Raw genomic sequence first — 241833 nt, 5'->3', positions numbered from 1 at the left:
CTGCGTATCAGGATAAACGATAGGGCAGGACCTACGTTTTCAGGCAGCGTACAAAAAAGGCGGTCGAAAAAGATCGAGTAGGTCCTAATTTTTCTTGTGCAGAAAACAAACACTCGTCTTAATGAAGCAATTGAAATCGAATCCATCGGATGGTCACGTTTTTTGTGCGACTTTTGTCTGCACTGAAATACCTGCAAGAACGCGGTGGTCTGAATAAGCACTTCGGCCAGGCTCACGCGGCCGTCAAACACTGTCGGGGTCCTGCAGCATTTTATAGCATATGTTACAGCTGTGGAGCCGGTCGTGGCCCTGCGTACTGCCCCTTATGGCTGCAGAATTATACTGCTCATGACCGTGTACTTACGCACACTCTTATGTGCAGAACGCCTGTTTTTTTTCGTTTATATTTCCTGCACTGTTTCTTAGTGATGACCTGTATACCCACCGAACATACGCAATGTAATTCATCAATCACGTATTACGCAATTCTGAGATGCTAAATGAGCGGAACATAGTAAGGCAATGTAATTGATTGCCTGCGAGCTACCGCATATCACACAGGCGTACAGAGCCCGCGTAATATGTGACAAACATATGATCGTGTGAGCCCGGCCTGAGGCTGGTGTAACATATGTGTGGGAACCTCTAGCCGGAGATCCGTCACAGATGCGGCTCAAAATACCGTAAGAAAATCGCTGCATACAGCACTTTTACTTCTGTCCAAAAGCCGGGCAGCTGGGTGGAAAGCAGGCAGACCCCATTATAGTCAACCGTTCAGCCATGTGGATTCGCCTATCGCACATAGGAATGTAAAACACTGAAAGAGAAGCAAACAATTCTCAACGATGAATCTGCCAACGATCAGGCTGCAGGGGTGCAAACGAGCGGGTGATGACGTCATCAGTTCCTTCACTTGTGCAAACGAGAATCGTGTAGTTATCATTCAGTGTAAGAGGAGGCCTCTTTCACACAAACGTATTTGTTTTTACCCTCGCCTGTACGCGCCGGAAAAATCACATGACTGAAGAATTGCCGCGATCGAGTGCCGGACTTTAGATACATATTTTGTGCCGTTCACACAAGCCACTGCTGCGCATCGGCACAAAAATACACTGCAGCGTGGAAATCCATCGATCAGCAGAAATCCTCGGAAAGACTGTTAATGCTTAAATAGAGCCAGCTGTCTTCTTTTTCCAGCGTTGTACGCAGAGTAACTCCCTCCCCCTCCCTTTTTTTCTGCTTCCATTAAAGTCTATGGGAGCTTCCTGCGTATCTTGGAAAAGGATAGGGAAAGGCTTATCTTTTGGTGCGAATTTTTAAGCATAATGAAAAGTTTGATGACATTTTCTAAAATAAAAAATAAAAACGTTAAAATAAAAACACGTCCTATTTCCTCATTGATTGCAAAAAAAAAACCCACTAAAGACTTTAATTTTACATAATTGGTATTGACACATCCTTAAGAGTCTGAACTAGTAAAATATCACGTTATTTATCCCGCACAGTGAACATTGCTTAAAAAAAAATGCAAGAATTGCAGTTTTTTTTTCTCATGTCACCACCCCCAAAAAACTGCAATAAAAAAAGTTGTATGCATCCCAAAATAGTACTATTTATGATGCACTCTACGGGCACTTTGCATGGAATTACTATAGGGGCACTCTGCTGGCATCACTTAGGCTTGCACTTTTTGTGTAGGCATTCTGTTGGTATTGCTTATGGGGGCACTCATCTCATGCTGCTTTATATGGGGCCACTGTGCTGACTCGTTTATGGGGACATTACAGCCGACATACATAATTACACACACGCATTGTAAAAGATTCTTCAGACTGATAAAGAATATATAAAAAAGCTTCATCACCGTATACACAAGAAGTTCTACAACTTTTTGTCTATTTCTGAGACAACATTGGAGCACTTTTCTAGGAGTTCTTTCTGCTTTGATTCATGACATCCATTTTCAAGATCCTTGCTTGCTGTTAGTGAATACGGATACTCTTTTCATTAAAAGACTGCAAAGCCTGAACATAGCTAGTCCTGGGGGTCCCATTTCCCCATTTATATTGGTTGGTTTTATTACCTTGGTTCATTTGTTTTATTATATGATATAGACCTAATGTATATATGCAGCGCACTGTCTGCGTTTAATGGCCATTTATTGAATTGTCATTGTTACTTGAGTTCTCCTTCAATGGAAGTCTTCAAACAGTGGCTGGACGGACCTCTGTCTGGGATGATTTATTGATCCTGCATTGAGCAGGGGGTTGGACCTGATGACCCTGGAGGTCCCTTCCAACTCTTCCATTCTGTGATTCTAATAGTTCCCCCAGTAGTGGCTCCAATAGTAACAGTGGCCGCAATAGTCATAGTGCCCCTAGTAGTGGTTCTAATAGTAATTGTGCCCCCAGTAGTGAATGGCTCCAGTAGTAATAGTGCCCATAATAGTGACAGTGCCCCCAGTAGTGCCACCAATCGTAATAGTATTCCCAGTAGTCGCCCCAATAGTAACAGTGCCTCCTCCACCCTGAACCTTTGGCAGGGCAATAACTACACACCATTAAGTATTTCTTTCACTCTTAGCTCCTGTCCGGCCACCGCTGATTAGAAACTTTGACCTCTCCTCCCAGCATCTGCTCTGTGTAAAAGACTTGCAGAAACACAGATGTCGGGAGGAGAGACCTGTAATGCAAATGTAATCAGCTATTTGTAAAGGTCCTTTTAATGATTATCGCTCAAAATTTGCTCAAAAGCCTTCTTTAATGTATGGCCATCGTGCGCTTACCGTGCACTTTTTAGCCATCACTTAGCCTAAAATCCATCGAGACTCATAAGACGGACCGTACACTGAGTTCTCTGCGGGCAGTGCTGATAACGTTCTTTCAGCAGCTGTCCCGCTGGAGAACAATAGCGATGTATTTAGAGGACAGACCACCCGCTGTGCTCTAAATACATGAAAATGAAGCTGGTTAGCTACTAATGGGCTGATCAGTCCATTAGTACCTAATGCAAGATGATTGCTTAAAACTGTCAGTTTTTGACAAATTTTGAGCGATCTTGTATTCAAACAGCTATGAATGTTCAATGTATAAATTATGATAGCTTAGCCTTATAGACATACTGGAAGCGTGTTAATATCTGGACATAATATCACCATTGTCTAAAGAATTGGTCTTGTGATCCTATTGTCTAAGTAGTTGTGCAAGTCTATCATCATTGTCTTACGATCTGGACTGGGGCCTTATGTATATTCGGAGCTTAGTGATGCCATTGTTGTAAGAATTAGTGTTTGTGTGAAGAAAGGCCACTTTAGATTATGACCTTTTTTCGGACAAACAACTATATACATTGACATTTGCAATGCAAATATTCATACTGAATTACTAAAATGTATAAAACAGGAGAAGGTTGTGGGGAGTTAGCAGCATTTTGGACCTGTGATGGGGAATGCCCTCTCACAGTGTGGTGGCCAAAAGCCCCCCTGTTCTCTGACTTTTCACTGCTTCTTCTCCGGTTGATGCACAGAGCAGATGAAGTATACCTAAGGCTCTTGGCGATGTGAGTCTTAGGCCGGCTGCACATGAGCGTGACGGGCTCCGCCCCGTCACGGCGCCCCCCAGGGACCCCATACTTACCAGCGGATCCGGCGTTTTCGCTCCCGCATGATGCTTCCCCGCCCACCGCCGCCGCATTATGTGATGTGGCCGTCCATGTCATGTGACGCGCCGGCCGCGTCATATGACGCGGCGGCGGTAGGCGGGAAAGCGTTTTCACGCTATCTTCCGCTGTGTTACAGCAGGAGATAGCGTGAACGGACGGCTTCCATTGACTGCAATGAAAGCCGTCAGCGTGTACACCCGCAGCAAATAGAGCATGCCGCGGGTGAGGACGGGAGATTTCACGGTGTGGAATTCCGCACTGTGTGCCCTGAGCTATTAGGTTCAATAGAACCTAATAGCTGCGGGCAACGCAGCGGATTTTCACCGCGTAATTCGCGGCGAAAATCCGTTCGTGGGAAGGAGGCCTTATACCAAGTATTTTTATCTTTGTTTAAGAATTATTACAAACAGTATACACAATAACACCTATTTTATGGAACTTTGTTTTATTTTTATCATTTATTCATTCATATTAATACATAGTGTTCAGCCCACTTGTCCTTCTTTAAAGCCATATCCGAACCTCTTTGGTAAAACAAGGCGAAAGTCTCTGAATACAGCAGTAGCCAGATGGGAACTTGTGAGTGAGTGACATACTTGGTGCTGTGGGGTTGCTGCCCGTCTGGAGGTGCTGTCAGCGGACAATTATTTTTTACTAGCTATTAATATAGCTGGTAAAAAATACATACTGGCACCAGCCTTTGGACTCAATTACTGGTCCGTCCAGTGAGTTAATGGTCAAATGGCAACTTTACCTGCAGCCTATGCTCCCGTTATTGTGGCCTGCGCCAGCCTCCGCGTGATCCCTCTGTGGGCTCAAGTTTAATGACTTTTGTTAAACAAAGTTAATGAATACTGATGGAATAGTCTGTTTATTTTATTGAGAGACAATTTTATCCCCAAACCAGGATCGTGCTGTTGCGATAGGCCAGTGGTGGCGAATCTATGGCATAGGGCTCTGCGTGGCGCCTCTGGCATGCGCTGCCATCGGCCGCTTACCACACTATTGAATACTGGCAGGGGCCGCGGCTCCTCTGCCAGTATTCACTCAGCTGCACAGCTAGCGGCGCTGATCCTGGCGCACACTGTGACGTCAGTGTGCACCTGGGATCCTCCTCCTCCCTCCCCCGACGTCTCCTCTTAGGTTCCGCAAGAGCAAGGGGAGGAAGCGTCCGATAGCACACTGACGTCACAGTGTGCACCGGGATCAGTGCTGAGCAGCAATGCCGAGCAGAGGAGCAGCAGAGCTTCCACGAGGAGAGAGTAAGTATGTGGGTCTCGTGGGGAAATGAGGGGGTTGCTGTGGGATGTCACTATTACATTGGAGGCCGCTGTTGGATGTCACTATTATACTGGGGGCTGCTGTGGGATGTCACTATTATACTGGGGGCCACTGTGTGTGTGTGTGTGGGGGTCACTATTATACTGGGGGTCATTGTGGGGTGGTCACTATTATACTGGGGACCGCTGTGGGGTGTTACTATTACACTGAGGTCCGCTGTGGGGTGTCACTATTATACTGGAGGCCACTGTGGGGTTTCACCGATTTTATAAGGCGCGTGAAAAGATAGGTCTTGCCCTATCTTTGGCCGAGATATGCTGGAGGCTCCCATAGGCTTCTATGGGAGCTGAAAAAAAGGGAGAGAGGGGAGTTTAGCTGCGTCCAATGCTGGGAAGCAAAGATTGCTGGCTCTATTTAAGCATTAATAGTTATTCTGAGAATTTCTGCCGACTGAGGGATTTTCGCGCTGCCACAGCCGCTTGTTTGAATGGACAGGAAAATGCTAATTAAGCTCGGGATTTGATCATAGAATCATAGAATGGTAAAGTTGGAAGGGACCTCCGGAGTCATCAGGTCCAACCCCCTGCTCAGTGCAGATCACTAAATCATCCCAGTCAGATGTCTGTTCTGCCTCTGTTTGAACACTTCTATTGAAGAACTCACCACCTTCCGTGGTAACCTGTTCCACTCATTGATCACCCTCACCGTCTAATATCTAATCTGTGTCTCCTTCTTTCAGTTTCATTCCATTGCTTTTAGTCTTTACTTGTGCAAATGAGAATAGGGCTGATCCCTTTGCACTGAGAGAGCCCTTCAGAGCAGCTTCGCTTTTTTAAGCACAGTTGCTCCAGTGAATGGGCGATTTCACACACATGAAGCTTGGGTCTTCTGCGCGTGAAAAATTATCCGTTCATGCGATTTTTAGCGCTGTATAGGCATGATTATTTTGAACACCTGTACTGCACTAAAACAGCGCTCGTCTGAACGAGGCCAAGGAAAGACCAACCAATAATGGCTCTATACAATGGCTAAATATTGGTCAGATATCAGAGTGTTATTACCCTGCAGACTGATCCAGAGAATACAGTACTGATCTGATGAAGTCACCCACAACAATCAGAGAGGACCTGTCGCCTCTCCATACGTGTTTTAGTAAATACTTCTATTCTCCATAAAATAAAGGCTCCTTCTCATCAGCACTGTGGACGACAGCCTCTAAGGCAAGAGAGGGGCTTGTTGAAGTCTACAAGGAGCATTAAAAAGGGGCTTATTGACCCAAACCATGAGCATCATAGGTCTCTATGATACACTAAGTTCGAATCAGTAAGCCCTGCGGTCAGCCTGGTACGCACTTATCTGAAACCAGCCTAATGAAAGGTATTGAGGGGCACAAGGGATGCACAAAAAACGGAAAAGGTGCGACAGAGTAAGCAGGACCATGGTTGCAAAGGTATGTAGCTGCCCCCACTGATTGGAGGCTATGACAGGTCATCTTTAACCCTTTGATGACCATTGCTCATTGATGCTCCTGTGTCCAGGTCACAATTTGCAATTCTGGTATTCGCACATTCAAAAAAGTCATAATTTTTTTTATTTTTCTGGTGACAAACGAGGGGTTGTTTTTTTGTGTCATGAGTTGCATTTTTTCAATGGTACAGTACCATGTAATGTATTGGAAAACATTTAAAAGTTTCTAAGTTGGGCAAAGATAGAAAAAAAGTAAGTGCACCATTTATTTATTTTGCAGGGGGCTGTTTTTACATTTTATGTTTTTTGCTGGGTCAGTACAATTACAGCAATTCCAAATTTATATCGCTTTATAATGTAGTACAACTTAAAGGAAAACAACGTAAAAAAAATGCTATATTTTTGCCGGCCCCATTGGGCGAGGGAACGCCCAAAGATGGGAAATGCCACTCTTATATATGACTCCATTCAAAAGCATCGAGTATATATTCGTGTGAGATTTGTATGTTTTGCGATGCACAAATCTCTCATGATTTTCTCAGCCGTGGAAAATGCCTAAAAAACTGATTTGAAAAGAAAGTCTACCAAAGACCCAAAAGCTCACAGAAAGTGAGGAAAAACCTGTACTTTATTTGAATGAATGTATATCCTGAGGGGAAGGCATATGCAGCATATGGTTTTATATGGGGGGCCACAATTCCATTGAGTGGTAGATTCACACATAGCAGATCTGCTGGCAATTTTCTGCAGCTGAAAAGTCTGTAGCAAATCTGCACCAAAATCCACATCATTTGGTACCGATTTTGTAGTGGATTCTGGTGCAAATCTAAAGCAGATTTCGTCTGTTCAATTTAAATAATGTAAGGGGTGAAATCTGTTGCGGATCAGTTCCCAAATCCACGAGAAATGGTGCAGTTTTGGTGTGGCTGTGCTGCAGAAAGCACCCTACGGCTATGTTCACAGGGAATGGAATTTGTTGCGAAGTATGCGCAGCAGACATTAACCCCTTGAGTGGCAGGTTTTTATTACCATGTCGTGCCTCAGAGGGCAGATTTTTTAAATGAGTCAAAACTGCAATTTTAATATTTACTAACCCCTTGAGTGGCACTCCCGGAAAATCTCCTGGGCTTGCTGCACTGACCATGCAGTTAACCCCTTCCCTCCATATGACGTAAGGGTACGTCATGGGAGCGAGGTACTTCCCACAAAATGACGTACCCTTACGTCATAGGGATAGCGCGAGATCATGACAGATCTCGCGCTATCCAGCAGCGGGAGATGGCCTCTCGCTACAACAGTGGGGGGCATCGGAGATGCACCCCCTGCTGTTAACCACTTCCCTGCCACGATCTAAATAGATCCCTCCCTCTGTGACTTCAGACGGCTCTCACAATGTTATCGCAGAGAGCCCGGCTGGTTACTATTACAACAGGACGCCAGATACCGACGTCCTGTATTGCCAGTGCCTGTGATTGCTGTAATAAGCGATAAGGCATTGCAGGAGAGAAGTCCTGCAATGCCTTATCACAGCGATCATCAGTGCTATGCTGTAAGTCCCCCAGAAGGACACAGATGGTGTAAAAAAAGATCAAAATAATGTTCAAAAAATTAAAATGCAAAAAAAACTTTGTTTTTTCTCATATTAGCATACAAAAAAAAAATCCCACATATTTGGTATCGTCGCGTCTGTAAAGACACATAGAATAAATCGAAAACACTTTTTTTTCTGCATGGCAAAAAGCGTAAAAAAACGCTAAGAAACTAAGGCAAAATTCACATTTTTAGCATTTTACCTACCAAAAAACAGAATAAAAGTGATCAAAGACAGGTGACTCCCCACAAAAAGCATAAAAGCGTTAAAAAAACGCTAAAAAACGGAGGCAAAATGCTAATTTTTAGCATTTTGGCTCCCAAAAAAACGCAATAAAAGTGATCAAAAGAAGGAGATTCCCCGCAAAAAGCGTAAAAACCGCTAAAAACTGAGGCTAAATGCTAATTTTTAGCATTTTCTCTCCCAAAAATGCAATAAAAGTGATCAAAAAAATGGGAATCCCCACAATCACCCCCCATTCAATTCTGGTTATAGCTCAGTGCTCTGCACATTTCAGCACTAGAGCTGTCCACAGAAACCTTCCGGGGTTTAACTGCATGGTCAGTGTAGCAAGCCCTGGAGATTTTCCGGGCGTGCCACTCAAGGGCTTAACAGCTGGTCTGCAGCACAATTTCTGCATCAAAATCCACACTGTTTGATGTGGATTTTGATGCAGATTTTGGTGTGGAAATCACCCCCTCATGTGAAGAGGTGGAATAAGAGGTGCTGATATAATTGACATCCTGTGGATTTAAAATTCCTACAGCTTGTCAATTGCCATATGGGTTTTGTTTTAATTTTTTGGCAGCATGTGGATGAAATTTTGAAAATCACATTCCCATTGCTCATACTGTATGTTATGGATTTTCCATGTGGATAGTCCGCACAGAAAATCTGCGGCAAATCTGCTCTGTGTGAACATGGCCTATAGGAGCGCATTTGAAAAACTGGTCCAGAACAGCCCATTTCTAGAAGCTGATATGAGTTGTCTAGGGGCTGATAATCAGAAGATTTGATTAATGCATCACATCGCAGCGCCATGCGGAAAAAGATCGCACATGTGTATGATGCCATTCAAAAGAATGGGGTTCATATTTGTTAAAGATTTGTGCGTCTCACAATGCATGGATCTTGCGTGAGATCTTCGTGTTGTGAGTTGCACAAATCTTGCACGAATATGAACCCCATCACACATGTGCGATTTTTTTTCTTTTTTCTTTTTCCTCGCATCACATCGCACTGCAATGCTGGAAAAAAAACACATCATGTCCTATTTTTGGACATGTCCTCGCATCGAACATTGTCTGCAATTGGGCCTGCGGCAGCATCGCACCGCGTTTCAGGTACACGTGAGTGTGATGCGAGGTCCCCCCATTGAAAACAATGGGAGAGACTCTGCGATCCGGCCGCAGCTAAGTGATGTAAGATGTTTTGATGTAGAAACGCCTCGCATACGTGGGATCATCGCATGTTGGTGAGTGCAATATGAAGTTAGCCTTAGCGGGTATTCATTCTGGGCTCATCAGGCGTAGTTGGGAGCCGGCTAGAGTAAGGTGACCTGATTTTCCTAGGGTCAAAGCGAGACAAAGGGGTGTGGTCAGGGGTGGGGCTTATCATGACGTATGATTTTTACCTCCACCATTATAAAATGTACAGGGCCGTTTCAAAAAGGACAGGGAGCAAATTCTGCAGCATTTCTGTATGGACTTCTTTCTATATATGTAAAATGGCGCGCTCGGTGGTTCCTGCTCTGAGCTGACAGTCATTCTGCATCTTGGCAGTTGTTCGCTGCACACTGGTCTGTAACGCTGGCCATGCCCATGCACGAAGCAATGTTTGTGGAACCGGAATACCCCTTTAACTGATAATTTGCCATTGGAGTGCCCACAGTCTACCTAAAACTGCTTGTCTATGCCATGTTGCTTAACACCTAACTGATGCGGCCCCTATTATTTCATTTTTGGTTTCTCCTAGCTTTAAAAAAAAAAAAAAAAATTAAAACTCTTTTATTTTTCATCCACGTAGATATTTTTTTTCGCAAGGCGAGTTGTACTTTTCAGTGGTGTTTTTTAAGTGGTGAGGTCATGATCTCAATTTGGGGGTGGGGCCTTTGGGACCCCCGAACTTTGATCAGGCATTTGAAGGTTTAACAAACGGGATTCGCATGAACGCTGATCGCGGCTGTTGCAGTAGGGTGTCAGATGTCAAAGCCAGCACTCATCATATATAGAGCAGGTTCAGTTCCCAATCCCACTCCATATAACCACCACCTACCCAGGATGTATATATATGAGGTCTGAAGGTTTAAGACCCACCTCTTTTGAAGGGTCAGAATGTAATGGGGTATAGCAACATCGGCAGTTATGATGACACCACACACATATGACATCACACATGGTTCAGAATGTCCAAGGTTCTAAACCTCATCTATCTGGTGTCACTTCAGCTTGACGTCTTGAGGAGGATGGGTGCAGGTATGTAGCTCCTCAGTAGTGAGGCCGCGTTCACACACGGTGTAGCTGAGGGGGGTGAAGTTCAGACCTGCACTATTTACCCCACAATCTCAGCACCGACCCCCGTATGATGTCTTTCTTGCTGTAATTATCAGGACGATTCTTTAAAAGTCAAGGCATTGCTAAAAAATGTTTCCCAACCACATTCCATGCAGATCTGGCGACGTGGGGCTCATTTACCAAAACCATCTAACAGAAGACTGTTGTGTTGCCCGTAGAAACCAATCACAGCGCAGCTCTCATTTCTTGAAGTGCTCTGGTACAATGAAAGCTGCGCTCTGATTGGTTGCTATAGGCAACAAGGACAGTCTTACTGTTGAGAGCTTTTATAAATAAGGCGCTATGTGTTTTGTGCCTCCAAAAAGCACAAAATCTGCCATGTGTGACCCGGCCTCATAGGAGTGACCTATCTTGTTACAGTAGGCTGTGGACGAGCCCACCGCGCCATGCTGGACTGGGGTCTGGCTGAGCGTGGCGTTACACTAGACTGTTGACTGATGGAGACGTGTACGGTGGCACCTGACTCCCCCCAACGGCAGATGCTGATGGATTTGGCATGCTGGTTTTCAGCATGCCGATCCTCTGTTTCTGCAAGGAATAAAGCAGCAGCTTACCCCCTCCCCCCACTGAAAACGCATGCCCACTCATCCCAGCGTACATGTGAATGGGGAAGTTGGGAGATAACTATACCTTAAAGGGCTGCTTTCTTCCAAACACAGCGCCATCATTGTCTGTGGGTTGTGTCTGGTATTGCTGCGCATTTCCCATTAAATTCTATGGAGTTGAGCTGCAATACCAGACACAACTTCAAGGACAAGGATGGTGCTGTGTTTGGAGGAAAGCAGCCATGTTTTTCTAATCCTGGACAACCCCTTTAAGGTATTATTCCTATTGAAATGAAAGAATTCTAAAAATATGGACTGTCTGGGTGTGGTGTGATGACGCTGGCCAGCCGGCTGGCTGAGCATGGAATAGGGACTGGCAAAGTGCGGTATGACACCTTCCTACGGACTGGCAGAGCACAGTATGACGTCTTCCTATGGAGTGGCAGAGCACAGTATGATGCCGGCCTGCGGACTGGCAGAGCGCGTTATGACTCTAGCCTGTGGACTGGCAGAGCATGGAATGATGCTGGCTTGCGAACCAGCAGAGCGTGGTATGACGCTGACCTGCGGACTGGCAAAGAGCGTTATGACGCCGGTGTGAGGATTGGCTGTGCTCCTAATGACATTAGACTGTTGACTGGATGACGGCAGCATTTACACTAGACTGTAAACTGAATTATCGCAGCGTTACAGTAAACTGAGGGAGGTGTAGCAGGGAATGTGCGGTAAAGGCCCATTTAGACGGGACAAATGTCAGGAAAACAATGCCCAACACTTGTCCCCGCATACACTCGCTCTCATGCTGCTGCACGGGAGCTAGTATCGCTGGCTCACAACGGGGAGGCTGGAGGAGATTTCTCTCCTTGCGCTCCCTCACCCCTCTCCAACATAGCCGCTGTTCAGTACTGAACGGCTGCTATTTACACTGAACGCTCATCGTTCAGCTTATCGTCAATCGTTTATGCAGCCTACACTGCTGCGAGCCAACAATACTCGCTCCTGTGCAGCAGCACAGGAGCGAGTATGCGCAGAGACAAGTGTCGGGCATCGTTTGCCCAACTTTTGTCCCGTCTAAATGAGCCTTAACAGTTTACTGGAACTTTTTCTATTGTATATTAGATTGTACGCTCTTAGGAGCAGATTGTCTATTGTAATTTAGATTGTAAGCTCTTAGGAACAGAGTGTCTATTATATATTAGATTGTAAGCTCTTTGGAGCAGGTTGTATATTTCTTTACATCATCAGCTCTCCTGAGCCTATGATTACATCTATACAGCAATATGCAGCAGGATAGATTGGATCCAGGGAGATAGCCGATCGCCACATCTGGGGTCAGGAAGGAATTTTTTGCCCCCCTGAGGTAGAACTCTCCGGGGAGTTTTTTCGCCTTCCTCTGGATCTTTGGGTCCGGCGGCTCTCATCTCAGGACATTGGTGGACTGGTCAGAAGGACCACAGCAAGTTCTGTGGTCTCCACCGGGCTGACCTGAGGGTCACTGTGATCATTACGTAATTTCTTAAAGGGCCGGTAATATTTTATTACAATGTTGCTTATTGCTATTCTAATAAATAAAGAATTCTTTAATTCACATGGCGGTGTTTGTCGTTTGTCTGGATTTCTCCTTAAACGATGACCATGATGGGAGCGATTCCAGTAGTATAAAGTGTATCACCTTCCAAAGATACGGCGGCATCTGCTGTGGGGCAGGGAATATAGGGGGCTCCATATGGAGAAGAGTACATATAGTGACATCATAACGTCTTCCCCTGTCTCCCGTTGCATCCCAAGCGTTATGGGGTTCAGTCTCTGATGGGGGCTCTAACACTGGGTCTTCATAGCTACACAACTTGCTTTCTGAAAACGATTAAAGACTGTGACAAGAAGAACAACTGAGTACAGAAGACACGGGGGTCTCGTATGAAAATTGGAATACACTAAAGAGTTGTCGTTCACAGGGTGCAACTAGAAGCCGCTGCGATCTGATAATAAACCGGGAAGGGAGCGCCACTCAGCAATGACCGGTATTAGCAAGCAATGCCGCACATTTAGTAAGACCAGTATATCTAATGTCAGTCTAAGTAAAGGGGATAGTTAAAGTGATGTGCGCAAAATTTATTAAAATCTGATGCATTTGGTTAGCTGTTTCTGGCTTTTTGGAAGGGTTACAGCCATAACTGATACTGTGCTGGCCACACTGATGGCTATAACTATACACAATTACAATGGGGTCCCAGCAGTCACATATGGGGCAGATGAGCCGCTCTCATGATGGTGGATATAAAACTACACATAACACTGTTCTCTTCGCTGCAATCTAACATCGGTCACATCAGAGATTGGGCCGTATGCCAGGCGAGGAACACAAACTATCATCTATATTCCCGCTATTGTGTCACAGCATTTAGCCATTCGCCACCATGCCAGCTCTCCCAGCCGCTGCCAGGCCACAGAACATTGTCCCCAAGAACATGCCTGATGATGGGGAGCCTACGGGTACATTTGACATGAACACAAGGAGTTTACCTGGCACATATGGCAAAAGCTTGAAGTAATTGCTGCTAACGATGACTATTACAATGAAAACAAATGTTGCAAAGTTCACAGCTTGTGAGAAATATATTGCGTCAACTCTTTCCCACTTCCAGATGGTGCCCTGTGATCTGGGCCCCGCACCCACCAGATAGTACCCTGTGATCTGGGCCCCGCACTCACCAGATTGTGTCTTGTGATCTGGGCCCCGCACCCACCAGATTGTGCCCTGTGATCTGGGCCCCGCACCCACCAGATAGTACCCTGTGATCTGGGCCCCGCACCCACCAGATTGTGCCTTGTGATCTGGGCCCCGCACTCACCAGATTGTGCCTTGTGATCTGGGCCCCGCACCCACCAGATTGTGCCTTGTGATCTGGGCCCCGCACCCACCAGATTGTGCCTTGTGATCTGGGCCCCGCACCCACCTTATTGTGCCCTGTGATCTGAGCCCCGCATCCATCATTGTCATATGCCCATCCCTAGATAATGCCAGCTGCATCTTTTCCATTTTGTTCATTTTCTTGCATGCAGATTTACTGTAATTTGATGCGGTTTTGAATTTGCTTGGTTTTTAATATAAGTTTATTGAAGACCGTGGAAATCACTACAAAACTATACGGCCTCCGGTCCACGGGCGCAGCAATATCCTACAGCAGATCTCCGCCGCGGGAGCCACCGTTGGGGAGCAGGGAAAAGCTGATAAGCTCCCTGCAAAGTATCACAGCAAATCGCAGCATGCTGCGATTTAAATCCCACGAGCGGAGAATCACCATGATTCTACGCTCGTGGACAGCGGGGCTGCGCTTTCCATAGTAGTCTATGGAAGCGTTCACTGCGTTTCCCACGGCCGGATTATCGCCATGGAAAACGCTGTGAAAAATCGCCCGTGGACAGGCAGCCTACATGGCTTCTTAGGTCCAGTCTTGATGTGAGTTTGAACCACAGCTCAGCCGCCCCATGGGAATACAACCTAATGGTGCCTTCACACGGGACAACTATCACCCGAAAAATCACTCAAAGCAACCAGTCAGCAAGTTCTCGCTTTGTTTAAACAGGCAGTCGTTCATCTTGAAAGGACGGCCTCGTCACAGTGGATGAAGGCGGATGGCCAAAAGAAACCTGCAGCTCTCCACCTCCATTCACTGAACGACTATCGTGTGAAAGGACAGGAACAATAATGTGTAGGAGGGAACAAACCCACAACTGCGGCATTCAGAGAATGCGACTAATCCTAAAATCCACATTTGTGCAATCATATTGGGAAATGACCAGTTTTCACCATCAGCAATGTAAAAACTGAAATCTTTGAAGAATTCTGCAGTGGGAAACGCAATGTGGGCTGAGTGCCCCATAAATGTGTGCGGATTGTACAGTCAGCCGAATACAATGCTGGGGCTCCAACTAACGTGTCTGAATGTATGACGTTCCTTACCATGGGTGGGCGATAACAACAGGTGACCAATTCAGATGTCATGTTGCCTTAGGACGGCTTCACACGAGCGTACGCAGAAATACGCTCGCCACAGTGCAACGTATTTGCGCATGAATGAGGTTGGATGAGGCATATTTGTGTGGATTTAAAGGCTATTTAGCCTTATAAGGTCCAGATGTGTTCATTTTCTTTTGCACAGTGTTTCACCCTTCATGTTGCGTATTTGTGCACCTCCTATAGACTGCTGCACAAAACATAGCAGAATAGAGCAGGTCACATTCTTTTCCAAGACACAATCACGAGAAAGAACCCAATGAAATCAATGGGTTCTATTTTCTGTGTTTCGCGCATGCAGATTTTGCAAGTGCAAACACGGTCGTTTGAAGAAGCCCTAAGAGAAACAGAAAGACAGCTGCTCCCCGCTACGAGCGCCTGGCTGTTATACAGCCGAGCTCTTTGAGCAGTGGATGTAGAAGACAAGCGGCGTGCCACCGCTTGTCTTCTGCATCCAGATGTTTTCTGCACGGAGCGCCCAGCTGTTATACAAAAAAGTGTTAAAAAAATGCGATTTTTTTTTAGCGTTTTGCCTCCCTAAAAACGCAATAAAAGTGATCTAAAAAGCCGTATCTATCCCAAAATGGTAGCAATAAAAACTACAGCTCGTCTCGCAAAAAATAAGCCCTCACAGAGCTCCGTACATAGAAAAATAAAAAAGTAACAGGACTTTGAATGCAGCGATTTAGAATAAAAAAAGGTTTCCAAAAAAAGGATTTTTATTGCAGAAAAGTGGAAAAACCTAAAAAAATGTAAGAATTTTGGTATCATTGTAATCGTACCGGCCCGCAGAAAAAATGGATTGTGTCATTTATGCTGCATGATTAACACTGTAAAAAAAATCAATGGCAGAATTGATGCGTTTTCTCTCCTTGTTATCATAAAAAAATAATAAAAGTTTTACAATATAGTCAATGTACCCAAAAATTGCAGCAATAAAAACTACAGTTCGCCACGCAAAAAACAAGCCCTTGTACGGCCACGTTCACAGAAAAGTAAAAAACCTATGACTTTTGAAAAATGGAGATGAAAATCGGCCAAAAATCGTTACGTCCTTAAGCCCAAAATAGGCTGTGTCCTTAAAGGGGTTGTCCCGCGCCGAAACGGGTTTTTTTTTTTTTTTAACCCCCCCCCCCCCGTTCGGCGCGAGACAACCCCGATGCAGGGGTTAAAAAAACAACCCGCACAGCACTTACCTGAATCCCGGCGGTCCGGCGTCTTCATACTTACCTGCTGAAGATGGCCGCCGGGATCCTCTGTCTCCGTGGACCGCAGGGCTTCTGTGCGGTCCATTGCCGATTCCAGCCTCCTGATTGGCTGGAATCGGCACGTGACGGGGCGGAGCTACACGGAGCCGGCATTCTACACGAGCGGCCCCATAGAAGACTGCAGAAGACCCGGACTGCGCAAGCGCGGCTAATTTGGCCATCGGAGGGCGAAAATTAGTCGGCTCCATGGGAACGAGGACGCCAGCAACGGAGCAGGTAAGTATAAAACTTTTTATAACTTCTGTATGGCTCATAATTAATGCACAATGTACATTACAAAGTGCATTATTATGGCCATACAGAAGTGTATAGACCCACTTGCTGCTGCGGGACAACCCCTTTAAGGGGTTAATGTAGTACAACTTAAGAAAAGAAACTTTAAAAAAAATTTGCTTTTCTGTTTTGACTCCTAAAACTTTTTTCATTTTCCGGATGATGGCGCTACTTGAGGAATCTTTTTTTGTGAGGTGTCCCGTTGATTTTATTGGTATCGTTTTGACATACTTTGATCTTTTTGACTACTTTTCATTTAATTTTAACTTGGAGACAGAGGGACTAAAAAAACACGATTCTGGCACTGCAGATTTTTCTTTCCTAACGGCGTTCACCATGTGGTATTAATAATGTGATATTTTATGAAACTGAGCTTTTCCGAATGCAGCAACTCCCTTTAGGTCTTCTTCACACGGCTTCTTTTTGTGACAGTCTTTGTGGTTTGTAAAAAATAACATGAATTTCATTCGTTTTTTACGAGTGTTAGGGCGCCCACCCACTGGCGTTTGCGATTTTCGTGCGTGAAAAACGTCGCGTTTTCGCGCGTTTTTCGCGGCGTTTTTTGCCGCGTTTTCGCGGCTTTTCCATTAATTTCCATTGACATTCATGGGTGCATTAGGAGAAAAATAAGGACACATATGCAACTGACAGTTCCTATGTTAAAAACGCAACGCAACGCAACGCAAAACGCCAGTGGACAGGAGTACATTCAATTCTAATTGCTCTGCAGAAAAAACGCAAAACGCAAAGAAAAAAAAATCGCCAGTGGGTGGGCGCCCTTATTTGGTTGGTATATTTGCATACGGGCGAGCATAATATTGGGCTGTGAAACTTGGCCAATATCGCGCTTGGGAACCCGTGATTCCCCTGCGAATGTGAGACGTTTTCGTATCACTTCAGGGAAGTAGCGATCCTTCAGCACGGCTGAAAGCAAGTGGGAAATGGAAAATTTCGCATCACACTCTCGAGCACCCCACACGCCGCCCAATATTTTTGCCGCGATGTTCTCAGTGAGGTCGGCGTAGATAATCACCTATACTGTACAATTTTAAAAAATGTATAGAGGATTTCTAGGCAAATACTATTGATGAACTATCCTCAAGATAGGTCATTAACAGGTTAATTGATCTGCTGAGGTCCACTGCTTGGAACCCCGGGTGATCATCTGCTTGGGCTATTGCTGTTATAGTCAATGGGGTCTGTTTGGTTCTATCGTAGGACGGATCAGTTCGGCTAGGGGATTCCCTTCTCTTGCTCTCATAACAGAAAAACGGAATCCTCAATGCAGATGTGAAAACAACCTGATTCAGTAAAGTTACATTTCCACATGGCAAAAAACTCTTCCATCTGCCAATGGCGTCAAGGTCTTGCTCATAAATATTGGTGGTGGCCACATGGCTCAAGGCATGAAATCTACCGGGCATAGTGGGAGGGGTTCATGCTATATGCCAATATGCCATAAAGGCTGGGAAAACACTTGGCTACTGAGCTACTATCTGGTGGATGCTGTAAATTAACTGCACTCTATACTGTGAGCTGCAAAATCAATACCAATAGTCAGTGCGTGTGTGTATTGATTTTGCTATATATATATATAATATTATGCATCTGATGTTCTTCTTTCCCCCACATCTGTATATAACTGTAGGATAACTTGCAGTCCTTGCAGTATCAGGCATACCTAACTTTCTATGACCCATTTCCCACAATCACGGCCCCCCTCCATTCCCCCTGCTGTGATCGGTCTCCCTGGGTTACTACCGCTTTGCATTGTGGGATATTTCTACCACTTTAATAAAAGTCAGAGTCCAGGACAACTGGTTGGAGTGTGACAGCGGAGACAGCCAATCAGGGTCGAAGAATGTGAGAGGCCCCGCCCCACCTGCCATTGGCTTCCCCACTTGCATATTAACTTTTTCCACCCCACTTCTGCCCTAATCAGCAATTCCAGCAACCTGATTGGTTGTTTGGGTTGGCTGGATGTGCACGAGGATAGAGGAGGATAGAGTTACAGAGATGTGCATGTGAAGCACGAAGCACGTGCTGAGCCCTCAGTGGCAGTGATCGGAAGCTCGGTGCTCATGTATATGCAATACATATGGTGTGTTGTGTGAATATGGTGCATATTAGCATGTGGATATGTGTGTATGCAGGTATGTGTGTTAGGCCCCCTGTCCACGGCAGTAAACCGCTCGCGGACAACAATTCACAGCATGCTGCGAATTGCCCCGATTCTCCGCGGTCAGCCTATCTATCAGATGAGGCTGACCGGCGGAGATTCGTCTGCGGCTCCAGCTCCCGGCTCTTGCAGCGGAGCTCCGACGCGGGATACCGCAACGCCCGTGGACAGGGGGCCTAGGCTACTGCATGGTGGTGTACTAGCATGTGCTCATGGGTGTACGTAGTTTGCGTGTATGTATTGTGTGTGCGCGCACTTTAGTGTGTGTACATTAGCGCACACATTAGCATGCGTGTTTGTGCGCACAATGCATATTAGCGTGCGGGGTGCATATTAGGGTGTGTACGCAGGTGGAGTGCATATTAGCGTGTGGTTGTGTGTGTCTGTGGTGCCTGTTTGCGTGTGATTGTGTTTGTGGGGTAATAGACACGTCACACACAACCACTTGCGAACAGCCCCCCCCCAAACACACACACACGCTAATATGCACTCCACGCACGCACACCCCTTATATGCACACCGCGCGCTAATATGCACCATGCGCACAAACGCGCACAAACACGCATGCTAATGTGTGCGCTAATGTACACACGCTAAAGTGCGCGCACACAAACACACATAATATGCATGCTCAAACACGCGCTCATATGTATCGCACGCACATGTGTTACTATGCAGTGCGCGCGGAAACGCTTGTGCTAATATACATCGCGCACACACAAATATATGCCGTATTCACACACCACACATACTGCATACACCTGCACTACACACCTGCACTACACATACACAGCCTACACATGCTTCAACATACTGAATACACACAACCACATGCTAGTACACCACACATACCGCATACACAGAGAACCACACGCTTATATGCTGTGGCTACACCACACACAGCCTACACACGCTAATATGTACCACAAGCACTAACACATACAGGCAAACTATATACACCCATGAGCACATGCTAGCACACCACCACGCAGTAGCCTATCACACATACGTGCATACACACATATCCACATGCTAATATGCACCATATTCACACAACACACCATATGTATTGGCTTTCGATCGCGATTCGGTGACTGCCACTGATGGCCTGCATATATCTATATTTCACAACACTTCTGCTCGATTCACAACCTGATTGGTTGTTTGGGTTGGCTGATTCACAGTGATTGGTTGTTTGGGTTGGCTGATTCACAGTGATTGGTTGTTTGGGTTGGCTGATTCACAGTGATTGGTTGTTTGGATTGAATCGAGAAGAAGTGTTGTGGAACATAAATATATGTGCACAGTTCTGTAACTCCACCCTCGTGCACAGCTAGCCTACCCAAACAACCAATCAGGTTGCTGGAAATGCTGACTAGGGCAGAAGTGGGGTGGAAAAAGTTAATACGCTCCCCGCTTCCCATTGTGACTGACAGATTCCCCGCATCAATGAGCACGCGACTCGGGAGAGCCCGCCCCCGGGGCGTTACCACGGCAACAAGACTGAAGGGAGCGGCGGAGCCGGGAAGAGGTGAGAGAGGCCCGGGGAGGTGGGAAAGGGTTAAATGCGGGTTACTTAATGGTTTTCACTGGAAGTCTGGGACAGCAATGTCGGTGCGGGTGAGAGAGGGGAGGCCCGAGGTCAGGACGGGCCGTATGAACGCGGCGCTATATATAGCGCTGTCTGCATAGAAAGTATGTGTGTGATAACCCGCCTTATATAGCGGCCAGAACGGGAGGCGTCACTGAAGGGTTAAATTATTAACTCATTCATTGCCTCCATACACAGAAGTCTGGGAAAGTCTGACCGTGTTCCCCAATGATGGTGGCCGGAGGACTTTTGCGCACTGATCATTGCTATCCAATAAATTTGCGTAACGGATTGTTCGTGGCTCCGCTCACAGGATCATAACAATAGTAGTGACGGCGACAATATGGCACCTGTCCGTCATCGTAGCGGAAGAGAACGTCATCCATAGTCTACGGACGGCGCAGGACGCTTAGGGGGTCCTGAAAATCCGGTGCCGGAACCCCAAATTAATTGGCTGATCTATAGGATACCAGTCATCAAGAATCACCGGACACCATTTATTTACCGGCAGCTGGAGCTGGGACCCCGAGGCGGGACGGGAGGACGGCGCCCAGAAAGGCGACAAAGTCCCAACGTCACCAAAATCAGAGAGAGATGGAGGAATGATACATAAGGGGTTAACCAACCAAGATGTATCATTGCTGGGGGTCCGAGAGATCACGAGAGCAACGCCCCAAGTGAATGGGATGATGGCGCACGTGTGTGACCGCCGCGCCATTTACGGTCTATGACAATAGCCAGGTGATGCATTTGGGAATGGCGCTGTGGTCTCGCGTTCACCGCGGCTCCTGCACTGGGGGTCTCGGGGACCTCTGCGCTTGGATTTCTGGGGGTCCCGGCGTCATACATTTATGGTTTGCGGTCCGATAGGTCCTTTAGGGTGCGTTCACACCTCGCTGATTCGCTGCGGATTTTGGCGCAGATCTGCAGTAGATTTCACAGAATTCAGTTAAAAGGGTTAAATCTGAAGTAAATCAGCGACGTTGGAACGCACTCGTAGGCCGTATTTACACAGGCAAGCGCGACGTAGGTCCGTGAAAATCTGACGCACTCGTTTTTCTGCAATTTTCATGCAGGTGCGATGCGTTTTAGCGTTAAACGCTGTAATATTAATTTCGCTTTTTTACACATGAAAAAAATGAATCGCCCGTGGTTCCTATAATTAAAATGGTACAAAAAACCGTGTTGCGCTCACATACAAACCGCATGGCAGTTTTTGAACAAGAATTGCGCAAAAATAGGATACACTTCAGTTGTTCTATCAGAGACTCGGACGGCTGGTGTATATTAACCCATTGAGTACAATGGGTTGTTTTCCCATGTAAGTTCTGTTCGTCTCGCATCTCTTGCGTGTGGAAATCGCTCATGTAAACGTAGTCTTAGGCCGGTGTCATACGGAAGTATTTGCGCACAAAAATTTTGCGCATGCAATATGCAGAAAATAAAACCCATTGACTTCAATGGGTTGGTTCACAAGCGCGTGCTTTGCAGATCGCATCGGGGAATGTTTTTCTGCGTGTGCCATCGCACACGATTTGCGAGCTCAGAAAGTACAGTTGCATAAGCAATGCCCGATGCGGCGAAACGGGGTGCGTATGCTCTTGTGACACAGGCCTTACGGGGATTTCTGGGATTAAAGCCCGGCTGCTCACACGCTTGCGAGAGTGCGTGAAAACGAAGAATTATGAAACCCGTGCTTTTGAATGGCTTCATTTACTTCTGCAATATTGTCACTCATGCGATGTTGCGAGATTTCGAAATTGCTGTCTGCCGTATCTTTCTTCATTTTGTGATTTTTGTTTCTTTTTTTCTTTTTTATTGCCCACTAGCTTACCCGTCGCGCGTTGCTGCGAAGACAGACATACATACATTCGTTTTATATATCTAGATAACAACCAATCACAGCGCAGCTTTCATTTTACCTCAGCAGTATAAGAAATAGCAACCAATCATAGCACAGCTTTCATTTTACCTCAGCATTCTCAATATTCAGCAATTGTCTTGCGAAACGTTCGGCGGATGCATCATTTTGTAGTTGAACACGCATCCCGTTACTCGTAATGCCTTTTGCTTTCGTGCTTGAGATGGAAATCAAACGATCTTTGTCTGGGGGGCATAACTGTCGATGATGCTCGCAGGATAGGTGTACTATGCCAGTAATCTTCCCAGGAGTGTCCTTAACAACTTCCCAAAGTTTCATGGTGATCGGATGAATGGTGTAGTAATGCATAAAGGACAGACAGACAGACGTTCATATATATATATAGATGACATCAGGAAGTGAGAGAATTAGATTTCGTATGTAAAATTTGGACGCTAATTCTTTTGCGTATAGAATTGAATAATCGAGTTGGGACCCATTAGCTTTTCCTATTTATGACATAATCAATGCTCGTGCCAAATTTCATGTTTCTACGACATCGGGAAGCGAGAGAATTAGTGGCAATGATGGAAATCGAACGATCTACGTGGGGGGGTCGTAACTTCGACGACGCACGCACGCGCGCCATTTATCGTAGCATAAATGTACTATGCCTATAATCTTCCCAGGAGTGTACTCAACAACTTCCCAAAGTTTCATGGCGATCGGATGAATGGTGTAGTAGCGCATAAAGGACAAACAGACACGCAGACAGACATACATTCAATTTTATATATGTAGATGTTTTCCCATGAAGCCTCCGTTTCATCGCAACGCATGAACTTGCGATACGTTTTTAACATTAGAAACTCCTATTGTCTGTCGCGCGAGAAAATTGCAAGCGGCAGCGATATGTGCTCAGACATCGCATGAGTTCATATACTATTTTGCCGCAATTTTCTCGCGGTGATATCACGATTGCCATTGTGAAGGAGCCCTAATTCAGACTCAAAATTGTAAAACGCCAAACCCCGCAGTGCGCTTCCGTGCCGCACGCCATAAGGTGACAGCGGTGACTATACAGGCATTGTGACCATTGCAGCCCGAAGGTGGTCACCGCTGTCTCATCACTATGGAGTCGGCGCACACAAAGAGGTGATGGGACATGGAGTCAGGTCAGTAAGACCCCATTCACATGGGTGGGTTTTAGTTTGAGTTCTCAGAGTTTGTAACTGAGTAAACTAAGATAGAACTCGGAACCCCAGCCAACGCTGGCAGGACCACCCAACTGTTGTATTTGTATGGGGGAGCCCCGACTTACCTACGCAACAGGTGATGTTGGTGAAAAGAAGGAGCAGGCACTTTGGATTTCAGTCCCTGATCCTTTGGTACCCTTGGAGGTAAGCAGCTGCCCAAGGTGTCTGTCCGCCGCTTTTTCCTCTCTGCCTATTGAAAACACATTCATGTTCGTATGAGCCAAGGATTCGCGTTGGAAGAAGTAGGCGGTTTCCTACGGGCTATTGATGGTTTATGGACACCGTTAGACGGGTCCCGTCCCTGATGATAAGTTAATCACAGAGGGTCCTACTGCTGGGACCCCCTGTTATCTGTTGCAATCAGTGGGATAACGCGGCTCTATTCTCGCCACCACAGGGGAGGTATAGCATTAATATATTATATATATGTATAGCATTATACATTGGGCTGCATGCATGATGTTTGCACAGGAACGGGCCGTCAGAAATGCGTTGTATCCACTTTCCGCTCTGGCTGATGGATCAGGGCTGTGAACCAGGTCTCCTCTAATTAATGCAACCCACCGGTTTAAGGACCAACCTCTGTCCCGGACTGGAGGGGGCGTATTACCTGCAGTTATTCTCTGTTGTCCCTCCAGTCCTCTGGTACCAGGTCTTGTTTTCTGCCATCAAATATGGCTGATGCAGTCTTCAGACTACCTAATCCTAGTCTTAGACTACCAGCGCACTACATGTGCTCTCTGACTGTCCAGAGCTGCTTATGTGATCAGCATTGGCCAATTAGAATGCAGCCGAAAATTAGACCCAAAACCGCTGGCAGAGACGAACAAGTGCAGATTATATACCCTCCTGCCATCCCCTGTTTCTGGATAGAATTTTGTGCGAAAAGCGGAGAGTGGATTTCCCTAAAAGGGCATTCGAAAGGGTTTTTCAAAAGTGGATAAAACCTTTAACCCATAATGGGCAACTTCCCAGATCTCTGGTGACATCGGTCACTTCCGTACTGATACGGTGTTGTATGATATCATGCTGGTGGGAAGAGGCCGGAGAACCAAAACTGCACCCAGGATCGGTAACCGCATTTTCTCCATTGGATTGGGGAGGTTCACACCTTCGCTGTTGAGGTCTGTTAGATCAGTTTGCTTTTCCTGGCCAATCCATAGTTCTCAAGGTCTACAGTTTGAAAGAAATCTTTCTTACCAAGCATCTGTTTGAGAAGGTTGCGATGCTTAGGGGAGTGGCGTGGCCTCTTCTCTGGCCAATGATCCATTCATCACTTGGCCCCATTCTGGCATTTCGGTCCGACTCAAGTGAGGAGGATTGAGCTGCCATACCAGGCACTGCTGATATGAAACGGACAGTGCTGTGTCTTCTTTGCAGTGAAGAGGTTGCAGAGTTCACTCGAGTGCCATGGCCTCTTCAAACAGCTCATCAGTAGGGATTCCTAGTGTCGGAAACCCACCAATCTGATATTGATGACCTATCCCAAGTATAGGTTATTAGTATCTAAGTGCCGGAAAACCCCTTTAAAGGAATTGTTTAGGAATTTAAGTATTAATTACCTATCCTCAGGATGATCATCGAGGGTCCACGTCTCCGGATCCCTGCTAATCAGCTGGCTCGCTGAAAGTACTGACAGCAGATAGCACTGTCCATATTGCAGTGGCCCGTTTCGGTACTGAAGGCACAATCCCAGTGAGTTCAATGAAAACTGTGTCTGTAGTAATAGACTGGGCCTCTGCAATGTTGACAGCGCTATCTACCTCCAACACTGACAGTGGGTCTGGTGATTAGCTGAGGATCCTAAGCAACCTCCGCTATTAATGAAGTCCTGGACACACAGTCTCACACAGCATTACTGTACTTTCTGGTTTCGGCACTATTGTTCCTCGCATGCCCAGGACACATAGTAGGCTCAACGCCATGTAAAGAGAGGAGACGGAGACAGAAACAACCGCACGCGTGTAACCACCGAGTCCGGCTGGAGGACATGATCGCCAGCAGCTGATCCACAAAAAACATTGACCTGCGGAGCGCTAGTAAGCACATGCAGAAATAGAAATAAATGACTAATTGTCAGAATGTATCAAGATCTGCTGATTTGGATCTGTTTGTCAGTAGCAGAACCCTATTAAGTACATTGCGGTGAATGAATTGGCATTAGAAAAGTTCAGCAAATGCGCAATAATTGTAATGATGGACATGTCCGTACAGTTCTTGTAGCAGCTCAGCAAACAGACGGTTAATTGTTGGTTTACTGCTACAGGCACAGCCCCCATCAAATTCAATAGGAGCTGTGCCTGCAGTACCAAAGCGGGCCACTGCAAAATGGACAGTGCTATGTGCCTCCAGCGCTGTCTACACTGACAGTGGGCATAGCGATCAGATGAGCGGCAGATGACCTATTATGATTATGCATTAGTATGTATTGGTAAGACACTAAATACTGCTCATGTGGGCAGCACTGGCCAATCAAGGTGTAGTGTCTTAGACTAATAAGGCATACTAAATACACAGTGGGCATCAGGTAGTCAGAGAAGCGGTGCAGCCATCTTTGTTTCTCCAAAACTAAAAAGTCGCTTTAATGACCTAAAAATTAACATAGTTTCTTGCTTCAAGTATCAACACCACCTTTGTCCATGTGCAATGTCTGCTAATGCAGCTCCGCTCATATGTAGTGAATTGTGCTTAGCTTCAATACCAGACACAGCCTTTATACAAGAGTGGCGCTGTTTCTTGAAGCTGGAGCCATCTTTTATTCTCCCCAAACTCCTTTAATCCATACAAAGGCTTTATGTACAGATCTTGATTAAAGTGTATCTGTCCTTTCCTATGCCATGGAGTAATGGTTACCAGCCTATGGCTTCCAGCTCCTATGTAGTTGCAACCCTCAGTATGCCCTGCTCGCTGCAGCCGGCCAGAGGATGCTGGGGGTTGTAGTATCAAACTGGATGGAAAGCCACAGGTTGCAGACCATTGTCAGAGTCAGTCTATTTGGCCGAAGACTGTAGTGTCTCCCAGATGCTGCAGCTCACATGGGTGGTGTCAGCAGCCATACCATCTGATGACCTGCACTTGTCAGGCTGACGGCCTTCTCTCCTGCCCCCCCGCCCTCCCAAGTCCAGCTGTTGGGTTCTGAATGGGAAGAGGGAAATAAGTTCTGTTAGACACTAATGGACTTACCTTCACAAGAACAAAAGGATCAGACAAGTTTCACGATCCTCATCTCCTCCGATATCAGCTCATGGGGGAGTCTGGATTCTCCCATACACATTAGATTGTTGTCAAGTCTCTCTAAAATTGGCGGATCTGGACACCCCTAGTAGTAGAATTGATTGTGCCTTATTAGCATGTTACTTGTCCCAAATCATGCCACATTAGATGAAGACCCTTGGAGGCGCCAGCCATAGTTTGTGACGGGAACTGTGATTGGATATACGGGTTATGCCGCTGCACACAAATTCAACCATCACTAGGTGCAATGTATCGGCCATCTACAATGGTGTAAGGAGCGCCATCATTGGACAGTTGAGCAAAGGGAGAACGTTTTGTGTAGTGATGGATCCCACTACTCCACCTTAACATCAGATGGATGTACCTGGGTGTGAAGGATCCTGGGGGAAGCCTTTTACCTGAGTGTGTTGTGCTAACAGTTAAGTACGGCGGAGGTTCCGTTCTGGTCTGTGGATGTGTTACGTGGCATGGTCTCAGTCCGTTGGTTGTAGCGGCAAGTACCATGAACACGGAGGTGTACCTTGATATTCTACGCAATCATGTGCTGCCAGCAATGTGGCAATAGTCTGGGAATAGTCAGCAATAATTCCAATAATGCAATGCACCTTGTCACACATCTAATGCCGTTATATGTTGATTTGAGGATATGGATGTTCCACGATTGGGCCGAGTCCTGACCTGAACCCTACTGAACATCTTTGGTACGAACTGGAATGTCCGGTCATGAAATATGAACAGCTTCCATTTTTGAGAGAACTCTTCAGAAATTTGCAGGATGAATTAAGGGAAATACCATCTGAAGGGTATCAAAAGTTAGTAGAAAGTATACCACAGAGGATTATCTGATATCATTAGGTCCAAAGCAGTACTTTTGTTGCTTGCTCAGGTGTCCAATTACTTTTGGTAGGACAGTGTACATATAATGTGTCCGTCTAGCCTTAGTGAACCATTGGGCCTCCATTAGATCTGTCCTATACCAGTGCACCATTGCTGACTCTTCACCCATAATACTGTCTTCTTACTTATTATTTTGTAGCTAAATAGACCCCTACCAACAGCCGTCGGAATGAGGCCTCAGAATGAAAGGTCCTTAAACGGTTAAATGTGCCTTTCCAAAAATGTAGTTGATACAAAAGAGAAGCAGATCCCATTGTGCAGAGAGCAGATTGTTCATCTGTGCCCCCCGTAGAAAACATTTAGCTAATTAGACGGCTCTGCAGGCTGGTACGTGTGAGCAATCAAATGTGACACATAGTGACGAGAACGGGAAGGAACTGGACCGGGACCAAATGTGTCGAGCGGCGCAGTAATAGAGATGGTATCGTAACTGTTCACGCTTATCTGTAAGCCGCATCGCCTTCCGGACCCTATCATGTATGACCACACGTGTCTTATCATGCCTGTTACTCTTTTCCTATCACTGGTAGTACTACATTGTACATAGTTTACATGCATCCACTGCGGGTTTTGTAAGGAGATGCGGGAAGGGACATGACTAATACCGGCTTCCTCCCATCTATAACAACATCTGTAATGCCAACCGTGCCGAGATGAATCTACATTGTGAACCGCTGGCACAGAACCAGAGTGCGGCTCACAGACATGGCCTCCTCCTTGCTCCACACCACTTATTACTTTCACTTCCCTCTTACAGGAAGAGCAGAGAAGTGGATTCCGTATGTGAGGGGGGAGCGGAGATAGAAATAGGTCGAAAAAGCAGGAAGGGGGAGAGATTTAGAAGTTGCGTCGTTCTGTAGAAAACGCCTGCATGATTTCAGAGGAGCACCTGTAAGGCTGGCTTCACACACAACATAATTGCTACGGATATTCCACAGAGGATACTCCTGCAGATATTCCGCAGGATTTCAAGCCTAGAAATGCAAGGGTTAAAATCTGCAGCAGATCCGCAACAAAAACCACGGCCAACGCCATAGCTTGTAGGTGCAGATTTACAGAGTATTTTCCTCTGCAAAAACTTCTGGAAAGAAGTAGTTATGGCGTGTCTGGGCAAGGGCTCCTTCACATTGGCGATCGCAATATCGCTGCAAGAAAATTGCAGTTCCTCCAACCTCCTCTGCTTTGGCTCACAAAAATTTCACTGCCACTTGCAATTTTCTCGCGTGTTCTTATCGCGCAATTTTGCCGAGATTTTTTAGCACGAAAGTCTATAGGATTTTCTGATGTTAAAAACGCGTCGCACAAAAAACGTAAGTTTGCGCTTTATGATGCGGTAAAGAGGAGGCTTCTTGGGGGAGATTTAAAAAACACAGAAAGATGGGACATGCTGTGATTTGTTTTTTTAATCAACTTATTCTGCAGCGCTTAAACTTAATTTTAAGATAAATCTATTTATCACCCTTAAGCCAGCTACCTTGCAGGGATTGAACTCGCAACCTTCAGGTTGTGAGTGAGGGCTTAGGACTGCATTCTGCTGCTTTAACACTTTGCGCCACACAAGTCTACAGTGTATACGTTTACACATTTAAGTTAAAGAAACAATCCCCGCCTGCTGAAAGAGCTTCAGAGCAGTGCAGGGACAAGACAGGGCTGGATGCGCCTCAGCCCTGGCAGCTGAGGAGAGGGGTGTATATATATATTTTTATTTTTAACACATTCTAGGGATGATTTTTCAGGGAAGGGCTTATATTTAAAGCCCTTTCCCGAAAATCCCTACAGGGTTTCCCGGCAGCCCATTGCTTTCAATTGGACTGCAGAAGCGCCGGTCCTATTGAAAGCAATAGGAGAACATCGCGATCCTCTGCCACAATTGTCATGGCTGTGGCAGGGGATTCTTCAGTGCCGCGGGGAGTCCTCTTGTCACTGAACACTGTGCTCTCACAGTGTTCAGTGACAAGGGGACTCCCCGTGGGTAATATTTACATGGCAGCAGCGGAGAGGTGAGTATGTATGTATATGTGTGTGTGTGTGTGTGTGTATATATATTTTTCTTACACAAACAGGGATGATTTTTGGGGAAGGGCTTATATTTCAAGCCCTTCCCCGAAAATCACTGCAGGGGTTGCTGGCAGCCCATTGCTTTCAATGGGGCCGTCGGCAGCAGCCACGACCCCATTGAAGGCAATGGACAGGGACCTGCATTCACACATGTTTGTGCACGTACGTGGGTGCGCGGTGTTGTGCGCACCTATGTACTCACACGCTCGTGTGAATGCACCCTTAATACTACAGCTCACAGCACAAAAACCGAGCCTTTGCACAATCCTGTCAGCTATAAAATAAAAAGGTTATGTCTCTTGATATGGGGGCAGAAAGTAATAAAAAATTAAAAAGTAGTAAAACTTAAAAAAAAAAACCCTGTAATTTTAATATTGCTGCATCCGTTCTGATCCACAGAATAAAGATCACAGGGCAGTAAAAATGACGTGTTAACGCGGTGGAGGTTCACAAAGTTTTCCCATTGCTTTCATTGGGAGACATCGCATCGGGTTCACACAGTATGTGGTGCGATGCCACTGGCCCCTTTGAAGACGATGAGTCTGCGATGCGAGATCACGTACAAGATGGAACATGCCGCAATTTGTTTCCTGCATCGCATTGTGGTGCTATACGGGATAACATCGCTCATGTGTATGACCCCATTCAAAAGAACGGGGTTCATATTTGTGCGTCTCGCAACACACAAATCTCGCACAATTGTATTGCCCGTGTGAAGCCAGCCTAATTATATGATACTATTCGAAAAATGCAAATTGTCTCCTCAAGTAAAAAAAAAAAAAAAGACTTTATGCGACGATATTGATGGGAAAATAAAAAGTTATGGCTCTTGAAAGCCCGGGATGCAAAAACTTGAAAAATGGCTGCTATTGACAATGTAGCCTTGGAATTGGTCATCAACTGGTGATCAGCTCGGGATCAGCTGATCGGTTGCCCGCTTGCAGGGCTGCAACACATGGGTACAGAGTGGAAGCAGATAGCTCCGTTCCCTGTGTAGTGGCCAGTGCTGGTAATTGCAGCTGGAGCTCTCGTTAAAATTAATGCCAGCAGCACCTGCATTTACAAGCACCAACCTCTGTATGGGTTGGAGTTGCCTCCGCTCCGTACCCCAGTGTGTTGTGTCGCTGACAGCGGGCGCCTGATCAGCTGATCGCCCAGGGGCCCGAGCCATGGACCCCAGCCTTCAACTGTTGATGACCTATTCCAAGGGCATCAGTATTATTTCTCTCTAAGCCCCACAGGTGTTTATGGAGTCAGTCCTCGGATAGGCAGTAAGGCACTACCGTATGTAGACGAGGCGGCAGTTGTGGGGTTTAATAGAGAGGAAAGCTGTTAACCCATAAAATGCCAGGATGCTTTCTACTGATACATGTGCTGTATGAGAATCACCATAGAAACAGATATCTGCCTCCCATGGCTGCTAATTGTTGCCCTGAACATACGTGACTTCCCGGCAGACAGAGGTGTGAGCTCCGCAGTAGATGTTATCCCTCTGTAAAGTGGGAGCAGCGTGTGGGCGACATTCTCTCTCATCAGCACCATAGATTGTTTATTGCAGGGGAGTGCCGCTGGTGGGTGAGGCTGCCTGGCAGAGCTGTGCCACAGAATTGCCAAGGAATACCCTGTTCAAGTGCCCCAATAACCTCTCCTGGGCATTGGATTGGATTTCTCTCTGTCTGCGCAGTCATCACTTTCCATCTCCGTGTTTTACATCAGCATAAGGACGTCCCCAGTAAGACAACGAGTCTTCTCTTCTGTCTAATCAGTCTATTCCGTTCCTGGGAAAGTTGGGTGGCAACCACATTGTGGCTACCGCTCGCACGGCGGATGTCATTCAGCTTTGCGTAGCTGTAACGGGGTGGGAAAATGCATCACAAAAAGCCATCAAAAATCTGCATGGGAGGGCTCCGTGACGGGTGTATTTGCATTCATATTTGCGCAGACGAAATTTGCGTTTGCAACGGAAAAAACCCCATTGATTTCAGTCTTTTTTTCTCTTTTTCTTTCTTTGCACACGCATTTCTCTCACTCACAAAAAATAGAACCTTCTCTATTTTGTGAGCATAGAAGTCTATGGAAGGGGGTGTCAAATGCGCACGAAATACGCAAAGAGATGCGCAAAATGGCAGGGAAAAGAAAGGATCAGGACTCCTTTAAGCTGAATAGCCTTTTGAATCAGGGTGAAGGGGGTCCCACGTCTATGTGAACATTGAATCAGGGTGAAGGGGGTCCCACGTCTATGTGAACATTGAATCAGGGTGTGGGGGGTCCCACATCTATGTGAACATGCTCTGCGTGCGCAAAATAGTACATTAAAATGTGCAAATGCTTACAAAAGTGCTTCGGCATAAATGCATTGCGCTGAGGTGTGCGCAGAACACATCTGTGTGAAGGAGCCCTTATATGTCGAGTTGTGGATTTCACTGTTCTTACACTGAAGGTCCGCACTGCAGGTCAGTTTTCGCACTTTCCCACTGCGTGTAGGTAGAATTACTAAAAATCTGTGGTTTCCTCTGGTCGGGCTCACACGAGTGGGTCAGAGACCACATGCGGGAGGTCCGCAGTGGATTCCACCTGTGAGCCCGGCCGATGACCCTGTGCATGGCACTAAACTTTATTGCGGATGACCACAGGCGGGGGGGTGGGAGGGGGCGGGGGGGTTGGGGGGGCTCGCAGGCAGTCATGCGCAGTACAGTTCTTATTTTCCGTGCCTTCGCATAGCAATGACTCGGGTACCTGCAAGCCATTGACATATATGGAGGCGTGCTGAATCCGCGGCAAAATAATAGAGCATGCTGCAATTTTTCTTCTGCTCGCGGAATATATAAATTATATCCAGGAGGGGGGAAAAAAAAAATCGAAAATAGACGCCTCTCAATGACCGCCTTTTACCGCGGATTGTCCCTGCGGATGGCGTTCGCTGATAACACAATTAAAATATATTTGTGTGAAACCCCCCTTTGACGGTGGATTTTGGTCCATGAATACGCACCAAAATAGGAGATGCTTTGATTTTTTTCATTCCACATAAAAAATGTGCATCTCAATACCCCAATTTAACCCAGTGGGTCTGTGCTGCTCGTATTCAGTCAGTAAAAATATGAATTAAATACGGACAAAAAATCCCCCAGTGTGAATGGGCCCTTGGGAAAAACTCTGCTTTTTTTTCTTAGCTTCTATTCTCCTTTTTTTTTCATGCACTTTTTTTTTTAATAGAATCAGAATAAATGTCCAAACTTGTGATGCGTGGATGGGGCAGATCCTGCCTCGTAGAGAGGGGTCCCGAGTGGAGGATTCCTGTCTGGCGTATTCCTATACACTAGTAGGGCAGATGGGTCGGGGTTATCCTCATGAAATTGAACTTTTTTTTTTTTTTTTGGTCAACATTTTTGGCACTCTAGATTGTTTAGTGTTAAAAAGCCAGTATCTCCAGAAATAAGTGGTTATAACTTTGTATCATTAGAATATTTTAATAGTATCTCTAAATCCATTCCACAGGCATCATGTTGTAGAGCGATGGGGAAAGATTCAATAGAACTTATATTTTATTCATTTATATCTCTGCTCTTCCTGATCCTAATAGTCCAGTCGGCGGTCTTAGTGATTGACAGTATGATTGTGCACAGGTTAAATTGAGTAAAATACAAGTTATATTGAATCTTTCCCCACAAATCTATCAATCCACTCAGCTCCTAGGCTGGGGTCACACAGGGCGGATTTGCCGCGGTTTTGCCGCAGCAGATCCGCCCGCGGCAAAACCGCCCGCGGCCGCTAAGCCCGGGATTAGCCAGCCATGTGGACGAGGTTTCTCAGAAATCTTGTCCACACGGGACGGCTAATCCGCTGCGGTAAATCCGGTTGAAACCGCGGGTGCGGCAGCCGCAGCCGCGGTTTCAAAAGAAGCAGCATGCTCATTCTTTTTTTCATTCCGCTGCGGCCGCGCTCTCCTCTATGGGAGCGCCGGCCGCAACGGAAGAGCAAGCGGCCTGACCGCTTCAAAGCCGCCGCGGCTTAAACCGCGGCGGCTCTGCCGGCGGAGATCTCGCGGTTTTTGCTGCGGCCAAACCGCGAGATTTCCGACGGCAATCCGCCCCGTGTGACCCTAGGCCTACTGTTCTACAACCTGCTGCTAGCAGACTGGACTGCATTTTCAATCCAACAGGTTCCCTTTAAAGACTGTAAACTGCCACCAGAGCGCTAACAATCACATTTAACACACCCCAGCCATGTTTGTATAAAACAGAAGAATTCTCCTCACTCCAAAAATGTTTATATTGAGTCGCCGTGTATACTAATTAATATGTCTTGAGTCACCGAGGTGGGCCGCCAAAGCCTTGAGTCAGACCATCATTCTATTATTCATGCCCCCTCCACTGCCTGGCTGCCTCATCCTGCCACTGACGTTGGCCCAAATCTTGGTGAGATCTTGCACTTGCACTGTGTGGCCATCTGCCCCTGTCGCAAACAACATGCACACTGATCTCTAATGTATCCCCCTAGAGTGAGTGCAGTGCCTGTGAGCTCCGGGCGTGATACTCTGACGAACTCAGCATCCCACATGTAGCAGTTTCAGGTACAAGGTTGGAGCCTCAGGTGTAATAACTGCAGGTCTGGAGAGTAGTCAGGGAAGAGCCAGCATTTGGCAGCAGGAGGTCTCAGTTTGCAATACAGATGAATGAGGCAGGTTGCATACTAACATAGTATGTTAGGCTGAATGAAGACAATGTCCATCTAGATCAGCCTGTTTCAACCCCCCTTTGTTGATCCAGAGGAAGGCAAAATAAACCCCCCAACGAGTCAATTTAGCTCATTTGTAAGGAAAAAAATTCATTCCTGACTCTGTAGTCAGAAGGGAAGCCAGGGGTCAGCAACGGGAGTTCTCACTTTGCAGTACAGATGGATAAGTAGCGTAGTCAAAAGTGAAGCCAGGGGTCAATATCAGGAGGTTTAGTAGAATCGCAGAGGAGCAAGCAGAAATGGAGCTAGATCAAGACTTGGAGCACAATAATCACGCTCCTAAGGAAGTTTCAATTAGTGGCGGGGCCAGGACAGGGAGGCAGGAACTAGACTAACAGGAAACATAGAACAAGGCCAGAGTCATGCAGGCAAACTGTCCAAGTTGGATGGCTCAGTAGGGAGAGCCACTGACTAGAGCGCAAGGAGGTCCCAGGTTCGGTCCCTGACACAGCATCTGCACAGTGTGCAATTGAATTTGAGGTGTCTGCCTTTGTTTGTCTGTTTCTGACAAGGGCAGAGGGCCACACAGTACACAAACACAGGATTTCTTGACTTGCGCTGACATCAATGGCAAGGAGGCTGCAAGATAGTGGAGGGGGTGTGCGTAATGTGATGATGCCTTGCCTTTATGACTCAAGCCAGTTAGCATACAAGGCACCCCAATATAAGAGGAATAGTGATGAGCGAGTATACTCGCTAAGGGCAATTGCTCGAGCGAGCATTGCCTTTAGCGAGTACCTGCCCGCTCGAGACAAAAGGTTCGGGTGCTGGCGCCGGGCAGGGTGCTGCGGGGAGGAACGGAGGGGAGATCTCTTTCTCTCTCTCTCCCCCCTGCTGACTTCCGCTACTCACCGTGCCGGCACCCGAACCTTTTGTCTCAAGCGGGCAGGTACTCGCTAAGGGCAATGCTCGCTCGAGCAATTGCCCTTAGCGAGTATACTCGCTCATCTCTAAAGAGGAAGCTTTTGGAGTGAGGAGCATTCTTCCGTTTTATACAAACCTATGGCTGGGGTCTGTTAAAAGGGATTGATAATGCTCTAGTGGCCGTTTATAATTGAAGATCCTGATAACAGATTCCCTTTAAAGGCGCCTTCCCTAATACTTGGTTACATGACAGCAGGCAAAAAAAATGACCCCTCCAAACTGTTTTTATACCCATCTGTGACTTCTTGTACCTGTCTGCTTGTTATGTCTTCTAGTGCACTTCTCTCAAGCTCTTGAATGTTTAGGTTGGGTTCCCACACGGTGTATTCCCGACGGAAATCTTGTGGGTTGTCCTCAGTGAAAAACCGCAAGATTTCCGCCAGGAAAGCACTGCTTCAAAACCCATGGCACTTAGCCGCGGGCTTTGGAGTGGCTCGGCCGCATGCTTTTCCATTGCGGCCGGCGTTCCCATAGAGGAAAGCACAGCCGCAATGAAAAGAAAAAGAATGGAAATGCTGCGGCTTTGCTGCGACAGATTCGCCATCTCGTGTGGAGGAAATCTCGTCCACATAGCTGGCTAATCCGAGGGCCAATTTGCTGCGGCGAAATTCTGAACGGAATTTCTGTGGCTAATCTGCCCTGTGTGAACCCGGCCTTACAGGTTCCTTTTCCCAATAGCAGATGTCAGTGCTCTCCAAAGATATATATAATTAATTTTTTTATTGGATTGAGATCAGGACTAGAGATGAGCGAACATAGTCGCTAAGGGCAATTACTCGATCGAGCATTGCCCTTAGCGAGTACCTGCCCGCTCGGAAGAAAAGGTTCAGCTGCCGGGGCGGGTGACAGGTGAGTTGCGGCAGTGAGCGGGGGGGAGAGAGGGAGAGAGAGATCTCCCCTCCATTCCTCCCCGCTCTCCCTCGCCGCTCCCTGCCCGCCGCCGGCAGCCGAACCTTTTCTTCCGAGCGGGCAGGTACTCGCTAAGGGCAATGCTCGATCGAGTAATTGCCCTTAGCGAGTATGCTCGCTCATCTCTAATCAGGACTCGTTGCTGACCAGTTTAAAACAATCCATTTTTTTTTTGTTATTAACCAGTCTTATTTTTCGATGTGTTTTGGGTCATTATCCTGCTGTATGACCCATTTTATTCTATACAAACCTAGTTTTCTTACACTTGGGAGCACATTTCACTCTAAAATGCTCTGATAATCTTCTGATTTAATTGTTCCTGTAACACGTCCAAGAGAAAAAACAAACGGCGCTCCATAGTGCGGATCTCTGGTGCTAAATACAGGGGAGAAAAGAAATAATGGTACCCAAATGTCAAAAGTGCAAGCAATGTGTTGTGTCCTGGCCAATCCGGGTAGACAAAGCTTTGTATCAGTGCATAGAAGAAGGGAACAAAGGCAGTGACGTTCTAGGTCAGGAGAAGACCTTGCGGGCAAATTCTTCAGCGCCCAACTGGCACCATAATCTGGCCATGTCTTGCCCGCAAGGTCTTCTCCTACCTGATTCCACCGTCCTAGAGCACCATTGCCCTTGTTTCCTTCTTCTATGTAACAAGTTCAAGGCCTCCCATCCCAGAAATTGCAACCCAGCCCCACAAAATGATTGATCCTCCACCATGTGTTCTGTTCGCAGGGGGCACTATTCTTTGTAGCCTATGAACAAACACTGCTGTGCAATGCTGGAGAACTCTAGTTTGGTGCCATTTGTCCATTGAACATTTTCCCAGAAGGATTGGGGTGTGTTCATGTAACTTTAGGTTGGTTGCTCTTTTTAATGCCTTCCTGTAAATTTGGTGTTGTTATAATTGTAATGACCCTTACAATAAAACTAGCATAATATTCATATCACACGGCGAAAGCCATGAAAATAAATCTCAAGAAATAATGGTGAAATTATTTTTTTTTTATTTTCCCCTCCCCCCCCAAGCAAAAATTGTAGTAAGTTATTCAACACATATGTACCTGAAATTATGTTTTATAAAAACAGAACTTGTACCACAAAATATAAGGTCTTGTAGAGCTTGACAAAATAAATTCTGACTGTGGGAACATAAAAGGGGAAATGATTTACTGCTCTTAAGGCTAAAATTAGTTATATCACTAAGGCCTTATTAGAACGCCCAAGTGCGAGTTGCGCCTGAGATTCTGGGGGTCCGCTTGCATTGGACAGACCCCCTGTTTATGTGCTATTCGACGTGCAAGAGCCGGGCGTGCTGGGAGTTTTATTATTTTAGATCATCGGTACATGGGAGGTGGAAATCACACGTATGACAAGCCCCATTGAATATGATGGGTCTGAGTTCTTTTATGGGTGTTATCAGTTAAAAACTTGGACAGAACTTGGACTTTCTTTACGATGTGACAGTGCTACAAATCGTCTGTATGTGAAGCCCATGCTTTCCAATGGGTTCCTTCACATTAGTGATGTTTTGTAGGCTGCTGCATTGCAAGAATACAAAATCATGGCATGCTCTATACAGCCACAATTTGCTATGTTTTGTAGGAAATCTTGCAACTTTTACAGTAGTCTCACTTTAACCCGTTGAACAGAGACAACAGGTTGCAGTTCATTTCTGGCATTTTGGGACAAAAGGAATAATGCAGTCCAGCATGCTATTCTTTCTGGCACAAAATGCTGGAAATGAATGGAAACCTACCAAATTGAAGCCTTACTGGTCTCCATTTCAGCAGTTTTCAATAAAGACTAAGAAGACTTTCTAGGGATTCAACTTTTGGGATTTTAAATGGACACCCTGATGAAACCCCTGGAGGGAGTAGAAAACAAGATGTGGATGGAGCCTGAAGGACGTGTTATGAACTTTCTATATTTGCATTTCTGAGGACTTGCAGCTTTGAAAATGGCCAATTGATTTACCTTTTTACTTCTTTCAGATCTGAGTGAGCGCTCCAGCGGAGGGCTGGCCAGCAAAGCCACCAGGCGACATGCCTCCACCGCCGGATATAGTGAAGGTAGCCATTGAGTGGCCTGGAGCTAATGCCCAGCTGATTGAAATAGACCAGGTGAGCAGCTGAAGGAGTAATAACTCATTTACATTGACCTGCTGAACACAGTCACATAATCCACATGTACCCTTAGGCCCTATGCACACGGACGGATCGCTGCAGAATGCCTGCCGCGAATTCCGCAGCAACGTCCGTCCATAGAAATACCATGTTAAAAGATTCTTCCCTGCCCACGAGCGGAAATCGACTGCAATTTTCTGCTTGCGGGGAAGAATCGCAGCATGTTCTATTCTGTGCAGAAAATCGCACGGACGGCTTCCATTGCAGTCAATGGAAGCTGTCCGTCCCACAATGAGTCTGTGTCATCGCCATTGCAACGGCAGCATTATGCCCTGCACTGATCATTCAATCTTTCACATAGGAGTGTGAAACACTGCATGATTCGCAATGAGAATTATGCAGTCTAAACGGGCTGCACAAGTGCGAATGAGCTGGTGATGACGTCACCAGTTAGTTTGCTTGGGTAAACGAGAATCATGAGATTCTCTCTGTCTAAAAGGCCCATTAGCCATATTATCCCTTTTTTGATGGGTCCCCTTTTCCATCAAGATCACAGAGTTCAAGGTCTATTTCAACTCAAACTATTTTGCTATGGTTTTTCAAACTTGGTATAAAATTTTGGAAACCGCTAACTTCTGCATTTGATCTGTTGAGAGATCAGCCACATACCTCAACACTCCTGTTAAGGGAACACTAGGGACCTGAATCTCATAAACTTCTTAAATACGATAATTTATCCCCTGCCTGAAAGACGTCAGCGAAGCACAGGCCCAAAACATATGGATGAGATTTGCTGCTGGTTCCTGACATCGAGGGCATGTCTCTTCTTCATGGACCCCCGATTTAGCCAACAGGTAGGGAGTCCTATAGGCTTGGTGTAATAAAAGCCATTGTTCCTGTGTCATACTGAGAGGCCTGGCACTGCTTCCAGCACATCTGACCAGTGTTCCTCTGAAACACCTCCAACATCTGCCATCCATTTGTCCCGGCTAAGGGGATCTTTTAGAATTTTTGAGACTATAATTTGATGGAATACTAATATCAGTTTGTATAATGTTTCAGCACTCGAGATACAATCTACTATTTCCAGTGACAACATTTCTAGATTAATATGATGTGCCTGACACTGCAAAGCATGGCTCTATTGTAAATAGCTATAAAAAGTAGTAATAGGTAGCGCACGTTCATCCTGTAGCTGTTTAAAGTAGTGTACAATTCTCTTCTCATAACACTGTATTGTAGGCTGGCACTTGTAACTGGTGGCACGGCTCCCATTGATTTCCATGAGAGCCGTGCCTGTAGTTACAAGCGCCGGCCACTACATGGAGGTTGATGCGGAGGCTTCCGCTTTGACCTCTGTGTTACTGCGGCATGGACAGCATGCGCCCGCTCAGCTGATCGGTCTGGATCCCGAGGAGCAGACCCCGGCCAATGAACTATTGATAACCTATCCTGATGATAAGTCATCAATAGTAGTTCACTGGAAAACCCCTTTAAATCTATGGGCTTACAGTGAGTCCAATACTAGTTTCCCTCCCAATATATACCTTAATATGCAAACCCTCAAATCCTTCCGAGCCTCCTCACTATCCTTCTCACACCCCTGTTCACACACATCTGGTAACGCCAGCCCAACTTGTTCTTTTCCCAATTGCAATTTTCCCATCTTAATATGAGCCACCTGTTTTCTCCGTAACCGGTCACGGAATAGACTGTTTATTTTTTTATAATATTATATAGAAACTACAGAAAAAAACTATAGACCTGCGCTGCTTGAAATACCAAATCAATTATGCATGTCTCAATAATCAGTATTTCCAATAGAGACAAACAAAACACTTTTTTTTATTTTATACGAATAAAAGAAAAGAGGTAGCAACCTCCTCAGTTTGATATATAAAAATACTTGCGGGATCCTTATACATGCGACGCGTTTCGGCGCAATATACGCCTTTCTCAAGCATACAAAAACATCAACAAACATGGGTATAAATAGGACTAAACAAATTACGTACCTATTGCAAGGTATCATTCATCAAGTGTGGGTGGGTTGCAGTTCTTGGCGCCGTTATGGCCAAGAAAGATGACGTATCAGGCATCACCACGCTCAATACGGCGCTCCGGATGTGACATATGCGGCCGGCATCGGAGATCGTAATGCCTCTAATGTTATTCCGGACCACGCCTCCCTAGGTTCAGTGGTGTGTCTCATTAAACGTAGCTCCTTTCTAACTGGAGACGCACGCCGTCATGACGTAGCTCCGTGATTTCCATAATGAAGCGCAACGTAGCGCTTCCTGGCTCCGGTACGTACCGTGATGACGTGGCTCAAGAAATACCGAGATGGAACGCAACGCTGCGCCTCAGGGGGCGTGGAAGCGGCCGATCATGTGACTTGTAATAGCACTATGTGTTTAATATATACATGGCTATTTAAATAAAACTACAACGTTTTGAATTGATTACTTCATGCGGCCGATCATGAAACTTATAATGGCACTGTGTGCTGAGTATACACGGGGCTATTGAATGAAACTAAAACGTTTTAAATTAATTACTTCATGCATTTCTTAATTTAAATCATTTGTTGAGATAATATATCAAATTAATATGCATGAGACCAGATGCCTAAACAGCTATAGAGGTAATAGACATAAATTATCATCGTCATTTGGTGAGCATACATTAAATATAAATTGTTCATAACTAACATTCTAAAGGTAATAATTATTATGTACATATTATAAGCCATATATAAATAAAAATTCTTATCAATATACGAAAGCCAGCAATAATTAATAATCCGGTAAAACTAATGATAATTAATGTATCCTGTGATAATCTTCTATATAGTAATGTAAAAATATATAACTCTATACAGTAAAATGTTAAATACATATTCACATAAAATATCAAGAACCAATATCCTTTTATATTTTATGTGAATATGTATTTAACATTTTACTGTATAGAGTTATATATTTTTACAATACTATATAGAAGATTATCACAGGATACATTAATTATCATTAGTTTTACCGGATTATTAATTATTGCTGGCTTTCGTATATTGATAAGAATTTTTATTTATATATGGCTTATAATATGTACATAATAATAGCCCCGTGTATACTCAGCACACAGTGCCATTATAAGTTTCATGATCGGCCGCATGAAGTAATCAATTCAAAACGTTGTAGTTTTATTTAAATAGCCATGTATATATTAAACACATAGTGCTATTACAAGTCACATGATCGGCCGCTTCCACGCCCCCTGAGGCGCAGCGTTGCGTTCCATCTCGGTATTTCTTGAGCCACGTCATCACGGTACGTACCGGAGCCAGGAAGCGCTACGTAGCGCTTCATTATGGAAATCACGGAGCTACGTCATGACGGCGTGCGTCTCCAGTTAGAAAGGAGCTACGTTTAATGAGACACACCACTGAACCTAGGGAGGCGTGGTCCGGAATAACATTAGAGGCATTACGATCTCCGATGCCGGCCGCATATGTCACATCCGGAGCGCCGTATTGAGCGTGGTGATGCCTGATACGTCATCTTTCTTGGCCATAACGGCGCCAAGAACTGCAACCCACCCACACTTGATGAATGATACCTTGCAATAGGTACGTAATTTGTTTAGTCCTATTTATACCCATGTTTGTTGATGTTTTTGTATGCTTGAGAAAGGCGTATATTGCGCCGAAACGCGTCGCATGTATAAGGATCCCGCAAGTATTTTTATATATCAAACTGAGGAGGTTGCTACCTCTTTTCTTTTATTCGTATAAAATAAAAAAAAGTGTTTTGTTTGTCTCTATTGGAAATACTGATTATTGAGACATGCATAATTGATTTGGTATTTCAAGCAGCGCAGGTCTATAGTTTTTTTCTGTAGTTTCTTTGGATTCATCCGACCTCCTAGGAGGAACGGAGTTATATTGTGACCCGCAGCTCTCCAGAAAGTTTGGATTTTTTCTGCTTATCTGTCTTTGGTATACCCTGGATAAAGTAATCTTTACAAGCACACCAGGATGTCAGGTGCAGGCATAATCACCTGAGGGTGATATGCCTTGCACCAGGTGAGTTACCACACGAGCATCATTGTGGTATATATACATAGTGTGTTGGCGCTCTCCGTGACCCCTATTTTATAATATTATATGGGATCTATACCAGTGAGTTATCAAAAATATAAGGAACCTGTGCTGTTACAGCCATCTTAATTATATTCGCCCTTCCTACCACTGATGATGGAAACTGAACCCACACATCAACCTTACGCTTCACTCCATGAATTAAAGGGTGTGCATTTAACGCTATGTAATCCTGTACACTCCTCCTCACCCAAATATTCTCCACATAGACAAACCATTCCTTAATGATCGACTTGTGATCAACTCTTGACTGCGGGTCCAGCCGCTGAACCACATGGTGATCAGACGATATTGGTGGGGAAAGCTGTGTACAGCCATAGTTTCCCTTTAATGGCTGCTTCTTGATTATTTCTGTGCATCCAATGGAAGAGTCCTGAATGGCAGTAACCCCCCAGTAGTAACCATGTGTGATCAGAAACACAAGTGAGAGATTGGTGAAGTTGTGCATTATCCTAATTTCCTCACCTGTTGACATTTTCTTTTGCAGAAACGGCCTCTGGCATCAATTATCAAGGAGGTGTGTGACGGGTTAGTACTCACAATTTACTATGGAATTCCATGCACATTAAATGGTAGCTTAGAGGGCGTAACTGACTCTGAGCTTCCATGTCGTAATGATCTGCACCACGCTTTGATCACCATGCAGAATGTTTCTGGTACATGTGAATGAGGTTTTAAAATTCTATCGACTTGTAGTGTAAATTGCAGTGGATTTGTGCTGCACAATCCACAACTACAACTTGGCTGTGTCTGGTCCAGATCTGGAGGTTTGGATATGGGTATCTGGTCTGCGGATGTGGCTTCTAAAGTAGTAAGAGTGAGAACAGCTGATGAGCGCCAAAGAAAAGCTTGTGAGCAGTTGGGAGTTTTATAACTGCAACTAATCATTGTATGAACTTACTTACTATATCACTGCTCTTCTAGTTATGTAGGGCAGCAAGATATACATGGGGGGACATTCAAAGGAAGAGTGGAGCTTGGTGGGGTGTGGAGGGGTCTGAGAGCTGCCAGGAAGTCCTCCATGCTCTGGACTGCTGGTCAGACTGAGACCCAGCTGCTCATAATGAAAAGGTTTAGGCCTCATGTCCACTAGGAAATTCGGGCCCGCGCGGATTCTCCATGCAGAATCCCGCAGCGGGTCACTCCTTTCCCGGGAACATGAGGCCTGAAAAAAGATTTTTCTTACCTGTCTGGACGCTGCGGGTTCCTGTCCGCCGCGGCCAGATCTTCTTTCTCTCTGCCCAGAGGATGCGCTCGGCATGCGCATGCGCCGTGCACTTTTTTTTTAAAACTCCTGCTCTCCCGCGCCAGAGAGCAGGGATTCAGCTGCGCGTGTACTGCGGGACAGGACGGCTTCCATAGGCTCCTATGGAAGCCTGCGGGAGCCCCGCAGAAAATGGAGCATGCTGCCCTTTTTTTCCCGCACGGGAGAAAACGCAAATCCATTAAAATGCCATCTGCGGGTGCAAATTTCAATTTAATTGACCGCGGATGGCCAATGGATCCCTATGGGCAAAATTGAATGCTGATTCCAATTTTGCTACTGGACATGAGGCCTTAGAATGTACAGATACAACTGAGTTGGGATGAAACTAAGGCCTCATGTCCACTAGAAAAATACAATCCGGTGATTTCTGCAAGACTCCGCGCGGAATTGTTTTAAATGGTATTTTTTTTCATGCGGATATCCGCACGTATTGATAGCAATGTGGCCGTTCTGCGCGGAATCCGCACTAAAATGGAGCATGCTGTGGTTTTTTTCCGCACGTGAGAAACCCGAATCAATTAAAATGCCATTTGCAGGTGCAAAATTCAATTTAATTGACTGCAGATGGCCAATGATATTCCTATGGGCAAAATTTCACCCGCGGAATCCGCATGCAGAATCCGCAATTCAATTTTGCTAGTGGACATTAGGCCTAGTTACACAGGTAGAATATTGATAGGTAATGGGGCACATTTTTGTTGCAAGTTGCAAATTCTTGAGCAAGCAGGTGTTTGTGCAGAAAGCTGCAACTTTCTTCTCCTATCCTGCCACTTTCCCAAAAAGTGGGCAGGGCTTGTCAGAAGGTGGAGTCGCCATCCACCACAACAGTTTTATGTAGAATTTATGCCAGAAACTGGCGTAATTATACCAGAAATGTACGCAAGGTCCAACCTGGTATACATTTCGGAAAAGGCACACAGAGGTTCTGGGGATAACGCAATACATGAAGATAAAGTTGTGGTGGTGGCATGTTTCAGTGTATACCTCAGACGTATCAGTGATCCTCTAACCAACTTGAAAGGGCTGGTAACAGAGCAGCACCTAGAATTCCGAGGCACTACAAATGCTAAATGATTGGATTACTATGATTATAATCGTCATGAATTACTATCAATAGTGATGTGATTGAGTTGTATGAAAAATATCACTCTTGTTTTACTTTTCTGTTGCTCAGGTGGTCTTTGCCGAATCCTGAATATTATGCCTTTCGCTATGCGGATGGGCCCCAACTGTACATCACTGAGCAGGTGAGCCGCCGTGGACCACTACAGAATCTCTCTGCAAGGGTGCTGGTAGAGGATACGTCTACACGAGACAGAAGTGCAGCCGATTTGTCATAGAGAATCTTGGTCAGAAAGTTTGCTGCAGAATATAGCAGCAAAGTGGGCGAAAACATCTCATACACACTCTGTAGAACTTTTTTGTGCAGAAATTGACCTGCAGCAGGGATTTGTAAATCTTCAACAGGTTTATTTCCTATTTTGGTTTGGTTGCTCATTTGTTGCGTATTTTCTCCATTGAGTTTATTTGGAAGTCAGAATACTCAACAACACCTAATTGTTTCAGATTTTGCCTCGGATTATCTGCAGTAAGATCTGCAAGTCAAAAACAGGAATTCAAAGTTAAAAAAAAGTCTAAACTCTCCTCCACTGGTGCTGGCGTGGTAACGCTTCTCTGGTCTCTGTACACCCTGCCTTTGGCTATAAGTTGTCATCCCATGTGACCACTGCAATCGAATCAGAGGTTGCAGCGGTCACACAAGATGACTTGTCAGAGGTTGCTGAAGGACCGAAAAACAGAAAAGCATTGCCACTGAGCGCTAAAGGAGGCGAGTGTAGGGGTATTTTAATTCTAGATGTTTTCCACAGGAAAATCAGCAAAAATAAGTGAAAACTCAAAAGACGCACAATTTGCAAATTTCCCGGAGCTTTTTCTAGGTTTAGGGCGAGCACCCACTGGCGTTTGCGTTTTTCGCGGGGAAAAAACGCAGCGTTTTCGCCGTGTTTCCCGCGTTTTTTCCGCGCGTTTTTCGCTGCGTTTTCGCGGCTTTTCCGTTAATTTCCATTGACTTTCATGGGTGCATTAGGAGAAAAATAAGGACACATATGCAACTGACATGTTCCTATGTTAAAAACGCAAACGCAACGCAAAAAAAACGCCAGTGGACAGGAACACATGTTATCTCTATGCATGTGCAGGAAAAACGCAAAACGCAGGAAAAAAAACGCCAGTGGGTGCTCGCCCTATAATGGAAAATTTCCACAGCAAATCTGCTACGTGTGGACATACCTGGGGGTTGCAGGGGTAGCACTTGCACACACGGTATGTGGAGGCCCTGTTGCAGAGTTTGTATTGGGGCACGGGGCCTTCAGGTTATACCACTGCCTATTTGTGTTACTTACTTCTTGTGTGCTCTGGGACATTTCTCTGTACTGACTGTGTAGTTTTTCAGACTCGTGGAGACATAAAGAATGGAACCATCTTACGCCTGGCTGTGTCACCGGTAAGTTATATGTAACTGATTTTGATGAACCTTACCGGAAGCCCCTTTTGTGAAGCTTGACAATGCAATTCAGCAAAGCTCCCATTTTAAACTATGGTCAAATGACATTAAAGGCGGTTTCCAGGGGGGATACTATTGATGAACTATCCATGGGATAGGTCATCAATAGTTGATAAGCTGGGGTCTGTCGCTTGGGACCCCAAGCAATCAGGTGATTGTGTGCCGGCTGACAGCGCCGGGGGGTTTATGCATGCGACTCTCTCCATTGCAGTTTATGGGAGTTGTGAAGTGCTAGGTTTTTACCACAAGGCACGGTCTATTCCTTTATAGAGTGCTGATTGGGGGAGAAGAGTACCACTATTCTGCCGATAGGTGGGAGTTCTATAAGTTGAACCAGCACCTATTAGACATTTCTGAAATGTACAGTACTTTGATGTACCATAAAGGTCTTATTTGGTAATATCCCTTTAAATTTTATTGTGGCCTTTGTGAGTGATTCAATATAGCAGTGTGGCCCTTGGACCAGAAAATCTTGTGCACCCATACTTTAGGGTATATTCATATTTGGCAGTTGTGTTCCAGAAACTTCTGCAACATAATCTGCGGCATGTGTCTATGTCTTACACTGCAGCTCTGTATGCTAAGGTTGGCTGCTGTGTACAAGCACAAGCTCACCACTAAGTCTGTGCATGTTAAGATGATTTATTTTCAAGCCAGGAAAGAATAACCATGATCCTCTCCCAATATCATTTGCAGTTGGGGGATATGAGATGCCACCAGAAAGAAGAAATCTCATTTCTGTTCTAATTCAAACAATAGCTCTCACATACCCTTAATAGCTTTTCTGTTTGATGTCTTTCTCCAAACCGCATTATATCTGTCTTCACACTTTGCAATCACTCTGACATGACTTTTTGATCAGTCCCGTGCAGCCCGCCAGCTTCTGGAGAGGATACAGTGTTCCAGCATGGATTCCAGGCTAGACGCCATGAAGGAACTGGCTAAACTATCTGCAGACACTACTTTCGCTACCGAGTTCATTAATATGGATGGAGTGACTATTCTCACCCGACTGGTAGAAGGAGGCACCAAGCTCTTGTCACAGTCAGTATTAGAACAGAATTGTATAATGTATCTAGCTTTCATACTAGATGAGCTTCATGTTTGGCTTTCTGGGCTTCCTGACACTGAAGTAAGACTTTGGTTCTAATAACCATTCTCTGCACTTAAAGGGAATCTGTCACCATATTTATGATTTCCTACCTGAGTCGTTGGGTCGCTTTGTAAGCTGCTATATTTTTCATAAAGCCAGAATCTCTGTGCTGCAGCATGAGCACCGCATTTAGTCTACTGTATCCTGTGCCCATGCTGTGTAATGGGCTATATCCATGGGCTATGGCTGCCCTGCCCCTGCCACAGATTGACAGATTTCCTACTATCCACAGTATAGGAAGATACCTGTCAATCATCTGTGAAGGATCCGCAGCTCATGAATATCCTGGTCTACATGCTGTAGCACACAAATTGTATAAAAAGTATGGCGGCTAACAAAATAAGTGACCTAGTGCTGTGATCATGGCAGTTTTGTCACTAGTTTCTGCTCCATTGATATCAATAGAGGCTGTCCGTGCAGATCGTGCTTAAAAATAAAGCATGCTCCGATTTTTCTTCTGCTCACTGAATGCGCAATTCCTAGCTGCAAGTGTGAACGTAAAAGCATGCCTTTCAATGCCCGTGTTTTACCGCGGATTGTCTGCACGGACGGAGATTGCGGAATCCGCAATACAAATCCACCCGTGTGAGCCCAGCCTAAGCCTGGGTTCCCACACAGCGGAATCCCGGCGGAAATCTCGCGGTTTGGCCGCAGCGAAAAGCCGCGAGATTTCCGCCGGGAGAAGCGCTGCTTCAAAACCCGCGGCTTTTGATGCGGCCCGGCCGCTCGCTCTTCCGCTGCGGCCGGCGCTCCCGTAGAGGAGAGCGCGGCCGCAGCGGAGGAAGAAAAAGAATGAGCATGCTGCGGCTGGCTAATCCACGCCGCAGCGCCAGCTTCTGCTGGCTTTGCCGTCCTGTGTGGACGAGATTTCTGAGAAATCTCGTCCACGTGGCTGGCTAATCACAGGATTAGCGTCCGCAGGTGGATTTGCCACGGCAAAATTCTGGACGGAATTTCCGCGGCAAATCCGCCCCGTGTGAACCAAGCCTAAGGGTTCCTATTTAGAAGATAGTGACGCTGGTTTGTTTTACTGTTTTTGTTTTCTTCCTGGCTTATGAATAGTAAAATATTTATAGAAGTGCACTTTATGTGTTATGTTACTGCTTTTCTTTTTGCAACTTTTTTTTCCATTTGAATCCGGAAAGGACGTGGCTTTTCTGTGTTGACAATCCTTCTGGAAGCTAGTCTCCTTAAAGAGGTTGCCTCATGATGAATCTCTGGTTGAAGCCAGCCCAACGATCAGCTGGTATCCTTGGGTCTGGATTGAGGAAGCTCTGCAGATCACCTGCTATTGCCAAAGGAAACTGCAACCATCCATACATTTTGGGCGCTGTAACAGAATTGTTTTATCATGTACCATGCACGTATTATACTATTCATATTAAAGGGATGGGCCCGGTCCGTGAGATACATTCTTTGTTAGTGGCTCTCTGCTTTATTAGTGGCTCTCCATTCAGAGTAAACAGGCAGTTATTTGTAGATGAATGGCTGCCTGTTTAAACAGGTCGTCCGTCACTTTGTTTTTAGGGGAGCTAAAACCCAAGCGGCTCCAACAACTGAGCAATTCTCACTCACTTGCCAAGCCGGTCCTGTGTTTACAAGGGACAACATTTGTTCGTAATCACTCTTTTCAGTAATTGCTCAGGTGACTATGGACCCATGTAAAAGTACCCTAACATCAGCACTAATTTCCAAGCTAAGTGACTTATGAGAAAGTTTTTGGTTCAACAATATGTTGCCCTGGTTAGGTATTAAACTCCGAACCCTATTGCTTCCATGCATCCCTGCCAACTACTCAGCTGCTGTGCTGCCTTTAATACACCCCCTCTATAATTGAAGCTGATGCACTATCCACTGCCTGTTTTACCCCTCCCTCTACTCCCATAACCATGCTCCACTGCTATGCACCTCGTATGACCACTCTCTTCTCTTAGTTACAGTGAGATGCTAGCCTTCACATTGACCGCCTTCTTGGAGTTGATGGATCATGGAATAGTCTCTTGGGACATGGTCTCTCTAACCTTTATAAAACAGGTCAGTCTCTTCCCATACTTCATATATAAAATAGGGAATGCATACCTTGTTCCTGGGATTCAGTAGGGGTCATTTTAGCCAAATGGCAAACGACTGATCCTTCTGACCATTCAAATGGGAAGGGGGTGTTGTAGGTTAGAACTTTCGGAATAGTGAACCTTAGCTAATGAGTTGGCTAAAACTAATTGCAAAATACAGAGATCTGTGTGTCTCCGTGGTTACAGATTACAAACAATCTTATAGTCAGAACCTGCATTTTACATTCATGCAGGCCATGAGAACAGCAACCTACATGAATGCAATATATTTAAGGCTAGATAAAGGATATACATACACACACGATCGGACACCATTCACACCAAACATTCTATCACCTAATGACGAAAGGGTTTATACTAAATTTAAATCAAATGTGCAAGCATCAAAGGTAAAACGAGGACATCAGACCCGACACTGCACCAGGTAGCCAAATACTTACCAGTGTACTAACACACCAAGGCAGATGCAAATATTAATAAGTATGAGATATTGGTTAAAGGGGTTGTCCCGCGCAGAAACGGGTTTATTTTTTTTTTCAATAGCCCCCCCGTTCGGCGCGAGACAAACCCGATGCAGGGGTTAAAAAAGAAAACGGGATAGTGCTTACCTGAATCCCCGCGCTCCGGTGACTTCTTACTTACCTGGTGAAGATGGCCGCCGGGATCTTCTCCCTCGGTGGACCACAGGTCTTCTGTGCGGTCCATTGCCGATTCCAGCCTCCTGATTGGCTGGAATCGGCACGTGACGGGGCGGAGCTACACGGAGCCGCTCTCCGGCACGAGCGGGCCCATTCAGAAAAGAAGAAGACCGGACTGCGCAAGCGCGTCTAATCCGGCGATTAGACGCTGAAAATTAGACGGCACCATGGAGACGAGGACGCTAGCAACGGAACAGGTAAGTGAATAACTTCTGATAACTTCTGTATGGCTCATAATTAATGCACAATGTACATTACAAAGTGCATTAATATGGCCATACAGAAGTGTATAACCCCACTTGCTTTCGCGGGACAACCCCTTTAATATTTTGGCCAAAATACATAAGCTCACAAGCCCACATCAAGGGTCCTCCTATTGTGAGTCCCTACACTTGGAAGATAACTAAAATTTTGTGTAGACTAATCCTGCAATCTATGAGAACAGCGACACATAGTTCTTCGTAGGAGCTGTGTACAACACAAGAGGGTCGATTTTTTTAGTCAAGACTACTAAGTTTGCCTCATTTTTCATTTTAGCTGAATTTCGACAATTAAAAATGGCTGTGAATGTGAACTTTACCTTTAGTATCAGGATGCCACTGTTATCTGATTTTATGTAGACTTTGGGTCAGTATTGCATATATTAAGGTTGTAATCGTACATCTCCTGCTTCTCTCCAGATCTGCGGCTATGTATCCCAGCAGTCAGTGGATGTCTCTATTCTGCAGCGGTCTTTAGCTATATTGGAGAGTATGGTATTAAATAGCCAGGCTCTATATCATAAAATCGCAGAGGAAATTACCGTGGGCCAACTTATTTGCCACCTGCAAGTGTAAGTCTTCCGCCTATTCCCTGGCACATAGTACATATACGCAGTCTCATGTACATTCTCATTTGCTGCTTTTCTCCTTTTGCACAGCTGTAACCAGGAAATCCAGACATACGCCATTGCTCTCATCAACGCTCTGTTTCTGAAGGCGCCGGAGGAAAAGCGACAGGTGGGTGTCCGCTGCTAACTGTCTGCAAGCATGTGACAAGCATAACTCTGTCCTTGTGTGTTTTCTCGTTTAATTATCCCGTGGTGTCCTTTTGGTTGCTGTCTGCTTTTAACTCCCATCTCTGCTTCTGTTTGTGTGCGGGGTGCACTCAGGAGAAGCCCCAGAATCTCATGGACGTTCCTGTTAGTGTGAGTACCATGTGTGGCCGTTTCTGTTGTCCTCCTGTTCTTCACCCATGGGTTCTTTCTGCCTTTTACTGTTAGTGATGTTCCTCAGTGTTTCCGAGCTTTTTCCTCTTCCACGTGACACTTTCCATTTTTACTCTTGTCTTGCTAACAATTGCAACTCAGAAATAATGTTTTTTTTTTCTTTTTTTGTATAGGAAATGGCAAATATCTTTGTCCAGAAGCATCTCCGGTCCATTATTCTTAATGTAAGTAAAGGGAAACTATTCCACTGTACCATTGGAATTAATGTGCCCACAATTTATGTAGATAGGACACCACAGCAAATATCCGAATCTTGACATGCTGAAGTCCACAGTTTCACCCACCAGCTGATTCTTTCATTTTTGCTAGTGTCCATGTTGAGGAAAAACTATTCTTAAAGGGGTTTTCTAGGACTGAGATATTTATGACCTATCCTCAGGAATAGGTCATCAAAGTAGATCAATATGGGGTTTCGCTGCTTGCGGCACCGACCAATCAGCCGTCTGAAAGGCAGCTGCGTTCATGTGAGCAAAGCTGCTTCTTCTCAGGCTGTGATCTCACGTCATATGGCCTGAGAGCAGCTCAATCCCATTCTATACTATACTGTAATATACTATACAGTGTACAACGCTCTGCCTGATAACGCATTGAAGCAGCTGTGGCATTCACCGGAGCACCTCGTCCACTTCAAACAGCTGATCGGTGAGAGTCTTAGCGACAGACCCCCTCTAACTTGATATTTAATGACCTGTGTCGAAGATAGGTCATCAGTATCTTAGTCCCAGAAACTCCTTGAAATTCTTACCAACCATGAGAAACTGGTATGAGGCCAACTATAGCTAGGTACTCCTTTCCTCGTTCTCTTGTAGCAGCTGCATTGGCCGCCTCTGTAGTACTGTATTGTATTGTGCTGGCTGTACATATCTTGCTATTAAACATGTTTCTCAGTCGGTATTGTAGTGAGATGCTCTACACTGAGATGGATGATGGGTTGTTCATGACATTGTAGTATTTGCAATATTCAGATATCCCCAGCACAGGGGTCTAGCTCAGATTGCTATTGGAGTCCATTTTCCAAGCTCTGGTCATGTCGATTTTTTTATTTCTTTTTTTTAAACCATATACCGTGTTTCCTCGGAAATAAGACCCTGTCTTATATTAACTTTTGCCCCCACAGTGGCACAGGGTCTTATTTTCGGGAGGTGTCTTATACTCCCCTAGCAGGCGCCATCCGGGTCCCTCCCACTGGTTTCTGGCACTCCTGCAGGCTTCCCGTGCACTTGTCAGCGCCGACAGGTCATCTCTTGCTGGTAACAGGGCTTAAATAGCCCGCTTCCAGCAAGAGATTGCTCTGATTGGTTCGCAAGTGCCACCTCAGCCAATCAGAACCAGCGCTCGATGAACCAATCACAGCCATTCATTCATTGATCTGTCAGTGCTAACCATTGCACAGGAAGTCTGTAGGAATGCTGGAGACCAGCAGGGGGGACCCAGACGGTGCCTGCTAGGTAAGTAGTTATTTTTTTATGTAGTGTAGCTAGGGCTTATTTGGGGGTGGGGGGGTTTATACTTCAACCACCCCTTTCTGAAAATCATGGTAGGGCTTATTATCGGGGTAGGTATCATTTTCAGGGGAAACATGGTACTAAAACCAGTACTAGTATGGTATCTTTACTTCTTTACCTCTCTGCTATAATACTGCTATTGCTCGGTTTGCTATAATAATTTCGGTCTTTGCTTCTCTCTATCCAGCATATTATCCGAGGAAATCGACCAATCAAGACAGAGATGGCACATCAGCTTTATGTGCTGCAGGTGTTAACTTTTAACCTCCTAGAAGAACGGATGATGACAAAAATGGACCCCAATGACCAGGTGACACAAATTATATCCACTTCTTTTTTGCCATTGAAAATAGCTCGCTTGTTCCTTAGCATTTATCTTATGAACCTATAAAGGGAAGCTGTCACATTGAATGTACTGTCTGATCAGCGGGCAGGAGGAGCTGAACAGGTTAATGTTTAATTTTGTTAGAAAACCTTCTTAATTATTAACTATTCATTTATTGGTTGAAATCACCGCTCACTGTGGGCTGAAGAGTCCAGTGTATGGAGTGACTCAATCATTGACAGCCTTCCCTGTACTAATGTACCTACAGACATAGCTGTCAATTACTTAACCCCACCAGTTTCTCTCCACCCAAATTGGTTAGATTGACTGTTTTTTTTCCCATACACAGATGAGAGATCCCTATCAATCTAGCCAATCCAACGGGGTAGAAGTCGATGGGGAGTCACCCCATTGGCTCTTCTCCCTGTTCCCAGAAACTTTTTAGAAGGAAGCTGTCAGCTACTTTGAGCCCTATATGCTGAACTTATGAGCTCACATACCTGCATACTGAGTCCGGGGATGTAAGTTTTATAGTTACCTTCCCCGCCATCAAACCCACCGCTGAATACTTCCGGCGGACTGCATAGGTGTGCGCATAGAATGAGAGGACTCTGTGGCATACGCCTGTGTAATCTTTAGAATGCATGCAGTGGTGCTGACAGCAGGGTGATGGCGGGGGGGGGGGGGGGGGGGAGGTAAGTATAAAACTTACATCTTATACTTATATAGGGCTTAAAGTAGCTGACAGAGTCCGTTTCCTTTTCCTTTTTTTTAATGCCGTGCCGTTTCAGAATAATACATACTTCACTGTATAGTGGGCACCTGTCTGGAATTCATGCTGCCCGTAGTTTGGGTGGCATGAATGTAGTAATGGGTTTCCTTTAAAGTAATTTTTGCAACAAAAATAACTGTTATTGAAGTAATTAATTGGAAAAAGCCTGCCTTATGTCTTACCAAGACTCCTAAATCATCCGAATCATCTGAGACTGATTTTTAGTTACCGTATATACCGGCGTATAAGACGAATTTTGAACCCCCAAAAATCTGCTCTGAAGTCGGGGGTCGTCTTATACGCCGGTAATACAAAAAAAAGAAAAAGTGTCCAAAAAAAAAAAATCATTACTCACCTCCCCCGGCGTCCCCGGCAGAGCATTGCTTTCTGAATGCGGGGCTTGAAATCCCCGCCTCCAGAAAGCTAATACTGTGATTGGCTAACACACACCGTCAGCCAATCACAGCCATTCAATGACCTCATTGAATGGCTGTGATTGGCTGAAGGCGCATGTGTGTTAGCCAATCACAGCCATTCAATGATGTCATTGAATGGCTGTGATTGGCTGACGGCGTGTGTTAGCCAATCACAGTATTAGCTTTCTGGTAGCGGGGATTTCAAGCCCCGTGTCCAGAAAGCAATGCTCTGCCGGGGACGAGGAGGGAGCGACAGTCTGCAGAAGCACCGCAGAACGCCGGGGGAGGTGAGTAATGTTTTTTTTTTTTGCTCCACTGTATTCCCGGCGTATAAGGTGACAGTTGGGGGGTCGTCTTATACGCCCCGTCGCCTTATAAGCCGGAATATACGGTATATGTTGCCTAAAAGCCCAATTAAAAGGACCGGCAGTAACTAAATCCGACGTGACTTTGCATTGGCGCTGTAGTGGCAGCTGAAAAGCATCTTAGTAGTAGTCCTACTGTGCCAGTTCCTAGTCTGTACTAATAATCAAATTTTTTTTCCTTATCTATATTTTTACATTAAAAACCTCCTCGAAGACCATGCCTGACCTTAATCATCCTCACAATAATAGTTTCTGTTTTATCCCACTTGTGTATTCCATTAGGCTCAGAGAGACATAATATTTGAGCTGAGAAGAATTGCATTTGATGCGGAGTCTGATGGAAGTGGCGTTTCTGCTGGCGGTACTGAAAAACGCAAAGCTATGTACAGCAAGGACTACAAGATGCTGGGCTTCACTGTGAGTCTTCACTTACGTCAATCTGTAGCACTTCCATACTACTGAAGGCTCTAAGATAGGAGATTGTAGTGTGTTAATTATTATGTGGGAAGTGTTACATGTGAGTTTGGGGATGTTGTGGGATGTGATGGAATCAGTAGAAGATACAGTCGTATGTCGGCTGATAGAGTTGTATAATTCTAGAATTGCTGGAGTATTTTTTCCACTTGTCATTGTAGTCCTACAGAATATCTCTACTGATCCAACTTCCTATTTTTCCTACAATGGAATCGTCAAATTGCCGTCATTATCCTTAGACCATTTCTATGTTACTTATGGCAAAATGTCCTTTAGTCAGTATAGGATAATATAGGCAATATAATTTACAAGTATACATTAAGGAGGTTGGTATTCCCTCCCTCTTCTCATCTGTTGTCAGCTTTCAGTTGTGTATATTAGTCCCATAACTGTGCCCATGTGTCTCCCAGGAGTCTAGACTGCTCCATACCTGGGGCTATGCCAGCTGTGGTAAATGGCTGGCACCTGCTGGCATAACCCGCGACCAGAGCTAACCTCTTACATGCCGTGGTTACTGCAGCTTCTAAGCCTTTTGAAGAAACACCTCCAACTTCACAGAAATATTGCACTATATTGTACAAGCAACTAAGTGATCACATATTCAAGTCCCCTTATGGGACGAAAAGAAAATAAGTTTAGTAAAAGTTGTGTTTTCCTGTTTTTGATATTAAAAAAAAATCAGAATACAAGTAAACATTATTGGTATTGGTACGTCTTTAAAAGTCCAATAAATAATGATATATTTAGTCCACACTATGAGAAGGCCTTAAAAAAGAAATACCCCCCATCTTCTAAAAAGTTATCAAAAAATTATATGTACTCCAAAATGGTATCAATGAAACCTGCACCTTGCCTTGCAAAGGACAAATCTTCATACAGTCCCATCAATGGAATAATAATAGTTATCGGTCTCAGAATATAACAGAGGACAAATTCTTGCTAGGTTTTTTTTGTGTAAAAATGTTTTTTATTTTTTAAATGTTGAAAAACAGAAAAAAAACTGTATATATATTTGGTATTGCTTTAATCGTACTGAACATAACATTTTCATGTTGTTTTACGGTGAGTTCCACAGTGAAATAAGTAGGTTCACATACACACAAGCCAAATATTAATCAAGCTTACTTAAAGTGCTAAAAGTCGATATACGTGCATGATATTGGGAAAGCTAATCAAAAATACATTAACTATGTATCCTGTTTGTATCAGCAAGATGCGAAAAAGCAACACAATATTATATCTGGCATTCATCTCAGTGGGTTTCAGGCAAAATCAGTCTGGGGGAGGAAAGTTAATGGTGAACCCCAGAGGTCGAGAGTAGACGTTCAGCGTCATCCTATGATGGACTCCCTCCTCTCTTTGTCTGCAGTGACTTATATACCCTTGATGATGCAACATGATAGTTCTATGAAATTATCCAATGAGACATTCACGTCAAGTTTTGTAAGGCAGTTTTCCTCTTATCTAGCCTAAACTGGTGTTTGTAGTGCGCAAGTTCAAATTAACATCACTATTGAGGAATATGTTATAGTGTTAAAGGGGTTGTCTCGCGAAATCAAGTGGGGTTATACACTTCTGTATGGCCATATTAATGCACTTTGTAATATACATCGTGCATTAAATATGAGCCATACAGAAGTTATTCACTTACCTGCTCCGTTGCTAGCGTCCCCGTCGCCATGGTTCCGTCTAATTTCGGTGTCTTCTTGCTTTTTTAGACGCGCTTGCGCTGTGCGGTCTTCTCCCTTCGGCTCAGCTCGGCAGCATCGGCGTTTTGGCTCCGCCCCCTTGTACGCGTCATCGCGTAGCTCCGCCCCATGACGTGTGCCGGTTCCAGCCTCCTGATTGGCTGGAATCGGCACATGACGGGGGCGGAGCTACGCGACGAATCGTACAAGGGGGCGGAGCCAAAACGCAGATGCTGCCGAGCGGAGCTGAAGGGAGAAGACCGCACAGCGCAAGCGCGTCTAAAAAAGCAAGGAGACACCGAAATCAGACGGAACCATGGCGACGGGGACGCTAGCAACGGAGCAGGTAAGTGAATAACTTCTGTATGGCTCATATTTAATGCACGATGTATATTACAAAGTGCATTAATATGGCCATACAGAAGTGTATAACCCCACTTGATTTCGCGAGACAACCCCTTTAACTTGTGAGATGTGGACTTTCAAAGCTATAAATCTATTATGAGTTTAAAGGCACAAGACTGAAAAAAATCCTCCTTCCATACACAACATGTTATGTTTGCCCTAAAAGCAAAACCTTAAAAAACAATGTCACAGTTGTGTTTTTATTTTAAAATTTCACCCCACTTGAAAAAAAATTACTTTTTCAGTACATAAAATATTACTATTATAAAATACAACTTGTCCCACAAAAAAGCCTTCAGAATGCTACGCCAATGGAAAAATACATAAAAAGTTTTAGCTCTTGAAAAGTGGGGACTGAAAAAAACAAATATCAGAAAAATGGCCGGTCATCAGAGGGTTAAACCGTTTTGTATTCTGTGCCCTTTACACACTAAGGATGGTACAAAGAGCTCCACAGCATTAAAGTTGCAGACTTTATATACTGGGAGAGGATTTGAAAGTATAATTTAGTCCTGCTCATCGGAGTGGAGTGGCAGAGACTGATTTGCAATGCTTATCTGAACTGGGCCTCATTGAAATTGAAATCTTGTGTTATCTGAGGAAGCCCTAAATTCTTCTTTCTGGATGGAAAGAACAGCTGAGATACTGATATACTGTCATTTCAGAATCATGTCAACCCAGCCATGGATTTTATTCAGACGCCCCCTGGTATGCTTGCCCTGGATAATATGCTGTACCTGGCAAAGTTTCATCAGGACACCTATGTTAGGGTAAGTTACTTACTCGGTGACCATTTTTCCCCCGATTCTGAAAACCTTTTAATAGTTACTGTACATATACGTTAAAACGACAACCTATTTACTGTATGTCTTCTTGTTATATAAACAATCTGTATGCCGGGATTGCTTATAAAGGCTCTTTTACATGCAACAAATGACCAAAAGAATTAACAACTTTTTTGCATAAAATGCTGAACATTTAAACATACAGATAATCGTTTGAAATCCTCTCCATTTCCCTCATTAGCTAAAGTAAACACTGGTATATGTTGTTTGCTCAGGTGGACATGTGTTTATGCAAGGAATCTCTGGCCAGAAGGTTTTTAATTAATGTGAAGAAAAGCCATGGTCTACTGCTGCATGAGTAAACAAGTAGTCATTCTGCAAACAATCACCCCTCCCCTCAAGTCTTTCAGTCTTTCAAAGACTGAAGGAATGCCATTTAAACAAAACGAAGCGAACTACATAACGACCAAGTAGTGATAAGCGACAAGTGAACGACTGAATGACTGAACGATCAGCATTTAAACTGAACGAGACAGTGATAAATTTCATGCATGCTAGCGTTCATTGTTCGATCGTTGGCTGTGTTTACAATGAACGTTTCGTTCAAATTCTAACGGGCCAGCGATTATTGTGTAACAAAAAAAACATTTTAAGATTGTTCTGTGTAAAAGCACCCTCACTGCCTCGTAATTACAGAACTTCAGGAAACTGACATATTGGGGGTCATTTGACAGAATCCTTAAGGCAACCTCACACCGTACAATTGTTGGGCGCAAAAGTGCCCCACAGCTGTTCCAGCAACTATTGCTCCTGTGCTTTTACACAGGCACCATAGTATGTGAGAGCATGAGGTACAGCAGACAGAGATCTCTCCCGGCCGCCTGCCTCCATTCATTGCAAACAAGCAGTCGCTCAAAAATTGAACGACTCCTGTTTACAGTGAGCGAGTTTTCACAGTGCCCTCCCAGGTGCTGTGTGTACGCGGGGCGAAAGTTGCCCGTGATTGCCCATTTGAGTGATTATAACTGAAACACTCACCACTAACGAATAACACAGCTGGTCTGTGGAGTTAAAAAGGTTGTTCAGGACTTTAAGGATTTTTTTTCTATTGATGATCAGCGGGGGTCCACCGCTCGGGATCCACGCCACCTAGCTAATTCCTGGCACTGCTGCAAGTATGGACTGCGCAGGAAGCAGATTGTGCTCACTATATTGTAGCAGCCCAGTTTGGTAGTGAAGGCACAGCTCCCATTGAATTCAATGAAAAAAATCACCAAAGTCCCGGACAACTCCTTTAAATCTGCAAATTTACTATTTAAAGACTATTTTATCATTTCCCGTGGACTTTCTAGTTTTAGAAGCGGAATCTACGTAGAAAAATTCACGTTGGATTCCACTGTGTGAACATACTCATACACTGCATGCACAGAAAAGAGGAGATTTTGCTTCCTTGTCCAGTTTACACATACACACACAAGCCGCAACATACAGGACATTATAAAGCAACACTGAGCAGCGTTCTTATGAATCCCAGTTAGGGGCGAGACAGTTGAAGCACTATCTGTCTCTAAGAGTCTGTATCTTTATTTGTCCTGCAGCTGCTCCCTCATTCCCCACCATTCTTTATAGACTTGAACAACTGTAACATGATCCCTCAGTGAGCTCTAATCTGTCAGCAGTTTTACGTGTCTGAAAAAGGATTTTACCAGTGATTTTGAAAAATGACTGAATAGTGCAGGAGGCTGGCTGATAAATAGAGAAAATACATTTTTATGTAATAAAATATATTCTAAAGTTTCTCATCTTTATTTATACTATTGATTTATGAAAAAAGTATAAATGATAGTTATTTATTAACCCTTTGCAATCCAATTTTGGAATCAGGGTTTCCTAGGGGGCTTTCTCTTTCTGTCATTATACAATGGCGACATCTGCTGGCTAGAGCCAGTACTGTACAGCCTTCAATCAGAATGTCTTTAGACGTCAGATAGTGGATTGGAAAGGGTTAAGTCAGGGAAGGAAAATTACTGCTGACCAACAGCGTTCCTTCTGAGTATCATGTCCAGCAGCTACCGATAACGATCTCACTTTTCTTGACCCCTGTGAGCCTGACATTTGGTTTGAGGTTAGCTAGTTTCTGGGATTAATACACTTTGCCGGAGAAAAAAAACAAGCACCTAGAAGGAGTTGTCGTTTTTGCTGCAAAACTTGGCATGCGGTAACATCTCAGGCAGATATGCAGGCATATAGTGATCACAAGCAGAACCTACTCTGTCATGCCAATAAGGAAGGACCAGAATTAACAGGATGCACGCTGCAGTAGGAGTTCGGATCCAAGAACTCCAAGTAAACTGCAAGAAGAAATAGAATCCGCAGCAGCACACGATGCAGGTAAAACAGAAACTTTTATTCCTCCATTGTAGAAGAAGCTGCAATGTTTCGATCTATATCAGATCTTTGTCAAGCATGCTTGACAAAGATCTGATATAGATCGAAACGTTGCAGTTTCTTCTACAATGAAGGAATAAAAGTTTCTGTTTATGTGCATCGTGTGCTGCTGCGGATTCTATTTCTTTAGGCAGATATGCAAATGATTAGAGTTGTAGTGTAATTAGATGAACGGTCTTGCCACCTGAGGCCATAAAGGTGGTTCTACCCTTTGCCTATAAAAAGGCTCGCAGAGGCTACTTGTGAGTTGTGACCTCTTTTCCACTTGTGTAGGGCTTGTCGACTCTATAAAGCAATATAAGAGATTTTGCCCAGTTAACATAGTTTGAGAGGGGCCTCATTATTGGAATGCGAGAAGCTGGATGGTCGTTTCGACAAATTGCCCACCACCTGGGCCGTTTACCAGACTGTTAGGAGGTGATGGAACTCATAGATGCGTGGCTCGTGGTATGCACATAAGGCGACTGCCTCGGGATGCCCTTGACAGTCCACTAGTACCCTGTTTCCCTGAAAATAAGACATACCCTGAAAATAAAACCTAGCAGGATTTGGTAGAGAGGATCATCTGATCATCTAACAAGCATGAGCAGCTACAACTGTTTCATTGTCCACCTTCCAGGGACAGGTGGCGCCATTGTTACAGGCCCCTGCGTCTGAACCATTTTCAGGTGCCTGGCTGAAGGACATTTCGTCTTATGGTGCTCATTACGTGTACTGCCTATGACACTCATCCACTGTTGCCTGCGATCGCAGGGGTGTCGTCAACAACGAAACTAGATGCTACAGAGTGGAACCGGGTTTTCTTTAGCGACAAATCCAGGTTTAGTTTGGGCACTCACAACAGCCGTGGAGAACTAGAGTTGAGCGCTTCAGTTGTGCTTTGGTTGTGGAGTGGCACACTGCTCCCACTGCTGGTGTGCTGGTCTCGGGGGCCATCGCATATGACAGTCAGTCCCCCCTAGTAGTGGTACGAGGGACCATCACAGCTCAGCGATATGTTCAGGACATCCTGCAGCCACATGTGTTCCTCTCAGGGCGGCTTCCAAGAGGCATTTTCCAGCAGGATAATGCTCGGCCACACACAAGGGGGTCACAGGAATGTCTCCACAACATTGTCACACTTCCGTGGCCTCTCCGTTCACCGGATTTATCGCCAACAGAACATGTATGGGACAATCTGGGACACCAATTTCAACAGCCCACAAGTTTGCACAATCTAAAGACTCAGTTACAGCAAATGTGGCCCTTTATGCTGCAGGATACCATACAGAACCTGTATGCCTCGCGCCTGTATGGCATCTTATATCCAAGCTAGAGGCAGTACAACAGGGTACTAGAGCCTCCATGCCCACCCGTATTACATCTTGTATCCAAGATGCGTGCTAACTCACTGGAAACAGTACTGATGCTTGGCAGGGTCAGTAGAAAGAGAAAATGAGGACGACACAGAACAAGATGGCTATATACAATCAAGGCCACCATTAACATGTCAATCGCGGAATTGAAAGAAGCCCTGAAAGACAGAAATGCGTGGAGAACATTGATCCATGGACTGACTGAGGGGTGGAAGCGACTGAATGGATAATTATCGTCATCCAAGCTAGAGGCAGTACAGCAGGGTACTAGAGCTTCTATGCCCCCGTATCACATCTTGTATCCAAGCTAGAGGCAGTACACCAGGGTACTAGAGCCTCTATGCCTGCTCATATCACATCTTGTACCAAGCTGGAGGTGGCACAACAGGGTATTGGAGCCTCCATAACCACACGGATCACACCTTACATCCAAGCTAGAGGTGGTACAACAGAGTACTAGAGGCTCTATGCCCTCTTGTATCACATCTTGTATCCAAGCTAGAGGTGGCCCAACAGGGTACTAGAGCCTCCATGCCTGCCCGTATCACATCTTGCATCCAAGCTAGAGGCAGTACAACCGGGTACTAAAGCCTCCATGTCCGCCTGTATCACATCTTGTATCCAAGGTACAGGCGGTACAACCGGGTACTAGAGCCTCCATGCCCATCTGTATCACATCTTACATCCAAGCTAGAGGCAGTACAACAGGTTACTAGAGCCTTCATGCCCGCCCGTATCACATCTTGTATCCAAGCTAGAGGTGCCCAACAGGTTACTAGAGCCTCCATGCCTGACCATATCACATCTTGTATCCAAGATAGAGGCAGTACAACAGGGTACTAGAGCCTCTATGCCTACCCGTATCACATCTTGTATTGCACCACCTCTTGCTAGAATCTTGTATTCTAGCTAGAGGTGGTGCAATAGGGTACTAGAGCCTCCATGCACGTCCATATCACATCTTACATCTAAGCTTGAGGGGGTAGAAGAGGGTACTAGAGTCTTCATGCCCGCCCGTATCACATCTTGTATCCAAGCTAGAGGTGGTACAACTGGGTACTAGAGCTTCCGTGCACATCCGTATCACATCTTGCATCCAAGCTAGAGGCAGTACAACAGGGTAGTAGAGTTTCCATGCCCACCCATATCACATCTTGTATCCAAGGTAGAGGCGGTACAACAGGGTACTAGAGCCTCCATGCCTGCCAGTATCACATCTTGTATCCGAACTAGAGGCGGTACAACAGGGTACTAGAGCCTCCATGCCCGCCCGTATCACATCTTATATCCGGACTAGAGGCGGTACAACAGGGTACTAGAGCCTCCATGCCCGCCCGTATCACATCTTATATCCGGACTAGAGGCGGTACAACAGGGTACTAGAGCCTCCATGCCCGTCCGTATCACATCTTGTATCCGAACTAGAGGCGGTACAACAGGGTACTAGAGCTTCCTTTCAAGTGTTCAGTTTTCCACCATAAATTCTTTTGCTCTGATATTGTAATCACTTACTTATATCATTGTTACAATTACACAGTGTCATTCCATTTCGACGACTCTAGGGGAGGGATTGTTTTGACAATGAGTGTATATTGTGTTGTATTTCCTACTATTGGTTTAGTCACTTTTTCATGCATTTTATATGTAGCCAGTATTATATGTGTCTCTTTGAACTACTGTAGATTGTCCTGGAGAACAGCAGTAGAGAAGATAAACACGAATGTCCATTTGGACGCAGCGCCATAGAGCTAACCAAAATGCTATGTGAAATTCTGCAGGTTGGAGAACTGCGTAAGTCATACATTTTGTTCTATTAAAAAACAGAAACCTATTAGGGAATTCTGCCACACTATTTTTCTTTTTAAAGAACTGGAAACCTAATGGAACAGAAGCGAACTAAAAGCTTTCCATTTGCTTTCCTTTTTTAAAAAAAACAAAACACTGGAATCAATTGGGCCAATTTATTTATTTCCTTTTTAATTCTTTCTCTCTGCACCAGAAACGTAACAGAGAGACGGAGAGCCTGAACACAGGCTGAATGCTGGTCTGAATGAGCCTTCAGCTGGCAAGTTCTTTTTAAAGACTCAGGGTGGCTTAACATGAGTGTGTTTTTGTGCGTACATAAGTCCGCACCCATGTACGTGCAAAACACGCGTAAATGCCGGTCAGTGCATTGCCTTCAATTTAGCCGCAGTTGCTGCCTGTGGCTCTATTGAAGGCAATGGTCTGCTGGCACCCCTGTCACGCATGCGGCAGATGTGTTCTTCATCCCCGCAGAGACATGGTAGCGGCAGATAGGTAAGTGTTTTTTTACTTTTTTTTTCACACTAAAATTCTTGTTTTTCAGGGAAGAGCTTATATTTAAAGCCCTTCCCTGAAAAACAATTCAGGGGTGCCGGCAGACCATTGTCTTCATTGGAGCCGCCGGCAGCATCTGCGGTTCCATTCAAGAGAATGCGTGCATTACTTGGCTGAGCACTGTAACTAATCAGAGGCAGCTCTCAGCTATTGAATGACAGTTGAGAGCTGCCTCTGATTGGCTGAGCACTGTGACCAATCAGAGGCAGCTCTCAGCTGTCATTCAATAGCTGAGAGCTGCCTCTGATTGGTTACAGTGCTCAGCCAATCAGAGGCAGCCCATTCAGCAGGCGGGGATTTTAAATCCTCGCCTGCTGAATACTCCTCAGAGCAGTGCAGGAGAAGAGCCGGCTGGACACGGCTGAGCCCCGGCAGCTGCAGAGGTGAGTATAGATTTTTTTTTTTTTCACATTTTTAGTATGGTTTTCAGGGAAGGGCTTACATTTTAAGCCATGTCCTGAAAATCACTGCAGTGCTGGCCGGCAGCCCATTGCTTTGAATTCAATGGGAGAACATCGTTCTCCTCTGCCACAGCTATGACAGCTGTGGCAGAGGATCACGATCTTCACTGTATGTTCTCAATGGGGTCAGCATTGCTGCTACCGGCCCCATTGAGCGCAAGGTGAAACCCCTGGATGCGATAGCATCCAGGAGCTTCACATACACAGAACACCGGTTTGCCGCAGAACGCAGTTACATGCGTTCTGTGAACCGATGCCACATAATTTTCGACGCAGTCGTTTTTCCACATGTAAAATGTGCACATGTGACCGCTGCTATTGAAAAGCATTGGTTCTATCTAGTGTGAATACTTTGACGTGCGAAAAAACGTCATTACAAACGCCCGTGTGACTGGGCCCTTATACAGAAAAAGGCAAGGTTTTGTTTTAGATAACGAGGTTATATGCACATTTTTGAATAATCTTGTAGAATAAAAGGACAATTGTGTAAGGAAATAAATACTAATTCTGTTTCCAGCCACGGCCGTGTTCTTCTTAATGATTACAAGCCAATAAGTGTAGAAGTAAAAGATCTAGCACGCCACTTTTAGTGAATTATAAGTATTCTTTTCTTTCCGTTCTGCAGCTAATGAAGGCCGTAATGATTATCACCCCATGTTCTTCACACATGAGAGGGCATTTGAGGAGTTTTTTTGTATCTGCATCCAGCTGCTTAATAAGACATGGAAAGAGATGAGAGCCACTGCTGAGGACTTTAATAAGGTAGGTTGTTCTGTGCTGGTCTGTGTATGTTATATTTATGGAGAATTGGCTCTAAGTGGGGCTTCTACATTATCTGATGAATGGAGGGCATTTAATAAAAGCACAGAATAATCATATAGTGACACTGGTTAATCCGGTATTACTAGATGTCTCACACCACACACTCATTAAGAGTTTAATAACTGACTTGTCCCAAGTAAAAATCTGAACAATTTCCCTGAACATAAAGGCATCTATACAGTGTCCTACCAAAGCTGAAGGAGCGTCGCAAGGGTTCTGATTAATTATCCCCATAAAATCCGATTAAAGAGTGGCAGAAGTGCCTCACATTCCCATGGCTCCTTAGAAACTAGATCTAGTTCCAATGAGGCAGTATTTATGTGGCAGCTATTTCCCAACTTTTTGATAATTTTAGTACCTGAACTTATTTCCATGACATTAGCAAGATTAGACCATGTGTAAAAATCCATAAATCTCTAATTTCTCCCCATTTTGTTTCAGGTGATGCAGGTAGTGAGGGAGCAGATTACCCGTGCTTTGCCCTCAAAACCCAACTCATTGGAGCAGCTGAAAAACAAACTTCGTAGTTTAAGTTACACAGAAATTCTTCGCCTGCGCCAGTCTGAGAGACTGAGCCAGGATGACTTCCAGTCGCCACCCATTGTGTAAGTAGCTAACAGATCACTTCTGTACCTCTGTACTTGTAACTTCTCTTTTTAAAGCATGTTACGGTAGTATTTTATTGACTGATACGGAGCAAGCAAGGAATGCTGGGACATGTCAGCTCTGAAGTCTGTAGAACTGTAAATGCAGGTTTGGACTGTTATTCTAAGTCACATCCACCATACAGCCACCTTTACTTCTCCCATTAGTGAGTCTTTACGTTGCAGTTAATCTCCTATGTGGCATACTTCAGGATGGCAGATTTCCTTCTCCTTTCAGGCTGTGCCTCTCATGTTGATGCTGCTCAGCACTAGCATTGATCATATATCCTTCATTCCCCCATACATTGCACTAGAGTCTAAGAAATCTTGGCAGCAACATCTGAGAATACATAATGTAGTGCGAAGAGACACCCTGATTTCAAATCCAAACTTCTCAGTCATGGTCAATTTTTCACCCTTGAGAAGGGCTACCAAAAGCATTACTTGACAGCCGTCAGTGGACCGGTTGCTTACAAGCGCACGCTGGAAGCAACAGATTGGCCAAACCAACCTTTTCTTTGTCCCACTCCCTTGGGTACTGCTTTTGAACATCCCAAGGTCCCCCAAGGATACTTATTATGAAATCCCTTTCCCGTTACGTTCAGCGGGAGCGGGGGACACAGCACCCACCTAGTTGTTTATTTTTTGCTAGCACTGGTGATGTTTTCTGGCCCGGTTTTTACCTAGATCTATTGTTTTCTGGTTATGATCTGTATTGCTCAACCTCATGTGTTTAATATCTTGTCTCCTACTGTTTACCAACAAACCAATTCAGCTCGGTGCCTGCAGGAGGGGTATAGCTGGTAGGAGGGACTATTTCTTTACCTAGTGTCCGCCTCCTAGTGGCAGCAGCTATACCCCTAACGCCTTCTGTATCCCACAATGAATGTGATGAGGATGGGATTTCACTTTAAGTAACAAAAATCCTGTTTTTGTTTCCTTCCTTTTCAATATTTTTTTTTCAACCAAAGTTACTATGAAAAAGTGAAAGACATTCTGTATGTCCATAACATTTCCTTTCCTTACTTAGTGAATTGCGGGAAAAAATCCAACCTGAAATTCTAGAATTAATCAAACAGCAGAGGCTAAACCGTTTATGTGAAGGCAGCAGCTTCCGCAAGATCGGCAACCGCCGGAGGCAAGGTGATTGTTGATCTTTCATGTGGATTTATTGAGCCCATACTTGAAGGGTTTGTTGGGGGTATTAAGTTATGGCTGCTTTTCTTACAGAGAGGTTTTGGTTCTGCCGTTTGGCCTTAAATCATAAGGTTCTGCATTATGGAGACTTAGAGGAGAACGCGCAAGGGGAGGTGCCATACGAATCCCTGCAGGAGAAGAGTAAGAATCTTGAACAGCTTTATCTTTTACCTCAACCTTCATCCTCTACAATGGAGAGAGCCACATGCATTGTCTTTTCCTCTCTGGTGTGCTGATTGGAGGAGAAGGTGACCCCCAGTCTCCCAATAGGTGGTAGCCCTGGAAGTGGATTTTACTTTGATTTATTATGGCATATGCTTGGGATATTCCATAAATATCCGAGACAGGAATATCCTTGCGGCCTTTGAAAATGGTCCAGTATGGCATTGTGGCCCTCAGACCAGAGATTTGTGCACCCCTGTTTTGACTCTTGTGCATCATATTCTAGCTAATATCATTTTCCTTGCAGTCCCTGTTGCTGATATTAAGGCCGTTCTGACTGGAAAGGATTGTCCGCACATGAAGGAAAAGAGTGCCCTGAAGCAGAATAAGGTGTGTGTTGATCTGTACTGATGCAGTATATTTTCTTGCTTTGTGATGTCCTCACACATATTTTCACTATGTCTTTTATTTTTATTTAGGAGGTGTTGGAATTGGCCTTCTCCATATTGTACGATCCAGACGAGACCTTGAACTTCATTGCACCAAATAAATATGAGGTAAGTGATTGAGGTTATGTGACTCTTCTATCTAAAGGATTTTCACAGGATTTGCCATGACAATGTCTAAGGGCCCATTTAGACACAACGATTATCGCTCAAAATTCGCTCAAAAGCCGTCTTTTGAGCGATAATCGTTGTGTGTAACTGCGCTGCCATTGTGCAGTTTTAGTTAAGCCGTCACTCATCGTTGTCTTTCAGCGTGCTGAAAAACAATGAGTCTTATCAGGGATTCACAGCGGGATACAGCTGATACTATTGTTTCAGCTGTATCCCGCTTCCTGAGGACAGCTAGGTATGAAGAACCGAGCCATCCAGCTCTGTTCTCCATACCTAGCACAGAGTGCTCGGCTGTATAACAGCCAGGCGCACTGAGCAGAGAACATCTGGATGCAGAAGACAAGCGGGGACACCCCGCTTGTCTTCTGCATCCTCTGCACAGAGTGCCCGGCTGTTATGCAGCCGAGCGCTCCGTGCAGAAAACGGCTGGATGCAGAAGGCAAGCGGGGACAGCCCCGCTTGTCTTCTACATCCTCCGCTGACAGCGCAAGGTGATTGCTCATCTTGAGTGATCATCTTGGGCTGCAAATGGCACAACGATTAATGCTCAAAAGTCGCTTGAGCGACCTCTTTTGAGCGATAATCTTTTTGTCTAAATGGGCCTTAAGAAGTGGAGGTCCGGCCTCTTGGACTAACAACGATGGGGAGAACTTAGGTTCCTTGGCCTGCTCAGCTGTTTTAATAGCAGTCATAGACGGAGTGTGTTTGGCTATCTTTTCACTTTTTGGAGTATTCACTTGGCTTACAGACTTGGCTGTAAGAGTATCCCTGTTCTACTGTTAGATGTTTCAAAAACTTCCATAAACCTGGAGAAAGCCACACGTTTGTCCATCTCCCTATTTAGTCTCTGTTTGCAGGTAGTGGCTGGAGGCCGCCCTGGCTTGAACAGTGTGAGTCAGGGAATTCCTTTTTTCGCTCACTCCAAAAAAAAAACTTTTTGAATACATTTATTGCATAAATTATTCAAAAAATAAATAAGTTTCTGAAAGATAATATACACCATCCTATCAAAGGTAATTGGACACTTGAGCAGGAATCAAAAGTAGTTTTCATTTTCATATGTTACTACTTAGTGTGGGGCTCCTTTGGCCCTATGCAGTGATGGTTCACTCCCTTTGGAGTTTTGATTCTTGCTCAGGTGTCCAATTACGTTTGGTAGGATAATGTACTGTAACTCTGGTATCATTTTACATGGTCTCTTCCCTCTTGCGTAGAATACCTCATATAAGAGTTTAGACTTACCTGTGCATTGGGCCATCAGACATCCCAAATTAATACCATTGATTTCACCCCCAATGCTTCTATGTGCCGATTCCTACTTAATAGTTGAAATGCCTCCTGAAAAGCGCAGCCCCACTCACCTAAGGCTGAACCTGGAGGACTCTAATGTGCCCTGGCTTGATATCCCGTAGTCCCGCCGTGTTACCCCTCCATACTTTGAGATTCATAAGGGGACAAATAGTGGCAGCTCACTCTCATCATAATTTTTTTTTTCCGTGAAGCTTTTTGCCTTTATTAAGCAAACTTTTCTTCACTAAACTTTATTTACAGTGAAACAATAATAATGTTCTTTCCTTCACAGCACTTCACATATTATTCTTCACATTATTACTAAACATGTGATTTGTTTTGAGTCAATTATGTGACCTTTGAATTCTCCATCCCTTGAATAGTACTGCATCTGGATTGACGGCGTGAACGCTCTCCTGGGGAGAGAGATGAGCAGCGAACTAACCCGCAGTGACATGGACACTTTGCTCAGTATGGAGATGAAGCTGCGTCTGCTGGATCTGGAGAACATACAGATCCCTGAGGTGCCTCCCCCGATTCCCAAAGAGCCCAGCAGTTACGATTTTGTCTACCACTATGGCTGATCTGGAGCACAGCATGGAGGATTTTCATACCCACCAACGTGGGAAGACACCTCTCATTAACAAGCCGTATAACAAACCAGGTCTGCCCTGAGGGAGGGGGGCTCATATATTACAGAATCATGCCTACCACCCAGCCACAGGTCCAGTCCTCAGAAGAGCTCCTGTTGGAGAGATGTCTGTAGCTGTACAGAAGAGCGGTAAGGGTCTCCCATGGTATTCTGAGTTCCAGTTCCCACCTACCAGCTGCCCTCTTTCTCCAGCTTCATTTTTTACTAGGTACTGAAGGAGGCTGCTTATAGCTCTATAGGGTCCAAATCAGTTCAATTCCATATTTGCCTTAATGTTAGAGATTGCTTATCCAATCAGATTGCTGCTTACTGACCATCACCTCCAGAATGGGAGTGCGGCACAATCACAGGCATTTGTGCACAATGCGCTACATAAAAGCACAATCGGTTCTCGTGTTTCATTTAGCGGGGGGGCATTATCTGTCGTGTACTGGGATTTGCCTCTTTCAGTAAGCCTTTTTTAATTTTTATTCTTAAACCACTTCTTCGCTGGTGTAAACGAAGAGGATCATGTTTTTTTTTCATTTACGTACAAAAGCCTTCTTGACATGGTACGAATCTCATCCCATGTAACTGTAAATGACCACTGGGAGGGGGCACTTGAATGTTAGGGATATGTCAAGGTACAGGAGGCTGACATCCAAAATAATATGTAATGTTACTAATAAATAATTGACTGACACCTGACTGTTCTTTTTATTGGCGCACTGTTGTATTTCATACCCATTACATAGTAAGGACTTATTCAGACGACCGTATATCGGCCGGTGTTCATGCCTGACCGATATACAGTGTCCCTCTCTGCAGGGAGAGGAGGCTGGAAAAGCTGGGAGCAGGGCACTGAGCTCCTACCCCCTCTCCGCCCCTCGACACTATTTGCAATGGGAGGGGGCGGAGCTAAGTGCCGAGACCGTATATCTGCTGGGCGTGAAAACCCGGCCGATATACGGTCGTCTCAATAAGCCCTAAGATAGTATGTTAGGCTGAAGGCAGACAATGTCCATCTTCAGCCAGTTTCCACCCCCCTTGTCGATCCAGAGGAAGACAAAAAAAAAAAACAATTAGGCAGAAGCCACTTTAGCCCATTGGGGAAAAAAATTCCTACCTGACTCCATATAATGGCAGTCAGAATAATGGCAGTCATTGGATGGAACTGTAGTAATTTTGTCAGATATATTCCATGCAGGTGCTTGTACATGATGTGGTGCTCCACTAATTGCCAGGCAGCATCCAGACTTGTTATTGTTTCAGTTGTCAGATCCACATGCTGCCCGAAAATTAGCGTGTGCAAGAAATCACTACATGCCCTATTCTGAACTGTTTTCACGGACAAGATTTGCACATGAAAGTGCAGGGGTCCGTGAGTATCTGATGGCACAAAGACATGTGTCTTGTGTGCTGCCTGATACAAGTTGGACAACTTGCATATGACTATTTGAATGTAGCCTGATTTTGGTGTTAGGTGAGAGTTGGAAGATACAATGATAAAAAACTTGTATGTTAACTTTTTTTTGTGTCTTTTTACACTTTGTATGTGTATTCTACTTCTCTATATTGAGGTGTGAACATCACTTCAATCCCTGTTGCCACAAATACTGTTGTGAATTACATTGAGAAAATACTATTCATGAAAAGAGAGCTTTTAATGTATTTTCACACATCGCAGAAAAAATCCACAATAAAAAATGCCTGTGGATTTTCATTGCAAAATCCACCAATTTCAACAACAGATGGATTTGAACATCCACAGCATGACTCCCACTGCAGATTTTTCCCGATATAAATGAATAGACTTGGGGGCGTGGCCTGCGACCAGCATGAGCAGTCGCACATAAGAGGTGCTCCCCAGGGGGAACGATAAAATCCTTTAAAATCCTGGCCTAACTGATACCAGAACGACCCAACCAAGACCAGCGGGCTCCTCAACCCCCAGAGACGGTTTAGACCACGACTGAAAACGGGTACGGACCTCTGATCCCGGCAGCGGAGCCACGGGAGAGAAAGGGCGCCAACACCCGCCATTTTCCTGCGCCTCACACACGGATTACCTCCCCATCCTGCCCTGTCGCCTGGCTGCAGTGAAGTACTGGTGAGCTACATCCCCTCACCTACCACCCAGCGGAGGACCTCCCTGGCGATCGGGACAGGCTCCGCCACCCCCACCTCACCTCACCCACACCGAGGTCCCGTTGCGCTGTCTCCGTGCCGCGGGAGCCGACGCCGACTCCGAACCAGCTAGGGGCGACCCCCCCTGCTGAAACGGCCGGGCTCACACCTGAGGGGAAGGGCGCCCCGCTCCCTGCGCACCCGAGCCGTGACCGCTGCCGTGGGAGCCGCGGACTGGCTGCCGACTCCGTCCCTCCCGGCGTTACTCACCGGCACCCGGCTCAGTGATCCGAGGCTCACCGCCCGCTCCTTGTCGGCGAACGCCCGCTCCCAGCCGCACCTGTGACGGAGCCGCGCGCTTCTTCCACCCTGCTCCGGAGCGCTGCCGTCGGGTCCCCGACACCTGAGGGGGCGGCGCAGAGCACCTCCGGACCGGTGTGACTGCCGCAGGACCCGCCGCGGACTGCACTCGGCAAGACCCACCGCATGAGAACTTTACTACCGCTATATAGCGGAACACCTTGCGCCTCGGGGCGCACCGAGCGCGGACCTGCGTGCTGGTCCGCTCCTCTTCTGTTTTGGTGGGCCGATAAAGCCAATCTGTCAGCGTCCATCGCCGCCTGCGGCGCACCCGGCTAATCCTGACGACTCTCTCACGGCGACCCGCTCCGGTTCCAGACCGCCTTGCCGCTGCCGGACCACAAAACACTATCTTGGAAAAGACCATCCCTCGAAACCGGCCCTGCGGAGCCGGCGACGTTAAAAAACGTGTTTTTTCTGCGGGGGGCCAGGGGACAACACGCAGGACTGTACAAACCCCTCACAGTCGCAGACCCTGAATAGGGGGCATGCGACGGAATAAGACCACCCTGCCCCCCCCCCAGGGAACAACCAAGAGACTGACCACCCTACTGTTCTCCTACGAACGGACTTTACTGCACCGGGACCACAAATAAAAGTCCCCGTAGTGAACAACGTCCTACCCCTGTCTTTGAACCGCGGTGGCGGACTGTTATTTCCCGCGCAACCCGCACACCGTTACAGCCCATAATAATACAAAGATCTAAACTCCCGATCTCTGCGAGCAAGCATTGATACTGTCTATACTACAACAATAACCCGTCATACCAACCCAAAGAATTTCAACATGAGCACACGGGCGAAAGGCGGCTCCGCCGCCGAAAAATTAAAAGAATTTTCTCGCTCTGAAACCCCTGATCACACCCCGCGTGCAACGCGACCCACACAAGCGAAAGAGTCCGAAAGTGAAACGGGGCAAAGCCCAGAACCCACTATGCGTCAACTCCTAGACGCGATTAACATCTGTAAATCCTCTCTCACCAACAAAATAGAGGAAATTAAATCCGATGTCTCCCTCTTAAGACAAGACCTACACAACATGCGTGACAGAATGCGGGAAATGGAGGACCGCGTCTCTAACGCAGAAGACTCACTACGCCCGTTAACTACAGCGGTCAAAAAAGCAACAAGAGCAATAGAATTTTGCCAATCAAAAACAGATGATTTGGAAAATCGCTCGCGCCGTAACAACCTGCGCATAATAGGCCTGCCCGAAAGATCAGAAGGCTCCCACCTAGAAACATTTGCAGAAACCTGGCTCAAAACGCTACTGGGAGAAGACGCCTTTTCTACCCACTTCACAGTAGAAAGAGCCCACCGAGTCCCCGCAAAACCACCGCAGCCGGGAGCCCCCCCGCGCCCCTTCCTAGTAAGGATTCTGAATTGCAGAGATCGGGATGCAGCACTATGTCAGGCCAGACTAAAAGGCCCATTAAAATATAACAACACAACGGTCTCCATATTTCCTGATTTCTCGGCCGAATTACAAAAACAAAGAGCCACCTTCACAGAGGCGAAAAAGAAACTTAAAGAAAGACAGATCCCCTACTCAATGGCATACCCTGCACGTCTACGAATAGTGGCCCAGGGAAAGGTGGTCTTCCTCCAATCCCCCTCGGAAGCCATGGAGTGGCTGGAGATGCACGCCGAAACTTCCAAGGGATGACCAACCCCCCCCACACTCGCTGGAAGGACTCTAAGCTTTGTCGCGATTTGGACCTTCAACATCCCTTGATGCATAATCGATGCGCAACATGACCGAGACACCTTTAAAGTTATTATTGGAGCCCAACGGTCAATCTTAAGCCTCTAAAGGCCATCCAGAATTCTCCCCCCCAACAACACAACAACTGCTACTTCTAATCAGAGTGTAGCTAAATTGTTTTTCATTCCGGTTTTCCTTTCCCCTAATATTCCCCTGTCTTTCCCCCTGTCTTCCCTCCTTTTCCTCCCCCCTCCACAACTTTTCCATTGTTGCTGAATTTTTGATATCTGCGGTATAAGTTTAGCAAGATGTCAATGTTTATTGATTTGAATTGTTATGCTCTGCTCTCCACCAGAACCCCTCACAAACAGGCGCCCACACAACCCCTCTTCTCACATCCACCAACACCCTCCCTCCCCCCCCGACCCCCAAATCATAGACATGGGAGCTAAAATCTACACCCACGCAAACAATGATGTCTCTAAAATGTCTTAGCTGGAACGTCCGTGGACTCGGCACAGCACTCAAACGCAGAATGGTATTCTCATATATTAAACAACTGAGTCCACATGTTATTAGCCTGCAGGAGACTCATCTCATCAGAGAAAAGGCCAACACCCTTTTAAAACCATGGATCCAATGGGCCTCCCACTCCTTTCATACCTCTTTCTCTAGGGGCGTATCCGTACTAATTCATAAGTCGATGCGCTGGAACCCAATTGTCACCCGCAGAGACCCTGAAGGAAGGTTTATATTCATATACGGAGAAATAGACTCTAAACCATACATAATCCTATCTATATACAACCCACCCCATAATAACCTACACCTCCTGCAAACTGCTATTGCGTTCGCACACCACTACCCATTGGCGGAGGTAATCTGCCTAGGCGATTTTAATATGATAATGGATCCTACGAAAGACAAATTTCACACACCCTCTAACCCCGCCCCTACTTCAAACTCTCCCCTAAAACAACTAACAGAGAGTGTCGGATGGGTTGACCTCTGGCGACACCACCACCCCGAAAAACGAGAATACACCTGCCACTCACCGGGTCACAACGCGCTGACAAGAATTGACTATATATTTAGTTCCACAGAACTGGCGATATTCCTCACAAACATAACACACTGCCCGAGAGGCATCTCAGACCATAGCCCCATTTTATTAACTCTAACATTTCCCCAAATTAAAATAAGGCCCACCTGGAAGCTACACCCATTCTGGCTCAAACTTATTGGAACGGATGACCAGATGCCATTTCACATCTCCCTATTTATGGACGCCCACCAAGATAACACTCACCCGGCCCTGAAATGGGACACTCTTAAGGCCTATATCAGAGGATTCCTTAAATCTGCCATCACATACATTAAAAAAACAACGTCCCAAGCCGATGAAGAGATAGAAAATCAAACCCTAGAAGCCGAAAAAACATACATATCAACCCCCACCGAATCCAATAAAGCAGCTTGGCTTAGCTTATCCCGACTCCATAAACAACAAATACACGTCAAAGCCAAACGCCAACTATTCTTCACCAAATAGCATTACTTTGAACTAGGAAACCAATCTAGCCATCTACTCGCCAATCTCATAAAACGAGAAAACCATACAAACACGATCCTTAAGATTAAAAATCAACACGGAACAGAGGTCACCGACGCCCCATCCATCACAAACAGCTTTAAAGACTTCTACGCTAACCTATATACTTCCTCCTCCCACAACACGACGACAGACATTCTGAATTATCTAAGCGACCTAAACTTTCCAACCCTCTCCGAAGAGCAGGTCGATCTCCTAGAGGCGCCCTTCACGTTGGAAGAGATCCAACTAATTACTCAAGAAATGGCCCTTAACAAATCACCAGGCCCCGATGGTCTCCCAATAGAGACATATCGCAAATACTTCGAACAACTAGGCCCGCAACTCCTCGAAGTACTAAACCAAGCGCAGCTAGACAAAACACTTCCAACCTCATTTTACAAAGCCTCAATAGTAGTGATTCTGAAACCTGGAAAGGACCCTACAGACTGCGGCTCCTATAGGCCGATATCACTGGTAAATGCAGACTATAAGATCCTAACCAAAATTCTGGCCACCAGACTGAATCAGGTGATCCTCTCCATCATACACCCTGATCAGACAGGCTTTATGCCAGGAAAATCCACAACTATAAATATCCGCAGAGTCCAGACAGCCATCCAACTAGGCACACAATACAACATGCCCTGGGCCCTGGTATCGCTTGACATGGCAAAAGCTTTTGACTCGGTGGAATGGGCTTTTCTGGAAGCCTGCTTGATCCGCTTTGGATTCGGACCTAACTTCCGACAATGGGTCAAAACTATATATAAATCCCCAAGCGCAAATGTCATAGTCAATGGTATCCCATCGGCAGAATTCCAACTGACAAGAGGCACCCGACAAGGATGTCCTCTATCCCCGGCCTTGTTTGCCATAGCCATTGAGGCACTGGCAATTAGATTGAGAGACTCCCCTAATGTGACAGGTATTAAATGGGCAGACTACGAAAGCAAATTAGGACTATACGCAGACGATACTATCCTATTCTTATCGAACCCATCATACTCCTTCGCCCAAGCCATGACACACATAGACAGATTCTCCCATTTTTCCGGACTACATGTCAATTGGACCAAATCAACAATCCTTTACACAGAGGCTAACCCAAAAAATGACCCCCATGTCGAGAAATATGGTCTAAAACCAGTCTCCAAATTCAAATACCTGGGAATTATTATGTCGCACGACCACAACAATGCAATAACAGACAATATAAATCCACTTTTAGAAAACATAAAATTCAAACTGAAACGATGGGCTAAGCTGCCACTATCTGTAGCCGGGCGTATAAATCTTATCAAAATGGTCATCCAGCCCAAATCTTTATACATATTGCAACACATGCCAGTAAGTGTCCCCAAATGCCTTTTCAAGACTTAAAACTCCCTAATTACAACATTTATTTGGAACTCCTCACGCTCCAAGCTGAGCCTATCGATCCTGCAAAGACCCAAAGACCAAGCCGGGATGGCCCTCCCGGACCTCCGGCTCTATTACCTAGCAGGACAATTACGAAACATCAGGCCCTGGGTTTTGGGAAAGGAACTGCCTATAGCAGACAGACAACTGGCGAAACAAGTAACTGGACACAATCTCCTGAACTTCTTAGAATTCCCGGAACGCACCAAAACCACTGAATTAATCCCACTTCACAAACTGGCTCTCAATGTATGGAAAGAAGTGAAGGCACTGCAGAACTATCGAGGGGTGTTGCCAGAACTTTCCCTCTGGTACAACCCTGGCCTCACTGCATTACAGTCAGTCCCAGACCCACAATATTGGATCGCTCAAGGGGCACATACACTAAATGATATATACATAGATGGAACACTCCCCACATTCACACAACTGCGCGATAAGCTGCAAGCCCCACACCTCCAGCTATTCAGGTTTTTTCAACTAAGACATGCACTAAACTCCCAATTCCATCCCCCCTCGGCCCAGATATCCAGGTTCCCCACAATAGGCATCCTCAGATCCCAAGGACCCAAAGGCCTTATATCAGCTTTATATACACACCTCCTTTCAGCTAAGATAAATCCTAATCCTCCTCCAGCATATGACAGATGGAAACTTGCCATCACCTCCCTCACACCTGAAGATTGGCAGGATATCTCTGAATCTCACCTATCAGTGTCACCAGCTGTAAACAATAAGCTAACTCAACTGTACATTATTCACCAAGCCTACCTTACCCCCAACCGATTACACAAAATGCGTAGCACCACCTCAGACTCATGCCAGAGATGCCACCAACCAAGGGCGGACTTTTGGCATCTGATATGGGAATGTCACTTCGTTGGGGAGTTTTGGTCAAAGGTGACAAACCTCGTGAATTCACTTCTACGGCCCCCACTATCCATAGAACTAGACCCCAAGGTGGCGCTGTTCAGCTTGCTAGAAGAGGAAGTGTGGCCATATCATACCCGCGTTTTTCTCGAAAAAACACTATTCCTAGCCCGTAAAGAAATAGCCATGAAATGGATGGCAACAGAGCCCCCCTCGGTCCCACAATGGGTCCAGTCCGTAAACACAGTAACCTCATATGAAAAAATTATCTATCAAAAAAGAGGATGCCCGACCCAATTCCTAAAGGTATGGGGAGCCTGGCTAGAATCTCACTCTACTTTGACCATAGACTAAAACTTATCCCACGCAGTACCTGCGTCATCGCCTAGCGATGGCGCGGTAAAATCTGTACTGTGCATGTCTGGCGAGCCTACATTTGGAATCCGACCCATTCGCATGCAGGTGGCCTAACCTATAGCATAAATGCTGCAGAATTTCCGCAGCGGATTTTGCTTTGGAAATTTCACAGGATTTAGGGCTCATGTCCACGGGCAAAATGTGATTTAAAATCCGCAGCGGATCTCCCGCGCGCGGATCCGCACCCCATAGGGATGCATTGACCACCCGCGGGTAGATAAATACCCGCGGATCGTCAATAAAAGGCATTTAAAAAAAAATGGAGCATGAAAAAATCTGGACCATGCTCCATTTTCATGCGGGTCTCCCGCGGGGACGGCTCCCGCGGGCTTCTATTGAAGCCTATGGAAGCCGTCCGGATCCGCGGGAGACCTAAAATAGGAATTAAAAGCATTTACTCACCCGCAGCGGGCCGCGAAGCTCTGCTCTTCCTCACGGCTGCATCTCCCTTGCTTCGGCTCGGCGGATGTGCCCGGCGCATGCGCGCGGCACGTCGATGACGTGCCGGCGACGTGCCGCCGGCGTCAGGAATTCATCCGCCGGCCGAAAATGAAGATCCGGCCGTGAGGAACAGCTGACCTTCGCCGCCCGCTACGGATAGGTAAATGCTTTTAAATTTGTATTTTCAGCGCTCATGTCCGCGGGGCAGGAGGGACCCGCTACAGATTCTCCATGTAGAATCTGCAGCGGATCTGATTTTCCCCGTGGACATGAGGCCTTACTGTACAAGCCATATGCGGAAGATTTCAGAAATTTCCTTCACATGGAGCGGAAAATTTCTGCACAGAATTTGGAGTATTTTTTTTTTTAAATACTATGGACATGCCTGTTTCTGCTGTGGATTTCTGCTGTGGTTTTCAGCTTTTGAGCTACATGTATATATTATATATATATATATATATATATATCGAATTATCAGGTATTCCAAATAGTCAAATATATATAATGTTCTAGCTTCAAATGAAGAGATCTGAATTCACCTCTTGTGAATTCACATACATAGTGGAATTCCTTTAGTCATCCGACATTTGACTATTTGGAATACCTGATAATCCGGCTCTTGTTTCCAAGTCAGATTTATAATATGATGAGGAATTTAACAAGGATCTATGAGCAGAAGACTGAGCAGAAACACTAATGTATCACAGTTAGAGATGAGCGAGCATACTCGCTAAGGCTAACTACTCGAGCGAGTAGTGCCTTAGTTGAGTATCTGCCCACTCGTCTCTAAAGAGTCGGCTGCCGGCGCGGGTGACAGGTGAGTTGCGGCGGTGAGCAGGGGGGAGAGAGAGATCTCCCCTCCGTTCCTCACCGCTCTCCCCCACCGACAGCCGAATCTTTAGAGACGAGCGGGCAGATACTTGACTAAGGCACTACTCGCTCGAGAAGTTAGCCTTAGCGAGTATACTCGCTCATCTCTAATCATAGTGGATACTTGTGTTGGCTCTCCTACTGAATGTTATCTACCTTTACAAATGAAGTTCCTGTAATTCATGACAGTCACATAATCCAGGATAGCTGTTCATTTGGCACCTCTCAGGCCCCACTGATGCGGGATTATATAAATTTTACCGCAGTTGTTGAACAGGTTCCCAATGGTTTATAGCCTGCGGGCCGGATTTATAGAGCTGTTCAGTCCTGTTATGTACTTAAAAAAGATGATAGAGATTGTAAATAAAACCTTCTATCTATTCACAGTATATGAATAAGTTCACAGGTGTTTTGCTTATTTTATTCATAACCGAAGTCATGGCGCTCTGCTAGATCTGTTTCATGACTGATAACACCAGCGCCAAGCAGACCCCATAGACCACTTATAGCATCTGTCATTCTCATAGTCAAAAAAAGGCTGTGTAGAGCAGGATGAGGTGTGCAAGATAGATTCCACCTGACAGTTTTCCTGTTGAGGCCTAAAAAGTGATACTTACGACCTATTAATCCTGTGCCTGCAAGAAAAACTCAAGATGTGGCCCACCCAGGGTTTACTGACGGAACATAACTATTATGCAACAGATACATCGCATTCTGGGGGGCTTAGTAGCCTCCTTCACAAATCCATTCCGTTATAGAAAATTGTTAATGACAATCGTTCAGTTCAAACAATCGTGAGGTTCTCGTTCGTTGTTCAGTTTCAGACGGCATAAAAATCAGCGCCGGCTCGTACACTTGCTGTCCAGTTTAAGCACTGATCGTTCAGTGTTTCGCATAGTCACCAGCTCATTCGCAATACTCCTGCCACTTGAGAACCTATCAGTCTCATAGCACTGGCTCCCTATATGAAGAAGAGAGGCCTTATGGGCCCGGGTGCAACTGCATCTCCTATCCTAACGCCCCTGTTTCATACATCTCTATACTCCTCTAAGACTCAAAAAAGTGCAGACCAACTTGCCTGTTAGTTAAACGAGGTAAAGATACAAATGTTAAAAACAAATAGGAGTACTTGGATTTGCCTATTCTTCGAAAGGAACTGCAAGAGCCTGCAGAGTCACTGTCAAATAAAAAAACACCAGGTATTGATGGCCTTCCACATTGACCATCAGCCTTTAATATGTGCGGCATCATTTAAATACTTGGGGGTACATATTGGAAGGAGTATTTTAAGATTATGTTAAATTATACCTTGACACACTTCTCTTGGTTTAAGGAAAAGCTGGAAGTGTGGTGTACGCTGCCCCAGTTGGTTAAAATGATCTGGATGCCACAGCTACTTTATTTATTGCATATCTCTCCAGCTTGGATAGTGCAGTGATTCTTTTAGAAGGTAAATGGCCTCATTAGAGACCTTGTGTAGTAGAAGCAATGCCCTCCTATTAAGGCTGCATTCAGGCGAACGTATATCGGCTCGGTTTTCACGCCGAACCGATATACGTCATCCTCATGTGCAGGGGGGGGGGGGGGGAGGATGGAAGAGCCAGGAGCAGGAACTGAGCTCCCGCCCCCTCTATCCCTCCTCTCCGCCCCTCTGCACTATTTGCAATGGGGAGAGGCAGGACGGGGGCGGGGCCAATTTATCGGAACTTATCCCCGCCCCTGCCTCCTTTTATTGCAAATAGTGCAGAAGGGTAGAGAGGGGGCGGGAGCTCAGTTCCTGCTCCTGGCTCTTCCATCCTCTCCCCCCTGCACATGAGGACGACGTATATCGGATCGCCGAAAAGACCGTTTGCAAAGTAGGAACAAACGAAAATACGCTTTCTAGCTCTGGTCGTGATCGGTGAAAAACGATCGCTCGGGCGATTATACGTTGCACTCGTGCGAACGTAAATACGCCTACGCTCGTCTGCCCGCACCCTAAGGGTGCATTCACACGAACGTATATCGGCTCGGGTTTTACGCCGAGCCGGTATACGTTGTCCTCGGGTGCAGGGGGGGGAGGATGTAAGAGCCAAGTGCAGGAACTGAGCTCCCGCCCCCTCTCTGCCTCCTCTCCGCCCCTCTGCACTATTTGCAATGGGGAGAGGCGGGACGGGGCGGGGCCAATTCCTGGCCTTTAGCCCCGCCCCGTCCCGCCTCCTCTCATTGCAAATAGTGCAGAGGGGCGGAGAGGAGGCAGAGAGGGGGGCGGGAGCTCAGTTCCTGCACTTGGCTCTTACATCCTCCCCCCCCTGCACCCGAGGACAACGTATATCGGCTCGGCGTAAAACCCGAGCCGATATACGTTCGTGTGAATGCACCCTAAGGCAGCATTCCCACGAATGTATATCGGCTCGGTTTTCACGCCGAGCCGATATACGTCGTCCTCATCTGCAGGGGGGGGGGGGGGGGGGGGGGGGGAGGATGAAAGAGCCAGGAGCAGGAACTGAGCTCCCGCCCCCTCTCTGCTTCCTCTCCGCCCCTCTGCACTATTTGCAATGAAAGGAGGCGGGATGGGGCGGGGCTAAGTTATGGGAATTAGCCCCGCCCCACCTCTCCCCATTGCAAATAGTGCAAAGGGGCGGAGAGGAGGCAGAGAGGGGGCGGGAGCTCAGTTCCTGCTCCTGGCTCTTCCATCATCCCCCCCGCAGATGAGGACGACCTATATCGGCTCGGTGTGAAAACCGAGCCAATATACGTTCGTGGGAATGCAGCCTAAGCTCGAGACACTTCAGTTTGCAATTGAGGAAGGTGGACTAACCCTCCCTAATCCTAAAGCGGTTTGTCAGCGCATTGGAGCGCTACAGGTATAGTCTTGTGTTCCAGATCAGGGGTTAAATACAAGCTGCTCTGAGAATCACTGACAGATCACATAGCACCCTGTATAATCACGACTGATTCCCTCACGACAAAAAAAACATAATTAAGATATGGGCGGCCATGATTGTCTATGGGTGGCTTAAACTCCAGATAATCCGTGTAGGTACACCACACGAATCCCGGAATTCAAACCCGCCCGTGGACATGAGCCTCATTTCACACCAGCGTTATGGCTTTAGTAATAATCTGCTCAGTTTTGGGGGCAGAGAAATGAAATGAAAGGGATCCATTCTTTGCCCCCATTCATTGCAATGGGATTTCTAAAAAGCAGAAAGCTTTCCGTTTGCCTCCATTCCATTAGATTTGTTTTTGAAAGGGGACAAATACCGCTACTGGCACATAGAAATATGTGCGGAATATGGAACATAAATACGCCTATGTGAATGAACCCTAAGGTCTCTTTCAGACGGGAGTATGTGTTTTCGCGCACGCCTTAGCGCAGCGTAATTTCAATATGTACAAGGCTTATTTGCATGTGTATTGGCACATTTTACTATATTTTTTGCGCACGCAGGGCATGTTCATTTGGGTGTGGCAGACGAACGCACCCCAATTTAAATGGCTATCTAGCCTAACAAGGTCCAGATGTTCTTTTTTTCCTGGGACTGCACAGCACATTGTGCCAATGTACACGATAATAGAGCAGGTTCCATTTTTGTCTTGTGTGCACAAAAAAGGAAATGTGAACGAACCCATTGAAATCAATGGCTTCTATTCTCTGCATATTGCATGCGCAAATCCAAACATGTGAAGGAGCCCTCAGATTGCTGCACTGTATCCTATGCATTCTTTACATGGCAGCTCCACTTGTTCTGATTGGCTGCTGTGTATTAGCACAAACCCCCCTCCACCCCAGGAAGTCGGAACATGTTGAGATGATTTTCCTTACAGCAACGACAGGATGATTGTAAACCACAAGAGAAAAAAGAGGACTATCAGGTAATTACTATACCTACTGCATACTGAGCGAGACTTGGTAAGGAATTGTGGGGCAGCGGTCATATGGTCATTGGGTTTTTATATGCTGCTATTTTGGACATGCATGGCACTGTTATATGAACAGTATATGGCACTACATAGGTGTATATTTAAAGGGATTGTCTAACCAGGATTATGGTGGGAATGAGCTGATTTCTGGAGAACGGAGTGTAAATTTGTGCCCGGGAGCTTCCTTCTAAGATAGTACGAATACCCTAATATGTTATACGGACAGGGATTATACTAGTGGTATAAAGCAAACCTTTCTGTAATTTGCATGTGTATATCAGTCACACACAAATAAACTAGAACGTGCTCTATTTTTCTGCATATTTGTGCATCAAAGGCCCCCATAGAAGTCAATAGGGGGTGCGCAAATGTGCAATACAAAAGGAGATGTATGTAGCACTGCGTAATTCCGCTGGGAAAAGAACACATCTGGAACTCATTAGACTAATTGGGGATTTCATTCGGGGCTTTTTTTTGCTGTGCAAAAGAACAGGACTTGCGAGCACAAAAAGTCCAGTAAAATATGCTGTTACATGGGCTTTAAACACAGCGTTTTACTGCGTTCTAGAATGGCATTTTTGACAGCATTTTTAACGCAACCCATCATTGCAGTGGGTGAAGTAATGCACTGAAAATGCGCTGCAACGCAGAAAAATAGAACATACAGCGTTTGATTTAGCACGCGATAAAAACGATGCACTAAAACAATCGTCTGTGAAGCCCCATTGAAATGAATAGAGGCGTAGTGCAGCGTTTTTAGTGGGGCGCTAAACGCTGTAATTTAAAGACTGTTTGAGAGTGGCTTTAGGGCCCTTTCACACGCGTATATATCGGCTTTCGTTTTCACGACCCGCCGATATACACTATGATGTGAGGAATAAAAACTCGTGAACGGGCGCACAAATCTAACGTTTGTGCGCCCATTCAGACGGCATGGGCCATGGCACATATACGCTGAGGCTTCAATGCTCTTGAGTCTTCCCCTTCCCTCCCCCTTGCTGGCTCACCTCCTCTCTCCTCCCCATCGGCTGATTGCAATGGGAGGAGGCGGAAGCTAAGCACCACCCCCTCCTGCCTCCCCCCATTAGAATCATTAACGCTGCTAAACTCCCACCTTCGGCCGCTGTTATGGGCTTCCATAGGAGCCCACGCAGCGGCCGACATACTGCAGCCCAAAAGATAGTTCCAGGACTATCTTTTGGGCCCGACGTAAAAGCACCCGGCGCTATATTGGCTGGCTGAGTGCTTTTACGTCGCGGGAATACAGCCATGTGATCTGATGCCTTGGAACCCAAGGCATCAGATCACAGCGTATATTGGCCGACCGTGAAAATGGCGGGCCGATATACGCTCGTGGGAAAGAGCCTATATTGACCTTCCAGTTTATCGTATGAATGAGCCAACAATGTCAGAGTTTGCTTATGCAGCCTGTTTATACCGGCAGATACATCGTTGGCTCATTCAAATCGGCTGTATAAGGGAATAAGAACGACTGAACCGGCGCTGTTTAAACTGAATGATTAGTGAATGAGCCAACGATGATTTCTATGCCTGCAGAAAAGCGAATGACTTCTCATTCATCATTCGATCGTTGGCTGTGTTAATACCTGACAGTAATTGCTCATTTTCACTTGTTTGTACGATTTGTTTGAACACTAATCGTTCCGTGTAAAGGGGTCTTTACACACATTATCCTCCTGTTTTCCTAATCGGACTACTTGTTGCCTCAGTGGCTCCAGTGTTTACCCCCATCTGGATCACAGAGGCTTTTCATCTGTTTCCTTCTGTTTTTTATGAGCTTTGCACATCTTGTACTCTGCTTGGTCTGACCTTTAGCCAGAAAGATAACATTGTTTGCATTTTCTTACAAAACAGTAAACTTTGATGCAAAATTGCAAGAAAGCGCCCATAATTATAAGGGTTTATGCACATGAGGCGGTTTGGATGTGGTGAAAAACTCATTGTGAAAACAGTGTGCGTCTTTGCTGCAGTCTTTCAGCGTTTACGCAAAAAAGACGCAAAAACGAAAAGGACGCATGCGTTTTTTTCCCGATGAACCCGTAGATCGTCCTGTGTAAGAAAAGAACGCAGGGAGGCTCGGTACAGAATACTTGAAGAAGGTGAGTGTCCGGACTTTGGCGTTTTACAGTACAATATACATACCCAGCTTTTCCTGCTTTTAAACTCGTACGTCTGGTTTCTATTTTTGTAAAAAAGTGCCAAATTTTTTGATGCATCTTTTACAGCCAGCTGTATCCTTGAGGTCTGCAGTGCAATATAAAAAGCATCACATCCAAATGTGTTTTGGTTTATGGTGTTTTTTTTTTCTCTAGAAGACTTGAAAAACGCCAGAAAAAGAGACATGTACAAAAGAGTACTATGAAAAAGCCACAAAATGTCATTAAAAAATGCTTGTTAGGGCTTCTTCAGACGACCATATTTGTGCACGTTTTTGCAAAGCACAGAGAATATCCCCCATTGATGTCATTGGGTTAGTTCTCATGAGCGAGGTCCTGCTGTATTTTCCTGCATATTTGCCCACCAAGTGTCCGATAGAAGTCTATGGTCACTATGGAGAGAGTCGAGTAGTAGAGTAGACAGTAGAGTGAACAGGTGAGCACTACAGAGAGTCAAGTAGAAGAGTGGACAGTAGAGTTAAAGGGGTTGTCCCGCGCCGAAATGGGTTTTTTTTTTTTTCAATAGCCCCCCCCCCGTTCAGCGCGAGACAAACCCGATGCATGTGTTGAAAAAAAACCAAACGGATAGTACTTACCCGAATCCCCGCGCTCCGGTGACTTCTTACTTACCTTGCGAAGATGGCCGCCGGGATCTTCACCCTCGGTGGACCGCAGGTCTTCTGTGCGGTCCATTGCCGATTCCAGCCTCCTGATTGGCTGGAATCGGCACATGTGACAAGGCGGAGCTACGAGGAGCAGCTCTCCAGCACGAGCAGCCCCATTCAACACGGAGAAGACCGGACTGCGCAAGCGCGTCTAATCGGGCGATTAGACGCTGAAAATTAGACGGCACCATGGAGACGAGGACGCTAGCAACGGAGCAAGTAAGTGAATAACTTCTGTATGGCTCATAATTAATGCACAATGTACATTACAAAGTGCATTAATATGGCCATACAGAAGTGTATACCCCAACTTTGTTTCGCGGGACAACCCCTTTAACAGACGAGCACAGGAGAGAGTCGAGTAGTAGAGTGGACAGGCGAGCACTGGAGAGAGTCGAGTAGTAGAGTGGACAGCCGAGCACTGGAGAGAGTCGAGTAGTAGAGTGGACAGCCGAGCACTGGAGAGAGTCGAGTAGTAGAGTGGACAGCCGAGCACTGGAGAGAGTCGAGTAGTAGAGTGGACAGCCGAGCACTGGAGAGAGTCGATATATATATAGGCAAAAACTGGCAGCACTTCAGGATGCAATAGAACCAATGGTTTTTATTTACCCATCACTGATGATGGCGACGTTTCGGCTATAAAAGCCTTCCTCATGCGAGAGAGAGTCGAATAGTAGAGTGGACAGCCGAGCACTGGAGAGTCAAGTAGTAGAGTGGATGGTAAAGTGAACAGGCGAGCACTGTAGAGTCAAGTAGTAGAGTGAAGAACATAGTTGCTCACCGGCTCTATTGCGTACTCTTCTTGCACGCACCATATATAAACAGACAAGACAGTGCATACAGTAGAATAGCAGTAGGAGGAGCGATGTATTTTTCTGGGCCCAGTTCACTAGATTTTCTGAGCTCATAGTTTTCCTGGGTTTATTCACACGAACGGGATTATCGTGTGAGTTTGGTGCGATGTGCACAAAATTTGCACAAACATGAAATCCTTTTTTTTTATTGATTTATTAACCTGAGTGATTTCTTTGCTTCCTTGCAGCTTTGCTGCAAAAAACAGAAATCACAGAACGTTCTATTGTTGGGCGTTCACTCAGAACACATCGCTCATTTGCAATGAAAGGAGGCAGGACAGGGGTGGGGCTAAGTTTCCGGAATTAGCTCCGCCCTGCCCCGCCTCTCCTCATTGAAAATAGTGCAAAGGGGTGGAGAGGAGGCAGAGAGGGGGCGGGAACTCAGAGCACTGCTTCTGACTCTTTCAGCCTCCTCCCCCTGCAGACAGAGACGCCGTTTATCGGCCGGCGTAAATACCCTGCCGATATACGGTGTCTGAAACAGCCCTTATAGTGCATTTGCAGCATAAATTCTCGCGGGCCTGATTTTCTTTGTGGACATGAAGCCTTAGGGTGCATTTAAGCTGAAAGATGATCGCTCAAACTACAGTTTGAGTGTCAGTTTTAAGTGATCATCTTTGCATAACTCTTAAGTAGCTAATTAGCTACTTAAAGAGCTATGCAGGCGGAGCGGGACACCACTGATAACTCGGAGAGCAGAGCAGCTGTTTTGTATATGCAAACAGCTGCTTTGTTCTCGCAGTGTTCCGCTGAGCTGCTAGCTCCGAGAAGCAGCAGTAGCGCTGACCGCTGATTTGTTCTCCGACCTTTTAGCTGGAATCCCGCTAGGAAGTCCCAGCGGGATACCAGCTGAAAGAATGCCATCAGTGCCGCCCGCTGAGAAAATCAGAAAATCAGCATGCGGCACTGATAAGGCTCATCGCTCATTTCTAGCTTCCTAGAAATGAGCGATGAACGAATAGTGCACGAACAGTGCACAACGGACGCGCATTTAGACACAATGCTCAAAAGAACGGATTTTTTCTGTAGAATAGAGAGAGCACATGCTAAAAATAAGTCATCTTTGCCTAAGATCCAGTAATTTTGGGTTTATGTTAAAAACTTCTTTAGCACATTAGATAAGGAACAAAGACAGAATTGCATTCTTTGTAAAGTGGGTCTTGTGTCTGAGGTAGGTATTGTCTCCAGAGCATTCCAACTGAATTAAACTGCCTTGTGGGTGCCTGTCCACGGGCGTGATTTTGCCGGCGTTAAACCGCTGGCGAATCACGCCCTCTAAGGCTTTCCATAGCACTGCTATGGAAAGCGCCGGTCCACTGTCCACGAGCGGTGAATCATTGTGATTCTCTGCTCGGGGCAGGCAATTCGTAGCATGCTGCGAATTGCCCCGATTCTCCGCGGTCAGCCTATCTATCAGATAGGGCAGATCAGCGGAGATCCACCATGGGATACCGCAACGCCCGTGGACAGGGGGCCTAAGGCAGCCTGTCCACAGGCGATTGTTCATTGCGTTACCCGTGGTGATAATCCACGGATAACACAGTGAATATCGCTGGCGATATTCCGTAACGGCTGTGGACAGGGAGCTTAAGGCATAAATAAAAATAAGAAAACAGCTTAAAACAGCATTGATACTTAATTTGTTATTTCTCTAACATTATCTAAAACCAATCGCCGTGAAGATCACGCATTGGGGAGCACGATATCCAGCCCGTGGGAATGTAGCCGTAGGCTGGTTCCACATGGGTGATCACAATTTTGCCACAAAAAAATCCTGCAAAATTGCATCTTTGTTCCCGTGAGTTTTGAGTGTCAGCGATGCTTTTTTTTTTCCTTAGAATAATCTCGCATCACTGCCGCCCCCGCGATAAAACCGCGCAATCTTTTATGGCAAATGTCAATAGGACTTTCTAATGTTAAAATTGCATCACGGACTGAGTTGCGATGTAATAAAAAGAAGGCTTCATTGGGAAACATGGGAGATTTAAAAAAAAAAAAAAAAAAAAAAAAAAAAAAAAAAAAAATCGCACATCGCAGAATAATAGAACATGCCCGCGATTTTTTTCGGCCTTCGGGCTTGTTCACAAGAGTGCATTTGCGCAGCATATTATGCCCACAATACGCAGTGAATGGAACCCAATGATTTCAGTAGATTCATTCGCATGAGCGTATTTTTTCATGTGATAAAATATACGGTATGTCCTATTTTGGTGCGTATTAAGCCCCGCAATAGGCAGTTGAGTAGAATCAGCCGGTGCAAATGCAGTGAATATGCAGGATACTAGCAAATACATGGGCCCTTTTATGTATTTTTTTTCAATGTGCAAATATGCGCTGTATTTGCATGCACAGAAACCCACAAGGGCGGGCAAAATAAGACAATTTTTAGTCATGTAAATACGCTGCGTATTTATGTAGCCAAAATACACTTACGCCCACGTGAACCGGCCCTTATATGCAGGAAACAAGACTGCAGGAAGGACCCTTATAAGAGGAATGGGGTCAAAGTTCGCTTGTGCGGCCTGTTTATACAGCAGATACATCATTGGCGCGTTCATACTAGAAATCGTTCAGTGGTTGACATTCGCTGTATTAGTGACTGAGAGGGACTGAATGATCGGTATTTAAACCAAACGATAAGGGAACGACCAACAGATTTTTTTTTATGCCTACAGAAAATGACCAATGAATGAAAAGCGAACTATTACTTCAAGCCTATTTCCCTAAACTGCATTATTTGGCTAATTTTGTATGTGAGTGGTCGGATGCGGAGGGGGTCAATCAGATTGTGACAGACATACAGCGCCTCACACTGAGACCACTTGGTCAGAACTGAACACTGAACGTGACTGCTACAACATGTCAGTCAGGAAACAGAAGAAGCAGCTAAAACATCTGCACTTCTCTCTTGGAAGAGGAGTTTGTGCTGCAGATGCCTCTACCAATATGGCGGAACGAGCCGGACGTCTCGCGGAGCGTCACGGAGCTCTCCCAGCATGCCCCGCGCCTGAGCCACGTCTTGGTCAAGGAGCGATCGCTGAGTAGAGGAGGAGGTGGGGTGTGGGCGGCCGGAGTAGTGGAGGGGTGCAGTGCGGTGACCTCGCGTTCTATCCTGTGCACCCCAAGACGCTGCTGTTATTCTCTGCCCACCCTTCATTGCTCTGAACCCTTAATGGACGCGCCCCATCTGTTGCAGAAATTGTGACAAAGAGCTTGCAATCGAATAAGTCCATATGATGGAGGAGCCGGGACTGGCAGGCTGAAGGCTGCAGATAGGCATGTAAAAGGGGCTGAAGTCTTAGGAAAGTTATGGCTAACTTATTACTGAGGCTGCAGGGGACATAAGTGGATGTATTGGGGGTAAGTCATACTTGTTGGGGTGCAGCAGTAGCTGTCATACCTTCCTTCTGGGGGGGACCCTGGTGTGCTGATTACACAGTGGTGGGATACGGGCTCATTATATCGGATCATTGGGTGCCCAGTTGTGTGGCACAGTTGGCATGGGACATGAGTGTCAGGCTGCAGCGTAGAAGGTGGCACGTTGGTGTCTTACATACTTCCAGATGGTGCAAAACTACAGTAGAAGCTGTCAAGGCATGCTGGGAGTTGTAGTTTCATGCATAGACATCCTGGATAGTCCAGGACTCCAAGAAAAAGAAATGTGGCCCTCAGAAGGACAAGGAGGAGTCCGGAGCGCTCTACGGGAACACTCTTCTTCAGTGCTGCTAGACGTTAGTGCCCGGGGGTGAGCGCCACGAGACCGCTCACATGGCATGAGGGTACTGATGGCTTCCTTCAGGAGTCATCAGACTTGTCGGAGTGTTTGGCGCTGTCTAAAATTTGTAACCTTTTTGCTGATACTGTATCAGTCGGTGTCTGACTGGCACTGCTTATGGGGCCACGTTCCAGATGGCACTTGTTATATGGCCCCTCTCTGGTCACTCGGTGATCGGGTGCCAGGAGGACATGCATATAAGACTGCTCTCACACAGGCAGTTTTTACAGCAGTTTAGCGGCCGTTTCAAACGCCTCCGTTGATTTCAATGGGTCTTCTTAAATGAGCGTTTTGAACGCTGTCTGCTCTACTTTAGTGCATTTTAGTGATTTATTTTTATTACGTACCGCATTCATCAATGCAGTGATGGGGTTCGTCAAAAACGCTGTTGAACGCTATTCGAAAACTTTTTTGCAGACGCCTCTGTAAGAGCAGCCTAAGGGTTAGTTCTCAGGGATGTATGCAATTGTGGTGAGTGAAAAACGTAACATTTTCACTGTGTATGTATTTTTTTGTGCGTATGGGCTGTTTTTCACACGCACAAAAAAATGCAAGAAGGCCCGACTGATACTACCTTTTTCCCCCACACTGTCTTGTGGCAGTACATGTAAAAAATGGCCACATGTAGTTTATGCAGCGTCGGACTGTATACCCATAGAGTACACCTGAAGCTGGATAACCATATTATAAGGGTTGTCCAGGACTGAATTATTGATGATTTATGCTAAGGATAGGTTATCAAGAATTAAAGGGGTTTTCTGTGGAAAATACTATTGATGATCTATCCTCAGGATAGGTCATCAATAGTTGATCGGCTGGGGTCCGTCGGACCCCGACCAATCAGCTGAGCGCCCTCATTTGTAATTTAAATCAACGCAGGCCGTGCCGGCCACTGCACAGAGGTCAGCGCAGATACTTCCACGTCGACCTCTGTATTTGCGGCGCTGACAGCATACGCCTGCTCAGCTGATCGGAGCGGTCCCAAGTGACAGACCCCAGCTGATCAACTATTGATAACCTATCCTGAGGATAGGTCATCAATGCTATTTCCACAGAACACCCCTGAATCAGCTGGCTTCTGTTACGATCGTGTGGGCAGGCAAAGCACGGGGCCCGCACGATCGCACCCAAAAAGGGATAGAGAATGGATGCACGCACACAGGTATCACCAGGGTCACACAAGTTTCAGGCAACTGACCCTGTTCTACGCGGGAGGATGGCATGGCCCTACCTAAGCAGGGAACATTGCCCCAATAAGGGCAGCCCAGCGGTCTTCGGATCTGGGCCCTAGCTGACCTAGGAACCACGCCACAGAACAGGAGACATACACATGCTACATGACAGAGACAGAACCACTGCATACAACATGCAACCACTAGTAACAGATTGGAAGCAGAATATAAATACCAGGTATTGGTTGACATGTTGTACAAGATGTGGAAGCTAGCGGGCCACATCACGGCTCCTGGTTATACCGCTAGTCCCTACACTAACCAGGAGTCCAACAGAACCGGACAGAGTTCACACAGAAAGCTGCAACAGGACACAGATAGCAGGTCACACAGCAAACTGACAAGAAACTGACAGAATTTAAACGTACAAACGGACATGAACCAGCAAGACAGAAATCACTCAGCAAAGCTTGCAACAGGACAGAACAGAGCACTGGACACACCGCCAGCTGCATCAGGAACGGGACAGAACATGACTGATAACAAGTTACAGGCCACAGAACTAACATAAGTGCTCACCCTGGGGAACCCAGCCAGACTGACCAGGAGCTGGGTTTATATGTGAGCACAGATCCAGGAGATTGGCTAGCAGGAAGTACCACACTCAGCCAGCTCAATTAACCCTCAACCGCCTGACTGTGCTGCTAGGAGTACATAGTACAACAGATCCCAGCAGCACACGTAACAGCTTCCACCGCCTGGGATCCTGTTTTCTGGGCCTTTCACTCATGCACTTAGCTGATGTCTGCAGGAAGCAGATAGCTCCATTCCCACTACATTGGCCAGTGAGTCAGCAGCGCTCATGATCCAATCACAGCACTTGCTTGCTGGAGGCGGGTTATTCAAAACCTCGTTACCAGAAAGAGAGTGGGACCAGTGCGAGGAAGTCAGAGGCGGTGGGCCAGGTGAGTATAGGCCCTCCCCCCGCCCCCTAAAAATTAGACACTGTGCCTCTTTTGGGGCAAAAATTAATATGACAGTGTCTTATTTTTGGGGAAACAGCATTTAAAGGGATTATCTGGGACTCTGCATGTTTTTTTTTCTGCTGATGACTTATCCTCACAAAAGGTCATCAATAGATGATTGGAGGGGATCCTTGCTGATTAGCTGATTTCCTGACACTGTGAATGTGCTCAGCTCTTGAAGCAGATAGCACTGACAACATTGTAGTGGCCTAGTGCAATACTGCATGTACAGCTCCCATTGAATTCCGTGGGAGCTGTGCCTGCAATACCAACCTAGGCCACTGCACGATGGACAGCGCAGTCTGATGAGCGGAATCAGCTGATCAGCGGTTATCCTGAGTGGTGAATCCTTTATTGATAACCTATCCTGAGGAGAGGTCATCAATAGAAAAAAAACGCCTATAAGTTCAAAATGCCACCTGGCAATCAGTGTGAACAGGCAATCTTAGGCTGCAGTAACCACATACAGACGAAACCCTGCCTACCTGTGGTGGCCGTTAGATGCATGATTCAGCCAGTAGTACTGCCCTTTGACCGACAAAATCTTCCGACATTTCTCCACAGTGAGTGCTAGTGGGATTTCGGCAACCTGCAGTTAATGTAGCAGCCTTAGGGCGCCCACCCACTGGCGTTTGCGTTTTCCGCGGGAAAAAAACGCAGCGTTTTCGCCGCGTTTCCCGCGATTTTTCCGCGCGTTTTTCGCGGCGTTTTCGCAGCTTTTCCGTTAATTTCCATTGACATTCATGGGTGCATTAGGAGAAAAATAAGGACACATATGCAACTGACAGTTCCTATGTTAAAAACGCAAACGCAACGCAAAAAAAACGCCAGTGGACAGGAACACATGTTATCTCTATGCCTGTGCAGGAAAAACACAAAACGCAGGTAAAAAAACGCCAGTGGGTGGGCGCCCTTATAATGAATTTACATTTTTTCAATAAGGTGGGATGATTTGTGAGACCATGCCTTCCTCTGCTAACTGGATAATACTTCTGTTTACATGAACATTCACCGGAACCTGCAGATTTAAGTGATGGCGATAAATTTGTCACATCACTTCCTGCTGCCCTAAATCCTAGCGATCGGTTGTTGTCACTTAGGGGGTGGGGTAATCTTGTATTCTCTTGCAACCAATCAGAGGGCAGCTATGATTTTGTAACTGCACTAGAATTAATAAAGACGGTCACCAGTTTGTGACTATATATGACAAGGCTGGTTCAAGAAATTGTCACTGATTATTCTTTACTGCACATTTTTCTTCACAGTTCCCCATTGGATGCATTCTACATCTGCCTACAGACAACTGATGGTGGGAAGATGGCATTACCCTGCTGGGCTGTAATATGGAAGGTTCTTCTCACTGTGGGCCTGGTCCTTTTTTACTACTCATTCTCCATCGGCATCACTTTTTACAACAAATGGCTACTGAAGGTATGGGGGATTGGGTTATCGGCCCGCCACATGGCAGGTGACAATGATCAGTACTGGCAGTCGTCCATAAAATGGGCGCAGGACCCATCGGGGATGGCATGTAACATGATGGCTAAACTAAGGCCGCCTGCAGACGGCCGGGTCGGATCTCGCAGGGGGACCAGACCCGAGCCCCTGCAGGGACCAGCGCGGCACTTGCCTCTCCCGCGGCTCCAGCTCTTTGATTTGCCGGCTGCTGGCCAGCCGGTGCATGCGCAGAGCGGAGCCGGCGTCCGGGGAGTGACATTTCTGTGCGGGGCTCGCAGAGCCCTGCACAGATGTAGAGCATGCCACGATTTGTTTTCCTTGCGTGATTTCATGCGGACAAATCGCGGTCGTCTGCATAGAATTACGTTATCTAACGCTATCCTATGGCAGCTGCCACGGGCGGAAATTCTGCGGGAAATCCCGCCGCAGAATTTCCGCCCGTGTGCAGGGGGCCTAAGTTATACTAATGGTCATGTACATATTGCTAAGTTGATATTCCTCCTGTGTATTAAAGGGAACGTGTCACCAGGTTCACGCTACCTATAGGATAGGCAGCATGAACCCAGGACAGGTATGTGCATTGCAGGTATGTATGTCTTAGGGCTCACCGTGTTTTCACCGTGTATTACTCTTGTTTTGCACGGCTGCGTGATAAACGGTGAACGAAGTCAATGAAAGACAATGGACACCGGCATATAGACAGGGCATATTGATGTGCAAGAAAAATAAATCGCAGCATGCTCTATTTCTCTGAGCCCCATACATTTGTATAGGCTGCGTAAGTTTCGCTGTCCATATGCAATACACTGCGTATGGGCAGAGTTTTCATACGCATTCCCGCTCTGAAACGGAGATCCACCCCCATCCCCCTGCATCGCATGGTGCTACGGTAAAAAAATCACGGCATGCTTTATCTTTGCACGTTCCTTGGAACGCCTTGCCCATTGTTTTCAGTGGGGCTGGAAAACACATTGCACGCTGTGCGATGTGATGTTTCCCATTGTACTGTACTGAAGTGACGGGAAAAATTTTTGGCGCAAACGTCTTGTGATCTGCAGGTACATCGCATAAACGCAATATCTGGCAGAGTTTCACAGCCCAATGTCACACTCGGATGTGTGTAGGAAGCCTAAGCCTTACATGGGTGCAGTGTACATACAACAGGCCACAGTCACACTCACCAAATACAGGGTGTAAATTATGAAGTCATTGCGTATAATTATATTATGTTAACAAGGGAGTATATGTAATTTCTAATAACTTTTCCATTTCTTTGGATTCTTACAGCAATTTCACTTCCCTTTGTTCATGACTCTCGTTCATCTCCTGATGATCTTCATCCTGTCCTCATTAAGTAGAACATTGATGAGTTGTGTCAGCGGACGGACGCGTGTCATCCTGCCATGGTCAGACTACCTCAGAAAGGTGGCCCCCACAGGTACGCTCACATTGTTTGTAGTACAATAATGTGTCTTTTAGGACATAGTTATCTGGACAATTTGCTGGGATAATCTCTTGCTCTACATTGGCGATGGGTTACTATATAATTTAGCATCAGCTGACCTAAACACGTGAGAGCTGAAGTTTGCCGAAGAATGTAATTACCATGTAGACAAACAAGTTGAATCTCCGGGTGTAAGTTGTATATTCTCCTTCTGGCTTGTACAGTTGTGGGGTGCAGCGGGAGCCCCTTACTCCTGATTCATGTGACCCCCCCCCCCCCCCCCCATTAAACTTGATGAGACAATCACTGGCTTGGTCAGAGTGGATCTCCCACCCCGAAAATTCAAACTTTCCCCCAGTCGTGCAGCACTCGTGTCATGAGGTTGTCTTTGCCTGGTTCCTCCTGTTTATGACACCCTTTGCACATGACTTTCTGCAGTTAGTAAATGTATCATTGTATGAAATTGGACAAAAATCTTTTTTTTTTTTTCCAAGTGCCTGAACTGCAATACAAGACGCAGCCTGTGCACAGGAGTGGTGCTATTTCTAGGAAAAAAGAGCCAGTCCTTTTTACTTTCATCATAAACCGCTAGGCACTGCAGGCAATTTACGTTGTTTTGTTTTTTCATTTGCAGCCTCTAAGAGCCATAACTTTATTTTTCTGTCAACACAGTTGTATAAAGGCTTGTTTTTTTGCAGAACAAGCTTCATTTTTTTAACACCACTCTTTAATATACCATATAATGTAGACTCATTGTCAAAAAAAAACCAAGCACCTAGAAGTTGTCAGGCTCTAGTACCCTGTTGGAACACCTCTAGCTTAGATACAAGATGTGACACAGGTGGGCATGGAGGCTCTAGTACTCTGTTGTACCACCTCTAGCTTAGATACAAGATGTGACACAGGTGGGCATGGAGGCTCTAGTACCCTGCTGTACCGCCTCTGGATGGAGGCATACAGGTTCTGTATGGTATCCTGTGGCATATCAATTCCCACTTGCTGTAACTGAGCTTCTAGATCATGCAAACTCATAGGCTGTCGGAGTTGGCATCCCAGATGGTCCCATACATGTACTATTGGCAATAAATCTGGCAACCAGACAGGGCACGGAAGTGTGACAATGTTGTGGGGACATTCCTGTGAAACCCTTGTGTGTGCGGCCGAGCATTATCCTGCTGGAAAATGCCTCATGAGAGGAACACATGTGGCTGCAGAATGTCCTGAACATATCGCTGAGCTGTTATTGTCACTTGTACCACTACTAGGGGTGACTGACTATTGTAGGGGATGCCCCCCCCCCAGGTCTCCAATCACGGATACGGCCGTTGTCAGTTCTCAAACTAAATCTGGATTTGACACTGAAGACAGTCTGGTTCCGCTCTGTAGCATCCAGCTTTGTCATTCCCAACACCACTGAGAATGGAGGTGACAGTGGGTGGGCTTCATAGGCAGTACACTTAAAGGGCGCCGTGTGGCCAAATGTCCTTCAGCCAAGCGCCTGGAAATGGTTTCAACAGATGCAAGAGTCCGTAACGATGGCGCCACCTGCCCCTGGATTGCGGTCAACTAAACAGTTGGAGCTGCTCATGCTTGGCGAACAATCAAATGATCCTCTCTACTGGTGGTCTGTGGAGGGCGTCCTGAGCCCGGTCACCTTGTGTGCCCTCACACATCCACTGGTCCCAACACGTCTGCTAACAGTCTGGTCAGAACGGTAGCAGGCAATTTGTGGATACGACCATCCAGCTTCTCGCCTTCCGATAATGCGCTCCTCTCCAACTAACTGGGCAAAATCTCTTCTCTGCGTCGTAGAGGGGTCTAGTGGTCAACAAGCTCTACACAAGTGAAAGAGGAGGTCACTACACACAAGGAGCCTCTGAGAGACTTTTCATAAGCCGTGAGGGGGGGAGACCACTTTTAAGGCTTCAGGTGACAAGACCGTTCATCTAATCACGTCATAACTCTCATCATTTACATATCTGCCAAAGATGTAACGGCATGCCAAATTTTGCAGCAAAATGACAACTTCTAAGAGCCTAATTTTCTTTGACAAGGAGTGTATTAACGATCTTTGTGGAAAAAAAAATGTGGGAATGGAGACAGATGTTTATGCTTTTATGAAATAAGGCCGCCTGCACACGGGCGGAAATCCCGCCGCGGTATTTCCCGCGGGATTTCCGCCACTGAAAGTCTGCATAGGAGTGCATTACAATACGCACTCCTATGCAGACGGCCGCGGTTTGGCCGCGCGAAATCTCAGCATGTCCTATTTTTGTGCGGGGCTCGCACTCACCTGGCCGCCGGCTCCGGTCTGCGCATGCGCCGGCTGCGCGGCAGCCGACACATGAAAGAGCCGGGGCCGCCAGGCGTGGGTGAGTACGCGCTCGTCACTGCAGGCTCTCGGGTCAGGTCCAGCGGCCGGATCCGACCCGCTCGTCTGCAGGCGGCCTTAAGGTTTTGTTTGTTAAACTTTGTTGCCATTTTTTGTGACCTATAATAATAATAATAATAATAATAATAATAATAATAATAATAATAATAATAAAAAAAATTGTGTATATATATATATATATACATTTTTTTTATTTGTAGTAACCTCGATGGGGCAGTCTTTTTCAGTTGTATATTTTATTTATTTTTTAAATTTCATCGCAGGAGCTGACGTTTTTCTGGTACCATTGTTGGGTACATACAACTTCTTCTTCTGTAGATTCATTGCCCCATGGTGTGTTAGAAACCACATTTTTGTAAGTCCTTCTGTGGAGCTTGTAACGTGCAGTAGTTGTTAGTGTTTGTAGGGCCGTGTACTAGCGAGGCTATTTCACTGATATCGTGTTCTCAGAGTCGTACTTTAAGCAGGGCATAAACTTTTTTTACATTGAAACCCCATTTCCATGTACTTCTCTTATTGGGGTTCCTTTCTTCTCTTACGACTGTGCCACACTATGTCTAAATACCTGCCTGTACGGTCAAGAATGAATGGCCATTAATAATTGTCATTCTGTTTTGTCCTCAGCCCTGGCCACCGCTCTGGACATTGGACTTTCCAACTGGAGCTTCCTGTACATCACGGTGTCTCTGTGAGTTGGGCAGATCACATAATGGTATAAAGCTGCTCATGTCTAACAATGTGTAACGCACCTTTATGTGGTCGCCAGGTACACCATGACCAAGTCTTCTGCTGTGCTCTTCATCCTCTTCTTTTCGCTGCTCTTCAGACTAGAGGAACTGGTGAGTCACTTAGGGCCGATGTTGGGTGGAGATGGTGTTTGCCGGAGTTTATAGGGTTCGTCGTTTTATGTGTCATCTAAATTATGATGGAGAAGAACCCAGTGCGCCTCTGCTGGAATAATTTAATTTATGCAATCCTAATATATCATGATGTGCCTAAAGGTGATATAAGTGGCTGATTATAGGCAGTAATTAGGGTGAAGAATTAGAAAACCATGTTTGCTGGAAATATACCGCAAACAAAACTCTATATTGCGGGTTTTTTAGGAGTTAAACAATAAAATCGTTTTTCCAGATGATATCGCTGCCCCATTCAGATGCATACCTCAATGGCTCTCTGCAGATGGCAGGGTCGCACCCTGCTGCGAGAATTCTCGCAGCGGGACCTGACCCGAGTCCCTGCAGGGACCAGCGTGGCACTCACCTCTCCCGCGGCTCCGGCTCTTTGATGTGCTGGCTGCCGGCCAGCCCGCGCATGCGCACAGCGTAGCCAGCGGCAGGGGAGTGACATTTCTGTGCGGCCGTCTGTCTAGGATTGCGTTTTCTAATGCAATCCTATGACCGCTTCCATGGGCGGAAATTCTGCGTGAATATACACCCGTGTGCAGGGGACCTCTAGTGGGCTTAACGCCCGCTAAAAACGCTGTACAGAGCCTTTATGGGAGATGAGCGAGCATGCTCGGTTAGGGAAATTACTTGAGTGAGCATCGGCATTTTCGAGGAACTGCCTGCTCGTCCGAAAAGATTCGAGGGCGGCGGGGGAGAGGGGGAACGGGGGGAGGGAGATCTCTCTCGCTCCCCACCGCCCCCCCCTGAATCTTTTCGGATGAGCAGGCAGTTCCTCGAAAATGCCGATGCTTGCTCGAGTAATTTCCCTAACCGAGTATGCTCGCTCATCTCTCTTTGTAACACACGCTAAAACAAATGCTGTGTGTTGTATTTAGTGCGTTTTTTAATGCAGCAGTTCAGCCATTGCAATAATGGGGTGTGTAAAAAAACGCTGTCGAACACAGTCAAAAAAACATTCTAAAATGCTGCGTTTTTGCAAACGTCTGTGTGAGAGTGTACTTTACTCAGGCGAAAAGAGCGATTACAGGTAACTGTTGTCCTGTGTAAACTCGGGACCCAACAGGGTAAGCGAGCCACAATCAAAAACCAAACAACATTTATGAACAACTGCCTGCTTACTCTGAGTGGAGGTGCGGGCCCACAGTACATATTCCCAGCGCATTTCGCCTTCATTCAGTGAGCAAATCATTGCTTCTGTGTGAAAGCACAAGAACGATATCGTTAAGCGCCTGACCATCGTCCCATGTAAAAGTATCCTAAACTATCAGTCTAGCCTCACTTGCAGATCTCCTAATGGGACTTAGACTGCAGTGTCTCTTTACAGTGATGTGTAGAAACTGCAGAAGACAGACTGTGCAATATTTGAATTTAAACCCTATTGCAATAATAAGTGTTTTCCCAAAACACATGTATTTAGTGTGGAAAAAAACTTGTCCCCCAAAGATGTCCATAGCTTTTAAGCACCCTTTGTGCTGCCATAACTGCGTAATACAGCATGAGGGGACATTACCTTTGTAATATGGCTTGTGATAGACCATGCTGTTTATTTAATTTAATTTATTTTTTATTATGATACAAATGGGAATACAGTATACGCCGTGGGGAATAAGTGGTTTATTTCAGGCGTTTTATATTAAAGGGTTTTTTTGGCAGCGCCCGCCAGCATACACCAGGGTCAGAGCAGAAGAGCTGCTCCGACCCTTTGATGGTGGCTGGTGCTCGTAATAGCAGGTGCAACTCTCATTGAAATCAATGGGAGCTATGTTTGTAATTGCAGGCGCAACTCGCTGAAATTACGATTCTCGGCCACTACACATGGATCGGAGCAGTGCTTCGACTCCAACCCACGATATATTCCGGCAGCACTGCCTGGATAACCTCTTTAAGGATTTGTACAACATGTATTGTTAGTGTCTTAAAGGGGTTGTGCCAGGATTTAAAGCTATCTCCTATACACAGGATAGGAGTAATGGTATCTGATGTCTAGAATACTCATAGATCAGGAGAAGGGAGGTACAATGATTCCCGAATTAATGTACTAGCAGTAAAGCATGGACACTGCCATTCCATTCATCTCAATTGGACTTGTGAAGATACCTGAATACAGGTACTCCAGCAGTCTCTTTGAAATGAATGAGGTATCAATACACCTGCTCGGCTGCTGCATTTACACAGGGAGACTTAGGCCCCCATTACTCATGATCTTTGGTCGGACCTCTCAGGCTCTCACGATTCATAGTTATCAGCTGTCCTGTGGATAGACGGTAACGTTAAATCGTGGCACAGCCCCTTTGATGTGTCATTGTCACGTATGACAAGTCATTCAGAATTTAGAGTAGCCAGAAAATCTCTTTTGTTCCCTCGTTTCTGATGCCTCCAGTGCTTTATAGCCAAATATGCAGGGAAAGTCCTTTTTAATCCATGAGTATTAATTTAGTTCTTAAAGTTTTTGTCTCTTCATTTGATGTAATCCCCCTATTAATACTCACGTTTTGGTGGAGAGTTCCCAGAAAGGAACAGAAAATCTCTATTCGACTTTGGAGAGATTTTACGACTCTTTAAACAATAAACTAACTCTTGTTCATCCTTTCCTATGTAGAAGCCGGCTCTTATCCTGGTGGTGCTGCTTATTTCTGGAGGTCTCTTCATGTTCACATTCAAGTCAACCCAGTTTGATGCCAGGGGCTTTTTTCTGGTTCTTGCTGCATCATGCCTGGGTGGGATCAGGTGGACCCTTACACAGATGCTCATGCAGAAAGCAGAGCTAGGTAAGTGGCAGCGATTAAAGGGGCGATGCAGTGTGGCGAACGGTGTACGGAGATGTAATGCTAAATATTATCAACTGACCATAAAAGATCAGTAATAATACTTCTTATGTCTATGGAGCTTAAAGGGGTTGTTTCACGCCGAAACGTTTTTTTTTTTATTCAATAGGCCCCCCGTTCGGCGCGAGACAAACCCAAGGGATGGGTTAAAAAAAAAAAAAAAAAGTTTATTACTTACCCGAATCCCTGCGCTGCGGCGACTTCTTTCTTCCTTTACCAAGATGGCCGCCGGGATCTTCACCCACGATGCACCGCGGGTCTTCTCCCATGGTGCACCGTGGGCTCTGCGGTCCATTGCCGATTCCAGCCTCCTGATCGGCTGGAATCGGCACACGTGACGGGGCGGAGCTACGAGGACCAGCTCTCCGGCACGAGCGGCCCCATTCACCAGGGAGAAGACCGGACTGCGCAAGCGCGTCTAAAAACGCCAGAAGACAGCGAATTTAGACGGATCCATGGCGACGGGGACGCTAGCAACGGAGCAGGTAAGTGAATAACTTCTGTATGGATCATATTTAATGCACGATGTACATTACAAAGTGCATTAATATGGCCATACAGAAGTGCTGAACCCCACTTGATTTCACGAGACAACCCCTTTAAGTAGTTAATTCCCACAAATGGCAACTTGTTACATTTTGGTTTATTGTATAGTTGTAACAAGTGTAGCAGAAAATATCAGAATACTGCGGGATCAGAGACACATCTTACCAGGCCTGTAACTACTCTGTTCATCATGGAGTCCTCTTGCTGACTTATAGTAAAGTTCCAGCTTTTGAGCAAGTTTAACCTCTTAATAACCAGAGCAAAGTTTCATCTTTTGAAATGCTATATTCTAAAAGTTAAATATTTTCAGTTTGTTAGTCTTCTTCAAAATGTGTTCTTTTACTTTAGGGACACATGGAGCTTACTTATTTAAGCTACAATGTCTGTGTGTGGATGATAACCATGCATGTAAAAAAATATTTACTGTCTTTTGCTTTTTTTATCTTAGGTTTACAGAATCCCATAGACACCATGTTTCATTTACAGCCCCTCATGTTCCTCAGCCTGTTCCCGCTCTTCGTTGGCATTGAAGGTAAGATTTATAGAGCTAATTACAATTGTACAAGGTTGGATAATGGTGGGGGGTATTTTCATAACTGCACCTATTGGGTGTGTAGCAAACCACAGGAAATAATCAGTTAGTAAAGGCCCTCATAAATATTCAAGTTAAGTTGTCTGAACCTGCCTATAATGACTGGGTTGAATGACTCTCTAAGGCCCTCTTACACTAAATGTTAAAGCGATTATTGCTGGGAATGCTATCCCATATAAAAGGGCCTTAATGTGTTTGGGGCACGGTTCAACTTTCTCCCAGCAGATGATGTTGGTGGGAAGAAGAGATGGGGGTGTAGAATTTCAATGCGCAGTCCTTATGAGCACCAGGAAATAAGTGGCACCAGTGGTGACTGGTTGCTGCTTAACTCCTGTAGCACACGAACATTTGCCTAAGGGTGCGTTCACAAGAGCGTATATCGGCTCTGTTTTCACGGCGAGCCGATATACATCCTCCTCATGTGCAGGGGGGGGGGGGGGGGGAGCCTGGAAGAGCCAGAAGCAGGAACTGAGGCTCCCGCCCCCTCTCTGCCTCCTCTCCGCCCCTCTGCACTATTTTCAATGAGAGGAGGTTGGGCGGGGGCGGGGCTAAGGTCAGCGAATTAGCCCCACCCCATCCCGCCTCTCTTCATTGCAAATAGTGCAGAGGGGTGGAGAGAAGGCAGAGAGGGGGCGGGAGCTCAGTTCCTGCTTCTGGGCTCTTCCAGCCTCCCCCCCCCCCCCCCCCCCCCTGCACATGAGGACCACGTATATCGGCTCGGCGTGAAAACCGAGCCGATATACGCTTTTGTGAACGCACCCTAAGGGTGCATTCAGACGAGCGTATGGATACACAGATCTGCACAAACACACATGAATGCAGATCCGTGCAGCATTGCTTTCAATGCATCCGAAGCTGCTGCTGGTGGCCCCATTGAAGGCAATAGGATGCCAGTACCTCTGCAGTGATTTTCAGAGAAGGGCTTTGAATATAAGCCCTTCCCTAAAAATCAATCCTATCTGGTGTACAAAAAAAAAGTACCTCTCCGCCGTTGCTGGGGCTCAGGCGTGTCTAGCAGCTTGGGTCCCGTCACTGCTCTGAAGCTCTTTCAGCAGGCGGGGATTTTAATTTTAATCCCCAGCTGGAAGGGCTGTATCTGATTGGCTGAGCACTTAGCCAATTGAATGACAGCTGAGCACTGCCTGTGATTGGTCACAGCACTCAGCCAATAAGAGGCAGCGCTTGGCCATTCATTGAATTAAATCCCCACCTGCTGAAAGAGATTCATAGCAGTGCAGGGAGACTACACGGCTGGATGCACCTGAGCCCCGGCAGCTGAGGAGAGGCGGGTATATATATTTTTTATTTTTAACACATTTTAGAGATGAATTTCAGAGAAGGGCTTATTTTTAAAGCCCTTCCCCGAAAATCCCTGCAGGGCTTTCTGGCAGCCTATTGCTTTCAATGGGGCTGCAGAAGCATCGGTCCCATTGAAAGCAATGGGAGAACATCGCGATCCTCTGTTATAGCTGTGGCAGGGGATTCTTTACTCCACATGCGGAATATTTACATGCACCACGGACCTATGGTGCACGCATGTCCTATCTTTTTCAGGTGCACGCATTTGCATGCCTGTAAAACATGGACATGTGAACACACCATAGGGAACCAATGGTTCTAATAGACGTGTGGTTTTGTGCACACATAAACACACTCGTCTGAATCCACCCTGATCTGAACATTCATGTGTATAAGGGGAGCTGAGGAAAAACAGCTGCCGGATGAATTATCGTTCTTCCAGCAGTAGTTGAAGGTGTGTGGGCACCTTATAAGTTTTTGATTAGTCTTTTGTTGAGTTGGTAGAGGCTCTATTTAGCTAGTTCTTAAAAGGGCTGTGCCAAATTAAAGTTATCCCTTCTCCACAGGAGAAGTTGGCATCTAACTATCGGGACACCAATGCCAAAAACGAGTCCCAACAGGTCCCCGCAAGAATGAAGGATAGGGGATAACTTTATAACTGGTGGTTGTTTGACTGCTGGGACCCCCATGATCTTAAGAATGGGAACCCCGAAGGTCCTTTCGTGAATGAAGCGGCAGTCGCGCATGAGTGGGATGCTCCATTCATTTCAATGGGAGCGTTGGAAACTGTTAAGGATAAGTGCTCAGCAATCTCCGGCACTGTAATTGAAATGAATGGAGTCGAAGCGTGCCTGCGTGACAAACCAGTTCAATCATGTAAGACCTTTGGGACTTCACTTTCGAAATTGTAGTAGTCCTGGTGGTCAGACCCCGACCAGTCATAAAGTTATCGCCTATCCTGTAGAGAAGGGATAAATTTATAACTTGGCGCAGCCCCTTTTTTTTTTGAGAAAGCCAGCAGATAACCATGATGAATGCTGCTTAAGCTCCGCAACGAAGGTAGTCACCCAGCATTCTCAAAGTTGTAAATTGCAAACTACTGTGCGGTGATCCAGCCCCTCATTGTAGTTGTGCTTGTATAATAGATCAGCATTGCTACCAGTTCTCCACTTTTGCATCTAAGTTCTGGCCATACATTAATAATACTAGTTTTGGCTTTCTCTCCTGTGCTTTTCCTTTTTAGGACTGCATGTATCTACATCAACACAGCTTTTTCGCTATCAAGATGTTCATGGTCTCCTCATGTTAATGGCCACCCTCGGTGTGGGAGGACTGCTTGCATTTGGCCTTGGGTATTCAGAATTTCTACTGGTTTCAAAAACATCCAGTCTCACCCTCTCCATTGCTGGTATTTTCAAGGTACAGTTCTAGCTATTCTGTTGCCTTTTAAGATGTTGCATGCAGTTACATCGTGGGGTTGGTGTGGAACAAGATCAGGAGCCGATCCCGCTGCATACATGGCAGGTAACGGCTGTCTTAGAAACTGACACTTACTCACAACAGTCACAATCAGCTTTAGCTGATTAATAAAAAGGTAATTTGGCAAATGCAGTGGGACGGTTTATGGTACAGCGCTTGGTGTAAGGTGGCCACGTCCTAGAATGCAAGTCATCAGAACAAGCTTCCTGCAATTAGCCAGTGTGCAGAATGTTGGGAGATTTCAGCTTTGAAGCCTGCAGAATTGTGAAGCAGGCTGTGTTGCACAGGATGTAACTTGAAATTGGTAGAAGAAAATTCATACTCGCCTTTTAACTCTATTTTACATTTTGAATACAGAATTTATATATAAGTTGATTTAACTCTGGAAATACGATGCATAATTATTAGAGATGAGCGAACGTACTCGGATAAGCACTACTCGTCCGAGTAATGTGCTTTATCCGAGTACCTCTCTGCTCGTCCTGAAAGATTCGGGACGCGCTGCGGAGCGGGGAGCTGCAGGGGAGAGCGGGGAGGAACGGAGGGGAGATCTCTCTCTCCTTCTCTCCCGCCCGCTCTGCCCCGCTCCCCACTGCGACTCACCTGTCAGCAGCGGAGCGCCCCGAATCTTTCAGGACGAGCGGAGAGATACTCGGATAAAGCACATTACTCGGACGAGTAGTGCTTATCCGAGTACGTTCGCTCATCTCTAATAATTATTAAGCGTTATTCCCATTCCATGCTGTAAATGATGAGATGCAGGCCTCCTCTGGAACTTGCACCTAGAACCCCCGACCCTGTCGCAGCTTGCCTCCGCTGTCTGAGCTGGCTGTTCTATACTATTTCGGTAACTTCCATAGAAGTGAATGGGAGTTGCAGAAACACCAAAGCACAGAATTGGATTTCTTTCCCACTGCTGTGCTGTATGCATTAACACTTTGCAATCCAATTTTGGATTCGGGGTTTCCTAGGGGGCTTTCTCTTTCTGCCATTATACAATGGCACTATCTGCTGGCTAGAGCCAGTACTGCAGTATGTGACATGCGGGAAAGGCCCCCGACAACAGAGTGTCCGGCAATAAACGGTAAGAATACCCTGCCAGACGTCTTCAGACATCAGAGCTGCACAGGCTTCAATCAGAATGTTGGAAGACGTCAGATAGTGGATTGGAAAGGCTTAAGAGCACTCGTACTAATGAAATGACTCTTCTAGTAGAGTTGCATTAAGGACTTGCATTCAGCTGATCTTATTATATTCCACTGTCTGACATCTTGATTTTGTTGTCAGGAGCTCTGTGTTTTGTTGTTGGCCACGCATCTCTTTGGTGATAAATTGAGCCTACTCAACTGGTCGGGATTTGCCGTCTGCATCTCTGGCATTGCTTTGCATGTCGCCTTAAGGACCACGCACACTAAAGGTAACTGTTAAATGGGGAGCACCTATACAACTGTGTGTAAATCTGTGTAAGTACAGGGAATGACCACTTTATTACAGCCCTGGCCCTTTCTTGATAAGAAACCTCCAAGTATGGCAGTTAAACATGTGACCCCGGAGTGCAGCATAAAGTCAAATATGGTTTGTGTCAGAATGGAAAAATCAAGCGATCTTACCGGCTTTGAACAAAGCATGGTGCTAGAATAGCCGGGGACAGGATTTCATACCCTGCCAAACTTTTGGGATTTTCTCGTGCATTTGTGTCAAAAGTATACCAAGAATAAAGAATAATATACAGCATTAGCCTGCAGGTGTAAACAACTCCTCAATGAAAGGGGTTAGAGGAGGATGGCGAGAATCGTTGTGATGCACAGTCAAGCTAAGTGTAATTGAATACAACTGGTGCTGCAACTAATGCTCCAAATTCACAATGCATTATAGCTTAGCATTGACGACCACTTCCAGCACTGTTGAGAGAAATAGGCAAGACACCAGTGAGCAAAAGAGCATAACATTTGGATCACTAAGCAGTAGAAAAACCTTGCTTGGTCAGATGAATCCTGGTGCATCATGCTGATTGGAGGGTGAGAATTTGGCACAAGCAGCATGGATAGATGAACTCTTCCTGTCAGCTGTTCAGAGCAGGTCAGTACATCCGTATAATCTGCAGCAGCTGCAAGAAGTGATTTTGTCCACATGGGCCAATATTCCTGCAGGGTAGTTTTGACATTAGAGGCCCATTTAGACACAACGATTATCCCTCAAGATTCACTCAAAAGCCGTCTTTTGAGGGATAATCGTTGTGTGTAAATGCGCACCCATTGTGTATTTTTCATTACCTATTCGATCATCGTTGTCTTTCAGTCCGCTTAAAATCCATCATTCGTTCAGCAATTTGAGGGGGGAGTGTTTAATCATTTGGTGGGGCGTACATTCAGCCAGCTAAAGGCAGAGCAATTGGCTGTCAGGAGGTCAAAGCATCGTTTTTACACACCCACCTAGTGCTCAACCATTGGCCGTGCCGCTGTGACGTACCCTACAAACAGCAACATAGACTATTGAAAAAATAATTCGCCATTTCAAACGCCCGTGCTAGGGTCTCGGATTCACAGATTATTTTTATTTAGGTTTGCGCAGATTTCTGAGCTACAGATTATTTACATTCCTATGACAAAAATACAGTTGTACCACCTAGTTTTTTTCATACAACTCTTTTGCGATTCCTTAACATAGATCGCCTATAATAGGCGTTTTTTTTTTCACTTTTATATTAAAAACATCTTGTTTCTTTGTCGCTGCTAAATGGCTTTTTTTTTTTTTAAGACCAGATAAGCACACCCCCCATTTTCACGAGCCGATACAAGGAAGCTCTTTTTTTTTCTTTTTCTTTTCCCCTTCACTAAATGCACACGCTTTCAAACAAACTATCGCTCAATTCTTGTTTAATGCAAGCGCTACACAACAATATCATTATCTAAATGGCCCTTCAGTTAAATCTATGCCACCATGAATTGCTGCAGTTCTGAATGTCAAAGGAGGTCCAACCTACTGCCAGATGGGGGTCTCTAATAAAGTGGCCATTCAGCGTTTTATATACGGTGTATGTTATAGCAGTGATTATACGTAGGTCTAATTGTCATCTTACTATTTTGTGAAAATCACACAGAACACAGAGTGTCTCTAAGCACAGACATGGAACTTCTACTGAGAGGAGGTGAAGATGAGGAGGATGAGGAGACGTGACTGCTGGACTAATCAGGACGTGTTCCCTTAGATCTAGATCTCCAGATACATCTCTAAAAGTTCAGAGGAAACTTCTCATGTGAATCTCTCCCCGCGCAGTATGGATGTTGTGCTACATTTACCCACATGTGAAGAGAGGTGAAATCTATACGGTATCCCTCCAAGAAGATGGAGGCAGAGACTGGGATGTTTACTTGTAGTTGGATACACTGAGAGCTGGCTTCTCTTTCTCTGCGCCGCGCTTATTGGTAAATGCTTCTCCACGTGTGGGACCTGCTACCTACCTCTGCCACAAAACCACGTTTTACTTTATTTATTAGGTTTACACTGATTCTTCCCCTGAGTGTTGGTGTACAACACTATGGGAACATCATGTTACATTTCTTGTGTAGACTGGACATTCGTCTGCAGTGACGGGTTTTTGTCTTTTGGGAATGCTCACTGCCATATTTTTTTATTTGTTCTTACGGACCAGTGTGCAGTAATGGGGTTAAGATGTACAGTGATAACTCGCGGAGAGTTGGAAGTGCCTGGAATGTGAAATCTAAAGCTGTCTTTGCACTATGCGGAAATCCTGTGGAGTTTCCGCTGCAGACATTACATTTACAGTGTAAGCTATGTGGAGATTTAAAAAAAAAAAATCCTCCTTTCCATGGTGCAGAAATTTTCCTCAACCAATCTGCAGCGTTTTAAAAATCCACAGCACGCCTATTTAGGTGGCGATCACATGGGGCGGATTTGCCGCGAAATGTCTATGCCGATCCTCTGCACGGAAATTCCATGGCGTTTATAGTAGTAGTAAAGTGGATGAGATTTGGAAATCTCATCCACAAGCTGCAGAAATAACCCGCACAAAATCTGTACGAAAATTGACATTCAGTGCAGAATTCAATTCCACAGCGTGTCGATTTTACCGTCGATTCCGTACAGGAATACACGATAAAACCTGCACCAAAATGGTGCGGGTCTGGAGGCAGGCTTTCCGTGGCTAATCTACAATGAAATACCCACTGCGAACATTCCGATGCAAATCAGCCCCCTTGTGTGGACCCAGCCTAATTCTGTGGATTTTACCCTTTGAAATACAAAGGATTAAAATCCACAGCATTTCTGCAATGAAATCCGCTGCTAAATATGTACCATTAAGGTATGTATTTGGCCACTATGAAATTGCTGCTGGTTTTCCATTATGGAATGCCCTCAGCGATTTATGCTTCTTGTGAAGGTGACCTTAGAGTTTGTCAACTTTTAAACACCATTTAACAGTTTATATCTAGAATTAATCTACATAAAAAGTTGAGCGGCTTTGTAAATACATTACATTATTTATTTTGTATAGTTTCTCAGTTTCAGCCTGTACGAGAGCTAGAATTAGACTAGAGCTGTGCTCATAATTCTGCTGGCTTAATGATTGTGCCGAGCTTGCTCTATTCTGAGAACGAAAATCTTTACACTATACAGCTCAGTAATCTGAAGTAGGCAAAAATACTATCCTACAGTATTATAGAAGCCTAGCTAAACTGCTAGGGATGTGTATGTATGTTGATGAGCTTGTTCACTAGCTGAATTGTGATTGCAGCTCTGAAGTATAATATGAGCTGAACTCGGATCAGTACAACCACAATAATAATGCAATGTATTTACAAAGTTACTCAAGTAGGTTATATCTAAACTGTAAAAAAAAACTTGCTTAAAGATGGGCATGGGCTTTTTTTGGTAATTTAGAATGTACTAGGAAGTGGCTTGATCTGTCATGCTCATGGACCAATTCATTAAAAGGTCAAACCAGAAGTTTGTGTTGTACTTTTTGTGTGTTTCCAAGGCTTGTAGGTTGTCTACTGGATCTCCTATCTCCATTGTCACTGACCACAGAAGGGCTGGTGGTGTCTAAGTAGCACTTCTACCTAATACATTTCTCACGGATAGATGGTCATCGGTGCTGAGCACCAGAGCTAGAAATAGAAGGCAAGTAAATGTATAAATTAAAAAAAAACTTTATTTAATTTTCAACAGTTTAATGCAGGGTGAAAAAATGGGGATATGGGTCCCCTGCCAGTTTTGGCATGCCATCAGCTTATGCAGTCATGTACTGATCATAGAAGTGTGACTGCTTGCACTCACACAGCCCCTGGTGTTTCTAGTGATGTACACCCCTTTTGTTCCTTTGTCTCTGGGGATCACAGTGGTTGGGCTGCGGTTTTACAGCATTATGTGATCACTCCTCTAATGATAAAGTCCCTCAACTCCACCGCTCTCACTTGATTGTCTGTCACACTTTAGACGTCTCCTGTGTATATTGCAGTCACTTCCATGCAGTGCAGTCTCCTGTCTGATACTTATCCTGCACCATCTTGATGTTGAGATTTTCTTTGACATAAATCCCATGATGCATCAGCACAGCATTACATGAGCAGCTACAGACTGTACCATCCTTGCCTGCAGGGAGGACACTGTATACGTGTGTGTGTGTATATATATGTGTATATATATATATATATATATATATATATATATATATATATATATATATATATATATATAATGAATGCAGAATGTAATGACAGTCAGGAGGGTGAGCTGTGATCGCCTTCATTATAACTGTATGACAGGAGCTGTGTGATCCTCATCATAAGCTGTGATAAGATTGTCTTTGTCCCCCTCTAAGCAGTTTCGGTGGTAGATCCATGTAATATCATCACACAGAAGTTATGCTGGTTGAGAAGCTGAATACATACATACATACATACACTGGGGGCTAGTTGCATAATGAATGAAAAAACAATTTCACAGAATGGCCTTTTTAAAGTGACGCTTCAGTCAAGAGCTCAAAAGTCATATGTAAATCAGTGTGACCGCTTCAAATTAGGCACTATATGTAAACTATGGTTAAAGATTACAGCTCTCTTCTAATAGAGCTGATCTAAAAAGCAACCAATCACCAAGATTTGAGGAAAAGGAAAAAGCAAGTAATCATCCCACATACATGACTTTTGATCTCCAGACTGAAGTCACTTTAAGGTGGGATTTTTCATAGGCCTGATCTTAATAGTTGGGTGGGGTTTCGAGAATTGACAATGAACTATCCAATCAATGAATAGTTAGTCTAACAAGTACTGGAATGGGTCATCTCTCAATTGAGATTAATTCCTGGCCATTCCGCACATCATGCAAGTCTACTAGTAACCTCTATTGTAATAGCAGTTTATTCGTGTTTATCTAGTGCCTATAGATACTGTGACTGATCCATGGTAATCGTACACGAATTACCACTCTTTGCTGAGTTGCATCTGGACTTTCCATTGTTACGAGTGACAAATCCTAGTGCAGTCCAGCAATTAGTGGTAATTCGCATATGGTTACTTGGATCGTCCGCAGTGTGTACGGGCACCATGAACCTCTTCTGTAATTATCTGCGACAGGTTTATACTCAATTCTTGTATTCTCATATTTGCCTTCTTTTAACTTTTAGATTCCACAACTTAAGTCCAGTGATAGGGGAAACTGCATTATGAATTGTCCGTGTCATTGTGTCCGGGGGCGGCATCGGCTGTATCATTGTTTGCGGCGGCGGCATCAGCTGTGTCATTGTTTGCGGCGGCGGCGGCATCGGCTGTGTCATTGTTTGCGGCGGCGGCATCGGCTGTGTCATTGTTTGCGGCGGCGGCATCGGCTGTGTCATTGTTTCCGGCGGCGGCATCGGCTGTGTCATTGTTTGCGGCGGCGGCATCGGCTGTGTCATTGTTTGCGGCGGCGGCATCGGCTGTGTCATTGTTTGCGGCGGCGGCATCGGCTGTGTCATTGTTTGCGGCGGCGGCATCGGCTGTGTCATTGTTTGCGGTGGCTGCGGCATCGGCTGTGTCATTGTTTGCGGCGGCGGCATCGGCTGTGTCATTGTTTGCGGCGGCGGCATCGGCTGTGTCATTGTTTGCGGCGGCGGCATCGGCTGTGTCATTGTTTGCGGCGGCGGCATCGGCTGTGTCATTGTTTGCGGCGGCGGCATCGGCTGTGTCATTGTTTGCGGCGGCGGCATCGGCTGTGTCATTGTTTGCGGCGGCGGCATCGGCTGTGTCATTGTTTGCGGCGGCGGCATCGGCTGTGTCATTGTTTGCGGCGGCGGCATCGGCTGTGTCATTGTTGGCGGCGGCGGCATCGGCTGTGTCATTGTTGGCGGCGGCGGCATCGGCTGTGTCATTGTTGGCGGCGGCATCGGCTGTGTCATTGGTGGCGGCGGCATCGGCTGTGTCATTGGCGGCGGCGGCGGCATCGGCTGTGTCATTGGCGGCGGCGGCATCGGCTGTGTCATTGTTGGCAGCAGCGGCGGCATCGGCTGTGTCATTGTTGGCGGCGGCGGCATCGGCTGTGTCATTGTTTGTGGCGGCGGCTGCATCGGCTGTGTCATTGTTTGTGGCGGCGGCTGCATCGGCTGTGTCATTGTTTGTGGCGGCGGCGGCATCGGCTGTGTCATTGTTTGTGGCGGCGGTGGCGGCATCGGCTGTGTCATTGTTTGTGGCGGCGGCGGCATCGGCTGTGTCATTGTTTGTGGCGGCGGCGGCATCGGCTGTGTCATTGTTTGTGGCGGCGGCATCGGCTGTGCCATTGTTTGCGGCGGCATCGGCTGTGCCATTGTTTGTGGCGGCGGCATCGGCTGTGCCATTGTTTGTGGCGGCGGCATCGGCTGTGTCATTGTTTGTGGCGGCGGCGGCATCGGCTGTGTCATTGTTTGTGGTGGCGGCGGCATCGGCTGTGTCATTGTTTGTGGCGGCGGTGGCATCGGCTGTGTCATTGTTTGTGGCGGCGGCGGCATCGGCTGTGTCATTGTGTCCAGGGGACGTTGGTATGCTTGTGGTTTCATTTCCATATCCTTTAGTTGGTTCTGGAACAGGAATTTCTGTGGGCAGAAAAAATGACAGTACTTATTAGTTCCCCCATCACCGAAGGCATTAAGCCTTAAATATAATTTTTTTACTATATAGGGTATCCACAGGTCTAAATAGAGGAAATCTACAGTGACCCTGGATTACCCTTATCTCATACCTGAAATGAATACAGAGTCATAGCCCTGAAAAGGGGAGCCCCATGCAGGAACCTATGCCTGTCAGATGCCCTATTACACCCGGAAGACCAAATGGTGGACCCAGATGTAATCAATAATGTTCGACAACACTTAAATAGAAACATCTACTAGATCAAATTCAGTGTAGCCTAATATCCTAAATACGTATTACCCAAATATTATGGTTCTAAATCAATTAACAAATAAGTATTTTTACATGTATGGCAAAGATATCTCCATATTAAAATCAAACAGCTATACGCACAGGCCATATAGGCATATATGTACCACAAGCATAGGCAAGTCGGTATGAGCTCACAAACCATATGAATAGAAGCATGCATAGATATCAATGTGTCACCAATCCTTCTTAATTATCCTTATACCTCATTTCAGCCTTGCCGGAGAGTCTATGTAAACAACATCAATAATCGTATTTGTGAAAAACTCCTCCACAAGGATATAAGCATTATTGGTTTAATATGCATCGCCAGTCCCAAAGTAACTATACGTTCCCCCATGTATTTGTAGCTGTATATAGCCACCATTGTATTACCTAAGTAACTGCAGGATGTTTCCCCACAAGTGTTGGGACAGCACTTCATATCATTGTCGCAGTCTTCATCTGTTTCACAACTTCTACCGCAGAGTTGCAGATATGCATCCTTTATTGGAGGACAGGCGGCATTATATTGTGGAGTTGGAGGATCTAAAATAAATAGCATATATTAAGCGGCAGAGTAGAACCGTGCGGATATTCAGTTCGGGTATAAATACCTATCGCTGGTAACATTTTAGAGTTTGGCCAGCTAAAGATGTTTTAGGCCATGACTTTTCAGATATGTCACATTGGTGGCGGTCTATCCCCTGGGATGCTGTCACTAATCTTGAGAGGTTTTCTAGGAATATATAAATTAATGTAAATTTAAACAAACCCTCTCTACATTAAAATCTAGTTGTTTTTTTTTTGCCCCTCTAGTCAGCTGATCATCAATGTCAGTCCACCACTGATTTAATATTGATGGCCTTAGGATAAACCTTCAATAATGTAGGCCTCTAAACCTCAGCTATCTTCACCCATCACTTACAACTTGTGCGGCTGCAGCGCCTCTTACAGAGTTAGTTTTGTTTAGAAGGGATCGTCATTTCTTTCCCTTTGGCTCCATAGGTAGATTATGGCACATGGCCACCCACAACAAACTGTACATCAACGGACTGCACCAAGTCATGTGGGCATGGAAAGACCTATCCCAACAAGATATCCGATCAACTTATTGATTCAATGCCTTCAAGGATCCAAGAGTGTATAGGTGCTCATGGTTGGCACACGTCTTACTGAAACCTGTAGTGGACAGTAATGAACTATGCCTAATTCATTCCAAGTTGCTAGCATGTATTCTGGATACGACTCTGTACATGTTCACTATGTTACATGAAATTCCATTAATTCCTTCTGGGTATAACTCTTTCAATTTCCACCAGTGTAAGAGTATGGACAAGAAATGGGAAATTTTTAAAAGCATCTTAAATACTCACTAGGAACGGTTTATACTGGGGTGGCCAAAAATATGGAAACACTGTACGAAATGCATGCATTAAGCTACATGGGATTATAAATCATTTTTCAATAAGATATATAGAGACCAATTTTAAGTGGAGGTAATATGACACAGTTGATGCCGGGCAGAAGTGAACATCTGCCGGAGCAAAAAGATTCAATTGATCAGGGGTTTGAGCAGGGCAAGAGGTGAAGTAAACAAACATTTTGCAAGAAAACTCTCAGCCAAGCAGTGGTCAAACGGGCAGCTCAGTACCAATGAATAAAATACCATGTATGGTGTTTCCACATTTTTGTCCACTCCTTGTACCTTACAGGAAGAAGAGTGTTAGGAATCGGGGGAGGGCGGAAAGTGCCTAAATAGATATTTAAAGGTGGATAATAAATTACTAAAAGAAAGCATTCAAACTACTAAAACAAGAAGGCAGTGAAAAGTACTATAGGCTGAACCACATGCACATGTGTTTTTTTTTAATCGGCCTTACATACTATGTTACTTTGTCATGGCTTTGTCTGCACTAATATACTTATTTTGCAACTAGCAGGCTTTACTGATTCCTGGACTCCGCAGTCAGATCAAATAGGGAAACCGCTATCTTGTCTGGCGTCACATTTTCTTGAGTGGAAGATAAAACATACTTGAAAAAATCTAAGGGATTGTCATCATAGTAGACACTTGTGCTGCAGTCTCTAACCTTTGTAAATTATTAAATTCCTCTTATAAGATATATTGTAAGTATATTTAATGCCGTATCTCTTCAAGCAGGTAATGAGGAGAGAAGAGCTGACTATGTAAATTGTGTTTAGCCATGAATGTAGTACAGTACATAATATACATATATACTGTACTTCACGCATTGCTAAACACAACTTGGCCACATTTAGAAGGTTGTATATTACAGCCACCTAAATGCAGTACAATAATGTCATGGGAAGCTGCTACATCGTTCAAGGCAACCCATTGGCTGCTGTTTGCACAAAGTTTGAGCTCTATTAACCCCTTTAGTGGCACGCCCGGAAAATCTCCGGGGCTTGCTGCACTGACCATGCAGTTAAACCCCGGAAGATTTCCGTGGACAGCTCTAATGCTGAAATGTGCAGAGCACTGAGCTGTCATCTGAAATCTTCCGGGGTTTTTACTGCATACTCAGCGCAGCAAGCCTCAGAGATTTCCCTGCCATAATGCCAACTGTCCAAGTAGTACAGTACTTTCAAATACTTGCGAGATTAAATTGCATTGTTAAAGGGGTTGTCCCGCGCCGAAACGTTTTTTTTTTTTATTCAATAGGCCCCCCGTTCGGCGCGAGACAAACCCGATGCATGTGTTAAAAAAACAAAAACCGTTTAGTACTTACCCGAATCCCCGCGCTGCGGCGACTTCTTACTTACCTTACTAAGATGGCCGCCGGGATCTTCACCCACGATGCACCGCGGGTCTTCTCCCATGGTGCACCGTGGGCTCTGTGCGGTCCATTGCCGATTCCAGCCTCCTGATTGGCTGGAATCGGCACACGTGACGGGGCGGAGCTACGAGGACCAGCTCTCCGGCACGAGCGGCCCCATTCACCAGGGAGAAGACCGGACTGCGCAAGCGCGTCTAATCGGGCGATTAGACGCTGAAATTAGACGGCACCATGGAGACGAGGACGCCAGCAACGGAACAGGTAAGTGAATAACTTCTGTATGGCTCATAATTAATGCACGATGTACATTACAAAGTGCATTAATATGGCCATACAGAAGTGTATAACCCCACTTGCTTTCGCGGGACAACCCCTTTAACTCGTTTAAAAAACCTGCCCTATGAGGCATGACATGGTAAAAATAAACTTGCCACTGAAGGGGTTAATTCAGTTTTCGTTTTAAATTTTATTCTTTCTGCTTCCCTGCTGTTTGCAAACCACTTAGGGTTAAGCGTTTAAAATGTACAGCATGTCTCAAAATTATGGAAACGCCCATATAGAATGAAAACGGTTTAGCAGGCGGTGATCCAATTTTGCGTACAAGTTGAAGTAGGAAACCTGCAAGACCATATTACCAACATGGCGGCCATTTTGAATGCCAACCTCTTCAATTTAACTCGAATTGCAAATAAATAATATTTAATATGAGACCATTATAGTCATTTATTACTTGGATTTTAGGGGAGCCTCGTGTGGCGCAGAGTGTAAGCTCTCGCTCACAACCTGAAGGTTGCCAGGTCAATCCCTGTGTGGTTCAGGTAGCAAGCTCAAGGTCGACTCGGCCTTCCATCCTTTTGAGGTCCGTAAAATGAGTACCCGAGGGGGCGGGGGCGGGGTTAATAAATAAAAATTACCTGAAAGCGCTGCGGAATAAGTTGGTGCTATACACATAACAAGATCTATTTATTACAGCTGAATTTCTAATTGTTGTTTGATTTTATTATGAGCTAATAAGAGTTCCTCTAGCAAATGAATTATCTTTGAGCTCCTTTTAGGAAATGAATTAATTCAAATTAATTTATTTGCGCTACCAACTCACGTACTTGAATAGGAAATATATTTTTATTGGGTTATTGAAAATGCATTTCTATGTAATGATAAACAGGGATTTATTAATTTAATGAATGGTTTAAACGTCATGAATTAATAGGTTTGTTGGCTGTAATATCAGTTTACCATGCTTGCATTTTTAATTGCTTGTCTGTTGACATAATAACGGCTGTCATTGGCTGAGTTTGCACATGACGGAGCGCTCCACAATGAAGCACAACTCGCCTGCGCCTCTGTGAGTGAGCTCCTGGTAGAATTCCCGTGTGGACTACATAGGTTTATCATGTCGCTGCGGGCGCACACGTATTTCAGTTGGTCCTGACTAGTTAGAGATAACATCTTCCTGCTGCTGTTGAGCTGAAGTCCTACCTGTTGTTTCCAGCTCTGTCAGCTAATCAGTATCCTCATTAATTTTGTTAGCAGCGGTGAGGATTGACAGCTCTGTCGTCCAATAAGAAACTTCCCTTTTAGATATATAATCTAACTCTTCCTGGTTGAAAGTGCTGGTTATACTGCTTGTACTCTGGTCTTGTCAGTACTTGCAGCATACTTGGCTGTTGTCCGGCTTGTTCTCTACGTTCCTATCTGTTTTGCACTCTGCACATTTGTCTTTTGCCTGCAGTCAGTTTATTTGTCAGTCTGTTGGTGTTTTTTTTATCTTTTGAGCTGTCCATCCTTAGTACCCAGTTCGGTTTCTCTGACTTCAGCTCTTGCGGCCTTCAAGCAGTGGGGTCGTCCCTTTCAGGACGGGTGCTCTGCTTTGAGGCAGGTCCTGTACCGAGAGGTTCTGTGTGTTCCGCTAAGATCCGTGCGCCTGTGTTTTGTTCCGGTCTAGCCACCATTAGTCTTGTGTACCCACACCTGTCCAAACCACTCCGGTACCTTGCACACCGGAGCGGCAGTGTCAGACGGACATAACTAGTCCACATAGTTTGCTGAACCGAGAGTGAGATGTACAACGCGATAACGTATGGTCGACCGAAAACGACGCTATCGAGATGGTGGTGGTCATTAGCAACCCCACTAATGCTGAATATACAGTAGTTTATATTCATAACTTCTATAAAAGTGTAAGTAACCTCTTTATTCTTTGTGCTTGCGTATATGGGCTTTGGAGAAAGGGGTTTGATGTATATCCCTGAAATGCGTCCAGCTCGAAAAAAGTTTTCTGCCTTCAATATGCAGTGCCTCCAGAATATATATTATATTGAAGCTTTCATGGACTATATACTATATATTTTTATGATTTCTTTAAAAGGATGAAATTATTTATACTGAAATAGTGCTGTTGGTAAATGAGATTCCAGAATTGGGATTACGGTCTGTCTCTTTAGAATACCTTGTGGCAACATCTGGTGCTGCATAATTGTTTGGTAATTTTATATAATAGTTGCCCCCTATTCCTTAACCCCTTAAGGACCAAGCACGGTAAATATACGATGCTTAGTCATGGGCTTTAATCCCAGCCACTAGCAGAAATACAGCGCCGGATTAAAGCATCTGCTTCTGCTATCAAGTAGGAGCAGGTCTGTTCCTCAGCTGTCAGACACAGCTAAGAACCCGGAGGAGAAGGGAGAAGCTGTTTTTAACTGCTTCTGTCTTCTCCTATTCCTGGGTACATAGCAGTCGATGCGAACTATGTACGAAAGAGTGGAAGTGTTACCTCCACTATGCCACCCGGCGATCATGTGACTACCGGGATCCCTCTGTTATAGCAGAGCTGCAGGGTCCTAGCAGACTCTGATCATCTCATTTAGTGACTATTGTCACTGCAGAGGGGTGTTTTCCCTGTAACTGGCGCTTCTATGGATGCCCCAGCTACAGTGGAAACATGAAATAAAATAAAAAAGAAAGACCACGTGAATGACCTCCAAAGGCCTTACATGACGACCTGGGGGACATAGATGTTAAAAAAAAAAAAGAGATACAAAAGGGAGAAAAAAAAATTACAGAATAAAATAATATATACATAAAAGAAAATGACCGAATGCCAGCCGTATGCACCCTGTAATCCAAAACTATACATACTAAATATCCAAATGTCCAAAACAAAATGAGGAACAGATTCCTGTACTAAAAAAACAGAATGAAATAATATATTAAAAAATAGCCCTATATGTTGCGGAAAAAAATGAAGCAAAAATGATCTTGGTAGTTGAAGGAAGAAAAATAGGGCAATAAAACCATCACATGGGTAAAATTCCTAAAAAGTGTCTGGTCTTTTTAGGTACAAAACAGCCTGGCCCTTAAGGGGTTAACCTTGACACTAGGCGGATGCGGATATGTTTCTTATATTCTTTTAGCATGTATCATTATGTAAAATAAGCAATTAAGCTCTTCTACATATATATGCAGTATAGTCAATGGCCAGGCAGAAATTCCAGTAACGTCCACTTGTCATGACCTCACAATTGTGCTATTATATGCTGCTGATAATTGCATTTCTCGTAACCTCGGAATACTGACTTCTTTCATGTCTGTACATCTGTTAGAGCTCGTCCTGATGTGATGGATTTGTTGCCAATGTTCAATGTTGAAAAGTGACACCCACACCTGAATGTAAGCCATTCGGATTTTGGCGCAGATTCATTGCGGTTTTGCAGCAGCTCCTGAACTATTTGCTTCTAGGTTTCCTCCCTGCCAATTGTTGGCAATTTAGAAATAATCTGAATTTAATTGCTAATAGTGTATTAATTTACAATTCAAATGTTATAATGTCACCTCATTATGTTAGAATTCATTGTTGTTTACTTACAATGTATTTTGAAAAGTTTAGTTAAGATTGGCACTGTATTCTGGCTTGTGTGGTTAGAAGCAAGCCAAATGCAATATATGCCTGTTGGGGCAAAATACCACCCCACCTAACTCGTAACCAGCTTCAGCGCTGCCACACGTTCTGTATAAATAGTATGTATTCATCTCATGAAATTACAGTCTGCCTGTGGATAGTGCCTCTATGTCCCCATGACAACTCTTTCTGTAGTGGTTAAATCTTTGCCTTCTCAAGTGGACAGTGAGCTTCATGTATTAAAATAAGTTCAGACAAGAAGTTGAGGTGGGCATGACAACCTTTTATGACACAGATTGCCAGCACTACCCCAATTGATACTAGTGTGGTGCAAAGTTGAAAGGTCGCATCGCCATGATCTCCAGGAGTAACTAAAAGACAGGATTGCGTACACTTTGTGAATTTGAAAAAGTTTGTGAAATATTTTTATTCTAGATGTATCAGATGTTCTCAGTAGATCTAAGCAACGTCAAGCAGAGAAAAAAATATTAGAGTTTGGCTTAGGCCCCCTGTCCACGGCAGTGATTTCGCCGGTGGTAAATCGCCGGCGAATCAGGCCGGCTGAAGCTTTCCATAGCTTTCCATATGGAAAGCGCTGGCCCCGTGTCCGCGAACGGAGAATCATTACAATTCTCCGCTCGCGGCCGACAATTCGCAGCATGCTGCGAATTGCGCTGATTCTCCGCATGCTGCGAATTGCGCTGATACTCCGGGGCCAGCCTATCTGTCAGATAGGCTGACCTGCGGAGAACAGTCTGCCGGCTCCTGCTCCCGGGCGGCGGCTCCCGCGGCTGAGATTTGCCGCGGGATACCGCAATGCCCGTGGACAGGGGGCCTTAGAGTAATTGAAGTACTTTTCGGGTGGGGATGGTGTTAGTCATGCCGTTGGGACCTTAAGTTCCCTTTCACACTCCACCAGTATTGTCTCGTAGACTCAATCACCAGCCCCTCCAGACTCTGATATTTTCACTATTTGATTGATAAAGGGCTATACTGCCCCAAACATTGCTTGGATATACTGTGAACATCGGAATACATCTGTAACAAAAGCATTTATGAACTTTTGCAGTCTTTTAACTTTTGGTTAGCAATACAAGCCCATCGGATCAATTCTCTAATTTTCCAACTTGTGTAAGAAAAATGAAATCTGGCCCCTGATTGGTTCGCTGTGTGCACCTTCTTCAGTTCTTATCTGTACTAGTTTTCATAATTTCATATACATGGCAGCTTTATGTGGGTGGAGGTTTGTAGCCACAAAATGATCCTGCTAATGGGTTAACGTTTCTCACTAGGAAATGCGCACATGAAAACTGTATGACCTGCACTTTGGGAATTGAATTGGGCCAGCAACACTACAGAGGTGGTCTGTTATACACAATCCCATTCAATATGCCATAGCCACACCCTCCCCCCCCCATTGTTAGGGCTTATTCAGATGGGCGTATATCGGTCCGGTTTTTACATCCGGACGATATACGCTGCCCCTCTCTGCAAGGGGAGGAGGCAGGCTGGGTAGGGAGCTAGTGAAAACCTGACCAATATACGCACATCTGAATAAGCCCTTAGTCTGAGATGAGCATATCTGTGCGTTACATAGACAGTCCATTGATTGTAATGGGTGGTGTGATAAAATCAGTGTGGTGTTAGAACAGTGTTTCCTAAGCGCCAGTCCTCATGGCTCCCCTCAACAGGTCATGATTTGAAGATGCCCGATAGAGAGAACACTTGTGGCAATGTCTGAGGCACTGACCATAACCAATCACCTGTGCAATACTGGGGAAATCCTGAAATCCTGACCTGTTTAGGGCTTGTGAGGACTGGAGTTTGAGGAGCACTGTGTTAGAGTAATACTCAAGGGGCCTAGTTCTCCCCTCTTATAGATGAGGGTCCCGAACAGGGGACTCTCTTTATCATCTCACAAGTCTTAGTAAGCTATTGGAAAAAAGGTTTTCCAACAGGTAAACCCTAAGTAACCACCCCATAGACTTTTTAGGTCCTGCTTTAGTGGGCTTTAATCCCCAGGGCCGTAAAAACACGCTCGCTCTGGAGATTAAAGTCACGTGAGCTGTGGACGTGACAACTCATGGGGGGCCGAGGGCCGCCCCCATCCCTTTCTCCCCACCTCAGTCACGCGATCGCCAGTAACAACCGGATGCCGGCGATTGCATAAAAGAGTAAAAAAAAGTAAATAAAAGTTAGGTTCAACTCCCCTCAGTTCCATCCTCTGCGATGTCCTGCGAGGTTTTGTTCCCCCAGGACCTTACGTTACCTTCTGCGCATGCGCTTCAGAGGTCATGCGTCGGGTTGCACAGAAGGGCTCACAGCCAGGAAAGTCTAAAAGTGAAAAAAACGTTTGTTTCATCTCCCCTCATGGATCATATCTGTGAGAGGAGATGAAATTACGTAACTAAGGTCCCCGGCTTCATCCAGGGACCTTGCCATGGCTTCTGCGCACGCCCCTGTCACCAAAATGGCAGACACATGCTCAAAAGCTGCAGATTGCTGGGGTAATTTAAAATCTCCCTGTCTTGGCTACTAAACGTAGCCGAGAGCCTGGAAATCTCACGGGGGGGGGGGGGGGGGGGGGCTGTGGTACGCGGTTCTTGGTCAGGTATTCGCCATTATCCAGTGGATAATGGCGATCACATATGAAGTTAAAAAAAAAACTAAAGTTTCACCTCTTGTCACAGATACTAACCGTGAGGGGAGGTGAAATTTCTTAACTGGGACCTCCGGTGATATCCCACGACGGGATCCTTATCCGAGGAACTCACCCCAGCTTTGGCACATGCACCCGTTGCCAGAATGGTGGACGCAAGCACAGAAGCTGGAGAGGACCTATGAAATTTATAATCTCCCTGCTCCTGGCTACCAAAGGTAGCCAAGATCCCAGAGCAGAGACCGAGGGCTACAGTGAGTGGTCCATGGTCAAACTTAAATAGTTGAAGTGTAATGCTCCTTTTGGTTTGGGCCCCATAGTGCCTAGAGACATTAGATTAGGGCCACAATAGGTATGTCTCTGAACACAGGACAAAAGTGTTTTTAAAATGACACTATTGCCAAAAAAATGAAAATCGTTTTTTTTTCTTCCTTGCTGCTTTGCTTAGATTCATTCAAAAGCTGTGGGGTCAAAATACGCAGTACACCCCTAGAGGAATGTGTTAAGGGGTCTAGTTTTCAAAATGGGGTCATTTGTGGGGGTTCTCTGTCGTTTTGGCCGCTCAAGGGCTCTACAAGTGAGCAATGGGGCCTAAAACGCCTTCAAGCAAAATGTCTGTTCTGAAAGCCACCTTGCATTCTGGGCCCCGTTGTGCATAGAGACATAAGATCAGGGCCACAATGAGTGTTTCTAAACACAGGACAAACAAGGTATCCATTTTGGATGCAAATCCTCATGTTCTACTGTTTACTCTAGAAAAAAAGCCTGTCTTTTAAAATGATATATTTGCAAAAATATGAAATTTTATTTTTTCTCCTTTTAAATTGCATTAATTCCTTCCCCGCCGCTGCCACAGAAGGCGGCACCCCCCTCTGTGTTGAAGCACACAGAGGGGCTGGCAGCAGGGAAGCCACAGCGCTGTGAAGCGGGTTTCTCAGCGGCGAGCCATAAGATGGCCCCTCACCCCACAATATCAGCTTCATCTCACTGCCACCAGCAGGGATGCCACAGCGGCGAGGGGAGAGCCAGGGACTGCAGACTTCTGAGGCACAGCAGGCATCCCACAGCAGTGAGGGGCTGTCCACTCAGTGGATGACGACAGCAGTGAGGGAATAGTACCGGAGGACTTTGAGACACAGGCCGCTAACGGCGCAGCAGCACAGCGGTGGGAAAGACACAGAGAGCGAGCTTCCCTGAAGCTGGAAGGCAACAGCGTCGGGGGACGGGCAGCACAGTGGCGGGGAAGACACAGGGAGCGTGGCTCACTCACATGACACACAACTTCTGTATCTTCTAAGACCTTGCGCTCTTCCGACAATCTGAGCTAGGGGTGTAACAGGGGTATTCCTCCATGGGAGCCCTGTCAAACCCCTAGCTTCCGGTGGCGTCAAGATACACCAGTACCTAAAAAAACATTCTACTGACAGGAAATGAGTTACAATAAAACATAAACCATAGGTGTACAATGTACGGCACGTAGCTACTGCAGCTTCTTCTGGGACTAAAGTAGTTGGTATCTGGTATTCTGTGCTGCATTGTCGGGAACATCAGACTGGTAAGATTGGCTTATTTTTTTAATTTTAACCAATTTCCTGCTCATACATTTTTACTTATTGTTGAAAGAAAACCTTTAACATGCTGGTCTCTTTCATATCTGTGATTCCTTTTGCTGGGATCCCAATCCAATCATCCCAGCATGGAATTTGCTAAGCGTTGCACTTTTTTTTTTCTTCATACATGTACCTTCACTGTCTTATAAATGGGGACCACAATAATAAAAATCTCCAAACAGCCACTATTTACTTTATGGTTATTTAGGTTATTTTGGTATTCCTTTTGTAACTATAAATGGCAACTCCCCATCATTCCCCAACAGCACCATGCAGGGCGTAGCATCTATTTGACTCTGTACTGTAAAGCAGCTGTTACAGTTAATAGCATGCCTATGTACATTAGTCATTTTACGTGTACAGTAAACTTGCTGGGGTTGTCTGAGAGTTGAAGAAATCTGGCTGTAGGAAATATTTAAAATTTTAAAAAATTGTTATACAACAGCCAGAATGACATGAAAAGATAGTAGAACTCTTCAAGCTTTTATTGCACCTTACAGATGTTCGATGTGGACCCTGTTGGTCACATGGCAGTTGTCAAGTCCATAGTCCAGTTATGCCCAGACGCGTGCCAACATATCTTATGTTATCAATTCCAGTGCAGTGGAGATGCGTTGTTTTAGGTCATCCAGTGTCACAGACCGTGCCCATACCCAATAGTCACTCTGGCTGAGCTCTAAAGATCCTATGTGCAGATGGCAGAGGTTTCCAGAAGGTCAACCATCACTGCAGCCTCCATCAATCTGGGGTTTATGGCGGAGTGGCCAGAAAGAAGCATCTCCTCAGTAAAAGACACATGAAAGCCCACCTAGAGTTTGCCAAAAAAGCACCTAAAGAACTCTCCGACTGTGAGAAACAAGATACTTAGGTCTGATGAAACCAAGATTGAACTTTTTTGGCTTAAATTCTAAGCATTATGTCTGGAGGAAACTAGGCACTGCTTATCACCTGCCCAATGCCATCCCTATGGTGAAGCACGGAGGTGGCAACAGCATCATTCTGTGGGAGGTGATTTTAGCAGCTGGGACAGGGAGACTAGTCAGGGTTGGTGGAAAGCTGATTGGAGCAAAGTACAGAGATATTTTTAATGAAAACTTGATCCAGCACGCAAGGGACCTCAGACTGGGCAGAAGGTTCACCTTCCAACAAGACTATGACCTTACAGCCAAGAGAACACAGACAACTGTCAGGTGCAGAAGTGCCCAACAACCGTCCCAGCCAACTGCTCAGTGAATGGAGGTGGAGTGGGCCTGAGATATTGTTGCGGCACGCCTGCCTCTCTTCACGGTAAAGAGGCAGTCGTTTATAGATGTATGACTGTCTGACACAAGCCAATCATCGTTTCATTTGTATGTCTGCACAATCCAAACAATGAAGGAATTAATCATTCCGTGCAAATGCGGCACAATCTGAATGATATCGTTCATATTCCCGTGATCCAGTAAGAATCTGAAAAAGAATTGCTGAGTGTGAGGGGGGCTGTTGGGGACAATTCTGTGACTATCCTTGAGTGACCCAGCCAGAGCCGTGACATGAAACTAATCAAATATCTCTGGAGAGACCTTAGAAAAGCTGTCCACGGCCGGCCCGCATCCAATATGACAGCGCTTGAGAGGATCTGCAAAGAGGAATCCAGGTGTGCAAACCTTGTGGCATCCTACCCAAGAGAACTAGGGGGCTGTAATCCTTGCCAAAGATGCTTTAACTGAGTACAGGGTGTGAATGCTTATGCCAATGCAAAATGCTTGTTTTTCATTTTTAAAAATTTACAAACATTTCTAATATTGTATTATCACTTTGTCATTATGGGGTATTGAGTGCAGAATGATGGGGAGAACTTGAATTTTTTTTTTATATGAGCACAAGGCAACAACATAAACTAACAAAATGTAAAAAAAAGCGAAAGAGTCCGAAGACTTTCCACATGCATTTTACACGTAGATTTTTAGAATTATGGCAGTATTCATTCAATGCATTGTAAAGGCTGAAATCCACGCTAAAAATCTTCAGAAAGATGTGACATACTGTGGATTTCTAAATCCACACCAAAGGTTGATTGATGCTGAAAAATGTATTGCACTGGATGTCTTACAACAGTTAAAACACCTCCTGAAAATGGAAAGAACTGAGATTGAACAATGTGCAGAATCTCAAGCCCCTAAGTTTTTCAAAAAGTGGAGGGATTTCATGGAAAAATTTCTTGACCACGGGGAAATTATAGAATGTATGTCCCAGTTCACCAACACTACTTGGTACCATAATAATGATAATATGAACAGTCTAGGATTATTGAAAGTAACGTGACTGACCGGGGAAGGGAGGAGGAGCTAGGGGGATACGAAGCGGGATAGTTATATTCAGTTGGATGTTATATGTTTATTAAAATGTTGATTAATAAAGGGATATGGAGGGAGGGGGGGGGGGGGAGAGGGGAATAAAATGTTTGAAGACATATAGACGACCGAGAGTTAATCATCACCTTTACATAAACTATAGAAATTGTTCAGCATTGTTTCATAATCAATCACTGCAATTTATCTGTAAAAGTAATATAAGCTGTACGGTCTTCTTTTTGAGTTGTATTTATAATATACTCATGTTTGTATACCATGAAACTTTCAATAAAAACGAGTTCTTAAAAAAAAAAAAATGTATTGCACTGTAGATTTAGGCCGCCTGCAGACGAGCGGGTCGGATCCGGCAGCGAGAAATCTCGCCGCACGATCCGACCCCAGAGCCTGCAGGGACGAGCGCGTACTCACCCGCGCCTGGCGGCCCAGGCTCTTTGATGTGCCGCCTGCCGCGCAGCCGGCGCATGCGCAGACCGGAGCCGGCGGCCAGGTGAGTGCGTGCCCCGCAGAAAATTAGAACATGCCGCGGTTTGTTTGCCGTGCGAGATTTCGTGCGGCCAAACCGCGGCCGTCTGCATAGGAGTGCGTATTGTAATGCACTCCTATGCAGACTTTCAGCGGCGGAAATCCCGCGGCGGGATTTCCGCTCGTCTGCAGGCGGCCTTACTGATAGAAAATCTGCAGCAAAAACAGCCCTCCTGCAGCTAACCTAAGGTCTCTTAATTTCACAGCAGCAGGGTCACAGGCCATAAAAATTGTGGAAAAGAAAATAGATGCGTCCGTGATTTTTTTTAAAATGCTGGTGGTACTTGAGCCGGTGATTATAACTGTAATTATTATCATTTTACAGCTCACAGTGTTCATATCACCTTGTGACCTATTAACATGGATCACTGATGATAATCTTTATCATTGTGTACAATTTTTTCCATGTGTCCATAAAAAATGTTGGCTGTCCGTGATTTTTGCAAAAGGTGTCTAGGGAAAAGAAAAATTCAGCAGCAAAAGTCGCAAAGTTCCAAAATCCCATGCTATTGAATTTGGTCACAAAAGGTACGAAACAAAAAGGAGCCTAGATGCTAGAAATTACCAATTTGTGCTGATGTGCATAAATTTAGCTTTAAAAAAAAGTTTTACATGTAAGTTTTACAGTATTTGGGCACAACTGTACGCTATACAAAACGTATTGACTATCCCGAACGTTCTACATCTACTAATAGGCAATACTGAAGTATTGCAGTATATGGTATAAGCAATCAAACGATTGCAAGTTGAAGTATTTTTATTACTGTAAAAAATAAAGGAAACAAAGTTGTTTTTTTTTAAATTCCGTATATATGATAGAAAAATCAAAACAAACAACCCTAAAACACGAGATACCTCAACGTCTACAAAAGTCTGATCTATCAAAATCACGCATTATTTATCCTGCACGATAAATGCCAGTAGAAAGAAATCGATAATGCTAGAATTGCACTTTTTTGGTCACCCTGCCTTAAAGAAAAAATGTAATAAGTGATGAAGTCGTATGTACTCCAAAATGGTACCAATCGAAACCACAGGTCATCCCCCAAAAAACAAGCTAACACACAACCCCCTCGACTGAAAGATTTTAAAAAAATTATGGAGGACAGAAGATGGCAACAGAAAATAATGCAGAAAAAGGAAAACGCAAAATGTATTTTCTATTGGTGTAATTATACTGATCCATGCAATTAAATTGACATTTTTGCCGCAGCATATACGCTGTAAAAACAAGACCCCCCCACCCCCCCACCCCCAACTTTAATCCTTATGAGTATGCAGCCTATGAATTAGGATAGGCAATGTAAGAAACCCTCACATCTTCAGCCTCAAACCCAAAAGATCAATGCTTAGGGGGACTGCTTGTTAATGAGTACAGACTATGAATGTAGAACATGTATAGTTCTGTTAGTTTCTCACTACTCTAGATCTACCTGTTGTCAGCGAATGGAAATCTTTTCTTTATACTAGCTAGCTGAACACCTTTCGTCCTGACAGCATTGAACGTCCCAGAACCTAGGACTGGGCAAGACAAGTTTGCAATCTGTAAATAAAGTTTTCCATTCACTGACCGCAAGTATAAATGAAACACAAAGCAACGTAAGAGTGAGGTAGAAGTTTTCTGGAAAGCACCTCCAAATAAAGTTTTATGAGTCGCCACCCCCACCTCTGCACTCACCTGGTGCCTGTGCTATTCTCCTCTGCACACACAGGGAGAGGAGCAGGAGGAGTGTCGCACACTTCGTGGCTTTCATCCTGCCGTGTCACACTGTATCTGCCTCTGACAAAATCTGAGCTCTAGCAGGTGAGGCAAGGCTTAATAATAGTCACCTCCTCCCACCTGCCCAAACACCATCCATCATCATTATCATGCCAGAGATCATAATGAAGCAATGGCACTCAGACAGGTTCACCGGAGTGCTAGGCAGAGCTGGACTGTATTGTGAAAGGTGTTTCTTCAAGACCGCAATCCGTGGAACAGATTTAAAAGTGTAAATTTCTCTAGTCGAATTTCAATAAGTTTATTTAAAACTGGTGTAAAAGAAAACTTCTGCTGTCTACTACTTAAACTACTCATATATGACCGGATTTGACTTTTTTCCCCATCCTTTAGGAAACTTTATAATTACCTGGCCGCTTCTATTAAAGGGGTTGATCGATTACCAGACAGCATCCTTTTAGTAGGGCTGGATGTAGTAAAATAACAAACCTGAGCATTACCTACCCTTCCACCACTGCCAGGATCAGGTGTTGTAGTCCCAGCGCAGCTGCACAGTACTAGTGCCGTGATGGCGAATGGTGTGGATGGCGCCATATTGGATATGCACGTTGGATATCCCGTCACCAGCTCGTTCTGTCGTGCCAACGAGAATCCTGAGATTCTCGGCTCATATAGAAGGGCCTTAAGAAAGTTGACCAATTCCAACAAAATTGGTGGAATCGGATGACTTTCCTTAATGTCTATGTGCAACTTGTAGTGATTTCCCATGTACAGTGATCCTCCTAGTCACCTGCTGTGTCAGGAACTACAAGATAACAGTTCTATTCATGTGAATTGGGCTAAGGCAGCTTTATACAGGACAGCTAGCGTTCAAATAGTTTCTTGATAGTAAGTGACAGTTGTTAATCACTCAACTAGTTGTGGCCGATGACCGGTCACAATTAATTCGCTAATTGGTTAATTTTGGCTGAGATTTCAGTATCTATAATTATGATTCTGCTTTGCTAGTTTATTCCATTTTACTCATTCAGCAATTGTGAGTTTGCATGTGATGTTTGTCACTCATATGTGCATAGTAGTTATGCCGTATCTATATGTTATGCGAAGAATGAATGACTGGAGAATGTTATAGCTTTTTTATGGCACAGATCATTCCAGTTGTAGAATTTAATTAAATGTATCACCTTTCTGCCTTTAGGGAATTTACTGCACCTTCCTAGTAATAATAATCCTATATCTGTTTCAGCCCTTTACAGGGGTATTCCAGGGATTAACTATTGATAGGTCAAGGGATAGGTCATCAATAGTTTATCTCCAGGGGTCTACCACTCATGATCCCTGATGGTCAGCTTTTCCTCTGGCCCACTATCAATGCAGCGTGGCCGACGTCCAGATTGGTGGTCAGAGCTGAAAATGTAATAGAAGGCATTGCTTCCATAGATTTCAGCCAGGACCTTTTGACTTCCTGTAAAATATATTTCCCCTCGTCATCCTGACAGCATACACCTGGAGGTTGTCCGCTGGACACCTGTTGGGACAGGAAGCGGAAAAACACAAAAGGCAACTCCCACCACCGGCTCACCAGTGTCTTCCTGTCCCTACAGGACAGTCCAAGCGGAGCCTCCAGGTGTATGCCGGAGGAGAACGAAGAAAAAAGGAAACTCCAAGCAGCCTGTCCGCCCTGGGGGGACGTCTCTCTGTTGGGCTGACAGGGTCTGCGCGGGTGAGACCCTACGAAGGGACCCTCACCCGCAGGATTTACCCAGCACCTACTTCCTCTGTGAGGAAATTCTCCCCCAGTGCGCTGCCCAGAGGGTAGCTGGCTGGCGGAATGACCCCCGGTACCTGAGCACGAGGGCTCGGAATGGCAGAGCAAAGGCAGCCTGTGGTGTGCGCTTCCCTCCGGGATCCAGCAGGCCCATCAGGACGGAAGGTATGGCGTCTCCTCTAAGGTCCCATCCGCGGTGGACGGGGATGGGTTAATGACAGCAGGAGGGGGCTCGGGCGCGGGTCCAGACAGCTGTGCGCGTGGTCTGCAGGGACGACAGCGCGGTATGTGCACCTTCCTGGCGTGCATCCCACAGTGTGTGTGGCGTATCCCCCGGGTCCGGCGCGGTGGCATGACGTCAGCGCTGCCGCGTCACGTGGGGGCGGAGCCTCACTCAGGGGGCGTGTCTGCGCCAAATTCAAAAATTTTGAAGGCTGGATTTCCTCTGCATGTCACCTGTCTGCACCTTAAGCACAAGATGTCAGCCAGGGAAGACACTGAGAGCGGTCTACCTGTAAGTAAACCTCCTTATGTGGGTTTTTGCCGGGGGAAGGAAGGGGGGGGGGGAATGTTAAGGTGCTGGAAGTCCGGTCTGCTTACGGCGGCTAGAGGAGAGCCATGCAAAGCCGCTGTGTACGGATTGTACGGCGAAGGTGGTCCGAGAAGAGGGCTCCTCTGCCATGGCGGACATCCGGTCTGTAATTCGTGAGGAAGTTGAAGCCTCTCTCTCCTCTCTTCCTCTTCCGCCCCCCATGAAAAGGGCGAGGCGGATGCATACGGAAGAGTCTGACTCTGAGGAAGGACTCTTGGAAGACTCCCCCTCGGAATCTATGCCGCCAATGGAAGACATAAAAAAATACTTCTTCTCATCGGCGGATCTGGGTCATCTGTTAAATGCAGTTAGACGCACCATGCAGGTGGAGGAAGAGGTGCCACAGCAGCCATCGTTCCAGGATAGTCTGTTTCGGGGGCTCCAACCTCAACCTAAACCCACATTCCCGGTAAATGACATTCTGAAGCAGTTAATTCTGACAGGATGGAAGCAGGCGGAGCAAAAATTCTTCCTGTCAAAAGAATTCTGGGACCGTATGGTCTTCGCATCAGACGACATCAATTTCCTGGAAACCACCCCCAAGGTGGACCTGGCCGTGGCCAGGGTTTCGAAAAAAATCAGCCCTCCTCTTTGAGGACGTCTCACAATTGCGGGATCCACTGGATGCCAAGGTGGATTCGGCAATGAAAAAAGCCTGGGAGATCGCAGCCCTGACCATTACGGCTAATATCATGGCCACGTCGGTGGCAAGGTCCATGACAGTCTGGCTGGACCAGCTCCAGACGCTGGTCACCCAGAGGGGTTCCAGGGAAGACATCTCCAGCTGCCTTCCCCTCCTCCAACAAGCAACCGGATTTCTGGCGGATGCCTCTATGGAGTCGGTCAGATTCGGAGCCTGTTCAGCGGCCCTCTCTAATACAGCCAGGAGAGCCGTCTCGGTCAAGGCCTGGGCGGGTGATAACATATCAAAGAACAGGCTCTGCGCCCTGCCTTTCCAAGGGCATAGGATCTTTGGGCCTTCTCTGGATATCCTTTTGTAAAAAGCATCAGACAAGAGCCAGGGGCTACCCACGAAGAAGTCCTTCAAGCGGCCTCCCTCCTCCTACCCTCCATCCTTTATTCCCCCCAGGACATACAGGGGAAAAGGGAAGACCGGATGCTGGTCCTACCCCAAGGGCGGAAAAGGTGAGATACCGCCCTCAAGAACCCAAAGGTCGGGGGTAGGCTGATGGGGTTTGCCCTCAGATGGAAGGAGGTGACCTCCAATCGCTGGGCCCTACACCTAGTTACGGAGGGCGACAAAATCGGCTTTTCCTCCTCCCCTCCTCGGAGGTTCGTAGTCACCCCCTGCCAGACGCCCTCGTCTGCTCAGGCTCTCCAGCTGGGGGTGCAGGAGCTGTTATCCTTAGGGGCCATCATTCGGGTTCCCACAGAAGAGCGGTTCAGGGGTTTCTACTCCCCCCTGTTCCTTGTTAAAAAGCCCAACGGGTCTTATAGGACCATTATTAATCTGAAATTTCTGAACAGGTCCATCTCGTACAAAAGATTTAAGATGGAACCGGTGCGGTCAGCAATCCTCTTAATCACACCGGATAGCGTCATGGCCACAGTGGACTTAAAGGACGCCTACTACCACGTCCCCATTCACACAGATTTCCAGCAGTTTCTGCGGTTCGCTCTGGTGGTTGATGGATCAGTCTCACACTTCCAGTTTACGTGCCTGCCGTTCGGGATCTCTTCCGCACCTTGGGTGTTTTTCCAAGTTAGTGTTGGAGATGGTGGCAGCACTAAGGACAAACAAAGTGTTGATCGTCCCATACCTAGATGATTTCCTGATCATAGCAGGATCAGCTACAGAGCTCCGGTCCAATATCTATCTCGCTCTCCACCTGTTCGAATCATTGGGCTGGATCGTCAACACCGTTAAGTCTAGTCTCCTTCTCGAACAAAAGAAAAAATTCCTGGGGGTTATCTTAGACTCTCACCGCCAGTTCTTGTCTCTCCCCCTGGAGAGGCAGAAGGCGATCCTGGATGAGTGTCAGGCATTTTCTCTCTCCACATAAGTCTCCATTAGGAGAGGCATGAGGGTCCTCGGCCTCATGACATCCTGCATCGGGGTAGTCCCTTGGGCCCAATTTCACTGCAGAACCCTCCAGGACTTCATCCTGAGTAGCTGGGATAAGTCACCCGCTTCCCTGGATCAGCTAATTCTCCTTGCCTCCAAGATCAAGAGATCTTTGGAGTGGTGGATGTCCACTACCAACCTTGCCAGGGCCACAGTTTGGTACCCCGCATCCCCAGTATCCATTTTTACTGATGCGAGTGCAACTGGCTGGGGGGCCCACTTAGGTCGTAATTACGTCCAAGGGGGCTGGAACCGGGAGGAGGCTATTCAGTCCTCCAACTATAAAGAACTTTGTGCTGTCTGGAAGGCTGTTCGTGGCTTCGAGACAGAGGTCAGAGGTAGACACATAAAAATCTTTTCAGATAATGTGACAACTGTGTCCCTCATTCGTCACCAGGAATCCACACGGAACCCCCGACTCCAAGGCCCAGCGGCGAAAATTCTCGGATGGATAGAACAGCGGACGCTTTTCGTCACAGCATTCCATGTAAGGGGCCCAGAAAACTCTATGGCGGATCTCCTCAGCCGCAGGAAGGTAGATCCGGGGGAGTGGACTGTACACCCGCACGCATTTCGGCTGATTATAGAAAAGTGGGGAACACCGCAGGTGGACTTTTTCGCCTCACAGGAGACCGCCAAATGTCCCCGTTTTTTCTCCAGGGGAGCAGACGGGGGTTCTCTGGGAACGGACGCTCTGTCCCAGGCCTGGGATTGGGACCTCGCTTACCCCTTCCCACCCATACCCCTAATCCCACTGGTCCTGAGGAAGATTCAGGGGTCCCCAGGCTCTGTCATCCTGGAGGCTCCATTCTGGCCCAAAAGACCCTGGTTTCTGCTCCTGGCCGCTCTCTCGACCCAGGACCCTCTACATCTTCCGCAGAGAGACGACCTCCTGCAGCAAGGTCCTCTGATATGCCCAGGGGTCCAAAAGTTCAGGCTGGCGGCCTGGAAGCTGAGCGGGTAAAATACCTGAGCCAGGGTCTATCAGGAAGGGTAGTAACTACCTTATGCCTAAAAAATCCACTAGAGATATATACGCTAGGGTTTTGAATACCTTTTCTAGGTGGTTGGGTCATAGTATCCGTGACCTCCAACAACCTAACATTAGCCAGATATTAGAGTTCCTGCAAGATGGGTTGGATATGGGGCTAAGACCTAGTACCCTTAAGGTCCAGGTAGCAGCTCTTGAAGCCTTCTTTGACTCCTCCTTGGGTGACCATAGACGATCTAGAAAATATCTCAAAGGGGCAGTCAGACTTCACCCCTTTGTGAGGGAAACCATGCCTCCCTGGGACCTTAACCTAGTTTTACAGGCACTCTGTACACATCCCTTTTGAACCCCTGGAGGAGCTATCAGTCAGGATTCTTTCCTATAAAGTAGCCTTCCTAGTCGCCATCACATCCGCTAGACGGATTGAAGAGATCCAGTCCCTCTCCATCAGGACTCCATATATGACCATCTTCCCAGATAAAATAGAGTTCAAACCTGACCCCTTTTTTCAGCCTAAAGTCCTCACAGACTTTCATAGGGAACAGCGCATAGTCCTTCCCTCCTTCTGCCAGGAACCCAGTAACACCACGGAACAGAGGTTCCATAACCTAGACGTTAGACGGGCAGTCTTGAAGTACTTGGAGGTTACGCATTCCTTCAGAAAGTCTAACAACCTTTATGTTCAATTTCAGGGTCCGGGCAGAGGAGGGGCCACTTACTAAAGACTCCTTAGCGCGATGGGTCAGAAGGGCTATAGAAGACGCATACCGATCCCAGGGTATTTCCCTCCCGGGCAACGTTAAAGCCCATTCCACCAGAGCGGTCGCTTGTTCCTGGGCGGAGAGAGCCCAGGCGACAACCGACCAAATCTACATGGCTGCCACATGGTCGAATACCCACACATTCACCAAACACTACCGCCTGGACTTAGGGGCCAGCTGTGATATGGTCTTTGGGCGTAAGGTTCTACAAGCGGTGGTCCCCCCCTAAAAAAAGCCCTCAGTTTGTTGGCACTTCTCCAGGTGTATGCTGTCAGGATGATGAGGGGAAGTCAGGAATTTGGTCCTACCTGTTAATTCCCTTTCTTGAAGACATCCTGACAGCATAGGTGCTTTTCCCTCCCCTTGAGTTATGTTTACGTGAAGTAACGTACTGTATTATGATTTCTGTATTAAAAAATATTGGTTGAGCAAGAGCCAGGTCACTGTAGTCATTTGGTACACACTGGTGAGTCGGTGGTGGGAGTTGCCTTTTGTATTTTTCCGCTTCCTGTCTCAACAGGTGTCCAGCGGACAACCTCCAGGTGTATGCTGTCAGGATGACTTCAAGAAGGGGAATTAACAGGTAGGACCTAATTCCTGTCTTGTGTGGAGTTCCTTATATGGTGACATAAAGGCCATGCACTTTACTGTAAAGCCAATTAACACCTTCCTATAAAAAGTCTCATCATACATCCTCGTATCCTCACTTAACTACCAAAATTATATGTATGACTCTGTCATTATTCTTATTAGTTACTGTGTATTTTGAAGTCAAACATGGTAGTTGTTCTTATTTATACAGTTTATATACAGTGTTTACTGGAGTCTATTACCTGATGTCTTAGGAGGAGTGCACAGGCTAACCTCTAGAGACTATTTTGCTATATGTCAAAGAATAACGTCCCCAAAACACTGATGGCCATGTGGCCTTCAACCATCTTTGGCCCCCGATGCACACAATTACATCCATACAAAAGCCCCTGGTCTTCTGGATGCCCTCTTAGGGCTCACTAATCACTTTGTTTGTTACAATGTAAGCAACCGCTCCAGTTTGCACTCTCTTAAATATCTGGTGTCCTGGACTAGTATTTCTTAATGTTTTTCTCTCAGTATTTTGATTTGGATCTGTTATGGAACCTCTGGCCAGAGGCTCTGACGCAGATCAAATATATTACATCACAGTACCGCCAAGGTATTGCTGTTTGTAAGCTGTGATTTGAGCACTGGCTTGTGTTGAGAAACTGTATTTCCTTCTTTTACCGCAACCAAAGAGAAAATGACGACAGCACACGCTAAACCTCAATTCAAAGAGGGAGGAAATCACTGGGCAGGAAATTGCACTCTTCTATTACCAGTCCTGGATCCACCGACCGGATATAACGAGAACCAATGTATAGTGAAGATGAAGCAGCATCCAGGGAAATTATTTCAAAAACAAACGCTTTAATTCATCCAGCATAGAACAACGTTTCAACCACTGTGTGGTCTTTGTCAAGTTCAAATGACACAGTGCATAGACACATACTTATATACAGACAAGACACTCCCATTGTCCAATACAAAAACCCAACATAAATGTGCAGATACTAAAAACACAGATCAAAAGTGGAACAAACCCGTTGATTGGACGGACCGGACCGAATAGCCTGGTATATCAGCCGCTTCTCATCATGTCCAAATCCTTCCGGTGTATTCATGGCAGCGCTGTCCCGCTCTATCTACGTCAGCGCGGGAACATACCCCGCTCTCGCGTTGTTTTCACAGAGCGGGAGGGGAAAACGATCTCTCTCAAGCTCCTCTGCGCAAGCGCAGGAATCCACGACTCGTTTTAGAAGGAAGAGCAAAGGACTGGGGAATGAGGGCTGGTCAGACGGAACTATGTGTGGTGCGCATGCGCCCAATGTATGTTCCTTCGGCCGTCAAAAAAGGCAAACCTTCCGTTGCCTAAGCAACTGGCAAAGCTTATTCATATGAATTGCGCTTGCGCAACACAAACGGACCTATTGTGAGCTAAAGCCCGGTGCCTTATGTGATGTAATATTAACCCACGGCAACTTCAAATGTTATACAGTCATCCAAATCCTGCCGTTATGGCTCCATGAACCAAGGTATTAACCAACCCATACATGCAAAAAGTTAGATGTTTAAAAATACCTGTATAGCAATCCATATTTAAGATGCGTATTCACCCAAGAATTGTATTATAATTATCTTGCAATCTAAAGTGGTGAATCCTGTCTAGGGTCAATGGCCCAACAAGGACCTCATTTACATAAAAAATATATGGAATCAAACCAAGGTAATTGTGTTTTTACATGCTTTATTACATTTAAATATTTAATGCTGCCCAACCGTAGTGACACCATCACTTATTAGAAAAAACGAATCTAGTTCTAACCAAATGGATAACTATGGGAAGAAACGAATAAAGGAAAAAGGACGACAATAGATGGAGAAAGAAAAAAACTGGAAAGGCCATATCCAAAGTCCACTCCTACGGTCCGTCCACGGGTATTCCACCTGTTATATACAAAAAAATGTGCATTAAAATCACAATTAATAATAACGCAAATTTTGACAAAAATGTACAAACAAGCTAAATTCTATTGGCATTATGGTAATACAGAATCTTATCCCAAAGTGTAGAGCAGCGGGTTATACTCTATATTTAACCCCTCAGGGGTTAATGAGTTCAGCTCGTATATCCACCTGGACTCCAAAAGTTTAAGCTGTCGTTTGCGATCACCACCCTTACTATTTATACTCACCGCATCAATGACCCTATAGCGTAGTTGGTTCACCGCATGTCCAAAGTCCTCAAAATGTCTTGGAATTGGAAGATCCAATTTCCTGGTTTGTATGGTGCTTTTGTGGCTGGCTATGCTTTTACGCACCTCATTGATCGTTTCTCCTACATATACCAAACCACAAGGGCAAGTGATGATATACACTACATAGGTGGACCAACAGCTAAACCATCCCTTAATGGGATAACGTTTGCCTGTTCGGGGGTGAGTGAAATAGCTTCCTTTTACTACATTGCTACATGCTGCGCAGCCAAGGCAAGGAAAATTGCCGTTCTTTACCGGCTGGCGGCCTGGAAGCTGAGCAGGTAAAATACCTGAGCCAGGGTCTATCAGGAAGGGTAGTAACTACCTTATGCCTAAAAAAATCCACTAGAGATATATACGCTAGATATATACACTGGCTTGTGTTGAGAAACTGTATTTCCTTCTTTTATACACAACAGGAGGATAAGACTGACCATTGATACAAGGCAATTGTCAGCCAAACATGATGGACAGTTCTCTTGAGCTTTTTTCCAACAAAAGACCAGCCTTTGACCATCGGACAGGCACCGTAGACATTGGACTGTTGGTGGGATGCATGGCTAGCCTTAGTTACATGCAACCTGTGGAGTTGCACAGAGCACTAGCCACCAGCTTATAGGGAATACCAGGTGAATGTAGGTTGGGCATGATCACTCCCTTTATGTCCGCCTGGCTAGATGATCTTTCTCCATGTAGCAGCATCTTGTGTAACTACATTCTTCCCACTCTCATATTCCAAGGTGCCAGTGTATGCCCTTTATTCCCGCAATGCAATTGCTCTAATTATGTTATGAGCTTGGTTCTATGGCTTTATTAATGCTATGAGCTTGGGTCTGGTGCTGAATTTATTCACTGAGCTTTTCTGGTGTGGATATGCTGCTATCTTGCTGCTTTCTGCACAAGCAGAATATAGACAGACTGCATGTCAGTGCAATATGTATTAGTTTTATTTCTTCCGATGGGGGGACCAAAAATGGGCAGGCCTAAATTTTACCAAATTTTTGAAACTCAAGGGAGAAACAAGCGGTATTGTTAAAACACTCTTAGTCAAGTGAAGTTTAACAATACCCATCTTGACCCGGTCACATGACCTTTAATCTTGTCCAGCGTGACCTCCAAGGGGGTTTGCCCTCAAAATACATTTATCACTTATCCCATTATTCGCAACTCCCGCGGACGTTTTCAGAACTTTCATAGTTGTATGGAATAGTATCACACATGCTCAAGCATTACTCCATACAATCTCCTGCTCACTGTGGTGGTGCTGATGTGGAGAAATTTAGGACTTGGGAGCCCCATACTAGTGATCTGTGGCAATGACAATGCTTGAATAAACCCGATCAGAAGGCAGGTCTATACTGAATGTTTTTGTATCGTCTAGTCTTCTGTTAGGTATTTCCACATAGTTGTGTTGTCATTGTTAGATAAAATCGGACGGGAGTAGGAATGAGGGAAGAATGCTAGAAGAGAGATTATGGAATGACGTGACAGGCAGATTACAAACATGCAGGTATAATATACATAACATTACCTAATCACCCAGGTGTATATTAGATATGTTTGGGTGGACCAGTCTGTAAATATCCATGATAAATGCATTGTGTGCTATAGAAAGAAGCTGTGGGAAAGGATTTATTTAATACCCATGAACTTTAATCACTAACCCTTTCAACCTGTCATATATTAACATATGGTTGTGTAAAAAAAATCAAATTAGTATGCTGGGAATTGATTTCCTAATTTGATATTCATACTTTACAATATTCAGAGTAATGTATGGCAGAAGAGGAAAGCAGGTTATCTAGTAGGAATAGTGTTGAGTGAACTGGACTAGTAGAACCCTGTTTCTTCTCGAACTTTGCTAAAAGTTTGGTTCGGCACAAACACAAAGTGAGTTTATAGCAAAGTTCTATCTGAAACCAAATTCTGCTGGTTTGGTTTGTTCTACAGTAGCCCTAAACACTAGTGTATAACACTGTGTAAGGGCCATAAATGCCCTGTTCAAACAGTTTCAGACCAACTTAAACTTGTCAAACCAAACATTTCAAAAGTTTGTCCATCACTAAGTAGGAATAATGAATCTACATTAGTTGCTTTACTTTATTAATTTATGAGCATATGTATTATGCAAAGAAGATAATTCTATGTACTGCCCTTCTGACGACATGTTGTCCTTGGGTGGAGAATATACAATTAGGGGGTATCCAGTAGGAATCTTTCAAAGTAATCCTTTAAAGAATCGTTGAAAGTCATCCATTAGGAATCTTTGTAAGTAATCTTGTATTATCTTTTAATATCAAAAGGATTGTTTCATGCTGTAGGCAAAATGCCCATTCATGCAATTTATAAATGGCTCAAGTCCGTCAGATCGGGAGCAGATCCTACAGAGCATCTCTTTGTTCTGCTTCAAAAAGAGGGTCCCCAGTTCAGGACCTCTGTTCATGAAGCAAAGCATTGAGGTGCTCTGTAGGATCTGCTCCTGATCTGATGGATTTGAGCTGTATTGCACAAATTTTCCCTGCAGCATACTGAAGAACTTAACCCCTTAGTAACCACCCATATGTGTTTTCACATCCTGGGTGTCTGGGCTTCAATCCCCATGGCCGTAAAAACATGCTGGGCCTGTAGATTAAAGCCACGAGGTTTTTGCATGTGACAGCTCCCTGCTATCGCATGCCGGAGATAGCCGAGAGACTGGAGCTGTCATGGAGGGGCCGTGGTGAGCATAAAAGTAAAAAAGAAAAGTTAAAGTCAAAGTTTCATCTTTTCTCATGGATCGCAAGAGGTGCAGGAATCAGTGTTTGGCATCATTTGCCCAACATTCGTCCCGTGTAAATGGGGCTTTAGGCTGTCCATACATTTTAGATAACTGTCTGCCAAATGATCGTTCACCCTACAGCTATCTCCTCAAATGTCCCATATACATGCAGGAAGGGGAAAGAGCACTGCCAGACACCACTGGTAATGCTCCCAGAACAAAAGGACTGGCCAGTTGAAATACAATGGCTTGATCCTTATCTTCCCAAATATTGGCCATTGGGGAAGAGTCGGGAGGCCTCCATATACATTACATGATCAGTTGGTCACACCAAAATCAGCAGGTTCATCCTATTTGGAACTCATGTGTATGGCCATATAAGTTGCATTATAAGATAAATGGGAGGCAAAAACTACCTTGAGAAGAAATCTCAATAACTTCATCCAGGTATTGTCCATGTTGACTACTTTTAATGTGCTTTGAAAGTACTAATTTATAAGAATCAAAAACGCTGACTAGTGAGAAGAACTAAGAAGAAACCACCTTAGTAGTGGTTAACCCAACTAATTGTGGGGAGTATCAAAAACAGCCCTTGACTTTATCAAAGTGTAGCCTATCACATTGAGCCAAGGCATGGTGAAAATGTAGGCACAGCTACATACGTAGGTATAACTTTTTTTACACAGCTGTATTTGTGACTGGTGTTTTGCACATATTTTTGTTCACTAAAGCCAAGTTTGTACTCGATAGAAGAAAAAATAAATTTCCAGAGCAGATCCTGTTTTTCTTTGTCTTTCATAGGTGTATAGGAAGCCAGTACATGGATGCTTAAATGGGTACTTACTTTTTAACAAACGTGTGCTTATGTGATGGCCAAAGTCATAACTAGCAAATGTACAAATCACTTTATTTATGTAAAATTATGTTTTGTGCGGAAAAATCGCTCTAAAGTGCAGCCACTGGGTGTCTCTCTTCCTTCTGATTTGTAGTCCACTGCCTGTTGTCCTGTCAAATCCATCTGTACCAACAGAGGTGCCGAGACTGAAAACAGAAAGTGGGGGGAAACGTTTTGTTGCTATCTCATGTTGCCCACAGAAGTCTATGGAGAGACAAGAGATAGTAAAAGGGTTCTGCTAGAGGGAAACAAAGGTAGAGAGATGCACACAGATGTGCCTGCAGCTTCTAGTAACTATTTTATTTCATCCCAGTGTGAAATTCATAGCTACACTGTTCAGCATTGTTGTATAATGCCTCCAATGTTGTTGCTTCTTTGTGTGAGAAATAAAGAAAGTGGAGCAAGATCTTCTCTACTCTATGCATATATGGGAGACAGAGACATCATAACAGTTAGTCTACAATCATCAGCTCATGGATAACTGAGAATTAGAGATGGTGCCTGCATCAATGCAAAAATTCAAGATACAATTTGTGTAATGGCCAGAAATAGTGTCATGCCTCAGGTACATACAAATGGCGACTAATTGTGAAAAGGCACCTGAAAAATTAGGTACACTAAATATGTGCGGAAGTAGACACCATGCTCCCAAGACAGTGTAGAAAAAAGAGGAACTCTTCTGACCTTTATGGTTGGGCATAGAACGTAGAGTTGGAAGGGACCTCCATGGTCATATGATCAAACTCCCTACTTAATGTAGTATCCACTAAATCATCCCAGATGGATGTCTGTCCAGCCTCTATTGGAAGACTTCCATTGAAGGAAAACTCACCACCTGTCGTAGCAACCTGTTCCACTCATTGATTACCCTCACTGTAAGACAATTTGTCTAATATCTAATCTGTGTCTATTCCCTTTCAGCTTCATCCCATTGCTTCAAGTCTTTCTTTGTGCAAATGAGGATAAGGCTGATTCCTCTGCACTGTGACAGCCCTTCAGATATTTGTAGACAGCTATTAAGTCTCCTTTCAGCCTTCTCCTTTGCAAGCTAAACATTCCGAGATCCTTTAACTGTTCCTCTTCTCTGAACTTGCTCCAGTTTGTCAATGTCTTTTTAAAATTGAGGTGCCCAGAACTGGACATAATATTCCAGATGAAGTCTGACGAAGGAAGAGTAGAGGGGAATAATTACCTCACGTGACCTAGACTCTGTTTCCTTTAATACAGCCCAAAATTTGTGTTTGCCTTTTTTGCTACTGCATCACTGTTCACTCATGTTCAGTCTGTGATCTACTCGTATACCCAAGTCTTTTTTACATATGATTCTGCTTAGCTCAATTTCTCTCATTCTGTATGTCCTTTTTTATTTTTCTTGCCCAGATGTAGTACTTTGCATTCCTCCTTTTTTAATACCATTTTGTTAGTTGCTGCCCACTGTTCAAGCTTGTCTAGATCTTTTTGAATACTCTCTCTTCCCTAGTGTTAGCCATCCTTCCTAGCTTTGTCTCGTTGGCAAACCGGATCAGTTTCCTCTCAGTTCCCTCCTCTAGATCATTTATAAAAATGTTGAACAACACTGGGCTCAGCACACAGCTTTGTGGCACTCCGCTTGATACATTCTTCCACTTGGATGTACAGTCATTTATGATCACTCTTTGAGTACAGTCACTCAGCCAGTTTTGAATCCACCTAACAGTTGCCTAGTCAATCCCATATTTGGTCGTTTTTTAAAGCAGTATGGTATAAGATACTTTGTTGAATGCTTTACTAAAGTCAAGATATACTATATCCACCGCAATTCCCTGATCAACCCAATTGGTGATTCTGTCATAGAAGGAATTTAGATTTGTCTGGCATGACTTGTTTATTACAAACCCATGCTGGCTCTGGTAATTACTCCATCCTTATCCAAGTACTTGCATGCATGCTGTTTAATAATCTGTTCAAAAAACTTTCCCAGTATAGATGTCAGGCTCTCTGGCCTGTAGTTTCCTGGCTCCACTTTCTTCCCTTTTGGGCATAGATTCAGTAAAGAGGAGAAATCATAACTGATCATTACGCTGCATGATCTGAATTTTCTTTCTCTGGGGCTGCATATGAGGGCCACCCTCAATTGAGCATTGATGATTTAACTACTCAGCATGTATAGATAATTGTAATCAATGAAACATCAATATTTATTTTTATGATAAAGGAAAAACCTTGAATAAAACAGGTAAACCATCATTTTTTAAAATTTCCTCCTAAATCCGAGCAGTCTAAGGGTGGTTTCACATCTGCGTTGGAACTTCTGGTCGGAGGTTCCGTCGCAGATCCGGCTCAAAATACTGGAAGAAAAAGTGTTGCATGCAGAGCTTATTCTTCTGTCTAAAAGCCAAGCAGCTGGGTGGAAACCGAATGGACCCCATTATAGTCAACTGAGTTTGTTCGTCACTGTTTGGTTCCATCCTGAGACAGAGCCATTCGGCCATGGGGATTCCCTTTTCCTGTTTCCAAAAGGAATCGGGAATGCTGAACCTCGGGCACAGGTGTGAAACCACCCTAACATTGTTTATCCTTTCTCAGTTAATCACTGCCATTTATTTTAACATCCAAACTGTCAAGAACATCCTGTTGGGTCTTGGCATATTGATGAATTGCAATGAATTTCTTGTTAGGAGTTGAGTTACAATACCAAAAACAGGACCTAAATGAAGGAGAGTCTGTCTCCTGGGGGTGTGGGGAAGGGGGCACTTTTTTTTTTTGTAATCCCTACTGACCACTAATCCCTGACCCCAATTCTTCACAGAAATATGGGATGCTGTAGTCTGGGATGTCCTTCTGAGGATTCTTCACCATGTAATGCTTTTTTAGATGTTCCTGTACTGAGTGTTTAGTGGGTTGAACATGTTCTATTTAAACTGACCTTTCGGTTTATGGACAAAATGCTGTCACTGGACTGGAAAGGGAGGGAGGTTTATTACCACCAGATAATCTTGTCTGATGTCCCTCTGATCTAATGGTTCCTGGCCTAATTTTTTGCCATCCAAGATGGTGGCAATAATTTTCTAACTACCTAATATACGCTGTGCACTGCTCTCTGACTGGCCAGTGCTGATCATATGAGCAGTTATGGTGAATCAGAAAGCAGGTACAGTCCATTGGTAGCCTAATATTACCAATCCACTGTGGGGATTAGATAGTTGAAAATTGTGTCCGTCATTTTGGGTGGCCAAAAACGGGACTTGGAACCAGCAGATTGGAGAGACAGCAGAGAACAACTATAGGTATTGTATCTCTCTGGTTCTGGTACAAAATTTTGTCTTGAAACTGTGGGGTTGCTTTAACTTAACACAGTATCGGAACATGATTAAAGGGGTTTTCGAGGACTAAGATATTGATGACCTATCCTCAAGATAAGTTATTAATATCAGATTGGTGGGTGTTCACTACTCAAGACTCCCAGTGATCAGCTGTTGGAAGAGGCGAAGGCATTTGTGTGAACATCATGGCTTCTTCTCAGGCCAGTAATGTCACTTTCATTAACCATATGGCCTGAGAACAGCTCAGTCCTGTTCAAGTGAATGGTTCTGAGCTGCTATACCAGGCACAGCAGTATAGAATGTACGGCACTGTGCTTGATAAGTACTGAAGCAGCCGTGACCACTTCAGTCAGCTAAATGGTGGGGGTCCCGAGTGGCTGACTCCTAGGATCTATTATTGATGACCTATCTTAATGATAGGTCATCAATATTGGACTCCCATAAAATCCCTTTAATTTTGTTTTTCTTTGTCTCTAAAGCATATATGTTTTCATATTGTGGTATATATGTTTTTGGATGTTGTACTATTATAGCATTGCTGGAATATGACATGATATTTGCTCATAGAATAAATTACAAAGCATGTTAATTGTTAGTACCTGTAATCCTTTTACTTTATGGAAGTCATTTATCAGCTAAGAAACATGTTAAACACAAGGACCAGCCTAAGTAAGATGTCCAGCAGAACTGGTCCTGTTTTATCACCCGTAAGCTGATCAGTTTCTGACCATACACCCAGCACGTATGGCTGATTATAGAATCAGGTACGTCAAGGCTAGAAATTGTGCCACTCATTTAATTATTCATATGACTTAATTCTGTGCTCACACCCCGCATCAACAAGTGTTTAATATACATATGAGTAATATGGGAATATTAAAAATACCTCTGTGCTTTATTAATATATGAGCTTGTCATAGTGATAGGTCATTTCAAAATAGGAAAGGAGAATCATGCATTGACATGCTGTAAGTGGCTCTCTGCTTTAGACAAAGCATACTTGTTAGAAGTGGGTCTTGCCAATGAGCAGATCGCAAAGTCTCTTTCTGCTAGGACCTTCATAATCAGCTATAATCCTGGATGAAACCTATCAACGGTGCAGAGTCCTAAGGCAGCAGATATGCAGTCCTAAACTCTCACTCACGACCTGAAGATTGCAAGTTCAATCCCCGCACGATTCAGGTAGCCAGCTCAAGGTCGACTTAGCCTTCCATCCTTCTGAGGTCGGTAAAATGAATACCGAGCTTGGTGAGGGGTAATAAATAAATTACTTGAAAGAGCTGCGGAATAGTTTGGCGCTATACAAATAACCAGATTTATTTATTTCATTTAACTATGTTTTACACTTTAACCCTTTGCAATCCAATTTTAGATTCAGGGTTTCCTAGGGGGTTTTCTTTTTCTGCCATTATACAATGATGCCACCTGCTGGCTAGAACCAGTACTGCAGTATTGGACATGTTGGAGAGGCCCCCAACAACAGAGCGGCCAGTAATATACAGTAAGAATGTAGAAGCTGTACAGCCTTCAATCGGAATGTCTTTAGATGTCAGACAGTGGATTGGAAAGGGTTAATGTTGCAGTGTTTCAGAGGAATAGGGAGAAGAGTCATCTAGACAGCTCCCCGTCAGGCGTGGTCAGATTGACAGATCTCTCTCTATTTTTGTAAGCACTTTACTTTTACTTCCTCTTCAGGCAATTGGGTAGAAAGTTTTGACATTGCAAAACCCTAAAGAGAAATTTGTTGTAAAATATAATTATACAGGACATCCATTAGTATCTGTGTATAACTACAGAACTACGAGTATTGTTAGAAGTGTTTTGTCATAGTCTTCGATAGCGTGATGCAAGTTAGTAAGTCTCCAAAGTCAATAAGAACCACTTAAGATCTCCTTACAAGGGCCAATTCTCCAAACGTTTGGTCACCCGACAATCTAATTGTCTAAAGGGACCACTAATCAGCCAATGAACAAAGGAATGCATGTTCATTGGTTGATTGTTTAGTTTCAGCAAGCATAAAAATGCTTACTGATTGGCAGTACATCTCCCCATTTGAACAAGGAAATATACAGTGGGACTATAGGGACAAACGACTGTACTAGTGATCATTCGTCCCCATAAACTGATTCTTGTCCCTTGTAAAAGAAAATGAAACGAGTGCTGATTGACATGCGTATCATTTGGCGCTCGTTTCATCGGAAAGAGAACCCAATCTGTTTAATCCCTTAACGACCAGCCCATAGTGTTTTTACGTCCTCCCGAAGTGGGCTCTATTCTCTGAGGACGTAAAAACATGCTTCCTGCAGAGAATAATGCCCCTCGGGCTGTGGACGTGACAGCTCCATGCTGTCGGTGTCCGCAGGTAGCTGACAGCATGGAGCTGTCATCCCGAGCTGTTCGGACACCCCCCCGGCATTGCGATCGGCGCTATGCAATGGATGTCCCATGTGTAGCTAGGAGAAGAGAGATTATACCGGGGACATGATCACTGTCATCCAATGGATGACAGTGATCATGTAAAGTGAAAAAAAAGTGTAAAAAAGTTAAAAAAAAAAAAAGTAAAAAAAAGTTTTTAAAAGTTTAAAAAGCGTACGTTTCATCTCCCCTCATGGATCATATCCGTAAGGGAGGATGAAAGTACGTACCTAAGGCCCCCAGATTTATCCGCGGACCTTACCACAGCTTCTGCACACGCGCCCGTCGCCAAAATGGCGGGCGCATGCGCAAAAGCTGTGGATTGCCAGGATAATTTAAATTCTCCCTGCTCCTGGCTACAAAACGTAGCCAAGAGCATGGAGATTTAATGGGGGTCCGCGGTGAGCGGTTCCTGGTCACGTGTTCGCCATTATCCAATAATGCCGATCACGTAAAAGTAAAAAAAAAAATTTGAAGTTTCATCTCCCCTCACCGATGCGATCGGTGAGAGGAGATGAAACTTTTTACCGGAGGCCTCCGTATTTGAACCACGACGCGATCTTCCTCCGTGGACCTTCCCGGATTCTGCACATGCGATTGCCGGCAAAAAGCCGGACACATGCGCAGGAGTCAGGGAGCCCAGGAAACTTAAAATCGCCTTGCTCCCAGCGACCAACGGTCGCCGAGAGCCTGGAGCAGTGACCGGCGGCCTCGTTGAGCGGTCCCCGGTCACGTGATAAAAAGGTAGCGATCTACCTTAGGCCGGTCTCACATGACCGCATAGGAATTACGGATTCTGCATGCTTCTGATCCACGGTATTACGCAGATCAATCGCATTGGATTACACAATTCCGCTCACATTAGCGGGTCGGAATTGCGTAATCCACTCGCAGAAAAGAGAACGCAGCAGGTTCTATTTTACTGCGGATATCGGCAACATAGAGCCCATTGTGCTCCATGGTCGCGGATATACCCGCAGCCCATACGCAACTACATTGTATACGGGCTGCGGGTACCCGCGTCATCGCTAAGCGATGGTGCGGGAAATACAAACAAAGGTGTACTGTGCATGACCGCCTGTGTGAGTACGCAGTTATGCGCAGTACATTACGCAGCCATACGCAGGGTCACAGCCGGCTCACAGATGGGATCCGCTGTGGGCCTCCGCAAGCGGATTCCGCCTGCACCCGCGTGAGCCCGGCGTTATTCAGACCGCTACCTGTGATACGTATTTTACAAGAAGCCCCGGGAACGCTCGCCTTCCTGCAGTTCCAGGAGCACCTTGTTGAGCGCCTTCTGTGTGAGACCGCCACACCTCATCAAGCTTATGGAGACTCACGGAACGCCACTTTTTACACCCCATACCCGCCACTGAGGTCATGAAATACCCCCAAAAAGTATGAGAGGAGGGGGGGGGGATACCCGGTTTTATTGCCCCATGGGCCCATTCCAACCAGTCTCCGTAATTACCCCTGTCTTCGGAAATACTACACAGTTCACATTTTTACTTTTATCTAAGATTTGCGAACGCCAAAAAGGGCGCGGAGGGGGGGGGGGGGGGGAATTTTTAGGGAGTCAATCTTTATTCTGTACAAATAAGCAATGGGGCCTGGAATTTATTCAGTTGTGCCCTAAAATCCAACAGGTGTTCCGTCCTTTATAGGCCTTGCCATGCGTCCTGTAAGTAGATTAGGGCCACAATGGGTATGTTTCTGAACTCGGGACAAACGGGGGTATCCATTTTGGGGTGAACGTCTTCATTCCTATGTGCACTGTACAAAAAAACTGTTTTTAAATTGAAAAAATTGCCAAAAAAATTGAAAATCGTAACTTTTTCCTTCTGCTTTGCTTAGATTCATTCAAATACTGTGGGGTCAAAATACGCAGTACACCCCTAGATGAATTCGTTAAGGGGTCTAGTTTTCAAAATGGGGTCATTTGAGGGGGTTCTTTATAGTTTTGGCCACTCAATGGCTCTATAAGTGGGCAATGGGACCTGAAATTTATTCAGTGGTACCCTGAAATCCAACGGGTATTCCTTTCATTGTAGGCCTAGCCATGGGTCCTGTAAGTCTATTAGGGCCACAATGGGTATGTTTATGAACACAGGACAAACAGGGGTATCCATTTTGGGGTAAAAGCCTTCATTTATATGTGTGCTGTACAAAAAAAACTGTTTTTAAATTGACACAATAGCCCAAAAAATGAAAATCCTATTTTTTTCCTTTTGCTTTGCTTGAATTTATTCAAAAACTGTGGGGTCAAAATATGCAGTACATCCCTAGATTAATTCGTTAAGGGGTCTAGTTTTCAAAATGGGGTCATTTGTGGGGGTTCTATATGGTTTTGGGGGCTCAAGAACTCTACAAGTGGGCAATGGGGCCTAAAAGGACTTCAAGCAAAATCTATGTTCTGAAAGCCACCGATTACTCCTTTTATTTTGGGCCCCTGTTGTGCATGCGGACATAAGATTAGGGCCACAATGGGTATATTTCTGAAAACAGCACAAACAGGGGTATCCATTTTGGGGTGTAAGTCTTCCTTCATATGTGTGCTGTACAAAAAAAGCGGTTTTTAAAATGACAGAATTGCCAAAAAAACAAAAATCCAAATTTTTTCCTTTTGCTTTGCTTGAATTTATTCAAAAACTGTGGGGTCAAAATACGCAGTACACCCCTAGATAAATTCGTTAAGGAGTCTAGTTTTCAAAATGGGGTCATTTGTGGGGGTTCTCTATGGTTTTGGGCGCTCAAGAACTCTACAAGTGGGCAATGGGGCCTAAAAGGACTTCAAGCAAAATTTGTGTTCCGAAAGCCACCGGTCGCTCCTTTCATTTTGGGCTCCGTTGTGTATCCAGACATAAGATTAGGGCCACAATGGGTATGTCTCTGAACACGGGACAAACAGGGGTATCCATTTTTGGGTGCAAGTCTTCCTTCATATTTGTGCTGTACAAAAAAAGCTGTTTTTAAAATGACAGAATTGCCGAAAAAATGAAAATCACAATTTTTTCCTTTTGCTTGGTTTGAATTCATTCAAAAACTGTGGGGTCAAAATATGCAGTACACCCCTAGATAAATTCCTTAAGGGGTCTAGTTTTCAAAATGGGGTCATTTGTGGGGGTTTTCTATGCTTTTGGGCGCTCAAGAACTCTACATGTGTGCTATGGGGCCTAAAAGGACTTCAAGCAAAATTTCTGTTTTGAAAGACACTGACTACTCCTTTCATTTTGGGCCCCGTTGTGGACTCAGATATAACAATAGGGCCACAATGGGTATATTTCTGAACACGGGAGAAATAGGGGTATCCATTTTGGGGTGTAAATCCTGATTTTCATGTAAACTATAGGAAAAAAATATGTCTTTAAAATGACAGATTTGCAAAAATATGAAATTTTACTTTTTCTCCTCTAAATTGAATTAATTCCTGAAAAAAAAAACTGTGGGGTCAAAATACTCATGACACCCCTCAGTGAATACATTAAGGGGTGTAGTTTTTAAAATGAGGTCATTTGGGGGGGTATCTATTATTCTGACACTCATGAGCCTTTCCAATCTCGGCTTGGTATAGGAAAACAAAGTGTTCCTCAAAATGCTAAAAAGTAATGTTAAATTTGTACGTCTCCTAAATAGTTAAAAAAAAACGAAAGTTTTTCCAATGTGCGCCCAAAATAAAGTAAACGGGTGGAAGTATAAATCTTAGCAAAAATTTCTATATTATGTTTGCACATATTTAAGATATTGCAGTTGGAAATGTGAAAAAATGACGATTTTTTTCAAAATTTTCCCAATTTTGGCGCTTTTAATAAATAAACACAATTTCTATCGGTCTATTTTTTCCGTCTAAATGAAGCACAACATGTGGCGAAAAAACAATGTCAGAATCGCTTGGATATGCAAAACCTTTCTGGTGTTTTTCCATGTTAAAGTGACACATGTCAGATTTGCAAAATTTGGCCTGGTCATTAAGGCGCAAACAGGCTTGGTCACTAAGGGGTTAAAAGGACCATTAAGGAAGAACATCTAATTGGAATTCCTTTCTGCTTTGTTGAAGAAGGGAAACTGAAATCCTTTTTGGTTACACAAAAATGACCTATACTTTCATCAGCTCTCTGGACCATCTCTATTGTTTATCCAAGACCATGGGGCAAGGAGAAAAAAACATCTTATCTGGACCAATTCAAATCTAGTAACCAGGGCTGGATTGCCCACCTGCCAATTCTAAGAATGTCACATGGGGGAATCTGATACAAGGGGCCTATTCTGGCCAGTCTCTCTTTTTAGTTTCCAAATGGGCTCCTCTAAATGGGTTCCTGGACCCCCTATAGGTATAAAAATGTATATATTTTACCTAGACTACTTTGCCTCCATCAACACCTATTATTCTCTTAGAGCCGCTTCTATGCACTCACATTCTCATAGGCAACCCCACTTGATCAAAATGGGGTCTGATATAGGGTTTGAATTTGTTTGTGTCGCTATAGAGGCTAGGACAGGCTGCAAAAGTGAGGTGTCAATGATGTCTCAGTATAGTGGGAGCAAAATCTTGCTCCTGACCGAAAACAGTAAGTGTATGCCTATCCGTGACCATGCGATTAGGTGTACCTGCTCTACATTTACCATATTTTTCGCTCTATAAGACGCACTTTGGTTTTAGAGAAGGGAAATAGTAAAAAAATATTTTGAACTCACCCAGGAACTTTAGGTGACATTGCAGGGGATAGTACAGAGTGACGGAAAACCACTATAACTCCTTTCCTTTCTCTTCCACAGCAGCGAAGCTCTGTAGCAGATGCGTGGCAGGGCGTAGTAAGCTGATTGGTGGAGGCGGGGGAGCAGCAGCATTTCCCGCTGGCGCTCACCACCAATCAGTGAGCAATACCTACGGGCAGCAGTGCAGAGGAGAAAGACAACTGCTCTCCTCTCCTACCATGGAGCAGACCAGATTGGACAAGTGAACATGCAATCCTGCAATAGTGCCAGCCAGTTTGAATTTTGGCACGTTCGCTTTATAAGACGCACTGACATTTTCCCCACACTCTGGGGAGAAAAAAAAGTGTGTCTAATAGAGCGAAAAGACATAAGATTAGGGCCACAATGGGTATATTTCTGAACACGGGAGAAACAGGGGTATCCATTTTGGGGTGCAAGTCTTCATTCATGTGTGTGGTGTACAAAAAAAGCTGTTTTTAAAAGGACAGAATTGCCAAAAAAATGAAAATCACAATTTCTTCCTTTTGCTTTGCTTGAATTCATTCAAAAACTGTGGGGTCAAAATGGTCAGTACACCCCTAGATAAATTCATTAAGGGGTCTAGTTTTCAAAATGGGGTCACTTGTGGGGGTTCTCTATGGTTTTGGACGCTCTAGAACTCTACAAGTGTGCTATGGGACATAAAAGACCTTCAAGCAAAATTTATGTTCTGAAAACCACCGACTACTCCTTTCATTTTGGGTCCCTTTTTGCATCCAGACATAAGATTAGGGCCACAATGCGTATGTCTCTGAACACGGGAGAAACAGGGGTATCTATTTTGGGGTAAAAGTCTTCATTCATGTGTGTACTGTACAAAAAAAGCTGTTTTTAAAATGACAGAATTGCCAAAAAAACAAAAATCACAATTTTTTCCTTTTGCTTTGCTTGAATTCATTAAAAAACTGTGGGGTCAAAATGGTCAGTTCATCCCTAGATAAATTCTAGGGTCTAGTTTTTAAAATGGGGTCATTTGTGGGGGTTCTATATGGTTTTGGCTGCTCAAGAGCTATACAAGAGTGCTATGGGGCCTAAAACGCCTTCAAGCTAAATTTATGTTCTAAAAGACACTGACTACTTTCGTTTTGGCCCCCGTTGTGCATCTAGACATAAGATTAGGGCCCCAATGGGCATATTTCTGAAGACGGGAGAAACAGGGGTATCCATTTTGGGGTGTCAATCCTCATTTTCATGCGCACTATAGGAAAAAAGTTTGTCTTTAAAATGACATATTTGCAAAAATATGAAATTTTATTTTTTCTTTTCTAAATTGAATTAATTCCTGGAAAAAAACTGTGGCGTCAAAATGCTCACGACACCCCTCAGTGGATACATTAAGGGGTGTAGCTTTTAAAATGGGGTCATTTGGGGGGGTATCTATCATTCTGACACTCATGAGCGTTTGTAATCTTGGCTTGGTATAGGAAAACAAAGTGTTTCTCAAAATGCTGAAAAGTAAATTTGTACGTCATCTAAATGGTTGAAAAAACACAAGTTTTTTTAAATGTGCATTCAGAATAAAGTAAACAGATGGAAATATATATTCTATCAAAAATTTGTACACTATGTTTGGACATATTTGAGATATTACAGTTGAAAATGTGAAAAAAATGACAATTTTTTCAAAATTTTCCCAATATTGGTACTTTTAATATATATGCACAAATTATATCGGTCTATTTTTGCAACCTAAATGAAGTACAATATGTGGCGAAAAACAATGTCAGAATCACTTGGATATGCAAAACCTTCACGGAGTTATGCTATGTTGAACGACGCATGTCAGATTTCCAAAATTTGGCTCCGTCACTAAGGCGCAAACAGGCTTCGTCACTAAGGGGTTAATTACCCCGGCATGGTACCCCTGAAAACAATAGTGCCACATAATGTGCCAAAGACATTATTAGTGCAGCCATGTTCTGCGTCATTAGCTGACAAACACAGGTGTGGGTCACATGGGCCTACAGAGGGCACAAAAATGGGGGCATTCATGTGTGGGGTACCACAAGTGGCATTATTACTATCTTGGGTACTACAGAATGGAAATTTTGTAAATGTGCAGATAAGCTAAAGCGGGTGATGGAAAAGCAAGGACCCAAAGCTGTCTGCGTGTTAAGTTCCAAAGAGACATGTGGCCTGGAGAAGTCGTCATGGCGGTTTGGGACAGATGCAGAAGAAAAAGGGAACTGAAGGACTCCAGTCAGAGAGGACATCACCTGTAATCACTGGATATAACGGTACTGTAATCCCATATATCATCTGAAAGACACCTGCGTATATACTGCTATATGGCCACTGTATGCGCTGCTGCAGAATTACTGCCATATGGGCATTACACACTGCAAAGGGGGCCCACTGAGACTCTGTTGCCGAAGGGTCTGCATAAACCTGAAGCCGACCATGAGTACACCACACAGTACACCCAAGTCAATAAAGGGTTCCGGGTATTAGTCATTTTTTCAAACTTTCAGCCATCCACTCTATGGGTAAAAACTGATAGATCTGACTGTTGGGAACCCCACTGATCCTGAGAATGTGGGTTCCGTTTCCCCATCGTCCTTACTTCCTGGTTATTTTGCCCACGTCATAGAATGCAGGGCAGATTGTGCTCGACTATCTCTGGCATTTCTTTAAAAAATTAATGATCTGCCCCCTCTATATGATGTGGTAGAAAACAGGAAGTAAGGAGGACTGGGAAAATGGGACTCTCGCTCTCAGGTCCCAGCAGTCAGACCTCTATAGATCTATCAGTTTTCACCCATCCAGTGGTTTGGTAAAAACTTGCAAAAAATGATTAACCAGAATAAACCTTTAATAATACCCTATTGTACCTTTTTAGAGGTAATTATTCACCCTGTTAGTGTCCTTTTATGAAGTAATAATGATCCTCTTGTGTCCCCTAAATATAGTAATAATGGCCCTTTTATAAAGTAACATGCGCTGTCAGTGTCTCAGCACAGGAGGGGTTATGATGTCATGAATGTGCGCTGCCTGTGCCGGGCAGTAAACAGTGCATGTCTGCAAGAGGGAAAGGAGGCTCTGTACTGATCGTGGATAGGTAAATATAATGTTTTTTTTTTTATTTATGTGATTTTCAGGCGTCAGGGATTTTCAGGCTCTACCATAGTTATCAACTGTTTCAGCATCCTGTGATGCTGGGGGGAGCGTGCCTGCAGATTTGGGGCCCTAGGCTATATATTCAGGGTATATGCCCCAGGTCTCCACTGCCAGCGAAGCCCCATGCCCTCACGATTTTTGAAGATGTTGTAATTTGCCTATATTCCAAATAGGTCTAGACTGGCATCTAGACAAATCTGATTTGTACTAGAAGAGTTGGTGTGTCTGCCAACAATTCTGAGCTGGTATCGGTTTCGAAAGACAGCCAAAGGGAGTCATCACTACCTGCCCTGTATGGCTGTTCTGAAGAGCATGCAAGTACATAATTAAGCATAATATCCTCAAATATTTTTTCTTCTTAAAATATTTGGTGAAGAAGTTAAAAAGGTTTTCACTTATGCATTTTGAAAAGATACATGCCACATGTATGAACACACGAGATGCATTTGATGCCTTATGCCAGGGGCGTCAAACTCCTTTTCATTAAGGGTTACATCAGCCTTATGGTTGCCTTCAAAGGGCCGCCTGTAATTGTAAGAGTGATGTAATGTATAGTAATGGTGACCTTCATAGTGGCTACAGTAGTAATAGGGATTTCAGTAGTAATAGGGTCCCCAATTGTGACTCCAGTAATTATAGTGACTCCAGTAATAGTGAATCCAATAATAATAGGGTCCCCCATAATGACCCCAGTAATGAGTGACACCCATAATGGCCCCAGTAGTGATAGGATCTCCCATAGTGTCCCCAGTAGTAATAGGGTCCCCCATAGTGGCTCCAGTAGTGATAGTGACCCCTCATAGTGCCCATAGTAGTAATAGTGACCCCTATAGTTGCTCCAGTAGTCATAGTGACCCCATAGTAGCTCCGGTAGAAATAGCGTTCCCCATTGGCCTCTGGCTGGCCAGCATCCCTACAGGCATTCCACTCACCCAGCCTTGCATTCCACTGGCGACGGCAGCTGCCGCTGCTTAGACTGTGGCTACTGACCTCTCCCCTTGGCTTCTGTGCTGTATACAGGATACTAGGGGGAAGAGGCCAGCGGTCACAAACTCTGCTCTGCTGCTGGACCTGCAGACTGGGTGAGTAGAGTGCCTCTTCGATTGTTGCATGGCAAACCACAGAAAATGAGGTGGGCGGCTGGATTCGGGCAGCGTTTGACAAGTGTGCATTATGACTTCCTTGGACTGTCTTTTATGCCTCCTCAAATGTTATACACATTCTATCAGTATCAACTTGACATTGATGATAGTTTTCCTATTATATTGCGGTTGTGTTCAGTTGTTTTATCTTACTATGTATAATTTGTGCAATAGTGACTGTGGAGCATAGTCTGTTTATTGTGTTCTATATGACATATATTTGTATATGCTTCTCTTCTTTTTTCATTTGAACCAGCATTACTCCCATGCAAGGATTGATGTTTGCTGCTTGTTAATGCTGCTTCAATATATTTTTATAAAACATTTAAATCTAAAAATATTAAGCAAAAAAAATGGTTTCTGAATGTTGGTTGTTGTCATTTGTTCATCAGGATGACTATTTTTGACCTTCATATATATTTTTTTCAATCACTCAATTTTCCGTTCAGTTGAGATGGATTTTCGGTCATTCTATGGATCATTCTCTTTTATACAGATCCATTGATTAATACTTTCTCAAGTTCACTCAGAGTCATGATGGTGTCAGATTTGATGGTGTCAAGCCAACAAGTTCTTGGGTGGCCTTTCCTTCTCCTTCCACTGACCATCTCCAGCACCTATGCCTTCTCAAGTGAATTGCTGTGCCTGATAGGACCGAAGTAGAATAGTTACTGGTTGTTAATCTTGGCTTCTAGCAAGATCTTTGGCTTGATGTGATCAAGGAATTTTTTGTTGGTGCTTCTTGCTGTTCATGGAATGCACAACATTCTCCTTGAGCACCACAGCCAACTCATTTGTTTTTTTATACAAAGATTGACTTGGAAATATCCCTTTTGGGCAACTACATCTAATTCTTGCCAGAAGGTGCAAGAATATTGAGGAAAGCACTCAAATAGATTGGAATTGAATATATGTGTGTGTATATGTATATATGTGTGTATGTATGTGTGTGTGTGTGTGTGTGTATATATATATATATATATATATATATATATATTAATCTTAGATATGGGACTAACCTAATTTACGGTCTAACTTCAGCAGCCAGTGCTTCAGCTCTGTTATCTTCCAAATTGTCATCAATATTTTCGGCACTTTGCTTGTCTTGGACTTCACTCGCAACACTCATGTGACCCTCTTCACTGTCATTTGGTTCGGGATTGTATTTGTCATCTCTGAACTTTATGTCACTGTTGTCTTCTGCACGCAAACAAGTTACTTCTGCATCCCCCAAGTTTTCTTTCCAACATCTCGAAACACTAGCAGCAGGGAAAAAAGTATGAAAATATACGCTTGTTCTCCGACTACTACCATCTGGCAACTCGTACTCAACATATTTCTCACAATTGTGGTGGCATCTACCCCAAACCACTGTGATATCATATCTGGCATCCACAGCAAAGCATGAGGGCGGGAAAAACAAGTGTCCGGCAAAATAGTCCATCAGACTCATGTTAGGTGTCTATGTGACAAAATTAAGCAATAGCATTTGTCTGGTTCATACATAATGTAGAAAGAAAGTGCAAAATTGTGTTGTATGTCGAACAACATGATGGAGTAATAGTGAAGGGGATTTTACATAACGCTACAAGGAAGTAACGCAAATTCTCAAAAACATTATGGCATTAGTCCAAGAAACTCATCATGGGTGTTCAAGGGATAAAAGGTCACCCATTGACGTATAGGAATGCAACTTTCTAATAGGTGGCGCTGTAAAGCATTGTTTCATCTTCCCATTAGCGTAACTCCTATAGAAACTGAGAGAACTGTGCAGAGGTTGATTATATTTTTGAATTCAGTGAATACTAACAATGTGTTACAAGATTTATGACTGGTTTAAGCTGTTTTCCCATAGACATGTTACTGGCAACATTTAGTATCTATGTTCTCTATTTACATATTGATTACATTGATTTATGTACTGAAAAACATATTTTGCACTAATGAATATCTTCGCTTTAATATACTGCATACATGTTTCAACACGAATAGAAAGAAAATAAGAAAAGTATTATATACTTTGTAGATTTCCTAACCAATTTGGCACACAACTAATTAAGACATACATATTCAGTTGCTGAAGTAATTGGTCTACGAACCTTTAATTGTTCCCTGTCATTCTCTCATAAGAAAAATATGCTTTTAACCAGGCTAGTTTATGCGTGATTATGCTGCATGTGACAGGTATGGTGTCATAATAGGATGACTGGGATGGACAAGGAAACAAACCACAAACTTGTTGTCTGGTGTATAAAACTCACTTTAAAATACAGTGTATTCCAAAAGTCATGACATGTCAAGTATCCAATCTAGGGGGCTACATGGACCACCCACCTAACTAGCCTCATAAAAACACATAGTCAATTTTCCGTTGGAAAGGTGAGTGGTCACAGCTTTATTTAAACTGAAAGATGATGATTAGAGTTGAGCGAACATGCTCGTCCGAGCTTGACGCTCGTTCGAGTGTTAGCATACTCGATGGGGCTCGTTACTCCAGCGAGTACCCCGCCGTGTTCGACCCCTCCCCGCATTACCACTTCCTGCTGTGATGTGCCAGCGTGCGCACGTCCACAGCAGTATGTGGCTGGCTGGCAGAGAGAGAGAGAGTCTCTCGAATAACGAGCACCTGAGCATTTTGGTGCTCGCTCATCTCTAAAGATGATACAATTTGGAAAAAAAACATCTTCATCAACAACAATGATATTACAAAACACTGAATATAATCCCTTGACAGCATGTCACAACTCATTGAACTATATCAATATATAACTTGAATGAAGCTATCCACCACAGCCAGAAACCTGATAAGCTACAGTGGTGCAAACCAGGGAGTAAATACATAACACATTCTATAAGAAGCTCCAAAACCACCTTTCCAGGGTCCACCCCTTAGAGAAGTCCAAAGTAGAATAGAGCATATAATATTGGTTACCAATAGCTAAAACGCCTTCTGTCAAGGACCCGCCACAGCAAGCAGACTTGCCTCCTAGTGACATGATTTTGCTGTGAATCTTCTGAATTAAATTAACAATAATGTACAATTTTTGCATTGTTCTGTGTTGAGGCCGCTTTTCATATTTCAAAATATGTCCAAGGGAACAAACTTAAATTGCGAGCTAACAAATGTCCCCATAAATTTATTGAACATGACCATAGTAATCCTACAATTATTCTGTTGTGGTCTTGCCAGAGATTGTGTGATCGGTCCATTTTTCTTTGCAGAAGATGCTGTGACACACAATTACCTTGAAATGTTGAAGCTGCTTGCACTACCACAATCTAATGAGAATGTTATCTTACAGCAAGATGGTTCTTCTCCACACTATGTCAAAATTGGTCTGGAATTTCTTGACAAGTTACCGTGCCGGCTGGATCTTCTTTCTTCAGCATGATGGATGACCGGCGATGTGCCAGTGCAATTTTCTTTTTAAATCTCCTGCTTTCCTGTGGATCTCGGCACATCCACGGTGACAGCTGTGGTTGTGCCACGGATCGGATGGCTTCCATTTACTTCAATGGAAGCTGTCCCGCGGGATCCGCAGAAAAAGGGAGCATGCTGGGATTTCCTCCCACATGTGCGATCCGCACACCAGGAAAAGAAAATCATATCCGCATGCTTTAAATTGTTTTGCGTATGCTAATGCATCCCTATGGGCAGCTTGATTTGCAGATCTCCTGTATGGGTGCCACAAATCAAATCCGCCTGTGGATATTGGGCCTTAGATGTTTGCAGAGCCACCAATGAAACCCACATAGAACTTAGATAAACATGTGGCAAAAGCTAATTGAGTTATATAATTTAAGTCATATTTAAGAATATGTAACAAGACAGCGTGAAAAAATAAAGAAAACTTGAAATTATCTCTCTATTAGCCCAAATGTCTATTCTTAAAACCTTTATAAAAGGTCTATGAATTACACCTTTTTAAAGGATCTGAAAGAATTACACAACTGCCTGAAAAACTGTCTAAATTTCAGATCTACAAAAGCATTTCTTTTCTCTAAATATAAAAGGAATTGGTGCGTGGGACAATGGCCAGAGGAATGGAAGACGTCAGGATTAGTACGGAATCTGATACTATTGGAGCTTTTTCCAATAGTTGTGGCTACTGCACTTTGGGGCACTCGTTTTCAAAACAAGAAGGTGAGGTTCCACTATGACAATATGGGGGTAGTACAGATCATTAATTCCTTGATGGCCTCATCTCCCCCCGTGGTAAATTTGCTATGCCATTTGGTTTTGGAGGCATTGTCATTAAATATGTGGTTAGTGGCAGTGCATGTTCCGGGGTTCGAGAACTCAATTGCGGATGCTCTCAATTTCAGTGGGAGTGGTTCAGGGCGTTGGCCCCGGAAGTGGAGGAAGAAGGGAAGGCTTGCCCGTCTTGGCTTTGTAGCGCAGTAAGCGAGCAGTGGGGCACCTGATTGAAGGTTCACAAGCTCAGGGCACTAGGGCTACATACAGTGCAGCATAGCAGGAGTGGGAGGACTGGTTAGCTTATTGTGGCATTAATAGTTCAGAGGAGGACATGGTGGAGGCTGTATTGAGTTGGTTGGGAGAAGTGGTGGAGGAGCAGTTGTCAGTAGCGTGGGTAAACCGTTTCCTTGCAGGGGTGGCGTTTGGTTGCAAGCTAAAAGGAATAGGGACCTTACCAAGCATTTTTTGTTTAGGCAAGCATTAAAAGTTTTTTGGAGAGGAAAAAGGAGAATTGATACACATAGGCCAGTATCGTTTAGCCTATTGGAAAAAATAGGATTTTGGAAGAAATTTGTGGGGATTTCGTTGAAAGGGCATTATTCAGGGTGCCATTTTTCCTGGCCTTTTTCGGGGCACTGAAGATAGGGGAGTTAGTTTCCTCCAGTAAAAAGGTTGGGGAGGGGGGATTTCAGTAGGAGGATGTTAGAATGGTTGAGGGGGGCATCTGGAGCTGTTTATCTGCCACTCAAAAACAGTCCAAGCAGGTCGGGGACAACTAGTATGGTTAGGAGTGGTTAAGGGGGTGGTGATGTGCCCTTTACATACACAGGGCCTTTTTTGAAGCACGAGGATAGGCAATTTTTATCAAGGTTTCAATTTACGGCGGTCTTTAATAAGGTGCTGGAGAGTTTAGGTTTTGATAGTTCACATTTTGGGACGAACTCTTTTAGGGTAGGGGCGGCTACAGAGGCATCTGTTGGAGGAATGGAGGTTGGAGCAGTTAAGAAGATTGGTAGATGTCAGTCGGCGTTACAAGTCTTTTGTGCGACCTCAGTTACTTTAAGGAGGGAGATAAGATTGGGAGTAGGGGTGTCTCAATGTGTTTTGTTTTGTTACAGGTCATTGATCGGTGTTAGTTTGGATCATTGGGCACTCCTATGTTTACTGGGTGGCAGAAAGGGTGGGGGTTAGACCAGACCGTATGCAGTTAAGATTCGCAAGGAGTGATGTGGTCTTACGGTGGATGGGGGTGAGGGGGCTGTCTTGGTGTAAGGTATTGCAGGAGGTGGAAAGAATTGTTAGTTTGGATAAGATGCCAGATATATTAGTCTTACATGTAGGGAGGAGGCCCTTCAGGAATTTGTCTAGGGACATCAGGTACGATATACTGCGATTATTAGCATCATATCGTAAGTTGGTGGTTGTTTGGATGGAAATAGTTCCCCAGAAAATGTGGCAGTAGGTTCAGTCAGTGAATGGGCTAGACAAGGCAAGGCTAAAACTAAATAGAGAAGTGTCTCGTTTTGTTGGACGGACTGGCGAAGTGGCAGTGAGGCACATAGATTTGGAGGCTGGTAAACTATTGGAGAACAGAAAGAGTCTATTTAAATGACATTGGGACAGATTTGTGGTTGTTGGCAGTGCAGGAAGGCATAGAACGAGCTTCAGTTGTGTGGAGGGTGGCGCAGGCTTGAGGTGGTCAAGCCGTGCTGGCTGTGGCGGTCAGGGTGAGGGGTCCTTGGAGTCAGCATAAAAGTATGGTGTGGGGGAAAAGGCGGGGCCTGGATAGCTACCTTCCCCTGTTTGTGATTAATTAGAAGGTGGGTCTGTCACCTCTTGGCTTTGACAGGGTGGTGCCCTGTAAAGATGGTTGAAGTGACTAGCCTGGGTATGGCTAGCTGGCCACGGGAGGTAGACGACTAGGTGCTAGTTGGTGAGTGTTTGGTTTTGCGGTAGGAGGTGTGTTAGAAAATATGGTCTCCCGAGTCAGTTGGTGACAGGAGGCAGTTACAACTAATTTCCCTGGTTCGTGAGGCGACAGAAGTTTTCAGGACTCAAAGGATCTCTCCCCCAAATTTTCCTATTGGGGTTGAATATTTTATATGTTTGATGTTATGTTTGTAATAAAATTGGCTGCTGTGGCCAAATTAATCCGAAGAAAGTTGTCAATGGTCATTTAGGTAAGATTGGTTCAGAGGGGTGGTTACAGCAAAGACGACTCTGTTATACCCGAGTCATACAAAAATCGCTAGTCAGATTGATGAATTATGCATCTGAGGGGGTCTCTTCATGGTCCACTTAAAACAGGGGAGGTGGGATTTTGCATATACAAGTATACTGCCAGAGAGGGGGAGATTGAAGATGATAAGGCAGCTTTTACGTTAATATAACTGATTACTTTTATCGTTTAATGCAGTTCAGAAGTCTCAGTGGTCAGTGCTACTGTATACTTGTAATTACAAGTGCAGTCTGCTGGGGTCCTGTTAGTGAAATGAGCTGGATTTCGTCTCCATCTGAGGACATTATTGATTATTTTTATGGGAGATTACATGATGCTTTCCTAGGGATGGTGCTACTTTATGGTAGAGTCACAGTGGAGGTCCCAGCAAGGCTTTGCTATTGGAGGTGCAAAGGTAGCATTCATTACTGTGCCCTGGAGCCTTAGGGTTGCCCAAAGGCCCCTCTATCATATAAGCAGAAACTGGTATTATAAATCGTACATGCTAGAGAAGGGGGCCTGTTACAGATTTTGCATTGGTTCCTATTAGGGTTATACATTGTGATCAGTTTAATTGTTAGTGGATCTGTCCAACAAGTTGGGGGTTCTACATAGCAAACAACAACTATAAGTTCTTTTTGGGATCCTGACAGTTCCTGTACTTGCCATATGTGTTTCAGGCGCAGCGTATAGTAATTGGGCCTAATTGATGGCAGTGATTTGGAGCTTAGCTGGTTGGTAGGAGTAGGGTTGTGATTTAACCTGATTTGTGCATGCTATGTGAAGGGTGGTCCTCCTGGGAGGGTATATAAGGTCACTGCCACTGGTCTTGGGCCTCTTAGAATTCTCATTTTTAGATAACTCTCCCTCCACTCTTTTCTTGTTATTTTTCGCATATTTGTGCTTTGTCCCGGCTGGTGTTGGAGAACCTTGCAGGCTCTTACCATCAAGCGATGGTTCAACAGAGGAGTACAGCTATAAAAGCACTGTGATAATGCTAATAATTTTACTGCATACTGCTATGATATTTTAATTAATAAATGTTGTGGTGGAGAACCAGCTTCCAGCAAAGTTGTCATATTTTCATGTCCTTTAGGCTGGGTTCACACAGGGCGGATTTGCTGCGGTTTTGCCGCGCTCTGCCGTTGCATATCCGCACTGCGGCAAAACCGCTGCGTTTGCAGTGCAATGCAGCACAAATGAGTTTTGACAAAAAGCTGTTCTTACAGGATGGATTTTTTTCCGCACAGCCGCAGTGCTGCGCAGTTTTCAAAGATGCAGCATGTCCATTCTTCTGTCTTTTCCGCAGCACTTTTTTGTCCATAGACCTCTATGGACGCAGCAAAATCCGCACCAAAATACACTGCAAAAAGTAAAAAAGCGCTGCGGAAAAAACGCTTGCGGATTTTTCCGCAAGAAAATCCGCAAGCCAAAATTAACCTTTGAAGCGGTTTTGCCGCAGAAGCAGTTCTTCTGCGGCAAAACCACAGCAAATCCGGCCTGTGTGAACCCAGCCTTAGTGTTAACTGAGCTTTTTAGTTGAACCCACCTCACCCTTTTTTCTTAAGCCTTATCTACCTGCAATCTCATTGTACATAATGTCTACAGTCTCAGCGGCTCCTACACAAGTGTTTCCATTGCCTGGAAATAATGACCCTTCAGGTTTCGATGATACGTAAAAGAGCATGTTTTAGGCTTTTGTGGTTTGACAAATCCAGGTCTCACATAAATAATTTTTTGTGAACTCAAGAGTCTTTTAGCATTAATGGCCGAGTGATTTCATGCTCAAGAATCCTTTACTTCTCAAGTGCTTGTTGACTTGCAAGTAGAGGGTTTTGTAAGAAGAGGTGAGTCAGATGTAGACGAGTTGAAATATTAAGCTCTTTATTTATAGCTTTAACCCTTTCCAATCCACTGTCTGACATCTAAAGACATTCTGATTAAAGGCTGTACAGCTCCGATGTCGCAGGACATCCGGCAGGGTATTCTTACTGTATATTACTGGCCGCTCTGTTGTCGGGGGCCTCTCCAGCATGTCCCACACCTCAGTACTGGCTCTAGCCTGTAGATGGCGCCATTGTATTATGGCAGAAAGAGAAAACCCCCTAGAAAACCCTGAATCCAAAATTGGATTGCAAAGGGTTAATAATTTTATCATCATATATCTAAAGTATGAGAAGAGATTATTATGAAGACTTTGTGTTAGTCGGATGTTTAATAGTTGCTGGTGATTCTTAGAATGATTTCTTAGCATCTCATGATGACTGGTGCTATTGGCTCATTCTCTTCTGCCATCTAATCAAGAAAAACATTTGTAAGTTAAAATGGAGAAAGGTGCTCCTTTGTGGGAAAGGTAGTCTTTATTGGCACTAATTGGTGTGGAGTGAATGAAAGTAAAACCTGCAGTTCCACCATTGTTTCTCTGTGATTTCTTTTCATGCAATGCACTGTACAGTATAAATCATATATTCTATGGCTCAATACGATTTTGGCGATTCCAAATATATATACTTTTATCATATTTTACTATTTTGGAAAAAAAATCCTTTTTACGTTGCCACATTTCAAGACCCAGAACTTTTTTTTTTAACTTTAATTTTTTATTAAAGATTTATGAGATCACAATAATACAGAAAACCGCTTTTGTAATAAATTTCAGTTACATTAGAACAAAACAAATGCAGATGCTTCTTGCAGTCATATAGATAGGGTAAAAGAGAGAAAACGACATAGCAGAAGACAAAGTTATAGTAAAATCCTCCCAAGTCCCAGAGCAATCTTGGAATTGGACTGCTATGTGAAACAATCTGAGTACTGGCGGCCTGGCCAGGGCCTAACTTGAATTAAACGAAAAGAAGGTTTGGGGAATGGGAGGAAAAGGTGGAATGCGGGAGGGGTGGGTGAAGGGGGGGTGAGTGGTCCTTGAGACAAGATTTTTCCCATGGGGAGGACGCTACCAAAAGCAGCTTTGGGCAGTAGAGTGAAGTTGTAATAGGTGCTTTACTTACTGTTGTCTTAGGGAGACTAGGGATCTGCTACCTTGTGGGGGGATTGTGTATTCTAGCCATGGGATCCATATTTTCAGGAATTTCCCATGTCTATCGGCTAGAATAGAAGTCAGTATTTTATTAATCCGGTACCAATGCACCCTGCGCTCAAGCTTGGTAAAATCCAAGGATGCTTTTCGCCATGAGCGAGCGATAACTTGTTTCGTGGCTAAGATAAAGAAGGAAATTAGTTTCCTAGAATTGGGGGTGGGGTGGGGGTGTATTAATGCGTTTGTTTAATAGAACCCCCCAAGGGTTTTTGCATAGATTATCGCCTGTGATTGAGTAAATTAGGGAATACACTCGGATCCATAACCTCTTAACTCGAGGACATGACCACCAATTTTGGAACATATCTCCTGGCGCTGAGCATCTGCGGAAACAATTGGGAGGGTATCCAGGTACTGCGTGGGATGTTTGGTCGGGGGTTAAGTACCAGCGAAGTAAGATTTTAAACAAAGTTTCTAGCATTAATATGTTTCTGGCTCTATTATTAGTAGATTCCCATATTTGAGTCCAGTCCTCTTCAGAAAAAGTGTTGCCTAGTTCCCTTTCCCAGCATGTGGCATAAGGTAACTGTGTAAGGTAGCAGAAAATGCACCAGTCCAGAATAGATTTGTGAAATGAGGCCTCTCGTGTGTGGGTATTTATAACAGTATTTTTAGAATGGTGTTAAAGTCAATGGAGAACGCGCATTCTTAAGGAGAGAGGATGTCAAATATTTTAGTTGTAGGTATCTATATGCTTCCAAATGCAGTAAGTTATATTTTTCTTATAGGGTAGGGAATGGGGTGGTTCCGTTTATGGAAAGTAAGTGGTACACTTTAGTGAGGCCTATTCTTCTCCAATTTGTAAATGATTGTGGAGATTTCATCCATGTTGGGAACATAGGGTTCCGCAGGAGTGGGATAAGAGGCAGGTGAGGGGATATTAAATTCCCTGAGTATTTTATTGAGTCCCAGATGCGAAGAGAGTGGCTCGTAATGGGATTTTTGATTGGAGGTCTATGTTTAGGTGGTATCCATAATATGGAGTTGATAGTTAAGGGGTGAGTTTCAATTGCCTCTAGGGAAACCCAGAGAAGGGTATTAGAGTCAGAGTGTAGGAGAGCCAGCTGGGCCACCTGGGTTGCCTGGTAGTACTTTGAATAATTAGGTACCCTCCTTTCCGTCGGTGTCGAAACAGGGTATACCACAAGAAGAGTTTTCAGCATATGTCGGGAGAGCTGTAAAGTAGTATAATAGCTTAGGAAGAAGAGTCATTTTTAAGGCACTGACTCTCCCAATCCAGGAAATGTGGTACCGACTCCAACTCTCGAGGAGGGTGATGTAGTTTTGGCTATATAATGAGGCATATGTGTTCATCAGGTGGACACCCAGGTAACTCAGCGAGCCAGTTGCCCACTGGAAGGAAAAGTTTGTCTGGAGCAAAGCAACTGACTCCGGGGGAAGTGTAAGGTTAAATGCTTTGGATTTTGTGTGATTGATTGTCAAACCAGAGAGAGACCCGAATCTGGCCAATTCTGCTATAAGATTCGGTATGGTGGTGTGAGGGGAGGAAATGAACATCAGGAGATCGTCTGCAAACATTGAGAGTTTGTGGTGAACCGATGCGACCTCAATCCCCTTTATATTAGGATTATTGCGGCGTTTAATAGCCAAAGGTTCAATGGCCAGGATGAACAGTAAAGGGGACAAAGGGCAACCCTGTCGAGTCCCCTGCTGGATCGGGAATATATCAGCGCAGAAGCCCCTGTAGCGCACAAAGGCTCTGGGATTGGCATATAGAATCTGCAACCATGTGAGGAACTCGCCAGGGAACCCCCAATGTTCAAGGACTGAGAATAAGTATGCCCAGCCCAAAGTGTCAAAAGCTTTGTGTATATCAAGGGATAGTAACATGGCTGGGATACCTCTGGTTTTACAGAGATGAGTGAGGTGGCTCACTCTGCGAATGCTGTCTGCGGCCTGACAACCTGAGACAAAGCTCACTTGATCTCTACCAACCAGTGAAGGAAGGGCAATATTTAAGCACGCCACTAGGATGGTGGTAAGAAGTTTCATATCCACATTTATTAGGGAAATCGGGCGATAATTTTGCTTGTCCAAAGGATCTCTCTCTGGTTTAGGAATCATAGATATTGCTTCTATAAGGGCTGTTTGGCCAACCTGGTGACCTTCTCTCATGGTGTTAAAATAGTCTGCTATATAGGAGCATAGAATTGATGAAAACTTATATATAAATACGGTGCTGAAAAACCATCTGGGCCTGACCTTTTATTAACTTTCAGTGCTTTTATGGCGTTAGCCACTTCCTCTTGGGTGATTTTAGATGCCAGGCTATTGTGGAAAGCTTCATCAAGTGTAGGTAAAGTTATTTCTTGGAGGTAAGTGGTGATTTGGTTTGTGGGGAAGGAGTTTGGCTGTGAATACAACTTAGCTAGGAACTGTTTAAATTCTTGAGATATTGTGAGAGGGTTAGCAGTGATTGTGTTTTGGTTTGTGCAGAGTTTGTAAAAGGGGCTTATATTGTGGTGTGAGTGGAGTCTGCTAGCAAGGGGTGTGGAGGGTTTGTTATAGAGTATGTAATATCGCTGACGGGACCACTGTAATTTCCTTTCTACAGAATCAGTAAGGCACAGGTCCAACTTAGCTCTAGCCGGGGACAATGTTTAAAGATTATATTTTGACGGGTGTTTTTTGGCAGCTTCTTCAAGTTGTAATACTTGCTGTTCTAACTCCAGTTGTCATTCCATCCGTTCCTGTTTACGGCGAGCAGCAATCTGAATTAGGTGACCGCGAATCACAGCTTTATGTGCTTCCCAGAGGGAAATGGGAGAAGAAGCAGACTGACTGCTAATTTGGAAGTAGTTTACCAGCTTTTGCATTAATAAGGAAACAACCTCAGGGATAAAAGGGAGTCGTTAAGGGTCCAAGATGTATTCGTGGGTTTGCTTAACAAAGAGTTACAGGTGACAGACATTGGGCTATGATCTGAACATAAGAACAAGAGGTCTTTGATTGTAGTATCTGTGGCAGCAAGGTGTCGGGTGCCAGAATGTGGTCTATTTGTCTGTATAGGGAGTGCAGAGCTGAAAAGTGTTTAAAGTCCTTGGTGGTTGGATTTAGCTCCCACCACGTGTCTACTAGGTGGTATTGCTGAAGGAGAGATTTCAAATTGTGCGAAACCGAATGTTGGGGTAATGGGGAGAGGCCGTCGGAGTAGTGGTGTTCCTATCTAGATTTGAGTTAAGGATGCAGTTTGAGTCACCACAGAGAATAACTGTGACTACTTTGTTGGTCTCAACAAGCTCAAAGAGTTTTGTGAAATATTGTATTTGCCTGGTAATTGAATTTGGAGCATAGTAGAAAATGATAGTCATTGGTACATCTTGGATGGTGCCCGTTAATATTAAGTAGCGGCCCTCTAGGTCTGCGATGGTGGAGGTATGGGTGAAAGGGACTGATTTTCTGAAACAAATGGTAACTCCTTTAGTTTTTGTTGGGGCTTTCGCTGAGTAGAATGTGGGGCATTGGGAAGTGAGATAGCGTATCGTAGAATTGGTGGAGAAATAGGTCTCTTGCAGGCACACAATATCTGCGTGTCTACTTTTGTAGTATCGGATGCCGTTGATCTTTTTTGTGGGAATTATACGTTATGTGATATAATTTTTAGGTCCATAGGGGAATGTGGAGATTAATATGTCTAGTAACTGTCTCAGAACCTTCACCCCATGGAAAGGGGAGTGGGGGAAAGGGAAAAGGGGGAAAGGGAAAAGGGGGAAAGGGAAAGAAACAGGGGGAACAGGATGTGGCCAACAAGAAATGTTAACTTTAGAAACTATGGGTGGAATTGACTCGGTAGTCTTGCTAATGTCGATTTCATTGCTACTGTAGAGTTTGGAGACAGAAAGCACAGACATGGAATGGTTTATAGTGCTGGTGGCTAATATTAGGGGGAGACCCTGGAGGAGGAGAGGGGGGGGGGGGAGGAAGGGAGCATGAGGAAGGGGAATCTGGGCAAGAGACATCCTGGCTCTGAAGTCAAAGTACCAGCTGTATTTGTGCTTTAACTAGTTAGAAGGACTCTGCATAATGTTACGCCGAGCAGTGGGCGCCAAGATTATTTCTAGTTCAGTATGTTCCCCTCATTCTTATAGTAAGGTCTTCTTGAGTGCCTTTTTTTTTTTGAAAGGCCTCTTATATGCAGGGAAAAGGTGGAATGTCTGCTGCAGGCGCGGAAGAGAACCAACAGGAGGTCATCAGGTCATGTTGTCTCAGAGATCTTTTGGGGTGCTGCCATCACCTGACTGTGGATTTTTCCTGGAAGTTGCAGTACTGTTCGCTCTGGTTCCAGGTGTAGATTTAGGAGGTGAGGAGGGGGTAGGTGATGAAGTAGCAGAACCCGGCTGAGATGGAGTTTTCTGCAGTTGTAGCTCCTCAAAGCAGCGGTGGGCACCCTCAGGGGATAGAATAGTGTGCACCTTGTTCTGGTAAGAGAACATTAGCCTAAATGGGAAACCCCACCTGTATTGGAATTTTTCCTGTTGCAGGATCATTAAGTACGGCTTTAGGGCTCTCCTCTTAAATAGTGTTGATGGCGTGAAGTCGAGGAACAGCTGGTACAGAAAAGCCCTAAAATGTTAGCTTGTGAGAGGACGGTGCTGCTCGTATCAATTGCTCTTTAGTGCGGTGGAAATGAAGTTTTTGGGTTTTGTTTACGTAAAGCTCTATGAACTCTATCAAGTTCCAGTCGTTCGATTGGAATATTCGGGCAAAGTTCCTGAAATAATGCAGTCACCGTCGATTGGAGGTCTCTGATGGATTCCGGGACTACTCGGATGTGTAGATTGTCTCTGCGTGCCCTATTTTCCACATCTTCTAATTTGTCATGGAGAAAGTGTATCTCCTTGTGGAGTTGTTCTATTTCTTTCTCGTGGGAGTCTACGACTATGGTAGCATTGTTCATTCTGTCTTCTAGGGCTATTGTTCTTTGGGTAAGGTACCGGAATTCGTTGGATAATTTAGTCATAATTTCAAAAGAAATTTTTGAAACTTCCTTCTGCAATAGTATTTGTATCTGGGCAAGAAGGTTTTCTCGGAAAGTGGGGGTTGTGCCATCTGAAATGTTGTAGTTGCAGTTCTCTACATTAGTATTGGAAGAAGATTGCAGACCCTCTATTGACGAGTTGGATGATTCATGGATCGGATTTGCAGATGGGGTGAGGTTTTTCGGGTCTCTCCGGGGGTAAGGACCACTTCACGTTGTTGCGTGTGGCTAGTTTTGCTTTAAAATGACATTGCCCTTGATGGATTTAGAGTCTCTTGCATAATACACTATGGGCGTGACACACTATTTTGGGAGGGTGAGTATTGGTTGTATATTATATGGTAGTGGTTGCAGTTAAGTGTCAACTTTTGTGAGGGTGAAGCACAATCTTATAGGTATACTTTATTCTTGGTATATCGGTACTGGCCACTAGGTGGCAGCAAAGGCAATCTGCTGTATACGTCTAGCAAGATACCGTATGCTGCCTTTGGTCTGAGCTTTGGATCTTGCAATGGGACCTGAACTGCAGACACTTTCCAAGGTTAGTGTTACAGACTGAGGTAGTAATCTAAGCTCTTGGAGGTGAAGATGTTTTCTTTGCACCGATCTTCTTATGCTGAAAAGTGTCCTTGGATAGAGCTTCTGATGGTCAGGTCCTCAGTTTGTAGAATGGGGCCGACTGTAGGTGGTGGTTAGGTCCTGCTATTGTGTGACTAATGGCCAGACAGGGGCTGAAGGTGATGAGGAAGCAGGGTCTCTTTGTGAGACAGTGTGCAGAGTACTGCCTGTCCTGCTTATGTGCTATGCCTCTGTTATTCTGGGTGTCAGCAGTCTCGTGTGTGTGCTGCTGGCTCTGCTGTGCAGGGGTCTAAGCAGAGCAGCAGGGCACTCACCCAGGTGGCTGGCGCAGTCTCCGGCACTTCACAGATCCAGCTGCTGTGCCTCTGCTGTAAAGCTGTGTCCTCCGAGGATCAGGGGATCTCTCTGGTGCTCGGGGGAGTCTCCGCCTGTGGAGGAGTGAGGTGAGTGTCTCCTGCTCTGTCACTGGCAGAGGGCTGTGGGCAGAGGCGTAACTTGAAGCTCCTGGGCCCCAATGCAAAACCTGTAACAGGGCCCCGAACTATAATGCTTTATTCATAGTATTGGGCTCCCTATGTGGAGAAGAGAAGCCTTATGGGCCCCCCAAGGCTCCTGGGCCTGGGTGCAACCGCATCTCCTGTATCCTCTATAGATACGCCCCTGGCTGTGGGATCCTGGGTCCCCCACAAGTGGTCACGTCTGGCCACTGGAGCTCCCGGCACTTGCAGAGAGAGTAGTGCAGGGCCTCCTTTGGAGTCTGTGTAGAGCTCTCTGGCTCCGCTGTAGGTGAAGTGCGGCTCCGGCTTCCCACTGTCCTCAGTGCTGGAGCTGGTTTGGGCCGCGGTGGACCTCGGGTTTCCCTGCTCCCCACATCAGGCACACAGCTGGGCGTTGGACCCTTCAATCTGCTCACTGGTGATCGGATGAGCTGCGGATGACCGTGGAGCTGTTTATTTGCTCACTGGAAGAGCTGGGTGGCTCAGGTTGTGCGGTGGAATCCTGGAGCCCTAGGCATAAACGTCTGCTAGGACACGCCTCAAGACCCAGAACTTTTTTATTTTCCTGCTTAATTTGTGGGCTTCTTTTTTGCAGCATGGGATGTAGTTTTCATTTTTAAAAAATGGCAATTTTAAAAGGTTTAATTCACATCTTTTTAATGTGCACATTTTTTGCATATGTTTTTATTATTTTCAATACACAGCATAGTCTAACCAATCTGTTTGTGTACTGTTTTTGGCCATAGATGTCAATATTCCATATTTGCATATTTTACATGTGTATATTAAAGTACTGCAAAAAATAGTTAATCCTTCAAGTAAATCGGAATAAAACGTATGAAAAATTTGAAACACAATACAGAACAAAAACACATTCAATACAGAAAATGAAATAGAATTAATTGTACAAAGAAAATTCATATTATGCATTCAGATTTGATTCGTATTTTCATATGAAAGTGTAAATAAGCCCTAATAAGGGCTTAAAATTTATTAGGCAATGCCAGAGAGTTTTACCTATGGTAGACATAGGACTCATTGTTAGACCTCTGGCTGCCATATTAACCAAATGGCACAATGTGATGACTCTGTGGGGCACCAATGGGCTGATATATCAATATATTGCCAGTTGTGTGACCAGCATGTGTCTCTTGGCTCACATCCTTGGTCATATAACCTTGTTTGTAACTGAATGCCCAAATACCCAGAATGCTGGATGCTTGGGGTTTGGCAAAGGATTGACTCCATGTATAGCTTTATTCAGATAGCGTATCCAGGTATTTAGGATTACAATTGCCACCAAGCAGGGAAGCCACTGGCACAACACAGCCAATATTGACACTGAGGCGAGGACCAGTAAAAAGTTTTATCAAATGCCTATAAATTTACATAATCATATAATGTATGTGCAGTCAGATTGATTTATTACTTTTCTTTTGCCTGGCCAACTCGGAAATTACTTTTGTTAAAGAATTGGGCCAAATTGAGACATGCTGGAATTACTGCAGATGTTCATTGCAGACTTTGAAACAAACTACATTAAAATACTAGTTAAGGTTCTAGAAGTATTGTTATTTTTGAAGTTGTATCCCTCTGCATCCCCCCGCTCTCCTTTCCCTAAGTACCTCTGTGTTATATTTGAAGTAGTATCTCCTTCTCCCATTTTTCCCGTTGATTCTTACCCCTCTGTTGTTTAGCTCTAGGTCAGCTGTGTGGTCATGAGCGATGTTCTAGTGTGTCTTCTGGAAAAGTGGGAATATCAGCCACGGATCCCTCAGATTGGTCAATCAGATTGGGAATTTGGAGCCCTATATAAAGTAGGAAGATGCGATGGTGTTTGTCCCTTTGTATTGAAGAGCTGAGGAAGCAGAAGAGTGGAAGTAGAGTGCTCTAAAGACTCTAAAACAGCTATACCTGTGAAAGAGCTACAAGAGCAGAAGAGTGGGCGTAGATAAAGACTTAAGGCCCTTTTACATGCAACAATTATCGCTCAAAATTCATTCAAACGGCCAAAAATTAGCGAAAATTGTTACATGTAAAAGCGTGCAGCGTGCACTTTTTGCTTGAATGATGATTTTAAGGTTAACCTAAAATCCATTGTTCAGCCACTGAAAGATAAAGCAAACACATTTATCTTTTCAATAGACTGCATGCTGTTCTCACCATGGCATGTTTATACTAGCCAAAAGGAGAACAATGGAATGTATGGGCAGCTGTTTGCACAGCTGGGTATGTGTTGAAACACACACTGGGCTCTGCAAACAACTTCTAGAGGCCCTTTTACATGCAAATGAAGAGGATAAAGTATTAATGGCCATTAACACTATGCAAATAGATCACTAAGTCTTTCAGTCTTTTCAAAGATTATCTTTGCATGTAAAAGGGCCTTTATATTTTAGATAGCCATCGGCCAAATGCTCTTTCAGCCCAAAGCTATCTCACCAAAGCTATCTTACTCTGGCATCTGATCTTGAAGGCAGGAAGCAGCATGGAGCATTGGCTGAAACACTGTCTCAGCAATGCACCCACTGGAAAGGAGTAGAGCAAAGCTTTATTTTTGGCTAGTGACTAGATATCAGAAGTGTCAAAAGGCCGACCGGCAGCAATGGTATAACTGAGGATTATAGTACCTGAGTTATGGTTAGGCAGCAGAGCTCCTAGTGCTTCTTATCCTAATAGCTACTCCACGCAGTACATACCTACTGCAACACCCCAGAGGGGTGACCCCGAGCACTTGACTAACGTTAAGAGCTGGGAGGGATAAGTGTTGACTTATCACGGTGGCAATTACCAGGCTGGTCCCAGAGGGATAACACGTAGCCAAGGCCAGAGCAGGATTGCAGGGAACCTTCAACACCCCTAGGATAGGGAATGCCAATAAACTAGTTGATGGGAGTAGTAGTAGTTATCACTCGTGACGCCACAGTTCCCACACACCGGTATGCTACATGGTGGAGACTTGTGTATAGTACCTCAGGTCCCCAGGAACAGTTAGAGCCTAATAGAACTTTAGTTGAAGAATTAACTTTTGCAAACAGGTATTCAAGGCACTGCAGGTACAATTCTCTTTAAGTGTAAGCAGGCTAGAGCTCAGAGGTAAGGGAGAATACACAAGATGAAACCGGTTCTACAGTCCATGTTATCTGTACGGCACCGCTCCTGGACTGGGAGCACTCCGGAGGAGGAAGGGGTGTAAGGGTCACTCCGCAGACTCTCTGGCAGATAATTATTTACATGAAGGCTTAAACAATAACACCGTGCATGGCAGATGTGTGGGTGTGTCACAGTGGTGTACATCTGTGCGGTGATCCTGACTCTGGACAGCCGCACAGGAAAAGCCTGAAGTGTGAATTGGTACCTGTATGGTGGGTTCCTCTATACAGAACTAGTGGGGATTGCTCTCTCCCTCTAGAATCTTGGGACTCACTCCATTCACATCCCAACTCCAATCGCTACGGGATATCTCTCCTCTTCCTCCATCTTCACCTACATGGAAGCTGAAGGTGCTTCCATGTGCCTCTGTGCTAGGTCAGGAACTACCACTGAAGAGAAGATGGACCCCTTCCTGCTCTCAAACACTCCTATTTATACCTTCACCTATACCACATGACATGACAAACTGATACATTTACATGCATGCAATATTTATATTAGAGTTAACCTCTCAAGCGCCTCAGCCGTGCAACACACACTGGATATGACAGGACAAACTTTTCACAGTGCATCCACATAAGACAGACATATACGACATTTATGGAGGGGACCAGGGTGGTGTTCTGGGCCACTACACCTACAATGGATCCCCCAGATTGAAAAAGGTATTGGGGTCACTGAAGTCCGTGTCAACGATGTCCTTGCATGTGAGTTATTCCCCGTGGGTTTTCATTTGTCGCAGAGAGTCAAGCCGAAAATTTGGATCAATGAATTTATAGTTTTTTTTATCTTTGCTTCCTTCCAGGAAGCAATATCTATATAAGCAAAAGAAGTGAGGATAAAGTTGGTGATGACAACGGAAAGCCTGTTGCTAACTCTTTTCTGGTTACAGGCATATTGGAAGCTGTGGAGCTGTAATGGCCGTCATATTTTAGTAGAAAAAGGATATGAGTAAGAATTGCCGGAACAAAAGTTTAACAACTTGCTAGAAGAGGAGAAGTCCTACATTTACTGGTAATTACAGGGAAATTGTACATAGACATGAATTATTCATGCTGTTGGACGTGCCGCAGAGACTTCATACTGCTGGGATGCACGCAGCAGATGTCAGAAGCCTCATTGTGTTTTCCTGCCATGCTGACATCTCAGGGTGAGGGTGCTGAATTCTAAACTAGACAAAGCTGCTTTTCAAAGATGGTTATAAAAGCTGTAGACAATCTACAAAATGTTTGATCTGACATTGAGAGTTCTGCATTTTTATTAAAAGTAGTTGTGCTGCTAATGCTATCCCTCGAAGTGTAAAACCCTACAGCAGTGGTCCCCAACTTTTGTGCCTTGTGAGCCACGTTCAACTTTGAGTGATTTGTTGGGAGCCACATTCAACTCAAAAATGGCGCAGATGCTTTTTTTAGTTATGGCTTGATGATGACTTTAGCCACAACACACGGATAGCACTATGGCCCACTACATTGCTTTCTGTTTTTTTGTTCCCTATAAGGGGGTGACTATAGATTAGATTTTAATAGGGTTTTGGTGATGCTGACTTATTAATTTCCACATAGGCTTTTGGAAGCTAGCCATCTAGGCCTATGTTTTAGTGTGTATATGCACAGTTACACACATGATGCCAATTGATGACTGCTGGTCATATTTCATTGCTACTACCATTTGCCCCTTTATTTTAAATATCATTTGATGTTGTCTTTGTCCTTTTTTGAATACTAAAGTATTTATATTAGATTTTAGAGGATACTACCAGTATATATAACCCAGAGAATTCCTAGAGCAATTTCATAATGTATAAAAAGGACAGGGCCATTTAAAAAAAAAAGGCAAGGAGGAACACTGTGTGTTTTTTTTTTTCTAGCTGGAGTACTGGAGTACCATTGGTGCGGATTTTGACTAGAAAACTGCCACGTATCTGCTCCGATTTCATACTATGCGGCGCTCCCGCTCACCTCCTCCAAGGGCCTCCTGCTGTCAGCGCTCCCCGGCTTCGGGTTCCCAGTGGCCACACCTGAACAGCATCATCTGACCAGAGGCGCCACACCTGACCAGGTATGCTGCCACGTGCAGAGTGGCCTCGGTAGTCATAGTAGTAGTAATAGTAGTGGCCTCAGTAGTAATAGTGACCCCGACAGTAGCCCCAGTAGTAATCGTGACCCCAACAGTAGCCCCAGTAGTAATAGTGTCGCCCACAGTGGCCCCAGTAGTAATAGTGTCCGCTATATCGGCTTCAGTGATAATAGTGACCACTATATTGGCCCCAGTAGTAATAGTGTCCGCTATATTGGCCCCGGTAGTAATAGTGACCCGCACATTAGCCTCAGTAGTAATAGTGACCTCCCACAGTGGCCCCAGTAGTAATAGTGACCCCCACAGTAGCCCCAGTAGTAATAGTGCAAAGACAGTGGAAAAATACGGGTGTGAAGGCGCAACACTCTAAGCTACTAGAAGATTAACCCCTTAGTGACGAAGCCTGTTTGCGCCTTAGTGACGGAGCCAAATTTTAGAAATCTGACATGCGTCGTTCAACGTAGCATAACTCCATAAAGGCTTTACATATCCAAGTGATTCTGACATTGTTTTTTCGCCACATGTTGTACTTCATTTAGGTTGTAAAAAGAGACTAATATAATTTGTGTATATTTATTAAAAGTACCAATATTGGAAAAATTTTGAAAAAATTGTCATTTTTTCACATTTTCAACCGTAATAGCTCAAATATGTCCAAACATACTGTACAAATTTTTGATAAGATATATATTTCCATCTGTTTACGTTATTCTGAATGCACACTTGAAAAACTTTTGTGTTTTTTTTAACCATTTAGAGGACGTACAAATTTAACATTACTTTTCAGCATTTTGAGGAACACTTTGCTTTCCTGCACCAAACCAAGTTTGCAAAGGCTCATAAGTGTCACAATAATAGATCTCCCCCAAATGAACCCATTTTAAAAACTACACCCCTTAATGTATTCACTGAGGGGTGTCATGAGTATTTTGACCCCACCAGTTTTTTTCAGGAATTAATTCAATTTAGAGGAGAAAAAATAAAATTTCATATTTTTGCAAATATGTCATTTTAAAGGCATATTTTTTTTCCTATAGAGCCCATGAAAATGAGGATTTACACACCAAAATGGATACCCCCGTTTCTCCCGTGTTCAGAAACATACCCATTGTGGCCCTAATCTTATGTCTGGATGCACAACGGGACCCAAAATGAAAGGAGTAGTCGGTGTCTTTCAGAACATAAATTTTGCTTGAAGGCGTTTTAGGCCCCATAGCACTTTTGTAGGGCTCTTGAGCGGCCAAAACCAAAGAGAGCCCCCACCAGTGACCCCATTTTGAAAACTAGACCCCTTAACGAATTTATCTAGGGGTGTACTGCCCATTTTGACCCCACAGTTTTTGAAAGAATTGAAGCAAAGCAAAAGGAAAAAATTGTGATTTTCGTTTTTTTGTCAATTCTGTCATTTTAAAAACTGCTTTTTTTGTACAGCACACACATGAATGAAGACTTGCACCCCAAAATAGATACCCCAGTTTGTCCCGTGTTCAGAAACATACCTACTGTGGCCCTAATCTTTTGTCTGGATGCACAACGGGGCCCAAAATGAAAGGAGTAATCGGTGGCTTTCAGAACAGAAATTTAGCATGAAGGTGATTTAGGCCCCATTGCCTACTTGTAGAGCCCTTGAGCGGCCAAAACGACAGAGAGCCCCCACAAATGACCCCATTTTGAAAACTAGACCCCCTAACGAATTTATCTAGGGGTGTACTGTGTATTTTTACACTACAATTTTTGAATAAATCTAAGCAAAGCAGTAGCAGAAAAATTACAATTTTCATTATTTCGGCAGTTGTATCAATTTAAAAACAGGTTTTTTTGTACAGCACACATAGGAATGAAGACTTTCACCCCAAAATGGATACCCCCGTTTGTCCCGTGTTCAGAACCATAACCCTTGTAACCCTAATCTACTTAAAGGACATATGGCTAGGCCTATAATGGATGGAGCACCCATTGGATTTCAGGGTACAACGGTATAAATTCCAGGCCCCATTGCCCACTTATAGAGCTATTGAGCGTCCAAAACGATAAAACCTCCCCACAAATGACCCCATTTTAAAAACTAGACCCCTTAACAAATTCATCTAGGGGTGTATTGCGTATTTTGACCCCACAGTATTTGAATAAATCTAAGCAAAGCAGAAGGAAAAAATTACGATTTTCATTTTTTTGGCAATCTTGTCAATTTAAAAACAGGTTTTTTTGTACAGTGTACATAGGAATGAAGACGTTCACCCCAAAATGGATACCCCCGTTTGTCCCGTGTTCAGAAACATACCCATTGTGGCCCTAATCTACTTACAGGAAACATGGCAAGGCCTATAATGGAAGGAACACCCGTTGGATTGCAGGGCACAACTGAATACATTCCAGGCCCCATTGCCCACTTGTACGGAATAAAAATTGACACCTTAAAAAAATATCCCCCCCCCACCCACCCCTACCGCTCCGCCCTTTTCGGCGTTACCCAAATCTTAGATAAAAGTAATAATGTGAACTGTGTAATATTTCCAAAGACAGGGGTAATTACGGAGGCTGGTTGGGATGGGTACATGGGGCTATAAAACCGTGTATCCCCCCTCCTCTCATGCTTTTTGGGGGTATTTCTTGACCTCAGTGGCGGGTATGGGGTGTAAAAAGTGGCGCTCTGTGAGTCTCCGTAAGCTTAATGAGATGCGGCGGTCTCACACAGAAGGCGCTCAACAAGCTGCTCCTGGAACTGCAGGAAGGCGAACGTTCCTGGGGCTTCTTGTAAATTGCGTACTACAGGTAGCGGTCTGAATAACGCCGGGCTCACACAGCTGTAGGTGGAATCTGCTTGCGGAGGCCCGCAGAGGATCCCATCTGTGAGCCCGGCTGTGACCCTGCGTACGGCTGCGTAATGTACTGCGCATAATTGCCTACTCACACAGGCGGGCATACGCAGTATATATATATTTTTTAGTTTGTATTTTCCGCACCGTCGCTTAGCGATGACGCGGGTACCCGCAGCCCGTATACAAGGTAGTTGCGTATGGGCTGCGAGTATATCCATGACCATGGAGCACAATGGGCTCTATGTTGCGGATATCCGCGGTAAAATAGAACCTGCTGCGTTCTCTTTTCTGCGAGTGGATTACGCAATTCCGACCCACTAATGTGAGCGGAATTGGGTAATCCAGTGCGATTGATCTGCGTATTACCGCGGATCAGAAGCATGCGGAATCCGTAATTCCTATCCGGTCATGTGAGACCGACCTAAGGTAGATCGCTACCTTTTTTTCACGTGACCGGGGACCGCCCAACGAGGCCACCCGTCACTGCTCCAGGCTCTCGGCGACCGTTGGTCGCTGGGAGCAAGGAGATTTTAAATTTCCTGGGCTCCCCGACACCTGCGCATGTGTCCGATGTTTTGCCGGCGGTCGCATGCGCAGAATCCGGGAACGTTCACGGAAGAAGATTGTGTCGGGGCGCAAATACGGAGGCCTCCGGCAAAAAGTTTCATCTCCTCTCACCGATCGCATCGGTGAGGGGAGATGAACCTTCACCTTTTTTTTACTTTTACGTGATCGCCATTATCCATTGGATAACGGCGAACACGTGATCAGGAACCACTCACCGCGGCCCCCCGTGAAATCTCCAGGCTCTCGGCTAAGTTTTGTAGCCAGGAGCAGGGAGATTTTAAATTACCACGGCTTTTGCGCATGCACCTGCCATATTGGCGACGGGCGCGTGCGCAGAAGCTGGGGTAAGGTCCGCGGATAAATCCGCGGGCCTTAGGTACGTCATTTCATCCTCCCTCACGGATATGATCCGTGGGGGAGATGAAACGCAAGTTTTTTAAACTTTTTAAACTTTTTTTATTTAACTTTTTGCACTTTTTTTTTTACTTTTTACCCCTTTTTTTATTTTTATTTTTTAACTTTTTGCACTTTTTTTTTTACTTTACATGATCACTGTCATCCATTGGATGACAGTGATCATGTCCCCAGTGACATCCCTCTGCTCTTGGCTACACATGGCAGCCAAGAGCAGAGGGATTTTGAATTTCCCGGGGCTCGAGCCCCTCTGTGCACGAGCCCGATGTCAATCATCGGGCGCGCATGCGCAGACCGGGATTTCGGGTCCCGGGACATCGGGACATCGCAGAGGACCGGGGGTGAGTATTTTCACCTCCCCTCATGGATCCGATCCATGAGGGGAGGTGAAACCTTACTTTTTTTTAACTTTTTCGCGATCGCCGCTATCTAATCGATAGCGGCGATCGCGGGCCCGGGGACCGCTCACAGCGGTCCCCGGTAACACCTCCTGGCTCCTGGCTACCTTCAGGAGCCGGGAGCCAGGAGATTTTAAATTTGCCGGGGGCTCCCGGGCTTCTGCGCATGCGCGTGACGTCATCGTCTGGCGCGCATGCGCAGAAGGCCGCCGGCGGGTCCGGGAGGACGAGATCTCCGTGGTACACCGCCGACAAGCCGGGTAAGTAATTTCAGCTGCCCTGGTGGAGCCGATCCAGCAGGGCAGCTGAAGAACTAACTTTTTTGACAGTTTTCTTTACTTTTTTGCGTTCGGCGCTAGCCATTGGCTAGCGCCAATCGCAATGCCGGGGGGGACTGCCCGCATCCTGGGATGACAGCTCCATGCTGTCGGCTACCTGCGGGCACCGACAGCATGGAGCTGTCACGTCCTCAGGCATGTGGGCATCAATCCAAAGAGGATGCATAAAACTACGTCCTCTAGGATTAAGGCCCACTTTCTGAGGACGTAGTTTCCCGATGGGGCAGTCGTTAAGGGGTTAAGGTCCAATATGCAATAGTGAAAGCACTTTTTTATTATTTAACAAAATAAAAACCCGGAATTGTTAGTTCAAGCTTTTTTAGATCTTTTTGAATACTCTCTCTCTTTTCCCTAGTGTTAGCTATCCCTCCTAGCTTTGTGTCATCAGCAAATTAGATCAGTTTCCCATCAATTCTTTCCACCAGATCAATTATAAAAATGTTGCACAACACTTGCCTAGGACAGAGCCTTGTGGTACCCCACTTGATATATTCTTCCACTTGGATGTGCAGCCATTTATGACCTTTTTCTGAGTACGATCAGTCATCCAGTTGTGAATCCACCTAACAGTTGCCTTGCAATCCCATATTTTTTAATATGTATGGTATGAGACAGTTTGTCAAATGATTTACTAAAGTCAAGATATACTATATCCACTGTGTTTTCCTGATCAACCCAGTTGGTGATTCTATTATAGAAGGAAATTAGATTTGTCTGGCATGACTTGTTTGTTACAAACCCATGCTGGCTCTGGTTTATTACTCCATTTTTATCCAAATACTTGCATACATGCAGTTTAATAATTTGTCCAAAGATCTTTCCCGGTATAGAAGTCAGGCTCACAGGCCTGTAGTTTCCTGGATCCACCTTCCCATTTTTGAAGATAGGGACATTTCCCCCTTTTCAATCTTCTGAGACTTCCCATGTTCTCCAGGAATTTTCAAATATTATGGTGAGTGGCTCAGCAATTACCTCTGCTGCTTTCTTTAGTATCCTAGGAAGTAATTCATCCTGACCTTGAGACTTGAATTCATTTAAGTTAGCTAAGTGTTCCTTCACCATCTTTCTGCTTATAGATAGCCAGTGGGAATAGTGTCCCCCCCACAGTAGCGACAGTAGTAAAAGTGTCCCCTTCACAGTGGCCCCAGTAGTAATAGTGTCCTCCCCACAGTAGCCCCAGTAGTAATAGTGTCCCCCCACAGTAGCCCCAGTAGTAATAGTGTCGCCCCCATAATAGCCCCAGTAGTAATAGTGTCTTCCACAGTAGCCCCAGTAGCAATAGTGTCCCCTACAATGGCCCCAGTAGTAATAGTGACCTTCCCACAATAGCGGCAGTAGTTATAGTGCCCCCCAACAGTAGCTCTAGTAATAAATGTCCCCTCCACAGTAGCCCCAGTAGTAATAGTTTCCCCCCACAGTAGCCCCAGTAGTAATGGTGTCCCCCACAGTAGCCCCAGTAGCAATAGTATTCCCCCCCAGTAGCAATAGTGTCTCCAACAGTAGCCCCAGTTGTTATGGTGTCTCCCCCACAGTAGCCCCAGTAGTAAAAATGACCCCTACAGTGACCCTAGTAGTAACAGTGACCCCCTGAGAATAATATACTCACCTCCTGCTTGTCATCGGAGGACGGCTGCTTTCCTTCTCAGCGCTATTGCTGAACACATACACTGATGGCAGGGTGTGCGCCTGAACTCTCGTCCCCTGACCTCTTCTCCTACGGAACTAAGGAGGAGACGACAGGGAAGGAAGATCCTGGGTGCACAAACTGTCATGCCAGGAAATTTAAAATAGATCCTCCTGGAATGTGCTGCAGGAGTAAACACCCGGGCAACAATAGGTATATAAGCTAGTTGTAAACTATTGATGGCCTTTTTTGTTAGGATAGGCTATCAATAGTAGATTGGTGGGAGTCCACAACTCAGGATGCCTTCGGATCAGTTGTTCGTCAGACTAGTGTGTCCATACACTGAGCTGATTTCTACAGGTAGAAGACAGCTCCATTCTCCTTGCAAAGGTCAGACTTGGTATTACAGGCCAACTTTCCAGTGAAGTGATAGTGAGCTTTGCTTGTGATAGAACAGAGCTGGTGAACAGCTGTTCAGAGGGCTTCACCAGTAACAAACCCTAGCTCATCTAATGGCTTATCCTAAGACTAAGTCATCAATAATTTACAACTGGACAACCGCTTTAAATCCAATGTGAACCAGGTAGGAACTAGTGTATAACTAAAGTGAATAATAATAATGATAGATTGTCACTTATTAGCAAACTGTAGTCTCCATGAATCACACTGCTGCCACCTAGCAGTAGCAAAAGGAATCAGGAATGAATAAGTAAGTATATGAATCTGTGCTAAATAGTTAATGAATCTTGTGCTGTGATATACAGTATAGAATCCAAGCCTTGGCTCCCAGTAGCATTTACATGGATTGCATACTAATCATGTTTACACACACTTTCTGATATTTCCAGATATTTCCCCAAATAAAAGGAGACTTCACGAACTCTTGTTAGACTATGTGTCCCCCATACAATTGGAAAGTTTAAAGGGCTATTTAGCCTAATAGGTCCAAATGGTTTTTTTTGTGAAATTGCGCAGTGTACTGCATGTTTCTGTGCATATTGAGTGTGCATTTGTGCAAAGGCGCTCAAAAATAGAGCATGCTGCGGTCAAAAAGGAGAAATGCGAATTAACCCATTGGGATCTATTCTCTGTATTGTGCCTGTGCAAATTCGTCCATGTGAGGCCGCCCTAAATCTTAGCAAACAACTAATAAACAATCAATTTGTGTAAGGGTAACTTTAGTAATTTAGACTGGGTGGTGGAGACCACTCACTTGGCAATAGGTTACAATTGGACTCCAAAAGTAACAGGAGACATTGCAGGCACATAGAGAGCGCTACAATAAAATTATAAACTATGAAGGGATCAGCAGTGATGTGCCTGTAAAGGTATACTGTCCATCTCGCTGTCAAACGACATGACGGGTTCTGTTGAAGCTGACTTTTAAGAAGAGGCTTTAAGTATGTTACATGTTTATTTAATTAGCAGAAGTGGAAAAAGTTAACTATCTGATAGAGGTACTGGGCTGCCTCTGTCATGAGAGCAATGTAGCTCTTATGTGATAACTATGGCTTTCTTATGGGGTAACTGTAGTTGGACTTATGGAGACATTCTGTCTGGACTACGATATAATACGATGATTCCCTTTTCTTTACCTCACATCAACCAACTGCACATTTAGGGCTCCTTCACACTGGCGAGGGTGATATCAGGCCGTGAATCACGGCCCGATGTCTTCCTCTCCATCCAAGTGAAACATGGATGCAAGGCTTTTTCACGTGGAAACAGCCTTGCATCACTGTGAGGATGAAGGAATTCCCCGCTGCGGCTGTCACAGCCACAGCAGAGAATGGCGGAGTTCTTCCATTGCTTTCAGAGGTTAACAGTAATAAAATCATTGCCTGCATGTAGATGTATCAGTTTGTCATGTCGTGTGGTACAAGTGAAGGTATAAATAGGAGTGCATGACAGTGGGAAAGGAGTTCTAGTTTCATCTTCACTGAGAGTGCAATCTTGTTCAGGGACCCAAGAGAGTGCTAACACAGAGCGACATGGAAGCACCTTCAGCTTCCTTGTGGTGAAGATGGAAGAGAAGGAGAGGTATCCCATAGCCAGTAAAGTCTGGATGTGAATGGAGTGAGACCAACCAGCAGAGAGAGGGACAGCTATTCCAAATAATTCTGTATAGAGGAATCCACCGTACGGGTACCAATTCACACTACAGGCTTTTCCTGTGCGGCCGTCCAAAGTCAGGATCCCCACACAGAGGTACGCTTCTGAGACACACCCATGTGCCTGCCGTGCGGGGTGTTATTGCTAAGTCTTTTGCTTTAAATAATTGTCTGCCAGAGAGTCTGCGGAGTGACTCCCTAACCCCCCTTCCTCCTCTGGAGTGCTATCAGTCCAGGAGGAAGAGGAGAGATAGCCCGTGATGGTTGAATGCTGGATGTGAGTGAAGTGAACCCTAAACATATAAGAGAGCATTCGTAACTAATTCTGTAAGACAAGGCCCGTGCAGAGGTACTAACAAATTTTTAAGTTTCCTATGTAGCCATCCAGAGCCAGGATTCCCTTGTAGAAGTACTCTCTTCAAGTTAATAATTACTGACAGAGTGTCTGTGGAGTGACACTACCCCTTTTCCTCCTCCACCCCAAATTCTTGCATCACTAGGAACAGGATCAGAGCTGTTTTGCCATTTATATGCAATGGACTGTCATGGCTCTTGGCGCCAAAAAAGACTAGACCCTGGCCAGGCGCAAAGTAGGGGGGGGGGGACACCCTTACTAAATGGGCTTAACTGGAGCCCAAAGTGGAAGGATTTGCTTGCCGCTGCAGGCTCCTTGGGGCAGAACGCTTCTAGCTGCCTGAGAACAAGATGCCTCCACCAGCTGGTCCCAGCAATCAAGTGGTCCGCGGAGTAGCTGCCGACTACCCACTCCCTAGACTACAATTTTACTGCGACGATGAACCAGAATTTCAGAAAGAGATATAGAGAATTGCCCTGATGCAGCCGCCAAGAAGGAGGTTAATTCCCCAGGGAGCTCTTCAGCTGGCCAGACCCCGGAGACTGATCAAACTGGCAGAGGAAGTCACAGTGCTGCCTGCGATCCTGTCAGTGGACATTTTGCAGCCCAGACGAGTGCCATGACTGTGGCCACAGGGAAGAGAAGAACCACCACTCTCCTGGATCGTGGTTCACAAGGACAACCAGCTAGCCCACGCTCTCATACCCTTGCTAAGGGATTTTGAGGACCCAGGGGTACGAGTTTATTTTAGTGCGCGAGATCACTTATTGTTATGGAGGGAGCTGAGACCTCCATTTACCAGCCCACGAAGGGTAGAAGGACTAAGCGCTCCAACCACGCACCCCCAGGAAGGTGGTAAGACGTGTGCGGAACCCAGACAGTCCCTCATCTGTGGCATCCCTGGGAATCCAATCCTGGGAAAACATGCCATCCCCTACAGGCTGGTCAACAGACTAAGAGAGCGGTGAGATTTATATCTCACAAACATTTAGGAGACAAAAGACTCCGTTCCAGTTCTAAAAGACTCTGACAGCCAAGAGACATTTAACAGTGGGTTTCCCAATTAAATCCCTTAAAGAAAGGACTTTAAAGTTTATCCATTTGAATAATGCAAGAAAATGTTTTTCATGTTGAAAGTTTAACTGTTATGCAACATTATGTTCAAGAAATGTGCAGGAGGAAGTAAAGGTGTACTCATGTTTATATTTCACTTGCTCATGCTCTCTAAAGTAAATTCTTTAAAGCAATTTATTATTTCCATGCATATTTATGTCTAGTTTAAATACAATTAATGCTAATTTAGAAATGCTAGCTTAGTACTGTCACCGTGTACTTGAAACTGTGTGCATGGTATGATTGCTATATATGTGTATGACTGGAGGTTTCTTGTGTCCCCCTAAGTCCAGTCTTGGTGTTAGCAGCCCATTCTAGCCTGTTTCAGGGGGCAGGGCCTTCTGTTCACCTTCTCACAAATCACGGACAGCGGTATTGACATAAGCTAATGACTGTTTCGCTTATATTTTTGCTCTTTTTCCTGCCAGTCACCCTTTCATGTTTTTATGCTTGGTAACAGTGTGTTTCTCCTTCAAAAAAAGACAGTGATGTTCATTCCACTGATCTTATCTCACTAGCCTCTGGAGCAAAGTGTTATGTAGGACGCTCCAAAGCAATACTAGTGGTTTTGAGTTCTGTTTACCCTAGTAGATTTTTCACAAATGTACTTGCAAATCATAGTTCTTACATGCTGTCATTAATAAAAAGCCACGCATAGACGTTACACTTCTTTTAGTCACAGTACACTGGGAGTGGGTACATCCTAACATATAGGGTAGGAGTTGTGTTTACAGGTTTTGCCTTGCTCACTCCGTGACTGCGCAGTGTTCTCTTCAAGGGCATGGAAGTAATACACTCAAGATGGCCTGACTCCGGATTTATACACTCTGTTTTGGAGGTGCCGGGGTCGGCTTATTCTTAAGTAGGGGGGAATCTGTAGTGGCCCAGCACATCATCCAGGTCCTCTCCATAAATGTCATACATGTTTGTCTCATGTAGATGCACTGTGCAAGCCTGTCTTGTCATTTCCAGTCTGTGTGTTACACAGCTGCGGCGCTTGAGAGGTTAACTTTCAATAAAATTATTGCCTGCATGTAAATGTATCAGTATGTCATGTCATGAGGTTTGAGTGAAGATATAAATAGGAGTGCATGAGAGTGGGAAAGGAGTCGAGTCCAGTCAATTTTCAGGAGCAGAGAGTGCTAACACAGAGCCACATGGAAGCACCTTCAGCTTCCTTGTGGTGAAGATGGAGGATGAGAAGAGATAGCCCGTGATGGTTGAATGCTGGATGTGACTGGAGTGAACCCTGAACATATGAGAGAGCATTCGTAAGTAATTCTGTAAGACAAGGCCCGAGCAGAGGTACTAACAAGTTTCCTACTCGGCCATCCAGAGCCAGGATTCCCTTGTAGAAGTACTCTCTTCAAATTAATAATTACTGACATAGTGTCTGTGGAGTAACCCTACCCCTTTTCCTCCTCCGGAGTGTTCCCCTTCCAAGAACGGTGCCTGACAGATAACGTAGACTGATCTCAAGTCTCTTGCCTTGCCTGCACTAAGACTACTAAAATTGCCTTGTAATTGTTGCCTTGCAAGTTTACCCAAGTAAATTTTATACTGGTCCCTAACCGTTCCTAGGGACCCGAGGTACTACAAAATTATCTCTGTCTGAAGTTATTCTCCGCGTAGTGTCATACCGGCGTGTAGGAACGGTGGTGTCAACTGTGACAGCTACAACCCCCATCATCCTGTTTATTGGCACTCACTATCCTAGGGGTGTCTTTGGGGGCCTGCAGTGACATACTGGCTTTGGTTGCCTACATACCATAGGGAAGAAGTTGGTAAGTGCCACCGTGACATGTCCGCACTATACTCTCCCAGCTCCCCCACGTATGTCAGGTATGTCGGGTATCCCTATGGGACGCTGCAGGACCTTACACTGACACTGGGAGGGATTCTTCCCCTCTTTTGAGATTACAGTAATGAATGCATTCAGTGTTTTCCTTGGTATGTTGTTTCCTGAAGTGATGGAGTTGAAGGCTTGCAGGAAATATGGGAACAAAACCTCAGGAAAGATCTTATAATATGAAATTGTGAATCCATCTGGGCTGGATGCTTTCCCTATGGGGTATTCTTTTAGCGTAAAAGTGAGTTCATCCTGTGAGATGGGGGGTTCTAATGAAAGGACTGCTTCCTGAGAGAGATTGAAAAGGCCCGAGTCTAGGAGATATGATTGAATTAATGATCTGCAAGTGGACCAAACCTGCTCTGAGATAGGTGGAGACAGTTTGTATAGAGACTGGTAATAATCCCTAAACGTCTCAGCTTTCTACTTACTGTCTACAATTTGCTTATGGGCTGATTCCAGGGTCTGGATTCGGCCTAGGAGGTTCTTGAGTTTGGAGCTACATTCTTTTTTAAATCTGGAGCCGACGCTGATGAGGGAGCCTCTGATGCGCCTCCCATACTGAAAGCGGGGTGACCCCTGGGGTCAAGTTATTAATCAAATACTCTTTTAGGATGTTTTGTATCTCATTTTTTTTTAATACTTGTAGTTTTATTTGAGGTTTTCAAGTTTTACAAAAAAGTAGTAAACATTTTACTGAAAAGCAATACAGTTATGTGGGTAAACAGTGAGTATAGTCTACATAGTAGTAGAGTAGATTGAGGGGATACATTCCTAGGGGCCTTTGATGTGGTCCTCTCTTGTTGTATCCCAACCGAATCTTAGCTTTGAACTGTGAAAAAAACAGTGAATAATATAATCGGCCTGGCCAGGGGCCTAACTTAATTTTATAGAAAAGGTTGGAGGAGTGGGGGGAATAGGTAGGAGGGGGGGGGGGGGGGTGTCCGAGACAGCTTGAGGATTTCCCATGGGGTGGATGCCGCCGGAGACAGCTTCCGGTTTGCGTAGTTGCTACCAAGTAGCTTCTGCTTGGTATTTTTCTCTATTTTTTATAGGGAGGTCAAAAACCTATTATTTTGTGAGGGCTGTGAATAGTCCATCCATGGGGACCATATTTTTAGGAATTTTTCATGGTTATCAGCTAGGATGGAGGTCAGTTTTTCATTTATTAAATACCAATCTAATCTATGTTTGACTTCTGTGTAGTCCAGTGATGTTTTGCGCCATGATTGAGCAATTACTTGCTTCGTAACTAGGAAGAAAAAGGATATTAGTTTTCTAGAGCTAGAAGGGATATTGTTTATGCGTTTATTTAGGAGAGCCTCCCAAGGGTCTTTACGGATGTTGAGATTTGTGACTGAGTAGATTAGAGAATAGACTCTAATCCAGAGCCTCTTGACCCGGGGGCAGGTCCACCAAATGTGAAGCATATCTCCTGGGGTAGAGCATCCGCGAAAACAGTTGGGAGATCGCCCGGGGATTGCGTGAGCCACTCGGTCTGGGGTTAGATACCATCGGAATAGGACTTTAAAGAATGTTTCCAGAATTAGTATATTTCTGGCGCTGTTGTTGGTAGTCACCTATATCTGGGTCCACTCTTCCTCTGGGAGGGTTTTGCCAAGGTCTCTTTCCCAGTTGGATACGTATGGAAGTTCTGTTCGGAAGGGGGAGTGTACTAAGCCCGAGTAGATCTGTGATATAAGGCCTTTTGCATGTGGATTTTTATAGCAGTGTCTTTCGAATGGTGTTAAAGTTAGTTGGGAGTTTACATTTTTGAGGAGAGTGGATATGAAGTGTTTTATTTGTAAGTATCGGAAGATTTCTAGAGATGGCAGGTTGTATCTTTCTTGTAACGTGGGGAAAGAAATGGGTCCATTTATTGAGTATAACTGATATAACTTAGTGAGACCTGACCTTGTCCAGTTCGCGAAAGATTGCGGTGATTCAATGCCTGGTGTAAACATGGGGTTAAGCAGTAATGGCGCGAGGGGTAAATGAGGAGATATCAATTTCCCCGAGTATTTTATGGAGTCCCAAATATGGAGGGAATGGTTGACAATGGGATTGTCGATTTTGGGTCTGTGTTTGGGAAGGGTCCACAGTAAGGAGTCTATTGTGAGAGGATGTATTTCAGTGGCTTCTAAAGAAACCCAAAGTGGGGTATTATGGGAGGGATGTAGGAGGGCCAACTGGGCCACCTGAGCAGCCTGGTAATATTTATGATAGTTTGGGACTCCCAGACCCCCTCTCCGTCTATGTCTGTATAGTGTGGATCGCGATACTCTCGGGATCGTTCCGTTCCACACAAATCTGAGAGATATTTGTTGGAGAGTTTTTAGTAAATGTCCGGGTACTCTGATTGGGAGTGCTCGAAAAAAATATAGTAGTTTAGGGAGGAGTGTCATCTTTAAAGCATTAACTCTCCCTATCCAGGATATGTGATAGCGACTCCAGCTTTCCAAAAGTACTCTTGTCTTGCGAAGGAGAGGGATGTAGTTCTGGCTATACATAGTTGCATAGTCGTTGGTTAATTGGATACCCAGGTAGCCCAGCGAGTCAGTTGCCCATTGGAAGGAGAAATTCTCCCGGAGTCTATTCAGTGTTTCGGATAGTAGTGTGAGGCTGTATGCTTTAGATTTTGTTTGATTGATGGTTAGACCAGATATTGACCCGAATCTGGATAGTTCTTTTATCTTATTTTTTATTGATGGATCTTGTATAAGAGACTCATTAAGGCGCCAGTGCCATGTGTTCTGATGCAGAGATGGGAAGGAGAGTGAGAGAGAGATAAGGGCGCGATCTGAGGATATGTTGTCGATGTGCCCCGATGTAATGAGATGAAGATTTGCCTGTTGAACCAAGAAATAGTCTATTCAGGAGTAAAAGTTATGAGGACGGCAAAAGAAAGTGTCATCTTTTGAAGCAGGATGGATGATTCTCCAGGCGTCTACTAGCTGATGCCCGTGTAATATCTTGCGCAGCCTATGGTATGTGGACACGAGCAAACTACTGATCCCTCTGGATGTGTCTAATGATGGTTTGAGAGGGATGTTTAGGTCACCTCCCAGTATTAGGGTACCCTCCATAAACTCCTCCAGATCTTCCAAGGCCCCTTCTAAGTGGAGTTGGGGAGAAGAAATTGTAATTTGTAAGCCCTACGGCAGGAAGAAATCCCCAGTTTTCCCTGCAATGCTACTGCAGTTTGTGAACCCAGCCAATGAATCTCAATTGTAAGATGATATTTCACATAATCGTCATTCTTTATACATCTTTATTACATATGCTCACATATTCTTTTGTAACATACACAGCAAAAAATAAATAAAAATAACAATCCACTAGTACCCACAGTGATCATACAGTCAGATACATCATAAATTTAATATAATGCAGTGCACCCTGTGATCTGCAAAAAGTTACTAGTAACATTAATATATTCCTGTTAAAAATGGAAACAAGGTGATGGTAGAAACTAAGTTGGACCCAGAGGAAACCGCAGAGATTGCACAGCAATAGCACCCTAGTATACAATTGAACAGATATATACAATATGCCATATGCAGCTCATCTTCATTGTGTTCCAATCATGTATAAGGTAGAAGTGCCATTATGTAGAGACGAAGGAACTGGAATAAAAGACAGGGAAAGTATGTTAATATTGCCTTTTTGGACTCATCTGACCATTTCATTAAAATATTAGATTTTGTTTAAAGAGATATGCTGGTGAAAATGTTTTCATTCATTATATAGCTATCCCCGCAGTATATATAAGTCCATTGGTTAGTTGGTAGCCATTCCTTTCCTTACTTGGTTAGTTATTCCTTTCTCTCTGAAACTCCTGGCCTCCTCCTCAGATGATCATGGGATCTCATTTGGATCACCAGAGATTTACTTGGCTTTATGTTCCTCTCAAAAACTCAGCTTTTTAGTCATCATAATTCCTTTGTGATGGACATTGCCACACAAGCTCTTTAGAGGAGGACACGGAAACTCCTAGTACTGATGATGATTAGAGGCTCTTGTTACACAGTTATAATTAAGGAGAGGATAGTTCATCCTCCTGACTGTAAATGTATGGTCTGTAGTTTATTTAGGTGAATCTGGAAAATAATAATCACATTGTCCTCCCTGCAGGCAGTGATGGTACAGGCTCTCGCTGCTCATGTGATGTTATACTAGTGCATCATAGGATTAATAGCTCTGCATAGGGGAAGAGGAAGTAGGGATAAATCTCTGAATCAGGATGGTGCCTGATAAGTATCAGACAGGAGGATGCACTGTATAGAAGTGACTGTAGTATATAGAGTAGACATATAGAGATGCTGGGATGGAAAAACGCATTTTCGCTTGAGTGTTACTAAAAGTGTGTTATATAAGTGCCATATCTAAAAATGCATTACATCAGTAGCAAATTACTTAATTAAGGGTACGTTCAAACTCTGAAGAAATGCTGTGGGATTTCCACACCAAAATTCACATCAAATTTCACAGCAAAAAACGCTACAAAATCTGCACCATTGGTTTAGATTTTGTATTGGAATTTTCTGCAGATCCACAGCAGACATCACTCCTTCAATTGAAAAGGTGAAACCTGCAGCAGATCGAAATCCACATCTACTGTGCCCACTGAGAGGGGGCGCTATTACTATGGGGATCACTGGAATAACGGAGGTATGCACTTAGCCATGCTCCCTGATCACATCCCCTTTTTAGTAAGGGTCCCCTTGTTAAAAGTTTTTTCCCAGAGGTTCCACAAAGCTAAAAGGATGGGAAGCAATGCCTTAACAATCAAATCCTGTCCATATGTACAGGAAAAAAAAGTTGTAGATTTTCTACTGTAACTGTATCGTAACTCTAACCTGTGGGTTTGCTATAGAAATTATGCAACAAATCCTCAGCATTTTCGCAACATGTTAATGCACCCTAAAGGTGTTTTCCAGGACTTCACTATGAGGACCTATCTTCAGGAACTATTGATGAGCTATTCTTGGGACCCGTTGCGATCAGCTGTTATCAGACACGCTGTCTGTGTGGACAGAGCCCAAAGCTAACAGCTCCGTACACATTTCAGTGGCCTACGTTGATAATGCAGGCACAGCTCTCATTGAATCCAGTAGGATAACGGTGCATGCAGCACTACTATTGCTGTCGTAACAGACCACACCAAAAGAGCCTTGACGAACCTCATAATAAGTAATATCCGTTTAGACGAGACGATAAGTGTTCCGAAAATAGTTCAAACTAGCAAAACTGAATGATAAGCATTAAGTTTAAACGCAGACAAACAACTGAACGATGAACGAGATTCGTGAGATTCTCACTCGTCGTTGAGTTTCCGCCAACATGAGAACCAGTGCCGTTTCAGGCACTTATCGTGCAGTTTAAACACTGATCGACGAGTTGGTGCTAGTGCAGAAGTTTAAACAGGCTGCACAAGCACGAACGAGCTGCTGATGATGTCACTGGTTTGTTCGCTCGAGCAAACAAGGATCATATGATTTTCCGCCCATGTAAAAGGGCGATTAAACCTACAGGAAAATCGAGAATCTTTATGGAGCAATTTATGTATTAAAAAATATAGATACTAGGGACTGTGACAGAGGGGAAGGCAACATGGGTCATCATTGGAGCAAATGTCTATCCAACATCTATACTTTTCTTCAGGGACCAAGGCTGGTGGAACATATTCTGAAAACCCTGCCTTTTGCAGCAAGGAAACTTGTCCCATCCGTGGATTGAAATTGCTAATTTTTGTGAGACTAGAAAATCATAATTTCTTACTGTTTACTGCTTTGACACATCGGTTTCCACATGTTGCGCAGCATTTGTGAAAAGTTGGGCAGTCATAGTCAGATGAGCAGGTCTTGCTGTCAGCTCCGGTTGGGCACTGTTCGGGACATTTACCAGCCCTTTCTAAGAAAAGGAAAATACAACACGCCAATGAGATTAATCATTTATCAGTAATGGGTGCAGCTCGGCCTAATTTATGCAAATCAGTCATACTTAAAGGCCCATTTACACAGAGCGATGATTGCTCAATGATCGCTAAAAAACTATCGTTTGAGTGATAACCGTTGCATCTGCTAGCCGATTGTTAAATTTAGTCCAACCTAAAAATCGTTGTGCGGTCTTATCAGGAGTTCTCCGCGGTGAGTGCTGATAGCATTGTTTCCTGTCGGAGAACAAAGGAACTGAAAGCACATAAGAGCCCTTGGGCTGTTGACTGCATTCAGCTAAAGGCTTCCTTTGCACACTAATAAGCTATTAAGTAGCTACTTAATAGTTTATGAAAAATGATCGCTCAAAGCTGTCACTCAAACTGTCGTTTGAGCGATTTTTGAGCGATCATCGCACCGTGTAAACCAGCCTTAACTTGGGAATTATGGTGAAATGGATTGGTACAAAAGTACAACGGGTTTGAATTCATACATATGCTCTATTTTTGCATAAGGACAAATCCTACTGGATTTATATGTATTCAATTTCTTTTTGGCAAGATTGATAGATAGTTCTATATTTCTAAATTAGAGTTGTTAAAGGGAACATGTCACCAGGTTTAACCCTTCTAAACCCTTACTCATTAATAACATCTTCCTAATGTATATCTATTAGCCTGCATTAGCTCCATATGCCTCAAGAATTCAAGTGTTTAATATGAAAATCCCATGCCATATGCAAATTAAGTCTTAGCAGTCTGGTGGGGGTAGCCAGACCATCCAGTCTTCTCGGTGACCTAGCCCCCTGCCATTTAATGATCTGGATGACATCGCTGCATCACCCTCAAGTGGAGAAAGAATCTAATGTCTTGGAAGTCAGAGCATGACCGGCACATGCACAATCCTTATGCCCTGTTGTATGCAAACTTGTCAGAATCTTCTGTGCATGCGCCAGTCCTACTCTGACGTCTGGGACATCGGCTTCTGGAAGAGGTATCAATGTAATTCATGTCAATTATAGGCAGACAGCAGGTTAACACCCTGCTGCTATCCCTAGATTTGCATATGGTGCAGGATTTGTACAAACTTGATTTATAAAGAAATGCAGGACTAATAGGGGTTAATAGGTACACATTCGGAAGGTGTTATTTATGAATAATACTATTGTGTGAATGGTTTAAATGAGTTGTCCAGGACTTTTACTAATGATGAGGTAATCTCAGCATTGGTCATCAATAGTTGATCGGCAGAGATCTGCCGCTGAGGATCCTTGCTGAGCAGCTGATTGCTGGGCCTGCCATCAGTGCGGACAGCGCTAGTAGCAAATAGTGCTATCTGTATTGTCTTGGCTCGGTTTGGTACTGCAGATGCTGTTCCCAATAAATTCAATACGTGCTGTGCTTGTAGTACCATACTGGGCCACTGTAATGGTGTCAGCAGTATCTGCTTCCACAGTTGTCCACACTGACAGAGGGCTTAGGGCTGAACTGATCGGTGGAGACCACCAACAATCAACTATTGATGACTTATTCTGAGCATAGTTCATCAATAGTAAAAGTCCCAAACGTCCCAGACAACCTCTTGTTCACAGACAAGGCATAGAGCAGATGAGAGTTATCATACTGAAGGGCAACTTCAAGTCACAGAAGAATTTGGGAATATAAGTTTATGGCCATGTTTGACACCCTCAAGAATGGAATGAACCTCATCCCGGGTTTCTTGCATAAAGGGGGAATATGAACGGTTTGAAGAAGGTCAAGACTGGTGTCTTATTCCCAATCATTTTTTGCTTTTCTCATAAGAATTCAGAAATTGATTGTAAAAATGTTTCCATCCAATAGGCGGTGCTGTTGAGGTAGTTTTTCTATCTTATTATGTGTGCATTAGTGATAAGAGACATCATAAAACTGTCACATTCCTCAGCTCAGTGGACTGATTTAGTATTTATCTCTCTGTTTAGACTGTCTTGTGTTTTTTCAAGTCTCAAATTTCTGCGTGTGAACATTTATTTAGATCAAGAAGGTTGTCCCTGTCCCCTCTGCGTCTGTATGTTATAATTATGTGCCATCCAAACTAAGTTTCATTCATAGCCTGATGAAGGGGGCGAGATATCACCCGAAAGCTTGCTGTAACCTCATGTATTTTTGTTAGCCATTAAAAGGTATCATATCTACAAGATTACTTGGTTTCTCTCACTGAGAACAATCACATTTAACAGGTCTAAAGTAGTGTTCCTTGTTCTTCACGTTTCATCTGTTGATCCGTGGACCTGTTCTACAACGCATGCACTAGATTACAAACTTCATCCATTCTCTATCAAGTTTGCTTGTATAAATTTCACTTAATTCTGTTATCAAAAGTTACCTTGAAGAGGCTTCTCACATTCCATTCTGCAGATTTTGGGGCAGCATTTCTTGCCATCCATGCACGATTCTGCATTACAGTAATGCCTTTCTTTTCTTAAACACGTATATATCTCTTCTTGAGCGCAGAAGCCGTCACCTAAAAAGATAACTTTGATCACTCTACTTGTCACATAGCGAGTCACTTCATTTTTTTTCATAACTGCCCAGTCCAGTAGAATCAGGTCCTATAAGGGAACGTTCACACGAGGCATTAACACTGCGGAATGTCCAAGGCAGAAAATGCTTACATTGCTCCCCCTCATGTCAAAATGTACCAGGTAGTTTGACGTGAGGGAGAGCAATGTAACTACTAAAATCAGCAGTTCATTTTGACATGGGTTTTCATACGGTAATGCTGCGTAATTTTCCTCATCGCACATTTCGCAGTGTTTTCGCCATGTGTGAACATACCCATAAACATATTTTATCTGACTGTCAAAGTGAAAAAAAAGTTGTACAAAGAGATCTACTAAGGCACCTTTCACATCTATGTTGCTTTTCTGCTGTTCAGTTCTATCATCAGAGCTGAACAAAGAGAAAGATGGAGGCTCTGGTGCTAATGTGAATATTCCCGCAGCTAGATTAGAGCAGATGGGTTACAAATGACTTATGTTGACAGTTCTTAGAAATCTTAAATCGACCCGTGTCATAATGCATTGAGTGTTCTTTGTTCCTCGCTCATGCTTTACACTATAGCGTATAAGCACAAGCCTATCAGGAAGTCAGTACTTGAACTGCTGATGCCCATTATTGTTATACTAATTACCACTGAAAAGACATATTATCAGGTAATTGATGGGTAGATACTGAGAAAAGTAGGAATCAATAATGAAGAATCCAGGGGTTAAATCACACTGCTTAATCTTCAATAAAGATGAACTTACGTGCTTTGGGCTCTGTGCTTGGTTTGCCAATATCGCTTAAAGTAGGCGTACAAGTGTATCCACAACCCTTCTTACAACATTTCCAGTTTTCTCTACATTCAGCATCAGTTGAGCAGTAGCTATCACATGGTTCAGAAGAGGAAGGGAGTTCAAATGTTGGACACGTTCCTGGCTTCTCTGTGAAAAAACATACAAAAGATATCCCATCAATTTATCCTTTCTTTTTTTGTAGACTAAATATGCCTTAAAGGGCTTTTCTGGGCAAAATGCTATTGATGATCCATCTTCTGCATCGGTCATCAATAGTTGATCACCGAGCATCCACCGCTCGGAATCCCCGGCAATCAGTTGATTGGTCGACCAGTTGTCAGTGCAGCGGGCCGGACTCGTTATTGGTTTTGGAGCAGGAAGCCTAAGCGGCAGCTGCGCTCCCATTGCCATCAAGGAGAACAAAGCTGCCTATTATACTTCCGACATTAATAGTATTTGCCCGGAAAGCAGGATATAGTAACATAAATAAACTATGTGAAGAAATATTGCAGGTATTATGTGGCATGGATATGGGGATAGGGTAAACCTTGTGTGGCATGTTGGAAAGGTCAGTGGAAAAAAGTTGCCATTCCCCTACACTTTAGATGTTCATTTTTCCATGAGCCTACTGTAACATATAAGGCTAGCACCCTATTCTCATACATTTTATATGCTTTGCTCCATTTTTTGGTGTGTTAGTTTTCCCAAATCTATGTGTCCATATTCAATATGCATCATTAAGGCTGCACTCTATGAACCTCATTAAACACCATTTTTCATATAGGATAAATCTATGTAAAAAGTTGAGTAGCTTTGCAAAAAACTTTGTATATTTTTATCTTGTGCTGGTAGGGGATAACTGATCGTAGGGGTCCGACTGCTGGTACCTCCACCGGTCATGAGACCATTTGTCTCAAGTCCCCCCTAAGAATGGAGTAGTGGTCATGGTGTGCATTACCATTTCATTCATTTCAATAGGACTGCCATAGATAGACAAGTGCTTGTACTCAGCTATCTCTGGCAGTCCCATAGAAATAAATGGAACAATAGTACGTATGCATGATCACCGCTGCATTCATTCAGGACACTTGGGACACCTGTTCTCATGATCAGTGTGGGTCCCAACCATCGGACCCCAAACGATCAGCTATTGTTTGGATAGATGATAAGTTAATTTTGTGGGACAAATTATTAAGTGCTGGTATTATAGACCAGAGCTGCAGCCATAATTATCTAAGCTTCAATGCTGAAATCTTTTGGCAAGCCCTGCTGGCTCAGAATCTGCACAGTGCTTGCTGTGCTGAGTTGAATTCTGGAAAATGGAATCTATTCATCATGGACTATATAGTAATCTGATATATAAAAACTTGCTACGTAAGGAATATATATCAGAATCAAAAGGTGACCTGGAGTGATAGTTAAAGATGGTGTTATTAGAGAGCAAAGATCTTTTAGATATGCATCATAAGTCTACCTGTTTAGTGACATATATATTATACTTATGCATAACTGCTCTACTTTAATGACACTTTGGCAACCTGACAAAATAGACTTTCAATTTATATAGCTGGCAAACTTTACTTCCTGAATACATTTCTGTTAACTATTGCTACTTTCTACTAAAGCTACAATGTAGAACTACGACTAAATGACTGTTATACCTCTACCCCTCAAAAAGTTATATAATTGTGGTGGTCCTAAAAAGATCAGCCCCCCAAAAAATGAAAAGTAGACTTCCCCTCTATCTTCAATTGGTAGATAGAGCATCTCCAAAAATACAGAAAGTCAAAAACTAGGTATCCAGTGATCAGTGTTTATGCAGGATAATGGCTTACCCTTGATTAAAATGTTATTTATAAGCAGTTGCCCAATCTTGCACCCATTTTTGATGTCTGACGACACAAAAAAAGTTATTTCCAAAGTAGATATATTGCATGTTGCAACTTTTCCTATTTTTATGCTATTTGGGGCCAAAGTACCTCTCAGAATGAAGCATCATCTGATCTGAATATTTGACTGCATTCAAAAAGTGTTGTAAGAAGATGATACTCTCAAAATAGAGAGTTCACAATTATGATGTGGATGGCAGGTGCTTGGTGTGGCAGTGAGCACTTACCCTTTGGAGGAGGTTTGCACATACGGTGGCAGTTATCAGAACAGCACAATTGGCCATCCGTGCAATCATCTTTACTCTTGCAGAGCTCATGGCATATCTCATTTTCAGCCTTCATATATTGCCTCTGAGCGGGGCAATTTCCTTTATTTCCCCCAAGGATTATTTCATACATGCCTTCAGAAAAATGAGTGAACAATTATGGTGTTTTAACATATTACTAAATATAAATATGCATACAAAGTTATATTACCTTAGTGCTAGGACAGTAAATTAGTTTTAAAGTTTGGTCAGTTTTATGCATATGTAAAACTTTCTATAGCTTCCAGCTAGCTGCTAAAATAATGTCTATATAGCTATACACAAAAGATACATGAGTAGAGTAGAGAACATGAAGAACTCCATGAAATATGGAGTATATCTATGTGGTAAAGAATATTCAGATTTGGTTTTTAGGTTAAAAATGTGTACCAAACTACTAGTCCTCTCATCGTCATACAGCGCAAATGTCTATATAATGGATCCAGACCTATGGGAGAGCAGGCCTTGCTCTGACTAACCAGACCCATTAATGCATGACATGGGCGGCCATTTATTTGAAATACCATAATATAGTTGAAAACAAGTTCCATGTCAATAAAATCGCATGTTTATTAAAAATGCATAAAAGTCTGCTACTGTACAGCCAATCCTGATACCCAGACACTAACAACCTTATTATGCTATGACTAAGACCTACGCTTGTTCGAAACCCAAATATGTTTGAAATATGTGCCAAAACTGGGCTTCACCTGGTAATAAGAGGTGATAGTTGGGGGTTAAAGAAGCCGGATCAGGGCTGTCTTTTGCACTGAGCCTATACAGTAGCACACATAGTCCCTATAGTTCTGTACTACAAAGCTGTAGGGACTCCATGTGAAATCAAGTGAAAAAGCTCAGTATTCCTTAGTATGAAATCTAAGACATATGGAGGTTCAGTATGCCTCCATAGCCTTTGATAGGAGCTGGATTACAGCTCTATGCAACTCCTCCGAATTAGCACTCAATACAGAAGTACCTAGACCATATAAAAAGACCTATATAGTTATCATAAAAGCATGATTGAAAAGCACAGTAGCTGTGAATTAAAGCAGCAAACTGTTAAAGGTTTTCTCTCTGCAACTTACCATAATTGTTCTTTACTGACGTGCCAATGACCAAAGTACAAAGAGGAAGAAGCGCGAACAGAAGAGCGGAGATGTGTCCCATCTTCATCATGGTGGCAATGCGTTATCGTACAACGGTTCCAGGCCACTATATATCTGGACTGATCCAAGCATCGTCACAGTGGGGTGGTGGCATGTTGGGGTGTGAGGATTTCTTAGGAGCTATTTTGGATTCCTCCCATTAACCAAATAAGCCGCTGTAGTAGCATTGCCTAGAGCTAATGTCCTTATAGACAGGTGACTCATCTACTCTGCATGTTGTGTCACTTGGGATTTGGGTCACTTGGGATGAGTTGTAGAGGATTGTACATAACTCTTGTACAGCAATGGTGACAATGCGTAATTTGTAATTGTTATTATAGTTCATAGCAATTAAAGACTATGAACTATAAAGACAATACTGGCCAAGTATAAACAATTCTGGAGAATCTTTACTCCACATTGTGCCATTTCTGTGTTATTCCTCCTAGAAATCAATGGATAAATTGATAACTGGGTGTTACGAGTGGGGACATATCCATACATATTCTGATATTGTCCAATCGGTGATAATGGTCTGTACAGACCGTGTTGTACACTACGTCCTAGTGTTCTATTCTGTCTGGTGCAAATGTCATGGAACTGTGCAATAATGGCTGCACAATTCTCTCACTTGCACCAATTTACTACTAGGGTAGAGGATTGAAGCGCTCACCCCTAGGTCTCCAGACATTAACATGGCTGTTATCAGTGCCCAAACTAAACCTGGATTTACACTGAAAACAACCCGATTCTACTACTGCGCTGCAGAATAAGTTGGCGCTATACAAATAAAGATTATTATTATTATTATTACTACTTAGCAGTCCAGTTTCAATACTCACAACACCACTTAAAGGGAGGTCACAATGGATGGGTGTCAAAGGCAGTACATATAATAGGTGCCATGAGGCCAAATGTCCTTCAGCCAGGCACCTGGAAATGGTTCTGACAGACACAAGGGCCTGTAACGATGGTGCCATCTGTCTCGGGATGGCGGACAACGAAACAGCTGTTGCCTTGTGTACATGCCCTCACGCATCCACTGGTCCCAACACCTAACAGTCTGATCAGAACGGCCCCTGTGATGGGCATTTTATAGATATGACCATACAGCATCTTCCTTAACAATAGTTCGCCTGCTCCCTAATTCTGTTAACTGGGCAAAAATTTTTTATTGCATCATAGAGGCGTCTAGTGGTCAACAAGCTCTACATAACTGAAAAAAAGGTCCCCTACACACAAGTAGTCTCTAAGAACATTTTTATAGGCCAAGGGCAGAACCACCTTTAGGTCCTCAGCTGGCAAGACTGTTCATCTAATCAACCACAACTAGTCATGCCTGAGATGTAACTGCATGCCGCTTTTTTTTTTTTACAATGAGTGTATTCAGACCACTGAAGGCAAGCCGGTGGAGGCAGCTTGCTGCTCTGCACAATATTTTCTTGGGAAACCTTGTATATGACTTTCAGGTAGATGTTAGGCTACTTTCACACCTGCGTTAGGACTTAGTTCATTTTTTTTTTTTTTGGAAGAGAGAAACTGAAATAAAATTGAAAACCATGGATTTGTTTTTTATTTCCCATTGATTTCATTGCGGTTTCCGTTTACTTCCAATTCATCAGGTTTCCATTTTTTTGACAGAAAAATAATACTGCAGACTGCGCTACTTTCCCAGATCTTAATCTGATCAAGTATATGTGGAATATGCAGGAAATAGAAGTCCAGACCATTTATGCTGCAGTTCACAATGCACTTATAGGACTTAAAGGATCTCTTGCCAGTGTCTTGGTACTAGATACCACAGGACACTCTAAGAGCAGTATCAGACTGTGGTGCTTAGGGCCCACCAGTAAAACCTATTCTGGGGGCTCACTGACCAACTCCATGCAGCTGCCGCATTTTCCATGCACTTGAATGGAAAGTTGAATGTGCTTGTATGCAGCCATGTCTCCATTGATGTGCATAGAGAACGAAGCGGACAAGAAGGTAGACCCCCACTACCCCACTTGGCAAGGATCCCAAGGGGTAGCATTTATAGCACAGCCAGAAACTGCACAGTCATGCAGTTTTAAAGGTAATCTGTCAGCTTCAATCACTCCCATGAATTACAGTTATGGGTTCAATGTAGCTGAATTGCTGAATCCAGGGATCGGAGTCTTATATTTACCCCACTAGCGTTCCTCTGCTGTCTACTATCAAAGTACTTTGCGGGCTGCATGCAATGGTGGTTTGACAGTGGACAGCAGAGGAATGCCGAGAAGAGTAAGTATAAAACTTGCTGTACATTGCCGTATTCAGTACTTGAGCTTCTATGAGCCCATAACTTTACTTCATGGGGCCCATAATAGCTGACAGATTCCCTTTAACAATAAATTCCAAAAATACAGTGTTTAATCGCCATGCAGATAAATAGTATGATTTGCTAAACTGCACGAGCATTACCAATCTTTTTGAATAATAGCCCAATTTGTGCTAAAACCACAAAAGAGTGGTATTTGTCCATCTCACAGCCACCTTCAGAACGTTCCTTTTGAAATACAATTTGTGGGAAAGTCAAGATATCCTCATACACATTACATGGTTAAGACACCATTAATCTAACGTGTATGTTCCTCTTAAGAATCATATGCAATTAAGGCGACTTAGATGCGCATTTGCACCCATCATAAGCTAATTTAAAAGTGGCCTTAGGAATAGTTAAAGGGGTTGTACAAGATTAAAAAAAATACGTTTTTCCAAAGGGGTTGCCTGTTGTAGAAACATAATAAAGAGCTCATACTGAGCGCTCAGCCCCTGCCAGCGGCTCTGGCTCTCCCTGCTAACATCATCTGTGTACATTGCAGTCAGCCTGGACCGTCTTGTAAATAGGCTGCTGCAGCCAATAACAGAACTCGGCGATCGGCACCGAGTGCTGTCATTGGCTGCAGCAGCAGGTTACAGGACATCAAAGGCTAACTGCAGCCTGTAAACACAGCACAGTGAAGACCTATAGTGGCAGCAGGGGACGAGTAGGGAGCAACAAGTGGTGAGTATGAGCTCTTTATGTTTACAGACTGGGGAACCCCTTTGGAAAAAACTTTTCTTTTATTTTGGACAACCACTTTAAAAAGAATTTTAATAATTCGACAATTGTGTCCAATTATTCATTGTGCAAATCAATAGAAACATGGAAAAATATGGACTGAATGATTTATTCTAAGTGTCCCCAGATACCTATTAGGTCACCTGCACACGAACGGACTTGCATTGCAGAATCCATGGTCGGCGTCCGCACTGCAGATCCGCAACATAACGTGCTACGAGAAATTAATTTTTCCTGCACACTCGCAGAAACCAATTTCTGTTTCCGCAAACAGAGGAAAAATAAATTGCATCATGGTCTATTTGAAGTCAATGGAAGCTGTGCAACCTGCGGCCCGTCCTCAATTGACACTGCGGACAGGTCACAGATTCTCCGTCCTTGCCTAGCGACAGAAAAAAAAAATATCTGTACTGCGTATGTCCAACTGCGGATCCACATTACAGATGAAAAGAAAAAAAGACAGGTACACGCAAATGCCAGCCGGGCATATGGTCGGACTGAGCTGTTGGCTCCCACATGCCGAATCCTACCCGTTTGTGTGCAGGCAGCCTTAATGTACAGAAAGTTGGATTAGAACATGTTTGTTCTTCCGTTTATTTTTTATTAACTAATTAATAATGACTTATAGAAATATGACACAGATTGCATAGTTTCAGCAGGGTGTGGGTGCCATGCGGCATGATTAAAATATTTTACTCTATGCCTTAAGAACAATAGAAACAATCATGCACTGTTTATGGACTCTTAATCACATCTAGGATATATCTATATATAGTACAATAGAGATATCCTACGTAACTACTTAATGTGACAGAAAACTATCAACTCAAGAACATCCACAAACTATAGGATCAAATCTAAAGTATAGGGAAGGGGGGGGGGGGGGGGGTTACTTGGTCTGGCCCTCCATACACCAGCCTTCAAAGGATGTGTGGTGCTGACTAAGATGCATTAAGATTTATGAAGAGGTGCACATCTGTACCCGCTCTCAACATGTGTGGATTTGCACAATAATTTTCATGAATTTGCAAATTTATAGTAAATCTATTGGACAAGTTATGCCGCCGTCCCTCCTTATAATGCCGCCCACTTTTCTCACTGCTTTTTAAACATGGCGAGAAAAGTAAAACACTGCTAATTCTATTGTAAATATGGAGTGCGCTAGAATTTGCAACATTTCTACACCACAAAACAAAGGCCTCTAATAACTTCAAACTGCAATCTTCATTACAAAATAGAAAACTCTCTCCATATAAATAGGACATTACTAGACATCTATAAAACCAGAAACCAGAAATAAAGAGCGACGATTATGAGCATACTAGGAACAAGGAGCCTAAAGGCAGTTCACAGGGTAGAAAAGGACACAGAATGAGTAGGGGAAGAGTTGGCCATTAACTAGCTAGTCCAATAACAAATTTGGTAAGGGTACAGCTGTAGATATACACATGTGAAAGTTGGAAACTCAGGAAGGCAGAAGAAAAATTGATGCTTTTGAACTATGGTGCTGGAGAATAATACTGCCAGCAATGTTCGGCAATGGTCACCAATAAGAAGGTCCTAGAGAGTATCAAACCAAAATGTTGCTAGGGGGCAAAAACAGCGTCTCTCATACTTTGGACAAATCATGCGAGCCAGTTCTCTGGAAACAACAGTGGTGCTCGGCATGGTTAGTGGGTCATGAAGAAGAGGGCGCCAAAGAAGACACTGGCTGGATGCAATCAAAGCAGATACAAACATGCACATGGAAGAACTGAAAGAAGGTGAAAGCATGGACAACGATAATGCATATGTGATAGACATGATGATTATTTTGTATAAAATGTCTATCGATTAATATAACCCAAATGTATTTTGCTGTTGTAATGACTCTAAGCTCTGTGGAGTCTAAAGGACACACACAATCTAATCATGGTATTTGCTAGCCAATAGATGGGTGATGTATTTGCTCTGAGTACATAGAAGTTGCTCAACCAGTTTCTAAGAGTTAAAGGGCCATAGTGTTATGTGTAGATCGTGTTTAACACTGAGTGTTTACCTAGCCCCCTTCCACTCTTTCACACAAGCTAGTTAAACAATGATTCATCACTACACGGAGCTGACTTCATGCTAAAGAAGACAAAGTCCATACTATGGCGGACGTGAGAGAGGGTGGGCAGAGAGGTGGGCAGAGAGGTGGGGGATTCTATATGATCCGACAAATGAGAATCTTATATGTTACTGATGTAATCTGTTGCACGCCCATTGAAGGGCGGTTGTCATGTGTTATAATAAAAAGCCTGAGCCTCTACACATTGTAGAGACTCTCCCGGTTTTAGACAAGCATTTGTGTCTGATTCTGGTCGACGAAGTGTGCACACGATATAATTAGGAAAGCGACAAAATACCCCAAAAGCCTGCTGGAGAAAACCGTAATCCAGCACAATTGGCGTCTCCTGGGTGGACCGAGTTAAGAGATTTTGATTTCTTTCATTCTGGAAAAATACAGAGATCGGCAGACGGCACGCAGAACTCAGGGGCCCGAAAATCTACAGAACACGGTAAGATTGCTTTATGTAAATCTACCGATGTGATCTGGGTTCTGACTGCTTTTCTGCCTGTTCCTGATCCAGAGTGATAAATCAATGAAAGGCAGGTAATATAGTTCTTTCTTACTCGGAAAAAAGACCACCGTTTTAACCTGCTCAAAGGGTATTTTGTATGCTTTGTATATTATGTCTGAGACGGTTAAAAATTGTGTATACAAGACCAAGAGATAAATTCTGTGAGGGTTAATGTGTCGGGAGGGCGGACTCGGCTGTTTAAGTCTGAGGGAACACGCCAGTGACACGTGCTCCTAGGTAATACTAGTGTGAGGTTAGGAAGATTTATGATACGTATACTTACCTTTATGATTGAGCGTGTTATGTTCTCATATATGGAAAGGTATATACGCGGGAATATAGCCGTGGTGTCTCCAGAATATTGTTGAAGTTTTGGTCATTGAAAATAATCGTCAGTCTCTGTGTATAGCTAAAATGTCCTGTCTAGAACGTGTACAAGAAGTGCTCTTGGGGATTACTAGACGGTGGTTTGTTAAAAAAGGTAGATGAGATATATATATACCCTGAGCCGTTGTGGGTATTCTCCAGTAATCCCGTCTGTCTGCTATTATAGAAAGAATGTGCAGTGTTGATTATTGGGGGAGGGGTGCTGGTAAGAGAGTGAACAGAAAGCTTTTTCCAATTAACCCTTTCTGTTTACTTTGTCGTTCCCTGTGTTTTGTAGAATTAATGTGCATTGTAATCTGAGTGGGAAAGAGGTTATATTGGAAGGATTTGAAGCAAGCAGATTTTACAAGAGAAACACTATTGTGTCCAGAAACTTCGAATAGAATAGAGTTGAGCAGATTGAGAAGGTTCAGGCATAGACGCAGGTTGTTTAGAGAATGGGGAGCAAAGTGAGCAAGGGCAAAGGTCATAGAGCTTGTGATTCGGTTGCTGATGGGAAAGGATCAGGAAAAGTTGCAGAAAGAAATGTTAGGTCATGGACAGGTAAGATAGGTTGTAGAAAGTTTTCAGAAGATGAGCAGGAAGCCCAGCAGAAAGAAAGGTGTTTTTAGATTGCTAGGAGGAGGTATAATGTAGTTAAGAGATTCAAGAGGGGAAAGCATGTAGTGGGGTATGTGTATTGCTAATGAACAATGTAATGTCTTTGTGTTGACTACAGCCCCTCCCTGTAATGGCGGCCGTGCTTGCAATGTTTACAGTCCAACATAGTGTGACTCTGCAGTAAATGTAGTGAGGCCTGCCCCCACCCTGAAGTTACTCCCCCCCCCCCATGTGCTCACTTTCAGGGTGTGTGATGTTACTTCCGGTCCCTCCCCATCCGGGACAGGACCTGGCCCCGCCCCTTCCTCCTCCAGCGGCCATTTTGCCTCACCTGGGAGTGCTGCTGCCCCTGGCCCCGCCCGTTCCTCCGGCAGCCATTTTGCCTCACCTGGGAGATCTGTAGCCTCGCCCCCTTCTGCCTCTGGCGGCCATTTTGCTGCATTTGGGAGGCCTATATTCCCCAATGCCACTGTATCCAGTGCTAACATCATGATTGTCTGAAGTAAGGTTTTGTTTGACCAGACTTTGTTACGCTCCAAGATGTGGCCACTTTGGATGTGTGATAAGTTCAGGGAAACAAACCTTTGTGGAGATGCAGCTTGGGACATAGTAGATGACTAAGCTGGTTTATAGTGCATGGAAGATTGGAGTTGATGCATGGGGGGCAGAGACCAGGAATACATGACAGGGGACGCTCTCTCATGTTCCCAGGGGCTCTGTTTTCCACTGCCCGCTTCTCCAATGGATACTCAGACCGATGATGTTATGGAAGGCTCCTACAGATGGAATAATTTCCCTATAGTCACCCAGCAAACTTTTTCATGCAATTTGGTGAAGTAATTTAACTTTTTATGTGAAGAAAGAGGGATTGAATTGCCCAGAGTAGGATGTTAAGTCATCTGTATTCTTTAGTTTTTCTTTAAGTCTTTTGTATATTCTAGTGTCAGTCTACACTGAAGCTATAATTATATTTCGACAGGAGAGTAAAAGCTAAACGCTGGCCATGCCCTGAAATACTATTACACTGGGTAACGTAAAATTTGAATTGTGTGGTGCCCCCTTGTGTTAAAAAAATACTAACTGCGACCTGAAAGGAAAAAAAAAAACAACATTTTTTTTGTAAGGAGATTTTCGCTCAGCTTCGCTGCATACAATGTCACCTTCACCTACAAAGTTTTTGTTTTTGTGCCTCTTGGTTTACTAGTTTGAACGCAATGACTCTTTTTCCATTGAGTATTCCTGTTCAAAAGGGGGGAGGCATAAGTGATATGGGTCATAGATGATCTAGGTGTTGTAGATCAGCGATTGGGTTTGGAAAAAAAATAAAAATAAAAAAAATAAATGGAATAAGATAACAAGATTCCGAGCCATGTGAAATAGAACATCAGCACGATTATTTAGTACTAATACAGTAAGAAACTGCAGGTATGCAAACAGTTACCAGAACCTCTGTTGATAATGCATATGTTGAGCTTTTTGCAGATGGTACCAGGGTGAGGATTGATGACTCCACATCGGATATGCAGTGGTCACACAACAAGATGTCCTAGAAGCAGAAGTTCTGCCTCCGCATGTCTCAGTACAAGAAGCGGAATTGAAGGCCCTCATTGAGGCGTGTAGAGTGGCGAGAGGTAAGACAGCAACCCTTTACACTGACTCCTGGTATGCATTTGGCATAGCTCATGATTACGGCCCAATATGGAAGGCCAGACAGTTTTTACCTTAGCAGGACAACCAATTGAGTATGGTGCAGCGGTGCAGAGTCGCATGGAGGCCCTGCTTCTACCTGACAAAGTTGAGAGTTCGCACCGATTCCTACACTGGAGAGGCGAGAGACGACACCCTCGCTGACAGCATAGCAAAGGCAGCGGCCCTCAAGCCGTGGAAGAAAGAAGAAAAGATACTGACAGCATGAGTCAGTAGTAGAAACTTTGAACATTGACAAAAATTTGGACTTTGATATGCTAAAGACTTTTACAGTTACAAGCCAGCAAGGAAGGAAAGAATAAATGGACTAATATGGGAGCAGCAGAAACAGGACAGCGTGTGGTGAACAGTCAACAGCACTTGCCCACCACAGTTCCTGTATCCCATGATGGCCCAGCTGATGGACGGAAAGACCCACCTAGTAAAGCAGCACTGACGACGACGCTTGAAAGAAGTTGGGCGACTTCTAGGTTCTCTGTAGCTGCTGCATCATTTGTCCGGTTTAGCATGATCTATGCCATGGGTAAGTCAGGGCAGAAGTAAATTTGCCACACCACACTTGCCGGGACCACTCTACCCATTTCAGGGATTGCAAATTGACTACGTTCAGCTCCCACTTGTTGGGAAGTATGAATACGTGCTTGTTGTTGTTGATGTCTTTGCAGGTTGGAGGCTGACCCTGTTACCAAGGTAAACAAGTAGGTAACCGCAAAGAAGCTTATGAACAAGGTAAACTGTGAATATGGGGTACCAGAAGTGATTCAGAGTCAGACAGAGGTATAAACCTCGCAGGTGAATGTAACATGTCATGTCTGCTCTGGGTGTATCCCAGGCCTTTTACATACTCTACCATCTTTAGAGTAGTGGAAAGGTGGAGAGACGTAGTGGCACGCTAAAAGTAAGATACTTAAAAATGACGCCACTTTGGAAAGACTGTCCTCCAATAGCCTTATACAGCGTTAGATATGAACCCAGGGGGGATCATGCACTATCTCCCTACGAGATTGTTTGGGCTAGCCCCAAGGCTAGGTTGTTACTATCCTCAGTAGTTACAATTACAATCTGATGTGTTGACTGAGTATGTGATTTCCGTTGTTAAAGAACTAACCAAAGCCTATGCACAGGTGTTCTCTTCCAGACTCAGAGGCAGACACTGGGACACATATCTTGCAGCCTGGGGATTGGGTGTGCGTCAAGAAGTTCCTCAGGAAGCACCCTCCTGAGCTCTGATTTGATGGCCCCTACCAGGTGCTTCTGACTACTGCCACAGCTGTGAAACTAGCCGAAAGACTTACATGGATCCATGCTTCATACTGTAAGAAAGCTTCAGATCCGGGAGACCAATCTTAGTTGTGCCAAAGACATTACTCTGGTTAGGGCTAGTGAGAGAGGAGGGTGGCAACTGGAATCCTTAATCGGAAGAATATGAGGGTATGGTTACCTTCTAGTATAACTCGTCCAATGCTCAAGTAGCCGCATATTCCTTCAACTATTGTACTGTGGTCCCGTGTCTAGGCGCAAGATCCCACCGCAGGCCAGATTTAGCTCAGTCCAGCTGGTTATATGACTTGCATACCCGGGGAATACAATATGTTTGCGCCACTGATAAAGTCTGGGGAGAAGACTGCCGTTATTGGGGATTAGTGGGATGGAACACAGGAATAGACTAGTCCTTTAAACCGCGAAGTGCCTTAAATAAGAAAGATAAGAGCGGGAAATCCCTAATTAGTCGTATAACCCTCCTTGAGAATAATAAGGACAGCAGGTATTGGAAGGCTGAACTTAGTATGTTGCTTGGTTTTAATGCGGTTTTTACATTAACCATGGGAGATCCAAGCCCGGGGGACGGGGAGACTTATAGTCTGGGGACATACCGGTATGGGAGGGTAGATCCCTTAGGGAAGTTTAAAATAAGGGGTATGGTAGATGCAGCCGAATGGAAGCCTTCACTTAGTCCCGTGCCCATAATTAACCCCCTCCGCCGTAAGATAAAGACCTTGACGAACATGATGATCATAGCCGACCCTACCTTTTGTGGACACCTTGACAGTAGCGACTGGCTACTCTGACCAGAATCTCTGGTTGGAGTTGATGAGGTACAATGCTAACAGGAGCACCAAGTCTAACTGTTGCGTGTGCGGTAGTGCCCGACCACACTCGGGGATGGTCCCCCTAAATCTCCCTGTAGATGCTGAAGAGTGGTTTATTAGTCTCTTCACGAACATTTCCGCTAATTACACTGTCCGTGAGAAATGGAAGAAGGAATACTCTATAACTACTTAAGTGTTTTGCACCGGAGAGAGTATTACTGACTACCCTGGAAACTACACCTGCCAGGCAAATAGGCAGGGTGGAGGGAGATTTTTGGGGAACTCACCAACGGGTATTGCTCCTCCTACAGTATGGTAGGAGGGGAATAGATGCAGAATCAGGTCCAGTCCTTAGGAGACGTTTACTGGCTTTGTGGAGACATGAGGTAGAGGACCCGCCTGGAGGGTAATTGGACAGGGGAGTGTGCCTTAGTAAAGCCCTTATGCTCCTCCACATCCTGTCAGACACCAACGTTTCCCTTGTTTGAAAAAGATGAAGAGCCAGTTCCGATAATGCCAAACACGTACGCTACCAAAGAAAAGGAGAAATGTACTAGTACTGCGCCTGCCCCGATCTCCTAAGATGGATTGTCAGTGGAATTCCCATTTGCCTAGGGATAGTGCAGAAGACCTTAGGTTCCGGCGAGGGCACACCCTGTGGGGTGTTAACTTGTACAGATAGAGGGTATGGATGCCCGGAAATGAGCCCAGGGAATCCATGGCCTCCCTCTGAGGTAAGGTAGGGATCCCCCCCTCCTAGGAGTAGGGACTTTCGGGCAGTGGGAAAACCCTGACGCAAGGGTGAGGCGACTTGGACGTGTTCACCATTAGGACTATCTCCAGGAGGGACATTGGTGTGGGTGAAGATTAGGGAGTCCCACACCGTGCGTGCCTGTGCACACTACTAGTATTGTAACATTATGCTAGAGCGAGAAGAGAGACCCCTGGTGGTAGTTTTGATCTACACGTGTACATTGACGTCATAGGATAGCCAAGGGGGGTACCTGACAAGTTTTAAAAATTAGAGACCAAGTTAAAACTAGAATCGAGTCCATTTTCCTGGTCATTATGGTAAATAAACGTTGATTGGATTAATTATGTTTATCATAATTAGCAGCGGTTTATAAATTATACTAGAGACGCCTTATAGGGACCTGTCGACCAATAGGACCTACCTCGACTATGACCTTTTTTTAAAATAGAATGACCTTAGATATGACTTTAGTTCAAAAGGGGAGTGTCTGTAAGATGATAGGGGAGACTTGTTGTACCTACATCCTAGATGACACGTGACCCGTGGGTAAAGACGCAGTTGCCATTAAGAGGCTGACCGCACTGACTAAAAAGAGCTAACATTTGGGACCAGCACTCGCCATGGATGAGCGGGTGGTAAAGGATCCTGGCACAGACGGGCGTTGCTGTTGTATGTGAACTGATGGTTACCTTTTCTGTTCTAGTCTGCTGTGTTATCCCCTGTGTCAGAGAGACCTGTGAAACTGATGCTGGAAAAGCCGCCCCCACCATGAGTTTGCTGAATGCATCCCCAGAAGGAGTGGACAAGTCCTACACCCCCTTGAAGACCCTAAAACGAACCTTCAACGCGCTCCAGTTATAGGCTCATGCGCAGAAAAACTGTGAAAATTAGATAGAGAATTAGAGGATAGACATTTTAAGGGGGGATTGTGATAGACATGATGATTATATTGTATAAAATGTCTATCGATTAATATAACCCAAATGTATTTTGCTGTTGTAATGACTCTAAGCTCTGTGGAGTCTAAAGGACACACACAATCTAATCATGGTATTTGCTAGCCAATGGATGGGTGATGTATTTGCTCTGAGTACATAGAAGTTGCTCAACCAGTTTCTAAGAGTTAAAGGGCCATAGTGTTATGTGTAGATCGTGTTTAACACTGAGTGTTTACCTAGCCCCCTTCCACTCTTTCACACAAGCTAGTTAAACAATGATTCATCACTACACGGAGCTGACTTCATGCTAAAGAAGACAAAGTCCATACTATGGCGGACGTGAGAGAGGGTGGGCAGAGAGGTGGGCAGAGAGGTGGGGGATTCTATATGATCCGACAAATGAGAATCTTATATGTTACTGATGTAATCTGTTGCACGCCCATTGAAGGGCGGTTGTCATGTGTTATAATAAAAAGCCTTAGCCTCTACACATTGTAGAGACTCTCCCGGTTTTAGACAAGCATTTGTGTCTGATTCTGGTCGACGAAGTGTGCACACGATATAATTAGGAAAGCGACAAAATACCCCAAAAGCCTGCTGGAGAAAACCGTAATCCAGCACACATAAAGTGACCGAAAGTCGACATCAATTGAATTGATAATCATCATCATCATCATCACAGCTATAGATAGAGAATGAAAGATGTCCGACCCTGGGAGATGGCTTGTGCGGAGGAATTAAATGAAGGGTCTTTTGTTAGACAAAAGGGGGATGGTTAGAGGGCAAAAAGATAAGGGGTAGAGGACAAAAAAAGGTCTAAAAAACAGTCACGTCCCCTTCAACTAGGATCAAAAAGTAACCCCGGTAGGGAGAGGCTATTCAGATCCTTGCTGCTTATACAGGTAGAGTGATGTGGAATCACAGTACTTCTCCCTGGATGAGGCAGTTTGATGGGACTCATAAAAGACTTAAGATCAGTGCTAAAGCGACAAGGCTAATGCCTGTCAGGAGGCTACTCTGGCTTTTGAGTGGGTCACAGGAGCCGATGATAGCCCAGCTGGCGAGGCTCATAATGCAATGTACACCGAGCAGTGTGCACAGTAGTCACACAGTAGGCATGGCTCTACTAGCCTCAAAGGCGGAAGACAAGTGTGACCTGGCTATCCGTGGAATTGAAGTGTCATGGGTATTGGGCTCTCCAATTATTGCTTGTAAATAAAACATGCTGGTATCCCTTACCATCTCCTGCAATTAGTCGTGGCCAACATGTGGTCTCTTGTGTCTGTGCAGCAGATGCTGCATCCACTGTCAGTTTCCTGGTCCCCATAGAGTGCGCACATAGCAGTCCTACCTTTTTTCCATCCCTGGCCAATCTGGACGAACGTCTGGTCATTTTAGGCACTCTCACCTACTAGAAGGTGCCTTGGCAATTAGTTCAGATTGGTATGCAAAGATGTACACTTGTTCTGATTGAATTCTGGTTTAACCTATTGGACAAACCTTCAGGAGATTTGGCCTCCAATACACCTGTATGCTGATGACACCCAGCTATACACCTATTCCCGTGACATCTCTGCACCTTTACTCCAAAACATCACCAACTGTCTGTCCGCTGTCTCTAACACCATGTCCTCTCTCTACCTAAAACTAAACCTCTCTAAAACTGACCTGCTGGTATTTCCACCCTCCACTAACCGACCTCCTCCTGACATCTCCATCTCAGTGTGTGGCGCCAACATAACTCCTAGACAACATGCCCGCTGCCTTGGAGTCATATTTGATTCTGATCTCTCTTTTACCCCCTACATCCAATCTCTGGCACGAACATGTCAGCTGCACCTCAAGAACATCGCAAGAATCCGCTCTTTTCTCACTGTGCACACGCTAAAAACGCTTACTGTTGCCCTCATCCACTCCCGGCTCGATTATTGCAACTCTTTGCTGATCGGCCTCCCCTGCACCAGACTCCACCCTCTCCAATCCATCCTGAATGCGGCAGCCAGGCTCATTTTCCTGTCCAGCCGATACTCGGACGCCTCTGCCCTGTGCCGGTCACTGCACTGGCTGCCCGTTAAATACAGAATTCAATTTAAACTCGCCACCTTCATCCACAAAGCCCTCCACAGTGCAGCACCCCCCTATATCGCCTCCCTCATCTCAATCCATCAACCAGCCCGGGCTCTCCGCTCTGCTAACGAAACCAGATTGAGCGCCCCTTTAATTTGAACTTCTCATTCCCGCCTCCAAGACTTCTCCAGAGCAGCACCAGTCCTCTGGAACGCACTACCAAAGGCTACCCGAGCAATCCAGGACTCGCGGAACTTCAGGCGTGCTCTAAAAACGCACCTCTTCAGGGAGGCATACCGATTCCCTAAACAAACCCCTCTGTACTCCGCCTGATAACATGCTCCCTGACCTACTGACTGCAATCTCTGCTAGCCATCATAAACCGCTCCTGCAGTCATACTGTTTCTGCCGTCACACGGCTAAATGTCTGACCATTGTCTATGTGTATATCACCCCTCACTCTCCACCTCGCCATACAGTGCACATCTCCAGCCCCTTTACCTTCTGTATCACCCCATTACTTGTAGTATGTAAGCTCGTTGGAGCAGGACCCGCACCCCTATTGTTTCCATCAATTGATTACTTTGTAACCGTGTTCTGTAATGTTTGTACTTTTGTCTTTCTGTATCCCCTGTCTATGTAAGCGCTGCGGAATATGTTGGCGCTATACAAATAAAGTTTATTATTATTATTATTAACCCATACTAGTTCTACCCAACTTTCCTGACTTCTCCTCTCATGACTTTGACTTATTTTTGGACCACATTATCTCTGTCTACTATCTGTCCTGACCCCTAGTCTTCTATCATTACACAAAAATTCTGCCTGTTCTGATCTCGGCTTGATTTCACAACCATATGTCTGTCTGCTACTCCTGTACTGTGTTACAGTTATACTGACCAGTTTGTGTCAACTGCTACAATACTGAGACTACTTCTAAGGGACTACAATGCAGGAGTCCATGGCAGCTTGTGGACTCCTGCATCGAAGACCAGATTAATGGTGTTAAAGGGTGAATACCAGGAGATCGATATGAGAGCTTGTTTTTTGAAGGACGAATTGTATTTTTTTCAGTGGCATCATTTTTGTGTACATATAATGTACTGTATAACTTTTATTAATTTTCTTTAGGGAGATTGGGGCAAAAAAAGAAATTCTACCATTTGGTTTTTGGATTTCATTTTACGGTGTTCAGTGTACAAAATAAATAATGTGATAACATTATTCTCTGGGTCAGTATGGTTTCGATGACCCTAAATTTATACAGGTTTTTTATGTTTTGCTATCTTTGTACATGAAAAAAATCCACTTTTTAAGTTTTTTTTTGAAAGATTTGCTTTTGTGTTGCCGCATTCCAAGAGTCCATCGAGGGAGCTCTATAAGTGCTTGTTTTTTGCGGGATGACCCCTAGTCTTCATTTATCCAATTTTTGGGAATATATAACATTTTGATTGTTTGGTTTATTTTTAACTAGAGGCAAATCTGAGGTGTTTTTTTTTAATTTTTAATGAAGTTTACCATGCATTACAAATAATATAATAAATCAATTCTGCAAGCCAGTGCAATTATGTCAATACCAAATTTATATAGGTTTTTTTTTGCAACTTTTTCACATTTATTTCTTAATGTATTTTTTGTTTATTGCTGCATTCAAAGACTCTTTACATTTTTATTTTTTTGTCAACAGTTTTGTGAAAAGGTTTTTTTTTTTGTAGGATAATTTGTACTTTTATAGTACCATTTCTTGATCCATGCAACGTTTTGATCACTTTCTATTCCATTTTTTGTAGGACGAGATAGGCAAAATTATCTATTAATCAATTAGTTTTTTGTATTATTTTCATGATGTGCACCATTACAAACAGAACAATAACACTTATGTGATTGTAAAGGGGGAAAGGTGGGGTTTTGGCATTTTTATTTTTTTTATACTTTTTATTTTTGTCCCACTAGGGGACTTGAATATCACCATTTTAGGGAGGAGGTGGTGTGTAGCGTAACAAACCCCCTCCCAAGGAAAGTCCAGTTGATCAGAATAAACAGCCAATTGAAGGAAAGTCTATTTTATTCATGACAGGTACAACATACAGGAATAAAATAGCCTTTCCTTCAATTGGTCTGACCAATTGGACTTTTCTTAAGAGGGGGGTTGTTACACTACACACCTCCTTCTCCCCGAACAAGTGGATTTCCAACAGTGAACTATTTCTCTTATGAGCACAGAAGGACTTTTCAACTTATTGTTTCTTTATTCATACCAAACTCTGCCTGGAGTTTTTTAAATTCCCCTGCAGCTCTCCAGTTTCTCCTTCCTGGATGTCCCACCTGGCATAAGAGGTTATCTACGTGCCTGCCAGGACTACAGGTGTGATAGCTGATACTTTTGCAAAGGGTATGGCTGCTCACACCAGGTAAGTCTATTTCTTTCCATTTTTTATCACCTATACCATTGTTTCACAACTATATTGGAGCGCTGTCCTGATCACTCGCAGTGGCAGGGCAGGCAAGGCTGATGATGATGGTGGCAGTACCTCATGGACACCAGCCTCCAGGGAACCGGAGGAATGTTGATTCTTCTCTATCAGCAGACTCTCCCTAAAAGGCAGACAAGGCAGAGGGGTTAGCGGTGGCTGGATGTACAGGAATGGCTTCAGGTAATCAGGCAAATCCACCACCTCCAGTCACTCCTCCTGTACCATGATACAGGGTGGTGATGTGGGCCTGGGTGGTGGGGCCACGGTAGCAGCACCAGCAGCATCTGAAGGGGTCTCTTCTGGGAGGTGCTCCTGTATCTCCTCTTCATCTTCAAAATATCGTTTTGCCACCTGACGCCCTAAAAGTGGTTCCACTCTTGGTCTATAAAATAACTCTCAGAGGCTACATGTGTGTAGTGGACCACTTTTTTTTGCTTGTATAGAGCTTGTCGACCACTAGACAAGCTTTTAAGACACAATCAAAGACATTTTGCCCAGTTTATAAAGTGTGGCAAGTTGGGGTTACTTCCCCGGGATCTCCTGCTTAGTTTCCCCTGCCCAGGGGTGGCAGCACCGCAATGATGTCCAGAAACAGGGTATTTCAGCATACGTATTCAGTTTACAAACAGTCTAGCATATTATATGCAACATGCAACTGCACACTGTTGTCCACCACAGTGCTCACAGCACCGCACACCGCTTCTTCCAGCGAACCTTCCAGGAAGGTGACTTCGCCCCGACAGGCGATGAGCGAGGGGCCGACTACCTCCTGTCCGCTCCATGCTTCCAGGTCCCTCACAGACCAGCACCAGGTCTACATAGACCTCAGGCCCAACAGGCCTCAATGGACCTAAGCTCCACAGGCTTCAAGGACCCTGAGTTTGTGAGGGAGGGGAAATTTAAATTGTGTAGCCGCACCCTTGCAGGTGCAGGTTAACTAAATCAAACACAATGACTGTGCTCAGAGGCCCTCTACAGGCCACTCTTGCTACTGCACTGTCCAAAAGTTTGAGTGGGGGTGCATTATTGGAATGCAAGAAGCTGGATAATCTATCAATAAATTGCCCGCTACCTGAGCCAATCTGACCAAAATGTTAGGAGGTGTTGGGATGCATGAGGACACGCACACAAGGCGACTGAGCTTAGGATGCCCTCAACAGACCACCAGTAGAGAGGATCATCTGATTGTCCGACAAGCATGAGCAGCTCTAACTGTTTCATTGTCCACAAGTGGCATCATTGTTACAGGCCCATGTGTCTGTCGGAGCCATTTCCAGGTACTTGGCTGAAGGACATTTAGTCTCATTATGCCCATTAGCTGTACTGCCTTTGAAAACCATTGACCATTGCCTCTGTTTCACAACACTGGACTGCTACAGAGTGGAATCAGGTTGTCCTCAGTAACAAATTCAGGGTTAGTTTGAACACTGACGACATTCGTGCTTGTGCCTGGAGACCTAGGGGGGAGCGGTTCAATCCTGCCTTTGCTGTGGAGCAGCACACTGTCCCCACTGCTGGTGTGATGGTCTGGGATGCCATCGTATTGTCAGGGTGTGCTGCTGGGATCTGTAGTACTAAGGTTCCTAGCAGCACAGCTTCACAGGTTGGGGTAATTGAGCTGGCTGGGTGTGGTATTATCCATCAGCCAATCCCCTTTAGTCTGCAGCACATAAGAACCAGCATCTCTCAGTAGTTGATGCTGGTCTTTGTACTGTTTAGATATATCTGTTTTGTTCCCACTCAGAGCTGCGTTTGCATGTAGGTCTGTTGTGTTTCTCTGCTTCCCAAAGACAGTTTGGACACCTGTAGTCCTCATTTGTAGCATATGCAGATCCCCTCATCCCTTCCCCTGACAGGTGCGGCCTCCAGACGTCTTATGTCTTGTCTGTGTGTCAGTTGGTGGATCCCTGACACGGTTCCCTATGTCAGCTTGGTGGCTGACTGTTCATCCTCCCCTTGGTAGGAGGACACTCTAGACTTGCTGTGGAGTTTCATCTGTGTGCATGTGAGCTCTGGGTGGGGTCCATGTTGTATGTACTACCTCTTGGAATCTGGAGTGAGCAGTCCTGTTCAATGCTCATTCTGTCTTTGTTTGTGATGTGACCAGGTTCTATGTGTGGGGGCTGCAAGAAAGGTTGTGTTGCAGCTTGCTGTGTGACTTGTGTTCTGTTGTCTGTCCTGTACAGTTTGCAGGGTGTCTTGTGTCCTGTTGTCTGTGCTGTTGTAGCTTGCAGTGTGAACTGTGTCCAGTGCCGCTGGACTCCTAGTTAGTGTAGGGACTAGCGGTATAGCCAGAAGCCGTAAAGTGGCCTGCTAGCTTCCACGTTTTCCTCAAAATGTCAACTAATACCTGGTATTTATATTCAGCTTTACTATCTGCTATTAGTGTTTGCATTTTGACTGCTGTGTTTTCTGGCTCTGTGTGTCTCCTTGTTCTGTCCACTTGTCCCTGTCATGTGTCGTATGTATGTGTCCTGTTCTGGTGGCATGGTTCCTAGGAGCCGAAGACTGCTGGGCCGCCCTTTATTGGGGCATTGTCCCCACTTAGGTAGGGCCAGTTGTCTGAAACCCATGTGTATTAATTGGTCACGACCGTGTGGGCCCCTTGCTTAGTTGACCACGTGATCGTAACATGTATATGATAGTCAGTCCCCCCTAGTAGTGGTACAAGGGACAATGACAGCTCAGCGATATGTTCAGGACATCCTGCAGCCACCTGTGTTCCTCTCATGGCGGCTTCCAAGAGGCATTTTCCAGCAGGACAATGCTCGGCCGCACACACAAAGGAGTCACAGAAATGTCTCCACAACATTGTCACACTTCTGTGGCTGCCCGGTTGCCAGATTTATCACCAATAGAACATATATGGGACTATCTGAGACACCAACTTCGACAGCCTACATGTTTGCATGATCTGGAGGCTTAGCTACAGTAAATATGAACCAATATGTTGCAGGATACCATATGGAACCTGTATGCCTCCATGCCTGCCCGTATCACATCTTGTATCCAAGCTAGAGGCGGTACAACAGGGTACTAGAGCCTCCCTTCATGTGATAAGCTGTCCACAATAAGTTATCCCTTCTGCTCTAATATTGTAATCACTTACTTATATCAACATTACAATCACATTACAATTCTGACAACTCCTTCTAGGTGCTTTATGTCTTCCAACAATGAGTGTATTTCTCACCCTCCTACATACCGCCAGGCAATCTGCTTATTTCTTGTGTATGCAAGTAATAAAGTATGATGAAATCCAACATGCCTGATCTTTTTTACTCATGTCATCCGACTTTGTTATACACGTGAGCTAGTTTGCAGAGTCAGCCAACCTTTTTCTGTGCATCAGCACTTTTAGATCTGGGATGAATAGGAAAACTGCCAACAGCACAACTTCAGAGCTAAATATAGGCGGACAGATATATGCACAGCCACCGTGACAGGTCCTGATCCAGAGAGGACCCCAATCGTCAATCCATGTAGATAAGAAAGATGGCAGCATGCGTGGTGCAGTTAAAAAGTTGATTTTATTCCTCCAAACGACATACAACGTTTCGACCCTTTACAGGTCTTTTTCAAGTGAGACGCTCTGCACAGGGGCAGAAAGCTATACAGCCAGTGTACAGTGGTAATAACTGCAGCTACTTCACCGCACCCAAGAAAAGGGTATTGTGAGACGCTCTGCACAGGGGCAGAAAGCTGTATAGCCAGTGGACAGTACTAATCAGTATCACCAATCGCTTCCACCCTTCTCTGTACAATCAAAGTCTTGCTAGTTTTGTTTTACTATTGTGTGATATGTGCAATGTGAGGCATGGACTCGTGGCACTTCTCCCAGAATGAGGCAACTAAAGTGTGTTATTAGGAGTAGTGGGGAGGCCACGGAAGCATTTGGGTGGGCTGTAAGTTAATGTCAAACCAGTAACCAAGTCGGCGAGGCAGCAAAGGGGCTGACAAGACAGCGGGCAATGCAGCTTATACTACTGCCATGAAGGGTGGCCACAGGCAGGTCTCAGCGGGCTGAAGGAAAGCCGAGTAACAAGCTGGTGATTTAGTGTGAGCCTGGCAGAGTGTGCAGTACTTGGGCAGGCTGACCAGAGCTCAAGTAGCCTCGGAGTTGGGTGTAAGCTCGTCAATTTCCATGAACACTATAGTGTTGCGAAGGGTATCAGACTCTCCAATGTTTTGCATGTACATGAAGCATAGCATTGGCCACAAAAAGTATTTCTCTCAAACATGTATCTCGTGGGTTTGTTTTCATTGGTGGTGAGCTGGTGGCTTGTTAGATGTAGGGACAGTGTGCAGAGTAAGTTCCCCTCTTATGGATATTTATGGATAAGTTCCCCTCTTATGGATATTTATCTTATGGTAATTCTGTATTGTTTGTTTCAGGAAGGTATATATAAGTGTAACACCCCATTAAACCTAATAATCAACTTCCGCATTCAAGGAAAATATGTGTGACTGACAGCTCAGGCATTTCAGTTGGGATAGTCATTGAATAAATATGCTAAATTGAAATTGATGTGCAAGGCACACATGACTCAGTAAGGAATATTATTTTCTAAATTTCTGACCTAGTTTCCCACCTCTGCTGCTCTTTGTCATGCGTAGCATACACTTTTTACTGCAGCCATTTGGCAAGCAAGCATAGTTTATGACAGATGTCCCAATGATGTACTGCTTTAAAAATAGAAAAGGGCACACAGCACGTGTGGAAAATTAAGAATAGAACCTCATCCTACGGAGAACTACCTAAGTATGAAGCTATTAAAACGAAAACCATTGTATGCAGATTAGAATAAAACACCATATTAACATTGAATGGCATTAGGAAGACAATGAACTGCCAAGCCCAGTTAATATACGTAATTGAATTTAATCCTTTGAGGACCAGGAGTTTTTTTTGCTTCCTCACTTTCAGAAAAGTTAAAGTTTTATTTTTCCATTGATTTAGCAATATCAGGGCTTGATTTTTAACCCATTAAGGACCAGGCGTGGTAAGTATATGGCGCCTGGTCCTGGGTCCTGGTAAAATTACGGTGGAGCTTTAAGCCTCCTGTCTCTGCAATCAATCAGAGACAGGACGGGCTGTCAGCTATTAGTAATAGCTGATAACCCAGAGGAGAAGGCAGGAGGGGTTTTAACCCTTTCTGCCTTTTCCTTCCCCGAGTACACAGTGCTCAATGAGCGCTGTGTACTAGAAAATGAAAGTGGAAGGGTTTCTTCCACTGCGGGAGTCGCAGGGTCGTGTGACCACCGGGATTCCCTGCTATAGCAGAGCTGCAGGGTCATACTAGACCCTGGCAAGCTATGCCAGTGACTAATGTCACTACAGGGGTTGTTTACCCCTGTAACTGGGGCTTCTATGGATGCCCCAACTACAGTGGGAAAGTGTCAAATAAAAAAAAAAGAAAAAAAAATGAATGTCCCCCAGAGGTCTTACATGACCTAGGGACATAGATCGTAAAAAACACAATTACATACACAAGTAAATAAAAGTTACAGAATAGAACAACAATATATATATAAGAAAGAAAATAACCCAAAGCTGATGCCAACCAAAACCATTGCCATATGCGCAGTGTAAGCCAAAACCACACATACTATATATCAAAACATCTGAAACAAATAGAGGAACCCATTACCATACTTTATTTTAGCTTTTAACCCCCAATAAAACAAAAAAAAATGGAAAAAAAAAGTCAGTGAAAAAAATATTTAAAAAATAGCTCTTTATGTCATGGAAAAAAAACAGCAAAAATAGTTTTGGTAGCTAAAGGAAACAAAATAGGGCAGTAAAACTTGACTTCTTACTTACCTTGCGAAGATGGCCGCCGGGATCTTCACCCTCGGTGGACCGCAGGTCTTCTGTGCGGTCCATTGCCGATTCCAGCCTCCTGATTGGCTGGAATCGGCACACGTGACGGGGCGGAGCTACGAGGAGCCGCTCTCCGGCACGAGCGGCCCCATTCAGAAGAAAGAAGACCGGACTGCGCAAGTGCGTCTAATCGGGCGATTAGACGCTGAAAATTAGACGGCACCATGGAGACGAGGACGCTAGCAACGGAACAGGTAAGTGAATAACTTCTGTTTGGCTCATATTTAATGCACGATGTATATTACAAAGTGCATTAATATGGCCATACAGAAGTGTATACCCCCACTTGCTTTCGCGGGACAACCCCTTTAAGGTACAAAACAGCTTGGTCCTTAAGAGGTTAAGAGTCAAGCCCTATTTTTTAATGGTGCGACTTAATATACTATGTAATATTATGAAAAACATTTTAAAAATTCTAGTTATAGAAATATGGTGAAATGGAGAAAAAACACAACTGCAACACTTTTATGGGGTGTTGTTTTGATAGTGTGGTGAAAATGACAAGGCAATGTTACTCTATGGCAGTGGTGGCGAACCTATGGCACGCGTGCCAGAGGCGGCACGCAGAACCCTCCTGGCTGGCACGCGTCACCATCGGCCGCTCACCACATTAGTGAATGCCTGCAGGGGCCGCGGCTCCCCTGCAGGCATTCACCCATCAACGCGCTGCCATCACCGCTGTTATCTGCGCTGATCCCTGCGCAGACTGTGAAGTCAGTGTGCAGCCAGGATCCTCCTCCCCTGTCCTCTGACGTCTCCTACTTGGTTCTGTGAGAGCAGAGGAGGAGGCATCCAGGAGCACACTGATGGTATTATTACTTCTGGGGGATCGTTGGGGGTGGGAAGGGGGTGCATTATTACTGCTGTGGGGACCGCTGGGGGTGGGGGGTGGGGCATTATTACTGCTGGGGGGACCGCTGGCGGTGGGGGGGTGCATTATTACTGCTGGGGGGACCCCGCTGGGGGGAGGTGCATTATTACTGCTGGGGGGGGGGGGGATTATTATTGCTGGGGGACTGCTGGGGAAGGGGGGGCATTACTGCTGGGGGACCGCTGGGGGGGAGGGGCATTATTACTGCTAGGGGACCGCTAAGGGGGGCATTATTACCACTTGGGGACCGGCATTATTACTGCTTGGGGACCTCTGGGGTGTCACTATTATTACTGCTGTGTGGTCGCTGGGGGAGTGTCACTATTATTACTGCTGGGGGCCACTGGGGGGAGGGGACACTATTATTACTGCTGGGGGCCACTGGGGAGGTGTCACTACTATTACTGCTGGGGGGCCGCTGGGTGGGGTGTCACTAATATTACTGCTGGTGGATGTCACTATTATTACTGCTGGGGGGCCGCTGGGGGGTGTCACTATTTTTACTCCTGGGGGACTGGCGGAGGTTGTCACTATTATTACTGCTGGGGGACCGCTGAGAGGTGTCACTATTATTACTGCTGGGGGGTGCTCTGGGGGGTGTCACTAATAATACTGCTGGGGGGCCACTTTGGGGAGTGTCACTATTATTACTGCTGGGGGGTTGCTGGGGGGGTCACTATTATTACTGCTGGGGGACCTTTGGGGGGTGTCACTATTATTACTGCTGGGGGAACGCTGGGGGGGTAACTAATATTATTGCTGGGGGACCACTGGTGGGTGTCACTATTACTACTGCTAGGGGGTGTCACTATTATTACTGCTGGGGGGCCGCTCTGGGGGGTGTCACTGATATTACAGCTGGGGGGCATCGCTATTATTACTACTGGGGGGTCGCTGGGGGGATCACTAATTTACTGGGGGCCGCTGTGGGATGTCACTATTATTACTGGAGGGTCACTATAACCGCTGGGGTAAGTTTACAGGTGGCGGAAATGGGCAGGGCTGTTTCAAAATAGACAGCATGTAGATTTTGACTGATTTTTGGATGCGGAAATGCTGCAGAATTTTCCACAGAACTTCCCGCTGAGGACATTCTGCAGCATTTCCGCATCCAAAAAGCAGTTACAATCTGCACGCTGTCTATTTTGAAGAGGCCCTGTCCTTTTTAGAGCGATGGGGGTAAAATCATACGTTGTGATAAGCCCCACCCTGTGATGTGTTGGCACTTTGCGGTAAATAAGTGGGTTTTGGGTTGCAGTTTGGGCACTCGGTCTGTAAAAGGTTTGCCATCACTGCTCTATGGGATGGGGCAGTACGATTATAGCAATACCAAATTTACAGTATATTTTTTTTACGTTGTACTACTTTAAAAAGTTAAAAAAAAAAGTTTTCTTAATCAAAAAATATACTTTTGTCGCCATTTTCTGAGGCTCATAACTTTTTTTTTATCAATGGAGCTGTGTGAAGGCTAATTTTTTTGCGGGCTCAGCTGTAGCTTCTATTGGTACCATTTTGGGATGCATATGACTTTTTGATAATTTTTTCTTCCGTTTTTTTGAAAATCAGGGTGACTAAGAAAAGCACAATTCTGTTATTTTGTGGGATAAATAATGCAATATTTTAATGGCTTGGACTTTTACAGACGCAGAAATTTAATGATGAATTATTAGGTTGTGATGTTGCATAGCGGTATTATTGTGATTTGACTGTGAGACATATGTCAATGCCAAATTTGCTATGAACCTTAGGCCAGGCTGATAAAAGCAGGTCGGATTCTGGCTGTGAGCTGATTTAGTGACGCTGTGTACCACACTTTACTGTATTGTGCATGATTGCGGAGGCTCGCAGGTGGAAGGAGATGGAGAAAGAAATGCAGTCCTAAGCTCTCGCTCACAACCTGAAGGTTGCAAGTTCAATCCCCCCATGGTTCAAGTAGCCGGCTCAAGGCTGACTCAGCCCTCTGAGGTCAGTAAAATGAGTACCCAGCTTGGTGGGGGGTAATAAGTAAATTACCTGAAAGCGCTGTGGAATAAGTTGGCGCCATACAAATAACAAGATTTATTTTTATTTTATTTATGTGCGAACAGTAATGAACGAGTGCCACTAGACATTTTGTCAATTGCCGATCATTACAGTGGGCCAGTTCTTAGTCGATCTAAAAAGATGCTAAAGGCCCATTCGTACAAGTTGAATATCAGACACATGTCCGTACGCCTGATCTTAGAGCCAGGGACAGCGATCAGCTAATGAATGAACGAATGGGGTTATGAACGGCTGGTTTATGGGGTGAATGATTGTACTAATAATTATTGTTCCATCCCTTAACAGCAATTCTCAGCCTGCATGAAATAAAAGTAACCGAGCACCAATTGACGTGCTTGCGATCAGCACTCGTTACATGGGGCCAAGAATCGGCCCCTGCAAAATGGCCCTTAGTGTTGTTGGCTCAATAACCATGTTCCTGAATAACTTGTCATCTGAAAGGCACACTTGCCCAGCTTGGCACAATTATGCAAAGAACAAAATGGGACTCTAATGCACTTAATTAGCTTTTATTGCCTCACTTGGTTAATTTTACTGGCTATACAACATGTAGAACATAAATAATTCATCATATATGGAAGATAACATTAATTTTCTGGTCTGATCAGCATAATGGGATGTACATACAGAATCTCAGGCTACATCGCCACAACTACAGCTGCTGTTTCAATCGTTGCAACTGTAACCATGTGTACTTACTATCAGAGAACATACCGGAGCCGGCGGCGGGTGAGTGACGTTTCTGTGTGGGGCTCTGCTAGCCCCGCACAGAAATAGGACATGCCGCTGTTTGTTTGCCGTGTGAGATTTTGCGCGGCCAAACTGCGGCCGTCTGCATAGGATTGCGTTTGTTAACGCAATCCTATGCAGGCTTCCAGCGGCGGAAATTCCGCCGGAAATCCCGCTGCGGAATTTCCGCTCGTGTGCAGGGGGCCTGAGGCAGCTAAAATGCACTGTATTTACTGTTTTCCTTTTTTATTTTCTTTTACACTTGCTTAATGTTAACACAAAACACCACTGCCAACTAAATAAGCTGCATTTCCTGGGTGGCATGATATGTGACAACAGAAGGCCCCCGAAGTGCATAGTAACAGTATGTTAGGCTGAAAAAAGACATATGTCCATCCAGTTCAGCCTGTTACCCACAAATGTTCATCCAGAGGAAGGCAAAAAAAACTCAATGAGGTAGAAGCCAATTTTCTCCATTTAAGAGAAAAAAATCCTTCCTGACTCCAATCTGGCAATTAGAATAATGTCTGGATCAGCAACCCTTCTGAAGTTATTAATGATTCTAACATATAATATTACATCGCTCAAGAAAGACACTCTTATCGAATTTACCATCACCACATCCTCAGGCAGAGAATTCCACAGTCTCACTGCTCTTACAGTAAAGAACCCCCTTCTGTGTCGGTGTAGAAACCTTCTTTCCTCTAGAAACAGAGGATGCCCCCTTGTTACAGTTACAGTCCGCGGTATAAATAGACTATTACACGCACGTCACACACACAGCTGTGGTACATATACATCACATACAGCTCTGCTACATACATTTTTCATCCATACAACAGGTATCAAATGCAGCACAGCAGAGTCCTGCACACACTAATCACCCCTTGGTCATGTGACCCTGGACTCCTCCCACACAGGTGCCCCAGCAATAGTAGTGATCTTCCACAGTATCCCCAGCAATAATAGTGACCCCCATAGTATCCTCAGTAATAATAGTGACCCCACAGTATCCCCAGCAGTAATAGTGACGCCCACAGAAGCCCCAGCAATAGTAGTGACACTCATAGTATCTACAGCAATAATAGTGACCCCACAGTATCCCCAGCAATAATAGTGGCCCCCACAGAAGCCCCAGCAATAGTAGTGGCCCCCATAGTATCCACAGCAATAATAGTCACCACCACGGTATCCCCAGCAATAATAGTGACCCCCCACAAAATTCTCAGTAGTAATAGTGACCCCCCACAGTATCCCCAGCAATACTAGTGACCCTCCCAGCATCCCCAGCAATAGTAGTTACCCCCACAGTATCCTCAGCAATACTAGTGACCCTTCCCAGCATCCCCAGCAATAGTAGTTACCCCCACTGTATCCCCAGCAATAGTAGTGACCCTCACAGTATCTCCAGCAATAGTAGTGACACCCCACAGAAGCCTCAGCAATAATTGCGACCCCCACAGAAGTCCTGTACTTTTAGTACTCCCCCTAAGCCCCCTATACTTACCTCTTCCTGGTCTTCAGAGCGCTGACGCACCTCTCAGTGCAGCTGCTGGTGGGCAGAAGAGTGTGTGCCCACAGCAGCGCCTCCTCCCTTCTCTCCTGTTGCAGAACCAAAAAGGAGAGGTAAGGGGAGGAGGGTACGAATATCCTAGATACACACACTGTTGTCAGTGTGTGCATCCAGCCTGCGGCAATGCACAGTGATTAACGGCTGGGGTGCTGCGGCAACCCAGCTGGAAATCACTAGAATGGTGACCTGATGTGGCAAAAGCGGGACAAATGGATGTCCTGCTGGGGTCCTGGTGGAAAGTGGGACACAGGGTCCCAAAGTGGGACTGTGCCACCTAAATTGGGACATGTGGTCAACTTAATTATGGTCACTATTTCCTGCACCCCCATTATTTTGTCAGGTCTGTTGGTTAATATGAAGTCCAAAATGGCCGTCCCTCTAGGTAATGTACAAATTGGGTATGGTAATCTTTAGTAATTGACAGAAACTTCTTACCTTTTTGAGATTCGCAGGTTTCCTCCACTTCCCAGTTTATTTCTGGATAGTTAAAGTCCACCCATATTAGTTTCCTCAATGTGATTTGCTGCTTCATCTATTTGTCTCAGCAATAGATTTTTGGTGACTTCTGTTATATTTGGTGGTCTATAGAAAACCCCTATGAGGATTTTATTGTTTTTCCCTCCATGCATCTCTACCCATAGAGACCTCACATGCTCATCTCTCACACATATATCTTCCTGTAATGTGGGCTTTAGGCCTCTTTCACACGGACTACAAAATCATCACTACAAAATGCATGTATGTGAAGCCCATGGTTTCCAATAGGTTCTTTCACATGAGAGATGTTTTGTAGCTTGAAACAACCCATTGGAAGCCATGAGCTTCACATACATGCCTTTTGTAGCAAGATTTTGTAGCCCGCTTGAAAGAGGCCTAAAACAGGATTTTACATAAAGACAAACCCTTCCCCTTTCTGGTTTTTATGTGTTCAGCACATCGGACAGCACACAGACAGGAATCTTGGACGCCACCTCTTAACTACCTATGTGCATGTAATATTACAATGAGTAGAAATTACACTTTTCTATGTAACGAGGATGTGATGCCCTCTAGTGAGAAGTCTGCAGTACTGTAGTATTTTTTTGTTACTTGAATCTGCTAACTATCCCATTCACCCAATCAGGGCATGTTGACATGAGGCGTATTTTCCACAATGAAAAATCTGTGACTAATTCCCTACAGCAGATAGACAAAATATTCACCGCATGTAAACATACCCTAAGAGCAGCTTGAGACGAACGTACAGGAGGCATATCCGCGCATGAAAAACTTGCCAATATAACACGACAAAGCAATGCCTTCAATTTTAAAAGATTAGTTCAGACAAATGTGTTTTTTCCATGCAAAATCTTCGTCCGCGAAAAGATAGGTATTTTTGTCCAGTTATGCCGAAAGCTGCGATAGGCTTCTATAACAGCTCAAAAAAAGGGAGGGAGTTACTCTGCGTACAATGCAGGGAATAGAAGACAGCTGGCCCTAATTTGGCATTTAATTGTCATTCTATTCCACAGGAGAGGCGTAACATGGCAGCGTGTGAACTGGCATTTCGATCGAAAATAAAACCATCTATCTGCAAGCACGGACGTAGCAGTCTGCTTCTTGTCATCTCCTAACTTTGTTCATGCGAAAATATGTTCGGTACCGGCAAACATATTTGCGCATACGCTCGTCTGAATAACCCCTAAAGCTGTATTCAGATGGGAAAGGATGATTTTGGTGAAAAACTGACTGTTTTCTGTGTGATTTTTAATGCAGTTTTCATGCATATTTGCGATTTCCATATGCAATTTTTATCCATTTTACATCCGTTTTTCCTTGCTCTGGACTTCCTGTTTTTTTTGTCCATGTGGTCCTAATAGTAGCATGCGATAAAAATAGATCGCATTCACATGGCATGCGAGTGCAATTTGTTGTTGGAATGCTTCCATAGAAAATACAGGACAATTATTGAACAAGAATAGCATAAAAATAGGACATGTAGCGATTTCTCAAGCTTGCACTATAAGTCCAAGTAAAAACTTGCATATGTAAATTAACCCATTCAAATTAGTGAGTTCTTTTTCTGTGCAAGTTCTGTCCATCTTGGACTCGGACAGAACTTGCACGTGAGAATTGCCCATGTGAAAACAGCCTAGAACCAGACTCAGACTAGTCCACCGGGAAGCCAACAGTGGACCCCAGCACTAAACCGAAAAGTTACAGCCCCTTCTTTTGTTACCTCTACATTCACCTGCACCCCCAAATTCTCTGCTGCCATCCGCCCGCTCATTGAGCAGCGCATCCAGATAGAAATGTTCTGTGTATAAGAAGTGCCAAGAGGACTCAACATTTTGCCACTTGTGTCTTGTACCAGCATAACACCGGTGCCCATCTTCTTACTCCACAGGTCCCGCCTTCTGACCTGAATGCATCCCTGGGTTGCCCTCTTGCTTTACTGCATGAGAGCCATAATGCATATGCTGCAGACTGGCGGCATATCTCCGCCCTCCGCCCACCGCCCACATCCTGCAGCTGACAGATGAGTGTGGCCGTTGGGTTTTTTAGTTATGGAGGCTGCAGTGAGCAGAATGGGAAGAGCCTTCAAAGAACAATAGGTAAAACTATCTTAATCTTCCACTTCTAAATCTGTCTTCTCCTCCGGAACCCACAACCCCCATAAAGGCCTGACAGCTGCAAACCTTGCGGCCCCGTTGTGAGCTATAGTATTCCTTCCTGTGAACCATTATGCTGCAGTGATGGTACAAGCATCCATCACTGTGATGTACTCCTACAGGGGCTCGCAGGAAGGATACTACGATTTCACACCACGATTTACCGGTGCCAGCCTCAGCGGCTATAGTGGCTGCGGCACCTCAGGGTCATAGTGGCAGTATGGTATTTATAAATGGCATAGCACATGAAGTTATAGGGCTTCACCAGGATTACAAATTACCCCTATCCACAGTATGGAATAAAATATAACTTTTATTTAAATACTATATAAGAACCCATGCCCTAGGAACTTTACACATATGGACATACAAGGAAAAATAGTGTTATCCCTGAATATTTCCAACCTGTATCGCATCAACAAAAATCTGAGGCAAGAGAGGATACTCTATCCAGGTGAAGAAAACAGGCACTGAGCGCAACTTTGGACACAACAAGCCCCTAGATTGATATCCCACCATAAATATACCCTGAGAATGGATCCAATGTGTTTCAATGGTACCCAGTCTCATCAGTGGTCAATGTTCTGAAAAAAGAGAGTTGGGTATTTGGTGTACATAGAACACTTTATTATTTATAGGAGGTAGGTATATTTTTGTTTATGAATGTTTTAAAAAGATTGCACTGTCCCTGTCGTTTTAAAAACCATTCACATATAACAGGATTCTTAGGGTATATTGTGGATCAAGCGATCCCTGAAGTCAAGGGAGATCACTATTCAATGTGTCTTTTTATCCACTACCCCGTTTGCTTGCTAGATCCCTGTCTGACAGTGCAGTAAACAGATGTATAATGGCCTCCCTCCAGTTATGGAGAAAAGGAAAAGGAAAAAGGTATTTAAAATTTTGTGTTGCTGATATTTGTTTGAAAATTGGAATGTTCCCTTCAAAAGAAATTATTTTGTTTGTTATGGAGACTCTCCCTTCACAGATGGTGTTGCATTGCCATAGTTGAGGTTACACAATCCTGTAGTTGACTGGAAGAGGGGGGATATCATTAAGTACAATCCTGTGTGTAGGCATAATTGTATGTCTATAGCTACAGTACAAGCTGAAGAATTACCAGAGTTTATTAAGAATTTCTCAGATGTATTTGTTAAAGAAAGAGCGGATAAACTGCCACTCCATAGAGGAGGTGATTACGCCATTGATCTTATTCAGGGTTGAAAATTACCTAATAACTGAATGCATGAATAAGATGAATAACTTGTCTGGTCCGGAGAGACAGGCCCTTAAAAAGAGTATATTGGTGACAGTCTAAAGAAAGGTCATATACGTCCATCTAATTCACCTTTAGCCGCTAGATTCTTCTTTGTGAAGAAAAAGGATGGGGGTCTACGATCTGGTCTTGATTTTAGAGAGCTCAATAAGATTACCAGACACAATGCCTATCCATTACCACTAATTCGCAACTTGTTTAACCAGTTAACAAGAGCCAGCTGGCTTTCTAAGTTGGATTTAATACAAGTCAAAGAGTGGCATGAGTGGAAAACTGCTTTTAGTACTCCCAAAAGGCACTTTGAAAATCTGATGATGCCGTTTGGCTTGACCAATGCTCCTGCAATGTTTCAGGTCTTTATTAATGAGGTATTTCAGAGGTTTATTAGATGCTTTGTATTGGTGTATTGCATGTCTGACACGGGTTACAAGCACCTTGTGATAACAATTTGTATGCTAAAGTATATGTCTGCTTTTCAGGAGGTCACGTTTCTTTGTCATATCATAACTCCTTTGGGTTTCAAGTTGAATCCAGATAGAATCCGGGCTGTCTTAGATTGGGTACAGCCACTAGATCTTAACCCTTTCCAATCTACTGTCTGACGTCTGAAGACATTCTAATTGAAGGCTGTACAGGCCTTTGCGTCAGGTCGCCTTGGTTGCCAGCGGTGTTCCATTGTACTTTTTTTCAACTTGTAACCTTTTTGAAGCATGACAGAAGGCGGAAAAAAGTTCCTCCTAAAAAAGACACCACGTCGGCTCGTTGGTCTAGGGGTATGATTCTCGCTTAGGGTGCGAGAGGTCCTGGGTTCAAATCCCGGACGAGCCCGTGCGATAACATTGGCGCCTCGGTCGTAGGGGTGTGGCTCTGCCCGTGTTGTTTAATTCAACTTGTGGAAGGTTTTTTTTTTTGACTTGACGGCCACTTATTTGCCTGTCAAATTCGTCTTAGTAGGGGGGAAGAAAAAGCCACGGTCGGCTCGTTGGTCTAGGGGTATGATTCTCGCTTTGGGTGCGAGAGGTCCCGGGTTCAAATCCCGGACGAGCCCTACCTTTTGATTGCCCCTTGTTTCGTTTGACGTGTCGTGCTTACCTTTGTAGGTGCCACGTGGCAGTGAAGGGTACGGAGTGGGGAAGGAAAAAAAAACAAAAAACCAAGCACCATCTCCAGTGGCGATTCTCATCTTGGATGCAAAGGATTTGAACCCGGGACCTCTCGCACCCGAAGCGAGAATCATCCCCCTAGACCAACAAGCTGACGACAGCCACACGTTTCCGAGAAAAATGTGGCGGGTTCTCTCAGAGTCACCCTTCCAAAAGGCTCCAGGGTGAATTAGGGTACCCCCAAAACGCCTCTCGCATCCAAAGCGCGACAGCCGCTCGCACGCGGCAAGGTCTGGGCACTGTCTGATGCCTGGCTAGCTCAGTCGGTAGAGCATGAGACTCTTAATCTCAGGGTCGTGGGTTCGAGCCCCACGTTGGGCGGCGTGGCCTCCTCTTTTTCCATTCCGCTGGCACTTACCTCACACCTGCAAAGAAGCAAAACAAACCAACCGCTCCAGCTTTCCGACTAAAGAGAAGGCTGCATTGGCCGGGAATCGAACCCAGAATTCTACCACTGAATCACCAATGCTTGCATGTTTTCCACTTTCGGCCTAGGGCGCCAGCAGCGTCTACCACGACAAAGCTGACACCGGTGGCGTAGGTGCCCAAGCAGAAGGCTTTTCTCGCCCCGGAAACGGGGAACCGACACTGTCGACTTAGGAGCCGACGACGGGCGCGTCTTTGCTTTCTTTCACAGGCATGCTTCAAAAAGGCTCCAAGGCGAATGCCTAGTGCGCCCAAGGCGAGACCACCGGCTCGGGAGCGTCAAGGCTCCAGCAAGTGTCAGGTGCCCGGCTAGCTCAGTCGGTAGAGCATGAGACTCTTAATCTCAGGGTCGTGGGTTCGAGCCCTACGTTGGGTGGTCCGGCTCTTCCTTTTCCATTCTCCTAACACACGTACGTGGCCAGTGGAAACGACCGCTCCCGGGTTTTATGGCACCTCCCGAGGGCAAAAGAGAAAGCGGCACCCTGCATTGGCCGGGAATCGAACCCGGGCCTCCCGCGTGGCAGGCAAGAATTCTACCACTGAACCACCAATGCTCAGGCACGCACACTTTTGGACTAGCACACCGCTGTCACGTCACACATCTTTGCGCGATTACAACAAGACAGAGGTTTCACCCTGGTGGCGTAGGTGTGCAATCGGCAGCGTACACTCGAGTTATGGCTGCGTGAGGTCGCCTTGGTTGCCAGCAGTGTTCCATTGTACTTTTTTTCAACTTGTAACCTTTTTGAAGCGTGACAGAAGGCGGAAAAAAGTTCCTCCTAAAAAAGACACCACGTCGGCTCGTTGGTCTAGGGGTATGATTCTCGCTTAGGGTGCGAGAGGTCCCGGGTTCAAATCCCAGACGAGCCCTACCTTTTGATTGCCCCTTGTTTCGTTTGACGTGTCGTGCTTACCTTTGTAGGTGCCATGTGGCAGTGAAGGGTACGAAGTGGGGAAGGAAAAAAAAAACAAAAAACCAAGCACCATCTCCAGTGGCGATTCTCATCTTGGATGCAAAGGATCTTGCGCGAGTCCCAGCAAGTACATAAGACAAGATCAGCCATAAGGGCAGCTTTTAAAACCATGGGCTCGTCCGGGATTTGAACCCGGGACCTCTCGCACCCGAAGCGAGAATCATCCCCCTAGACCAGTGATGGCGAACCTTTTAGAGACCGAGTGCCCAAATTGCAACCCAACACCCACTTATTTATTGCAAAGTGCCAACACGGTAACGTAACCAGAAGGGCGGTTTCAGAGGCGCGTGAGCGCAAAAGCGCTCGTTCCTGCGCATCATTTTTGCACCCGAATGAGTTTTTTTGGCTTGTTAACATGTCTGTTTTACGGCTCTCCTCTAGACCTCGATGGAGGTCTAGGGTTCACGAAACGGACAAAGATAGAGCAGGTCCTATATTTTTACGTTCTATGAAAATCACGGGAGCAAAAAGAGGAAGTGAGAATGAACCAGTTGAAAACAATGGGTTCTATTCTCGGAGTTATGCATGCGGGAATACCCCCATAAATAACAGCCCCATGTGCATCAAATAATGCATACACTTACGCCTTTTGTCTTAAAATTAACACAATAACGGAGCTTTCAATGATGCTAACAACTTTTTATTGAATGGTAAACGTTTGCATTTGGCATGCTTTTGAAGAATTAATGTGATTTTTGCTGTTGTATGGATGCAGATAATTTGTCTAACCTTGACTCATACTTTGTAAGTTTGAGAGCAACACACACAGCACTCAGGTCATCTGTTAGTCGGTTTCTGGTGTCAGATTTGATATAGTTCAAAGCTGAAAACAGCTGCTCACAAGCATAGGATGATCCAAACAAAGTAAGGATAGCAATCCCAAGTGCCTTCATTGACTTAAAAGTATTTGGGAGAGAATTCCACACTTTAAGGATTTCATTTTCGGAACTACGTGTGCTGTCATTTGTCATCCCTTCTATCTCCTCAAGCTGTTGACGCAGGTCAGAGAATTTATTTTTCCAGATACTGTTTTCTTGAAATTCCAAGAGCTCCATTTCCAGATTACCTAAATCTAAACTTTGCAAGCAGGAAAGATCAAGATCTTCAAATTTTGCTTTATCTGGAGAAGTTAGAAAATACAGGGTTGTCTCCAACTTACGGAACTGTGAAAAACGGTTATTAAAATTCACCTTTGCAGCTCCTACAATGCTAGAAAAATCCTTGTAGATTTGCCGATGGATTGCAGAATTGTCTGCAAAAGTCGTAGAATTGTCTAAATGCCTTTTTAGACTTGGGAAATATTTGAGCTGCCCACTTTCAAGGTCTCTTTCAAAAACCTGCAGTTTTCTCTCAAATGTTTTAATATCACAAAACATCCTTTCTGCAGTTTTCCCTGCACCTTGCAGCTATTTGTTCAGTGCATTGAAGTGTAGCGTAAAATCTGTGAGAAACATGAGGTTGGTAAGCCAGGCCATATCGGTGAGCTCTGGATATTCCTGCTCTTTTTCATTCATGAATAGCCTAATTTCATCCAAGCAGGCTACAAATCTCTCCAGGACTCGGCCTCTGCTCAGCCACCGCACATTATTATACATGAGCAAACAATTATACTGCGCCTGAACCTCCTCAAGAAGTGCTTGAAATTGTCGACAATTCAGAGCACGAGCCATGATGTAATTCACCATTTTTGTGACATCTTTGATGACATCATCAAATTTTTTGCCACTTTCTCTGGCACAAAGAGCTTCTTGGTGTATGATGCAATGGAACTGAATGACTTCATGCTTTGCTTCCTTAACGAAGAACTGTATGAAGCCAGATGTTGCCCCCACCATAGAAGGTGCCCCATCACTAGTAATGGAGACCACTTTTTCTGGTCTTATGTCTTGTAACAAAAAGGCCTCCATCACAGCATTGTAGATATCTATCCCTTGTGTTCTTTTAGGCATAGACACTAGTTTCACCAGTTCTTCTCTCATTATGTCACCAACTGCATAACGCAAGATTATGGCTAGCCTTGCATGATTATTTATATCTGTGCTTTCATCCAAGCACATGGAGTAACAGGCTGCATTCTGTAAGTCAGTGGTGAGTTGCTGACTAACATCACTTGCCATGCGCTGGACTCGATCTTTAACAGTATTTCTGCTAAGTGGCATCTCAGAGATGCGTTGAATAATTTTGTCTTTGCTTGGGAAATCATGAAAGAGGGAATTACTCCCAGACAACATGGCCGTTTTGATAATCTCCCCATCAGAGAGGGGTTTACCATGCTTTGCTATGCACAGCGAAATTTGAAAGCTGGCAGCTGTCACATGATTTGTTTTAGAAAGGTAGTTGCTAAAACTAAGATGCTGGGAATTATATTTCCTCAATTTTCCTTCCAAACACTCTTTTCTTTCTGTTTCACTAAGTTGGGAAACACTTTTGTGGTTGGTGTCAAAGTGTCGTCTGACACTTGATGTGCGACACACAACACTTTCATTGCACAGAATACATAAGGCTTTTCCATTGCGCTCAATCACTCCAAATGACTCTGTCCAGGCCTCTTGGAATGACCTTCCACTATCTGGCTTTGATTTTTTTGCTGTACTCATTTTTGGGAGTCTACAAAAACACAAAATAATTTTAAAAAAAATGAAGCACCCAATACTAATCTCTCTCTACACCAAAAATAGCTAACAATATTAGTAGTAACCCGTGACGGACTTATTCTCCAGAACCTTGTCCAATTCCCTTGTAAAAGCATGTAGCCTAGATGTCATCACCATATCCAGTGGCAAGGAGTTCCACAGGTTAACCCATTAACACTACAGGATGTACAGTTACGTCCTGCAGGTTTTGAATGTGTATGGAGGGGGATTGCGGGGCGATCTTGTTCCATACAATGCGGGTGCCAGCTGTTTCTTACAGTTGACACCCACCCGCAACAGCTCTGATAAGCTGCACCGTTCATTGGAGCTATTAACCCTTTAAATTGCGGCATTAATTCTGACAGCAGCATTTAAAGGCCCTGACCCATTTTTGGGGGTCCAGCACTGCCCCCTGTGATAAGATCGCAGGTTGCGAAGTGTTTGTCATGACAGCCCAGGGGCCTTCTAAAAAGCTACAGGGCGGCTATTGCAGATTGCCTATCAAACCAGGCCTGTGGCTTGGTAGATAGACTGCCTGTCAGATCGCAGTATGATGTAATGCTGTGGCATTACATCATACTCCAGGAGCGATCAAAGCATTCCTAGTTGTAATCCCCAAAGGGAGGGCTAAAAAAAGTAAAAATAAGATCAATATAGTTTTATTAATTGTAAAAAAAAGAAGTTTAAATCCCCCCCCCCCTTTTTGCCATATCTATAATAAAAAAATCTAAATCCTAAAAAATAAATACAGAGTTGGTATCGCCGCGTCCGTAAAAGTCTGATCCATCAAAGTAGCACATTATTTACCCCACATGGTGACCGTTATCCGAAAAAATTTAAAAAAAAGAACGCCAGAAATGCACTTTCAGTCACCCTGTCTCCCAGAAAAAAATGCAATAAAAAGCAATCAAAAAGTCGTATGTATTCCGAAATGATACTAAAATAAACTACTGGACATCTCGCAAGAAATGAGCCCTCGCACAACTACGTTGATGGAAAAATTAAAAAGTTATTGTGCGCAGATGATGGCGGCAGAAAATAATTTTACAAAATTAGATGTCTTTACAAAAAAATAAAAGTAGTACAGCAAAAAAAACTATACAAGTTTGGTATCATTGTAATCGTACTGACCAACTCGTCCCGCAAAAAACAAGCCCTCATACAGCAACGTCGATGGATAAATAAAGGAGTTATGATTTTTAAAAGGGAAAAGGAAAAAACGAAAATGGGAAAAAAAAACGAGTCCACGTCATTACAGGGTTAAACGTGAACTTTGAGCCACCTGCACATAGCCGGGTCAGATCCCGCAGCGGAATCAACCCTGTGCCTCGCCAGTGATCCCCGCGTACCTATCCGGGTTCTTCATAATCTGTATTGCGGCTCTAGCAGCCAGCATGCATGCGCAGTACAGATTATGCCGCGCTGACGCAGGTCCTGCGGCCATTCTGTAATTATGACTGCGGAATGGCCGCAGGACAAGCTGCTTCCATTGACTTCAATGGAAGCCATCCGTGCGTAGCCCTCACAGAATTGCTGCATGCTGTGATTTCTCTTCCGCGAGCGGAAAATCGCAATCAATTTCTGCTCATGGAAGTGAAACCACGTATTTCCCCAGCATGCTATGGGGCAGTATTTGCTGTGGAGTTCGGAGGTGGACGCCCGCTGTGGACTCCACAATGCAAATCCACCTGTGTGCGTTCTGCCAAAGGCCCCCTGCACATGAGCGGAAATTCCGCGGTGGGATTTCCCGCGGAATTTCCGCTGCTGGAAGCCTGCATAGGATTGCGTTAACAAACGCAATCCTATGCAGACGGCCGCGGTTTGGCCGAGTGAAATATTGCGCAGCAAACAAATTGCGGCACGCTCTATTTCTGTGCAGGG

At 44.7% G+C, this 241833-nt stretch overlaps 5 protein-coding genes and 6 non-coding genes across 14 annotated transcripts; 7 read left to right on the top strand and 4 right to left on the bottom strand.

Annotated features, from left to right (window-relative positions):
* The first annotated feature begins 20333 nt into the window (after window positions 1-20333).
* On the top strand, window positions 20334-71047 carry ELMO2 (engulfment and cell motility 2). Of its 2 annotated transcripts, XM_066587986.1 has the most exons (22): window positions 20334-20386; window positions 38314-38442; window positions 43092-43132; window positions 45046-45118; window positions 46324-46374; window positions 47297-47478; window positions 49522-49621; window positions 51038-51189; window positions 51277-51355; window positions 51508-51543; window positions 51738-51788; window positions 53317-53439; window positions 55290-55424; window positions 58240-58344; window positions 63845-63953; window positions 65607-65743; window positions 66245-66408; window positions 67478-67590; window positions 67678-67785; window positions 68114-68196; window positions 68286-68363; window positions 70097-71047. In XM_066587986.1, exons 2-22 carry the CDS (start codon window positions 38365-38367, stop codon window positions 70295-70297), a joined length of 2199 nt encoding a protein of 732 aa, XP_066444083.1. In that variant the 5' UTR covers window positions 20334-20386; window positions 38314-38364; the 3' UTR covers window positions 70298-71047. The 2 variants fall into 2 exon arrangements, with proteins under 2 accessions (XP_066444083.1, XP_066444084.1); XM_066587987.1 differs by lacking the exon at window positions 51508-51543.
* Window positions 71048-83926: 12879 nt separating this feature from the next.
* Window positions 83927-111632, top strand: SLC35C2 (solute carrier family 35 member C2). 3 transcript variants are annotated; one of them, XM_066587260.1, is made up of 10 exons: window positions 83927-84005; window positions 94987-95152; window positions 96467-96617; window positions 99640-99703; window positions 99782-99854; window positions 102523-102691; window positions 103743-103826; window positions 106429-106604; window positions 107952-108081; window positions 109765-111632. In XM_066587260.1, exons 1-10 carry the CDS (start codon window positions 83968-83970, stop codon window positions 109839-109841), a joined length of 1128 nt encoding a protein of 375 aa, XP_066443357.1. In that variant the 5' UTR covers window positions 83927-83967; the 3' UTR covers window positions 109842-111632. The 3 variants fall into 3 exon arrangements, with proteins under 3 accessions (XP_066443357.1, XP_066443360.1, XP_066443358.1); XM_066587263.1 differs by lacking the exon at window positions 83927-84005 and adding an exon at window positions 90761-91025; XM_066587261.1 differs by lacking the exon at window positions 83927-84005 and adding an exon at window positions 90761-91109.
* Window positions 111633-113347: 1715 nt separating this feature from the next.
* LOC136587361 (autotransporter adhesin BpaC-like) lies at window positions 113348-130692 on the bottom strand. The gene is made up of 3 exons (XM_066585931.1): window positions 130577-130692; window positions 115451-115603; window positions 113348-114729 (listed from the first exon to the last, which is right to left on the bottom strand). The coding sequence occupies exons 1-3, from the start codon at window positions 130650-130652 to the stop codon at window positions 113348-113350; spliced, it is 1611 nt and encodes a 536-aa protein (XP_066442028.1). The 5' UTR covers window positions 130653-130692.
* A 62995-nt stretch (window positions 130693-193687) lies between these two features.
* On the bottom strand, window positions 193688-203120 carry LOC136587675 (whey acidic protein-like). The gene is made up of 6 exons (XM_066586393.1): window positions 202968-203120; window positions 201805-201978; window positions 199659-199835; window positions 198734-198871; window positions 196215-196346; window positions 193688-194059 (listed from the first exon to the last, which is right to left on the bottom strand). Exons 1-6 carry the CDS (start codon window positions 203056-203058, stop codon window positions 194004-194006), a joined length of 768 nt encoding a protein of 255 aa, XP_066442490.1. The 5' UTR covers window positions 203059-203120; the 3' UTR covers window positions 193688-194003.
* Window positions 203121-235512: 32392 nt separating this feature from the next.
* Window positions 235513-235584, top strand: TRNAP-AGG (transfer RNA proline (anticodon AGG)). Its single transcript has one exon. It is a non-coding gene; the product is annotated as a tRNA-Pro (tRNA).
* A 148-nt stretch (window positions 235585-235732) lies between these two features.
* TRNAP-UGG (transfer RNA proline (anticodon UGG)) lies at window positions 235733-235804 on the top strand. The gene has a single exon. It is a non-coding gene; the product is annotated as a tRNA-Pro (tRNA).
* A 363-nt stretch (window positions 235805-236167) lies between these two features.
* TRNAK-CUU (transfer RNA lysine (anticodon CUU)) lies at window positions 236168-236240 on the top strand. The gene has a single exon. It is a non-coding gene; the product is annotated as a tRNA-Lys (tRNA).
* Window positions 236241-236648: 408 nt separating this feature from the next.
* TRNAK-CUU (transfer RNA lysine (anticodon CUU)) lies at window positions 236649-236721 on the top strand. The gene has a single exon. It is a non-coding gene; the product is annotated as a tRNA-Lys (tRNA).
* A 107-nt stretch (window positions 236722-236828) lies between these two features.
* On the bottom strand, window positions 236829-236899 carry TRNAG-GCC (transfer RNA glycine (anticodon GCC)). Its single transcript has one exon. It is a non-coding gene; the product is annotated as a tRNA-Gly (tRNA).
* Window positions 236900-237143: 244 nt separating this feature from the next.
* Window positions 237144-237215, top strand: TRNAP-AGG (transfer RNA proline (anticodon AGG)). The gene has a single exon. It is a non-coding gene; the product is annotated as a tRNA-Pro (tRNA).
* A 1510-nt stretch (window positions 237216-238725) lies between these two features.
* Window positions 238726-239916, bottom strand: LOC136587360 (general transcription factor II-I repeat domain-containing protein 2A-like). Its single transcript, XM_066585930.1, has one exon. The coding sequence runs from the start codon at window positions 239914-239916 to the stop codon at window positions 238726-238728; it is 1191 nt and encodes a 396-aa protein (XP_066442027.1).
* Between the last annotated feature and the right edge of the window lie 1917 nt (window positions 239917-241833).

The sequence above is a fragment of the Eleutherodactylus coqui genome, chromosome 13, assembly GCF_035609145.1.
Source record: "Eleutherodactylus coqui strain aEleCoq1 chromosome 13, aEleCoq1.hap1, whole genome shotgun sequence".
NCBI classification, from domain to species: Eukaryota; Metazoa; Chordata; class Amphibia; order Anura; family Eleutherodactylidae; genus Eleutherodactylus; species Eleutherodactylus coqui.
Note: the sequence above shows the minus strand (reverse complement) of the source record. Positions and strands in the feature narration are given on the sequence as shown.

Coding starts and splice junctions, on each gene's coding strand:
- ELMO2 (XM_066587986.1), top strand. CDS start 38,365: ATGCCTCCACCGCCGGATATAGTGAAGGTAGCCATTGAGTGGCCTGGA. Junction 55,425..58,239: donor ACAAGATGCTGGGCTTCACT/GTGAGTCTTCAC, acceptor CTGTCATTTCAG/AATCATGTCAACCCAGCCAT. Junction 58,345..63,844: donor ATCAGGACACCTATGTTAGG/GTAAGTTACTTA, acceptor GAACTACTGTAG/ATTGTCCTGGAGAACAGCAG.
- SLC35C2 (XM_066587260.1), top strand. CDS start 83,968: ATGATTGTAAACCACAAGAGAAAAAAGAGGACTATCAG. Junction 96,618..99,639: donor CAGAAAGGTGGCCCCCACAG/GTACGCTCACAT, acceptor TTTTGTCCTCAG/CCCTGGCCACCGCTCTGGAC. Junction 99,704..99,781: donor CTGTACATCACGGTGTCTCT/GTGAGTTGGGCA, acceptor TGTGGTCGCCAG/GTACACCATGACCAAGTCTT.
- LOC136587361 (XM_066585931.1), bottom strand. CDS start 130,652: ATGAAAGCCACGAAGTGTGCGACACTCCTCCTGCTCCTCTCCCTGTGT. Junction 115,604..130,576: donor GAGAATAGCACAGGCACCAG/GTGAGTGCAGAG, acceptor TATTTATTTTAG/ATCCTCCAACTCCACAATAT. Junction 114,730..115,450: donor AACATCCTGCAGTTACTTAG/GTAATACAATGG, acceptor TTCTGCCCACAG/AAATTCCTGTTCCAGAACCA.
- LOC136587675 (XM_066586393.1), bottom strand. CDS start 203,058: ATGATGAAGATGGGACACATCTCCGCTCTTCTGTTCGCGCTTCTTCCT. Junction 196,347..198,733: donor ATGTGAGAAGCCTCTTCAAG/GTAACTTTTGAT, acceptor TCCTTTTCTTAG/AAAGGGCTGGTAAATGTCCC. Junction 194,060..196,214: donor ATGTGTCAAAGCAGTAAACA/GTAAGAAATTAT, acceptor CTTTTATTCCAG/TTCCTTCGTCTCTACATAAT.
- LOC136587360 (XM_066585930.1), bottom strand. CDS start 239,916: ATGAGTACAGCAAAAAAATCAAAGCCAGATAGTGGAAGGTCATTCCAA.